Source organism: Lepus europaeus, chromosome 14 (genome assembly GCF_033115175.1).
Source record: "Lepus europaeus isolate LE1 chromosome 14, mLepTim1.pri, whole genome shotgun sequence".
NCBI lineage: Eukaryota > Metazoa > Chordata > Mammalia > Lagomorpha > Leporidae > Lepus > Lepus europaeus.
Window position 1 is genome coordinate 83,399,184 of NC_084840.1, and position 288,358 is coordinate 83,687,541.

At 43.0% G+C, this 288,358-nt stretch overlaps 1 protein-coding gene and 1 pseudogene across 1 annotated transcript; one reads left to right on the forward strand and one right to left on the reverse strand.

Moving 5' to 3' along the window:
• Nucleotides 1-15,939: 15,939 nt before the first annotated feature.
• Nucleotides 15,940-234,945, reverse strand: ADARB2 (adenosine deaminase RNA specific B2 (inactive)). The gene is made up of 10 exons (XM_062210814.1): nucleotides 234,885-234,945; nucleotides 234,091-234,177; nucleotides 214,738-215,645; nucleotides 111,176-111,290; nucleotides 72,735-72,903; nucleotides 68,818-68,969; nucleotides 59,465-59,633; nucleotides 37,266-37,447; nucleotides 18,071-18,249; nucleotides 15,940-16,116 (listed from the first exon to the last, which is right to left on the reverse strand). Exons 1-10 carry the CDS (start codon nucleotides 234,943-234,945, stop codon nucleotides 15,940-15,942), a joined length of 2,199 nt encoding a protein of 732 aa, XP_062066798.1.
• LOC133774073 (U2 spliceosomal RNA) lies at nucleotides 53,485-53,591 on the forward strand (annotated as a pseudogene).
• Nucleotides 234,946-288,358: the final 53,413 nt, after the last annotated feature.

Below are 288,358 nucleotides of genomic sequence, written 5' to 3' on the forward strand. Positions count from 1 at the left end.
GCTGATTTTTTGTAATGTTTTTTTGGATTCAATCCTGTTGATTTCTTCTCTGATTTTAATTATTTCTCTTCTCCTACTGGGTTTGGGTTTGGTTTGCTGCAGGTTTTCTAGATCTTTGAGATGACTTGAAAGCTCATCTATTTGGTGCCTTTCCAATTTCTTGATGTAGGCACCTATTGATATAAACTTTCCTCTTAACACTGCTTTTGTTGTATCCCATAGGTTTTGGTATGTTGTGCTGTTATCCTCATTTACTTCCAGAAAATTTTTGATTTCTCTTTTAATTTCTTCTATGACCCATTGTTCATTCAGGAGCATGTTGTTCAATCTCCATGTGTTTGCACATGCTCTAGGGATTCCTGAGTTGCCAATTTCCAATTTCATTCCTTTGTGGTCTGAGAAGCTGCATGGTATGATTCTAATTCTTTTGAATTTGCTGAGACTTGCTTTATGGCCTAGTATGTGGTCAATCCTAGAGAGGGTTCCATGTACTGCTGAGAAGAATGTAAAGTCCTTAGATGTAGGATGAAATGTTCTGTAGATATCTGTTAGATCCATTTGGGCTATAGTGTCATTTAAATCTACTGTCTCCTTGTTGATCTTCTGTCCTGTTGATCTGTCTATCTCTGAGAGTGGAGTATTGAAGTCCCCCAGTACTATTGTATTGGGGTCTAAGTCTCCCTTTAAGTCCCTTAACAAGTCTTTTAAATAAGCTGGTGCCCTGTAATTAGGTGCATATACGTTGATAATCGTTATATCTTCCTGTTGAATGGATCCCTTAATCATTAAATAGTGCCCCTCTTTGTCTCTCCTAACAGTTTTTGTGGTGAAGTTTATGTTGTCCGATATTAAGATGGCTACGCCCGCTCTCTTTTCATTTCTGTTGGCGTGGTATATCTTTTTCCAGCCTTTCACTCTCAGCTTGTATGGATCATTGTTGGATAGATGGGTTTCTTGTAAGCAGCAAAAGGATGGGTTTTGTTCCTTAACCCAATCGGCCAATCGGTGTCTTTTAACTGGACAGTTCAAGCCATTAACATTCAATGTGACTATTGAGAAGGAGTAACTTTGCCCTGCCATTAGCCAAAGATACTTTCTAATATATGGTTTGAGATTCCTGTGTTCTTTTGGTGTGAGGTTTCCTACCTTTACCTTCTTTCATATTGGTGACCGTGTTTCTGTGTTTCTGTATGTAACACATCTTTAAGCATCTTTTGCAGGGCTGGACGAGTGGCGACAAATTCTTGCAATTTCTGTTTGCTGTGAAAGGTCTTTATTTCACCTTCATTCATAAATGAGAGCTTTGCAGGATATAATATTCTGGGCTGGCAGTTTTTCTCTCTTAGCACCTGGGCTATGTCTCGCCATTCTCTCCTAGCTTGCAGGGTTTCTGAAGAGAAGTCAGCTGTGAGTCTGATTGGAGATCCTCTGAGAGTAATCTGGCGTTTCTCTCTTGCACATTTTAGGATCTTTTCTTTGTGTTTCACTGTGGTGAGTTTGATTACGACGTGTCGTGGTGAGGATCTCTTTTGGTCATGTTTATTAGGGGTTCTATGAGCTTCCTGTATTAGGATGTCTCTGTCTTTCTCCAAACCTGGGAAATTTTCTGCTAGTATCTCACTAAAAAGGCCTTCTAATCCTTTCTCTCTCTCCATGCCTTCAGGTACTCCTAGAACCCGAATGTTGGGTTTTTTAAGAGTATCCTGTAGATTCCTGACAGTATTTTTTAGGTTTCTGATTTCTTCTTCTTTTCTTTGATTTGATTGTTTCCTTTCCTGTTCTCTGTCTTCTAAGTCTGATATTCTCTCTTCTGCTTCGTCCATTCTGTTTTTAAGACTCTCTAATGTGTTTGTCATTTGATCTATTGAATTCTTCATTTCATTATGATTTCTCATCACTATCACCATTTCTTGTTCCACTAGTTGTTTCAATTCATTTTGATTCCTCCTTAATATTTCATTTTCACGAGAGAGATTTTCTATCTTGTCCATGAAGGATTTCTGTAGTTCAAGAATTTGTTTTTGAGAACTTCTTAATGTTATTATCAATTTTTTGAGATCTGATTCTTGCATTTCTTCAATCTCCCCATCTTCATAATCTTGAATTGGGGTGTCTTTTTCATTTGGGGGTGTCATAGTGTCTTCCTTGTTCTTGTTAGCTCGGTTTTTGCGTTTGTTGTTTGGCATGTTGGAGATATTTGGTTTCTTCACTGTGGTGTTTTTTCTTGTTACACTATGGCTCTATATTAAGTGGACTGTCTGCTTTCAGTGGTGCCTTAGAGGCTTGGGATGAGTGTGGACTGAGAGCTGTGTTTGGTTCCTCAGGGCTGAGGGTGTGTCAAAGATGAGACTCCCAGGTTAGGTGTGGTAAATCTCTCTCTTTTTTGATTCAAAAGGGAAGTAATTCCGCACAGCTGAATGTAATTGGAGGTAGTTAGCAGGCAAATGATATACCCACAGGAGCCAGAGATCGGAAGCTCTTTCCCACGGACCACACAGGGAATCTCTGCTGCCCTCAGTGTGGGCACCAATTCTCCCGCAATCTCCCACTGGGTTGCCAAGTTAGATGCTAATCTCCTGTTATTTCACCCCTCCCCCCAGAGTCAGGTTTTTCTGCTAGGCTAAGGGCTGGCGCAGACCTGAGGTCGCCCTGCTTATGACGTATGTCCAAAATGGCGCCTGCTCTGTCTTGCTCGCCTTTGAGAGGTGAGCGGAGAGAGAGAAACTTGTGTCCGTATCGGTCGCTTTTTTTTATTTTTTTCCTCTCTCTCTTCAAGTTAGCCTGGTGAACTTTTCCCCACGAAGTTTCAAGCCTCGTTCCCTCTAGCCTCCTCTTTCCGCTTGCCCGCTGGTGTCTCGGGTTATTGTGGTTCGGCTCACCTCGCGTTCCAGCGCTGGTGCGTTGAGTCTGCTGCTGGTGTCCCGATCTTGGGCTCCCACGCTCTCCACGCAGGTACACTGTGAATCTCTAGTTCCGGAAGAGTTTCCTATGCTGTTTTATCCCCTACTCTTCCTTGACCCTGCAGTATCTCCACTTATATTAACCTGTCTCTCTCTCCAGCCTAATAGTGTGCTTCCTGCCTATTCCGCCATCTTGCCGCCTCCCAATGTCTAAATTGATTATTTATTACCTTGAGTTTGTTGCCTCTCTTCAAGGCATCGATGATACTTAGCAATTGTCACTGAATTCGACAGCCTTTGTAATATTGCACAAATGTCAGAGATATGACACCAAGAAGTGCATTCCCTTCCACTTGCTGTTGTTCTGTGCACAACAGGTAAAAAGTTTTAGCCACAGCACTAGGGAGCACCAATCTTCCCACCTTTTTTTACCAGTTGGTTAGAGAGTGCAGAATCCCATTGTTGCAGGATATTTTCTAGGGCCATCCTTGATGACAACTATCTTAGGTCATGTTCCTAGAAGCAAATCCTGACAGAGATTTGGGCATATGACTCATTGAAAATTGTGCTCTCAGGAGTGTGACAAAACAGCTAAGCAAGTCCCTGGTTTCTGCTGGAATCTTCCTCCAGCTTTTCCCCATGGTGAGTCCAACAGCATGAACTGCAACACAGCACTGGTTTCTTGTTGAGGAAAAGGATATGGCTTTTTGAATTTCTCTGTCAGTCATTGGCTTTGGGCTCTGCCTGATCCGTGGGAGAGGGGGTGGTATCTAACTGTCCAAGTGAGGTGACTTCTACTTAGTGAAGGAAAATCCTCCAGAGAAAAATAGTGTCTGTGATGCAAAAATAACACTCACATCAGCTGGGGAGTTGGTGAACTAGCCATCAAATTGTTCCAGATTTTGCACCAACAGGGCCCACAACATGACACTGCATGTAAATAATCATTGAGGGAAAAGTCTATCTCCTACTCTAGAAGACAAAAGTAATAGGTATTTATTTCTGTGGTCTACTCTTTAGCTAGAGAATTGAATTGTACTCAGACTACCAATAAAGCATCCACATTGAACTTGGCATATCTGATTGGTGGAACCTGGGAATGTACCCAACTCCCTGCCTTTATTTAATATAATCAAATTATGAATACACAAGGATGCTTCCCATCTGGTGTTTATGGTCACTATTTATTCAGCACATAACTGGGATATGGTTTTAGATATTTTTCTTTGCTTCAGAGTTTTAAGCTTGACTCTACAGTCCTTCTAGTAATTTTGTGGTCAATTCTCTTCTTTTACCACTTTTATTGAACCCAATTCCTGCTTAATGGAGCAAAGTTAATCTCTGTTGCTGGCAAATAAGAATCTTGAATGATGCAGAAAGAAATTAGGAAATGTGTTAGCTTAGCATTCTGTAGAAAGTGGACAATACTGAGAAAAGCTCTCTAGCTGAACTGTTTACTTCAGATTTGACATAGATGGGAGGAAACAAACTGTATAATGGTACTGGAGGGGAACAATTGTTGACAGATGAGTCAATGATTTGAATACTTGGCTGGGGTGAGTTGGACCTTTCAGTGCTGGACTGAGATCTGTTTAGAGTGAGCTCTCCTCTTCTGCACAAAGGCATTGATCTCTCATAGGGAAAGAGAGATTCTGCAATTTTGGAACTTGAAACTTAGTTCATTTCAAGGAATGCTTATAAGGTAAGATGTATATGCTAAGCATTGAACAAGATACTGGCATTTATAGATGGATATGGGACAACTTCTGTTCTTGAGGGAGCTGCAGGATACACAGTGTCAGTGATTGGTACGTGTGTGTATGTGGTTTTGTGGGGCCAGATGCTGAGACTCACTATATGGCTACAGGAGAGGAAACAGGGAAGACTCCTGGTGAGCATGATGCCAGGCAAGGCTGGGAAGAGAGTGGAGTGTGTTTCATGTGTGCAGTGGTTGAAATTATGTGTCAATTTGACTGGGCTATGGGATGCTCAGATATTTAGTCAAACTTTATTCTGGATGTTTCTGTGGGATTTGTTTGGGATGAGATGAACATCAATGGATTTTGGATAAAGTAGATTGTTCTCTTCAATGTGAGTAGGCCTCATCCAATCAGTTGGAAGCCTGAACAGAACAATGACTGAGGTCCCTAAGAAGAGGAAATTCTGCAGCAGATGATCTTTGGATTGTGACTGTAGCTGTTCCATGGTCTTCAACATGTTGTCTTTCTCTGCAGGTTTTGGACTTTGCAAGCCTCCACAATCTTGTGAGCCAATTCTTTAAAATAGATCTCCCTTTTTATATGCAACCCATCCTGTTGGTTCTTATTTCTCTGGAGAACTAATACAATGTGTAATAGCAGCTTGAGCAGGGGCATGTGGATGTTTGACTCCATGGTATGTTAGAAGTTGGTTGTTGCTACACCAAAAAGCATGAGTTAGTAAAATTCTTGGGTTCTGGCCTCCTTGGGGACCACACTTGGTTTCACAGAAGATAATATATGATTCACTACATGTTTTAACATATTTGGGAAAGTGGGGAGAGCTGCCAGTTTTGAATGGCAATGGTTACTCAAGCCCTCACCCAAAGTAACCACCCAGGGCAGTCACCAGCCTGGCCTGACACCCTTTGCCTCTAGAACTCCCTGGGCCCAGTTGTCTTATTTCTATTTTTTTGCCAACAGTTGGCACCCAAATCTTGGGGAGTATATTACCATTTGTTTTTAAGTAAGCCATTTCAAGTGAGAAATGGAACCTATTTTGTCACAGGGTATGTGCAGAGCCAAGAATTAATATGTACAGCCTCAAACCACAATTGTTCAGAAGTAGGCAGTGACTGGACAATCACTATGGCCCATGGACATTGTTTTGAGAACATTCTAACTTGTTGGAGATCCCCGGTGATTTGTGCTGCAGGTCCTTAAGGGGCCTCAGACCTGGTTCTCTTAGACTTCTGATGACCCACATATGTGGCTTGCAGCTGGAGTCCCTAGAGGGGCTGGGGGCTTGGGCTTTAGTTGTGCCTCACTGCCGCTCCCAGGGACCTGTCATGAATCACTCAGCAGAGAGCCTATGTGAGCATCTAATGGGAAGCGATGGTTGTGAGCCAACGGGACTCAGACCTAACGGGTGGGCAGCAAGGCCACAGCAACTTCTGCAGAAGTGTCACTTGACCCCCAGGGCATGACATAGGTGCATCAGCTGGTGGTGGGACTCTGGTCACAAAGGATACTTATTCACTTAGTGTAACTGAGGGGGCATCAAAGGGAAAGTGATGTGCTGCTCACAGGCTACATGTTCCTGGCATGGAACCTGCAGTGACAGGTGTGAGCAGGTGCTTTTTCTAAGCAGTAGGATTTCCAGAGCTGTGACTTTGACTTTTAAGTAATTGTAAGATGCAGTTAGACTTGGGTGAGAAGGAGAGACATGGTGCAGGTGCAGGAACAACCCTCTCTGCACGTTGGAATGTACTTGTTTGCAAATGAGGCCAGCAGACTCTTCCCTCTGCACATAGTCTGGAATCAAGAAGACAATTAAAATAAAAAAGTTTGCCTTTGGCTGGGCGCTTGCAAATATTCTCCTTTTTACTCATTTCCTGATTCTTTTTCCTCTCCTCCTCAGTGTTATTTATTTACAGGTATTTATTGAACACCTACTCTCTGGTAGACCAGAAAACAAACAAAATTAAAAAAGCAGCTGCTAATCACTGCCCTGGTAGAGACGACTTTATGGCAGGAATTCTCCTGAAGGCTTACCATGTTGTCCACACTGCGCCCAGGCCAGGGGAGAGTCCAGGGAAGCAGTGGCAACAATGGGTTATGCCAGAGGCCAGCTTTAGAAGTTCCCTCTGAGTTGTCCCCTGGATGTCAAAGTTGTTCTTGTAGGATTCCCTCAGGCCATTCCAGGCTAAGCACTGCCCCTACCCTATGCAGAGTGCTCTGTGTGAGAAGCCTTTGACCTGGCCGGCCATCTCCTCTTCGGACTACTCTACTTCAGTCCTCTCTTTCCAGGTTGCCTCTGTGTGCACCACCTGTCCTCACCGCTCCATTGCCTTGTTCTCACCTCACATGTGTCACACCTGTGCCCCTTATCTTCCAGTGAGATTTCTCTTCTAAAGCTCACAAACACCCTCCTGCTTGTCAAATGATCTCTTCTAATTCTTCCTACTCCCTTCTTTAACATTTTGTTTTTTACATGATGTCAGCTTCATGATGTGCTCTTTTCCCTCAGGCTTTATGAAAACGGCATCATCTGCTTCTTTGTGGAAACGAGGGTTCACTTTGTTCTTCCACTCCCAGGATTTTCTAATCCTAGAAAGCAGCCCTGCTCTTGAATTACAAGCATGGCTCCTTCGAGGGGAGCTGTCCTTAGAAGCAACTCACCTGGGCCACCTGCCAAGTGTGCTCAATGTTCCCGAAGAAAAGCAACCAGTATTTTTCCAGCATCTTGCAGTATAAGAGACTTTCTGCTTTATCTGATTTTACCACAACTCTTCAGGGGATTACCCTATTTTATATTTGAAGTCCCTGTAAGAGTACTGGTACTTGCCCAAGGTCATATAACTTATCGATGATGGAGAAAGCACTAGAAATCCAGCCTTCTGATTCTAAAAGACATCATATTTCTATTATTCCATACTGAGCCTACTTCCCCACAGAGCCAAACCATCCATCTTTGAGGAGTTCATTAACGTTGTCTCCCAAAAGTGAATGCAGGACATTAGTCAAAATTCTCCTGCAGCATACCTCAGCTCTGAGCCTGAAGGAGGTTCTTTAACTACCAAATTTCATACTGAGCACAATTATTCAAGTAATTTATTTTTAAAATCAATTTTTGAAGTGGTATTTTTTATAAAGTTTATTTATTTATTTGAAAGGCAGAGTGACTGAAAGTGAAAGAGAGGGGGGGGGGAGAGAGAAAGGGGAGAGAGAGAGAGAGAGAGAGAGAGAGAGAGAGAGAGAGAGAGAGAGAGAGAGAGAGAATCTCTACTAGTTCATTCCTCAAATGCCTGCAACAGCCAAGGCTGAGCCAGGCTGAAGCTAGAAATCAAGAACTCAAATAGCTTTCCCATATGAGCGGCAGGGTGACTACTTGAGCTGTCACTTACCTACTCCCTAGGTGTGCATCATGAGGAAGTTGGATCAGAAGGGAGGTGGGACTCCTTCTCAGGCACTCCTATACAAGATGCAAGGTCCCAGGTGGAAGCGTAACCTCCTGCGCCATCACATACACTCAAGTCAAGAAATCTAATCCTGAAAGGCTCAGGGATTGAGTCTTCTTTAGAGCAGGTCAGCATTTGCTTTCATTATTACTATCCATGTTCTTGTTCTCGTTCTATTTTTGTTGATAAAAAGGTCTTTTTTGGGAAATCTGGCTCTTTAAGAGCAGTGGATTTCTGAAACTCACTTTGAAGGCTGTATTTCTACTATCAAGTTAAACTCAACTAAAGGAACCTGATTTAATAGCTCCAAAGTGGACAAGGGTGTAATCAATCACAGAGCCTAAAAACCGCTGCAGTGGCCGTTTTGTCCTTCAATCCTCACGCACACCTATCACATTTTAAGAATCAGAGTGGACTCCAGTTACTTTGCTTGGGAACATGCACTTAGCTGAAACCTTTTACTAAGACAATACATCATAAACTTCATGTTTTCATGCTTTAAAAAAATTCTCAACAAGAAAGAAAAATGCCACAAGAAATGAGGGCATAGTCTAGCCTAGAGTAGCTAGGGACTTGACAGCCCAGAAGAACGATTTGGGGTTGATAGGGAGAACCCTCAAGTTTAAAGAGGTTACTGGAAATCAAAGCACTTATTTTCAGGGATGATGTATTTTCTCTCATAGGATGAAGTCCTTTGTGACTGATAGCAGGCATTGGGTGTCATCCCTGAGACTTCCTCCTGGGAGACCATTAGAAGATTAGGCTAGAGACCCTTCTCTCCTTTGGCCAACAAAGGGTCCTGGCTGGCATACATTCAGAATCTCAAAGCTTTGCGATTTGCTCCAGGTGACTTCTGGACATGTCACAGCACTGGAACATTTGAGATTTGTCGAGAAACATATTTACAAGTCCATCTCCCCTTTATTCCCTGATACTAACCCTCATCCCTATGTATCCTCTCTATTAGGAATAACTTATTGTAAGACTTCAAAAATAAGAGGCTTCTGGAAACACTGCCACTCAACCAAGAGGAACATCTCACACCCCATCCTGAGATAAAGGGGAAAAACTGGAATATCCTTGGATGTTTACACATCCAAATTACTTCCACCTTTGCCCTCCACCTAAGATCTCAAGTGCTTTAGTTTGAGTTAAGTATCACTGAGCTTGATATAAAATAAGTGTAAACTGAAAAGAAAAAAAGAAATCCCTTCCCTGCCTGAAGGGAATGTGTGGTAGAATTTTAGATATGCTGGCGCCGCAGCTCACTAGGCTAATCTTCCGTCTGTAGCTCTGGCACCCCGGGTTCTAGTCCCAGTTGGGGCGCCAGATTCTGTCCTGGTTGCTCCTCTTCCAGTCCAGCTCTCTGCTGTGGCCCGGGGCGGGGGGGCAGTGGAGGATGGCCCAAGTGCTTGGGCCCTGCACCCTCATGGGAGACCAGGAGGAAGCACTTGGCTTCGGATTGGTGCGGTGCGCAGCCGTAGCAGCCATTTGGGGTGTGTGTGAAGCAATGTAAGGAAGACCTTTCTCTCTCTCTCTCTCACTGTCCACTCTGCCTGTCCAAAAAAAAAAAAAAAAAAAAAAAAAAGAAAAAAAAAAGAAAATGATACTTGCAAACAAGAAATCTTATCCATGATCACTCAAATTATAGCAAACAAGCTATGTATTCAGCATATTTGTAATTTTTCTCTATAGGTTGACAAGTGAAAATGAAACATTCTTTTAACTAAAATACTTATGTCCTCTTATGGGCATACCTGTATCAAATTTAGGCATTACCCTGGAAAAGAGTAAAATGCATTACTGGAAAAATGTTCAACTGAGCTCTGGAATGGTCAGTCCATGCAGTTGTGTAGAACCAAGGCTGTAAAAATCTTTGAGTGTCGTTTTGTTTCTTTGCCCTAGTGTACATCTGACTTAGTATCCTACAGGAAAATCATCAGTGACACCTGAACTTCGCTTGTTGTGTCAAGTTTCGGTAGAGGACTAAGTTCTTTAAATACTTACAATACTTTAACTCTTCCAAAGTGTTGTAACATTGTGCCTTTATTAATTTCTCTTAGCAATCCTGTGAAGTCTTGTTTCCCATACTTGACAGTGAGAAAACCGAGGTGCAAAGTCATGCATGAAATGATTCACTTAATTTTACACAGTTAATGAGAAGCTGGTTCAAGTCTTGAAGGTAAGTCTTTTCATTCCCAGTGCTGTGATATTTTAGCCAGTTCACTTGCATTAAATCTATAAGGGTAACATCTGGACCAGTGACTTACACTCAGTATCTGCTAATTAATGTAACTATTCTTTAGGGTTGAATATGCCATTTCTTTGGAGTGTGCAGACACTGTATCTTTCACCAAGCCTAAACAGCATAGGATTCCACTAACCTTTGTGCTTTATTTGATGAAAAAAGCCCAACAATCCAGGAAAGAACAATTTTACTTGATATCTTTATTCACTTAACAGAAACATTCACTTATCAGGTATCACTGAAGTGCAATTTACAGAACTTAGGGAAATTAACATATTCAAATTCATATTTTAAGGTTTCAGTTTTTTTTTTACAAATATTACAAATGTACATCCATTGGTACAATATTGCCATTCAATCATGCTTTTTATGTACATACTTTCAATTAAGAATTACTATTTAATAAGTTTATTTTGCTTAAAAAATGCTGAAAATTAACTGGGCACTCCTGGGAAATATATTTTCTTTACTGATGTATATACTGCAGAGTGATAGAAATTTAGTGCCCATGTGAAAAGAGGCACGAGAATCCAGATAATTTTATCTTCAGTTTTAAAGATCCCTCCAACTTTGATTTTAAAATTATGAGTTGGGAAAATATGGTATCTCTTTTTCCAGAGTTTTCATTTCCCTGTAGAGAAGATATTGTTTGGTCTTAATTTCTAGAGATGTGGCTATCAGTGTTCATTTTGGTGGGAGGTCAGGCATATTGGGCATATTCCAGTAATCAAAAACAAACAAACAAAAAGACTATGGCAAATCCCTGTGTAAGAAGTATCACAAGAACACATGGGGTTGGGGCTCTTTCTTAACCCTGAGCATCAGCCTGCTTTATAGGTCAACCTGGGGTGGATACATGCCCATGAGTTCATTCCTTTTGGTAGTACCAGGGAGTCCTTTAGGGATGGGGAAGAGTAGACAATAATAAAATAAAAGGAAGGAGAGTGAAAAAAGAAAGTAAACTAAAGAGGTAGACTATATGGGAGAACCAACAAAGAATGATGACAATGGGTAACCTTCCTCTCTGGTTTCCCAGAATTGAGGGCGGGAGAAACCACTTGAGAATAAAATCTTGTGCTCCATGCCCATCTACCCCGTGGTCCACATCTACTGTATCTTTGTTTCCACTTCCTCATTTCACTGTCATCCTTTTATCTGATTCAGAATTTGTGGGAGAAATTGAACAAGAACCACCAACATCGCAGCACTCCCAGAAACAGCTGTGCTTCAGCCTTCATTGATGAGTCAAGACCATGGACAGCAGCAAGGGAGCCGAATCTGCCTTCCCTCCATCCTACTCTGTGTTGTCCTCTTCCCACCCATGCCCATCCATGTTATCCCTCATATGTTATGCCAACTCTTGTGGGTGGGAGACATAACCTAGGTAGGTCTGTGCCAACTAAGAGCTGCTTTGATAGTTCTACATCCTTTTCTGCAACACAGAGGTTTTGATTTTCCACTTCAACCACGAGCTCTACAAAAACTCAAAGCTGGGATCACCTGTCAAAATGTGTAAGACAGTGAGTGGATTTCCTAATGCTGGCTTGGATTATGGTCTCTGCAAACTCTATTAGAAACAGATGATAGAGAAACCTGCAAAGGTACTTCAGGGCTTTGCTAAGTGTTAAGTGAGACTTCTGCCAAAATAAGTGGTCCAAGCAATCAAATGATAGTACATAAAAAGATTCTTTTTCTAAAATTCCCTTTGGTTTCTATTAGAAAGTGACATTTATTGTATTTTGGGCCAATTAGATTATTTCATTAGAATGGCTTCTTAAAAATTAGTATATCAGCCTACCTAAATTAAAAATGTCTACTATTTTTAAGTTTCAAATGTCCTTTACTTTTTAAAACAAGATACTATAGACTCATCTTGAAATTTATAATCTAAAAATAGGATTTCATCAAAATACTCTATTCTATTCTGGGCATTGATATACTACGTATTTACTCTTTATGGCTCTCCAGATGTGGTAAACACTATACCAAGAAAAAAAAAACCCTCTACATTTAACTTTATTGATAAGAACCACTTCTTGTGAAAAGAAAATTATATAGAAAAAATATGAGCTATGCATTTATTTGAAAAGTAACTCAGCTTGAGGTTTTTGAGGAACAAGACTCATCACAGATCAGTAGTGGCATGATAGATATATACAGATTGAAAGAGAATCACAGGAATAAAAATGAAATGATAGTTATAGACTCACAAATCCTTTTGTTGGCAAAAAGAAAAGCCAAAGAAATCCTAAATTCAATAACTTGATATTATACACTGTTGTGAAACCTTGTGCTGGAGCTGGACAACCACCGCTTGAATGCCTTGGTGACCTTTCCCGTTGGGCTCAGTCTTGTGAAAAGCTCACAAATGATCAGACACCAACTTTTTGATTAAAAACCAGGCAGGAAAACTTAACTTGTTTCTCTCCCTGATAGGAAAGAAATGAGTGTTTTGGACACAGATAATAATGGTGTTCATTTTATTTGGATTTTATTGGCAAGGCTAAATAGGTATGAATGGAGAACACAGAAAGTGTGAGAGCAAATGACTTTGAGCCATTGTCAGGTAAGAAACACAAGGAGGTATGGGGATGGTAGTTTTGAGGCGAATTCAGATGGACAGAGGGGCAGCTGGGTAACTTAGATGTTTGGATATTCCCTTTTGTCCTGTCTTCCTTTTCTTTGTCTCAGGTATATATTTTTTAAGGTGACTAGAGGCTATCGAGCACCTATCTGTGTTTTGTTCTACTTACAGATACCTTTGATGAGGTCATATATGTAAGCTACTCTCAAGGCTAATTCTGCAGTCAAAAATGCAGGGTGGTCCTAACCTTATAGCAGTGTTGGGATCTTCCCCTGCACTTTGAACTAAAAGATAAATCCTTGGGCTTCCACCGCTAGTCCTTTTTGTCTGGGCACAGACATGACCCGTCCCTTTCCATGATTGGCCACTTGGGGTTGGCTCAGGCTTCTGCCAGTCAGGAAGAACACACATGTGGCACAATCTGGTCATGGTGTGAAGTCCTAATCTGCCTTCCCGTTTGCTTAAAAAAATGGAAACATCATGTCCTTTTCTCCTCTTCCCTTATATCCTCTGTATTTTACCCATTCCTGGAAGACTTTATCCCACAACCCTAGCACCCCAGCATGTGGTTTGCTTCCATTGTCTCAACACACTTTCACTTCTTTCACTGCACAGAGCCCAGGATTATCTGGCTTCTCCTCATTTCTCTCTCCATTTTGCAATCACTTGGACAGATTACCCATCCCCCCCAACCCAAGAAGAGCTCCTGATTCTCAGACTCTCATTTGCTATAAGCTCTTCTTTTTCTATAAAACTTCTCTGCAGAGTCTTAGTCTATCCTCTCAAGGAGTCTCCTGTCTACTTTATATGATGAATCCCTATGCTAGGGCTAAAAGATGGAATGGAGTTAATATGTGGATTTTTTCAGAAGAATTCTTACATTTTTGGAAAGTTTGGTTGTTTCTGGAGAAGCAGTGCCTTAGGCAAAATGAATCATGGCCATATAGCTGCAACTTAGGCACTGTGAGAGTGTTCTCAACTGGGGATGTAATTGCTTTCCAAGTTTCTTGAATCAGATCACACAGGTGGTACCCACGGAACCTGTTTGCAGGACCACCTCTGAAATCTTCCCCATAATGGTTAAGACGGTTGCTGGGAATGTGAGTCTCCTCACTGTGGAAAGAACACCATTTGGAACACATTCATATACTCATAGAGCATATTCACGTTTCTTCAAGCTCAGAATGTTAGTAATTAGAGGTTCTGATCCTAAACTTTGACCAGGAATCAACTGTGCTTCCACACTTTAGAAGAAGGGGTCAAGCTATCTAATGACTGAGAGAGAGTTTCAGTTCTCCAAGATTTGTCCTAGTGATACATCAAGGTATTAGAAATTAATATAAACTGGCCATATTATCTTGGCTTCCACACTGATTTCCTCAATGTTTATGAAAGATTAGTATGAGTCATCTACTTGCAAAAATATTTTCGTGGCTTTTAAAACTTTGTCTTGAAGAAGTTGTCTACTACAGTATCCACTTTCTTTTCTAAAAGAACTTGGGTGATAAATTTGAACTTATATTAAATCCCAGGAAAAGTTTCTATTTTCATACTAATAGCTCTACTTCTTATTATCTTGTAACAAATAGCTACAACTCAATTTGTTTCATTTCTGCCTCATTGTTGTGATACCTGAACTTTATACTTAAATATATACAGCATGGTGTTATGCTTGCATTTCTTGGGGGGGGGTGGTAGGGTCAAGCTGGAACTCTAAATAGGAAGCTTGCACTCCAGTGTTTTGTTATTTGGCCTAATGAATTTCAGATAGGGCTGTTTTAATTAAAGAAATTATAGACTTGTTAACTCACATCATGAGTATTAGAAATGCATTCTCAGTGGTAAAATAATTCAAGAAACATGGTAGAGAAGTGCCTCATCCTTGCCTGAATCCAGCACCTCTCTTAGGAAGATGTTGAGGAAATGGTTCTAAGTCCAGCTGCAATCTTTGATGCCTGCTGATAGAATCCTGCTTCTTGCATTTTGACAGCTACTTTATGTTTCTTTTTTCTTTCTTTCTTTCCTTTTTTTCGTCAACAAGATGGTGATTGGAGAACCTAGAAGAAAAGAAATCTGGCCTCAAGGCTAAAATCAAAATGGTTTTTGAAAACTTTTTGTGTGTTTGGTGTTTAATACAATTCAAGTTAAAAATTCAGAATTTGGTGTGAGACTCAATTTTGTTATTGTTTGATCAGGAGGTTGTTGGGCAGTAGCTAACCCTTACACAGTCACACTGCAATGGCTATCCTTTTCTGTCTAAAGAAACACAGAGTTGTGATTGGCTGAATAGACCTGGGGCATTCAGCAGCGTTCAGTTAGTAGGATGTTTAGAAATGGTCTCCTTACATCACAGATCCTAACTCATTGGTGCCTTGGGTAACTGCCCCTTTGCTTTGCAAGGATGGTTTTCATTTCTCTGATGCTATTTTACATGTTTAACATTCTGCATCTCAAGTCCTTTTGGAAAGGAGATGGAGTAAGAAACCAAAATGAATAATGAAAATAATAGAACACTGTTGTTGGATTCTTTTTTTTTTCTTTTTTTCTTTTCTTGTGGCGAGGGAGGTGGGGAGGAGGGCCGGTTCCATGGCTTTTCTCATCACTTCTGGCTTATCTTGAAGTGTAACATTTACTGTGCTAATGAGACCCATACACATCTGTAGGGGAGGTGCATGGCAGGGGAAGGAATACAGGGGAATGGTGCCTGAGGCTTATTTCTAATTGGCGACACTTCAGTACAACTTTTCAAGGCTGCAGCCAGCTCCCCCTTCCCATGACACACCTTGCCTGTATAGAAGCTTTCCCTTTGACGCCACCAAGAAGACACAGAGCTAACACAACGGCACTTGTACCTGTAGGTGTAGTGGACAGGGTTCTTGGGATGAGCAACCCAAATTCAAGTCTAGTTGCTCATCCAAACTTCAAACACTTGTGTGTGTCAAGAACACTGCAGGAAAACAAACGCAGGGGACCCATGGACACACCATGATGCTCCACGCGCACAGCCTCGTCCTCTCCGGATGTTTCAATAGCAAAGGAGTCTGGTGACTTAGAGAGTTAGTAGAAACTGATCTTGCTCCGGTGGTTTCCTGACCCAGGTGCCAAGCCCTGCTTTCTGAAAAGCCTTAAACATCTGCTGCTTAACAGACTGGTAGGTGTGCGCCCCCAGCTTGGCCTCACAGTACATGGATGGTGTGTCTCCGTGCCTTGGTATCCGTGTGCTAAGCTGTGGACAGCAAGGAGAAAAAGCAAATCAAACTACAAGCAGAAATAGGAACCTCTGCCAGATGAATTTTGCAAGCAAAATGTCACTCTTGGTCTCAACCTTTTGCTTTTCTTTCTCTTTTCCTTTAGAACAAAGAAACAACACAATAAAGAACAACTGTGGTATTAGCTCCTGCCTTCCATGAGGCCAGTCTATGGAAAACCCAGTAACAGAGCAGGCTTTGCTTCATCGCAAGTGTCAATGATTAATGAACAAAATTAATATATACATTGCCTGCTATTAAAAACATAATCACCAGCTGTACTTTTCTTTCTGGAGGAGGATTACGGGCTCAAAATGGGATAGGGATGCCAGGAACATTGGGGCAACCGAAACAGCTCATGGCAGACAGGAAAGAGGAAGGGGTTTGGGTGATGTTGCTAGCCACTCAGAACAATACAACTAAGACACTTTCTCTGCCAGGTTTCTGAGTGTATCAGGCAAAGCTTTGAAAGCCAACATAAAGCAGGTATCAAACACGGTTCCAATTCCACCCACAGTGGAGGAGGTCAGGGAGGCTGAGCAAGGGAGGATGGCAAGGCTCCTGGGGGGGGGGGGAGCGGGGAGGGCTCCCTATCCCATCCCAAGGAGAGTCCACAGATCAGCAGGCCCACTCATTGTCCTTGGGCAGATAGGGAAAAAGAGACCCTTTTTTAACAAGGGAAGATTGATGCCTCTCTGCCCTCCCAAAGTCTCCAGAAGTGAAACATGGGAAAGCGCCCTAGAGCAGGCAGGATGGAGGCCGCCTGGCTTCGGACCTGTGCACACACGTATTGACTTGTGGCAAAGGCAGAATTTGCCACCAAACTCCAATAACTATGCAATATTCAGCACCATTTTAGTTGACAAAAATGTTTATTTTAAGCATCAGTATGTTCCTCCTGTTCTTCTACTGGTTGATAAATCAACCATAGCATTGTTATTCCTACTTGGAATCATTACTTGGATAAAAAAATTTTAACAAATCATTTTTTATTTGCTGACTTGCTTTTTTTTTAAAAAATGTTTTCGTTATAATCTTCTATGCTTTGGAAACATATGGTTTAAAATACAGAAATTTTGGTTTAAAATCCAGAAATTCTGTGATTATCCCTGTTTATGGAGGAGAGAGCAGCCTCTGAATGGTTGAAGCAGAGAAATCCAAAGGCATCAGGATTGGGGAGAAAGCCTAATCTGAATGTTTACTACCTTTGCAATTTGAGGAAAATTCGCTAACTTTCCTGAGCATCAGATTTCTTGTATCTAAACTGGGGATAATGCCAACTTCAAAAAGTTTCTGTGGGAGCCACTGTTGTGGTGCAGTAGATTAAGCTGCTGCTTTCAATGCCCACACCCCATATTGGAGTGCCACTTTGGGCCCTGCCTGCTTTCCTTCCATCCTGCTTTCTGTTAGTATGCCTGGGAAAGCAGCGGAGAATACCCTGCCGCTTACATGGGAGACCCAGATGGAGCTCTGGGCTGCTGGCTTTGGGCATTTGGGCAGTAAACCAGTAGATGGAAGATTCTCTCTCTCTCTCTCTCTCTCTCTCTCTCTCTCTCACTATGCCTTTAAAATAAACAGAAAAATGTCCATGAACTTTTCTTATGATACCCTATGTGAAGGGGTCAGCACAGTGCTTGCCACATTAGCTGTTCAGCAATAAGTTCCCTTCCACTTGGCTTCCTAGGACTAAGCTTCCCAGACTGCAGTGTTGCTGGTCTGGGGATCCGGTTTGGGCAGTACAGTCTTATATCTATGGGGGACATGCTATTGGCCTGGATACTTGGGAAAAGGAAACACAACGGGAGCTGGTTTTTGCGTTCTGTATCACTCTCGCTTCGGACCCAAAGATGGCTCACTCCTGCGATCTTGCTCAGAGTGTGAGCCCCAGTCTGCTGCAGCCAGCCCCTCCCAGCAAGGACAGGTGCAACCTACCCTACCATACAGCCGCGCCCACCGGGCAGAGAACACGTGCTTGCAGAGCCTGGAGGAGCCCCCGCAGCTCCTCTTTCCCGTGGTGGCATTAATAATCTCCACGTCCGCATTGCCCACGACCCAGTTCACGCTGAAGTGGGGAGACTTTCCTGGCTGCCGTGCCTCGGCATTACTCACTCCTGTCAAGAGAGAAATAGGAAGCAGCCAAGCATGAATATTCCTGGCCCCAAACAGGGCTCTCATGAGAGCAGATAATGGGAAATAAAATCTGCGTTTGAGTTGATGTGAGATATTCACACACACATCACCCTGCTTTCCATCTTTAAAACTTGGTCAGCTCACCTGGAGGTCACCATTGTACCTGTAGGGGTGGAGGTTGAGAATCAAGTTCGACCCTGATGACAGCTTCATGCTGCAAGTCATTGCCGGTACCTATTTTTCTTAACCTTTTAATTTAAAGGATCTTATGAGCAGTCTTGTAGTAATAAAGCTCTGTCGAGATTTTTTTCCCCCTTCCTATGAATATTTGTTGAGTGAATGAACTAGCAAAGCCATGTAAAAACAATCTAGGAATGTGAGTGTATTGGGCACTCACTGCACCCCCAACCTTGTTCAAGGCATAACACCAGACATGGTAAACACCAGGGACCGCTTAGGTTTATAGTTTGGTTGATGAGAAAAAAAACGAATCAAGGGAGATGTAAGAGTTTGGGATAATTAATTAATCAAGTAATGTGATGCAGAAACAACACTGGCTACAAAATTTCTGAGACTTGCTGTGAAAGGAAAATGTGGGTCCCTTTGTTTGAAAATTATCATGACTTTCTTTTTTTTTTTAACTTTTATTTAATGAATATAAATTTCCAGTGTACAGCTTATGGATTACAGTGGCTTCCCCCTCCCATAACTTCCCTCCCACCCGCGACCCTCCCCTCTCCCGCTCCCTCTCCCCTTCCATTTGCATCAAGATTCATTTTCAATTCTCTTTATATACAGAAGATCTTTCACAGTGAGTGAGCATGGATCATTCTAGGCTGCACTTCCTGCGGGGCTGGGTATGTCACACACCCAGGGAGCTGGTTCTGTCCAGAAAGCTCAGAGAGTCTTTCTTTCTTTCTTTCTCTCTTTCTCTTTCTTTCTTTCTTTCTTGACAGGCAGAGAGAGAGAGAGAGAGAGAGAGAGAGAGAGAGAGAGAGAGAGAGAAAGGTCTTCCTTTTTCCATTGGTTCACCCCCCAAATAGCCAGTACAGCTGGCGCGCTGCGCGGATCCGAAGCCAGGAGCCAAGTGCTTCCCCCTGTTCTCCCATGTGGGTGCAGGGCCCAAGCACTTGGGCCATCCTCCACTGCCCTCCCAGGCCACAGCAGAGAGCTGGGCTGGAAGAGGGGCAACCGGGATAGAATCCGGCGCCCCAACCGGGACTAGAACCCTGAGTGCTGGCGCCACAGGCGGAGGATTAGCCAAGTGAGCTGCGGCGCTGGCCTAGAGTCCTACTTTCAAAGTGGCTCTCTCCGTGTCAGATTGCATACTCTGACTTTTTATTGGGGTCCACACCATCCTTACAACCATAGGTTTCCACAGCAGAGCAGAGGGAGAAAAGCAGGGTGTTCCTGCTCTGTGGCAGCATTTGCTTTGCAACCTGGGGCTTGGCTGTACTTTCTAGTTCCTGATGGGTCTCAGTGCCTGCCCAGTCATCTCACAAGGTTCCTCACTGTGTTCAGAATTTCCTAGAGAGGCTGGTGCCGTAGCATAGCAGGTAAAGCCGGCATCCCATATGGGTGCTGGTTCAAATCCCGGCTGCTCCACTTATGATCCACCTCTCTACTATGGCCTGGAAAAGCAGTAGAAGAGGGGCACAAGTCCTTGGGCCCCTGCACCCATGTGGGAGACTTGGAAGAAGCTCCTGCCTCCTGGCTTTGGGTCAGTGGAGCCATCTGAAGAATGAACCAGTGGATAGAACACCTCTCTCTCTCTCTCTCTCTCTCTCTGCCTCTGTGTAACTCTGCCTTTCAAATAAATAAATAAATAAATCTTCTTTTTAAAAAAAAGAATTTCCTAGAGATATTGGGACATGATGTCTGGTGACCTGAAGCAAACACTGTTGCGGCTGTCCCTCCCAGGGACACTATCCTGGGATTCCAACATGTGTAAGATTCTGGTGATGTTTGCCTGCCCAATTCATTGTCTATCTGCTTCTCTTTCTAAGGATCACATTTGCTCATGGGTGACCTTTGAGGTGGGGGCTTCTGAAGAAAAATGCACTGCAACACCTTGGAAGTGCAGCCCCAGGTGAGCATAGCCAGTGCTTCCCACTCGCTGCACTTCCTCGGGGGAGAACCTGGGCATCACAGTTGTAACCAGGGTGTGGGCAGTGGCATGTTACATGTCCCAGTCTCTGTTTAGTCACATGGTCCAGCCACAAAAGTAAGTAGACAAACAACTGAGTCCTGTTTGTTCACGTCAGTGATATTGTGGGTATTCACTTTATAAGCCAGAAGCCCTTGTCCAGGGCTCCCTGCCTCTGGAATCTCTCCCAGCTGCAGCTCCCGCAAAGCCTCTACAGGACACTTTCCACCAACCCAGCCCAAGTGCACTGCATTTAGGTCACCGGAGTGGCAGGTGCGTGATGACAGCAACGCATCAGGCACTGTTGGTAGAGAAGCTCAGGTGTTGAACGTAAAGAACTGGCTGGATGAGCACAGTGTGAGCTCTTGGGCCCAGCAATCTCCCTGTAAGGGAGCCACTCATGTATGGAGTAGAACCACAGCACAGAATCCTCTCGGAAGCAGCCCTCAGCAGAGTTCACAGGAAGATCTGCTTGACTGTGGATTGCAGGGTCCCAAACCCCAGGATGTCCCCAGAGTCCCCAGTTTCATTAGGGATCCAGGGTGCATCACCCTCTTGGACAGAGTGCATCACCCTCTGTCTCCTACCCAGTCTGGTGCCCCAACTGAAAATCACCCTGTGACCTTCCTCTGGTCATGGATGCGCAGTGTCAGGTGCCCAGGCTAATTCCATTCATATCAGCTCTTTCTTTTTCCTAGAAGCGATTCACCGTGGCAGCTGCCCACCCCCCAGAACCGCACAGGGGGTACAATCTGGCCCTTTGGCAGCCATGGGCTGTCCTACTGGGCAGCGACTGCCCTGGCAGGAGGAGGCAGCTGCCAAGGTCAAGGATGACTGGGTACGAAGAGAGGCAGTCACTGCTCCAGATCTAGATGCAGCCAGGCTCCAGGGAGACAGCCTCTCTCTCCTCTACCTGACCCTCTCCCCCTCCCCCTGTCCCTGCCCCTTCAGTCTTCATAATAGTGGACACTGACCTCTGAGGCACAGAGCTGGATCTTCTCTCCACCTTTCCACCCTGAGCTCAGTGGAAAGTCTTGGAGTATCTGATGTCCCCATGAGACCTCCCCGTTCCTTCAGGATACCCTACCTCCCTCTCTCTCCCCCCGATTTCTTTGCTCTGGGAAGTTTAGCTGCTTTGCTGTTGTTGGCTGTCAGCACAGGCACCTGCTTTGGAGCGGTCTCAGCTGCAGCCTGGCTGGGCTCCTCTCCCAGTACTCCTTGCAAACATGGCCAACTTCAGTGGGGCCCAGACAATGCTGGGAAGGCAGCCATGAGGATGCGGGTGTCAAGCCAGCACTGCTCTGCTCCGCAGGTAGGGACGCAGGGGAAGGCAAGGCTGTGGGGGCACAGCACGGGGAAGGTGCAGGCTGATGGGCTGAAGGGGTCTGAGCTGCGAACGGGCAGCTTCTCCCACCCAAGTGCTCTGGTACTACCTTTTCTTTAGCCTTGGTCCCAACTTGTTGGCACGTGGGCAGGGTAGGGGAAATAGCTGCTTTGTAAACAAGACTTTAGCTAATGCGATGCTTGCATGATCTAATTACAAAACCACTCATTTCTCACTACAGTATCATTGTAAGCTAATTTTTTTTTTTTTGACAGGCAGAGTGGATAGTGAGAGACAGAGACAGAGAGAAAGGTCCTCCTTTTTGCCGTTGGTTCACCTTCCAACGGCCGCTGCGACCGGCGCATCTCGCTGATCCGAAGCCAGGAGTCAGGTGCTTCTCCTGGTCTCCCATGCGGGTGCAGGGCCCAAGGACTTGGGTCATCCTCCACTGCCTTCCCGGGCCATAGCAGAGAGCTGGCCTGGAAGAGGGGCAACCGGGATAGAATCCGGCACCCGACCGGGACTAGAACCCGGTGTGCCGGCGCCGGCCTTGTAAACTAATTTAAGTATGAAATGAAGTGTAAGGCCACTACAGTCTCCAATATCATTGAGTTTATCCATGACCGCAGAGGTGGAAAGTGTGAACAGCCTCTTCATGTGACTTAGGAGTCAAGAGACCTGAGTGTCAGACCATCTTGGTTCCTACTTCACATTGGGATCTTGGCACCGGCCATTCTTTCCCTTAGTTTGTTCTCTGACAGTGGTATAACTTCTCCGCTTCACAAGGCAATGTGAAGATTGAGCAAGACGCATAAGAGCACTTTTAAAGCATCAAGTGTCAAGGTTATTGTTATTTTCATCGGAAGGAAGATTTGAAGGTCACCTCAGCTTGTTTAGTGCTCTCCAAGTCATACAGATCAAGAAAGCTCCCAGTCAGGCTCCAGAAAATGCTTCCAGTTTAGTTATAAATCACCTGACTGTATCCACGGAACAGAGTAACTAGCCAACCAACGAAGGTCAAGTTCCTTTTACATTAAACTGTTTTATTTCAATTATATATTTGCTTAACATTTGTCTTTAATACCTCTGCAAGAGATGTTATTGTCTACATATACTTTGAACTCCTACTGCAAGAATAATCTCTTTTCTGTCTTCTGCAAGCAGGGATAAAGCTTCCCAAAGCAACACAGAAGGATGGCAGTCTTTCTTTTCTCTTAAAAAATGAATCATCCACATAGAGGTAGTTCTTGGAATGTCTACTAACAATTCAAGCCAGTAGCATGATTTTTGACATCCCTGTAACTGATGGCTGCTATACTGATTATATCCAAGGAGATGGAATGACTCTGGCAGACTTACTTGAGTCTAATAGTAAGTTTACCAATGTACAATGCAACATGGAATTTCTTCACGGAGCCCTGGCATGAGTCTAAGCACTGTGCTCCTCTCTTTCTGTGGGATAAGTCCCACAAGGATGGATGACGTGTAGTCAGGAGCAGTTGAAAACATTCAGGGAATATGATATTACCTCTGATTGCTATGGTGGAGTGGGGAATGTTTGTTTCATTATTCTAACGTTAACCTGCCCCGGGATACCTCTTTTCATGTCAGGCTTCTGTACTCCCAGGAGTGCCAACGCTCTGAGGAAGGCCCTTGTTCCCTACTTGTCATGAACAGGCCAACCAGGCTCACTTGTACTTGCTTTCCGTGTTCCCTTCTTGGGTTTCAGGGTGATTGTGTCCTTTTCCCCCTTGTGCCTAGAATTCCTTGGACTGAGATGATCTAAAGATCTACTTGCATGGTAGGTTAGGTTACTTCCAGATTCTTCCTTTTTTAAAAAAAGTCTTGGTAATTTATTTATGTTTGGGAGACACTTGGTTTCTAAGGAACTTCTTTATATATATGAGTGATGTCACTGATTAGGTATTGATTTTATAATTTTAAATCAACTTCCTAGGTGCTGTTTTGGCATCCTTGTGTACAGACATAAGTAAAGAATCTTCCAGAAAGTTCTTTAAACCACTCATTTATTCACTCCAATTGTATTGATTATCTCCCTGGCCATGGAAGATTGGACTTCTGAAAATGTTTAAAGAATATTAGGGCTACAACTACTTAACTCAGTGCTACATCACACCATGAGTGAGAGTTTTGGGTGGGGCTGGATAAGTTGAACACAGGCCCAGCAACAACTGCATGTGTTTCATTTCTTTTTCTCTCTGTGGTCAGGAGCTATGACAATAAAAGAAGGGCATATATTCTTGGGGACATTCTTCCTAAAGCGAACATCAAATTATTTAAGATTAAAAAGCCACAATAAATTGAAAGTATGTTATTGTAAAAATTAAGAGAAAAATAGGAAAAGGAGGGAGGTTGGACGTGAGGGGTAGAGGGAGTGTAAGAGGTGAGGAATATCATTGTGCTCTTAAAACCTCATGTATGAAATACATGAAATTTGTTATCTTTGTATAAATAAAAAATAAGAAAAAGAAGTAAAACAAAGACAAAAACAAAGAGCCCCTGAAACTGGGGATATGTTGTAAAGGAGTTGTTTCATTTGTGGGTTAGTATAGTCAAAAGTGTGTAAGAGTGAAACTGACATCTTTGTTTTGATTGCTGTTTTCAGCCCTTGTCTATATTCCTGTGGAACAGTGATCTTTCTACTTTTTCCTTGTTGAACATTATGGTTAGTGGTGCATTAAGTCTGTGATTATAAGGTAAATTGAAATTATGTTAATACAAAATTAAAGGAAAAAAGAAGGAAGGAGGGGAGTTAGAGGGAGGGAGGGGTGAAGGGAAGTACCGTTCTTTTCTTAGAATTGTATCTGGGGCTAATGCTGTGGCATAGCAGGTAAAGCCGCCTCCTGCAGTGCTGGCATCCCACGTAGGTGCTGGTTCAAGACATGGCTGCTCCACTTCTGATCCAACTCTCTGCTATGGCCTGGAAAAGCAGTAGAAGATGACCCAAGCACTTGGGCCCCTGCACCTACATGGGAGACCTGGAGGAAGCTCCTGGCTTCTGGCTTCGGATTGGTGCAGCTCTGGCTATTGTGGTCAATTGGGGAGTGAACCAGCAGATGGAAGACCTCTCTCTCTTTCTCTCTCTGCCTCTCCTTCTCTCTCTAACTCTGACTTTCAAATAAATAAATAAGTCTTTTTTAAAAAAGAATTGTATCTATGAAATACATGAACTCTGTCCTCTTTATACTAATAAAAATTAAAAAATATAAAAAATCATAAAGACACAATGAACAACAGTCACAGGTGTAACCCTACCAAGATCTATTCCCATTAGTTTCTTCCAAAGAGTCCATTAGCACATATCTAGTAATCCAGTAGACTCAGAAAAGTCTTACCTCCTTTCCCCAGCTCATAACATTAAATGCCTCCTGGAGTTTATCTTCATTTAGTGCAAGATGCCAATGCATCAGAATATGCTCGTTGACACAGGCCCGGTCCTTATGTCTGAACCCAGAGGACAGGAGCATTGTGCCAAGTATGTGCCAAGAAGAGAAGAATGTCCTAGGAGAAGTCCCCGTGCAGAAACTTTGTTTCTCCTGTTTCTCATTCTACAGATCACCTTAACCAAGGATTCTGTGAGCATGCTCTTTGACATCCAGAAAGTAAAGTCACAATCAAGTAGCCTAGGATGAGCACTGGGGGACTTTTGCTTTTAGTCCATGGCAATGGACTAAACATTTTGTGTTTTAATGTGGTTTCCACATGTAGAGAAAATTCCACGTGCATAATGTAGCACTGTATTCAATTTCTATGGCTGGAGTCACATATGGCTATGAACTTCAAGGCTCAAAACAACAGAGCTATATCCCCTCACAGTTCTAGAGGCTGGAAGTCTACAATCAAGGCACCAGCAGGACAGAGTCATCTCTGGAGGTTCCAAAGGTACGGGAATCCCACTGTGCTTCTGCTGCTTCCAGTGACCCTAAGCATGCCTTGGCTTGTGGTTGTATCACCCCAATGCAGCCTTCTCTGCATGTGTCATGAGGAATTCTTCGTATAAGTATGTTCTTGTTATGAGGACAGAGGTCACCGCACATAGGATCTACTAAGACCATCCACACTGTCTGCTCATTGCATGAACCTTCGTTTAATCACATGTGCAAGAATCTTTCTTTTCACACCTGGTAGTTTACAGGTTGCAGGGATTAGAATTTCATATCTTTGGGGCCCACTATTCAGACTTATCCAAGTAGTAATTTTGAATCTTGGCACACTTAGTCTATGAACAAAGGAGGATTCCTTCTGGGGGAACAATCCCACCCTTCAGACACCACTTTTGGGCAGAATGATAGATTTGCAGGTGAGAGAGCTCACACGGCTGCTTCTCAGCCACGTTTGTTTTCCCTTCCATCACACCACAAGACAGGCAGGTGGCCCATCCTGCAGCACAGCCACCGAGGAGAAAGTTCTCACGCCGATGGGCTGCTTTTGCAGGGAACACCATGATACATGCTCCTGTGTGAGTGAGGTTGGCGTCGTCAGGTAGGATCTTGAAATCTTAAAAAGAATGTCCAAAGAGGGTGAGGAGAAAAACTCTTGAAAAATTGTATAACTCGGAGAAGAACAGCCTCTAATATCATTTTTTCTTTAATAGCTATTTCCAAACAGTCTTGTACCATCTTTACCTAAATAGTTTCTGAATCAGAGTAATCTCTAATGGCAGTGAGGCTAACAAAAGCTTGTTAAGTCTGATATATAACATATAGATGTGTTTGGTGTTTACTAATTTGTAGATATACTGCATATTCATCTTTCATGAAAATGTTGAGAGAGGCATTTTCTTTAAAAATAGATCTTTATGAGAATAAGCTGGTCTCTGTCAGTCCATGACACAGACATTTTGCTGAGTTCACAGATCTAGAGGGACGGGCTTGACGAGATGGGATGATCTTTTATTTAACTGCCAAAGCTGTGCTAACAGAGTGGGCTCTGGAAACAGACCAAGGCCAGATATCACTTCAGTGATGTACAGGAAGTGTGACCTTTGATAAATTAACTAACCTGCCACTGCTCCCTGCTGTCACTCCACTAACTTGATTACTACTAGTGTCAGTACAACCACTACGACTGTTACTACTATCGTTATTTAAGAGCAGTGAGTGAACCCACAATGCTTCCTTGAAAATGAGTTTTATTATGGTTCGTATAGCTATATAAAGATGCCTTACTTTCAGAACATCCTTCTTTGCCTTTAAAAAAAGACATTATATAAGTGAGATGTTACAACATGTCTTTAAATAGCAGATGAGCCTACTATATTTGAAATGTAATTCACTTTCCCCAAATTAAATTTACACAAGACATTTCAGGGATATAATTTTTACATGAAGTGAGGCAAGTCTGTAAGACAGGGTAGCATTATGTTTAATTTTGCAAAATGAATGAAGCAGCATGCTTCCAGGCATGCCCAGAATCATAAAGTTGCAGGAATAGAAGGGATCTCTTGAGTTTTATATGCAGCCAGTATCCCCTGGGATCTCCCCTCCTTCCTCTCCCAAATACACACACAGATAAACAGCCACACAGAAGTGGAGCTAGTAAATTTAACGTGAGTGTATGGATTTGGGATAACTAGCTGCTAAGGCTGTATTAATGTCATTTTATTCATTATCATTAACATGAACATCATTATAATTGCCAGTAATTTTATAGCTACTGTCGTGTTTTAACAATGCATATTCAATGGAAAATACGTGAAATGTACTTCAGAATCTTGAGGTAGTGCATGAGAATGGAGGTGGATAACTGGCTGTTTGGCAGTGAGATCATCAACACACATGTGTGCACACAGACGTATACACAGACACAGTATGACAACTTTCCCCTTTACCTCCCTTCATTTGACTAGTTTGATAAGGTGATGGCTAAAGTGGTGGAGGTAAGTGTTTGAAGGGTGTGGGCCACAGGCCACCATGATGGCTACCCCATCTAAGAATGCTCTGTGTGAGAAGTCTGCTGATGGTAGCAGCCATGTCACCAGGACTCTCTTTGTAAGAGAGTTCATGCCTCCACTGATTTTTAGGGACTTTGTGCCTTGTCTGTGGCTTGTATTTCACATAGTCTGAAATGCACAGGCTCATAGGATGTTTTAAAGTATGGGAGATTTCCATGGCAGGAGGAAATATTTGCATTTTCATTTACTAATCTGATAATGATATGATCCTTAACTTCTATAAGGATTATCATTATTTTAAAAGATGTAGAACAAAAGGGCCTTGGCATAAAATATATATATTTTACTGGTACAGTATCCAGGATGGTGAAAAGCCAAGTTCTAAACTGAATGAAAATGTGGATGGTTTTTATTGTTTTTTTATACTGCATCACCCATTCATTTTTTTTTTTTAATTTGAGAGGTAGAGAGGTAGAGAGAAAGAAATAGCCACTTTCACTGGTTATTTCACTAACAGCCCACAATAGCTGGTGGGGTCAAGGCAAAGCCAGGAACTAGGAATTCAATCCAGGTCTCTCACATGGGTGGCCAGGACCCAACCACCTGTATCCTCACTGATGCCACCCGGGGTGTGCATTAACTGGGAGCTGTGAATTGAGAATTGAGTTAGGACTTGAATTCAGCCACTCTTATACGGATGCAAGCATCCTTGCATGACATGCTAACTGATATATCAAATGCCCACCCCTGCATTACCCATTTGAGATCATGTGTTTTTTTTTCTGCCCAATTCTTTTTAACACATTTAGTATTTGCTTTAGTATGAGTCTAATGGAGTTCGATTTTCTCAGGTTTTGTCTGTTTGGACATGTTGTCTCATTATTATTTCTGAAAGATACTTTTGCTAGATGTGAGATTTTAAGTTGAGATTAATTTTCTAATAGTATTTAAAAAATGCTATCTCATTCCTTTTGCTCTTTCAAGAACCAGGCACCCATCTGAGTTAGTTCCTTTAAAGTTAATCTGTTATGTCTGACTGCTGTTAAAACTTTATTTTTCTTTTTAGTAATTTCACTGCTTAGATGAGGATTTGAAAATTCTTCACAGGTTAATATACTTTTTAGATATGTAACTTGATGCTTTTCTTTTCTCTTAGAAAATTATTTCTTATGATCTCTTTAAATAGTATTCCTTCTGCATTTTTCTCTTTCCTTCTGAAACTACTACTAAGTGCATATTAGATTTCCTCACTTTGTCTTTTCCCTCTCTTTTATGTTTTCTCTCTGTGGTGGTTAATTTTATGAGTACACTGGGGTAGGCTCTGTCAACCATAAGTCTAGATGTTGTTGTAAAGGTATTTTTGATGCTATTAACATTTGATTCACTGGATTTTGGCTAAGGCAGTTTGCCCTCCATATTTTGTGTGGTTCCATCCAAACACTTGAACAAAGACTGAGGTGTGACAGAGAGGGAGAGCCTGCGAAAGAGAGAGAGATCTTTCATCCAAGGGTTCACTCCACAAATGGCCGCCATGGCTGGGACTGAGCCAGCCAAAAGCGGGGGAAGCCTGGAACTCTGTCCACATGGCTGGCAGCTGGGCCATCTCCTGCTGCCTTCCTAAGTGCGCCAGCAGGGAGCTGGATGGGAAGTAGAGCAACTGAATCTTGAACCAAAGTTCACATACAGGAAGCTCAAAAGACCCCAGACAGAGTCAACCACAAAAGACCTCCAAGGAACATTATAGTCAGATTGTCAGAAGTCAAGGACAGGGAAAGAATCTTAAACATCAAGTTAAATATGAAGAAAACTAACAATAGACTTCTTTGCAGAAACCCTACAGACCATAGACTTCTTTGCAGAAACCCTATAGACCAGAAGATAATGGGATGATATATTCAAGATTTTGGAAGAAAACAATTTCCAACCATTCTTGTCCTACATGAAATCCTGAAGGAAGTCCTACATTAGAAGTAAACACCATGAGGAACCTGCTTGGTGATGCAGTGTGTTAAGTTGCCGCTTGTGACACTGACATCTCTTATCTGAGCGCTGGTTTGATCTCTGACTGCTCCACTTCCATTCCAGCTCCCTACTAATGCACATGGAAAGGCAGAGAGTGTGACCCAAGGACTTGGGTTCCTGTCACCCACATGGGAGACCTGGATGGTGTTCTGGGCTCCTGGATTTAACCTGACCAAGCCCTTGCTGTTGTGGTCAATTGGGGAGTGAACCAGCAGATGGAAGACCCTCCCTCTATTTCTCTGTCTCTCTCTCTCTCTCTCTCTCTCTCTCTCTGTTTCTGTCACTCTGGCTGTCAAATAAATAAGTCTTTTTAATAAAAAGAAATAAATATCATGAAAACACAGAATGGTACAAAATTCGCTAATGGAGAAGATTCACAAAAAGGAAAGGAGAATCCAAATTTATGATAACAGAAAGTGAACAAAACACAAATATAAATGGCAATAGAGGCAGAAAGAAACAGAGAATACATAAAACAATCAGTAATCAATAAACAAAATGATAGGCTATTTAGCAATATTAACTTTGACTATGAATGGATTAAATTCTCCAGCCAAAATATGTAGGTTGGCTGGGCAGATGAAAACAATAAGGCTTAACTACAGGCTGTCTAGCAGAAACTCTCTGCTCAGGTGGCGATGCACAGAGATTGAAGGTGACAGGTTGGAGAAAGATACCATGCAAATGGAAACGGAAAATAATCAGGAGTAGCTACACTCATATCAGACAAAATAGACTTGAAATAAAAACTTATAAAAAGAGGCAAAGAAGAACATTACATATTAATAAGAGAACTGGTTAAACCAGAAGATATAATGATTATAAATATATATGCACTCCATGCTAGACACCCAAATATATAAAGAAAATAGACCTGAAAGGAGAGAGAGATAGTCTCTAATACAGTAACAGTGGAGGATTTCAACACCCCACAGTCATCAATGGACAGGTCATCCAGACAGAAAATCAACAAGAATATATCAGATTCAATATGTTGAATCATACTATAGAGAAAATGGACACAATAGACTATTATAGAGCATTTTATCCAACAACTACAGAATACATATTTGTCTCAGCAACACATATTTTCTAGACTAGACCATTTATTAGGCTAGAAATCAAGCCTTAGTAAACTGAGAAAAATTGAAATTACACCATGTATTGTCTCAGACCAGAAGTAAAACCAGAAATCAGTAAGAACAATGGAAAGTTTACACATTGAGCAAATTCTCTTGAGTGGCCAATGAATCATTGAATAAATTAAAAAGGAAATAAAAAAATTTCTTGAAACAAATGGAATTGAAAGCACATTTCAAAGTCTGCACAATACAGCAAAAGTAGTAGAGGGAAATTTATAGCAATAGTGCATACATTAAAAAAAAAAGAAAGATGAAGAGCAGAGAACACTCCCATCTGCTGGTTCACTCCTCAAATGTCCACAACAGCCAGAGTTGGGCCAGATTGAAACTAGGAGCTGGCCATTCAATCAGGGTCTCCCAAATGGGTGGCAGCACCCACATACTTGCTGCCTCCCTAAGTACATTATCAGGAAGCTGGATTGGAAGCTGAGGTGGGCTCCATCTGATAACCGGCACTTCAATATGGAAAACATGACAATGCCTGCCCCAAGGACCACTTTTTAACCCCCTCTGCCATTGCTTTATTTTTCCACAAGGACCTTATATTTTGTTGGTTTATTTTTCCATATTCTCTACCTGGATGTGATCACTCTGACGTGGATTTTTGACCATTTTCTTCCCTACTCTATCCCAATACAAGATCGTGTATTCACATATTCATTGCAGGATTAAATTAATGCTAAGGTTATGTTGGTAAACTTCTTGGTATTTTGTATAAATGACATGTATTGACAACAGAAGTATTTTCCTTGGACTAGTGACAATAGGACACAGATATATATTTTTAAAGGTTATATTTCATACTAAAATATATGGAACATTTGTATGTCACTCTATAATTTATCTACATTTTAACATAAAGATAATATTACAAATTACTTGTTCTATGGCTAGAAAAAAATAGATGCTACAACCCACTGAGTTATTTTACAAAATACTATTAATGATCATTAATTTTAGAAATCTCCCAAATTATAAGCCTGATGCATCATCTAAGATTTTTCCACTTAATGTGACAATATTTTAAAAAAATCTAGATTCACACAAAAATGTGAATATAAATGGCAACAGAATGCAAAACATAGGTGATATTGGGCACAATTTACAGGCTACCACTGGTGTACATTTTGATAAACATCAAACTTTTCTCAGACTAATTTTAAGTTTCTATGAATCTTGGAAGTATGAAAGGACTTCTGACAGAAGCGTCTACTACTCAGTTTTACTATTTTAGGAAAATGTGCACTGTGAAGAAAGACAGCTGATGTCCTTTATGATAAATACTGTAATATTGTAATCTGTTCCCCACGTGAACAGAAGCAATGAGTCCTAACTGATAGTCCTGGCAATCAATTCTCTGGGTCTGTCTCTCAAATTTCATGTTCATTTCCAAGACCTTGCTTATAGGCTATAAATATAATCATATAGGCTGAGTCTCACATTGAAAAACATATCTGTTACAGACGCCAGTAACATGATCACAGAGTTTATTTAACCATCCAGATTTTCCCTTTGTTGAAATTGTCTTTTCTTGATGTAGAAAAACAAATTTAGCCTTGAGGTTGAAAACTCAGAGAAGCATATATCTCAGCTTGGGAGAACAAGCTGTCAAAGTCACTTTCTATTTCATGGATCTGTTTTTTCTCCTAAAAATATGAATATTCAAAGCATATATTTTCATTACTTATTATGCTCACCATTTTTTTCACCTTATTGAGCTCACTAGAAAGACAAAGACAGACTCCTTTAGGGTAGCTGTTGTAGTGGTGCAACTTTTGCTTAAAGATTCAGAGTTCGCAACAGTACTGATGTGGGGTTCTGTTCTTGAAGTTTTGCCACAGGTTCAGCCCGGTCTGTGCAGAATGTTTCAAGTAAATCTCTCAACATTTATATGCATCCTCTCACTGTGCCAATAAGGGTACCTTTTTCAGCTTGGCTGATCTTTTTAACCCAGAACTGATTTAGCCGTATCTAAATTGCAGTGCTTCATTCTACTAATAGGTAAGCTTCATCTTCTAAGGCAATTCTGCGAACTGACCTTGAGGGATGCCCCAGGAGAATTTCATTTGCTTGTCTGACTGTGTTTTTACTGTTATCCCCACTCAAGATCTCTCTCTGTTTTGTTGCAAGAAATTACGACTTTCTTTTAAAATGTGCATTAACTGTCCATCAGATGGGCAATGCAGTTACTCTTTAGAGGTTTCGTGCAAGAGAGATACCGAAGTTTAGGCTCATTTGCATCTCTACAACAATAAAAATCACATTCTAAGCCATCACATAACATAGACTGAAATGTCTAGTCAGATTGTACTTGTTGGGCTAGGGGTAGATATCATTTAGGGTAGAGGTTGGATAAGACGTCTCAGGTGTCTTAGCATTATATTATGGTACTCAGTGACATCAAGTGGTTTTGAATTTACCTGTTTATTATTTTTTAAAATTCACTGCTTCCACATTTATGATTCAAAATTCCTGCTTTTGTTTATGTTGACATGTTCCCAGATGAACATATAACTAAAAAAGAGTATTGAAAAGAAGCTAGATTCCAGGGAAGAAATAGGCTAATATTAAAATGTAAATGAAAACTTCTCACTGGACAGTGGTTTGGTAAGGACAATGGTGTTTGTATATTTTATTTTCTTGTGCTTATGAAGTTTAAATAAATTCTTCTAGCTTCTGCAAACAGAAGAATGAGGACAACTGAGGGAACCAGAAGTATGAAGTAAGAGAGCACTTGACACTCATCGGAAGAGAAGAAGCTCTCTTTCAATTTGACTTAGAAATTAAAGAACTTTACTGAAATTTTTGGGGAGCCCAATACGGGAACATTTTCATTTAGTTCCAAACCAGTGGTTTTTGGTCTTTTTTGAGGTCTACCCAGAGCTGTTTTTGCTCTTTGACCACATCTTCAGATAAATATATATATATAAAAGTATTTTTTTTTTTACAGGTAGAGTGGACAGTGAGAGAGAGAGAGACAGAGAGAAAGCTCTTCTTTTGCCGTTGGTTCACCCTCCAATGGCCGCTGCGGCCCGCGCACTACGCTGATCCGAAGGCAGGAGCCAAGTGCTTCTCCTGGTCTCCCATGCGGGTGCAGGGCCCAAGCACTTGGGCCATCCTATACTGCACTCCCGGGCCACAGCAGAGAGCTGACCTGGAAGAGGGGCAACCGGGACAGAATCCGGCATCCCGACCGGGACTAGAACCCGGGGTGCTGGCGCCGCAGGCGGAGGATTAGCCTATTGAGCTGCGGCGCCGGCTCAGACAAATCTTAAAATAAAACAGGAGAAAGAAAAAAGAGTAAAAAGGAAAGATAGAAGTTGAAACTGGGTCCCAAATGATATTTTTTTAAAAAAAGAATTACTGAAATGCTGTATCGCTTAAAGAATAACCTAGGAGTTAAGACTCCTATGAAGATGCCCGCATCCCACATCGGAGAATCTGGGTTTGAGTCTTGGCTTTGGCTCCCAAATCCAGCTTCCCCTATGCGCATCCTGGGAGGCAGCAGATGATGGCTCCAGCAGTCAGGTCCTTGCTACTCACAGGGCGGGGACCCCGATTGAAGTCCCTGCTTGAGTTCTCAGTTCCAGTTTCACTCTGACACAGTCCTGGCTGTTACGGGCATTTGAGGAGTGAACAAGTGCATGAGCACTCTCTGTTGCCTCTCTCTCTCTCTCTCTCTCTCTCTCTCTCTCTCTCTCATTTGAGGAGTGAACAAGTGCATGAGCACTCTCTCTCTCTCTCTCTCTCTACCTCTCCAACAATAATTAAATACCTAATAAATCATTTTGTAGACCTCAAATGTGGAGCAATTTTTTTTCAGTTCCTCGCCTGGCAATACACGAATCATAGTGGTTATCTCAGCTATTGTGTGTGAACTCTTAGGCAGCTAAGAGTTTTAGACAAGCTTCAATGGGTTGATTTGCCTCATCCACCCCAATTCTCCATTAATCAGATGTTGTGTCTCTTCTTTAGCTGCTCTTGTTTTGCGTGATTAGTTTTTATGTGAGTAAAGAAAGACATCTGTCATAAGAAATTATGCCTCACTGCCACAGGGTGCAGTGTGGTATATTGAAAGCATTTGGGATTTACAATCAGATCTGAGTTCAAATCTTTGCTTCCTAGTGATAACTCAAGCTTCTTAAGCAAGTTATTGAATTTCTGTCAGTCTCTATCCATATTATTAAAATGGAGATAATACCAATTGCTGTTGGTTGGTGTGTGGATTGATTGGGCTATGTCATACACTTGACATCGGGAGGGAATCCCCACTCAACCTGGGTTATTTCCCTTCTCTAAATGTTAGAGCCATTCTCCAAATGAGACTTCTGTACTTTATAGTAACTGTACCACTCAGACCAAGCCCCTCTGAATTCTCTCATCTCTCAAGACAAGAAAACCGGACAAAGGCTGTTCATTGCCCATCAGCTATTAAGGTTCCAGTACCAGGACGCTGGGGCTCTGCACACAGCTTACAGAAGCAGATTATAGCTTGGGCCTGTGAGATGAACTAAAATCTGTCCAGTATGCACTAACCTCTCAGTTAGTGGCTGAGACCCTAGTATATCCTCTGTCTTGGGGTTGAGGGAAAGAGCCAGTGACCTGTGGACAGAAGTGGGGCTTATGGGGACAACATGATGATGACTGAGAGAAAATGCAATTTGGGTAACATTGCCATCAGCATGTAGGTGTCATCCTGTCTTGTTAATATTTGTAAATCAATGTTTGTTCACTGAGAGGTGAAGTCAAAATAAACAAACAAGTACTTAGCATTCCCGGATTGAACAATGCTACCCTCTTTTAAATAGCTTTGCTGAAGTTCGCTAACTTTTGACGACAAGTCCTCCTTCACTGGTCTTTGCAAGCCTCTATAACCGAGCAAGAATCTGTAGACTGGAGCAGGAGGTAAAGCCCAGAAGAGTTGATTTTTAGTTGACTACCTGAGTGCCACAAACGCTAACAAAAACTGATTCTTGGCAGAGGCTCTCAGAATCTTAGGAATAGGAATCCTGGAATTCGAAGATGTTGAGGAACTGGGTGGGGTACAGGGATCATTTAGCTACACACTGGGGAGAACCCCTCTGCTGTCTCTATTTTAACTTTAAGGTCTGTGATCCTATTTTCCACAACAGTACATAGAAGATTTTCAGTATTTAATTGGTGAATATTGTAGAACAAATAGATAAGCTTGGAGTTACTTCTGTGACAGGAGTTACCTTTTCCTCTGTGCTATTTTTTTTTTTTTTTTAGTTTCTACTACTGCCCCCATGAGGCTCTATTTTACCTCTGATCTTATAATTTGGAACAATTTTAGAATCCTGGGAATAAATCTTAAGCCCGACTGCTCTCAGCTCTTTCATTTTATTGGTTTTTATTTTTTTCTTTTCCCCTGGGGGATTTGGTGTGACTTAAACCAGCAAAGCTGTGGGTGTTATTTTTTGCCCTTGGAACAAGGAAGGTGTACTCCTCAGGCAGAAGCAGTCTCCTTGCTCCCTCAACGTATCTGCCTGGTTTTGCCACAAGCAGCTCTTGAGAGATTTCTCTCTCCTACTCCAGCCAGGAAAGCAAACGCCAAGATCTAATGCGTTCCTCCAGGGCTCCAAGATGAGGCTTTAGGGGTGTTATTAAAATCTCGGTGTTTCTTTCCTCTGCTTGCTGTTTTCCCATCCCTAGAATTTCCTTAATGTGGAAGTCTAGTGGTCACAGCGGATAAACGCCATCCTTCCAAAATGCTAGCAAACAGCTGGTGGACATGGAAGTTCACGGCTTCCTCAGTGTTTGCATGGTTAGGTGACCCTTGATTTCGCAACTGGCCCTGTGCCAAGTGGCCCGGCTGGGCCTCCCCATGTAATGTAGGTGTGTGCTGAGAGACTCGGGAAGGCCCAGGGATCCCTCAGGGCAGGCACGTGGGCTCTGTGGAAGACAGGAATTGTAGTCTACTTCAGTGCTGGCTGAGCCACCTCACTGCCTCCCGTTGTGCGTCCCTCTGGGCCCTACTGCAAGAAGCACCAGGACCCTTGGTTCTCGTGGTCCTGCTCCAGCCGCCTGGACTTGGCTCCCACCTTCCTTCCTGTTTACTCCATTTCTTCCTCCCTGCATCTCCACCAGCAATGCCTCTGGTAGAGCAGCACCAGGAGGGTGCGCCGGGTCCTCTTAGACACCTGCCTCATTAACAGAGCCTTTTCCTTTTTATCTGGCTATGCAGACACTGCAGTGAAAACGACCCAGTGATGTGTGATGATCTAGGTCCTGTTACGGATTTACAATAATACGCTTCTTATGCTCAGAGATGCACTGAATCTTTCACCTCTTTGCTTTCTTAAGTCTTTGGATTGTCATGAAGTCTTAAAGAGTCGCTGGCTACAGCAGGTGGCTCTGTTGGGGCCTGCACGCTGCTGGCGAGCTTTTGGGATGGAGGCGTTGGATCCCTCAGGACAGGGTTTTCTTACCACTGAGAAGGGGTCGGTTGTGCCGGTATGAGGTGGGCAGCTGGCCGATGTCCTCCATTCTGTGGCTCATGACCCGGGAGAGGTGGCCCGTGTGGTGTAGGCTCCCCACGACGATGCTGTGGAGGTACACGGGCTCAATGAAGTGACAGAGGAGAGCGCCTTGTAGTCCCAGGACATTCCACCTGGAGGGAAGAGTGGAGGCATAGTCAGCGGAAAGTTTCCTTACCTCTGGGAAGCTGCAGAGAGAGCAGCTACTCCATCAGCGCTGAGCACCCTGGTAGCTGGGCTTGTGCAAAAACACTGGTGACTTTCTGCCCTTCAGCTCCCTGGTCCTTGCAGTGTCACTCTTTACATCATGCAAATGATGGGAAGGACGCGCCTGGGAGCTCGCCAGGCACAGTGGAGTCATCAGGGCGGCTTTGGCCTGTGGCCACTAATGATTTTGAGTGGCTCTTTACGCTGTGGGACTGAGCTCTGACAGTGCCTCTGCATGTTAATAAACCTGACTTCCCTTTTTGGAAAATGAGTTGTGCGTTGGAGAGGAAGCTGGCTGTTCAGCCAGGGACTTAAAGTTAGATTTTTAACAAAAGGCACTCTGTTCCCAAAGTGAAACTGAATTTTGCCTTTATGTTAGCTGGGAAATACTAGAAATTAAATTTGTTTATTTAAATTTAGGGATAATTTTATTTTTTTTCTACTCCCTTTGTTCCTTAGCAGTCAGAATGACCTACGGTGTTGAAATTAAATGAAATGACATTAATAAATTTGGGTCTGGGGATAAATTTGCCTTTAGGAGCCCAGATGAGAGATGAATCAAGGCCATTGTCTTTGAAAGAAACAGAGCCTCTGGGCAAATGTTTTTTGCTTCTTCAAGCAAAGATTCCAGGGGCATTGTCAGATTTTAAAATTCAAGTGGGTAAGAGATTCCTCGTATCTGTTATTTAAGGCAACATTTTGTGGTTCCCACTTGAAATAATGTGTTCCAAAATCCAGCCTCCATCGGCCGCAAGCATTATGCAGCTAATTTCTTACATCATTGTTCTTTTCATTAATTAACATTTCTCCACTGTTAGAGCAATTATTGTGGTGCCTCCATGCTGTACATCTCTTTTCATGATTAATAAGGAGTCATTATATTTCCCTTCCTGAAGCAGTCAATTAACACAGAATTCTTTCCATTAATTACCGCATGTCTCTCTACCTGGAGAGCAATCTGCTCCGAGAACCTGTGACACCAATTGCTTTAAAAAGTTCTCTTTAAATTTTATTCCAAAAACACAAGCAATTTAGCTGGCAATATTAATTTGCCTCAGAAGCATCGCGGCGAATGAGAAACATCTTTTAATCTCATGCAAGAAAAGGCAGCCATCTGGCTGGTGAGAATTTCAGGGAGCCATGCTCCCACTCTCCCTCCGTAAATGCAGGTCATTAAAGTAATGTGTTCATCTACATAAAACTCAAATGGAATATAAAAGGTAATATTTATATACAAACAATTTAGTCCTACAATTTAAACAGTCATTGGTTTTATGAAACATTTACTTTAGTCTATCAGATTTGCATAACTTCATTAAAAAAAAAAAACTATTTGTGGGCACTTCCATCAGTCATATCGTTTTTCTCGGAAAGCAAGGAAAGAGCTATCCTTTGGATCCATATAATCCTACCAAAGAGTAAACATCTAAAATCTTCGAAGGAGAGAACATTCCTGAAAGAAACAGGAGTGCTTATTACTGATGGGGAGGGATCCCTCTACTTGGCAGTGCCATTTCTATCTAGCCCTGTTTTTCTCACTGCTATAGGGCAACACTCTGAGTGAGACGTTCTCTCCCTCATTTTCACTGATGAGTTAGAGAATGGCTACAACACTCAGGAGCGGAGTTTTTTTTTTTTTCTGATGTCTTTTCCACCACAGAAAACCACCATTAGTTTTGAGTAGTGACTGTGGGATTTGGCTTCTTCCCTTAAATCTGAGACCAGAAAGACCAGAAAGGGAGGCACCAAAAATGAGAGTCATCTTTACTTAGTGCTGCACATGCTGCTTTTGCTGATGTGAAGGATGCCAAGAAAACGCCGCTGTTTCTTGCAAGGGACTCTGGGTTACAGAGAGTATAAGCAGGGCCTGTTAGTTTCCTGTCCGTTAGTGGAGTTTTTAAATTTCTTATTAATTAAAAGAAGCAAAGTGTAGACCTCCTTTGTCATCAACAAAGCACGTTTTTAAACAAGTCAAGTATTTAAAAATGAAATTAGTTCTGATGTGGTGGTGCAATGGGTTAAACCTTTGATTGCAATGCTGGCATCCTGTTTTGGAGTGCCAGTGACACTCCCAGCTACTCTGTTTCCAGTCCAGCTTCCTGCTGGTTCACCTGGGAAGGTGGGAAAGGAATGGATGATGGCTCACATCCTTGGACCCCTGCCATCCATGTGGGACACCAGGATGGAGTTTCTGGCTCCTGGCTTTGGCTTGGCCCAGCTCTGGCTGTTGTGGTATTTTGGGAGTGGATCAGTGGATGGAAGGTATTTTTATCTGTCTCTACCTCTCTCTTTCAAACAAACAAACAAGCAAACAAAAATAAATCTTTAAAGAAAAAAATAAAATTAGTATTCCCCAAAGAAATACCATGGTACTTGAAACCATCAAAGCATTGGCTTTGAACAAAATTTCTGGAGCATATTTGAGTGGTTCTGATTCTACAGGATTGTCCAAAGACAAATAACTTCCATATCTGATTTCCTCCTAATAACCTTTACAATAAAGAGAAACTCAACCTTCTCCTTGCCTGGCTATCGGAGTTTAAACTTATTCAGCTAACACGATCAATAAAACCAAATGTCTTTCTGAATATAAACTGGAGAATTCTGAGCACTCAGGCTTGGGTAGAAAAATACCTCTCCTTTTGTTCAAACAGCTGATATTACTGCAATGTTGACAGAGAAAGAAATCCCATGTCCAGTTTTCAATATAGATAATCCCTAAATAAATATATTTTTGTCTGTTTGTCAATCATTGAAATACCACAGATAAGTGGGAGAAAGATCTTGGAAAAAGGCTGCCTTTCTTTAACCAAAAGAGGCATTCTCCTTGTTCAGTTCAGACCGTGGCCTCCAGGTCACAATGGGAATGATGACAAGATTCCTTGAGAGATAGGCTCTACATCAGACTGTCAGTACAGGCATGGGCCTTGGAGATAAGACAGAGAGCAGGGATTGCCATGGAACATTTTGGACAGTTTGTGTTCCTGCCTGTTGTTTCTGTCACCTCGGTGTAGGCCTGGGAAGAAATGTGACTCTAAAATTAGGATGAAGTCTGCAGCAAAGTCTTCAAGTACCGCCGTAAATACATACCTTCTTCCTATAACACTCTTGTATCTGTGGGCCAATTTTCCCATGTTTGAATGTATAACACCCACTGGGAAAACTCCCTATGCTGTATCTGAAGCCAGTGAAGCCCACTGTGAGGGTAGGTGAAGTGAGGAGATCCTGCTTTATCTGCAAGTGATGCCTGGGTCCTCCTAAAGATTCTGACATCATTGGTCAGGGTCAGTCTGGGAATCAGCATTTTCAAAGATCCTCACATGCTTCGAATGTGAGCCAAGGTTTTTCCTTTTTATTTATGTATTTATTTATTTATTATTTGACAGAGTTAGACAGTGAGGGAGAGAGAGACAGAGAGAAAGGTCTTCCTTCCATTCATTCTCTTCCTTCATTCCTGCATTCCCAGATGGCTTCCAGGGCAGGAGCTACGCCAATCCGAAGCCAGGAGCCAGGCGCTTGCTCCTGGTCTCCCATGCGGGTGTAGGGGCACATGCACCCAGGCCATCTTCCACTGCCTTCCCGGGCCACAGCAGAGAGCTGGACTGGAAGAGGAGCAACTGGGACTAGAACCCGGCGCCCATATGGGATGCTGGTGCCGCAGGTGGAGGATTAGCCAAGTGAGCCATGGCGCTGGCCCCATGTGAACCAAGACTGAGGAGCCTCACAGCAGAGTAGTTAGCACAGGCTTGGAGCAAACAAAATCAGGTCAAATCCAGTGTTGACACTGGCTGACTGGATCACCCTGGACCACCTCTTGCTGCCTTGAGCAACAGTCTCCTCAGTGTGCCTCAAAGTGCAGCACCTGAACCAGCTGTATGGCATCAACTTGGGAACTTGACAGAAGTGCACATTCTCCTTCCATAGCCTGGGTGGCTCATGACAAGAGCCTTGGGTGGTCCCTGACGTCATAAATAAGAGCATCAATTGTTATAGCAACAACGGGAGTCACTGTGCACTTGCTCCCCATGTAGGACCTCTGTCCTAAATGAGTTGTACTATGAGAATTAACGGTAAAATTGTCTTCAAACAGTACTCTATACTTTGTGTGTCTGTGTGGGTGCAAACTGTTTAAATATTTACTTAGTATAGAGTTGATCTTCTGTATATAAAGCTAATTAAAAATGAATCTTAGTGAAGAATGGGATGAGAGAGGGAGTAGTGGGTGGATCAGGAGTGAGGGTGGGAGGGCACGTATTGGGGGAAGAATCGCTATATTTCAAAAGCTGTACCTATGAAATTTATATTTATTAAATAAAAGATTTCTAAAAAAAAAAAGAGAAATGCACATTCTCCACGCCAGACCTGGTGGATCAGAGACCCTGGGACTGAGAAGCACATGTTGTAAGAAGCTCTCCAGGTGATTATGATGCTGTTAAAGTTTGAGAAACGAGGGTCTTGGTGTTCACCTCAACAGTATGGTCCTAATAGTAACTACTTGTCAAGGCACTTGAGTAGAGGAGAACATTTAATCTTCCTTCTCTCTGTACTCTTCCCCTACCTTCCTCCATTTTCACATCTTCTTTCTCCCACCTCTTTTGCAAAGACAAGCAATAACGCCAAGCCAGAGACACTTCTGCATAAACAGCCCATCCCATTTTCAGCTGACCAGTATCTTTCCTTAGCCTTTCTAAGCGAAAGAGAAGACCAATGGCTCTTTTGACTCAGTAATACTGCTGCTGGAGATCCGTCCCATGGATACTCTGAATAAAATGTCAGAGCACACGTATGAGGGCAGTCTGCAAAGCAGACAAAATAAGACAAAAGGAAAAATGGAAATAATCTGATTGCATTTCAGTAGGGAGCATGTCAAATCAAGTACGGTTCATACACAAAAAGGAAACAGATGTGTTGGTCCCACAGCCTGCCTGAACTCTGCGGGCATGGGCCACCTGCGTCCTGTGTAATGGCTCCCTTGGAGCACATCACAGCCCTTCTGGTCTCCATGATGCATATTCTTCTCTGTGGACACTTTACTCTCCTAGTCAGCCTCCTGCCTGGCGACTCTCCCTACCCAAGGTAGGACAATTGCTGTTGCTTTAGAATCTCCACTCTCGCTTGAGCAGTCACCTCCACTACCATCCCTCTTTCAAAGCTCCAGCTGCTGCCTCCTCCTAATATGGGCACCTCTCATTACCAAGGCCGTCTGAGCTCACACAGCACAGTTTTGTACTATTTAAACACAAGTCTAATTTGTGTCTCAAGATGCATAGTACGTGGTAAGAAGGGGGACATGCTACATACAGCTTATTCATTTTCTGAGCAGCTGTGTCATGTTCCAGGGTGAAAATAAAAGATCAGAGTGTGTGGTGGATCTCAGTTCCTGACGATGGTCTCAAAGGTATCTCCCATCACACAAGTGCTTCTTAAATGTGGCCTTGATGCCAACAGGATGGGTCTTGTTATCCCTTTCCTTGTTCAGCTGGCTTGGGATGCCTCAGCTGATAGAGACAGTGGGAGTGATGCTGTGAGAGCTAGCTCCAGGGATGCACACTTGGAACTCTTGGTTGCTCCCTCCAGACTCCCACAGTCCATAAACAGTAACCGATCCCACCCTCACGGCCTGGCTGAGTTTCCAGTTATTGATCAGCACTGATCTTCCAGCCATGGGAGAACACTGGCTTGAAAGTGAGTCCCCCTGCTCCCAGGCAGCAGCCCCAGCTAGCACCATATGGAGCTTACTATGAGATTATCAAGTTCTGCACGAATGGCTTTTGAGCAAAACAAGTGACTCCTGCTGTTTTAGGCCGCTGAGTTTGGGGACGGCTTGTTACACAGCAAGAGATAACTGATTTGGAGCCTTTTACATAGTTTCAGGTGATCCACGGGCTACCAGTGACTTTTCTGAAAGTGTATATATTTCATGGCAATAAAATAAAATGACGAATAAGGCAACCTTTGTCTGTGTTATGGATTTTGTGTGGCTCCTGAAATTCATATGTTGAGATCCTACCCTCCAGTGTGATTGTATCAGGAGCTGGGGCTTTAGGAGCTAAGTCATGGAGATGGAGCCCCAATGAATAGGATTAGTGCCCTTATAAAAGAGGCCTCCTCACGTCCACAATGTGAGGTGCAGCAAGAAGACAGCAATCTAGCAACCAGGAAGCCCTAACTAGGCTCCAAATCTACCAGTTTCTGAATCTGGGACTTCCAGCCTCAGGAACCCTGAGGAATACATTTCTGTTTATTAGACCTCCAACTTGCAATATGTTGTGTAGGCTAAGACACTGACTACAGAAGGTCAGCAGTATGAACATGGGATGTTCACTGGTGTCCAGGTTGGGATCAGGGGGATCCTGTGTCATTTCAGATTAATTTCTGCTGAAAGCAATTACTTCCATTTCACACAGTGTCTTGTTTCTCATCTCTGAAACCTATTTGAGAAAGTCCTTTCTCTTGACACACTATCTCAGGCCAAGTCTACCCCTCAATAAACTGGCACAACATAAAAATTCTCTGGAGATCAACAATGAAATTGATGGTTCCTAATTACATCTTTCCATTTCTAGGTCCTAATAGTTCCCTTTCTAGTCACCAGTACAGGAGAAAATTCCCTGACCCCGAGGGTGTGACTGTAGAAAATACAGTGTCTTCTCGGTCACTGGATGTGTGATTCTGTGGATTCCGAGCTCGAAGCCCGTCTCAGGTATTACATTTGGTTTCCTGGTTCCTGGGGACAAAGGGCAAACTTTACTTCCTCTAAGAATGTGGCTTCATTTTTCTTTTCTGAAGATGGCAGCCATAAATGGGAGCTTTGCTGGTTGCGTACCCCTTGTAAGCTCATTCTTGTCATGCTGCTTCCCACGTGGCCCCATGTGATGTTTATTTGGTGTCCATGCCGTCTGTGGAACATCTGTGGATTGTCTTAGTTGATGCTTACCCCACTCTCTTGCTTTCTGTTGACACTCATGTGATCTCTTGTTCACTTATCTAGATTGTTAGCCTTGTCTTGCACCAAGCAGCTTTCCAGCTCTGTGCTGTCTCCACAGCATCCAGGCAGAGTCCTGGGGATGAACTGAGCTGTGTGTGTCAGGTGCACATAATCTGGCCACTCTGGCCACTGTTGCAGAAGGACCAGTGGCAGCAGAAGAAGTATCCTGGATTCATTGTTACTACTTTTATATTTGATAAGCATTATTGAATTGATCACTCCACTACTTTTATCACTAGGGATCACATAAAATTCCACTTAAAAGCCGTAATAAAATCACCATGCATCTATGCTAGAGAAGGGGTAGGAAGCTTTTTTAGCCAGATACTGAAATTTAGGGTTGAGTGTCTTAGAAGACTAGCTGTTTTAAAAGAACAGATATTTTGAATTAGAAAAGTGAACAACAGAAGATGGCGGAATAGGCAGGGAGCACACTATTAGTCCGGGGGGAGAGAAAGTTTAATATAAGTGGAGATACTGCAGGGTCAAGGGAGAGTAGGGGATGAAACAGCAGAGGAAACTCTTCCGGAACTAGTGATTCACAGTGGACCTGCGTGGAGAGCGTGGGAGCCCAAGTGCGGGACACCAGCGGCAGACTCAACACACCAGCGCTGGAACGCGAGGTGAGCCGAACCTCAATAGCCCGAGACACCAGCGGGAAAGCGGAAAGAGGAGACTAGAGGGAGCCTAGCAGAAAAACCTGACTCTGGGGGGAGGGGTGAAATAACAGGAGATTAGCATCTAACTTGGCAACCCAGTGGGAGACTGCAGGAGAATTGGAGCCCACACCGAGGGCAGCAGAGATTCCCTGTGTGGTCCTTGGGAAAGAGCTTCCGATCTCTGGCTCCTGTGGGTATATCATTTGCCTGCTAACTACCTCCAATTACGTTCAGCTGTGCGGAATTACTTCCCTTTTAAATCAAAAAAAGAAAGAGAGATTTACCACACCTAACCTGGGAGTGTCATCTTTGACACACCCTCAACCCTGAGGAACCAAACACAGCTCTCAGTCCACACTCATCTCAAGCCTCTAAGGCTCCACTGAAAGCAGACAGTCCACTTAATATAGAGCCATAGTGTAACAAGAAAAAACCCCACAGTGAAGAAACCAAATATCTCCAACATGCCATACAACAAACGCAAAAACTGAGGTAACAAGAACAAGGAAGACACTATGATGCCCCCAAATGAAAAAGACACCCCAATTCAAGATTATGAAGATGATGAGACAGAAGAAATGCAAGAAGCGGATCTCAAAAAATTGATAAGAACATTAAGAAGTTCTCAAAAACAAATTCTTGAACTACAGAAATCCTTAATGGGCAAGATAGAAAATCTCTGTCGGGAAAGTGAAATATTAAGGAGGAATCAAAATGAAATGAAACAACTAGTGGAACAAGAAACTCTGATAGTGACGAGAAATCATAATGAAATGAAGAATTCAATAGATCAAATGACAAACACATTAGAGAGCCTTAAAAACAGAATGAGTGAAGCAGAAGAGAGAATATCAGACTTAGAAGACAGAGAACAGGAAAGGAAACAGGCAAACCAAAGAAAAGAAGAAGAAATTAGAAATCTAAAAAATATTGTCAGGAATCTACAGGATACTATCAAAAAACCCAACATTCGGGTTCTGGGAGTTCCTGAAGGCATGGAGAGGGAGAAAGGATTGGAAGGCATTTTCAGTGAGATACTAGCAGAAAATTTCCCAGGATTGGAGAAGGACAGAGGCATCTTAGTACAGGAAGCTTATAGAACCCCTAATAAACATGACCAAAAGAGATCCTCACCACGACATGTTGTAATCAAACTCATCACAGTGAAACACAAAGAAAAGATCCTAAAATGTGCAAGAGAGAAACGCCAGATTACTCTTAGAGGATCTCCAATTAGACTCACAGCAGACTTCTCATCAGAAACCCTACAAGCTAGAAGGGAATGGCGAGACATAGCCCAGGTACTAAGAGAGAAAAACTGCCAGCCCAGAATACTATATCCTGCAAAGCTCTCATTTGTGAATGAAGGTGAAATTAAGACTTTTCATAGCAAACAGAAACTGAAAGAATTTGTTGCCACTCATCCTGCCCTGCAAAAGATGCTTAAAGATGTGTTACACACAGAAACACAGAAACATGGTCACCAATATGAAAGAAGGTAAAGGAAGGAAACCTCACAGCAAAAGATCACAGGAAGCTCAATTTCTCTTTGACATAGAATTAAACTCTGATGCTCTGTTAAAGCAATGTGTTAAAGTAATCTATTATGTTCTCTTGATGTCTGTTAAATTCTAATTGTTCAAAAACAGCTGAATTTTTATTAAGAGCTATGGGTTATTTAAATATGTGCTTATTTTCAAAGATTTGAATAATCACCTTGTAACAATGATCAAATTTGGTCTATGTTATGTCGTGATTTTAAGGAATCTTATTTCAACCAGATATTTTGGATTTTGAGCCTTGGCATTCTTGACAGGCATTCAAAAAATCAGTTTCAAACAATCTGGTCTCTAAAATTTCCAGTAAATCCTGGACTTTGGTTTTTCCAGTTTGGGCCCAACTGAAAAAATCGAAGGACCTATGTCTCTCATCTTATAGAGACACCAACTAATCAGGCTATTTGGATTATATTAGAAGGACTGTCAAGATGTGATGTGGTACCAGACTTTAAGTTTCTATAATGGAAAATGCTATTAATACAAATGTTTGAGAATTGAAAAGTCTAATGATCTTGTGTTACTAGACATGATAGTTATCTTAATGAGAAAGCCCCAGAGGCCTAAAGGGTTAAATACTTGTAAAATCCTACAGGTGCTTTCAAAAATACTGTGAAGTAAGCAAGTGCCTCTTGTTGGTTGATAAGTTTATAATTTTAAACATGGCGACTTAAAGTCTTTTGTCATCCACAGTTATATATGATGTGCTGCTCATAAAACTAAAGCGTTGTTGGTTCTGTGTTTAGCTGTCCTCCTATAGGTTCCTATGGACTTTTTCCAGCCACTTCTATTGTAGTCAGTACTTTGGGATGGCTCTGTAAACAGATGAAGCCAATAATGTATTAACAGTACCAACTGAGAGAAAGTATGGTTAACTGAGGTTACTAAAAAGAAAAAGCAATTCAAATCAATTGGCAATCTACAAAAAGAGTTAAAGATTTTAAAAGCTATTATTAAAATTGCTATATTGGTCTACTATGCTATGTTATACGTGTGTACATATTGTATGTCCACATGGGGAAATTTTATTAAGAGTTTTATTTTAAATGGCTTATAGATAAGATTGTCCATAAATTTAAGCTGCTAAAATCAATCAAAGATACATTTTAATTCGTGGGAACTGAATCTGTGTATCATATGTTTTAGACTTGTTGGTAGAAAGAAACTAAAGACATTTTAGATGGTTGTGCTTAAGTTTACTGGCTAAACAAACTACACCATGTTAGATATTTAAGAGGTGTTTTCAAATACATGATTCTTAAAATTTATAGAAGGCATTGGACCTTCTGGTAAATGTTTTCTTAAGTTGTTATCTAATGGTTGAAACTGTTTGCTAAGTAGTCATGTGATATTGCTATTGTCAGCAAGCGATCTAGGACTTGCTCCCTCATTTCTCTATTCTAAGCCCAACTTGTTCTTTCATTTCTCTATTCTCTTCAAGGTAGGAAACTAATTCTAGTATGAAGGAATCTGTAGGATGCACAATTTAATCTTTAGACCTTATAAAAGGGATGGCTAACATTTTTCTGTAATAGCATAGCCAAAATAAGAACTTAAATAATAATCTCATAGCTAGATTCACTTCGCCATCAGCGAAGTATACAGTAAGTAGAAAAAGCCTCCCTTTCAGACCAAAGGGAAAGAAAGTTTTAAAGTGAGAATATAATTTTCCTCATGGGCATTGTCTATCTTAGAAAAACTACTACAGAACATGCCTGTGACTGTAGACTTGTAGTTCAGGCCACCGAAGATTAGAGATGGGACACGGGCACTCCCTTGACTTGCATCCTCTGGTCTGCTTTAACACAAACCAGGAGGAAAAGAAAGCTCGGCATCAGAAGCAATGGGTGGCAGGCCTATTAATGGCTGATCTGTACAGTGATCTGCCCTCAAGGAGACCCAACAGGCCAGTCCACTGCAGTGGCTTTCAAGGTGGTAAGCCTGGGCTTCAGCAGAAGTCAGCTTGTGAAGAGCCCTGGCAGCACTGCCAAGAGTTGGATCACTGGAAATGGACCTGCCCTGGAGTCGAAGGATGCCCAGGTCAGAGCCACAGATCTTATTGGCTCTAAGCTGAAAAGCCCTTCACTCAGCCCAATTTCCAAAGTGACCACTGCAGCTGAGGGGATGGTCAAGTAGGGTCAGCAACATTGCAGGCAGAACTGTAAATTTCTTGTTAGAGATGCCCCCTGCCTTTACCTGGCCAGCTCTCCTCCCAGGCCAGCCAAGTAATGAAAGTCAACAGAGTGCCTTCCCCTAGGAGGTTCACACCTCCCTTAGGATATACCCCATGTGAAGAGATAGATAGGTCTGGGCCTCTGAATTTACAAGGCCTAAAGCCCACCAGATTATTATCAAGCCCCTTCTATCAGGTTCTATTTGCCTCTCAATCAGAAAAATTACTTGTAGCTTAGACAGCACCTTTCTTAGCTCCTCTAATAATGACTCTGTCCTTTGTTCTAGGCCCTGTCTAGTGCACTTGGGCCTCATTCCTTTGTAATCATAACCTCTACTCTACCACCCATGGCTCTACTCCCAACCTGTGTGTACTGATGGTCCTCTTCCCCACTTCATGCTGTATAATTGTTCAAACCTGGTAAATGCCACTCTTAGGATCATTGGTTACTATCCTCACTCTGTCTTTTATGACCTTGTCTAAATATGATCAGAGTCGGCAAACTTGGAAGGCTTCCATAGCCTTGGCAACTCATGACGACAGCCTAGGATGGTTACTGGCGCCATAAACTAGAGTGTCAATTTGTTGGGTCAACAACAGGAGCCACTGTGCACTTGCTCCTCATGTGGGATCTCTGTCCTTAATGTGCTGTACATTGTGATTTAATGCTATAACTAGTACTCAAACAGTATGTTTCACTTTGTGTTTCTATGTGGGTGCAAACTGTTGAAATCTTTATACTAAATTGATCTTCTGTATATAAAGAGAATTGAAAATGAATCTTGATGCGAATGGAAGGGGAGAGGGAGCGGGAGAGGGGAGGGTTGCGGGTGGGAGGGAAGTTGTGGGAGGGGAAAGCCATTGTAATCCATAAGGTGTACACTGGAAATTTATAATCATTAAATAAAAGTTAAAAAAAAAAGAAAAAAAAAAGAAAAGTGAACAACATTCCCATTTGGCTTCAATGGAGTTGGCAACACTTTCAACATAAGAAGACTGCCAATAAATCAAGGAGGAGGGATGTCAGAAGGATTTTCTCCAGGTGAGCTGGGGGAGAGGGAGGAAGAGAAAGTGACTGTGAGAGTTGAGCATGGATTTCTATCCTCAGAAGGAGCATACAGACTTCACACTCTGAAGCCTAAGTTTAGAAATCAGACAAAGCCTGATTCTCCAGAGAGAAGCTATAATTTTTTACAGTTCATTTTCATGGAGAAAGTTTTAATCTGTTCATTTAAAGACACATTGTGATCAATAATCAAGCTCAGGTGCTTAAAATTAGAAACCATATCTAAAGGAGCATTAGTTCCAGAAGATTTAGATTTTTATATGCTGCTCAACTTTTGATTCTTAGAGACAAAAGTGAAAAACACCCCTCTGGTTTTCCTGTGCTCTCAAGAGACTGGATTTCACCTGTTAGTGAGAACAGAGCCTGGCTTCTTGGAGCCAGAAAGCAGACCATGTCTGCAAGAACGTGAGATTTGGCAATCAGGTTTCTCAACATGTGTCCCTTGTCCCATGGAGGGGCAGGGTTTGGTTGGTTGGTGTGCTACCCAGCCTTAATCTCTCTCTCTCTGTCTCTCTGTCTCTCTCTGTATGTGTGTGTGTGTGTGCGTGTTTTAAAGATTTATTTGAAAGTCAGAGCTGCAGAGAGAGAGAGGGAGAGATAGGAGAGAGAGGAAGAGATCTTCCATTTGCTGGTTCATTTTCCAGAGGGTTGCAATGGCCAGGGCTGAGCCAGAAGCTTCATCTGGATCTCCTAAGTGGGTGCAGGGACCCAAACACTTTGGCCTTGTTCCATTGCTTTTCCCAGGCCACGATTGCACTTAGAGGCTCCCTTTATAGGGAAAGCACCTCCTCTTGGAATCCTGAACTTAATCCTGCCCCAGAAGTTCTGGGATGTATGTTTTTGGGGCACTATTCATCTTCTGTATCTGGGGAGATTCCATCTTGTCACTTGTTTATGACAGCTATTGTTTACCTTCTGCCATGGGCAGGCTTCATTGAAAAAATCCTAAGTATGAACTCTGAGATTTTAGAAAAAATGCTTTTGTACAATGGTATCATTGGAAACACTATTCATAGTAGCAATCATTTGGAAGCACCCCAGACATTTAGCCACTAGGAATTAGCCAGCTGAAGTCATAACTCTCAGATGTAATACTATGTGCATGCTAAAGTGCTCGTCATTAAAAAAAAGAAGTGCATGGGGTGAGCATTTGTCCTGGTGGTGAAGACTATGCTTGGGATGTCCATGCTCCCACAGCAGAGTGCCTGGGTTTTTGTTTCAGCTTAACTCTTGATTCCAGCTTCCTCCTAAGGAGCACCCTGGGAGGCAGTACCTGTGTCCCTGCTACCCATGTGAGAGACCTGGATTGAGTTCTGGGTTCCTGGCTTTAGCAAGGCCCAGCCCTGGCTGTTGTGGATATTTAGGTAGTGAACTAGCAAATGTGAGACTCTTCTCTCTTCTCTTGGTCTCTTTGCTTCTCAAACAAATAAAAGAAATAAATAAAATTAAAAAACAGCAATAATAACAGTATTTAGTAACAGCTTGTAAACCAACTGGCCTAAGCAGTCAAATTCACACTGTAGAAATGATGTCAGTTTAGCAAAAAAGATGAGCACGAATATAGCAATAGTTGACTGCTGCTTTCTATCAGCATTGGGATATTGGCTGGCTATTTCTTTTATGCCTCTCAACTTTATTGTGCTTTATTTTTTAATGATGGAAACCTTCAAATACATGATGGCATTCATTTTGAGCTGTTTTATCAGTATTGAGGGTATGATAGGTTTACTTCTTGACTCTTGATTGATGCTGCTTCTTGCAGTGAGAGGCATTTTTTTTTTTTTAACACAGCTTTGGGTGCATGTAGGATGGCTTTTGGCCATGGAGACTTAGTTTTGTTTTTTAAGCACCGTCAGTTCGCTCACAAGGGGATTGAGTCCCACAACCTGGGACATTTGAAGTAGATGTTATCTCTAAGATGATATTTAGCTTTCTTTTTTGACTGAAAAACCTAAAAGTGAAGTTTTGCTTTGAAAAGACTTTTATGGCCAAGAACTCTCCTGGTAATTTTGATGGCTGTTCTAAACAAAAGGGATCTGGTTTTGTTATCTGCTATGTTCAATATCAGTAGTCAATGTTTATGCTTAAAAGTAATATCAAAATTATTTTTGAAGGAAAATGATTAGCCAGCCTACCCTCACTTAAATCTTCGAGATTTCTTTTTCATCAATGGGAAAGCAAACAGCACAGGGGCTCCCTGAATGTTCTGCCTGCATGTGATTCATCAGCTGGGCTTTCCTGCTCTGGGTGGAGTTGGGGAGAGTGTCACCAACCCTCATTGCAAAATGACATCCTGGGTGTTACTTGTAAATAATGATGTGAATTCAGGCAAATGGGGACGACACACGTGTGTGCCTTAGAAGGGACTATATTCCTTTTTTGGTGAATTTTTAAAAATTTATCTGAAATAGTAACAGAAAGAGAGGGACACACACACACACACACAAACACACACAGAGCTAGGGAGATTATCTTCCATCCTCTGGTTCACTCTCCAAATGCCTTCAATAGCCAAGTCTGGGCCAGGCTGAAGGGAGCCAGGAACTCCATCTGGGTCTCCCACATGGGTGACAGGGCTCCAGGCACTTGGATCATCTTTTGCTGCCTTCCCATGTGCATCAGCAGGGAGTTGAATCAGAGGGAGAACAACCTAGACTTGAATTGCTGCTCTGATATGGCATCTGGAAGTCGCAAGTGGCAGTTTAACCCACTGCACCACAATGCTGGCCCCAAGAGGGAGCCTTTAAGAAAGCAGACGCCAGGTGCATGTTTGGTTTCACTGAGGTATCTGTGATTGTGTCTGTGAGTGAATTTGGGGGCCCATGTGTGGAAGAGACCAGGTGCTTGAGCAAAACAAGAGTTGCCTTGGTCTAAGCAGCAGGAGTGTCTTGGACCAGAGCCAGTTGCACGTTTCCTTGACTCTCAGCTGAATAATAATGATATTACCATAATAGCATCTGACTTATTTACTCCACTTTGAGTAAGGGGTTCACTTAGAGAAATTTGGAGCAGTGTACAATGTTGGCATTGCTGGTGTGGCCTCTTCTGTCCTTTGGAAGTTTTGGGTCCAGGGGTCCTTCATGGTCCCCATCCACAGAAAGCTCTATTCTCCAAGCTCTGTGATACCCACTGGTCTCTGAGATATTGTCACAGAACAGGGAAGCAGGTCTCCCAGTTCCTTTTCTCTGTGGCAACTGTGATTCCAACATGTCAGGTGCAGTAGCCTGTCCTCAACTTGGGTTCTGACCCAGTCTTTCATGTTGTCTCCTCTGTAGGGCACGGCTTCTCTTCTACCTTGATCAACCCATTCTGATCAGTATCAGGTGATCAGCAAAGATAGCATCTCCATGAGGCCTCTAAGATCTGCTGGAAAAGGAGGCAACATCCCCCCACATTTTCATGTTGGAAAACCGCCTCTGTTCTTGTGTTGCTAATCAGGGCACACAGCTGCAATTCTGTCTGTTGCTTCTGGGGACCTGACAGCTTCACTGTTTATTCAGGATGCCTTTATATCTTTTTTCTCTTGCTTCTTGGCTTTTTGGCTAAGATCAAGTGTAGTATCTGTTTTTATCAGTTTAATATATCTTTTCTCTAAAAATATTTCATTTATTTTATTTGAAAGACAGAGAGATAGAGAAAGAGAAAGAGATAGAGATAGAGATAGAGATAGAGATAGAGAGAGAATCATTTGCTGGTTCACTCCCCAGATAGCCATAATAACCAGGGCTACCCCAGGCTGAAGCCAGGAGCCAGGAGCTTCTTCCAGGTCTCCTACATGAATGGCAGGTGCTCAAGCACTCGAGGCTGCTTCTGCTTTTCCAGGTGCATTAACAGGGAGCCGGATCAGAAGTGGAGCAGCCGGGACATGAACCAGTGCCCATTTGGGATGCTGGTGTCACAGGCAGCTTTATCTGCTGAGCCACAACGCAGGCCCCGGAATCCCTTTATATCTTAGTGTGGTTGCATAATTATCAAATTAGAGGGCATCAATAAATCTCTAATTGATGCAGACACTGTTCCAAGAGCTATGGAGTGGGAGGTAGAGCAGGGAATGGTTCTTGTTCTCTGGGAGCACATGACCTGTTGGAGCGACACAACGTAACAGCCAGCACCTAGTGGAGAGAAGATTCCTTTTAGGTGAACATGGCCCTTATGCTTCTCTTGCAGGTGAGCAATCAGAGCTGTCATCATGGCTCAGGGGCAGGGTGAGTGGGGATTTTGCTCCTGTGAGTAGCTGAGGGTGTCCCTGTGAACTGTGGGTCCCTCAAAGGCTGGATGGAGCAGGGGGAACATAGCTTGCTGATAGCTCCAGGACTTTGCTGAATGGTGAGGAAAGCCTGCACATGGATGGAGGGAGGTAAGCAAGAATCTCCTTCCCTGGCATGTGGGCTGACTCTCTGACTTATGTTGGAGAGCAATGAATTTGTTAAATGATTTCTGGAGAAATGCTAAGGTCACGCAAAAAAGAAACGTGACACTGTTCATCAAAGGGGTTTATTTGCTTTCCCCTCTTCCTTGATAGAGAACTGGGAATGTCACAGGTGCCTGCAATGTCCATTGCATCCCCTCCTCACACTCGCTGTCTTTACACTGTTCCCTTTGCAGAATAAATGATGGTTACTGTAGGAGTACTAGAAAATATCTAAAATCCATGCACATAGGACAGGGGAACAACAGATGATATGTAAAGAAATGTGAGAAAAATTTTTTTTTAAACAATGTTTTATGGCTCATTTTAAACCACTGTAAAAATTTCAAGCTTTCTGTAACACGCTTTCATATTTGCTATAAAGCAATCTTGCCACTGACACTGTAAAATGGAATCAATTTTTATTCATGGAATTCTGTTCTCAGAAGAATGCCTGTTGTTACATAAGAATATTATTACTTGGATATTATTGATCCAAAAAGGTGATACTCATGCATTACTTTTGATCTGGGGGTGGGAAATGTAGCTGGTTGGTTGTTTAGATCTTTTGATACAATGGGCTCCTGTTCTTTTTTCTTTGATATCAATAGGGATTTGCAAAGAAAATTATAGATGTGTCCAATAGATGCACTTTTCCTACCTTAAAGATGTGATTTTATTAATTTATTTTCATTTTAATACATGAAAGTCATATGAAGTAGATGATGAAAAAGATCAGTTGAACATTTCTTTCCTTGTTTTTCAATAAAGCTTGCATCTGTTAATAGATAATTTTCTTTCTTTCTTTTTTTTTTGACAGGCAGAGTTAGACAGTGAGAGAGAGAGGCAGAGAGAAAGGTCTTCCTTTCATTGGTTCACCCTCAAATGGCTGCTATGGCCAGCGCGCTGTGCCAATCCCAAGCCAGGAGCCAGGTGCTTCCTCCTGGTCTCCCATGTGGGTGCAGGGCCCAAGCACTTGGGCCATCCTCCACTGCCTTCCTGGGCCACAGCAGAGAGCTGGCCTGGAAGAGGAGCAACGGGACAGAATCCGGCGCCCCAACTGGCACTAGAACCCGGGGTGCCAGTGCCGCAGGTGGAGGATCAGCCAAGTGAGCTGCGGTGCCAGCCTAGATAATTTTCTAAATTACTAAATATATTTGACTATCGGTAATAAGCATTATGTGGAATAAGACTGTTACTCTCTCAGGAAGAACATCAGTAGGTTCTGTTGATTATAAACACATCCCTAAAATTTACAGCTAACAAAAATGACTTCTTAGCTCTGGTAACTGAGAAGGGCAAAAATTATGGAGTTCACACAGCAGTCAGCAGCAGAGACAAATTGGTATTAGCACTCACTGTACTGTGCTCATGTTTCTCCCAAGTTCTAAACCCCTTTCAGCTTCACAGAGTATTCACACACAGGCTGTCGGGATTTCAAAGCCACTGTCACCTCATGTTATCACTCAGGCTCTCATGGATTTTCCCCCCATCCTGCTTCCCATGTGTCCACCCCTTTACCTCACCAACACTCATTGTGTTTGTTGTATATATGTAGGTGCTGCGTGTGCCTGGCGCTGAACAAGACACAGAATAAGACACGGTTCCCCAACTGCAAGGGGCTTATAGTTTAGTGGGAGGGATTAATTGTAGGGCAGAATGATGACCTCGTGGGTACAGGCATAAGACGGCATAGTCAACCTCAAGCGTGCTGTTTCTAGACTATGAATATACTTGCTTAGGTTTCTCATGATGCTTAGATGGAACTGTATGCCAGGAGCAGTCAGCTCTCAAAAGAAAAAGTGTGCATTTGAATTTCCCTGGTGTAACTACCACCACTGCAGCCAATCTCCATCTACCAGCATGAGATCACTGAGCACAGACGAGGGAGGAGATAAAAAAAAAACTGGGAAAGTGGCACACCATTACACCATTTTGTAATGTTTTCATTACTCACGTCCAATAGGTATAAATAATTTTGAGAGCATACATGACAGTAAGATAAGTTGAAAGTGGTAATATTTGAGTGTTTACAATCTTTGCTTAATGCTTAACATTATTTATTTATTTAGGCTTATGTAATTTAGTTTTTAGTTATGACATTGTTTAACAATTGACTTTCAAAATTACCTGCAGACTACCAAGCACCTCTTGAGGACCAAGTTAGTTTCAGTATGACACTGTGCTAGCTACAGTGTACTAGGTGTTACAGTTTTTATTAAAATTTATTTGTTTATACAGTTTTATTAAAATTTATTTATTTATTTATGATGCAGACACATGCACATGGAGAGAGTGAGGAGAGAGAGACAGAGTGAGAGAGAGAAATCTCATCCTCCCATCCATTAGTTCACTCTTTAAATGCCTTCAACAGCTGGGACTGGCCCAGGCCAAAGCCAGGAACCTGGCACTCAGTCCAAAACGCCCATGTAGGTGCCAGTGAGCCAAATGCTTCCTCCACAGGTGCATACACACTGGCAGGAAGCTGGAATTGAGAGCAGAATTGGGTAACTAGAACCTAATCACTCTGATAGGGGATGCAGGCGTAGCAAGTGGTGTCTCAGCTGCTAGTCCACATACCTGCCCCGGTTACAGTTTTCATAGCTGAGTGTGTCCTCTCATCTTTTTATAGACTGTGACTTGTATATCTTTGTGTCCTCAGACCGCTGTCCTCTACAGAGCCTTGAGTGTCATGATTCATTGAATTACAATGTTTCATTATCTCAATGTTTCATTCAACTCTGTGTGCAAAGGGTCCTTTATTTTGAATATTATTTAAGCCCTAGGTCTGACTTTTTGTTTTTGTACAGAATGGAAAACAGAAGAACACATGCATTATCAGAAGGTTTCTTTGTGAAGCCTTTGTGCAAATAACACACGTTACAGATGCTTATGGCTTTGAATCATTAGCATAACATATGCTCCTGTTCAAAAATGGCGAATGTCTCTCCATTCTGAAACAGCTCATGTCTTAGCATTAACACCGTTATCTTAGGCTCAGAGTCCGATTATAGTGTATGTACAAGGACTTCCATGGCAAAGGATGTGTTTTGAAAGCCATTGCTTTTGCTAGACCCAGACAGGACTGCTCAGAGCTGGTGGCATTACTGCTGTCATCGCCATGGTCACCATTGCCCTGTCCTCATCTTCATTACCAACAAGCGCTGTTTATCAAGGGCTATCATGTGCATCTCACTGTGACAGATACCATGCAAATCAAGTGGCACCAATGAGCCCTTGAAGGTCAGAGCTCAGATACAGAAGCAAGCAGTACTGTGGAAACAAAACCCCACAATTTAAGCGCAGGAGATGGGTTGAGGAGGGTGCGGATGGGGATTAGGGTTAGAGTAGGGAAAGAGAGCGATGAGAGAGAAGAGGCAGAAGAGCTGTTAGTGGTGAGCTTCAGGAAGCCCAATGAGTGAGAGAGTATGAGTGGAGCCCAGAGAGATTGTCACAGCCAAGGAGGAAGATGAAGGTGGGGGGAGGGAAGTACAGGGGAGAGACAGGAGGAAGAGGACAGAGAGAGATGCATGGTGATGGACAGAGACAGAGAAGGGAGTGAGGGACAGGAATGACAGAGAATAAGAGAAATAACACAGCAAGGCAGAAGAGAGTGAGGTGGGCTTTGAGGCCAGGGGCAAGGGGGGCATCTTTAAGCCTCTCAGTCACCTTCCCTCCGCTTCATTATGCCCCTCTGTTCTTCACCAGCCCCTGGCCCATAGAGTTAGGGCTCAGGAGCTAAGTGACTGAGAAATAGACCTAACTCTGAAGCCCCAACTCCCCTGGCACTTAACGGCCGAATTCAGCATGGACTCAGGGAGAGTTCTCACTCCAGCCACCTAGAGTCACTGTCGTTATGATGTTTCCCAACTTTTGCCTTTTTATTTTTATTTTTTCCAAAAGCAGTCTAGCACCAGTCCTAATCAAGGACACTACCTGAAAACACCCTCCTCCTCCCCACCCTGGGGAGGGGGTGCAAGGTGGACCTTTGGTTCTCAAGGATGTTTTATCAGAGAGGAAAACCTGGGATTTGAGCTGCTCTATTATCATCGATAGAACTGCCAACCACAAATACGATGCACATTCTGTTGCCCGAGTTTAATTTACTATCTATTGATGTCTTAGATCCCAGAGATAACAACATTTCAATTCTGTAGCATTAATTTACTTCATTTTTCGGGGGAGTCAGAGAGTTAATTTAGAAGCCCAGTGCTATCTTCAGGCACCAAGAGAATTTCTGTTAAAGTGAACATTGACACTTAAAAAAAAAAAAAAACTTCATGAATAGATGAACACATTACAAAGGAGGAATACATTCTCTTCTGAAAGATGAGCTCTTTGAGGACTAGAGGCTGTTCCCTTTGATACAGAAATCAGCGCTTTGATTTATCGTCATTAGGCTGTCTGGTGGCTCTGCGGAGCCAGGAGCAATCGAAACCAGGGAAGTAAATGACACTGTTTTTCCTCTAGCCATTTGGTAATTTCCCACGAGAATTCAGAATCCCTGTTCTCAGGGGCTGAGGTTTTATGTGCCTTGTAGCCCTGGAGTTCTCACAGAGGCCACCAAGAGGCCCCAGGGCACAGAAAGCAAAGGCAGGGAGGCCTGGAGAGCGGCTCAGGTGTGCAGTGCGCCAGGGCCCAGGTGTGGGCGGCTGTCGTTTCCCTCCCAGGACCAGTGGCGCGAGCTCCTCTCCTGGGCTCAGGGATCCCCAGCACTGTCTGACCTCACGCAGGACTTCCTCTCCCTGGCTCCTCAGCTTTGGGTCGCGGCTCTCCACCGCCCGGCAGAGAGTGAAAGCCCAGGTCTTTGCTCACAAGCAGTGGGGAGAGGGGGGCCCATGGCCAGAGAGTGTGCTGAGCGCAGGAGAATGCGCTGGGACATCTGACAATGATCGGGGTGATGAATGTGGCGGTTCGCAGCAGCAACCTGCACTTGCTCTCTCGAGACTATGGAACTCAATACTCGCCCATGGCTGTGCCTTAGGACCCCGACCTTACCCAGGGTTAGGATGTGGGGCAGAGCCTGTGGCTTTGGCCATCTCCACTGCGGGTTGCCGCTGACGATTGGAAGGGTTCAGCGAACCGGGCTGTTACCTGGCGATCTTGTCTGTGCAGGACATGGTGACCAGCTGCTCCCCCAGCAAGACGCCGTCCCAGGTCTGGACTGCGCTGGGGCTCCGGGCGGGGACCGTCCCTTCCCCGGACTCAATCTTGGTGCGCAGGTGCCCGCGGAACTTCCTGACGATGTGTTTGCTGCTGTTCCCTAGGAAAGAAGAGGCGGTGAGAGGACGTGAGGACACTTGCCCGGAGACACGGGGCTGCGGCTCTGAGAGGTGGGGCAGGAGGGGCATGAGAAGACAGGCTTTGGAAGTGCATGCCCAGGTGTGTGTGTGTGTGTGTGTGGGGGTGGGTAATTTCCTCAATTCAACAGGAGCGTTGTTAACAGCTGGACTCTAGAAGCCAGAGGTTGGCCAACATTCCTGTCAAAGACAGGACTTTGTGGGCCATATTGTTTCTGTCAGCACCACCCAGCTCTGCTGCCGATCCACAAAAGCAGCTCGGGAGATTCATAAATGAAGGAGCATGGATGGCTCCCAGTACTTGATTTATAGACCCTGAGCTTCAAATATATAATTGATATGTAACTTTTGCATGCCATGAAACACAGTCTGCTCTTCATACCCATGGGTTCCACATAAATGGATTTAACCAACTATGGATTGAAAATATTCAAGGGTCTGGCATTGTGGCATGGTGGGTTAATCTGCCACCTGCAATGCCAGCATCCTGTATCTGAGTGCTGGTTCACGTTCCAGCTGCTCCACAGCAGATCCAGCTTCCTGCTAATGAGCTTGGGGAAGCAGTGGAAGGTGGCCCAGGTATTTGGGCCCCTGCATTCATGCAGGAGATCTTAATGAAGTTCCAGCCTCCTGGCTTTAACCTGACCCAGCCCCAGCTAGTGCAGTCATTTGGAGAGTGAACCAGAGGATGGAAGATCTCTCTCTCTCTTTCTCTCTCTATATATATCTTCCTCTTCCCCCATCATGTTTCCCTAAATAACACAGCTATGTATACAGCATTCATATTTTATTAAGTATTATAAGTAAATTAGAGATGATTTAAATTATATGGGAGGGATGCTATTTATAAGTTGTACAGAGGATATTTCAAGATGTTAATGCAAAAATAAAGTTAATTGATACATTTATTTTGGTGCTGAAATTTGAAGGCTAGGCACAGTTTTTCGTCAAATGATTTCCATGAACTTTATGAAGAGCCCCTGGTATGTAAATACTATGTCAGTTTATGTAAGGGACTTGAGCAAAATCTGCTGATTTTTTTTCCATGGAGTTATGAATCAGTTCTTCATGGATACTAAGGGATAGCTGCATTATTATTTTTACATTTCCAGTCGTTGAAAAATTTAAAAACCATGCTAAACTTTTGGGCCATACAGAAATAGGTGGTGGGTGGGATTTGGTCCTCACTGTGGTGTGGATTTTAATCCTGGCTCTATCACTTACTGTGTAATCTTGGGAAAGTAACTTAAAACAGTTATTTCCTCTCAAAAATTGGCATAACAATAGTGCCTAGCTCCTAGGCTATGAGGATTAAATGGGCTTGCACATGTGGAAGCACTAGGATAGATTGGAGCACCTCAGCTCTTCTTATGCTCCACTTATTACCAAGGCTCTAGCTGGGGCAGCCACTCTGCTGGGTCTGGAAGTGATGTGGCCCCAGGAGGGTCTTCATGCATCCATTATGTGTCCTGTATCCTCCTCCCTTCCTTTCTGAAGCTTCTTGATACACACTCACCCCCAAACACCATACCTCATACCCCAACAATTTTGGAGAACTAGTATGAACAGGAAGAAACTTACATTTATTGTTTCTTTCTTTAAAAATTCTGTATATTAAGTGTGGGTTATGTTTTACTATGGCGATGGTTAGCTCCTTTGCATACAAACTATATATAAGATAGCGTAGTGATTCCAACATTGAGATACATAGTTTACATCAATGAATATTAGATACTTCCTTTAAAAGCTTCTGTTTAAATTTTAGAAGTTGTAGAAATGGAATTTCTCCCTTTTTCCTCTCACCAAAAGTGCTGACTAATAAATACCACTTGAGTTTATATGGGAGCGTTCTCCTGTAGGCCTCAAGGTAATTTCTAGTGTACTTTCTTGTTGTTTCTGAGGACAGAGGTTCCTTTACTACACATTTGTGGTAGCTAAAGGCTATCTCTTAGCAAGAAAGATTGCTACAATCCTTGGAGAAAGTAGACTCTGAGAGGTTTCTGATGGCTTTCTTGTCCTGTAACCAATCAGATGCTTGGTGAAACCCAACTTAGACTGGCTTATGAGTCATCCATAGAAGAAAGAACCAAGGGGAGTGACTGATCCTGTCTGGCACGATGAACAAATGCCTACGCTCCCCTAGGTAGAGTGTGAGTCTCTTCTTTACAACTCTAAATGGTACTGGGATCAGATGACAATGGTGATGGTGTTGTTGATGATGGTGATGGTGGAATTGGGATGGTGATGACTGGTGATGGTGGTGAGGATTATATTGATGACGATGACAAAGATAGTTGGAGTGACAATAAGGATGATTATGCTAATATGATGACAATGATGGAGATATGTTGATATGATAATCACGATGATGATGATAATGTTGACAGTGATGGTGGTGATTGTAGACTGAACATAAAAAAGTTCATATGACCCAAAAACACTTGGGTAAATCTTTAAACATGATTTTTTATACTGCTTGGGTGAGGGAAGGATGGGTCCCTTATCACTATCGACGTTCTGCAGTTAGTAGCCTTGGAAGAGTGGAGGAGCCAGCACATCTAACAGTTTCTATGATGTTGGGGACTTAACTCTTCATTTGGGAGAATTTTCTCAGGGAGCATGGTACTTGTGGTCCCTTTAATTTCTGTCAGCTATCATGTCCTTATTTTTCCCCATCACTTGGACTATTGCATCATTTCTAGACCTCAGAAGTTGTGCATGTTACTACCAAACCTTTCCCGATTCTTGCTCATGTCTCCTGCACAGCTGCTTCCAGGAAGTAGACTTTGTTAATGCCATGACAACAGAGAGAGGTGACTGGAGTTAACAGGTGCTTTCCAGGAGTTACCCCGAAGTTTTTAGTTTGGATGGGTTTTGCCTGAAGAGCCAGGTGTATGAGATACTTCTGAGAGTATTTATTTTTGAAAGTGCTGTGTCTCAGGCTGCCTTCTCTAGTGCACATCCTGATGAGTGTGATCACCCCCAGGGCGAGTTTGAGTGTGGGTGATCTTATAGAGCTTATTTCCTTTGGTTCTTTCCTGGCTAATTGCGAGAGGCAGGAGGATGTTGAAGATGCCACTTCAAGTAGAATGAAATGCCAATCTAGCTAGTGATTGCAGAGAACTGAACTTAAACATCTGACAGTGTGCCTGAGACAGTGGAAGTGTGAAATGTTAAAATCCCACCTGCTGTGCATACACAAACACTCCAAAATCCATCAGAACTTTCTAGTCCAACTTTGACGTTGCAAAGCATCAGATCCTTTGTTACTCTGTTTGCTAATTGAAAATCTTTATCTTTTGAGACTAATGTCAAGGTGCAGTGTAGATGTTTTATAAAATTGTTTAGGTGAATATTTTTAGGGGCCCATACAAAGAAGATGGTGATAAGTGACAGGATATACAGTCCCTCGGGATCTAAGATTTATTTAAAAAATGATGCATTGTTGCTACCATGGTATAGTGAGAGAAAGAGTCAAATATGGAAGTAAAAACCTATCTATAAGATAAAGGAATGGAAGAAAATATATGTAAACACCAAAATAGCTTTTAAAAACTGTATTCATAAGGTGTATCCAAGAATGTATATCTGTGAAGCAATCCACTATTTACAGTAATAATAAATCTGTAACATTTCCCATGTAGTCATGTCGATGACCTTTGCCTTATTTGATGATGATGATGATGATGATTAGGATGTTGAATTATGAAGCCATTAAAATTCATTATCCTACAATGCATGGATATTACTGTACACTGTATGTTTCCATAGTACAGTAGGAAATCTGAACATAGGAATTTAAGGAACCGTATCTTATGTCCCCTGACTTTCTATTGGATTTCGGTGCAATCTCTTAGACTGCATTTCTTTATAAGTAAATGAATATAAATATAAATATATAAATATAAATAAATGAGTTGACTTTGAACAAATGTATAGGAACTTAGCATAAAGTTGTAGATAAATATGAGATATTCCTGCTGTTCTTCATGGCATCTTGTGGGAGATACCCTGAGTAATTTAGCTAATCTGTTAAATTCTTGGAAAAATGGTATTAAGAATGGAATTCTACCAATTTTTAAAAAATCATTTAGGAAAAGAAATTTGCGGTAAGATTGTTGGTGGTTTGGAAAGAGGACGAAAACTGTTGAAACAAGTGAAAGGCTCTAGATTCTTATATATTTTTTGCTTGCATGTAGGCTTTTGTCAGAATATTCTTGGTTCTAGTCCAGACCTCTCAGAGCCACGAAAGGAGTGAAGTAATCCTCCAGGGGTCTGGAGGCAGCCTCATCCTTCTATGGAGGAGGGTTGTACAAACTCAGAGTCCTGTGTGTGCAGAGACCATCTCTGAGTCAACTTTTCATTTGTGGTGCACACAGCAGGCCAGTCAATGCATTTCCTGCCTGCCCATCACAGAGAGTTCTGCCACAGAGCTTTGTCTGGCCTTTGCAGGTCTTCTACCAGATCTTCTCCTGGAATATCTTTCCACTAAGCCAGAAAGGAAATAAATGCCTAATATGGACAGAAAAGATCTAAGGGAGTTCAAATCTGGTGGCTCAAAATATGGCTTATGTCCAGAAACTACAGATCCTTGGACACTCCCCCCTTCCTCAGCTAATGCATCAGAATCTTGGCCAAGGAGCATATGGCAGGAATTTGGATTTGAACAAACTTCTCAGGGGACCCTGATAGACAAACCAAGCATGGAAACAATGGAATCTAATATAATTCTAAACCTGCAGGCAACATATCTCCCCGAATATCTTAGGTCAGTTTGCATTGATGTAAGAACTGAAGACTCCAGGGATGGATAATTTATGACCTATCCAGATGAATGTTTGTTTTTTGGGGGGGAATAAAAATGAAGAATATGAAATTTCTGAAGTCACGGGCATCCCAGGGAACATGGCAACACCAGGGCTCTGGTGTTGTCTCTTAGATGTCTGCCCTCAGGGAGTTCAGACGAATCAGCAGACTTTGACCTAGGGGGCTCAGGGGGCTCATAAAACCTTTAGAGTTGTCAGGATAGCTGTGCCTCAGAAAGGTCCCCAGCCACTCTACGGCTGCTTGGGAGTCAAAAATTTACTCCTAAAAATTCCAGATCAGATTCAGATCTCTCATGGGCCTTCTGGTGATATGATGTTTGCTTTAATGATTGTTTAACACTATCTAGTGAATTTTCCTATTGTGCTCTGCTTCCTTCATTCTTAAAGGAAGGGGCACAATCTAAGCCACCTGTTTAAGTTCCCCAACTTCTGTTAAACTTAGTTATGTCCTAATTGTGTTTGTAGATTCCGATGCATCAGATACCTGACATGTGTTTGTGCATGTGCATATGTGCTTATGCACATGTGTGTGTGTTCATGTGTGTGTGGGGGCATATGTGAAAAATAGAATTAAAAGATACATTTATTTCAGTGCAAATAGTTTTTAAATATACGTATAGTTATTTTTAACAGTATTCATTTTCCATGAACTTCTTGAGGACCTCTGCTGTGTGTGTGTGTGTGTGTGTGTGTGAGAGTGAGAGCGAGAGCAAGAGCGAGAGGGAGAGCGAGAGAGAGAGAGAGAGAGAGAGAGAGAGAGAGAGAGAGAGAGAGAAAGAGAACTCTGACACAGCTACAGAGGTTAGCCTGATGAAGGTCCTGTGTGGAGATGTACAACAGCTCTAAGCAGACCAAATGAAGGAAAGAGAGAAAAATGAGCTAATGTTACCAGGACCAACCAGGACAATACCCTGGAGAATAGGCAAGGAGGTGGAGAGAAACTCCGAAAGACTGAGAACTCCAGTTCTGAGTTTTGTTTGATTTTGGATGACCTCCCTGAAGCCCTGATGAAGACCTCAGGGGAATGGACTGAACATGTCTGTGTTTTGCAGTCTCAGTGTTTGTGAGCATAATGACATAGCTGTGAGTTTGGGGGATAGTAGATCCATAGAACATAGACCCTGGGCTTCATTTGGGAACATGGGCACCTGAGCTGGTGCTGCAGAGAGGCTGTGGTTTCTATGGGTTTAACCAATAGGATGTAAATGGTGCTGGCTTCTGACTTCTGAGAATAGTCCTAAATGATGTTTTCTCAGCTGCCTGCAGCAAACCTTTCCTGCCATTCATACAGATGCTCTGGCACTTGCATCCCTGTATACAGCATCCCAGCCCTCCTTGAAGGGTAGCAATGAGAAACACTGTGTGGATTAGCACCATGGAGAGCTCCCACCCCTCTTGCTTGAAGGGGAGCCTGGTGCTCTAAGTGGAAGCTGCAGAAGATATTCCTGGGCATCTCTCTGAAGGTTCTGTTCAGGCAGAGGACAGCTGGCATTTGGGTTTTCTTGCCCCTTATGGAGTGAATAAGAGAAAAGTGATGCATGACTTTTGGCCAACAAGTCTACTTTACAAATTTGCCAAGTGCCCATTTTCTCTGCTCTCCCAGAAAGGAAGAGCTGGGGAGAGATGCCAGCCTAACTCTGAACCACAAGGCAGGCAGTGGCATCTTATTTGTGCCTGGCATAAAGGCAGCACAAGTGGGAGAAAAATGCTTTATTTTTTTCTCCTACAAGCACCTGCCACTTCTCAAAAGCACCATGAAATAAAAGACATCTGTGTCTGGAAGTGAACCCCAGGGTGCCTCCGAGGATGTATTTGTTTGTTTTTCTAAACTACTGACATTGCAAGTTGGAATTAAGGGCTGGAGAAGCCCCAGTTGTGCTTGATGTACAGAGACAGGGGAAGCCCAATGAGCTAGAACTGTCTCTCTGGAGACCAGCGGGTGTCAGGCATGGCTGGGGCTCCTGCTGTCCTCACTTGGCCCTCTTCTGATTCTTGCAGGGACATAGGGACCAAATAGGAGCTGGATAAGCTAGGCCTAACTTCAAATGCTTCCCAGCACCTGAGAGCTCCCAGATTCAGTCTTCCTGATGCCAAACCTTTCCAGAGAAAAATGGAGAGCAGATATCAACTGGATAAAATTTCACAATTTTATAGGATCAATTTGTATCATGTAGGTCTAGGTTGATGAGCATTTACAAGGAAAACAATTCAGCTCTGTAGTGGAATGAGAAGGCCATGCCAAGGTGGCCACTGGCAAGCGAGCGTCAGTTAGTCAGGAATGGCTTTGAAACCCACCTGGCTTTGGAAACTGCCTGGCGACAGGCTGTGATTGGATGGATCTGAAACTGCCTGGTGACAGGTTGTGATTGGATGGCTCTGGAAACTGCCTGGCAACAGGCTGTGATTGGTTGGGGTATAGACCGCCCCTTGACCAGATTGGCTGGTCTTGGCTATATAAGCTGTTGTATCAACTGTGATAAACTGTAATAAACTGTAATAAACGAGTCTGCCGGCTTCTCGCCTCAAGCCTGCTCTCACCTGACTCCCGGGGTCTGTGTGTTGACTCCGCGCCTCTTGCCCCCACCACACTGCTCTTCTCAGAAACGAACCCACTGCAACATTGTAGAGAATTCAACGGCAGCACAGCTCCATGGTGCTTTCCTGTCTTTCTCTTTCTGAGAGCTGCACAGTTGTGCAGGAATGCCCTACATGATCCCACTGGAGACCTGCATGCTTCCTCTTCCCACTGAGGAAGAGCTGTGGTCACTTCTCACATTGTCCAGGCAGGCCACTTCAACCCTGTCTCCCTTCTGTGAGCAGTTCCTTTAATGATCCTGGCATGTATTGGGCTCTCTTTTCTGGATTTTCCATTTAACTTGATTGTCCCATTTACTTTGCAATGGATGTGAAGATGTCCTTTAAAATTTTGACATGGGAAATCCCATCCAATCACTCTCCCAAGGAGAGCATGAGAGGTTGGAGAAAAGCCAAAAATCATAAAGGAGAATGAATTTCTCTGGTCTGACACCCATTCTGAGGACTTGAGAAATAGGCTGAATACAAATAGCATTAAAAAAACCCCACTATTCACCCCACCACACACCTTCTTTATCTTTGGTGGAAGAACTTGTTACAAGCCTGGGAAACAACAAGGCACTCAGCAAATGTTTATTTTTCCTTTAGAAATTAGAACACAAATGTAGCCTTCCATAGGAAGGAAACCAGAAGGCCCATAGCAAGCCTTTACAACTGTGCACTGCCCATGGTATTTCCACTGGAATGTCCTCTGAACACAGAATAAGCCTTCTGATGTTTCAACACTGGACCAGATCTTTCACTATATACACATATTTGTTTATGTTTTGGTGTAAAATATTTTTGTATTTTATTTAGCTGGAGCGAAAAACCCAAAATGTTTTGCCTGTGATCATATCTGAGTGGTAGAAATACATATACAGCTATTGAACTTCACTGCTTATGTTGGAAGCTGTTCCTAGGCCTGCTTCTGGAAAGGCCTTAGAGTGTGAGTGTGTGTGGGTATCTAACTACACATGCACATACGTACGTGCAATATATAGACATACAGCACCAATAATAGAGTTTCATCTTGTGCTTAAAGAGAGGTGGAGTCATCTCTGGACAGATTTTCTTCTACGTGGAGATGCCGAAACCATCAGTGTGACACTAAAAGCAGAGACCTAATCTTGTTTCCACTTCCCCCACCCCACCCCGAGTATTCAGTGTCACCAGTTCTTGCTGACAGAGATGACCAATAAGGCTCAAGGGTACATGGTGCCTTCTTTCCCTCTCCACTGATGAATGCTGACAGTGTGGGTTCAGCTGGGGTTGGGGGTTCAACAATGGAACTTGGTGCTAACTTGGGGAGGCACCTTTGCTAGGTGTCATTCACCCATGGCTTACTGATCAAAGTTGAGCTTTATTTTCTCCAAAATTGCAAACAAAGGCAAAGAGAGCCAGTTTGAATTTGCTCCCACCCCCTATCATGCTCATTTCCCTTCTCCTTCATTCTGTTCTCCTGCCTGGGATATAGGAATTGTCTGACCTAGTAAAATGAAGTAGAGAATTGTGGCAATTAAATAACTAATTTCAGACATCAAACTACTCTTCTGCCAATGCTCTGGGCATTGCAGCCTAAGGCTTGGAGGTAGGATAATCCAGCTAATTGCAGATGGAATCCACTTTTAGCATCTTAGGGCCCTGGCCATGCTGAACACAGGGTGCTTTGGTTCTGATAGGCTCAGCCAGGGGAAGGAGAGCTTGGGACCTTTTGTTTACAGAAGGTAAGAATGCTGTCTCTTACTGTCTGTGGTGATTTCGTAGGGAGAGTTGAGTCTTGCGTCTCCGCAGGGGGAAGTGCTCACGTACAGGTGGAAGAGAATGTTGTCTCGCAGCCGATAGCCTCCCTCCTTTAACCGCACAAATATTGATCTCTCGGAGTCCTCTCGCCGCTTGCTAGGGTCACAAAGAGGTTCCGGGTCATTTGTTACAAACCAAACCAGAAATGTTCCCAACAGGTAAATGCTTTTGTCCTGTCTTGCAGAGTGGTGCCCCATTGGTTTCCTCCTTTATACTCCATACTGTGGTTTCTCCTTGCACCAATGCTTCTAGAATGAGTAACAATGAAGCCACGTGAGAGCAAACTCAGTCAGCAGAGACCCTGCCATCCTCACCCACCCTTAACATTTATATTTCAGGCTTACCTTTTATAAAGCCAGCATCCATATGTTTATAAAATTTGTTAATCCTACAGACTCACAAATGCTCCAAAGGGCAACATCTCACAGTGGATCGGTGACTTGACAAAGCTTCCAGGTGCAATGCATGTGTGTATTACAGGGAAAAGAGATTTTAAAAGGAGGTTGAGCTTGGCAGCCAGAATGACCAGGTCGTGACAGTAAGGAGTGAGGAACCCACTTTTCCTCTGAAGTCAACCAGGGTAGGTCTGAAAAAAATCCTGGGTCTCCTAACCTTGGAGGGACACAGGCCGTATGCCCTTGGGAAACCTCCGCACTCACCCCTGGAACTCACATTGGAGCGGCCCCACCTTAGTCTCGCCAGAGCCTGCAGTGGGCCTTGCACAAGTGGCTGCATTCCTGTTTCCCCTCCTGGATTTTATTCCGCCTGCTTCCCCGCCGTCTACATTCTGCCAGTCTTGCTGTTGTTACATGTTCTGCCCCATTGGTGATGGATTCTGTTTTGCTGGGCTCTGAGACCTCATAGGCAGCAGAACAGACATTTTCTCCCCAGGAAACCCTGGAGGCGTCGACCAGCCTTTCTGCCTCTGTGCTTTGGCTCCTTCCCCTCTCCCCCCGCCCTCCCTCTGCCCCAAAACACCCCGCCTTCGTAGATGTGAGGAGAGCTGTCTTCTCTGTGCCCCCTCGGAGCAAATATGCCTCTTCCTTGGGCTTCTCAGCGCAGAGCCGGGCAAGCTACATGGCTGTGCTTGAACCTTGTTCCGTTTTGCTGGCTTTTTGCGGTCACTGCCGGTGCCCCCGTGCAGGGCAGGAACCGGGCTACGGTTGTCTTTGAATTCCTCCCAGCTGGCAGCACAGTGCTGGGCATGCAGCCAGCTCTTGGTAAGCGTTGGCCCGGTTGCCTTCTATGACACACACAAGAGATAAGGGTACTCAGAAATATTTCCAACTGAGCAGTTGGATATTCAGGAAAAAAAATCTTTCCCCACGTTCTAAGAGATTTCCAAGTCCATTCCCCGACGTCTAACTCTGGCTGCGCCCTGGAACTGACGTGGCAATATACTAGGCTGCTGCTCACTGCTGAGGCTCAGATAAAAATTAATTGAGTGTATTAAGGTATTGCTTTTATGTGAGTCTGTTTGGTGTACATTTGGGCCTTTTCCGCCTCTGTGTGGCTTCTGCACATCTCATGGCATGGATGTGTCACGCACTACAGCCCTCCTGAGATCCCATTGTTAGTAGATTTGAGGAGCACTACTTCAAAGGATTGGACAGGGCTGCTAGGAGAGGCGAGGAAGGAACATCTTTGGCAATGAGGCTCACAGCAGTCGCATCACTGGCACTGAATAGTCCCATCCAGGAACACATCTGAGCTGCCATACGTACACATCCACTTGTGCTTCTGCTCCTGTTTAGAGGCTGATGCCAGCCTGCCTCTTCCTAGAGCAGACTGCCACCAGAACCTTAGAAACTCCAACACTGGAACACATTTCTTGGGTTCTCAACGGCCTCTTTGTTCCAGAACACCCTTACTAAAAAAACATAAGCTTGGAGGTGGAGGCACAAAACAGGTAACCTCTCAAAACCCAACAATAGATGCTTTAGTCACATCACCTAAGGATGAGGTCTAGAAAATGGGACACATTTGGGAATGTGGTGTACAGAGAGAACTGGGTCAGGGAGGGTGACCTTGCCCAGGAGGAAAAGGGCTGGCAGGTACTGAACGCCAGAGGCAAACCTGCCACTGTGTCAGATATGACAAAAGCTGGGACTTGTCCGGTGGATACTGAGCCTGTGGCTTGGGGACGAGGCCTGGGGACCAAACAAAGTGGCACCCTGTCTCTGGCATCTTGGAGGGCGTCCTGGCCATTCTTACAGAAGCCCTGGACGTGTGAAGAGGTTTCCTTGGCCGAGAAACTCTCAAAACAGGGCTGGCAAGGGAGGAGAGAGGCACTCTGTCTGTTGGAAATAATGAAGCCTGGGTCCAGTTTGAAGTGGATATAATTTCGTGAAAACTGAGCAGAGAGGTTGACTTCAACCTTGCACCTTTGCTTGACTGAAATGCCCCTTTCCCAGGGAGCAGTTGACATTGATCTGAGTAACCTCATACTGTAACTCAACACACTTCCAGTTCAATCAGTGCTATGTTGGGTCTCAGAGAGCAAGAGCGCCAATCTCCCAAGACACTACATGGTTTTTGTTTTTCTTCCTTCTTTCCTTCCTTCCTTCCTTCCTTCCTTCCTTCCTTCCTTCCTTCCTTCCTTCCTTCCTTCCTTCCTTCCTTCCTTCCTTCCTTTCTTTCTTTCTTTCTTTCTTTCTTTCTTTCTTTCTTTCTTTCTTTCTTTCTTTCTTTCCTTCTTTCTTTCTTTCTTCTTTCTCTCTTCTCTCTCTCTCTCTCTCTCTCTCTCTCTCTTTCTCTCTTTCTCTCTTTTTAACACAAAGGTTGTTCTGGGCTTACAAACTGGAGGCTGGTGGTGCAAGAGCATTGCCTTGATACAAGTCCACAGTAAGGGGATGCAGTTTAGGCTGGAACTGGGTGGGTTCCTCCCTTTGGGAGAACATCCTTATGCCTCTGTAGCTGGTGCTGTGGCCTTCTTATCCCGTTGGTGTTTAGAGTTTGAATAACTAACTGGAGAACTACCTTGGTGGGATATTGACAGCATGTAAAATACAGAAATAGCTGTCTTGTAAAGAGATCTTAAATAAGGAATCATCTCAAATGTCCATCAACTCATGACTGCATAAGGAAATTAAGGCATATATACGCTATGGAATACTACTCAGCTATAACAAAGATTTGAATCCTGCCTTTTGCAACAAAATGGATGCAACTGGAAACCAGTATACTTAGTGAAATAAGCCAGTCCCCAAAGGACAAATACCATATATTTTCCTGATCTGTGGTAACAGAGTGCCAAAAATGTAATGCATAGGGGTGAAATTGACATTTTTAGCTTTGATGGTTGTTTACAGCCCTGAACAGTGTTTTTTTTTCCTTCTTACTATTTGTTGAACTCTTAGTGTAGGTTTAATCTTATGAGTATAAAGTAAATTGAAAGTAAATCATTGTATAAAGTAACAGAAGGATTAGGAGAGGAAGGAGGAGGAAGGGTAGGAGCATGGGTGAGAGGGAGGGTAGAGTGGGAAGTATTACTATGTCCCTATATCTGTATTTATGAAATACATGAAATTTGAATACATTAAATAAAATTTAAAAAATGAGAAAATAAAAATTTAAAAAGGAGAGATTTAATTTGTGGGGTTCTTAGTGATGCCCTGAATGTTTTAATGGAGAAAAATCAAATGGGATGACCATGCCAGGGCATGTCCCTGTGTGTGCCTGCATGGTGTGTGTGTGTGTGTGTGAAATTCATAGGCAGACAGGGTGTTTCTGCAAAGAGACATGATTCCTTTCTGTTTCCTGGCTGCTCACCAGCTGCAATGTGTCAACAAACCCATTCAAGAGCCTCAATAGCCCAGAAGATCACCCAGCCCACCATCCCACCGGCAACGGCCCCTTTACCTGAGATGCAGCTCCAGCTGAGCATAGAGGAAGTGAAGAAATGCCCTCCTGGCCACGATCTCTGCATGGCAGTCATTGACCACCAGCCCCTGGTCATTGATGTGCTCTCCGCTGATGCACTTGGTCCCTGAGGACAGGACGATGACCTGTGCCTGTCTGGCGTCCAAGCCTGGGGGACACAGAGAGTGGTCAGGACAGCCCAGGCTTCCTCCCCTCCCCCACTTCACCCAACATGGGATGAATGGGAGGCTCATCACCACCGGCAGCCTTGCTCTCTTTGGCTTGAACAAAAGCCCTGATGCTGACCAGGATATGATGTGCATGGTAACGTTTGATTCATTCTGGGGTTCGTGTAAAATGAAGCAAGATGGTACCTGTAGGGTTTTGTTCTGCTCGTGGTATGGCTTTCACACTTGCACCCCTGGAAGACAGGCTGATGACTTTCATTTCAAGACTCTGTTGATGTCTCAAGACCTAGACCAATGTGCTCACCCTTGGGTTTTGCCGAATTGCTGCACCTGACATGCTGTTTATTTATCTGATGGGAAATGGGGGAATTTGCATTGCCCCTATTTCTGCGTAGAAGTCGGGGAAGGGGAAAAGGTGATAGAGACAGGACAATGACCTGCCACTGAGGAGGAGACACAAGGCCGCTGTCACACCCAGCTCTGGAGGAAGAGGGAGCCCAGTAGCTGCTGGCTTCCGTCTGAGATTCTAAAGGAGAGGAGGGAAAGACCCTTGGCTCATGTGCTGTAAACAACCAGACTCTTCCCAGAAATTCTGCCGTTGCCTCGTCTTGCAAGGCGACAATGGCATCTTCACTGAAAGACTGGCTGATGGGAATGTGTTAGGCACAGAAGGAAGATGAAGGCAAAAGACAGGCTGCAGAGCCCGAGGCCCCGCCCTGCAGACTCAACTGTAATCGCCACTGAGGCATCGCTGGAGGCTCGGGGGGAGATGCTTGTGCACATCTGGGGACTGTGTGTTGTGCACTTGCTTCACCTTCCCACAGGGGAGCCCAACTGTTCCTCAGGGCCTCAGGACTCAGGGGAGCAGCTGAATGCATGTGTCTGGTCCCCCATACCTTTCATTCCAAACACACGTTTCTTTAAGTCTTGTTCCACAGGGCATGCTCTTGTGTGGTGTGCAGACACCTGCCTTTCCCATTGTCTCTCACCTTAACTGGGGCTTGTTCTGAGGCTCGAGAAAATCTCTAAATCTGTGGAAGTCAAGGTCCAGTGGTTTGGAGCAGTCAGTGTGTGATATCAGGCACACAGAGATCTGTACCTTACGAGCACTTATAAAAAGCCTAACGTGGCCATAGGGACACAGCTCAGGCTGAACAAGTGTGAATTCTTTTTTTTTTATTATTAACATTTTTTATAGCAAAGCCTGACCACCACTTGCTTTGGCACCCGTGAAGCTGGCATTGCTGCCAAGGCATGTTACTGCTGACCTACTTGGTTCTCATACCAATTCACTCCTAGAAAATTTTTCAATATAAACTTTCAGTCGTGAATTCTTATTAATATGGTTGCAGGGCTGAATTCCAAACACATTGCCTTCCAGAATCACATTCCACAGACTAATGCTGGGGCCAGAGGACTGGTGCCTTGTGGGTGCAGCCCCTCCCTCACATGTTTCCCATTCAACAGAGTGAATGGTCGTGGGTGATGTGACCACACGCATACTGAGGCCACTGCACCTGGCAGCTCCTGGTGGGAGCTTCCTGTGATCCTGGCAGTTGCCGTGGAACCAGGTTTGGTTCATTTCTGGACCACATTGAAGAGCTGTGTCTATGGGATGCATTTGATATTTCCTGAACCTTACGCCCAAGGATGATGTTGTAAATCAGTAATGACAGTGAAAAGAGTGGAGTTACTGATTTTAAACTGCAAGAGTTTCCACTTCCCTTGAAGAGCCACAGGATAGGTGGCAGAGAGGGAACAGGTGGTGGAAATGCTGGCACTTTCTGTGTCTTGTGTGCATGTTTGGTACATGTGTGGTACATGTGTGGTACACGTGTGCATGTGCGCATGCACGTGTGTGTGTTAGGATTCGTGGCAAAACCAATTTCTCCTCCAATGTATTCTTGCTTCTACCAAATGAATCTTTGTAAAGTGCCCCTGATTTATAATCTGTGATGACTATTACTCATAGCAAACCTGTTGTTTTTAGTCCTATGTATGTATATCCTGTAATTGATTACTTAATTTGTTCTACTAAGCCACTCCATAATTAAATGTACCTTGAATCTGGTTTTAAATTTAATTTTTAAAATGATTTATTTATCTACTTATTTGAAAGCCAGAGTTACAGAGACAGAGAGAGAGACATCTTCCATCCACCTGTACACTCCCCAGATGGCTGCAATGGCCAGGGCTTGGCCAGGTGAAAGCCAGGAGCTTCATGGGGTCTCCATGTGGGTCCAGGGGCCCAAGCACTAGGGCCATCTTCCACTGCTTTCCCAGGTCCAGGGAGCTGGATCAGAAGTGGAGCAGCCGGAATTCAAAACAGCACCCAGAGGTGATGCTGGTGCTGCAGGAGGAGACTTAATCCACTGCAGCCCAGCACCAGCCCCTTAAATTTAAATTTTTAAGCATGTTAACTGACACACTGTACCTACTTACTTAAGGGGTGTAGCATGACAATCTGGGATGCATACATGTCATGGTGAACTGGGAGTGATGACATCTGCCATCTCCTTGAACATACACATTTTCCACATGTTGGAAACCTCCAGACTCTTCTTCCCTGGTTATTTTTAAATATTTCATAAATTGCTATAGATTAATCTTATTTTACTGTGCTACAGAGCCCAAGAATTAATTCCTCTTGTCTCCTGTATTTTGGTGCCTGTTATATAACCTTTCTTTTCTTTCTTTTTTTTTTTAACTTTTATTTAATGAATATAAATTTCCAGTATACAGCTTATGGATTACAATGGCTTCCCCTTCCCATAATTTCCCTCCCACCCGCAACCCTCCCCTCTCCCGCTCCCTCTCCCTCTCCCTTTCCATTCACATCAAGATTCATTTTCAATTCTATTTATATACAGAAGATCAATTTAGTATAAATACTTCAACAGTTTGCACCCACATAGAAACACAAAGTGAAACATACTGTTTGAGTACTAGTTATAGCATTAAATCAAAATGTACAGTACATTAAGGACAGAGATCCCACATCAGGAGCAAGCGCACAGTGGCTCCTGTTGTTGACCCAACAAATTGACACTCTAGTTTATGGCGCAAGTAACCACCCTAGGCTGTCGTCATGAGTTGCCAAGGCTATGGAAGCCTTCCAAGTTCCCCGACTCTAATCATATTTAGACAAGGTCATAAAAGACAGGTTGAGGATAGTAACCAATGATCCTAAGAGTGGCCTTAACCAGGTCTGAACAATTATACAGCATGAAGTGGGGAAGAGGACCATCAGTACACACAGGTTGGGAGTAGAGCCATTGGTGGTAGAGTAGAGGTTATGATTACAAAGGAATGAGGCCCAAGTGCACTAGACAGGGTCTAGAACAAAGGACAGAGTCATTATTAGAGGAGCTAAGAAAGGTGCTGTCTAAGCTACAAGTAATTTTTCTGATTGAGAGGCAAATAGAACCTGATAGAAGGGGCTTGATAATAATCTGGTGGGCTTTAGGCCTTGTAAGTTAAGAGGCCCAGACCTATCTATCTCTTCACATGTGGTATATCCTAAGGGAGGTGTGAACCTCCTAGGGGAAGGCACTCTGTTGACTTTCATTACTTGGCTGGCCTGGGAGGAGAGCTGGCCAGGTAAAGGCAGGTGGCATCTCTAACAAGAAATTTACAGTTCTGCCTGCAATGTTGCTGACCCTACTTGGCTGTCCCCTCAGCTGCAGTGGTCACTTTGGAAATTGGGCTGAGTGAAGGGCTTTTCAGCTTGGAGCCAATAAGATCTGTGGCTCTGACCTGGGCATCCTTCGATTCCAGGGCAGGTCCATTTCCAGTGATCCAACTCTTGGCAGAGCTGCCAGGGCTCTTCACAAGCTGACTTCTGCTGAAGCCCAGGCTTACCACATTGAAAGCCACTGCAGTGGACTGGCCTGTTGGGTCTCCTTGAGGGCAGATCACTGTATAGATCAGCCATTAATAGGCCTGCCACCCATTGCTTCTGATGCCGAGCTTTCTTTTCCTCCTGGTTTGTGTTAAAGCAGACCAGAGGATGCAAGTCAAGGGAGTGCCCGTGTCCCATCTCTAATCTTTGGTGGCCTGAACTACAAGTCTATAGTCACAGGCATGTTCTGTAATAGTTTTTCTAAGGTAGACAATGCCCATAAGGAAAATTATATTCTCACTTTAAAACTTTCTTTCCCTTTGGTCTGAAAGGGAGGTTTTTTTTTCTACTTACTGTATACTTCGCTGATGGCGATGTGAATCTAGCTATGAGATTATTAGTTAAGTTCTTATTTTGGCTATGCTATTACAGAAAAATGTTAGCCATCTCTTATAAGGTCTAAAGATTAAATTGTGCATCCTACAGATTCCTTCATAATAGAATTAGTTCCCTACCTTGAAGAGAATAGAGAAGTGAAAGAACAAGTTGGGCTTAGAATAGAGAAATGAGGGAGCAAGTCCTAGATCACTTGATGATAATAGCAATATTACATGAATACTTAGCAAACCGTTTCAACCCTTAGATAAGAACTTAATAAAACATTTACCGGAAGGTCCAATGCCTTCTATAAATTTTAAGAATCATGTATTTGAAAACACGTCTTAAATATCTAACATGGTGTAGTTTGTTTAACCAGTAAACTTAAGCACAACCATATAAAATGTTTTTAGTTTCTTTCTACCAACAAGTTTAAAACATATGATACACAGATTCAGGTCCCACAAATTAAAATGTATCTTTGATTGATTTTAGCAGCTTAAATTTATGGACAATCTTATCTATAAGCCATTTAAAATAAAACTCTTAATAAAGTTTCCCCATGTGGACATACAATATGTACGCACATATAACATAGCATAATAGACCAATATCAAAATCCAAAATATCTGGTTGAAATAAGATTCCTTAAAATCATGACATAATATAGACCAAATCTGATCATTGTTACAAGGTGATTATTCAAGTCTTTGAAAATAAGCACATAGTTAAATAACCCATAGCTCTTCATCTCCTCCCTCTCTTTTTCCACTCTTAGATTTAACAGGGATCACTTTTCAGTTAAAATTTAAACACCTAAGAATAATTGTGTGTTAATTACTGAGTTCAACCAATAGTACTAGAACCACCACCACAACAACAAATACTAAAAAGGATAAAGTATTACATTGTACATCTAAAGTCAGGACAGGAGCTGATCAGTTCATTGTTGCTTATAGTGTCCATTTCACTTCAACAGGTTTCCCCTTTGGCGCTCAGTTGTCACCGATCAGGGAAAACAAATGATATTTTTCTCTTTGGGACTGGCTTAATTCACTCAGCATGATGTTTTCCAGATTGCTCCATCTTGTTGCAAATGACTGGGTTTCGTTCTTTCTTACTGCTGTATAGTATTCTATGGAGTACATGTCCCATAATTTCTTTATCCAGTCTACTGTTGATGGGCATTTGGGTTGGTTCCAGGTCTTAGCTATTGTGAATTGAGCTGCAATAAACATTAATGTGCAGATGGCTTTTTTATTTGCCAAATTAATTTCCTTTGGGTAAATTCCAAGGAGTGGGATGGCTGGGTTGTATGGTAGGGTTATGTTCAGGTTTCTGAGGAATCTCCAGACAGACTTCCATAGTGGCTTAACCAGTTTGCATTCCCACCAACAGTGGATTAGTGTCCCTTTTTCCCCACATCCTCTCCAGCATCTGTTGTTGGTAGATTTCTGAATGTGAGCCATTCTCACCGGGGTGAGATGGAACCTCATTGTGGTTTTGATTTGCATTTCTCTGATTGCTAGTGATCTTGAACATTTTTTCATGTGTCTGTTGGCCATTTGGATTTCCTCTTTCGAAAAATGTCTATTGAGGTCCTTAGCCCATCTCTTAAGTGGGTTGTTTGTTTTGTTGTTGTGGATTTTCTTGATTTCTTTGTAGATTCTGGTTATCAATCCTTTATCTGTAGTATAGTTTGCGAATATTTTTTCCCATTCTGTTGGTTGCCTCTTCACTTTCCTGACTGTTTCTTTTGAAGTACAGAAACTTCTCAATTTGATGCAGTCCCAAATGTTAATTTTGGTTTTGACTGCCTGTGCTGTTGGAGTATTTTCCAGGAAGTCTTTGCCTGTGCCTATATCTTGCAGGGTTTCTCCAATGCTCTCTAATAATTTGATGGTTTCGGGTCGTAGATTTAAGTCTTTAATCCATGTTGAGTGAATTTTTGTGTAAGGTGATAGGTATGGGTCTTGCTTCAAGCTTCTGCACGTGGAAATCCAATTTTCCCAGCACCATTTATTGAATAGACTGTCCTTATTCCAGGGATTAGATTTGGATCTTTGGTCAAATATAAGTTGGCTGTAGATGTTTGGATTGATTTCTGGTGTTTCTATTCTGTTCCATTGGTCTATCCATCTGTTTCTGTACCAGTACCATGCTGTTTTGATAACAACTGCCCTGTAGTATGTCCTAAAATCAGGTATTGTGATGCCTCCGGCTTTGTTTTTGTTGTACAGGATTGCTTTGGCTATTCGAGGTCTTCTGTGTCTCCATATGAATTTCAGCATCATTTTTTCCAGATCTGAGAAGAAGGTCTTCGGGATCTTGATGGGTATTGCATTGAATGTATAAATTGCTTTTGGGAGAATAGACATTTTGATGATATTGATTCTTCCAATCCATGAGCATGGAAGATTTCTCCATTTTTTGGTATCCTCTTCTATTTCTTTCTGTAAGGTTTTGTAGTTTTCATCGTAGAGATCTTTAACGTCTTTGGTTAAGTTTATTCCAAGGTATTTGATTGTTTTTGTAGCTATTGTGAATGGCATTGATTTTAGAAGTTCTTCCTCAGCTGTGGCATTGCCTGTGTATACAAAGGCTGTTGATTTTTGTGCATTGATTTTATATCCTGCTACTTTGCCAAACTCTTCGATGAGTTCCAGCAGTCTCTTAGTAGAGTTCTTTGGGTCCCCTAAATAAAGAATCATATCATCTGCAAAGAGGGATAGTTTGAGTTCGTACTTCCCGATTTGTATCCCTTTAATTTCTTTTTCTTGCCTAATAGCTCTGGCCAAAACTTCCAGAACTATATTGAATAGCAGTGGTGAGAGAGGGCATCCCTGTCTGGTACCAGATTTCAGTGGAAATGCTTCCAACTTTTCCCCATTCAATAGGATGTTGGCCGTGGGTTTTTCATAAATTGCTTTGATTGTATTAAGGAATGTTCCTTCCATACCCAGTTTGCTTAGAGTTTTCATCATGAAAGGGTGTTGTATTTTATCAAATGCTTTCTCTGCGTCTATTGAGAGAATCATATGGTTTTTCTTCTGCAGTCTGTTAATGTAGTGTATTACGTTGATTGTTTTGCGAATGTTGAACCATCCCTGCATACCGGGGATGAATCCCACTTGGTCTGGGTGGATGATCTTTCTGATGTGTTGTTGCATTCTATTGGCCAGAATTTTATTGAGTATTTTTGCATCTATGTTCATCAGGGATATTGGTCTGTAATTCTCTTTCAATGTTGTGTCTCTTTCTGGCTTAGGAATTAAGGTGATGGTGGCTTCATAGAAAGAATTTGGGAGGATTCCCTCTTTTTCGATTGCTCTGAATAGTTTGAGAAGAATTGGAGTTAGTTCTTCTCTAAATGTCTGGTAGAACTCAGCAGTGAATCCATCTGGCCCTGGGCTTTTCTTTGTTGGGAGGGCCTTTATTACTGCTTCAATTTCTGTGTCAGTTATTGGTCTGTTTAGGTTTTCTATGTCTTCCTGGCTCAATTTAGGGAGGTTGTATGTGTCCAAGAATCTGTCCATTTCTGATAGATTTCCCTGTTTGCTGGCATACAAGTCCTTGTAGTAATTTCTGATGATTCTTTTTATTTCTGTGGCGTCTGTTGTTATGTTTCCCATTTCATCTCTGATCCTATTGATTTGGGTCTTTTCTCTTCTTTTTTTAGTTAGTTGGGCCAATGGGGTGTCAATTTTGTTTATTTTTTCAAAAAACCAGCTCCTCGTTTGGCTGATTTTTTGTAATGTTTTTTTGGATTCAATCCTGTTGATTTCTTCTCTGATTTTAATTATTTCTCTTCTCCTACTGGGTTTGGGTTTGGTTTGCTGCAGATTTTCTAGATCCTTGAGATGACTTGAAAGCTCATATATTTGGTGCCTTTCCAATTTCTTGATGTAGGCACCTATTGATATAAACTTTCCTCTTAACACTGCTTTTGTTGTATCCCATAGGTTTTGGTATGTTGTGCTGTTATCCTCATTTACTTCCAGAAAATTTTTGATTTCTCTTTTAATTTCTTCTATGACCCATTGTTCATTCAGGAGCATGTTGTTCAATCTCCATGTGTTTGCACGTGCTCTAGGGATTCCTGAGTTGCCAATTTCCAATTTCATTCCTTTGTGGTCTGAGAAGCTGCATGGTATGATTCTAATTCTTTTGAATTTGCTGAGACTTGCTTTATGGCCTAGTATGTGGTCAATCCTAGAGAGGGTTCCATGTACTGCTGAGAAGAATGTAAAGTCCTTAGATGTAGGATGAAATGTTCTGTAGATATCTGTTAGATCCATTTGGGCTATAGTGTCATTTAAATCTACTGTCTCCTTGTTGATCTTCTGTCCTGTTGATCTGTCTATCTCTGAGAGTGGAGTATTGAAGTCCCCCAGTACTATTGTATTGGGGTCTAAGTCTCCCTTTAAGTCCCTTAACAAGTCTTTTAAATAAGCTGGTGCCCTGTAATTAGGTGCATATACATTGATAATCGTTATATCTTCCTGTTGAATGGATCCCTTAATCATTAAATAGTGCCCCTCTTTGTCTCTCCTAACAGTTTTTGTGGTAAAGTTTATGTTGTCCGATATTAAGATGGCTACGCCTGCTCTCTTTTCATTTCTGTTGGCGTGGTATATCTTTTTCCAGCCTTTCACTCTCAGCCTGTATGGATCATTGTTGGATAGATGGGTTTCTTGTAAGCAGCAAAAGGATGGGTTTTGTTCCTCAACCCAATCAGAAAATCGGTGTCTTTTTTTTTTTTAAACTTTTATTTAATGAATATAAATTTCCAGTGTACAGCTTATGGATTACAGTGGCTTTCCCCTCCCATAACTTCCCTCCCACCCGCAACCCTCCCCTCTCCCGCTCCCTCTCCCCTTCCATTTGCATCAAGATTCATTTTCAATTCTCTTTATATACAGAAGATCAATTTAGTATAAAGGTTTCAACAGTTTGCACCCACATAGACACACAAAGTGAAACATACTGTTTGAGTACTAGTTATAGCATCAAATCAAAATGTACAGCACATTAAGGACAGAGATCCCACATCAGGAGCAAGTGCACAGTGGCTCCTGTTGTTGACCCAACAAATTGACACTCTAGTTTATGGCACCAGTAACCACCCTAGGCTGTCGTCATGAGTTGCCAAGGCTATGGAAGCCATCCAAGTTTGCCGACTCTGATCATATTTAGACAAGGTCATAAAAGACAGGGTGAGGATAGTAACCAATGATCCTAAGAGTGGCATTAACCAGGTTTGAACAATTATACAGCATTAAGTGGGGAAGAGGACCATCAGTACACACAGGTTGGGAGTAGAGCCATTGGTGGTAGAGTAGAGGTTATGATTACGAAGGAATGAGGCCCAAGTACGCTAGACAGGGTCTAGAACAAAGGACAGAGTCATTCTTAGAGGAGCTAAGAAAGGTGCTGTCTAAGCTACAATTAAGTTTTCTGATTGAAAGGCAAATAGAACCTGATAGAAGGGGCTTGATAATAATCTGGTGGGCTTTAGGCCTTGTAAGTTAAGAGGCCCAGACCTACCTATCTCTTCACATGGGGTATATCCTAAGGGAGGTGTGAACCTCCTAGGGGAAGGCACTCTGTTGACTTTCATTACTTGGCTGGCCTGGGAGGAGAGCTGGCCAGGTAAAGGCAGGTGGCATCTCTAACAGGAAATTTACAGTTCTGCCTGCAATGTTGCTGACCCTACTTGACCACACCCTCAGCTGCAGTGGTCACTTTGGAAGTTGGGCTGAGTGAAGGGCTTTTCAGCTTGGAGCCAATAAGATCTGTGGCTCTGACCTGGGCATCCTTCGACTCCAGGGCAGGTCCATTTCCAGTGATCCAACTCTTGGCAGAGCTGCCAGGGCTCTTCACAAGCTGACTTCTGCTGAAGCCCAGGCTTACCACATTGAAAGCCACTGCAGTGGACTGGCCTGTTGGGTCTCCTTGAGGGCAGATCACTGTATAGATCAGCCATTAATAGGCCTGCCACCCATTGCTTCTGATGCCTAGCTTTCTTTTCCTCCTGGTTTGTGTTAAAGCAGACCAGAGGATGCAAGTCAAGGGAGTGCCCATGTCCCATCTCTAATCTTCGGTGGCCTGAACTACAAGTCTATAGTCACAGGCATGTTCTGTAGTAGTTTTTCTAAGGTAGACAATGCCCATGAGGAAAATTATATTCTCACTTTAAAACTTTCTTTCCCTTTGGTCTGAAAGGGAGGTTTTTTCTACTTACTGTATACTTTGCTGATGGCGAAGTGAATCTAGCTATGAGATTATTATTTAAGTTCTTATTTTGGCTATGCTATTACAGAAAAATGTTAGCCATCTCTTTTATAAGGTCTAAAGATTAAATTGTGCTTCCTACAGATTCCTTCATAATAGAATTAGTTTCCTACCTTGAAGAGAATAGAGAAATGAAAGAACAAGTTGGGCTTAGAAAAGAGAAATGAGGGAGCAAGTCCTAGATCGCTTGCTGACAATAGCAATATCACATGAATACTTAGCAAACAGTTTCAACCATTAGATAACAACTTAAGAAAACATTTACCGGAAGGTCCAACGCCTTCTATAAATTTTAAGAATCATGTATTTGAAAACACCTCTTAAATATCTAACATGGTGTAGTTTGTTTAACCAGCAAACTTAAGCACAACCATATAAAATGTTTTTAGTTTCTTTCTACCAACAAGTTTAAAACATATGATACACAGATTCAGGTCACTCAAATTAAAATGTATCTTTGATTGATTTTAGCAGCTTAAATTTATGGACAATCTTATCTATAAGCCATTTAAAATAAGACTCTTAATAAAATTTCCCCATGTGGACATACAATATGTACACACATATAACATAGCATAATAGACCAATATAGCATTTTTAATAATAGCTTTTAAAATCTTTAACTCTTTTTGTAGATTGCCAATTGATTTGAATTGCTTTTTTAGTAACCTCAGTTAACCATACTTTCTCTCAGTTGGTACTGTTAATACATTATTGGCTTCATCTGTTTACAGAGCCATCCCAAAGTACTGAATACAATGGAAGTGGCTGGAAAAAGTCCATAGGAACCCATAGGAGGACAGCTACACACAGAACCAACAATGCTTTAGTTTTATGAGCAGCAAATCATATATAACTGTGGATGACAAAAGACTTTAAGTCGCCATGTTTAAAATTATAAACTCATAGACCAAATTTGATCTTGTTACAAGGTGATTATTCAAATCTTTGAAAATAAGCACATATTTACATAACCCATAGCTCTTAATAAAAATTCAGCTGTTTTTGAACAATTAGCATTTTACAGACATCAAGAGAACATAATAGATTACTTTAACACATTGCTTTAACAGAGCATCAGAGTTTAATTCTATGTCAAAGAGAAATTGAGCTTCCTGTGATCTTTTGCTGTGAGGTTTCCTTCCTTTACCTTCTTTCATATTGGTGACCATGTTTCTGTGTTTCTGTGTGTAACACATCTTTAAGCATCTTTTGCAGGGCAGGATGAGTGGCAACAAATTCTTTCAGTTTCTGTTTGCTATGAAAAGTCTTAATTTCACCTTCATTCACAAATGAGAGCTTTGCAGGATATAGTATTCTGGGCTGGCAGTTGTTCTCTCTTAGTACCTGGGCTATGTCTCGCCATTCCCTTCTAGCTTGTAGGGTTTCTGATGAGAAGTCTGCTGTGAGTCTAATTGGAGATCCTCTAAGAGTAATTTGACGTTTCTCTCTTGCACATTTTAGGATCTTTTCTTTGTGTTTCACTGTGGTGAGTTTGATTACAACATGTCGTGGTGAGGATCTCTTTTGGTCATGTTTATTAGGGGTTCTATGAGCTTCCTGTACTAAGATGCCTCTGTCCTTCTCCAAACCTGGGAAATTTTCTGCTAGTATCTCACTGAAAATGCCTTCTAATTCTTTCTCCCTCTCCATGCCTTCAGGAACTCCTAGAACTCGAATGTTGGGTTTTTTAATAGTATCCTGTAGATTCCCGACAATATTTTTTAGATTTCTGATTTCTTCTTCTTTTCTTTGGTTTGCCTGTTTCCTTTCCTGTTCTCTGTCTTCTAAGTCTGATATTCTCTCTTCTGCTTCACCCATTCTGTTTTTAAGGCTCTCTAATGTGTTTGTCATTTGATCTATTGAATTCTTCATTTCATTATGATTTCTCGTCACTATTAGAGTTTCTTGTTCCACTAGTTGTTTCATTTCATTTTGAGTCCTCCTTAATTTTTCATTTTCACGAGAGAGATTTTCTATCTTGTCCATGAAGGATTTCTGTAGTTCAAGAGTTTGTTTTTGAGAAGTTCTTAATGTTCTTATCAATTTTTTGAGATCCGCTTCTTGTATTTCTTTGATCTCATTATCTTCATAATTTTGCATTGGGGTGTCTTTTTCATTTTGGGGCGTCATAGTGTCTTCCTTGTTCTTGTTAGCTTGGTTTTTGCGTTTGTTGTTTGGCATGTTGGAGATATTTGGTTTCTTCACTGTGGTGTTTTTTCTTGTTACACTATGGCTCTATATTAAGTGGACTGTCTGCTTTCGGTGGAGCCTTAGAGGCTTGAGATGAGTGTGGACTGAGAGCTGTGTTTGGTTCTTCAGGGCTGAGGGTGTGTCAAAGATGACACTCCCAGGTTAGGCGTGGTAAATCTCTCTTTCTTTTTTTTTTTTTTTTGATTCAAAAGGGAAGTAATTCTGCACAGCTGAACGTAATTGGAGGTAGTTAGCAGGCAAATGATATACCCACAGGAGCCAGAGATTGGAAGCTCTTTCCCAAGGACCACACAGGGAATCTCTGCTGCCCTCAGTGTGGGCTCCAATTCTCCTGCAGTCTCCCACTGGGTTGCCAAGTTAGATGCTAATCTCCTGTTATTTCACCCCTCCCCCCAGAGTCAGGTTTTTCTGCTAGGCTCAGGGCTGGTGCAGACCTGAGGTCGCCCTGCTTATGACGTATCTCCAAAATGGCGCCTGCTCTTTGTCTTGCTCGCCTTTGAGACGTGAGCGGAGAGCGAGAGACTCGTGTCCGTATCGGTCACTTTTTTTTTTCCTCTCTCTCTTCTGGTTAGCCTGGTGAACTTTTCCCAATGGAGTTTCAAGCCTCGTTCCCTCTAGCCTCCTCTTTCCGCTTGCCCGCTGGTGTCTCGGGCTATGGAGGTTCGGCTCACCTCGCGTTCCAGCGCTGGTGCGTTGAGTCTGCCGCTGGTGTCCCGAATTTCGGCTCCCACGCTCTCCACGCAGGTCCACTGTGAATCACTAGTTCCGGAAGAGTTTCCTCTGCTGTTTCTTCCCCTACTCTTCCTTGACCCTGCAGTATCTCCACTTATATTAACGTGTGTCTTGACGAACTATCAATGTGCTTCCTTCCTATTCCGCCATCTTGCCGCTCTCTCCCAATCGGTGTCTTTTAACTGGACAGTTCAAGCCATTAACATTTAATGTGACTATTGAGAAGGAGTAACTTTGCCCTGCCATTAGCCAAAGATACTTTCTAATATATGGTTTGAGATTCCTGTGATCTTTTGGTGTGAGGTTTCCTACCTTTACCTTTTTTCATATTGGTGACCATGTTTCTGTGTTTCTGTATGTAACACATCTTTAAGCATCTTTTGCAGGGCTGGGCGAGTGGCGACAAATTCTTTCAATGTCTGTTTGCTGTGAAAGGTCTTTATTTCACCTTCATTTATAAATGAGAGCTTTGCAGGATATAATATTCTGGGCTGGCAGTTTTTCTCTCTTAGCACCTGGGCTATGTCTCGCCATTCTCTCCTAGCTTGTAGGGTTTCTGAAGAGAAGTCAGCTGTGAGTCTAATTGGAGATCCTCTGAGAGTAATCTGGCGTTTCTCTCTTGCACATTTTAGGATCTTTTCTTTGTGTTTCACTGTGGTGAGTTTGATTACGACGTGTCGTGGTGAGGATCTCTTTTGGTCATGTTTATTAGGGGTTCTATGAGCTTCCTGTATTAGGATGTCTCTGTCTTTCTCCAAACCTGGGAAATTTTCTGCTAGTATCTCACTAAAAAGGCCTTCTAATCCTTTCTCTCTCTCCATGTCTTCAGGTACTCCTAGAACCCGAATGTTGGGTTTTTTAAGAGTATCCTGTAGATTCCTGACAGTATTTTTTAGATTTCTGATTTCTTCTTCTTTTCTTTGATTTGATTGTTTCCTTTCCTGTTCTCTGTCTTCTAAGTCTGATATTCTCTCTTCTGCTTCGCCCATTCTGTTTTTAAGACTCTCTAATGTGTTTGTCATTTGATCTATTGAATTCTTCATTTCATTATGATTTCTTGTCATTATCACCATTTCTTGTTCCACTAGTTGTTTCATTTCATTTTGATTCCTCCTTAATATTTCATTTTCACGAGAGAGATTTTCTACCTTGTCCATTAAGGATTTCTGTAGTTCAAGAATTTGTTTTTGAGAACTTCTTAATGTTCTTATCAATTTTTTGAGATCTGCTTCTTGTATTTCTTCAATCTCCTCATCTTCATAATCTTGAATTGGGGTGTCTTTTTCATTTGGGGGTGTCATAGTGTCTTCCTTGTTCTTGTTACCTCGGTTTTTGCGTTTGTTGTTTGGCATGTTGGAGATATTTGGTTTCTTCACTGTGGTGTTTTTTCTTGTTACACTATGGCTCTATATTAAGTGGACTGTCTGCTTTCAGTGGTGCCTTAGAGGCTTGAGATGAGCGTGGACTGAGAGCTGTGTTTGGTTCCTCAGGGTTGAGGGTGTGTCAAAGATGACACTCCCAGGTTAGGTGTGTGGTAAATCTCTCTCTTTTTTGATTCAAAAGGGAAGTAATTCCGCACAGCTGAACGTAATTGGAGGTAGTTAGCAGGCAAATGATATACCCACAGGAGCCAGAGATCGGAAGCTCTTTCCCAAGGACCACACAGGGAATCTCTGCTGCCCTCAGTGTGGGCTCCAATTCTCCTGAAATCTCCCACTGGGTTGCCAAGTTAGATGCTAATCTCCTGTTATTTCACCCCTCCCCCCAGAGTCAGGTTTTTCTGTTAGGCTCAGGGCCGGTGCAGACCTGAGGTCGCCCTGCTTATGACGTATGTCCAAAATGGCGCCTGCTCTGTCTTGCTCGCCTTTGAGAGGTGAGCGGAGAGAGAGAAACTTGTGTCCGTATCGGTCGCTTTTTTAATTTTTTTCCTCTCTCTCTTCTAGTTAGCCTGGTGAACTTTTCCCCACGAAGTTTCAAGCCTCGTTCCCTCTAGCCTCCTCTTTCCGCTTGCCCGCTGGTGTCTTGGGCTATTGTGGTTCGGCTCACCTCGCGTTCCAGCGCTGGTGCGGCTCACCTCGCGTTCCAGCACTGGTGCGTTGAGTCTGCTGCTGGTGTCCCGAACTTGGGCTCCCACGCTCTCCACGCAGGTACACTGTGAATCACTAGTTCCGGAAGAGTTTCCTATGCTGTTTCATCCCCTACTCTTCCTTGACCCTACAGTATCTCCACTTATATTAACCTGTCTCTCTCTCCGGACTAATCGTGTGCTCCGTTCCTATTCCGCCATCTTGCCAAATTCTAACCTTTCTTTTCTGAGAGGCTGATAATCCCTTGCTGGCTGTGCGGGATGTGCAGAATGGCAGGACCACCCTGCCTCCAGGTCAGGTCGTTCCCTCCTTCCTGGTCTTTATAGGGGTCACACAACAGTTGTTCTTCAGGACATAGACAACTTCAGAACCAGTGTCTTTCCATAGGTTTGTTTCAAGAACAGGAAACTGGCTTTTGTTTGCTTCCGGCCATCACTTGTGCCCAATTGAAAAAATTCCATTCGCTTTATTGGGATGGCTTCAGACAAAGAGTGCCAGTTATTATTTAATATCTTTACAGATGATAAAGGCATAGAATTTAGAGGTCACACCCATGAATGGGACCATTTTTTTTAATCTCTGAGTCTCAAAGTGCCACCCATAAAAGGGGGAGGTCTCAGCTGCTGTCTAGACACTCCCCTCTCCACTTCCCCTGGTCTCTTTGTTTCCACTTTCTCCCTTCATAAGATCAGCTCTCAGGATAAGAACTGATAAATCATTGATACTAACACAGGATGTTGGACAGGCCAGTGGATAATGTTCATTCTGACCACAGTCAAAGAATCTTATGAGTATAAAGTGAAAATATACCTTTATAAAAATTAAATGTGGGAATAGGAGAGAGAAGAGGAAGAAAGGAGGGAGCGTGGGTGTGAGGGAGGGAGAGTAGGGTGAGGAGTAGCACTGTGTTCCTAAATCTGCATGTATGAAATACATAAAATTTGTATACCTTAAATAAAATTTTAAAAAGAGAAAAATGGGAAAATGAATAAAATACACACACACACAATGTATTCTGCAAAGACTGAAAGCAAACACAGTAAAAGAAACCTTAAAACAATGTCCAAACTTAATGTCTTTAAAATATGATTGTGATAACCTTTGTTTAAGGAGACCCTAAAAGATCACCAATAAATCTTTATTTATTCTTTCTCCTTCTCTCACGATTCTACATGTGAATGACTATCTCTTTTTTTCTTTTTTGTGTTTTAGATATACATATGCACACATATAGATCAATCTTCCATTTACTGGTTCACTCCCCAGATGGCTGCAACAGCCAAGGCTGGGCCAGGCCAAAGCCAGGAGCCAGGAGCCAGGAGCCAGGAGCCAGGAGCCAGGAGTCAGGAGCTTCTTCTGTGTCTCCCAGGCCATCCTCTGCTGATGTCCCAGGTGCATTAGCAGGGAGCTGGATGGGATGTGGAGCAGCCAGGAATTAAACCAGTGCCAATATGGGATGCTGGCATTGCAGGTGGCAACTTTACCCGCTATGCCACAGCACTGGCCTTGTGAATGACCATTTCCTCTTCACTTGGAGGCGAGTTTTTTGAGCACAGGATCCAGAATTTCCACCAAATGCTGTAAGATGGACTTCCCTGGAATTCTGTGTAATTAGATTTCCTGGGACAATCTAGTCAGTGCTGAGTTGGGAACAAATCTGATTCTACAAGTACTACAGCTGGAAGTCAAAGAGATGGTGCTAAGATGCTCATTAGTCTAGCAGCTATTTTAGTAAAATTGCTGTTTATTGGGCTCTAAATTCTGTGCTGTGAGTGGTCAGTACATAGAGACCAACTGGCAGGCCATACCCTACCTGTTGAGTTCTCTGATAATGCATGTCCAGAGCATTTCTCAAAAGAGGCAATATGTAAATTAAGAGCATGCTAGAACAGACTTTCTATTTCCAATAAGTTTTATATGCCCAGATACAGATGGTGCTGGGCACGACATAAGTATTTTCTACATACTTACTTCCCTGCTTTGACATGTTCTCCTGTGAGAACTTAGTTTAAAGCTTAAATAACACCTGTTCCCTTCCCTTCCCCCCACACTTTGGAATTTTCTTTGTGAGATTGAAAAAGGGGGAGTAGAGAGGAGGAAAAGGGAAGAACAAACAGCTGCCAGTGAGACCAGAGGGAAGAATGAGGGAAGGTAGAAAGGCGAGGACTGAGGAGAGCTTTGCCCATTTGGTTGCAGTCAAGGGAGGGTTGAGTGCCATCTACGCTCAGTGAGACTGCCCAGCAGAAGACCACGCCATCAGAAGTGTGACAGCCCCACGCCACATTCGCTCCTGCTTTCTGAGAGCTTCAGCAGCTGGACCTCATGTTGGCCCCGTTTCCTTTTTCTCTCATCAAAGCTGCTGGGGCATGACTGCCTTCTCTTACCCACATCTGTTGCTCTCCTTCTAGCTTCTCCTGGTGGTCTCTGTTAATGTGCTCTGAAAAGGATGTGGGGTCCTGGTCATCCTGTCCATGCACTGTTCTATCAGACGGGAACCTCCAGACCCTTTTTTCCAGTTATTTTGGGATATATGGTAACTTATCATAGACTAAAGATACTTTATTATGCTACAGGGCTCAAGAACGAATTCCTCCTGTCTCACTGCATTTTGGTGCCTGTTATCTAACCTCTGTATTTTTTGAGAGGAGAGAATCCTCCCCAGCTATGTAAGAGGTGTGGAGAGGCAAGACTAGCCTTTCTCCCATTGCCAGTGGCATTTCTCTCCTTCCTGTTCTTTTGCAATTTTTTTTTTTTAAATTTACTTGTTTGGAATGGAGAGAAAGAGGGTTCACTCGCCGTCTGCTGGTTCACTCGCTAAAATGTCTGCAGATCCCTAGTGGGATTTCCTGCTTGAAGGTCTCAGGAAGCTACTGGATGTTCACTTTCTTATGTTTGGTTACCAAGTCAGCAGCTACCTTGCTTTAATAAAATCAAAAATAAGACGCAACCAAATGCTTTGTGTTTCTTCCCCAAGGAAAAGTTTAAAAGCAGCTGCCGTCCCTGTCCTCTCGTTGGCTTCTGGCATCACTGGGGCTCAGCCATTCATCAGATGGGTTACCTTCAGCTGGGGGGTGTGTCCCAGAGGTGGAGTTGACAATTATTTGTCAACAGGATCTAAAGCTATAGCCAGCTGCTTCCCCAGCATTCTGAGGGTGCCTGGGAGCCACTTTCTAACTCAAAGAGTGAGAGTGACGTGGATTATTGAGAAACAGTTAACGAGGAAGCCAATTTTATGGAGAAATGATTTTACATATTCCAGCTTCATTAAGGCAGGTATTTAGAGTAATGGAAAATAGCATTCATAATTATGTCTTAAAGTGCTTCAATATTCAGATATCTGGTATATATGTAATCTAACTCAGAAACAGACAGCTCTTTGAGAATAGGTACTGTTGCTCTTGATGCCCTGGCCTGATTCTATTCTTTTGATTCCATGGAAATTAGAGCTGTAGAAAAAGGAGCTGCTTTCTCTTCACCCCTCATTAATTCTCAACTCTGCTTGACTCCAGACTCTGCCATATTCAGTACAATTAGATGGCTTAAGAAATGCATTATTTGCTTTTTCAGTTTTCATTAATCCCCCCTCCTATGTGCCAGCTCCATGCTAAGTAACATAGGATAACCACAGAGAAATGTCAGACATGGTCTTATCCTTTCACATTTATTTAGAGAGAAGAGAGCACAGATGCGCATGTCTAAAAAAGAAGAGATTGTGAGATGAATATCACATGCATGCTTATAAAGAATGTTGCTGAAATAAGAGAGCAAAACGAGAATTGAGAGAGAGAGAGAGGGAGAGAGGGAGAGAGGGAGAGAGAGGGAGAGAGGGAGAGAGAGGGAGAGAGGGAGAGAGGGAGAGAGAGGGAGAGAGAGGGAGAGAGGGAGAGAGAGGGAGAGAGGGAGAGAGAGGGAAAGAGGGAGAGAGGGAGAGAGGGAGAGAGGGAGAGAGGGAGAGAGGGAGAGAGGGAGAGAGAGAGAGAGAGAGATTCTTATGTAGGAAGTATCTGGAAGAAATTTTCTAAATGGAATGTGAGGTGTGAGGAGGCACCCAACACAGAGTGAATACAGTGGTCAAAGGTATGGATAGGGGAAGGCGTAGGCACATATTGGGAGACATTTAAAAGTCTATTTTTCTACCATTGGGGCGGCCATTGGAGGGTGGACCAGCGGCAAAAGGAAGACCTTTCTCTCTGTCTCTCTCTCACTGTCCACTCTGCCTGTCAAAAAAAAAAAAAAAAACAAACAAACCAGAATTGGGGATTCTTGAGTAGTGATTTCTTACGACTCAGGGCAGAGGAAGAGACTAGGAAAAGAGGAGATGTCATTGAAGTCTAGTCTAGGGCTGACCTGAGAGAAAGCTCTGGAAATGGTGGAATATGAAGGATTGTCATTGTGGAGGCAGGGTGCTGAGCTGTCGTACTCCGTGGCAGGTAATCGTCAGCTGTGGGCATTTCCAGCTTGCTGGGTTCCATTGGCCAAGGGCCATCTTCAGAAGACTGCAGCTCTGAGCCGCCCCAAGGAACACTGGGGCCAAGAAGGGAAGGGGGCCTGAGTGAGGCAGGTGGCCTGGGTGTCACAGCAACAGTACCTCCTCCAATGAGTTCCTGCCCTTTGAGTAATGGTGTTACAAAAAACAAAATGCAGACTTGAATAGAAGCATTGCTCAACACACAGTGGCTATTAGTCATATCTTTTTTCATAAAATGGCTATCGAGAGTAAAATAAGATCATGTAGGACAACCTGAGAAATAGTCAGGAAAAATGTAAGCATCCTAGTTTCTACAGAGTAAATCGAAAAAGTGATCCAAGGGCTCCATTACCACCTGAAAGCATCAAGGCCACTTAGTTTTGCAGAATCCCATTGAATCTTTAAATATCAGATAGTTTCAAAGCTATTTAAAGTGCTCCAGAGCATATAAAATATGAAAAATGTTCAAATTGGTATTACGAAGTACCAATTATTGGTATATATACCTGAGACTGTACAAGAATGGAAACTAGAGGGGCCTCACTTATGAATATTAAATATTCTAAATAAAATGTTTTCCCTAAATAGCTGAGGAAATTGGTAGTAGTACCTTACTACAAAATGCATTTATTCCACAAATATGCAAATGGATTACACAAAATGAATTAGAAAAATTAGATCATAATCATAGGTACTGAGAAGGCATATGACAAAATCCAACAATGACTTCAAATAAAAACTCAAAGTAAAATAAAGGGATTTTTAGACACACACACACATCTGGCATTGTGCTTGATGGGGAAACACTGGAGGTATTTTACACACTCAGGAATAAACCAAGAATGTCCATTATAGCTTCATTATTTAACATCTGCTGAAGCTATTAGTCAACATAAGAGAAAAAAATTAGAGATACAGTACTTGGAAAGGAGCTGACATCACAAGCACTGTCTGGACACAGTATGATTTTATCTGTGGAGTCCTCAAGAGAATCCAGTTGAAATACTGCTAGAAACAATAAGAGAGTTCAATAAGGTGACAGGGTACAAAGCTAATATACAGAAATCAATAGCTTTCATATAGCCACACTACTAGAGAGAAACCATAAAGGAAAAAAGACTCCATTTATAATAGCAACAATAAGATAATAGGAGTAAGTTTAGCAAGAAATGAGACTGAACTATACTGAATTAAAAAAAACCTACTGAAGGACACCCACAACATTTGAGCAAACAGAAAGACATGCCATGTCCTTGGATAGAAAGATTTAATATAGTGAAACCCCTCAAAATTAATCTATAAGGTTAATCTGATTCTGATACAAACAGCAATAGTGCTTTGTTTTGGACCAAGAACCTGGTTCAAAAGTGCAGTTTCGTTGTTTGTTTTTGAAACAAGCAAGCTGATTCCAAGGGGAAACCCAGAGAATTCTTAAAAAGGACGATAATACTGGATGACAAACCCTAGTAGATAACAAACAGGTTGTAGAGGCTCAGCAACACATCACTGTGGTATTGATGCATGAAGTGAGACAAGTCATCTCAAATGCATACAGGGATTTAGTACAAGGTAAAGGGAAGAACATCTCAAACCACTGGAGCAAAGAGAGACAGGTCAATGAATGGTACTTAGTAACTGAAGAATTATCTGAGTTATCAAATTGCATTCTCATCTTATAGCATGCACCAGGATACATTTCAAATGGATTAATATTCAGATGTTAAAAAAAGATGAAGAAGTACTACACACACCCATTTATAGCAGCTTTGTTTATAATTACCAAAGCTTGCAAGAAGCCATGATATTTTTCAGTGAATGAATAAATTAGCTGTGGTCCGTCCAGACGTGTTCAGCACTAAAGAGAAATGAGCTATCAAACCATGAAAAGACACGGAGGAAACTTCAGAGCAGAGTAAGAAGTAGAAGAAGCTATATGGTTTCATGTGTATGACATTTAAAGATCATTTGTTAGAGAGGAAGATGGGAGGAGGGTGGCAGAGAGAACTCACCCACTAATTTACTCCCCAAATGCCCGCAATGGCTGGGACTGAGCTGAGGCTGGGAAATCAATCCAAGCCCCCCAGGAGAGGGGCGGAACCTAAAGACTTGAGCCATCACTACTGCCTCCCACAGGTCTTCAATGGGAGGAAGCCAATCGGGAGGAGGGGCCAAGAGGTGAGCGTAGGTCCTTGGGTATGGATGGTGGGCATCATTGCTGGTGTCTCACTGCTAGGTTAAATGCTTGCCCTTATCTGACATTTCTGAGCAACTTGACAAGTACAGTGTTGTGACAGCATTTTACATTTACCACCTGTGATGTGATGGTTATTTTTTTAAGTGGTAAGACACTGAACATGACATTGACCCACTCAACAAAGTTTGCAGCATACAATGCAGTTTTGCTAACTACAAGGACAAGAATGTATGGCAGATCTAGGGAACTTAGGCACCTTGCATAACTGAAATTCTGCACTCACTGAACAGCTGCTCCCGTTCTCTCTCCCGTACTCCCTGCTCCTGGCAATAACCATTCTACTCTTTCTTTCTATGAGTTTAACTCTTTCAGATTCCACATATAAATGGGATCATACAATGTTTTTCCTCCTGTGACTGGCTTATTTCATTTTGTCTGTATCCTTAAGGTTCATCTGCACTGTTAAATGTGGCAGAATTTTCTTCCTAAGGCTGAACAATATTCCACTGTATGTACAAGCAACATTTTTTTAAAAAGCCCTTGTCTGTTGTGGTTGTCTGTGACACAAGGAGTGCATCTGACTGGCCTCTTGCATTGGCCTTTTCAGATCTGGGTCTGGTCTGTCCAGTTCTCTACTAACATTAACTCACCCTCCTCTTCCTCCACAGGGGAAGCTGCTTCCAGGACAGAAGAAAGTGACCAGGCTTTCTTGGAATGCCAAGATGGTGAGTGCTATGGTTTTAATGTTCTTCAAAATTCATGTCAACACTTAATCCTCATTGCAATAGTATCAAGCAGTGTGACTTCCGGGTAGTGTTGAGGTCACCAGGGCTCTGCCCTTATTAGTGGATTAATGCTCTTAAAAAAGGGTTGGAGGGAAGAAGCTAGGTGCCACTTGCCTCTTCATCCCTTTCACTGTGTTAGGACACAATGTTCCTTGCCTCTGGAGGATGCAGTCACAAGGAGCCACCTTGGGAGCCGTCACCAGACACTACATCTGTCAATGCCTTGGTCTTGGGCTTCCTGGCTTCCTTATCTGTGAGCAATTTCTGTTGTTCAGAAACAGTGCAGTTTCATGTGTTTTGCACAGTATCAAAAATGGACTATGACACTGAGCATCTCTTCAGCACTGCCCCTCTCCCCCCATTCTAGGCAATTTCTGGGAATATACTTTTAATTATCTAACTGGAAATCTGTAGTTTTTAGTCTGTTCCAATTCTTGGCATAGTTCCTTATGTTATAGCTGATTTTGTAGGAAAATAATAATCACATTTTTATTCATTAATTCATTTATTTATTTTTATTTATTTATTTATTTATTTATTTATTTTTGATAGGCAGAGTTAGACAGTGAGAGAGAGAGACAGAGAGAAAGGTCTTCCTTTGCCGTTGGTTCACCCCCCAGTGGCCGCTGTGGCCGGCGTGCTGCGGCCGGCGTGCTGCGCCGATCTAAAGCCAGGAGCCAGGTGCTTCCTCCTGGTCTCCCATGCGGGTGCAGGGCCCAAGGACTTGGGCCATCCTCCGCTGCACTCCTGGGCCACAGCAGAGAGCTGGACTGGAAGAGGAGCAACCTGGACAGAATCCAGCTCCCCGACCGGGACTAGAACCTAGGGTGCCGGCGCCGCAGGTGGAGGATTAGCCAAGTGAGCTGCAGGGCCGGCCACATTTTAAAAAATAAAACTAAAGGTAAACTACACCAATGTTCAAGAAATAAATCTCAAAATTATAGAAATGAGACAAAGAAAAGATTTTTAGCACACATGTAAAGTGTCCCAAAGGTTGTGGGGTATAATTAATTGTGACTCCCTATTTTCTAGCACAGTGTCCACTGAATTTAATGACTCAAGTAATAGCGTTTCCAAAACTTCCCTTGAGGACGACTCTTCCACAATTTATTAGCTCTTAGCATTAGATAATCTTCCCCAATATTCAGCCTAAATGGTCTTCTGCACAGTTTCCTTCCATTACTCAGGTTTTATCCTTAAAGACTCCCAGGCTCCTTGTGGTTTGAATTCTCTGAATATTTGTGGAGAATATCATGATTTGCCTACAATCCCACTTATAGTCATTATTAGAGCAATGTCTGCATTTTATTTTCAATCTTTTCCTGCACGTAAATTCTCTTCTCTTCTTAAGTTTTTGTTTCCATTCTCTACACTTGCTTAAATTAGCTCAAAATCAGGTAGATCTAAAAATGCCTGCCTTGAGCATGTCTGGTCTGTTAGGAGCATGACTGGACTAAGACTGAAAGAAAAGCAGTTTTCTTTTGACAGCAGAGGTTTTTCTTCCATGAGGGTGTTGATTTATGGCTTTCTCCAGGAATTGGAAGACACCAGTGTCCCCTGGGCTTTATTCTCTAAATATTGTAAATGCATTGATTTTAAGAGGAGAATAAGTCATGTGTCAATGTTTTGTGCATTTCTCTGTGAGTAACAAAACATTTGCAAAGGATGTCCAGTAGCAAGGCACTGGTAGGCAGAGATTTAACAGGCTACAAGGTACAGACTACCCTGTTTCTGCTACTTCCTTGAAACTTCGCAGAAGTGAATTTAACTACATTCAGTTGTCTTGTCTGGAAGAAGATTTATAGGATTAAACAAAATCAAGATTTGAAAAATGTGCTTGGCATGCATTTCCAGCTATTATTATTTCACTTCTTCTATAATCATAGTTGTTTCTCTGTCTGCAATCCTGTTTTTTGGAAGACTTCTCCATCTAGAATGATATTAAAAACCACACCACATGCTCTACTATTACTGATATTGTCTACAAACCACGTGTTCTTGGCATGAGAACAAGAAGACTTGTTTGGAGTAGCTGAAAATCAATGCATGTTAAAGGATATCTTCAAAATGAATCTGACCAGTGAATATATGCCCGATAGAAATTTAACTGTGTAGTCACTTACCTTACAGTTTTAAGGTCATTTTTAAAAAAATCTATTTTCATTCCCTGTTCTAACCATCTACTCATTCATTCAATGTGCACGCAAGGGAATGGGGTTGCAAACCTATGAGGTCTGAAAGCCCCTTCTCATTGGCATGTGCTCATAGGTCTTGGACAAACACAGGCATGGTAAGGCAGGTAGCTGTCTGTGAGTAAGGCTCTAGTAGATCTGTGGACACCTCGTGAGTAGATGGGCATGATGACAGAAGTCAAGGCAGTCGGAGAGAGAAAGAGGGGGACTTTTGCTCAGGCTCAAGCATGCATTGTCATTTGCCAGACAATCAAGGGAGCAACAGCCACACAGTATGATCAACTTGCATGAAGACATTGGGGTCTGGAGGGGCACACTATGGTTATGTGGTGGTAGGACTCAATGATGAGGATGTGGTAAGACCCCGTGGTCAGGATGTGGTGGAAGCTCTTGGACAGCATATGGTAGGACTTTATGGTCAGAATGCAGTGGGACTACATGGCTAGGATGTAGTAGAAATCCATGGTCAGGATGTGGTGAACCTCATTGGTGAGGATGGGGTGGGACTCCATAGTCAGGGTACAGTGGGACTCCATGGTCAGGACTCAGTGGGGCTCCAGCACCTGGAATATCATTCATCACCCTGTGCCTCTTTCCAGTAACTCTTCCCTGAGAGGAGATGGACGGGAGCTTTGCTTGTTCCATTGCTTTTATGGGCACTGAAAGAACTGCCCCATGGACCAAAGACCCCATGCAAGTTCCTGGCCTATTTTCCTTATCTGATCAGAAGAGTTTCTAGCTTACTGCTAAAAACATACATGCCAACACCAACCTTCTACCAGCATTGAACCCTCAGACTTTTGAATGGCCATCTATCTGAGAGATTCCTGAAAAAAATCTGCCTTGAAACATTTCCAGGTAATTCTTACAACCAGGGTGAATTTGAAGAACACAGGTATATCAAAAAAAGCAGAGGCAGAATTTTTGTCTTTTCAACTGCTTGTGTGGTACCATATGGCTACGGTTTGGGAATAGGACTTTTAATTGAAGTGGATTCTTTGGTTAAGCCATTTGAGAAAAGAAACTACTAGCCTTGAAAGGCAGATTCTCTGATAATGAGATCTGCACACATACAGCACTCAACACACAAAGAAACCTTTGGACATCTTGTTAGTGAATCCTAAAGGCTGATACTATTCCATTGCTGAATCAGCCATAAAAGAAAGGGTTTCTAAGCTTCAGGATTTAGTGTTTTTAGAATAAGCATAGTACACTAGTCACATACTTATTAATTTTCTGGAAAAAAAAGAGTGCTCACGGAGGGCACATTCAGCTTCTCCTTTTGGATTTCTTAGACTGTCAACTGGTGTGAGTATCAGCCAGTTTGGCAGCAATCCTGGTAAGCAGGGAGAGGGGTCCCTGCTACACTGATCTCTTAATGGGGCCAAAATATATGGAGTACTTGGATCTGGAAATGTTAAGAAAGAATGAGTCTGCTAGTTTGCTACTAATCATTCTTTTCCCTTCCAAAATGACTTGGATTGTTTTGTAGATACAGATTCTTGAGGTTCCTGCATGGGAAATGAGACGGGATCTGTTCCAGGGTGCCATTGTATGAAGTTTGTTCTCTTCAGCCAGAGTCTCCTGGGTCAGGTGCTGTGAGGGCTGATCATATATGATGCTCACGTGCATAATGTGTAGTGTGGAGATGGGCACTAAATGTAGCCTACAAACAATGTGCACCCTGTAGGATTGCCTTGGGCACTGTGGACCACCCAGCAACCCCAAGAGGGTCAGTCAGTGGGTAGGAGTGAGACTGAAACACCAGCTGGCCAGTAACCTTTTTATCCTTCAAACTTCATGGGCTGGAGGTAAGGTTAGAGGTGAGTGTGGGGTGGAAACTTACAAGAGCTAATAGCTCTTTTGTGGCTGTCCAGCAGGAGGCTGACCAGCTTGCTGGGCAAGGTGACACTTGGGTGGGTCTGTCCCCAAACTTCAGATGTGAATCTGTGATTCACTGGAGACAGACACTTTAAGCCCCACTGGAGGGCAGCAGAGCAAGGTGACATCCAGGCAAGGAAACCTTGACTGCCACGTTCAGCCATCGAACTTGACTTTGTCCACATGACAACAATGCATCTGATACATTTTCTATATCAAATTAACTTGACTTTTCTAGATTTAACTTCTGGTTGAGCATTGGGCAAACCCAGTAGTATTTCCAGCCACCATAGTCTTTTCTGTGTTCTTCCCGTTATAGCTGACGACTCCCAAGCTATTGTTTAACATAACTGAGTCACTAGGAGGAGTTTGGAGCTTGATGAGATATGAACAGGTACTGCTTGACATATGCTGTATCAGTTGGTTTATTGAACACTAGGCTACATCCTTCCTCACTTGGTTCTGCTTTCGGGACTGAGAAGTTAAAGTTCTCCCTTTCCAACTCCCCTTATAGCTGAATGAGTCTGCAGGGGTTTGTCCTCTTTTCTGCTCAGGAGAGGGCTGGGGTAAGACCTGCAGCTGTTTTGGTACAGAATGAGAGAAAAGCCGGGGTCCTGATACCACTAAGTGCCTGAACTGAGCGTCCTGCTGCCACTGTCCAGTCCACTGGCTATGTGAGACTAATACAAAGGGGTTTGCTGAAGACCTTGCTAATCAGCAATCTCATTTCCTGTGGCCAGACATGTTCCTAATCGGTATAATGCTAAAATGCATAGAACTCAAGGTATTATAAGGCATACTTGATAAAACGTAAGGTGACCAGACTAGCTTAAGAGGTTATTAGTTGTATCCTCACACATGAACATTGTGAAGAATTTCACCGGATATAAATATGGTAATTTTACATTTAGTGAATCTATTTAAGAGCCTCATCCTACCCCCAGAAAGAAGTAGAATGACAATGAACCCACTGCAATTAATAGATTGCAAAAATCTATTTATCTCCCCATTTGGATTGGGCCGAGTGTGCTCTTCGCCCCATTAGTAAGTCATTCTTTTATATCAAAGGAACAAATATGAAACACCTGGTCTGGTCGATGAGCAGTCTTTTCTTTCTTTCTCTGAGGATAACTGACAAGGTCTCCTTACAGGCGTTAAAACCAGAAATAATGAGAGCGCAAAGCCAGAGCTCATAAATAATTCATGGACTAAATATTTTAAGTGACAGTGCTTTCTTCATCTGTAAGCAATCACTTGATGTTCTCATTTTTGTTTTCAACTCATGTTCTCTGTTTTTAAGAAGGCAGATAGGGGATTGCATTTGAAACAACTCAAAGGGGAATTCTCATTCGGGCCCTAAGAGTCCTTCTGCCCTCTCGCTGTACTTCCTATTACTTTCTAGTCTGTGTATGAGTACTTTGGCTCAAATATGGTTGGTCAGTTAAAACATACTTCCTTGGTTGATTACTTAGTGATACAAGTGCTCACTAAATAAGGACTGAATGACCCTCCCCCCAGCGAATCTCTACCCCTTCTGTGTTTCTCTTCTACTGACCCTGTCAACTTCTGGCTCATTTGTTCAGCCAATCATCACCAGGATGACCCCAAGCTGAAGCACCTGGCCTCCATCAGGGAGAGATCAGATTTGCACCTCCAGTCCTCCTGGAGTCCCATCTTAACTCTAAGCCGGGAGTGGGGGTGTGGTTCTTTACCTGTATCCTTACTCCAGTCTTCCCTTTCCCAAGTGTCTGTAGATGCTGTCTCCAGTGCCCTCGGTCACAGAGGACATTAAAAGCTCAGCAAGGCAGCAGGAGACAGGGAGTCGACACAGGTGTTAAGTAGGGAAGTGTGCCAGGAAACAGATGTGTGTAGGAGAGAGGAAAGTTCTAGTTTTTGTTACAAAATTGGGCAAGAAGCCAAGAGACCTTGATTCTTCTGTGCTAAACCATGAAATCCTGGATTTCCTTGGTGTGAAATACCGACAAAATTCCAATACAGAGGTGTTTACTGCAGCACCATTTAGTCTCCAATATGTACTACAGAGCAGCTCTTTCAACATCACATAATGTAGATGGGAAACATCTTGAAAATTTAAATATAGGGTCAACTGGGTAAGAGAGGAACATTAACCATGACCCCCAATACATGTGTTTAAAAATCCATGAGTACTTCAAAGGGTTACAGTTTTTCCTAGTTTTGTATTTATTCATTAATTAGCCCAAACCCTTCAGAATATTTTTAATTATACCTCCAACCACACAGTGTGCGGGGTGATAGTCAATGATAATTAACTTGCTAACAGATAATGCATAGTGATTTTCTGAAGCTGATTTCTAACTTCCATTATTCTTCCCTTTATCTTTCTTCTCTGCCCCCCCCACCTCTCTTCCTCCTCTTCCTCCTCCTCTCCTCTCTTTCCTCTCTCCCTTTCTCCTCTCTTTTTTCTCTCTTTCATATTCTTTTTTTTTTTTTGACAGGCAGAGTGGATAGTGAGAGAGAGACAGAGAGAAAGGTCTTCCTTTTGCCGTTGGTTCACCCTCCAATGGCCGCCGCGGTAGCGCGCTGCAGCCGGCGCACCGCGCTGATCCGATGGCAGGAGCCAGGTGCTTCTCCTGGTCTCCCATGGGGTGCAGGGCCCAAGCACTTGGGCCATCCTCCACTGCACTCCCTGGCCACAGCAGAGAGCTGGCCTGGAAGAGGGGCAACCGGGACAGGATCAGTGCCCTGACCGGGACTAGAACCCGGTGTGCCGGCGCCGCAAGGCGGAGGATTAGCCTAGTGAGCCGCGGCGCCGGCCTCTTTCATATTCTTAACCAGAGCATAGGAAGGGATGTTCATGGTTAAGGTTGAACATAGGAGTATTTCAGTTTGCCTGGTGTTAGTGTCTTTTTTTTTTTTATTCATTCACCAACAAACTTAGTATTATGAGTCTATTTCAAAAAACAAATAAGAGCCTCATTTAAGAGACTGAAAAAACTATGAGGTTCGTTTCATTGCCTTGAGAAATATAATGTAGTGTTGGATTTTCTCTCCCCAGGGAAGCCTTTGTGCAGTTAGGTTGTGGCTAGATTTGAATGTTGAGTTGTGAGCTAGTGCTCACAGAAGTGCAGAAGCATTGGGACAGTTTTGATTGGAGTTCCTGATGTCAACGGCAAAAGGAAGACCTTTCTCTCTGTCTCTCTCTCACTGTCCACTCTGCCTGTCAAAAAATTAAAAAAAAAAAAAAAAAAAAAAAAAAAAAAAAAAAAAAAAAAAAAAAAAAGGGTCAGCAAACAGTTTCTTCTTTCTTCTTAAAAATCTGTTTTCCCCTGTACATATCTTTATTAAATAATGGCATGTGGTAAGGATTTAGCTCTCCTCTCATTGCTAATTTCACTTTGGGCATTTTTTTGTTTTTTTTGACAGGCAGAGTGGACAGTGAGAGAGAGAGACAGAGAGAAAGGTCTTTGTCGTTGGTTCACCCTCCAATGGCCGCCGTGGCCGGCGCGCTGCGGCTGGCGCGCTGCGGCTGGCGCGCTGCGCTGATCCAAAGCCAGGAGCCAGGTGCTTCTCCTGGTCTCCCATGGGGTGCAGGGCCCAAGCACTTGGGCCATCCTCCACTGCACTCCCTGGCCACAGCAGAGAGCTGGACTGGAAGAGGGGCAACCGAGACAGAATCCGGCGCCCCGACTGGGACTAGAACCCGGAGTGCCGGCGCCACTAGGCGGAGGATTAGCCTGTTGAGCCACGGCGCCGGCCCAACTTTGGGCATTTCTAGCTACACCTTGTGAGTTATTCTTAACTATTTCTCTCCAAATGGGCCATGGGTGAGTGGGTGGATGGGACAAGTGTCCAGTCAATGCCTGCTCTTCTTTTTCTTTCCATTTAAGGAGTGATGTATAGTGTAAATGTTTTAGCATTCATGCTACACAAGAATCAGTCATAGATGTAGTAGAATCTATTCTCCACTTCGTAGTCTAAACGTAATGGTTTAAACCAAAGATGTAAAATCAATTGCCCATCAGTACTCCTTATTGTGCTGAGATGGGAGCTTCCATGAATCTTAATGTGCCTGAATAGATCCATGGAGAAATTTGCTCACCTTCACATTTCTCTGTATCCACTTAGCAATTATTAAGACCAATTGCTTGAAATCCACATGATAATTTACCACCTTTCATCACTGCATGTGGTTTCTGTTTAGTTTTTTTTTTCTTTTTTTTGTCTAGTCCTTTGTTTCAGCTTATCTTCCTCATGTTTGACTGAATATAAAGCAAAAGACCCTGCTTTTAATTTTAAGATCAAGGAGATTGCCAATCATTCAGAGGTGGAAATGGGAAGAAAGAGGTTTTGTAATATTTTAGGAATAAACACCCTATATTCTACTCCTACCAGGCCTTGTGAAGATGAACTTGCACACATGCTCTTCATATGATGTAAGGAGAAGTTTCGACTCTTTAAACAGTCATGATTTATGAAGTGCAAATGGGAAAACACTGTTTAAAGACCGGCCAGCTTTGTCTGGTCTGACTTAATAGCATGATTCTTTATTCAAGCCAGAAGCATGGCACGGACGATATGAAAACACATTTCTTTACTTCACATGCTCTCTTAAGGTTCAGAGCAATGCATGCAGCAAAATAGATTCTACATTTCAAAACCCGAACGAATGTACTAGTGTTCCGTTGTTGAATTAATTGGCACTTTCAGATTTTTCACAATAAGACAGGTCTGGCTACTTTTCCCTGCAGTGGAGAGGGAGGGGTTAGGAGGCTAGCATTCTGAACTGAATTGTTTCCATGAAGTCCGACTTTACCAGGATGTTTTCAGGAAGTGTGCATTTTCTGAAGGCAGTGAGAAGTCTCTGCAATTTGTGGAGTGATTGGGACTGCACGATGTTAGTCTAAATGGGGAAGAACTTTTGTAAAAGCCTTAGTGTCTGAATATGTTTTGCAGGCCAGACTAGCATAGGAAAATTCTGAAAATACACACCAAAGAAACCTTGTTTTTCCTGGCTCTTTGTTTAATCAACTCAGATAAATAACTTCACTGAAGACACCATGCATCTTCACCGTCTGGCCTTGACACTGCCTCTAAAGGAAACCTGGAACCACCAGGAGAAGGACTCAAGGATCTAGTGTTTTAGCTCTGTCCTTCCTCCTGCACTCAAGACTTTAGGAAAGTCATTTAGCATCTTGGTCTTAGTGCCTGCAGTTCTTCAAAGTGATGAAAAAAAATAACTCACTGCCTTTCCTACTTCTCAGGGTTGTGGCAAACAACTTGATTAGTTTATGTGCAAATGCTATCACAATTATATGTTTGCATGGCAAACGAAAGCCGTCATTATCAACAGCTGCTTTATGGATCGCCTTCCCGTGGAAACACGAGGCTTTCTTATTAAAAACATACTTTGACAACTTGCTCAATAATGCTATCCATATTTCTGGTTCAAGAAAATGCAGTGAACGATTGCATTTGCTTCTTTCTTTCTGAACCCTCCTGAAATGAAAGGACCTCAAAAGGGAACAAATCTCAACTATAGAGAGATCACCTAGCAAGAATATTAAGGTAGAATGAGAATCAGATCAAAGTGTTTTGGGATACATGGATATTCACAAAGTTGATTTCCTATGCACATTTTTAAAATAAGATTTATTTATTTATTTGAACGGCAGAGTTACAGAGAGGCAGAGGCGGAGAGGGAAAGAGAGAGAAATCTTCCATCCGCTGGTTCACTACCCAGATGGCTGCAGCGGCCGGAACTGCAACAATCCAAAGCCAGGAGCCAAGAGTCTCCCACATGGGTGCAGGGGCCCAAGGACTTGGGCCATCTTCCACTGCTTTCCCAGGCCATAGCAGAGAGCTGGATTGGAAGTGGAGTGCCCGGGACTTGAACCTGCACTGCAGGTGGCAGCTTTACCCAGTATGCCACAGCGCTGTCCCCTGCTACACACATTTTAAAAGGATGTTTCTTGAAGGTACAATTCATCACAAAGAGAAAAAAGAACAGGGAAAGAGGCTGTTGATCCTGGAACTAGTGGATTTAAATGGGAAGAGCATAACTTGGCAGGGCTGTACAGTGATAGGTCCTTGTCTGTTCTGTGGACAGAGTCTACAGAGAGAGTTCTCTGGGAAGGAACTGGTTCCATTCTGTGCACAGGTACTGTAGCTTTTAGGCCACATGTCTTAGAAACTGTGCTAAGGACATACTCCCTTTATTTCTTTTTCAGTAAGAAAAATGAAAATTAGGTATTTCAGAAAAAAATTACATGATATTTCAAAAGCTATAAGAAAATTCAGCTATAAATATGAATCATGCCATGATTATGAGCTAGTGATGGAAACAACATGAATCCATATGACCTGACATGAAGGATATTCACTTTCAGGGAAGAATTGTGTTGATGAAGAATTCAATGTGATTCTCACTGCTTAGCTCCGTGATGTTGATATTTACAACATCCTGTTCCTGTGGATGTTAGTAAGTAGCTTTTGATTCTTACAATCATTCAAACCAAACAAAATATACAAGACTTAATTATAGACTGGAAGTACTATCATTTATGATCATATGAAAATAAATTTATACTAGAGAGAAGTAGGCTCTAAGAAAAAGGCTGAAGAGGGCCGGCGATCTGGCATAGCAGTAAAGCCACTGCCTGCTGTACTGGCATCCCATGTGGGCGCTGGTTGGAGTCCCAGCTGCTCCACTTCCTATCCAGCTCTCTGCTATGGCCTGGGAAAGCAGTAGAAAATGGCCCAAGCCCTTGGGCCCCTGCACCCGTGTGGGAGACCTGGAAAAAGCTCCTGGCTCCTGGCTTTGAATCGGTGCAGCTCCGGCTGTTGCGGCAAATTGGGGAGTGAACTAGTGGATGGAAGACCTCTAACTCTCTGCCTCTCCTTCTCTCTCTGTGTAATTCTTTCAAGTAAAATAAATAAATCTTAAAAAAAAAAAAAAAGAAAAAGGCTGAGGGGCAGCCACATTCAATTTACAGAACAAGAATCGAAGCTGCACCATATACATTTGATAGACTCAGAAATGAAAGTTTAAGTATACTGTCTAAACTTGCAAACATAAATATAAAAGTGGAAAACCAAAAAGCTTCACATTATAACAGCTTTAGTCAATATACATAATCTAGAATTGAAAATCTGGAAGCACAGAACAAATATCATGTTAGAGTCACAGAACAAAATTAAAATAATGGTTAGAAATGGTTACTTCTAAGAAGGAAGGGAAGTGAGGAGTGGAATGGGAGCATATTGGCTTTCATTAATAAGTTCCCTCCTTTTTGAATTTTTGCCATATGATGGCACTAACTTGATAATAGTAAAAACTATTTGGTTCATAGGTATATATTTTTGCAATCATATGTCTTATACTGGCTAAAAAATGGGAACAAATTTGCTTGACCTAATTGGTATTAGAGAGTTGATACCTAACCTACAAATGGAGGAAACAAATTGAACTTTTTTACTTCAAAATAACTTTAATTTTATTACTTTATAAAGAAAAACATTAGTAAATTTAAAAGCTTGGAAAACTTTAATAAAATTTAGTATTTTGTAATGCAAAATATTGGTAAATTTAAAAATTTGGAGTGACACATGCTTCTCTGCCGCAGATTCCAGGATAACTCAGTTTAAATTACCATCTTGTGCCCTTTTGAGTTTGCAACATAAGAAAGAGGATTGTTGACTAGGATGCTGCTGAACTCTTTGCTGTAATACTGATTATGCATGTGACCCTGGCTTACGGTTTTCAGACTTATTACAAAAGGGTAGAGTTGGTGATGTTGGACAGCCCTTTGACTTAAGACCTATGTTGAGTCAGATTGTATGTAACTGTTTCCTGATGGCTGTGGTTTGGGTTGAGTATTATTTCAGTTGCTATTTAGCTCTGCAACTCCATAGACCTTTCAACTTGGTGGAATATTGTACTGTTATATTATACATCTTATTGTTTAGAGCCCCATAGTACTTGCAAATATTAGAATGATGTCACATTGGAAAAAATTGCCATCTTGGTCTGCAAAGAGAAGAAGGAAGAGAAGGGTAGGAGGAAGGGAATAAGACATACCACTCCTCTTACAGTCTGTTACGCATTTGCTTGAATAATTGAAGTAGAATTAAGATTAAATGGCTCATCAATTTTAAGTATATGAATATTTAAAACTATCTCTATTAGTAATTTCACATTTATTTCTAATATTTTAAAAATAGACACATTTAATAAATTTCTTTTTATAATAGGAGTGTGTATCTCAGCAACTTATTCTTCAATGTTCATAAATCACTAATTAGTGACGCTTTACCTGGTGATGTCTCACTTTCATATAATAAATTTAGCTCACATAAACAAATTGCCTGCAAGAACACAGTGTGTTCAGGGGTAACTTAGAAGTATCATTTTTCCAAGTGTTTCAACTGAAGTCTGAGAGTAGCTTTCAATGCTGAGTTTTCTGGAATAGTGGAAAGATATGACAGCCACACCTCCAGAGCTGAGAAATGTTGAATAATTACTCACCAAGTCACACTGATGTATACTTTTGGGGTTGGAAGCTTTACTGCACAATACAGAGGAACACGTCTTGGGTTTTTCTTCCCTCCCTCCCTTCTTCCCTCTTATTGCAGATCAAGCTAATTATGTAAGCTTAGCTACCAGGGAATCTGTGGCAGGAATTTATACAGTACTCTAAAATCTTAGACCTCTCAGTGGTCTGCTCATGTGGTCCTCCAGATCTGTGTACATCACTCTTTTATAGTTCTTTCTATACTGGAGTATAAAAGAATTCTTTATGACCCATTCCCCTCCAGTATATAAAATTCATGGGGGTAGGCACTTGGTCTGTTTGATTCTCTACTGTTTCCTCAGAACTTAGTATGGTAGGAACTTGGTAAATAATTTGCAAATAAAAGAGCATTAGTACTACTAGTAAGTGTTACATAAGTGCTACCTATTATGGGCTAGGTACCTGTCTAAGTGCTTTAACACAGTTAACTTTGTAAATAACCCTATTGAGTATGTATTCCTATTATATTCTTTTTTTAAACATTTATTTATTTATTTATTTATTTTTAAAATTTTTTTATTTTTTATTTTTGACAGGCAGAGTGGATAGTGAGAGAGAGAGACAGAGAGAAAGATCTTCCTTTTGCCGTTGGTTCACCCTCCAATGGCCTCCACAGTAGCGCGCTGCGGCCGGCGCACCGCGCTGATCCGATGGCAGGAGCCAGGTACTTATCCTGGTCTCCCATGGGGTGCAGGGCCCAAGCACTTGGGCCATCCTCCACTGCACTCCCTGGCCACAGCAGAGAGCTGGCCTGGAAGAGGGGCAACCGGGACAGGATTGGTGCCCTGACCGGTACTAGAACCCGGTGTGCCGGCGCCGCAAGGCGGAGGATTAGCCTAGTGAGCCGCGGCGCCGGCTTATTTATTTATTTGAACATCAGAGTTACAGAAAGAGAGGGAGGGAGGGAGGGGAAGAGAGAGAGAGAGAATCTTCTATCCGCTAGTTTACTCCCCAAAGGGCTGCGACCGTCAGGGTTGGGACAAGCTGAATCCAGGAGTCAGGAGCTTCCTTCAGGTTTCCCATGTGGGTGGCAGGAGCTCAAGCACTTGGACCATCTTACCCTCACCCCCCGAGCCTCCTGCTCAGGCCACCAGCAGGGATCTGGGTCGGAAGTAGAGCAGCAGGGATAGGAAACAGCACCCACATGAGATGCTGGCATCCCAGGATGTGGCTTTAACACCTGGACCTCAATGCCAGGCCCCAGTCTCCATTTTCAGGGTGAGAAAATTGAGTCCCAGAGGTGCTAAGTGGCTGGCCTGGGAGTCCCAGAGCTATTTGCAGGTGGATTGTGATTCAAATCTAAGCAGTTTGATGCTAGATCCATTGTGTCAGCCTGTATCACTCCTCACTGCTCCCTCAATGATCCTGTTGCACCCAAAGTTGGGGGGGGGGGGAGTGCTGTGTCTTTTTTTGTGTCACTACAGAGGCATCCTATTAGTGACTGCTGGCTGGCTGGCTGGATTAAAAACATAGTCACATTCAGCAGTGATGATCTTGGTGGAGGTGAACTCAGCCCTCAATTTAGAATCTTTTCTCTTCTACACAGAAGCAAATGTCATCAAGCGTATAAATAAAGGGCAAATGTTAGTGGCTTAGGCGGCATGCGTGCCACCACATATGATGATACAATTGACAAACTCAATTGTTTTGGCTTGGAACATTATACTGTATTTATAAAGCAATTTTACCTTTCAAAGCATTTCATATACTTTGTCTTGCTTGCCAAATGACATTGTGAGGAAGCACTTTTATTTCCATTTTACTAAAATGCTCAAACAGGAAAGGTTAAGTTGCATATCTTTGTAACACATCCAGGACAGGGTCCTAAGAGTTTTGCACCTGCTCTAATGTTCTTGCATAACACTGAAGAGTCTTGATGGGTAAAAATATGTCAACCATGTGTTTTTTCAGTTTTTTTTTTAACATAAATGTTTTTGGACATCAGATATATGCTATGTCCCCTAGGTATACCCTCTGTGTCCCCTCCCTTCCCTCCCTCTGAGTGTTCATCTGTGCCAGTGAGTGTATGGATGCCACACTGAGACAAGTCTTCAGGTGCTATTTGCCCATGGGAATCAGAAACTTTTGAGAACCAACATGCCTTGGAAGGTCATCTCCACACAGACTTTCCTCATCCGAATCGGCTCCATCTGTCTGTTCGGCGTCAGCGCCCATTGGGGTCCCAGTTATTCAGTAGGACTGACTGCATTAGAACCCCAGTCTTCGGTGCGTTGTGGGGTGACAGGGCAAGAGGATGTTTTCTTGCCCATCAGCTTAAATGGTACATACCCAGTGACCCATCTAACCTTGGAGTCCAGATTTTGGAAATGGCAGGGTGCCGGATTCTTTCTGGGGATGAATTTGGGGAGACACCAGCCTGGATCTTTCCAGCTTTCTGCCGAGATGGGTTTTGGCAGCTTTGACTATACCTCCAGCTTTGATTGGTTTCTCCCAGTAACACCTGGGCCACTGCTCTCTGTGTATTCTACTTCATCTTTTTGTCACACCTTTGTGTGGAAGAGAGAATCCTTAGGAACCGCCCCCCCCCCCCCACACACACCTTAGGATCAGGTAAACACTAACATTCTTTTCTTTGGGGTTAACAGTTTCCACGGGCGAAGGCAGAGGCAGTTACCTTTGGTCATGACGATTCCTGCCAGTGCTTTGTGGCGGCCGTACACTGATGTCAGGCCGACTGTCAGCTCGCGGAATTTCTGTGTCACCAACTGGGACACGGAGTCGGCGAATTCCTGAAAGACACAAGCACAGGCCTCGCTGATGGGCTGAGCAGAAGCAGTGAGGGGACAGCTGGCTCTCGTGTCCTCCCTTCCTTGTCTGCTACATCCCCACGGAGGTATCTGGAGGTGCCTGTCACAGAGCACCCCATGCCACCACATGCATGGGCTGTGTCGGCACACTCTGCCCTAAGGCTTCAGGAAAGACTTTAGTACTACATTTAATCGATGGTGAGGAATTAGCCCTTAGTGTTGTCCACCACGAAAGACCTGACCCGTGAGCAGGAGACTTCTGTGCTAAAGTGGAGTTCACTTCCTGCCTCTCTGACAGTAAGTTTGGGAGAATCCTCCTGGGAGAACTTGTCTGCAAGAATCCTGAGAGGAGGTAGAGGGAATCTACACATTGGACAGCTGGGTATCACTTTCTTCTCAGTCTCACAGAATCAGTTTGTCCTGGCACATCTCAGGCTGTACTTACTGCAACCCCAGCTCACTCCACAACCTCGTCTCTTGCTTTTCTGCCCATGTACTTCCCCACATATGTACACATGTGCACAGTCCAATACATAACACACATAGTGCACACATGCACACCAGAATGTGCGTGTACACATATGTGCAACTGCAAACATGTTTACATGCACACACATGTGAACAACAGACACAGAATGTAAACAGGAATGTGTACATACACCCAGAGATACACACACGTACGATACCACCTCCCCCCCCGACGAGTTAGTGTTATCCCCATTGAGCTGTGCTACAGCACTACAGAACTGTGCTACAGTACATGCACAGTTGCAAGGCAGTTGGGTGCCATGGCTATCACAAGCCCTGGGAGAGAAAAACCTAACTGGCGACTCAGGTCTGCTCCTCATGAGCTTTGGCAGGTCATTCGAATGCTCAGAGCCCAATTTTCCTTATTTGTAAGGTGCTCCTTTTCGTTTCCATCTGATGGTATTTTTTTTTGAGAATAAAAGGCACTTGTGCATTTTATATGCTTAGCACTGTGCCTCACACTTGGTAACTGCCTGAAAACGATGCCTGTAACTGTTATTCATATCATTATTATTATTACCGTTTTCCCCTAGTCACTGCAGGCACTGAGCAAATCTTCAAGTAGCAAAATAAAAACCACTAATTTATCCATAAGGTGGGCAGACAAGTTCATTTTTTTTGATGGACTGGATTTTCACGATTGTGGCAGGTGCGTTTTGCTATTGTGCAGGCGCTGCTGCTGATACAGGCAGTGTCTGATAAATAAAGATAAGAATGACACATAGAGAGTTTAAACCATTCCATTTGTAGGCAATAAACAAGGCTCCTGTGAAAGCCAGCCTGCATCCGGGAAACAACAACAATCAAAGCCTGCTATGAAAACAACCCAACGCCTTTATTCCTTCCAATTGCTGCGAAGGATGGGAAGTAGAGAGGACCCAGGGCTGCATGGATAAAGACTGCCTCTTAGATTTGTAGTCATTAAGGAGAGTACTTGTCATTTTAAAAACTGCACTGTAAATAGAGAGACCTCATAAAGGATGGATGCTGCTTTGGACTTCCCGTGTGTGTGTGTGTGTGTGTAATGATGGACGAGGGGGGCAGATGATGGGCCCCATTTCTTTCTTTTCTTTTTTTATTTTATTATATTTTTTGACAGGCAGAGTGGACAGTGAGAGAGAGACAGAGAGAAAGGTCTTCCTTTACCATTGGTTCACCCCCCAGTGGCTGCTGCGGCCGGCATGCTGCTGCCGGCGTGCTGCACCAGTCTGAAGCCAGGAGCCAGGTGCTTCTCCTGGTCTCCCATGGGGTGCAGGGTACAAGCACTTGGGCCATCCTCCACTGCCCTCCTGGGCCACAGCAGAGAGCTGGCCTGGAAGAGGGGCAACTGGGACAGAATCTGGCGTGCCAACCGGGACTAGAACCTGGAGTGCTGGCGCTGCAGGCAAAGGATTAGCCTATTGAGCCGCGGCACTGGCTGGCCCCATTTATTTTAGAGATTTCGTGTGTCCTTGGTGAGGGGCCAGGGGTCTTCCTGGCCTAACCCCAAAACCAGGCTGCTTGGTGCACCACTGTCACTTCCAAGGAGACATGGTGTCATAAGATCTTTTTTTTTTCTTTCTTATTTTTTTTTTATAAGCGGAGTTAGACAGTGAGAGAGAGAGAGAGACAGAGAGGAGAAAGGTCTTCCTTTTCTGTTGGTTCACCCCACAAATGGCTGCTACGGCCGGTGTGCTGTGCCGATCCGAAGCCAGGAGCCAGGTGCTTCCTCCTGGTCTCCCATGTGGGTGCAGGGCCCAAGCACTTGGGCCATCCTCCACTGCCCTCCCGGGCCACAGCAGAGCTGGACTGGAAGAGGAGCAACCGGGACAGAATGCGGCGCCCTGACCGGGACTAGAACCCGGTGTGTCGGTGCCGCAGGCGGAGGATTAGCTTAGTGAGCTGTGGTGCCGGCCGTAATAAAATCTTAAAGATGAATTCTTGAGGCTGTCCATGTCCCCAGACAGCTGGACTGTTTCCTGGAACTGCAGGGAAAATAACCATAACTGGGGACCTTAAAACAGCAGCGCTGGCGGCCAGACGGCTGAGATGGGGCTGTCGGCAGGGCCCTGCTCTTTGGTCATGGCGATCCTTCCTTCCTCTTCTGGCTTCTGGAGGCTCCGAGTGTTTCTGGGATTGTAGCTGCATTACTCTAATCTCTGCCTTTCTTCGCTCTCCTGTATGTGCATTTTCTCCTTTTTTGTCTGTTTTAAGGACGTTTATCATTGGGTTGAGGGCCCACCTGCATAACTGGGGAGGGGCACATCTCAAAATCCTTCACCTGGTTATGTCTCTAAAGACCCCTTTCCCTAATGTGGTCATCGCCTCAGTATCAGCTGTGCCTTTGGGGGCCACCACATCCTGCTGTTTGTTCTTCCACCTCGTGCTGTAAGAGAGAGAGTGTCTGTTTCCCTGCAGAGCTGTGTGTTTGGTTAATTCCTATCAGTGCTGATGGAGCCCAACACTGCATTTGAGTGAGAAGAGGGGATGCTGGTCTGTCTTCCTGGGTCGTGGATGAATGCCCATAGAGGCAGGCAGTAGACAGGAGCCTCCTTGACTTTCTTGGTCTCCTCCACCACTGAGAAGGATGCTGATGACAAGGACTGACAATCAATCGTATGAGACCTTCAAACTAAGATGCCTGAGGTCATCTGATGCCACCTTTGCCTCTTTGAGAGCTTGGAGCCAAGCTCTGCTGGTCAGGGACCTAAGGGCAGTGTGGCCTGTCGCACTCCCCTGTCTGGTAGCACAGAAGGCATAAGACTCGCAGAGTGACAGCCCCCATGAGGCCTCAGGCATCCCCCAGGGTTTGAAAAGATCGACTTCTGCTCACCGTTTGCAGATGCACAGCAAGGGGCTGACACCTGCAGACGCCATCACAGGCGGCCGTGTGCTGAGTGTAGGACTGCTAGCCCCACCCTGCCAGTGCCACTTGGCGTCTTCCCAAGGAGGGGTGTTCCTGGGGGCACAGAGAAGATGGGACAGTCCTAACCTGAGACCCACACACAGATGAGTCCTGACCTCTACAAGGCTCTGGGGTTTGTGGTCCTGAGTGGGTCTGGGAAGCAGAGGCCCTGAGTGAGGGTGGGCACCTGCCCCTGCTGTCTCCACAGGCTGAGTGAGGGCTGAGGGGCTCTGTATGATCAGTGAGGCCGGGAAAGACTGGGCCTGAAGCTGACGCTGAGAGGAACCTTGAAGGAAGAGTAGATTACACTGCATTTCCCTCGTAAGCTTCCGTGACCAAACAAATGATTTTTGTCCTCTTCTCTTGGCCTAGTTCCAAAGCACACTGATAAAAGAATAGAAAACTGATCAGATATTTTGCTTCTAGAAACATTCTGCAGTTAATTACAAGGTGCTACTTGTCCCAAGTAGCAGACTCCTAGATGGCATGTGGATGGCTTAACCTTTGGGCCAAATGTCCCACCCCATCCCTTCTTTTTCCAAAGATATTTTCAAATGTCTAAGAATGAAGAGAGGTGCCAGACAGAAGAGGCATTGCACAATTTCTTTGTGCCTATCTGATCAGGTTCCGTAGGCCTTCCATGCATGATCTCCCCAAACCACTGGGTACTAATATGGAATACACAAAAAACCAACTTCCATTTGGAATGCTAAAGGTCGCTCTGCTTCCCAGAGCTGGGGAAGTGTGCAGACAGGAAAAGCAGAGGCTTGCTCTGTGTATACACTATCCCATTGCATCCTAATGGGGAAGATACTCAGGTTCTCCTTTTTAACCATGAAAGCAACATAGCCAGGAGGGGTCAGAGACAGGAATTAAACCCAGCAGATTCAACCGGGGCCCTTTGCATTGCACTGGGGAGTGGATGGCTTTGAGGAAAAGCAGGATTCTCTGCAGCACTGTCACAGGCTCCACTCCCTCTGGGTGCAGATGGAAGCAGCCCTGGTATAACAGCGTGTGACTCCGTGTGCACTGTCATCCAGAAGAGGGCCGGCCTGTGCATGGAGGCCTTGGGGTCATGTTAGGCCCATCAGTGCTCCCCTGACACCCTCTAGGCTTGCATCCCAGGATGCTCTGCACCCATTATGATCTAATTAGTCCTGAGCCAGAGCCATCCCCTAATGGAGTCATTTGAGGAAATGCTGAAGCAGAACCAATCATATTTGGGTTTGGATTTTGGCATTTTCACAGATGAAGGATTCCTCGGCTCACTTCACTCGGCAAGGCAAGCACAGGCCAATGGGACTGCAGGTGGTTGTGATGTTCTGTCTTCTCCAGGAGCAACAAGGATTCTGGCTTGCAGAGATGACATCAAACTGAGTCAGACAACAACATGGGGAAATTGCTAGCCAGGAGGACCCCCCCCCCAGCCTTATTACCTCCAGGAGGCCAAAGACTCAGCTGCCAGGTCCAAGGCCACAGTGCCTGCTGCTGCGTCTTTGGTCCCAGGAGGACCACCTCGAGGTGAGCAGTTTCTGCTCCTGACAGAGTGAGAAAACTTCACTCTCCCAACACATCCCCACACCCCAGGCTCTGAAAGCTGTTTCTCACCTAGCATGCCCCTCCCTGTCTCTGGTCTAAACATTGTCTTCAACCAGAAATGTTTCTTGTTTTCATGATTTGGAAGTCCTCTCCAACTTCTGTGCTTAGGTGCTTAGAAATGTGGTAACACCCATGTAGGGATTTACATATATATATTTATATATATTTTAAAGATTTATTTATTTTGAAAGAGTTAGAGAGAGGGACACAGACACACACACGGTTTAGGGGGGAGATATCTTCCATCCACTGATTCACTCCCCAGGTGGCCACAATGGCCAGGGCTGGGCCAGATCGAAGCCAGCAGCTTCTTCCAGGTCTCCCATATAGGTGGCTGGGGCCCAGGGACTTGGGTCATTGCTTCTTTCCCAGACCAGGGAGTTGGATTGGAAGTGGAGCAGACAGGACATGAACTAGTGCCTGTATAGGATGCTGGTGTCTTAAGTGGTGGCCAGCTCCTGTGTTTCTTTCTCTCTTCAACCTGTGTGTACTGATGGTCCTCTTCCCCACTTAATGCTGTATAATTGTTCAAACCTGGTAAATGCCACTCTTAGGATCATTGGTTACTATCCTCACTCTGTCTTTTATGACCTTGTCTAAATATGATCAGAGTCGGCAAACTTGGAAGGCTTCCATAGCCTTGGCAACTCATGACGACAGCCTAGGATGGTTACTGGTGACATAAACTAGAGTGTCAATTTGTTGGGTCAACAACAGGAGCCACTGTGCACTTGCTCCTCATGTGGGATCTCTGTCCTTAATGTGCTGTACATTTTGATTTAATGCTATAACTAGTACTCAAACAGTATGTTTCACTTTGTGTTTCTATGTGGGTGCAACCTGTTGAAATCTTTATACTAAATTGATCTTCTGTATATAAAGAGAATTGAAAATGAATCTTGATGTGAATGGAAGGGGAGAGGGAGCGGGAGAGGGGAGGGTTGTGGGTGGGAGGGAAGTTATGGGAGGGGGAAGCCATTGTAATCCATAAGCTGTACACTGGAGATTTATATTCATTAAATAAAAGTTAAAAAAAAAGATTTATTTATTTACTTGAAAGGCAGTTACAGAGGAAAGGGAAAGAGAGAAGGGGGAAAGAAAGAGAGAGAGAGAGAGAGAGAGAGAGAAAGACAGACAGATATTCGGGTCTCCCACATGGATGCAGGGTTCCAAGTACTTGGCCCATCTTTGTTGCTTTTCCCAGGCACATTAGCAGAGTGCTGGATTAGAAATGGAGGAGCTGGGACATGAACCAGTGCTCATATGGGATGCCAGCATCTTAAACAGTGGCTTAATCAGCTGTACTACAACACTGGCCCCTATCTGTGCTCTTACATGACAAAATGCATTCATTTTATCTCAGAGCCCCCAAAGTCTTAAATAATTCCAGCATTAACTGTAAAGTTCCAAGTTCAAGGTCTCCATGAACTATCATCCAAATCAGGTATAGGTGAGATTCATGGTACAATTCTGAGGCAAAATTCTTCCTTGACATATGAGACACTTCTTTGCTCCCTGGAGTCTTGGTGGAGTCAAGCAACCAGGTCTATCCTTTGAGTGTCAGAAAACTGGTGGATGGTGTGTACCATTTTTAGGAGTGGATCCCTACATGTTCATGTCTCTGGCACTTTCCCTTTCACCCTGTCTTCCTCTGTCGCCCAGTCCCTCATTGCTCTCTTCCTTTCCTATGTAGCTGCAGGCAAAGATTTGCAGACCAGAGATTCTAGAGGGAGGACACCTGCTCCTCATGCACTGTGTGGTTTTGTTCATATTAAGCCACTGATTTTTGAGGAGGGAAGTTGAAGATTACATCAACAGCAGAATTTACTCTGAGTAATAGAGAAAGAGAGGAATCCATTATAAAAAAGGCAAATAAAACCTGGAAATCAAATGAAAGAAAAGCAAATAGTGCACAAAGTCTTGTAACTTATTATGAATAACAAATGACTTTGGCCTCTAACTCATAATTGATAGTGTACATAAGATGGATCCAGGACAAGCTAGTCTTGGGCTGCTCTGACACTTAGGGTGGGTCCATGGTGAGCTAGACTCAGCTGATTGGACATATGCATTGGGATCCCAGTGAGTTGACATTCAGCTCATGCGACCTGTGTGATGGGGCCATGATGAGTCAAATGAGCTGATGGACAGCTGAGCTGGCCCTACAGGTGGAAATCATGAAGAGCTGATCCACATGCATGATCTGACATGCATGGTGAGTCTGGATGAAGACCGTAGCTACCCCAACCTCGTGCCTGACTAGGAGCTCTTCAAGCTTGGGTGTATGGGTCTCTGAGTGACCATGTGGTGGTGGGGGGTCTTCAGGCCTCTGGGATCACCTCCTCTACATTGTTCTGCTGGCCATCTATAAACCTTTTAAATATGAGAAAGGTGGGTATGGAGGCTTCCCCCATGGCATGTTTAATTTCCATGTGTTGTTGGTTTGTAGATTCCATCATGCAGTGGGAAACACAGATGAAGTCCCATATGTTTATCTTCTTTGTGCCATTTGATATTGGACCAGTGGAAAAGTGAGCTCTGGGACCTGTATGTGAAAGAGACTGAGAACTTGCTGACCAAAGGCTCAGGTGTGGCTCAGAGTAGCCCTGGGAGGTGCACAGAGACCGCCAGCTGAGTACCTCGGCATATTGCCCTACAGATACCCCCACTGCAGGCAACGGCCTCGGGGGAGGACTTGATGCTGCTTCCTTGCACCTCTAAACCCAAGCAGGCTCCTTGAGGACCTTCTGAAATTTTAACATCTCCTGTCCCATCATCCTTTCCTTCTGCCATATTTCCTCTTTTCTCCCTCCCCTTCCCATTCCCGTCCTTTCTTGTCCTCTCCCTTCTTTGAAAAGTCCTTGACATTTGCGTTAAGCATCTTTCTCAACTAACATTGCGTAAAAGCAAACATAAAAAAGTAAAGATTTAATAAAAACTTTTCTTCGCTTGGGTAGTGAATTAATTAAAACAGATTTTTCATTAGCTGCTTAAGATTTATCTTGGGGCTGGCGCTGTGGCATAGTAGGCTAAGCCTCAGCCTGCAGCACCGGCATCCCATATGGGCACTGGTTCCTGTCCCAGCTGCTCCTCTTCCCATCCAGCTCTCTGCTAATGGCTTGGGAAAGCAGTAGAAGATGGCCCACATGCTTGGGCCCCTGCACCCATGTGGGAGACCTGAAAGAAGCTCCTGGCTGCAAACTTGGGATCTGCCCAGCTCTGGCCAAATGGGAGTGAATCAGCAGATGGGAGACCTTTCTCTCTGTCTCTCCCTCTCTTTGTAACTTTACCTCTGAAATAAATAAATAAAATCTAAAAATATATAAAAAGACTTATCTCTGTGGGGAGGGCATTATGATGCAGTGGGCTAAGCTACTGCTTAGGAGGTTTTCATCCTATATTGGAGTGCCTGGGATTGAGTCTCACCTCTACTTTCTTTTTTTATTTTTTTTTTTAAAGATTTATTTATTTATTTGAAAGTCAGAGTTACACAGAGAGAGGAGAGGCAGAGAGAGGTCTTCCATCCGATGGTTTACTCCCCAATTGGCCGCAACGGCCAGAACTGTGCTGATCCGAAGCCAGGAGCCAGGGGCTTCTTCTAGGTCTCCCAAATGGGTGCAGGGGCCCAAGGACTTGGGCAGTTTTGTACTTCTTTCCCAGGTCATAACAGAGAGCTGGATCGGAAGTGGAGCAGCCGGATCTCAAACTGGTGCCCATATGGGATGCCGGCGCTTCAGGCCAGAGCGTTTACCTGCTGCGCCACAGCGCCAGCCCCCCATCTCTACTCTCAATCCAGCTTCCTGCCAATGCATATCACGATAGACAGTGGATGATGGTCCAAGATCTTGGGTTCCCAGTTACCCATGTGGGAGACCCAGATGGAATTTCTGACTCCTGGTTTTGGCCTGGCCCAGCCAGGGCTGTTGCATTCATTTGAACCAGCAGCGAGAAGATCTCTCTCTCTCTCTCTCTTTAAAACACTTCATCTCTTTGATATTTAACCAGTATTACTTTCTACAACCACTTTAACGAGTCTTGCATATGGCTCTGATGTCATTCATTCACAATTTCTCTTCCTTGTTAGGGTCTGCAACAGTAGGAACAGCTCACCTCACTCATGATCTCACTGACCTAAGCACTTCTCACTGTCCAGCTCTGAGAAATGGGATTAGAATGGGTTGTGCCAGGGTCATAATCATTACAGATTTTTCTCCTTTCCTCATCTTGGTTCACCTTGGCTTTTAAATGTCATTCAGAGGCTTAAAAATACTTTTGTCCTTGGCCACACATATACATTTTCCTGTAAACCCACATTACTCTAAAGATGTTTTTTGAGGGAGACTTTTATGGAACGTTTATATATTGATCTATGATCCTTACTTTCGTTGCTTTAAAAGTTGAAGGAAGAGAAATTGTGAGTGACCATTTTCATCAGAAGAAAAAACAGTCGGTATGGTGTAGGGGGGCTTCAGTCATCTTGTTATAGCCTTGCAGAAGTCTTGGAGAAAATTTCTTGGTTCTGAGAAAGTCCAGAAAAACCAAGTTCTTGAGCTTTCCTGCTCATTTGGCCAAGAAAGTCCTTTTCCTTGTGTCCACTTTCCACAGCACTGCATCTGTGGCACAACAGCTATTTTAAAATGGCTGTGATTGATTTTAATTAAATCACATACATGATTGCAACTGTATGCAGTTTTTCATGGTTGAATTTGTGTATGTAAAAGACATTGTCGTTGATTACATGGGGTGTTAGAAGCTAGACAGAAACTTGGAATTCATACAGGGAGACATACTTGTCTAATTTGACACTAGAAATTTGTAATGTTTTAATCACTTGGGATTTAATATACACAGACATCTTTGGTTACTGCAAACCCAACTAATCAGACCTTGCAAATAACTTGATTTTCTTTCACACCTGGCACTTGGTTTACAGTAGAAGCAGCTAAAGTGCTCAAAAACAAGCTTGTGTCTGATTAATTTTATCAATTCAAATTCCAGAGTGTGTTCATGAGATGGCAAGGAGCTCATTCAGCTACAATGATGGATAAATGCCCCCAAATTGAACATGAAGCCACTTAACTAGAGTGAGTTTTGGAGCACATAGGCCAAGTTATATTGTATTATCTCTTTTTATCACTTTTGAGGTTAATGCTAGACATTTCCCCATGACTTTGGGGACCGAGATACCTCATAATGTAGTTTGAGCAATCTATACCTTCTTTTAATAGCCTTTGAATCAGTGCCGGTGCCTGGGGCTCTGCAGTAGCTACTATGGTGCTTGTGAAAGACTACCATTTCTGTCTACTTGAGCTTGCAATATAGAAGGTAGACAAATGAATCTACATTTCTTTCTCTTTAAATGCTAGCTCCTTTATAAAGGCTTCCTAAATGTCAGAGCCCATGGTGTTCATTTGTTCCCCCTCCACTCCTATACCACTTACAAACTATTCTGTCTCCCGGTGCAGCTAGTATGGTGTCTTGGGAATATACTGCATCCTTCTTGTGGACAAGTGGTTAGTATTTTTATTGGAGGTACATTAGTTCATAGCAATTTTAGCTGTTGTCATTGAAAGCTTACTACTTGTCAGATACTTTCTAAGTGCTTTTAGTGTCTTTCTCAGCTAATCTTTACAAACTGCTTCATGGTTAAGGGGCTGTCATTATCTCTATTTTTATTAGCAAGCATGTGAATTAACTGCAGTTATGTGAGCAGCCCATGAAACACATTATTCGTGTGATTCATTGGTGGAGTGAATTAACCAATGTTGTCAACCTGTGACACATGGGCACTTCAAAAAGTTCATGGAAAAAAGGATTAAAAGACAAGTTTATTTTGTAATAAGTAATTTTTTGAAGTCCACACATGACAAGAGTCTTCAAAAGGTTCATGGAGAATGCATGTTATGAAAAAGATGCATGGATTTCAAAAATTGTTCATAAGAAAATAAACTTATTTTTTAAAAAAGTTATTTTATTCATTTGAAAAACAGAATGACAGAGAGTGAGAGATCTTTCATATGTTAGTTCATTCCCTAAATGGCTGCAATGGCTAGGGCTGGGCCAGGCTGAAGCAAGGAGCCTAGAATGCTAACCTCATCTCTTATGTGGGTGGTAAGCACCCCAAGCACTTGGGCCATCTTCTGCTGCCTTCCCAGGCACATTAACAGGGAACTGGATTGGAAACAGCTGGGACTTGAACCAGTGCTCCAATAACAGGATGCTGGAGTCCCAGGCAGCTGCTTAACCCACTGAGCCACAATGCCAGCCCCAATCAACTTATTTTTTAATTCCATTCTCCTCTAACCTTTTAAAGTACCCTGTACAAGTTCTCCACGTTGCTCATTGGTGGGGTTGTGTGGGTATTTCCATGAGGGAGAAGCTACAGCTGGCCAGGAACTAGGAGTAAGGGATCAGGGAAGACCACTTGAAGGAGACAGGATCTCTCTGAGCTTTTTTTTTTTTTTTAAATTAGACAGGTTGAGTTATGTACAGTGAGAGAGAGACAGAGAGAAAGGCCTTCCTTCCGTTGGTTCACTCCCCTAATGGCTGCCACGGCTGGCGCTGCAATGATCCAAAGCCAGGAGCTGGGTACTTCCTCTGCAGAGCCCAAGAATTTGGGCCATCCTCCACTGCCTTCCCGGGCCACAGCAGAGAGCTGGACTGGAAGAGGAGCAACTGGGAGTAGAACCCGGGGTGCTGGTGCCTCAGGCAGATGATTAGCCTAGTGAGCCATGGCGCCGGCCTCTCTGAGCTTTGAAAGAGTGACATGATAAGTCGACAGAGACTAGAGGAACAGGGACTTCTAGGGGAAATCACAGCATGAAGATATCCAGAAACAGGAAATTCTTTCTGGGATAAAGACAACAGGCAGATGAGTTGTCCTGAAAAAGGATCTTTACAGTAGAAATGAGAATTTAAACCAAAAAGACCACCAAGTTAGAGTGTAGCTTCTTGATGCTGGGCCAATGAGTTCATTTGGTAATTTGATGAATATTTACTGAACATTAACCTGGGTCAGAGATATTGTAAGCGCCAGGAATGTATCAGTATGTAGAATAAGCAGTCCCCATTTCATGTGGAACTCCAATGGTACCAGAGAGGCACAGTGGGTGTCCTGTGAGGGACCCTGACCAGCAGAGTGACAGAGCTGTGGTCTGCAGCTGTGTGGCAGAGACCAGAGCCTGGTGCTGAGGGTACAGCCAAGTCACTGTGGGGTCTGTAGTTAGTTGCTCTGTTTTTTGTCCATCTTCTTATGTGTAAGCTGAACTATGAGGGCAATGACAGGCCTGGGAAGGTTAGTACATTGCACTCTTACTGCACCAGATTTTAGATCTTAAGTCTGGCCACACTCCCCGTCCCACACCATGTCACTCTTAACAGATCCTTTCTTGAGAATTCTGTAGGGGGCTGTTCACGGATCACTTAACCCCACCAGCAACTGTGGGAATCAGGGGGTTATTAATACTACTTTATATCTGCACAAACTGAGGTTTAGAGACATTTGGTAAGTTGAACAGAGTTTTAAAGCAAGAAGGTAGTTGAAGCAGATATGGGGTTATTTGTGTCTGAATTCTTCCTTGTGACAGTCCATCTCCATTTACACACCCTGCTGCTCATCTGAGGTGGATTTCTTCAAGCTCTCACACTGTAAATCCTTTGAAATGAAAAACTAAGCCCATCGGTGTGGTCCACCTCCAGGCCTGAGTGGATGGGAGTGGGAGATGGAGCCTGCAGGGACCCTCTGTGGTCTCGTCCACCCCCAGTCACTGAGGGGACATACAGTGAGAAGGTCTGGCAGTGAGGCCACTCCAGATAACCTTAGCATGGTGTGGCTTGCTGTCAGATACCTCTGGCGGGACAGGAATTGAGGAGGGCTGGAGAGAGGCTGGACGAGGGGCAGGTGAGACAGCGCTTTGTGATACAGAAAGATCTCCGCCGAGAGACTAAAATCTGCTCCAAAAAGCCTGAATAATCAGCAGAAGAGCCACTCGCAGCATAAATTCTTTGTTAAATATGAAAAGGAGAGACATCCAGCTGTACTCATTATCGTTGGTGATTTAGCCATTTAGAAAAATGCCTGCAGAAGAGTCCCTTGATAGCACAGGGGGGCTAATGTGTCTTCTACAGTCATTCACAGCCTCCCAGGGGACAGTTTACACTGTGGGGGAAAGTCCTGGTTCCTCTTAGGGCTGACAGGCTTGCGCTGGGCGGGATTAGTGGGTGAATAAGGGGCTCTTGAGAATCCTCAGATGATGCCTCAAGTCCTGCCCGGAGACCAGATGAGCAGAGGTCGTAGATATCTGGTGTTTGGAGCTATTAATGCATGAACTGGCTTGGGCTGGACATTTGGATCAGAAATAGTCCGAGGAGAGAGGATTTGGCTTCTCATTAAATGATAATGATAATCAGGTGCTTCTGGTTCCAAAGGTTAAGTGGGGGAAGGTGCCCTGTATTTAATGAGCTGTGTATTACTGTACTTAATGGAAAAACAAAATGCAATGCTATGATAGCTCTGCTTTCTGTTGCCTGAGTCTCACACGTTGGCTCCGATTGTCATGGCAAATTACCAGTGTTATTCAGATCAGAAAAATAAACTTCAAATGGGAACAGTGCAAGACTCAAACTTTATTCATTTCCAACACTAATATTTTGAATGGCATAGATAAATAAAATGTGTTCAAATTTGCAATAGCAGTCCTCAGGGTAAAATTGACATTCAGCCAAAGTGGTAGGGATATTAAAATCAATAGATTATAAAGGAGAAAGCCTTTGGTAAATATTTTCCTGTTGAAATCCTATCTTTGGGTTTTATAATGCTGAAATATCAAAAAGGTTAGATTTGCATATGGGTGGGGCAAGATAGAATCTGGGAACCAATAGCAGTGCATTCTCCATTGCCCCTTTGTGCTTTGAACTTTGTCTTGCAGGATTTGGGTGGTCTGTTATGGGGGAGGGGTGGAGAGAGGGAGCTTAGAAGGCCTGCAGCAGAGGGAGTGAGAGGTCAAGAGTCCATGTGGAAACTAAGCATTTCCTTGGTGAAACACAGCAGAGCTGTGTCTTCCAGAACTGGGGATGCAGGAGAAACGTTGCTAGAAAAGTCACCCAATCAGGCAGCAAACTATGGCTTCTAAGACAGTCAGAGACCATGGAAGATGATCTTCCCCAACTTCTGTCTTAACATCTCTCTGTGCTTTCCTGGAGAGGCAGTCTCTATGTCTTGGCCATGAGAACTGTTTGCTGACAATTATGATACAGCCTCGTTAATTTCAAAATCAGATACTGGTGAAAATCAGGGTCCAGCTAAATAATTTAAACAATGGGACTATTCAATTATTTTGTGTCTCAGACTACCTATAGGCAGACCACAGATTCGAATGAAGGCAAGAAAAATGAAAACCCTTTATCATAGCCATAGTATGGTGGGAAGAGCCCTCAACTAGAGTTGAGTTACACCACCACCTTCTTCCAGCTGTGCAACTGCCTCAGTGCTATTAGCATCTCTGAGCCTTGAGGTTCCCTGTCTGTGGGAGGCATCATAATAATTACCCCTGGAAGGCCGGCGCCGCGGCTCAATAGGCTAATCCTCCGCCTAGCGGCGCCGGCACACCAGGTTCTAGTCCCGGTCAGGGCACCGATCCTATCCCGGTTGCCCCTCTTCCAGGCCAGCTCTCTGCTGTGGCAAGGGAGTGCAGTGGAGGACGGTCCAAGTGCTTGGGCCCTGCACCCCATGGGAGACCAGGAGAAGCACCTGGCTCCTGCCATCGGAACAGCGCGGTGCGCCAGCCGCAGCGCGCCTACCGCGGCGGCCATTGGAGGGTGAACCAACGGCAAAAGGAAGACCTTTCTCTCTGTCTCTCTCTCTACTGTCCACTCTGCCTGTCAAAAAATAAAAAAAAAAATTAAAAAAAAAATAATTACCCCTGGAAGGCTGACCTTCTGCATTTTGACACAGAGACCTAGGTCTATGGCATCACCTTAAAACATTTCTGGGTAACATGCTTTTTTTTTTTTTTTTTCAAGGAGGGAAAACATGCTATATTCCCTGAAGCTGTCTCTTGTGACGTGAGAGGATGTGTAGAAGGAATAGATAGGGTAGAGACTGGAGACGGCCTGACTCCAGAGTTAGCCCTTCAGTCTGTAGCCAACAGGGAATTGGGTTAACAATCATCTCGAAGATGGGGGATGATATAAACACACGACACCGTGATTGGCAGGTTAACAGTGTAAGACTGACAGCATATGGCTTCTCCAAGTTCTCTGTGGTCATGTTGCTCATTTGGAGTATTCTGGCTGAATACACCCTGGGGCCCAGCACTAGGAGTTACTTTACACTTCAGCAGATTGCATTTACCAAAAATAGCTTGCCAACATCCCCCATCCTGCAGGGTCCCAGGGATGTTTCTTCAGTGACTGTCCCCATCAATAAGGCAGGAGGGACTGGTGGCATGTGACTTCCGAGCAGTGATAAAATGCCACCCCTAGGTGTCTTGTTCTCTTGGGAAACTCATGGAAAAGCCTCGTAGAGAGGAGCTGAAGCCCCAGCCATACACAGGCTGTGCTCCCAGATAATAGGAAGCCCAGTCTGCTGGCGAGTCTCCTGGGGTGGGGTGTGGGAGTGGGTGCGAGTCTTCTGGCCCCCAACTGAAGATCTCATCTAATTCTGTGAGATGCAGATAGGGGTCATCTCTGCTGAACCTGCCCAAATGACAGGTTTGTGAGAAAAAAATAAAGATGCCACTATTTTAAGTCACTGAGTGTTGACGTTATTTGTTATACAGCAATAGTAGGGCCTGCGCCGTGGCTTAACAGGCTAATCCTCCGCCTTGTGGCGCCGGCACACTGGGTTCTAGTCCCAGGTGGGGTGCCGGATTTTATCCCGGTTGCCCCTCTTCCAGGCCAGCTCTCTGCTATGGCCCAGGAGGCAGTGGAGGATGGCCCAAGTGCTTGGGCCCTGCACCCGCATGGGAGACCAGGAGAAGCACCTGGCTCCTGGCTTCGGATCAGCGCAACGAGCTGGCCACAGAGGCAATTGGAGGGTGAACCATCGGCAAAAAGGAAGACCTTTCTCTCTGTCTCTCTCTCTCTCTCACTATCCACTCTGCCTGTCAAAAAAAAAAAATCATCACATGTTATACAGCAATAGTAACTAACAGATTTTCTTTGGTGTTACTATATGATAAGGAGTCATACAGCCTACAGAACCTCTTAAGGCTACTGGTAGAGATTTAAATCCTGGCTTTGATGTTTAACCCCCATATGATATCTTGAACATTTTGTATACCTCGATTTGCCTTATCTCTTAAATAAAAATAATGTTTATATCATGGGATTGCTGTAAGCTTAAATGAAGAGTTGGTGCTGTGGTATAGTGTGTAAAGCCACCGCCTGAAAGGTCAGCATACTATATGGGCACCAGTTCTAGACCCAGCTGCTCCACTTCTATCCAGCACCCTGCTAATGCTCTTAGGAAAGCAGCGGAAGGTGGCCCAAGTGCTTGAGCCCCTGAACCCATGTGGGAGACCCAAAAGACGCTCCAGGCTTCTGGCTTTGGCCTGGCCCAGCTCCAGCCATTGCAGCAATTTGGGGAATGAATCAGGGGTAGAAGATTTTCCCTCTCTGTAACTCTGCCTTTCAAATAAGTAAATAAATAAATATTTTTTGAAAATGATTAAATGAGAGAGGGACTATAAATGCTTTATGTAATAACTAGCACTATTTGCTCAGTATCTAACACTCAGATATCATCTGTTTTAATGTTATTGTCCAAATGTAAGGTTTCTTTAAAAAATATAAAAATACTTCAGATTTATCTGCATCACCGGTAAAATAAAAGATTTCTCAGTAGTGTTTAAAGGATGCATTTTGACACCATTAAGCAATGATGCTGCAATTTTGAGGAAGTATATGTTAAGGTAATCTTTTAAAAATATTTCTGTTGGGGCCAGCGCTGTGGCGTAGTGGGTAAAGCTGCTGCCTGCAGTGCCGGCATCTCATATGGGCGCCGATTCAAGACCTGGCTGCTCCACTTCCAATTCAGCTCTCTGCTATGGCCTTAGAAAGTAGTGGAAGATGGCCCAAGTCCTTGGGCACCTGCACCTGCATGGGAAGACCCAGAGGAAGCTCCTGGCTCCTTGCTTTGGATCAGTGCAGCTCCAGCTGTTGCGGCCAATTTGGGAGTGAACCAGCGGATGAAAGATCTCTCTCTGCCTCTCCTTCTCTCTCTGTGTAACCTTGACTTTCAAATAAATAAATAAATCTTTAAAAAATATTTCTGTTATTTTAAATGGTTTACTTGAGGTCTCCTTGTATCCCAGTTTGGTTAATTGACCATGCTACTGCCAATGTGATTCATTCCCTACAGTGGCACTTTAAGCTCAGGTCAGAAGCTCAGAGCCAGTCCCATTGCAATAAAACTGAGAATCAGATAGAGAATAGAAGCCCCTACATCCAGGCCTGTACTTACACATAGGGCCTCTAGACTTGCCCCCCCCACCAGTGGAGCTCTGAACCCTGGTAGGATGGATGAGTGTATCATCCACACTTTTACATGGGATTGGCATGTATCTTCAAGACAGGGCCTGATAGCTGTAAGACCCAAGTGCAACTGAGCTGAGTATTAGCCTGGGAAGTCAGAGGACTGCCTTTACGACTCCTTCCCCAACCATAGACAGTCAGCAAGGAATAGAACTCCAGCCACCGGGGAGCAGGGCACCAAAGGCAACATAGGAGTGCATTGTGGAGCTGATAAAAGCATCACAGAACAGATATTAACTATCCTTGTCTCTAAGCCAGTTCCTGTAGTTTGAGCCCCTGGACCAGCTCCAATCCCAAGTGGAGACCCATGACCGGAGTCCATTGAACTTACATCCTGGCCAGCACCACCTGTGGTTTGTTGCAACAGCTTTGGGCTGCAAATATACTTCAGCAGCATGCAACTCATAACAAAGCAGCCAAAAGCCCATATCTCTGACAGGCTGGTCTTGGTAGGCTATGGGCTGTAGGTTTTATCCAGAATTGTGGTATAGGTGGCCATAGCACTGCTCACTCCATTGCTCCCCCAATCCCAGATAGTATAACAGAGAGAATAATTGTCTGCCTGAGGGAAGAAAATGAAGGTGGTGCCAAGACGATGAATGGAAGCCAGATACCAGTACTGTGGGATTTATGCACTCCTGCCAAGTTTGCACTGGGGTTACTGTGACCACAGCCATGTCCCTGCTAATGTGGGTATCTGTGTGGCCCCTCCAAGACTCTGGGTCAGCACTGTCACAACCCCAGCCACAGTAAACTGAAGAGTAACAACCCCATGGCCCCAGACCCTGTCCCATGGGCTGTTAGTAAGACCCACACAACCCTGCTGGGACAGAGAGGAATGATCATACTGCCACTGTCATCAATTGCCATGGAAGAAGATATAGGGAGATTGTACTATGGTATCCAACTGAAACTAAAGCCAAAAGCCCTACCAACTGAATATCTGAAAAGACACCTTCAGAAAAAGCCTTTTTATCATGAAAGCCACTCGTTGAAAGTGATAGAAACAGCTAATCTACCAGATGCACAAATATCAGTGTAGGGACACAGGGAGTATGAAGAGGTAAAACAATGTGATTCCTCCAAAGGAACACAATAATGTTTTAGAAATAGATTCCAAAGCAAAGGAGATTGGTGAAGTGCTAGATAAAGAATTCAAAACAATTTAAGAATTCTACAAGAGATTTAATTATATATATATATATATATATATATATATATATATATATATAATGTAGACAGAGAAAGATCCTATGATCCTGCGGGGGAAGCAGGACACACAGCAGACTCATAGAATGGCAAATGCCCAAAACAGCACTCCTGCCTCAGAATCAACCCTTGGGACATTCAGATCTGGCTAAAAGGTCCATGAGAGTCTCACAGGCATGGAAAGCCATGACATGGTGGCAAAAAACAATCTAAATGAAAGACCCTGGTGAACAAGACCCCAGCAGAAGGAACGGGCCATCAAGGAGAGAGGCGCCTTTCTCTGAAGGGAGGAAGGAACTTCCACTGTGACATGGCCTTGACTAAACAAGTTCAGAGTCGGTGAACTCAAGGGACTTCCATAGCCTAGACAGCTCATAGCAAGAGTCTCGGGTGATTGTTGACGTCATAAATAAGAGTGCCAATTGTTAAATCAACAATGGGAGTCACTGGGTACATGCTCCCCACGTAGGATCTCTGTCCTTAATGTGTTTTACTATGAAACTTAAAAACACTACTAGTGGAACAATACCCTATACCTTGTGCGGTTGTGTGAATGCAGCCTGTTGAAATCCTTGCTTAGTATATACTAAGTTGATCTTCAGTAAATGAAGGTAATTGAAAATGAAACTTGATAAAGGGCAGGATGGGAGAGGGAGAGGGGAGGGCCACAGGAGGGAGGGAGGTTGGGGGGGAAGCACAACAATACAAAAGTTGTACTTTGTAAATTCACATTTATGAAATAAAAATAAAAAAATTTAAAAAAATAAACAGATAATTGAATGAAATTAGGAAAAGAGTGCACATGATATGAATGAAGAATTCAGTGCAGATAGAGATGTTAAAAAAGAATAAAACGGAAAGTTGGAAATGAAAACTTCAATAAATTGAATAAAAATACAGTCAAAAGCCTCAATGACAGACTAGACCAAGCAGAATAAAGAATATCTGTACTCAAAGATAGGTCTTTTGGAATGCACAGACAAAATAGGGATGAACAAAAAAGAATGAAGGTAGCCTCCAATAGCCTAAGGACACCATTTAATAAACAAGTATTAAAATTGTAAGCATCCCTGAGGGCAAAGAGAAGAGCAGAAGTTTAGAAAATCCATTTAATGACACAGCAGCTTGAAAAATCCCCTAGTATGAAGAAAGACACAGCTATCTAAGTGCAGGAGACCCACAGGACCCCAAATAGAGATGACCAGAAATGATTCTCACTATATCACATCATAGTCAGACTCTCAAAAATACAGCATAAAGATAAAATCCTTAAATTTGTGAGAAGAAAGTGCTAGGTCACTCTTAAGGAGATGCGCATGCTATTGACTGCAGATTTTTCAGCAGAACTGTAGAGGCTAGGAGGGAATGGAATGATGCTTTCATGTTCCAAAATACACTCACCACTAGCTAAGGACACTTAACCCACGGAAGTTACCTTTCACAGGTGAAGCAGAAATAAAGACTTCCCAAGACAAGCAAAGCTGAGGGACTTCTCACCACCAGGCCATCTTTTCAAAAGATGCTTAAGGAAATTATGTATGCAGAAGCAAAATAAAGATAGCCACCATCACAAACACATGTAGCACAGTATAAAACCCACTAAAAAATGTTCAAAATAAACAGAACAAATGTTTCAAAATGATAAGACTAAATTATTACTTATTAAGAATGTAAATTAAGTGTAAATTATCTACATTTCCCAATGAAGAGGTAGATTGTCTGAATCAACAAAAAAGCAAGACCCAAAGATATGCTGCCTTTAATAAACTCATTTTGATAGCAAAAACATAGATACAAAAAATTTTAAATCATATCATGTGTGTTTTTCTGACCAAAATATAATAAAACTAATAAATAACAAGTAAAGAAACTCCAGAAATTGTACAAATACATGTAGGCTTAACTACATGGTCCTGAATGAACAGTCATTGATGAAATCAAAAGAGAATGAAAATAATTCCTTGAAACCAATTAAAATGTAACATGATGCACTAAAACTTAGGGGATGCAAACAGTAGTACTAAGAAGAAAGTTTAGTGTATACTAACTTGATCTTCTGTATATAAAGATAATTGAACATGAATCTTGATGAAGAATGTGATGGGAGAGGGAGTGGGAGATGTGATGGTTGTGGGTGGGAGGCAGGTTATGGGGGGAAAAAGCCACTATAATCCAAAGTTGTACTTTAGAAATTATATTTATTAAATGAAAGTTGAACTTTAGAAATTATATTTATTAAATGAAAGTTGAAAAAAAAAAGAAGAAAGTTTAGAGCAGTAAGGACCTAAAACAAAAGGAATATATCAAATAAGCAACCTAACAATGCATCTCAAGGACCTAGATAATGAAGAATAAATTAAACCCAAAGTTAGGAGAAGAGAACAAATAATGAGCATAAGAGTAGAAATAGGGGCCAGTGCTATGGTGCAGTGGGTAAAGCCTCCACCTGCAGTGCCAGCATCCTGTGTTGGCACTGGTTTGAGTCCTGGCTGCTCCACTTGGGAAACAGCTCCCTGCTAATAATGTGCCTGGGAAAGCAGTGGAAGATGGCCCAAACCCTTAGGCCCCTGTACCCACATGGGAGACCTGGAAGAAGCTCCTGGCTTCAGATTGGCCCAGCTTTGACCATTTTGGCTATTTGCAGAGTGAACCAATGGATGGACAATCTCTCTCTGTGTCTCCTGCTCTCTCTCTCTCTCTCTCTACAACTCTGCCTTTCAAATAAATAAATAAACAAACAAATCTTCTTAAAAAAGTATAGAAGTAAATGAAATAGAAACTAAAAACAGGAGCGGCAAGATGGCGGAATAGGCAGGGAGCACACTATTAGTCCAGGGGGAGAGAAAGTTTAATATAAGTGGAGATACTGCAGGGTCAAGGAAGAGTAGGGGGTGAAACAGCAGAGGAAACTCTTCCGGAACTAGTGATTCACAGTGGACCTGCGTGGAGAGCGTGGGAGCCCAAGTTCGGGACACCAGTGGCAGACTCAACACACCAGCGCTGGAACACGAGGTGAGCCGAACCTCAATAGCCCGAGATACCAGCGGGCAAGCGGAAAGAGGAGGCTAGAGGGAATGAGGCTTGAAACTCCGTGGGGAAAAGTTCACCAGGCTAACTAGAAGAGAGAGAGGAAAAAAATAAAAAAAGTGACCGATACGGACACAAGTTTCTCTCTCTCCGCTCACCTCTCAAAGGCGAGCAAGACAGAGCAGGCGCCATTTTGGACATACGTCATAAGCAGGGCGACCTCAGGTCTGCGCCAGCCCTGAGCCTAGCAGAAAAACCTGACTCTGGGGGGAGGGGTGAAATAACAGGAGATTAGCATCTAACTTGGCAACCCAGTGGGAGACTGCAGGAGAATTGGAGCCCACACCGAGGGCAGCACAGATTCCCTGTGTGGTCCTTGGGAAAGAGCTTCCGATCTCTGGCTCCTGTGGGTATATCATTTGCCTGCTAACTACCTCCAATTACATTCAGCTGTGCGGAATTACTTCCCTTTTGAATCAAAAAAAGAAAGAGAGATTTACCACACCTAACCTGGGAGTGTCATCTTTGACACACCCTCAACCCTGAGGAACCAAACAGAGCTCTCAGGCCACACTCATCTCAAGCCTCTAAGGCTCCACTGAAAGCAGACAGTCCACTTAATATAGAGCCATAGTGTAACAAGAAAAAACCCCACAGTGAAGAAACCAAATATCTCCAACATGCCAAACAACAAACGCAAAAACCAAGCTAACAAGAACAAGGAAGACACTATGATGCCCCGAAATGAAAAAGACACCCCAATTCAAGATTATGAAGATGATGAGATCGAAGAAATGCAAGAAGTGGATCTCAAAAAATTGATAAGAACATTAAGAAGTTCTCAAAAACAAATTCTTGAACTACAGAAATCCTTAATGGACAAGATAGAAAATCTCTCTCGTGAAAGTGAAATATTAAGGAGGAATCAAAATGAAATGAAACAACTAGTGGAACAAGAAACTCTGATAGTAACTAGAAATCATAATGAAATGAAGAATTCAATAGATCAAATGACAAACACATTAGAGAGCCTTAAAAACAGAATGGGCGAAGCAGAAGAGAGAATATCAGACTTAGAAGACAGAGAACAGGAAAGGAAACAGGCAAACCAAAGAAAAGAAGGAGAAATTAGAAATCTAAAAAATATTGTTGGGAATCTACAGGATACTATTAAAAAACCCAACATTCGGGTTCTAGGAGTTCCTGAAGGCATGGAGAGGGAGAAAGGATTAGAAGGCATTTTCAGTGACATACTAGCAGAAAATTTCCCAGTTTTGGAGAAGGACAGAGGCATCTTAGTACAGGAAGCTTATAGAACCCCTAATAAACATGACCAAAAGAGATCCTCACCACGACATGTTGTAATCAAACTCACCACAGTGAAACATAAAGAAAAGATCCTAAAATGTGCAAGAGAGAAATGTCAGATTACTCTCAGAGGATCTCCAATTAGACTCACAGCAGACTTCTCATCAGAAACCCTACAAGCTAGAAGGGAATGGCGAGACATAGCCCAGGTACTAAGAGAGAAAAACTGCCAGCCCAGAATACTATATCCTGCAAATCTCTCATTTGTGAATGAAGGTGAAATTAAGACTTTTCATAACAAACAGAAACTGAAAGAATTTGTTGCCACTCATCCTGCCCTGCAAAAGATACTTAAAGATGTGTTACACACAGAAACACAGAAACATGGTCACCAATATGAAAGAAGGTAAAGGAAGGAAACCTCACAGCAAAAGATCACAGGAAGCTCAATTTCTCTTTGACATAGAATTAAACTCTGATGCTCTGTTAAAGCAATGTGTTAAAGTAATCTATTATGTTCTCATGATGTCTGTTAAATTCTAATTGTTCAAAAACAGCTGAATTTTTATTAAGAGCTATGGGTTATTTAAATATGTGCTTTTTTCAAAAATTTGAATAATCACCTTGTAACAATGATCAAATTTGGTCTATGTTATGTCATGATTTTAAGGAATCTTATTTCAACCAGATATTTTGGATTTTGAGCCTTCTTGGCATTCTTGACAGGCATTTAAAAAATCAAAGTTTCAAACAATCTGGTCTCTAAAATTTCCAGTAAATCCTGGACTCTGGTCTTTCCAGTTTGGGCCCAACTGAAAAAATCGAAGGACCTATGTCTCTCATCTTATAGAGACACCAACTAATCAGACTATTTGGATTATATTAGAAGGACTGTCAAGATGTGATGTGGTACCAGACTTTAAGTTTCTATAATGGAAAATGCTATTAATACAAATGTTTGAGAATTAAAAAGTCTAATGATCTTGTGTTACTAGACATGATAGTTATCTTAATGAGAAAGCCCCAGAGGCCTAAAGGGTTAAATACTTGTAAAATCCTACAGGTGCTTTCAAAAATACTGTGAAGTAAGCAAGTGCCTCTTGTTGGCTGATGAGTTTATAATTTTAAACATGGCGACTTAAAGTCTTTTGTCATCCATAGTTATATATGATGTGCTGCTCATAAAACTAAAGCGTTGTTGGTTCTGTGTTTAGCTGTCCTCCTATAGGTTCCTATGGACTTTACCAGCCACTTTTATTGTATTCAGTACTTTGGGATGGCTCTGTAAACAGATGAAGCCAATAATGTATTAACAGTACCAACTGAGAGAAAGTATGGTTAACTGAGGTTACTAAAAAGAAAAAGCAATTCAAATCAATTGGCAATCTACAAAAAGAGTTAAAGATTTTAAAAGCTATTATTAAAATTGCTATATTGGTCTATTATTCTATATTATATGTGTGTACATATTGTATGTCCACATGGGGAAATTTTATTAAGAGTTTTAATTTAAGTGGCTTATAGATAAGATTGTCCATAAATTTAAGCTGCTAAAATCAATCAAAGATACATTTTAATTTATGGGACCTGAATCTGTGTATCATATGTTTTAGACTTGTTGGTAGAAAGGAACTAAAAACATTTTAGATGGTTGTGCTTAAGTTTACTGGCTAAACAAACTACACCATGTTAGATATTTAAGAGGTGTTTTCAAATACATGATTCTTAAAATTTATAGAAGGCATTGGACCTTCTGGTAAATGTTTTCTTAAGTTGTTATCTAATGGTTGAAACGGTTTGCTAAGTATTCATGTGATATTGCTATTGTCAGCAAGCGATCTAGGACTTGCTCCCTCATTTCTCTATTCTAAGCCCAACTTGTTCTTTCATTTCTCTATTCTCTTCAAGGTAGGAAACTAATTCTAGTATGAAGGAATCTGTAGGATGCACAATTTAATCTTTAGACCTTATAAAAGAGATGGCTAACATTTTTCTGCAATAGCATAGCCAAAATAAGAACTTAAATAATAATCTCATAGCTAGATTCACTTCGCCATCAGCGAAGTATACAGTAAGTAGAAAAAACCTCCCTTTCAGACCAAAGGGAAAGAAAGTTTTAAAGTGAGAATATAATTTTCCTCATGGGCATTGTCTACCTTAGAAAAACTACTACAGAACATGCCTGTGACTATAGACTTGTAGTTCAGGCCACCGAAGATTAGAGATGGGACACGGGCACTCCCTTGACTTGCATCCTCTGGTCTGCTTGAACACAAACCAGGAGGAAAAGAAAGCTCGGCATCAGAAGCAATGGGTGGCAGGCCTATTAATGGCTGATCTGTGCAGTGATCTGCCCTCAAGGAGACCCAACAGGCCAGTCCACTGCAGTTGCTTTCAATGTGGTAAGCCTGGGCTTCAGCAGAAGTCAGCTTGTGAAGAGCCCTGGCAGCTCTGCCAAGAGTTGGATCACTGGAAATGGACCAGCCCTGGAATCGACAGATGCCCAGGTCAGAGCCACAGATCTTATTGGCTCTAAGCTGAAAAGCCCTTCACTCAGCCCAACTTCCAAAGTGACCACTGCAGCTGAGGGGATGGTCAAGTAGGGTCAGCAACATTGCAGGCAGAACTGTAAATTTCTTGTTAGAGATGCCACCTGCCTTTACCTGGCCAGCTCTCCTCCCAGGCCAGCCAAGTAATGAAAGTCAACAGAGTGCCTTCCCCTAGGAGGTTCACACCTCCCTTAGGATATACCCCATGTGAAGAGATAGATAGGTCTGGGCCTCTGAATTTACAAGGCCTAAAGCCCACCAGATTATTATCAAGCCCCTTCTATCAGGTTCTATTTGCCTCTCAATCAGAAAAATTACTTGTAGCTTAGACAGCACCTTTCTTAGCTCCTCTAATAATGACTCTGTCCTTTGTTCTAGGCCCTGTCTAGTGCACTTGGGCCTCATTCCTTTGTAATCATAACCTCTACTCTACCACCAATGGCTCTACTCCCAACCTGTGTGTACTGATGGTCCTCTTCCCCACTTCATGCTGTATAATTGTTCAAACCTGGTAAATGCCACTCTTAGGATCATTGGTTACTATCCTCACTCTGTCTTTTATGACCTTGTCTAAATATGATCAGAGTCGGCAAACTTGGAAGGCTTCCATAGCCTTGGCAACTCATGACGACAGCCTAGGATGGTTACTGGTGACATAAACTAGAGTGTCAATTTGTTGAGTCAACCACAGGAGCCACTGTGCACTTGCTCCTCATGTGGGATCTCTGTCCTTAATGTGCTGTACATTTTGATTTAATGCTATAACTAGTACTCAAACAGTATGTTTCACTTTGTGTTTCTATGTGGGTGCAAACTGTTGAAATCTTTATACTAAATTGATCTTCTGTATATAAAGAGAATTGAAAATGAATCTTGATGTGAATGGAAGGGGAGAGGGAGCGGGAGAGGGGAGGGTTGCAGGTGGGAGGGAAGTTGTGGGAGGGGGAAGCCATTGTAATCCATAAGGTGTACACTGGAAATTTATATTCATTAAATAAAAGTTAAAAAACAAACAAACAAACAAACAAAAAAGAAACTAAAAACAAATACAAAATATTAATGGAATGAGGAGTTGATTTTTTGAAAAGACAAAAACAAAATTGTTGAATCTTAGCTACACTAACCTAAAGAAAGAGAAGACTCAAATAAATAAAATCAGAGATGAAAAAAGATTACAACTGATACCAGATAATCACAAGATAGTTAGGGACTATTGTGAACAACTATATGGCTAGAAGAAATGAACAAATTTCTGGACTTAAATAACTTACTAAAATTAAACCATGAAGATACAGAAAATTTGAGCAGATTAATAATGAGTAATGGGATGGAATCATTCATCAAAGGTTCTCCCCTACCCCTCTCCCAAAAACAAACAAAAACAAAAACCAAACAAAAAACATAGGACTAGAAGCCTTCACTGCTGGATTCTACTGAACTTTTTTTTTTTGACAGGCAGAGTGGACAGTGAGAGAGAGAGACAGAGAGAAAGGTCTTTGCCGTTGGTTCACCCTCCAATGACCGCCGCTGTTGGCACACCACGCTGATCCGATGGCAGGAGCCAGATGCTTCTACTGGTCTCCCATGGGGTGCAGGGTCCAAGCACTTGGGCCATCCTCCACTGCACTCCCTGGCCACAGCAGAGAGCTGGCCTGGAAGAGGGGCAACTGGGACAGAATCCGGTGCCCTGACCGGGACTAGAACCTGGTATGCCGGTGCTGCAAGGCGGAGGATTAGCCTAGTGAGCCGCGGCGCCGGCCCTCTACTGAACTTTTAAAGAGGAACTAATACCATTTCTTACCAAATTATTCCAAAAATTTGAAAGGGAGAAAACTCTTCCATACTCATTCTAGAAAGTCAGCATTACTTTGATACTAAAACTAGATAAGGCAGGCAATAATTGTGGTTCAGTGGGTTAAGTCATTGCTTGGGACATCTAAATCCTGTGTTAGAGTGCCTGACTTGAATTCTGACTACTCTATACTTCCAATCCATCTTTCTGCTAATGAACCTGGGAGGCGATGGATGATGGCCTACATGCTTGGGTTCCTACAACCCATGTGGAGACCTGGCTGGAGTTCCTGGTTCCAGGCCTGGCTGATGTGGATATTTGGGGAATGAACCTGCAGATGGAAGATTCTCTCTCTCTCTCTCTCTCTCCTTGTCTCTCTCTCCCTCCCTCTCTCTCTCTCCCTTTCAAATAAACACATCTTTTAAAAATAAAACCAAGAAAGAACACAACAAAAAGAAAGTTTTAGACCAACATCCCTTGTGAACAATGATGTAAAAAATCTCAATGAAATGTTAGCAAATCTAATCCTATAACACATCACAAAATCATTCATCATGATCAAGTGGGATTTATCCTAGGGATGTCGGAATGTTTCAACACATGCAGATCAATAGACATACTCAATCTTATTAGCAGAATGAAGGCAAAAAAAAAAATCATGTGATCATCCCAATGGAATAACTGTAACCAAAACAGCATGATACTCTTCAAAACAGGTGCATAATCAGTAGATCAGAATAGAGATCTCAGAAATTAATACATACATCTAGAACCAACAGATCAAAAGGCCACAAACACACAATGGGAATAAGACAATCTCTTTAAAAAAATGGTGCTGTGAAAACTGGATACCCACAGGCAAATTTAATTTTGATTCTTGCTTAGAACCATATGCAAAAATGAATTCAAAATGGATTAATGGTACAAATTTAAGACTTGAAACTAATAGAAGAAAACGTGGCAGAAATACTTTTTAAAATATTTTATTTCTTTACTTGAGAGGCAGGGAGAGAGAGAGAGAGAGAGAGAGAGAGAGAGAGAGAGAGAGATCTTCCATCTGATGGCTCACTCCCCAGAAGGCTACAATGGTCAGAGTTGAGGTGATCTGAAGCCAGGAGCCAGGAGCTTCTTTCGGTCCCCTACGTGGGTGCAGGGGCCCAAGCAGTTGGGCTATCCTCCTCTGCTTTCCCAGGCAATAGCAGAGGGCTGGATTGGAAGAGGAGGCTTAGCCTATTATGCCACAGTGCCAGTGGAAATATTTTAAGTTAGCATAGACAATTGTTTTTTGGATAAAACCCCCAAAAGCACAGACACCAAAAGTAAAAATAGACGAACTCTTCCTGTCTTTTGAGGGCCTGGGCTACCCTTTCCCATCCATCCGCCTGCCACTGACCTGTGTCTACTGCTTTGCTTCCTTAACAGAGATGGCCTACTTGCTTTCAGGTGGACTGTACAACTTTGAGCCCTTCCTCACCCTCTCTGGAGTTTACAGAGCAAGTGCCACTCATTGCTGTAGCGTGGAGAAAGCCAAGCAGGGGCTAGGTTACCAGGCTCAGCCATTGGCCTTCATGAAGCAGTAGAGTGGTTTAAAGTTGGCGGTCATGGCAGGAGACCTGGAGATCAGCACTCTGAGTTCCTTGTTTGGGATGTGGTGTTGGCCTTATTCTTGGCTCTGTCAGTTTTCCACTGCCTGCAGCCTTCTGCGAGTCTGTCTTCAGAAAGAAGTGCTAGAATTGAGGAGCTGATGCTACTTGCTGAGATGGTGGTTGGGAAATATATATATATATGTGTGTATAAATATATATAGATCTATATATATTCATAATTATATATATATATATATATATATATATATATATTAGCACTTGTGATACTGTCTCTTCAGAGGAAAGAACAGATTCTTAGGGCTGGTGCTGTGGCACAGGGGGTTAAACCACAGCCTGCAGTGCTGGCATCCCATATGGGCTGTGGTTAGAGGGTTAGAGTCCTGGCTGCTCCATTTCCAATCCAGCTTCCTGCTAATGACATGGGAAAGCAGTAGAAGATGGCCCAAGTACTTGGGCCCCCGCACCCACACGGGAGACCTGCAAGAAGCTCCTGGCTTCAGCTTGGCCCGATGCTGGCAGTTTTGGCCATTTGAAGAGTGAACCAGTAGACGAAATATATCTCTTTTTGTCTCTCCCCTCTCCCCTCACTCTATCTCTGTAACTCTGCCTTTCAAGTAAATAAAATATAAATATGTTTTTTTTTTTTGACAGGCAGAGTGCACCGTGAGAGAGAGAGATAGAGAGAAAGGTCTTCCTTTTTCCTTTTTCGTTGGTTCACCCAGCAATGGCCACTGCGGCCGGCGCACAGCGGCCAGCGCACCGCTCTGATCCGAAGCCAGGAGCCAGGTGCTTCTCCTGGTCTCCCATGCGGGTGCAGGGCCCAAGCACTTGGGCCATCCTCCACTGCCTTCCCAGGCCACAACAGAGAACTGGATTGGAAGAGGAGCAACTGGGACAGATTCCGGCGCCCCGACTGGGACCAGAACCTGGGGTGCAAGCACTGGAGGCGGAGGATTAGCCTAGTGAGCCATGGCGCCAGCCTTAAATATGTTTTTTTAAAGAACAGGTTCTTGGAATAAATGTTTCTTCCTCCTTGCACTGATCTTGATGGGAGTAAAACAGACAAGTATAAGTTGGAAAATTGGTTTCTTGTGTCCTTCTAATTTAGATGGGCACCATAGAAACCATTTTTGGAGCCAGAGAAGTAGGCTTAGTTGGGTTGGAGACGTCTTACTTGAGAGACTCAGAAGTCAAAAATGTAGTCAGTTCTGTTTTATACACTTGGCATCTACTTGAAATGGTCTAAAACTCAGATTGATGCAGGAATGACAAAACACTAGGAGAGCTGAAAGTGTGTGAAAACCAGCAGATTGGGCCAGGTCTTTAACAGAGTAACCCTCTGAGGGTGGTTGCTACTGCAGGGGAAGCACCAGCTAAGCAAGCGTGACCTTTGCCCTTTGTGACATAAGGGCATTCTGCCGATGTGACCACATTGCAATGTTTGATATTGAAGCAGACTTTTATCCTACCTCACAGAATTCCTTTGAGGTTTCAGTTAGACAAGGCATGTAACATGCAACTTAACACAAGCCAGTATTTTGTTAGTGTTGTTACACATCACTTAAGAGGGTTTGCTTTCTCAGTGTATTTTCTCTAGAGGAGCTGTTGCTCATGAACTTTCTGGAAAGACTTTGTGTGTGTCCTCTGAGCCCGCAACAAGTGTATGTGAATATGCTCCCTGCTTAGTAAAGTTTTGGCCTCTGAGGACACGTTAAAGTTTAGGCAACAGCTAAAAATCTGATGGCTAATGGAGACGGTTAAACTGGCAATGCCATTTTTAATTAAAATATGAATCATAACCCTGGTGTTTTCCCTGGAAGAATTTGGGCTGTGTGAAGGCAGCTTCCAGGGAGACATGTTTTGAACAGCAGCAGCATTATGGAGCCTGCTGTGGAAGATGTTCAAGTGGGAGAGAAGACAGAGACTCTGCCGTTGCAGATCCACGGAGAGGATGGTACTGAGGCAGGCAAGGGATGGATTGATGTGCAGAGTGATGCCAAAGCTATTCTGAGAGCATTTGGAGAATACAAAGAAGTGAATGTTGAATGCTTCTGCCTCAGTGTTTTGGAAAAAGATCTGAACTTGAAGTAGGGAGACCTGCACCATGAATCTCTTGGTGCCCTTAACACAGTGACTCGAGCTTCTTTAGATGTTGGTTTCTTCATTGGGGAGATGAGACTGATTGCATTTGCCTTTTCTATAAACTCATGCCCTGCTGGGTTTGTTGTAGTCACAGAGCAAAATGTGGTGAAAGTACTTGTAACAAATGCCATGCAACATTAAAAAGAAGTGAAAAGTTCTAGTGCCCCATATCATATCAGGGCGACCATAGTTCACAGCAATGTATTGTGTACCGTGTAAAGGACTGGCAGAGAGGAGCTGGTAGTCTCCCAATGCAAGAAAAGATAAGAAAATGGAAGGGCTCATTGTCAGGTTTGCTTGGTATGCTGATATATGGCACTATACCTAATAAAATGTGCAAGCATTAAATGTTCATCAAAAATTAAAATATTAAACAATAAGGGGCCGGTGCTGTGCCATAGTGGGTAAAGCTGCAACCTGCAGTGCCAGATCCCATATGGGTGCCGATTTGAGTCCTGGCTGCTCTACTCTGATCTAGCTCTCTGCTGTGGCCTGGGAAAGCAGTGGAGGATGGCCCAAGTCCTTCAGCCCCTGCACCTGCATAGGAGACCCAGAAGAATGTCCTGACTCCTGGCTTCGGATCAGCCCAGCTCTGGTCATTGTGGCCATTTGGGGAGTGAACCAGTGGATGAAAGACCTCTCTCTCTATCTCTCTGTCTCTCTCTCCTCTCTCCTTCTCCTTCTCCTTCTCTGTGTAACTCTGACTTTAAAATAAATAAATAAATCTTTTAAAAATAAAATAATAATATAAGAAAGCAAATAATGAGTTAAATCAGGAACTCAAAACTACATATTTGCATTCATGGACCCAAATGCTGGGTGTGTTTTGGATCCAAAGTCGATCTTAAGGGGAAATTACATGTTTCATTTAGTTATTTTTAGTGACAATGTTAGCAAATTTTGGAGAAAATGATCATCAGTTAGATTTCTGGTTTGACCTTTTTATTAACTGTGTATTTATTATTATTTTTACATTTTATGTTGGAATGTGTCCCACCTTGTTAATTATTTGGACCCTTTATACATTAATTTCTCACTTAAGTATTCCTTCCTCTCTGATTTCATAGCTTTGGTGCTAATATTTTACGATTCTTGACAGAACATTGTCTTCATCTGACTGGATTCCTGCGGATAAGAACTCTGTCTCACTCATCTTCATAATCGTACTATGCAGCACACACACACATTGCACCCCAACCAAGATCTGCATTTGACTTTGGGAGGTTTGCATGGGCATATCACCCCGAAGCCCTCCCCTAAAGGGAAGTCAGAGTGAATGGAAGAGGCATTTGTCAGAGCCATTCCTGTGGACAGGCTGGGCTGTATCCAAATGACCTGGGTACAAAGCTTAGTAGAGAAACAGTTTCTCAAGTATTTCTGCTTTTATTTCATCTCGATACCTGTTCCCCTGGGGAAGAGAATCAATCAAAATTTATTGAGCAAGACACTAATGAAATACAGAGATAAGTAAGACAAGGTCCTCTATATAAAATGCCCATACCGTGAATCAGGAAATACAAAACATTATGTGATAAATGGTAACTGACAGTTCTCAAGGGCTCTCTGTGAACTGGGTGTGATTCTAAGGCTGCAGAGAGCATCATGTCTGGTAATGTGCATTATAACCCTAAGAAGTTGCTACAGTTACTACCCTTTTTACAGATGAACAAGCTGAGGTGGAGAAAAAGAAAATATCTTGCCAAGTATACTCAGTTGGGGACCCAGGATTCACACATGTTTTGCCAGACTCCATGGCTTGTGTTGTTTTGTTGGAGATGCTGTGGGAAGGAGAGAGGAGGGGGATAAGGAAGGCACAGGTACAAGTTACATAAACAGGCAAACGTGATAGCCTAGTGCCTACACATGCAACCATAGGGATGAGAGGCAACATGATCCACGTTCTTCCTCTTACATAAAGTTGTAAGTTGAACTCGCTCTGCGGTGGGAGTTCAGGACAGCAAATGACCCCTGTCCTCCTGGGGCCCACAGTGACTGTGTGCATCAGGACCATGTGGGGGCTTCTGTGACTCCATCAGGCCCCTCCCAGATGCCCTGCATCAGAGTTACTGACAGGGTAGCTCAGAGGAGTTCAACACCCACTGAAGTCTGACAACTTCCCTGGGCTTCCTGCTCCCTCTTGCTGGGCCTCATGGCTCAGCCCTCTTCTCTCCATGTCTCTGTGCACAGATATCTGTTCATCTGTTTGCTGGTTAAGTAAAACTGTAGTTCACAATTCCCAAAAACATTAGATATATACAAATTTGTTTACACTTAATAACAGTAGTTACTGCTTTAACAATCAACTTCAAACTGGAATATTATAAAAACATAGAAGATAAACAGAGAGCCACATTGGAAGGACAGGGTACTTTTGTTTTTGTTAAACTGATACTTTCTGGTCTAGCCGGGAAGATATTTTGAGTCTGATTTAATTAGAATCTTTAAATCCTCATTAGCGTGCTAATATAACAGACGAAGTCCTCTGTCTGGAGTTGATTCATGGTTGTTTGCATTCATCTGGATTTGAAACGACGTGAATAAGAACTGTTACAGAGCATGGAGAGACTCCCTATGGAAAAAGTAGTTGTTCCATGAAGAAAGTAATATTTACTTTCCTCCTTTGTGTTAATTCAGGGAAACTTTAGAATTATTGCTTAAATAATAAGGAATGTTAGCTTCCTGTTTGGCAGAACCAGCCATCGACGTCAATGTCACACCGGCCACCAAAGGTCAAAGATTCCTTTGTCTCATGACTTTGCCCCCTTTTCTGCTCTCTCTATCCCGAAAATAGGGTCTGAGCAGAAGAAATCAAGTAGATTAAAATTACTGCAGACAATGCCTGTGAGGCACTGACAAAGCTCATTTTTATGAGCTCATGGAGAGAGCTGGACACAGAGATCTGTCACCTCTCTTGTCTACCCATATGTGCAGAAAACACTCTTCTTCCAGCGTTAGTTTATTAAACTCGAACTCCAAAATAACCATCACTTTTGATCCTAGTTCTATCCTGATTATTTATTTACACATCTGATAATCTTGCTGAAATGAAAGCACCTGGATTTGACCAGGGCCATGCCAGATAACAGGACTCAGTAAAAAAATTTTGAAAAAAAAGCATTGCAGAAATACTGATGGACTAGTCTTTCAATATTTTAAATTTGCTTGGAAAAAATATAAAATTGGACTGGCTGCTGTATGAGTATTTTGGTGGAAGGATGAGAGAAGCCCTGCAGAGAAAGTAGTGCATGGACTTAGATGTGCTAGATTTCTGTTTAGTGTCAGGAGGAGCCACAGAAGAGCAATGGAGACTAGCAAGGAGCTGGGTGCTTCTTTGAGAAGAGAATACCAAGGACAGGTATGGGGCAGAGGCTTCTGTGTTTTGTGCAGACATGCCTGCCTCTGCAGAATACACTCGTCAGTGATTTCACGGTGCTCCATGTCCCTGTTCCTCATAAATGCAGAATGGGAACCCACTAGGGGTGTCTTCCCGCACCAAGTTCCTCTGAGGTTCAGGTCTCGCCAGCAGCACTCAGAAGGAAGTGCCGTGCTTCATTGACGCTCAGATGTTAAATCAACTTGAACTTGTCTGCATTCCGCATGTCTCCAGCTGTTCTGGGAGTGGGGGCAGGGGAGGTGACCGCCTCATGCCCTGGTGACCTCTCTCAGTGCCACTTACTTTAAGACAATCATTGTGTCAGCCTCTGACAAACGTCAGTGTCACTGTTTGCCAGGCGTGGCTTTGTCTTATGCAGGAAAGCTCTCAGGAATCATTAACTGTGGCCAAAGACTGTGGCCAAAACAGAATTCGATTTAAAATTCTGGAGCATTTTCTCTGCAATAAAAGGAGCGGTTGTTTTGTTTTCTATCAGGAGGGCCTTTTAGTTTTGCATTTCATATTCTCTGGCTTTGACACATGGATTAATGCATGTGCTTTGGCATCGGCAGGAAGGGTAGAAAACTCTTGGTGGAAATGAAGCTGTTGAGTCTTCCAGCCCTTGCTGAGCTGTAAGGATCACCTCGATAGTTGCTCTGGGGAAAATGTGCAAAAGTGACACAAGCTCAGGTCCTTATCCCCCAGGACACCTCAGTGTCTTAGTGTCTTGCCCAGGGCCCACTGCTGGGTGTCTCAGGAAAGCTTGCTCTCAGGGCCTCTGCATTATGTTATGTGCCTGCATGAGTGGTCAGTATCTCTTCTGGCTGGCAGCAGAGCCCCCTCCGCACTGCCTGGGTGTGGGCACAGGCTCCAGGTGGGTGACCCGCCTTCCTTACACTCAAGTAGTCACCCAGCACTACAGTCTACTCATCTCCTGTCGTCCTCAAGGAGCGCCTGGCTTTACTCCAGCTGGGAACAGGCCATCACCTCGCTGGGCACCTCCGGGATAGGAGCTTTCCCCACACACCTGGAACTTTTCCAGGTTGCTTTTCCTGCCTCTTCCAGATCAACCTGCTTTTCATCCCATCCTTTCCCTCTCTCAGATGAGCTGAGTAGCTAGGGGGGTGGGTAGTAGGGGAGTGAACCAGTGGAACTAGGTAGTGGAACACTCAGGCATGTCCAAACCTGGACTCGAGCTTCGGGGATAGTTAGTTCCAATATTTGACTTAGACTCAGCCCCAGTCAAGGAGGGGAGCCAGCTGGAGGACTCCGGGTCTATCCTTGAACAGCATCTCAAAGGGCTCATAGAAATCCAGGAGGGGTTACCATGGTAACTGGGTGAGTACCTGGGACCCATGCAGCAGAAACACAGGTTTGCAACTAGAAGTGAACAACACGTGAGTCTGGGTGATGCTAAAGTCTCCTCTGCCTTCAGACCTTTCCCTTCCACCACTGGTGCTTATTTGGGCGACCTTTCTGTTGTTGGGTTCTCCCAGCATCAGTCTGCAGTCACACCCCAGTGATACAGCCCCCACCCCGACGTCTGAGGCCCCACACGTGCATCTACTTTCCTCTAGGCCTCGTGACGTTGTCTGCAGCCAACGAGCATGGGACAGCTTTATGACTTGGGTTGTTCCTTTGCTGTGCTCAGAAAGCAGCTCCCGGCTCTCTGCTCTTGGGACTTGGCTGCCAGGCTGCCTTGTCCCTGGACATTTCCCTTTGACCTTCAGCTAGTACTATGTATGTGCTTCCTTCCAGAACCCAAAGCACTTGCCTGTGCTGGGTACCATGTTTAGTTTTTGCATTAATACTTGTGGATCTGTCTTGTCTGTTCAAAAGAGATTTACCGAAGAGATCGGTGCATTCAGGGTGGTGTGAGAGCATCTTGGGAACAAGGATTATTTGTTTCTTAACTTCCACAGAGCATAGCAATGGTGTCACTTAAGTGATTAGGAAAAAATGAAAAAAAAATACATGTTACTTTTAAAAAATGATTTGTTTATTTGAAGGACAGAATGAGAGAGAGAGAGAGAAAGAAAGAGAGAGAGATATCTTCCATCCACTGGTTCACTCCCCAAATGGCCACAATAGCTGGGGCTGGGCCAGGTTGAAGCCAGGAGCCAGGAACTTCTTCTGGGTTTTGTAGGTGGGTGCAGGGGCCCAAGAACTTGGGCCATCTTCTGCTTTCACAGGCCATAGCAGAGAGCTGGATTGGAAGTGCAGCAGCTGGGACTCAAGCCAGTGCCCAATATGGAATGCTGGTGCTGCAGCTGGTGTCTTTACCCGCTATGCCACAGTGTCAGTCCCTCATAAGTTACTTTTATAGGATCACTATTCATCACTTTACTATGAGGCATACCTAACCCCATTATTTAGACAACATATTTTTGATCTAAGATCCTTCTCTGTAAAGACATTTTTCTTTCCAAATCATAACATGTATAGACATTTAGTAATTTTTTTTCTCATTCAATTTAGGTAGGAATTTTATTCAAAGCATATGACACGAGGAGTCAAAAATGTGTACTTCTCAAGATCTTTCACAATGAAACTTGGCTGGGTCCTGTGAGCAGGGCGCAGTTCAAAATGCAATTATTATGGTGGGTGATGGGCACTGAACTTTCTAGGAGATGTTGACTCAGGTGTTGAATCTGAAGTGTCACAGCAATTTCTTGCTGTTAGCCCACTTGTCAGCATGTCTATAACCCAAAGGCACCACGATGAGTAACTAAGGGGCAAAGTGTCAGCAGCCAGTCGTGTATTCTTCAAATAAGTCCCCTTGTTAAAAGAATACATCTGACACCAGAACTCATTCTGGCTTTCCTTCAGCAACTTGTGGGGACAGAAAAGCCCAAAGCCTCGTGTTGCTAAGATACCTAACATTCGTCAACTGATAAGTTGAACCTTTTAGAAAAGTGTATGTCACATTGACATACACTGTGAGAGAGCAAGAGAGATAGAGATTTCCAACCAGGCTATTTGTCACAAGGTTTGTTTTATTCCCTTCTCTCTCTCTCTCTCTCTCTCTCTCTCTCTCTCTCTCTCTCTGTGTGTGTGTGTGTGCATATTAAAAACTGTTAATAGGTTTTGGAAAGCAAATCTCCACTTTGGTTGTGAGCATCTCAGGATTTTATTTTGCATTTTGAGGGCATTTTCTGGGGAGGCTTGGAAATGCCAAACTATTATACCAATGGAAGTCTTTCCAGTTTCTGATAAAACCAAAACTAATTTATTTTTTGTTTATACTCCACTACCTTTGACAAAGCTTCCTCTGGAGATGTGTATCTTCATTCTCAGCTCCTTTTGTTTGTCATCTTTTTTCTCCTTTGTTTTGCAACTGACAAGGGAAAAAAATCTGACATCAACCTTGGAAGATGGTAATGCATTCAAGATATTTCCTCCCCTCTCTCAGATGTGATAAAAATCTTGCCTAAAACCATGTCCAACCTTTTCAGCAGAAAGTCCAGATGGCTTTGCAGCCTGTATAACAGACTTTACTCACTGATGCTTCTCACAGTGTCAGCAGGGCAATGTCTTTTTCACAACATAAATGCAAAACAAAAGACAGCATCTGTGTTTAGGGAGGGTTGGGGGCTTGGTGGGGAGCTGATGGTTGTGTTGTCTGGGAAGAGAGTGCAAACAAAGAGAAAACTCGGAGTTGGCTCAGAGGAAAAAATCTCACACAAATGAGAATTCCGTCAGGTGCTATGGATGGCGAGGTGAGGGCGAGATGGCTGAAAATCAGGTGCAGGTGGGGACAGGACAGATTCTTCCCATAAGAAAGAATTAAACTTTTCTGCCATTGGAGGTGAACTGGAGCTGATACGATCAGTTAAGTATGTTTGTCATGTCTCTGGATCGGGATGCTCTTGCAGTTCTATTATGAGAGATTCCATTTCTGATGTCCCCTGGATGCTGAGATGCTGAAATTTATCGTCAGCAGTGTGTGTGTAAGAATAGAGGCCCAGGGAAAAGTGAGATGGCAGTAGGACTTGGAAGGAATGTCCTCATTTGTCACTTGTTCCTATTTGTTTTCAGTATGAGTAATAATTACTTGTTTCTGTTGGACACAGCACATTCTAGGTGAATGAAATTATTTGCAAATGCAGCTGGTGGGTCCATTAGCTTATCTAGAGAGATGAGTATGCAGGACAGAACAGACTTTCTATTTTACAGCTGCAGAAGCTGACTCAAGGAAGACCACAACCTCCCTGTTTCTTTTACAATAATGTCTAACCATTTCCATCCAGTGATGATAACCATTGGATTATGATTTCTTGCCTTTCTTTTCTATCGCTCCCAATTTCAAAGCTTTGTTTAACTCATTATCATATAAGGGAACCTTCAAACAGTTCATGGACATGAACTTTTTTTTTTTTAATTTGATTTTTCACAAACTTTTTGAAGTACCCTTTTGTTTTCCAGCCTATGAACCATATTCATCACAGCAACAAGATTTACATCTGCTATGAAGCCATTGCTAATCAACTCAGCCCAATTCCAACAATGTTGTGTTCCCATAGAATAAAGTGGTTGTTCTCAGTCTCATGTACATAGTATACTCTCCTCTGGAAATATAAAGACATTTCTAGTGCCAAGGACCCAACCTAGGCCAGTTATAATAGAATGAATGCCTGGAATTGAGGTCAGGATATCTATATTTCATTTTTATTTGAGAGTGAGAGTAAGGGGCGGGGGAGAGAATGAATCTGCCATCTACTGGTTCACTCTCCAAGTGCAAATGCCAAGGCTGGGCCAGGCCAAAGCTAGGAGTTGGAAATATCACCCAGGTCTCCCATATGGATGGCAGGGACCCAATTACTTGAACCATCTCCTGCTGTCTCCCAGCGTGTACATTAGCAGAAAGCTGGAATTGGGAGCAGAGCTGGATCTCAAACCCAGATACACTGATATTGGGATGTGGGTGTCCCAAGTGGCATCTTACACTGCATCAAATGTCTGTCCTGACATTTCTGTTTTTTTCCAAAACAGGTTTCAGTGTGTAGCCAGAGTGGAGAATAACTGGCGTGGAAGTAAATAGCTGGCTTTTGCCAGAATGGCTAGGCATGTTCTCTAGTGAAAGCATTTTGAATGTTTTCCTTATGTGTGTTCATCTTGTTTCATCTATTTAAACTTCATTGACCCTGGAAGGCCAGGACAATATCTTTCTGTCTGGGGTCGTGCCATAATGTTCAGTGCAGAGCTCGACACAGTGACATTTGTAAATGCTGACTGGTTGATTGATGGGAGCTGGGAGCATGACTGTGACATGGGAGTGAGAATAATCAAAAGAGTGAAAAACCAGGAAGTGACCTTTAAGGTGCTACAAAATCTTGAAAAGGCTGAGGCAGTTTGTTTCAGGAAGATATATGGGGTTTACATGCATTTGCACCCTAAGCCATCTGCGTTGAAATGAATTGATGTGCACTTTTGGCCTCTTAAAGCCTTTTAGGTAATAGTGAGATAGGCCATCAGAATTTCATTAGAATGTATTGGGGACAGAATCGGAGATCTTTGATTCAGTTGTGGAGAAAGAAGGGCCCAGTGAACATGGAGCAGGAGAGGGTTTGGAGTCCAGGCTCCCCCAGCAGTGAGAGCCTGGGACACTGAGTCGCTCCATCTTAGTGAACTGGTGTGGTTGGTTCTATCTTTGAAATCCTGGCTTACTTAGGCATCAGAAAGGCTGGAGTAGGTAAAGTGACTTTTGAAGAGTTTTCAATTTTTAGAGTTATCGAAGTCTAAAATATGGACTAGTGATCTTATTTTTTGTGTTATTTCAAAATATTCTTCAGAGAAATAGCTTCTAATATAATCTAATACAGGATATCTAGGACTTCCTTAAAATTCTGTTAGTTCACAGATTTTAGTAGGAAAAAGTGGCCCTAAATATGGTGTATCAGTAAACTCTTGTTATGAAACAAACCATCCCAAAACTCAATGGCTTCATCAACAAACATTTGTTAGTTACTCAAGAGTCTGTAGATTGACTGGGGCAGGACTGATATTTGCTGGGCTCTGTAAGAGTTGGCTTCCACCTGTGATTTAGAGTCAGGTCTGCTCCACATACATCTTATCTTCCTTGTGTCAATAGCTACCTGGTACACATCCTTAACATGGTGATGGCACATGTGCAAGAATTCAAGTCCAACTGCTCAAATGAATTTCAGGAATTTGCTTATCAAAGTCACCTAGTTCCACCATTCTAAGCAAAACACATGTATAAGACTAACATCAAATGCATGGAAAATATATTCCTTCCCCGAAAGAGGGAGATAAAGTATTTACTGAACCATCATCTAAAAGACTTCAACAGGCTAAGTTAGTGTAGGATGCAGAATAATATAATGGCTCCAGAAAGGTCGGACTAAATGCTTCTTTTCCAGTGGCAGTTTGTTTTGTAATAGAGATGTCTTGAAACACCATTATCAGAGGAAATGATTTAACAGATTGTTGGCTACTGGTACTTCCATAATAAATTTCATGTCTTTCCAGTCACCAAATTGAGATGCCTGATCAGTAGGAGGTATATTGAGAAACAGCTCCAGTGCATAGAGGTGTCTTGGAGGTAAGAGATCAAAGTGTTGGCCTTCAGTATTGGAGAGGCAAGTGCAAGTATGGTCAAGAGAGTTGTCTATAAATTTGCCTGGAATTTCCCAAGTTTAGCATCTTTCTGCTCATAACATATGAAAATTCTTGGGCACAATCAAGTTGGGGCAAGAACAACCCTTTACCATCTCTACTCCAAGCAGAGTTGGAGAAAATAATGGCACCAGGATGAATGCCACCATTTCAAATTCAGGATCACTAACCTTACTGGTTGGTAACCATTTTGGCTCTCCCTTGCTTCTGACTTTTGCAAACCACTTAGCATCTTTTTGCCTCAGTTTTGTCATCTCTAAAATTAGCTGATTGCATTAGATAATTTTTCTAATTTCTGATCTAATGATTCTTCGGGATTCTTCAGGACATTTGCTCCAGATTTTTTACATTTCCTCTCTTTCTTCTTCTTCTTTTTTAAAGATTTATTTATTTATTTGAAAGGGAGAGTTTGTAGACAGAGGAGGGAGGTGCGTGAGTGCGTACACACACACACAGAGAAATAGAGGGAGAGAGAGAGAGAGAGAGAGAGAGAGAGAGAGAGAATGAGCGAGAGAGAGATCTCCCTTCGCTGGTTCACTCTCCAAATGGCCACAATAACAACAGCTGGGCTGGTTTGAAGCCAGGAGTCAGGAGCTTCTTCCAGGTCTCCCACATGGCTGCCAGGTCCCAAGCAGTTGGTCCATTTTCTACTGCTTTCCCAGGTGCATTAGCAGGGAGCTGGATTGGAAGTGGAGCAGCCAGGACTCAAACTGGTGCCCATATGGGTTGCTGGCGTCGCAGACGGTGGCTTTACTGTCTAGACCACAACACCACCCCCTTTTCATTTCCTTTAGTCTCCCCAATCCAGGGACAATTTTCTACATTTTTAGTGAGTGACCTCATTTCATCCTTCATTAAGAACCACTCTCTTGATGCCTACATTTTAACTACCCTCCTTTTTACATCAAGATTTGCTCTTTATTTACCATTCTTCCTTCATTACAACCAGAAAAATATATTGTTTATTTTCTTGGGCTAGATTCTCTGCTGAGACTCTTGATTATATTGTCTTCCACCTCTTTGGATGCTGTCAATGACTGTCTATGCTTTCTAACATCAATCTCTCTAGTATTCTTGTTTGCTCATAGATTTTCAGTATTTTCTCTCATTTTTTTCCTATACAAAATGTCTATCTAAGCCAACAAACAAAAGCAAAGTATAAAGAGTTGAGTAATGTATAGCTACAATTTATGTCTACCTGGAACCCCAGAATGTATTCCCATTTGAAAATACAGTAGCTTAACCTTATCCACAGTTTTGTTCTCTAAGGTTTCAGTTACTCATGCTTCATGAGACTGGTTCATTAGAACCAGTTACTCATGGTTCAAAAATGGGAAATGGAAAATTCAAGAAATAAACAATTCATATGTTTTAAATAAATGTTATTATAGCATATTTCTATAATCATCCTATTTTATTAGTTGTTATTGTTAGTCTGTTATGTGCTTAATGTATAAGTTAAAATTCTTCACAGTGGCCGGCGCCGCGGCTCACTAGGCTAATCCTCCACCTTGCAGCGCCGGCACACCGGGTTCTAGTCCCGGTCGGGGCACCGATCCTGTCCCGGTTGCCCCTCTTCCAGGCCAGCTCTCTGCTGTGGCCAGGGAGTGCAGTGGAGGATGGCCCAAGTGCTTGGGCCCTGCACCCCATGGGAGACCAGGAGAAGCACCTGGCTCCTGCCATCGGATCAGCATGGTGCGCCGGCCGCAGCGTGCCTACCGCGGCGGCCATTGGAGGGTGAACCAACGGCAAAAGGAAGACCTTTCTCTCTGTCTCTCTCTCTCACTGTCCACTCTGCCTGTAAAAAAAAATTCTTCACAGGAATGTATGTATAAACAAAAACATAGTATACATAGGGAGTTGTACTATCTGTGGGTTCAGGTATTACAGGGATCTTGGGACATATCCTCCAAGAATAAGTTAATATCATTGCAGGATCTTTGCATGGGTAATTGGTAAAGGATCTAGAAGTGAAATCATCCTGGAGCTTAAACAGACTTTTAGTTGTATAATATGTGCCAGCCTGGCATGCCCAATGAAAACTTACCTAGCAACAATTAGCTGTTGATAAGCTACGGGTCTGCAGCTACAAGATTCCAAGATGCTGGGGCTCTTTGGAGTGGACTGACCCAGAGACTCCCCAATGGAGCTGTTGAGTGACATCAGCCAGACGTTTGGGCCCCTCTCTCTGATGCACCTCTTCCACAATAGAGACAGAAATTGGAGGGATGCAGCCTCAAACCGAGGGATGGAAAGGATGACAGCCGCCACTGAAAGTCAGGAGAGACACCTGGAACAGAATCTCCATGGGGCCTTTCAGAAGGCATCAGCCCTGCTGATAACTTGATTTTTGTCCTGTCCCCTAGAACTATCAGAGAATGAATTGCTGATGTTCCATGCTGCCCACTTGTGATAATTCATTATGGAAGTCCCAGGGAACTAGTATACAAACATGACCTTTTTCTCACCAGTGTTAATTCTGTGCTGGTTTCTGGAGTTGAGAGGTTAGGGAGAGGCATATTTCATTCTATCCTAGATGCTCAAATAGATGTCATGTAGTATCAAGCTGAAGGCTGTTGTCTAGTCCGTTTATCTCTGGGAGACCCACTTCTCTCTCCTCACAGGTGAGATTGCTCACATGAAGCATTCAGTCTCGTGTGTGCCTTGCGCTGTGCTAGGCAGGAGCCAAAGCAGACATAGATCTTTCTGGAGCCTTAGATGCAGTATGGTAGATGTCATTAAACCAATAGTAACATGACTTATAAAGTGTCTCCCAATCACTTTGTTATCACAGCTTGTGGGAAAAACATAGCTGTTTTTCCCAAGGAAAGTGTATTGGAATGGCCTGGGGTTTCTAAAGCATTGGCTGTGAGTGGCCTTGGGAGCACAGAATGGGGTGGAACAGCAGAGAATAAGATTTTACTACTTGTTGAAAGTGAGATTTGCTGTTCCACCTTTTATAGCCTATTCTCAATTTGAGAAGGTTTGATGACTTAAGATGCAGTCCACATGATATGTACGGAATTCACCTTGAGGGAGCTTGGAGATGTGAGCCAAACCTGTTTCCTCTGGTTGGGAGGAAACAGGGCACAAGAGGACAGAGAAAGCAAATTCTGGTCTTAAAGAGAAGCTGCTACCTTGATGACCCAGGGGCATGAAACCCTGACTGTAGATTGCAATGCAGCTGCCTCACCCTGTGCCGTGTGATTGCTTATTCAGTGGTGGCAACTGAGTCTCCTTAGCAGGCTCAGTAAAGCCAGGCAGAAGATGAGTCCTTTTAAAACATGTTAAATGTTAAGAGAGAAAGGTATGGATCATGGCAAGATGGCAGAATAGGCAGGGAGCACACTATTAGTCCGGGGGAGAGACAGTTTAATATAAGTGGAGATACTGCAGGGTCAAGGAAGAGTAGGGGATGAAACAGCAGAGGAAACTCTTCCGGAACTAGTGATTCACAGTGGACCTTCATGGAGAGCGTGGGAGCCCAAGTTCGGGACACCAGTGGCAGAATCAACACACCAGTGCTGGAACGCGAGGTGAGCCGAACCTCAATAGCCCGAGACACCAGCGGGCAAGTGGAAAGAGGAGGCTAGAGGGAACGAGGCTTGAAACTCCGTGGGGAAAAGTTCACCAGGCTAACTAGAAGAGAGAGAGGAAAAAAATAAAAAAAGTGACCGATACGGACACAAGTTTCTCTCTCTCCGCTCACCTCTCAAAGGCGAGCAAGACAGAGCAGGCGCCATTTTGGACATACGTCATAAGCAGGGCGACCTCAGGTCTGCACCAGCCCTGAGCCTAGCAGAAAAACCTGACTCTGGGGGGAGGGGTGAAATAACAGGAGATTAGCATCTAACTTGGCAACCCAGTGGGAGACTGCAGGAGAATTGGAGCCCACACTGAGGGCAGCAGAGATTCCCTGTGTGGTCCTTGGGAAAGAGCTTCCGATCTCTGGCTCCTGTGGGTATATCATTTGCCTGCTAACTACCTCCAATTACATTCAGCTGTGCGGAATTACTTCCCTTTTGAATCAAAAAAAGAAAGAGAGATTTACCACACCTCACCTGGGAGTGTCATCTTTGACACACCCTCAACCCTGAGGATCCAAACAGAGCTCTCAGGCCACACTCATCTCAAGCCTCTAAGGCTCCACCGAAAGCAGACAGTCCACTTAATATAGAGCCATAGTGTAACAAGAAAAAACCCCACAGTGAAGAAACCAAATATCTCCAACATGCCAAACAACAAACGCAAAAACCAAGCTAACAAGAACAAGGAAGACACTATGACACCCCCAAATGAAAAAGACACCCCAATTCAAGATTATGAAGATGATGAGATCGAAGAAATGCAAGAAGCGGATCTCAAAAAATTGATAAGAACATTAAGAAGTTCTCAAAAACAAATTCTTGAACTACAGAAAGCCTTAATGGACAAGATAGAAAATCTCTCTCGTGAAAATGAAATATTAAGGAGGAATCAAAATGAAATGAAACAACTAGTGGAACAAGAAACTCTGATAGTGACGAGAAATCATAATGAAATGAAGAATTCAATAGATCAAATGACAAACACATTAGAGAGCCTTAAAAACAGAATGGGCGAAGCAGAAGAGAGAATATCAGACTTAGAAGACAGAGAACAGGAAAGGAAACAGGCAAACCAAAGAAAAGAAGAAGAAATTAGAAATCTAAAAAATATTGTCAGGAATCTACAGGATACTATTAAAAAACCCAACATTCGGGTTCTAGGAGTTCCTGAAGGCATGGAGAGGGAGAAAGGATTAGAAGGCATTTCCAGTGAGATACTAGCAGAAAATTTCCCAGGTTTGGAGAAGGACAGAGGCATCTTAGTACAGGAAGCTTATAGAACCCCTAATAAACATGACCAAAAGAGATCCTCACCACGACATGTTGTAATCAAACTCACCACAGTGAAACATAAAGAAAAGATCCTAAAATGTGCAAGAGAGAAACGTCAGATTACTCTCAGAGGATCTCCAATTAGACTCACAGCAGATTTCTCATCAGAAACCCTACAAGCTAGAAGGGAATGGCGAGACATAGCCCAGGTACTAAGAGAGAAAAACTGCCAGCCCAGAATACTGTATCCTGCAAAGTTCTCTTTTGTGAATGAAGGTGAAATTAAGACTTTTCATAGCAAACAGAAACTGAAAGAATTTGTTGCCACTCATCCTGCCCTGCAAAAGATGCTTAAAGATGTGTTACACACAGAAACACAGAAACATGGTCACCAATATGAAAGAAGGTAAAGGAAGGAAACCTCACAGCAAAAGATCACAGGAAGCCCAATTTCTCTTTGACATAGAATTAAACTCTGATGCTCTGTTAAATCAATGTGTTAAAGTAATCTATTATGTTCTCTTGATGTCTGTTAAATTCTAATTGTTCAAAAACAGCTGAATTTTTATTAAGAGCTATGGGTTATTTAAATATGTGCTTATTTTCAAAGATTTGAATAATCACCTTGTAACAAAGATCAAATTGGGTCTATGTTATGTCATGATTTTAAGGAATCTTATTTCAACCAGATATTTTGGATTTTGAGCCTTCTTGGCATTCTTGACAGGCATTCAAAAAATCAAAGTTTCAAGCAATCTGGTCTCTAAAATTTCCAGTAAATCCTGGACTCTGGTTTTTCCAGGTGGGCCCAACTGAAAAAATCGAAGGACCTATGTCTCTCATCTTATAGAGACACCAACTAATCAGGCTATTTGGATTATATTAGAAGGACTGTCAAGATGTGATGTGGTACCAGACTTTAAGTTTCTATAATGGAAAATGCTATTAATACAAATGTTTGAGAATTAAAAAGTCTAATGATCTTGTGTTACTAGACATGATAGTTATCTTAATGAGAAAGCCCCAGAGGCCTAAAGGGTTAAATACTTGTAAAATCCTAGAGGTGCTTTCAAAAATACTGTGAAGTAAGCAAGTGCCTCTTGTTGGTTGATGAGTTTATAATTTTAAACATGGCGACTTAAAGTCTTTTGTCATCCACAGTTATATATGATGTGCTGCTCATAAAACTAAAGCGTTGTTGGTTCTGTGTTTAGCTGTCCTCCTATAGGTTCCTATGGACTTTTTCCAGCCACTTTTATCGTATTCAGTACTTTGGGATGGCTCTGTAAACAGATGAAGACAATAATGTATTAACAGTACCAACTGAGAGAAAGTACGGTTAACTGAGGTTACTAAAAAGAAAAAGCAATTCAAATCAATTGGCAATCTACAAAAAGAGTTAAAGATTTTAAAAGCTATTATTAAAATTGCTATACTTGTCTATTATGCTATGTTATATGTGTGTACATATTGTATGTCCACATGGGGAAATTTTATTAAGAGTTTTATTTTAAATGGCTTATAGATAAGATTGTCCATAAATTTAAGCTGCTAAAATCAATCAAAGATACATTTTAATTTGTGGGACCTGAATCTGTGTATCATATGTTTTAAATGTGTTGGTAGAAAGAAACTAAAAACATTTTAGATGGTTGTGCTTAAGTTTACTGGCTTAACAAACTACACCATGTTAGATATTTAAGAGGTGTTTTCAAATACATGATTCTTAAAATTTATAGAAGGCATTGGACCTTCTGGTAAATGTTTTCTTAAGTTATTATCTAATGGTTGAAACTGTTTGCTAAGTATTCATGTGATATTGCTATTGTCAGCAAGCGATCTAGGACTTGCTCCCTCATTTCTCTATTCTAAGCCCAACTTGTTCTTTCATTTCTCTATTCTCTTCAAGGTAGGAAACTAATTCTAGTATGAAGGAATCTGTAGGATGCACAATTTAATCTTTAGACCTTATAAAAGAGATGGCTAACATTTTTCTGCAATAGCATAGCCAAAATAAGAACTTAAATAATAATCTCATAGCTAGATTCACTTCGCCATCAGCGAAGTATACAGTAAGTAGAAAAAACCTCCCTTTCAGACCAAAGGGAAAGATAGTTTTAAAGTGAGAATATAATTTTCCTCATGGGCATTGTCTACCTTAGAAAAACTACTACAGATCATGCCTGTGACTATAGACTTGTAGTTCAGGCCACCGAAGATTAGAGATGGGACACGGGCACTCCCTTGACTTGCATCCTCTGGTCTGCTTTAACAAAAACCAGGAGGAAAAGAAAGCTAGGCATCAGAAGCAATGGGTGGCAGGCCTATTAATGGCTGATCTGTACAGTGATCTGCCCTCAAGGAGACCCAACAGGCTAGTCCACTGCAGTGGCTTTCAATGTGGTAAGCCTGGGCTTCAGCAGAAGTCAGCTTGTGAAGAGCCCTGGCAGCTCTGCCAAGAGTTGGATCACTGGAAATGGACCAGCCCTGGAATCGACAGATGCCCAGGTCAGAGCCACAGATCTTATTGGCTCTAAGCTGAAAAGCCCTTCACTCAGCCCAATTTCCAATGTGACCACTGCAGCTGAGGGGATGGTCAAGTAGGGTCAGCAACATTGCAGGCAGAACTGTAAATTTCTTGTTAGAGATGCCACCTGCCTTTACCTGGCCAGCTCTCCTCCCAGGCCAGCCAAGTAATGAAAGTCAACAGAGTGCCTTCCCCTAGGAGGTTCACACCTCCCTTAGGATATACCCCATGTGAAGAGATTGATAGGTCTGGGCCTCTGAATTTACAAGGCCTAAAGCCCACCAGATTATTATCAAGCCCCTTCTATCAGGTTCTATTTGCCTCTCAATCAGAAAAATTACTTGTAGCTTAGACAGCACCTTTCTTAGCTCCTCTAATAATGACTCTGTCCTTTGTTCTAGGCCCTGTCTAGTGCACTTGGGCCTCATTCCTTTGTAATTATAACCTCTACACTACCACCAATGGCTCTACTCCCAACCTGTGTGTACTGATGGTCCTCTTCCCCACTTAATGCTGTATAATTGTTCAAACCTGGTAAATGCCACTCTTAGGATCATTGGTTGCTATCCTCACTCTGTCTTTTATGACCTTGTCTAAATATGATCAGAATCAGTAAACTTGGAAGGCTTCCATAGCCTTGGCAACTTATGACGACAGCCTAGGGTGATTACTGACACCGTAAACAAGAGTGTCAATTTGTTGGGTCAACCACAGGAGCCACTGTGCACTTGCTCCTCATGTGGGATCTCTGTCCTTAATGTGCTGTACATTGTGATTTAATGCTATAACTAGTACTCAAACAGTATGTTTCACTTTGTGTTTCTGTGTGGGTGCAAACTGTTGAAATCTTTATACTAAATTGATCTTCTGTATATAAAGAGAATTGAAAATGAATCTTGATGCAAATGGAAGGGGAGAGGGAGCGGGAGAGGGGAGGGTTGCGGGTGGGAGGGAAGTTATGGGAGGGGGAAGCCATTGTAATCCATAAGCTGTACACTGGAAATTTATATTCATTAAATAAAAGTTAAAAAAAAAAGAGAGAAAGTTATGAGCTACCAGAAGACCATAAAACAGGGACCTAAAGAATTTGGGAGACCAGGAAAGTTCCCCTAGATGACGTATGCAAACAAAAACCAGAAAGATGATCAAGAGTTAGGCTTTACAACTGTACATGGGTGAAATGGTCATTTTCCATTCAATTATTGTTTATAGCTGTTGTCTATATTCCAACTAACTGGGGTCTTTTTGCTTTTTACTTGTTAAACTTCTTATTGGGTGAAATATTAAACCTTTACACTTTAGTGTAAATTTAAAATGTTTTACCACAAAAACTAAAAAAAAACAAAGATAGGTAGAAGGAAGAAGAGTGGGAGACAGGGAGGTGGGGAATATCATGTTCTTAGACTTTAGCTACAAATTATACTGAATCTGTTAAAAACTAATTAAAATTAAAATAAAAACGAAATAAAAAGAGTCTTTACAAACTAGGCAATGCACATCACCAGCTTATGTGGAAACTTGTGTTGGGGTTGCTAAAAGACCTCCTATTGTCCCTTACATATTGTTCAACCAGGGCAATCCTTCCCCTGCTTTTGGTCAAACTTCTAGTGCATCCCAGATGTTAGAAAATTCTAGAGCTACCTTAAGTTGCAAAGATTGACTCATTTGGCAGTTTAAGGTGCAGTGTCCAATATGCTGACAAACAATTTGAAGTATATGTAAATGAGGAGTCTGGCTCCTGGCTAAAAGTCTGTGTATGGTTTTTGGTCCTGACTATGGGCAATCACAAGGGTTTGTCCCGCAGACCTCATTCAAGCAGCTGCTCTCTGCACATAGGACTTGGTGGACAAGCAGTGCCTGGCTGTTGTCTGTGGTTATGGATACTTTTATCCACTTTGACTCAGTACTTTCCCATGCTTAGGCTTCTCCCTCCTACTTCTGCCTGGCATCCCAGGTCATTAAAGGGCAGGGGGATTTTTTTGGAGCTCCTGGGCAGTGAGAGGAATCCTGGTCCTCATCTGGTGCTAATCCATGGCAAAGTACATGGACACTGGGGAGCCAGCATCTTCATCAGTATGTCACTAAGTGAATAAAGGCTTGAGTGCTACTTACATTTGACTCATTGTTCTAATTGATTACCTTGCTCCCAGCAACATAACAATAAGCTTTAAAGATTTCCTTATTCCCTTATTCAAAAGGCAGAATGACAGAGAGACAGAGGGAGAGAAGGAAAGAGAGCTTCCATCTGCTGGTTCACTCCCCAGAAGCCTGCAACAGCCGGGGCTGTGCTCGGCTGAAATCAGGAAGGCCATCCTGGTCTCCTGTGTGAGTGGCAAGGGACTAAACACTTGGGTCAGCATCTGCTGATTGCCTTCCCAGGCACCTTAGCAGGAAGCTGGATCTGAAGTGGAGTAGCTGGGACTCACACCAATTACTTGAATATGGGATCCTGGCATCACAAGCATCGGGTCTACCTGCAGTGCCACAACACCAGCCCTTCAGTGATAAACCTAAACCACGTCCTTGGCAGGGCTGGACCTGAGGTGGGCTGACCGCTCAGAGTGGATGCCAGCCTTTTCCTCACTTTCCCCTTTCCCATCCTGGAGGGCGATAGGGTAAGTGTCTTGCTTCATTTTTACACTCCATATCTTCTGGTGTTTATAGAAGATTCTTTCCTTTTCTAGCATTTTTAGAGTTTTTTTTTTCCTTCCTCCGGAGGACTATTATAGTGGCCTCTTAACTAGTCTCTCTGCTTCTTATCTATCTTACTTCCAAATCCTCTTAGCTTTGCTGGTAGATTAAATTTTCTCAAATGCAGGTATAATGTCATCTACAGATCAAAACCCATCAAAGGATGCCCATGTGGCATGGGATGACTTCCCCAATCCCCCCTCTTTATCTCTAACAGCTGCTCTTAAGCCTCCTCAATCACATTCCACAGCCAAATTGTATCCCTGCCACTCACTGAGCTGACTTTGCCCAATTCTACTCCCTACACCTTGCCTCCCCAAAGTCCCCCGTTCCTCAACTCCCATCAACTCAGCTCACACTAGCCTGCAGATCCAGCTGACACAAATGATGTCTCCTCTACTAATTAGTTCTCCTCTCATGGGTGCTCTTAAAATATTTTATGAGCAATTCTTTTATGTTACCCATTGCATATTATAATTTGTTCATTCATTTAATAAATATTTATTGAATGCTTTTTTCCTGAGGGCAGCAATTGTATCTTCTTCACTTTAAAATCCCTAAGGCCTTAAGAAGGCCCAGTAAACATTTACTGAAAAGGCACAGGGATTTGAAATCAAAATATGTCAATAGAAACCAGCTCTGTCACACACTAACTCTGTGGCTTTAGACAATTTACTCCTTTTTTTTTAGCAGCTTGTTTTTTTCTCATCCATCAAATGAATATAATAATACTTGTTCTTCCTCCTTGATGGCATCACTATATCAAAGGAGAGAAAACATAGGCAAGGCTTTAGCAGAAGGTGAAGCAGGATACACGTGTAAAATGCCGCTTTTATAATGTTTAGGCTTTTGATGTGCTCATGGAGCTGAATGACTCCTGGGTCCCTTTATCCACTCCATTGCCAGTCCAGTGCATCATCTACTATTTAAAACTGTGGGTTCTGAGAGACATTACCCCAATTCCAGGGGCCATCAGTACTTGTTCGAAAGCCCATTCTTCTTGGTCAGATAGGAATTGTGGAACACTTCCTAACTTGTACTGATTGCAACACAATGATTTAGCCAGGCCAGCAGGCTTAGGGACTCTGAGAGCACTGACTTTAAAGATAACAAAATAGAAGGGCTGAGTTATTTATTTAACTGCATTAAAAATCAAATACAGAAATTACTTCATTTTTGCATGTTCATGGAAACAACAAAAATTAAACAGTCAAACAATAGTTACCTACTAAGGCTACCACCAACAGAGGGTGATGTTAGTCTTTTGAATGGGCCTGGTTAGAATTGAACAGATGAATTTTAGATCGTAAACTGGTGATGTGCAGATTTTATTACTAAAAAAAATCCATGAGAATATAGACAAACATGTCCAATATAAAATCATCATGAAAACCAACCTTACACAAACAAATTGTTATTTCTTTTCTTGATGTCTCTTCTCTATCTCCCACCTTCAATCTAAAGTTCACCAGTTTGGCTGATTAAGTACCAGGATTACCAATTAGGATCTAGAATGAATATCAGTCAACCCTAAAAAATCATTACAGGACTCCTTGTGGTTTATATACCTCCACTAGATTTTGTGTTGACAAATTTGGTAAACCTTGTCAGGTAGTTTTTTTCCTAAAAAAAAATAACAAAACTTTAAGATTTCATTTGTTAGAGCAGTTTTAGGTTTGCAGCAAAACTGAGTGGAGGATAAAGAGATTTCGAAGCTCACACACATGCAGTCCACTCCATTTTCACTCTCCTGCAGCAGAGGGGTTCCTGTGCACAGTTGGTGAACCTATCCTGGCACATCATCACACCCAGAGCCCATAGTTCACGTTAGGGTGCACTCCTGTCTTGTGCATTCTATGGGCTTTGACAAAGGTATAATGGCACCTATCCATTACCAAGGTCTCATACAGAGTAGTTGCCCTGCCCTGAAAATGAAAATCCTTTCGGCTCTGTCTGCTCATTTTTCCCTCTTCCTAACCCTTGGAAACCATGATCTTTTTTACTGTTTTCATTATTTTTGCCTTTCTGCAAAGTTTTATCGTTGGAATCATATAGTAGGTAGCTCTTTTCAGGTTGACTTCTTTAGCTTAGGAACATGCATTTAAGTTTCTTCCACGTCTGTTTCTGGCTTGATAGTTGACAAAATTTTTAGCACCAAATTAATGATTGTCTGGGTGTACCACAGTTTAATCACCTGTGAAAAGACATCTCGTTTGCTTCCAAATTTTAGTAACTATGGATACAACTTCTCCAAATATCTCTGTGGAAGTTTTCACGCAGACATAAAAACTGTCATCTTATTTGGGTAAATACCAACGACTGTGATTGACAAATCAGAGGGTAAGACTCTGTTTAGTTTTGTAGGAAACCACCAAACTGTCTTCCAAAGTGGTTGTACCATTTTGCATTCCCAACAGCAATGAATGAAAGTTTCTGTGGTTGCAAATCCTTGACATCATTTGGTGTTGTCATTGTTCTGGATTTTGGCCATACCAGTCGAGGTGTAGTGGTATCACATGGTTTTAATTTGCGTTTTAAGGTAACTGATTTTCAGTACAACATTTTACCTTGAGAGATGATTCACAGGTTGGGAAAGTTTTGAATTATGAATCGTCTCTTTTTACTAGTCTTTTTTTAGAGAACAGGATGATAGAGAGCATGGAGCATATATTATTTTCTAGCATTTTAATTTCTTAGCTGCAATTGAGTTGTTGGAGTGTTTTTCTAGGACAAATAGATATGATTTCTTTTAAGTTGATTTGCGTGATGATCAAATTCTATCAGATCTAAAGAGTCAATGCTTTTTCTATAAAATAGATTTCCTAGCTAATGGATATTTAGACTAAACTACACTCCTGACAGTGAACTCTGTAGTGTTGGATTGCAGGAATTTGTACTTGAGGGAATGATGTTTATGGGAGGTTTCTGAGGTTGCCACTAGGGAGTTCAGGACTCTGCACCTAGAGGGTAATTTATAAATGTTTACTCTCACTTTGGAAGTTATGAGCACTGAACTTGATAGAAAAACATGCCACTGCTTGCAAATACGAGGCAGGTTTCAAGTGGATCCTTGGCTATTCAATCTTGTTGCTCAGTATCCCAAACACTCATTTTTAGCTGGGCATGCACTAGCAGTGCGTGCACAAGAAACACCCAGTGGGCCAGGGTCTGCTCCTAGGGCAGAGGTTTTGTAAGGCTGTTGGTGGTCAGTAGCTAAATTAGCTTCCAGTGATGTTTTTGTCTGCAGCTTAGAGTTAAAATTTGAAGTTTTGTGAAATATGCTAGGTCTAATGAGTACCCTTCTAACAATAGATATTTCAGGTGAATCACGCAGTATCATTTTTCTTCCTTAGTATTTGCATCCATGGTTTGGGATCGGGCAGGGTGGAGTGAAATGCTGGTTGTGCTCAATAAGTCACCCCTAGACCTGGCCTGAGCAGGAAGGGGTTTTTGTCTGATGTGGGTCCACCTCCCTTTCCGTGTGCCCTAACTGCCATGTTTCCCCTTTGTCTTTGCACAGCCCTCCTGTTTTGATGCATGCCATTCCTCAGTAGTTCTCCTTCAGTTTCCGGCTTTAGCAGCTACATGGTCTTCTGACTGCTGGTTTGACTTTGGATTCATCCTTCCTCCTGGAATTTCCCGCTTCAACATCTTCCATCCCTGATTCATTTAATTTCAATACTTGGGTTTAGTGTTTTCCCTTGATTAACTTTTTTTTTAATTTTTTTTAAATTTTTTTTTTAATTTTTGACAGGCAGAGTGGACAGTGAGAGAGAGACAGAGAGAAAGGTCTTCCTTTGCTGTTGGTTCACCCTCCAATGGCCGCCGCAGTAGCGCGCTGCGGCCGGCGCACCGCGCTGATTTGATGGCAGGAGCCAGGTACTTATCCTGGTCTCCCATGGGGTGCAGGGCCCAAGGACTTGGGCCATCCTCCACTGCACTCCCGGGCCACAGCAGAGAGCTGGCCTGGAAGAGGGGCAACTGGGACAGAATCCGGTGCCCTGACCGGGACTAGAACCTGGTGTGCCGGCGCCGCAAGGCGGAGGATTAGCCTAGTGAGCCGCGGCGCCGGCATTCCCTTGATTAACTTCTAATATTCAGTCTCCACTTTACCCTGGTTTTCAGTCCTTGATTTCATAAAATCCACTATAATTTCCTGCTCATTAATTCATTCAGCAAATGTTTATTAGGGGCCTATTTTAGACCAAGCACCATGCCAAGTACTAAACACAAATAAAAATAAGATGTGGTTTATTTGTGCTGCTGGGTGAGAAATTTGAAGATGTTTACATTTACACAGTAGGATGGCTCCTGATTTGCACAATACTTTGGGATCAGCAAACCTCTCCAGATGTTGATGTCTACTAGTTTTACAGGAGCAGCTTCAAATGGTGTGTAGACTGCTTTAGGGGTTAAACACTTCGGAAAAACTGTAGAGACCTTAATGTCAATGAAAAGAAAACCCTTCTTATTCTTTCTGCACATAAATATGGATGACTCTTAATAACTTTCCATGAATAAAGGGAAAAAAGAGGAAGAAGAGAGGAATCAACATCAACTTATTCCCTTAACTCTAATGGCCAAGATCTACTACCGGATTTATTTATTACTTGACAGAGCAAATATTTGCAGGCAGCCCAATCTCTGGAAGGCACAGTTCCAGCACTGAGCATAAAGTGTTGGAGAGACAGATGAAGTTGTGAGCTCAGGTGAGGACTACGGCTTCCTGGTCCTCCTGCACGTGTGGCTCTGAAGTTATAACTGAGAGAAGCTGGGGAGGGAAGGAAGGCTCTCCAGTCAGGCTGGCTCCTTAGCACCAGTGCCATTTCCCCTTCACCCTGAATCTAACCTCTCTGGAGGAAGTGGCAAAGAGGTAGGAAGAGACTGGAGTGAAAGTACTCTGAATAGTTTTTAGTTCCTTAGATAAAATGACATTGGGGCTAAAGGTTGAATTTACCTAGTATTAAGTTGATCTACATGACATCAACAGTATCTTCACTTTCTAGCATGGAAATTTTACTTGCTTCAAACTAATTTCTAAAATAAATGCTCTGTAGTGAATGAGGATTTGAATTACCCAAATGATGTCTACACTGACCTATCCATAATCTGAATACAGTTCTAAACACATGAAAATAAGACAATCATAGTAATTCATGAATAGAGAAATAGCGGAACATTACAAAGAATAATTGTGGCAGTTTTCAGGAGAACTGAATTTTTTAATATATTTATTTGAGAGACAGAGAGAATGAGAGTGTTCCCCTCACTGGAACAAAGCCAGGAGCTCAGAACTCAATCCAGGTCTCCCATGCAAATAGCAGAAATCCAAGTACTTGAGTTATTACCTGCTGCCTCTTGGAGTGTGCATTAGCAGGAGACTGTCATCAGGAGACAGAGCTAGGGATGGAACCCAGGCACTGTGATGAGGAACACAGACATCTTAGCTGCCAAACTAACTGCCTGCTTCAGGAGAGCTGAATTTAAACCCAAGCTTTGCCTTTAGTAGCTGTGTGCGATCTTGAGCAAATAATGTAACCTGTCGAAATCTCATTTATCTAATGAGAGAACATGGGAATCTCCCTAAGCAGGGAGAATGTGGACTGCTGGACATGACTGTGGATCTGGGTTTCTCTGCCCAGTCCTCCTACTTGTGAATACCTGAGGGTCAGCTGGGCATTGGTGCTGTTGCTAGTGGCACTTTCCTGTCTTGTTCTGGGTTTGATCAAGCTTTTTTTGTGGGTATACTCTGAAGCTAAGGCCGGCACAGCAGGAGATGGGGAAATAGCACCCCATCTAATGGGTCTTGTTTCTTGGTGACAGGCATGTTGTGGAGAGAAACTTTGCACAGATGTTGTCTTTTAAATGACACCCAAATGCAGACAATAAACCTTTAGCAAGTTCTGGAAAATGACAAAAATGACTCCTCAGGTTTTGGTTCCCAATATGGGTTTTGACAAATGTGAGTACACCCACTCCTTCCATGTTCAGTCATGTTGAGCTTCCATCACACAGGTAAGGACCTCGAGTGAGGAAAAGAACCGGGAGAGAGTCTCCACCCTCTTTCCCCACGCTGGCCCTTCCCTTCCCTGTGAGGGTTCTCGGTCCCACCTCCAGCATCCCCATCACTGTGACTTGGATTCTAGTTCCTCAACAAGGTGCTCAAGCTCCTATCTCTGCCCTGGGATGATGGAAGTGTAGTTAAATGTAGCTCTCTTTGGAACCAATGGGCTGGATCTTGAGCCTTCCTGAGAATTTAAGTGTAATTTAAGAAACTGGTGAAGAAGTTATTGAGTCACTGTCTTAATCCCCTGAGTTTCTGTACTCACTCGAGTGAGCAGCTTAAATCCTCCTCAGTACCTGTGACCTCTGGATGGAATTCTTAATTACCAGAATCTAATTTCTTCTTCATGGGCACTAGCTGAGCAGCATCTGTCGCTCAAATAAATTCGTGTGAAAATAAAGTATGAAAATCAATAATTCAACTTCGAGGGGGAAATGGAACAGAAAAATAACTTTCCAGCTTGCCTGTTTCCCAGTTCCCAGGCAGCCGTTTGTGGTGTATGCACTAATCTCTGATATTTGCTTTGTGCTCTCCCCAGAGCTGCCTAAACCTGGGGAGGCGCGCAGCCTGTCCAGCCGTGCACCTGAGATGCCGGGATGGAGGCAGCTTCTACAGAGATGTGGCAGGATGCATTTTTGTATCTGCGCTTTCTGGAAACAAAGGCAAACTCCAGGAGACTCCCGTGTAAGAACCACACCTCTGGGTCAGGGAGCGCACTCAGTTAGTCCCCATGTTGGCCTTGAAGTTGGCCTCGGCAGGTGCAGGTATCCTGCTGTGACCGGAATGCTGATTTCTCTTGATTTTTTCACATTTTCCCCAATATTGAACAGATTTCAAAGATTATCTGAAATTCCATGTCGCTGGGACATTTTCCTTGATTACTCATTTCTGTAGTGATCATGAAGAGAGCAAAGTTTATCAACTGCTAATTATTTTCTTTAAAGCTGGGCACTGTGATAAGGGCTTTGCTTGCTTCCTACAATTATCATTGTCATTGTCACAATAACCCTTCAAGGCAGCCGCTGCCACTTTTCCCATTTTCAGAGGAGGAAAAGAGCACAGAGAGGTGAGTAATTTGTGGAGCTGGTGGCTGATGGTGGGAAAAGACTCAAATTCCAGGCACACAGCTCTGCTCCATCTCTTTTCTTTCCTCGATGGAGACATAACTGACCTACAACTGTGTGGCTCCCATGTAGAGTGTCTGCTCTGGCAAGTGTTTGTGACCCAGGTGTAGGGCACATTCACTGCTCCCGCAGTGAGCGTCTCCTCCTCAGACGCCTGCAGTGCTGTGCTGTATGTGTGTCCTGTGGCATTGTCTATTTTAAGCATTTAGCAATTTTCTTCCTAGATTATGGAGGAAGGGAAATGAAGACAGGAAGTTGCAGGACATAGGGGATGGGGAGTCAGGATCTTGAGGTTTTTCTCACCATTTTATTTGGACAGAGGCAGGGATTTCATTCTGAATTATTCAACCTTTACCTCTTAGATAAAACCAGTGGCCATTCATCCATTATCTTCCACAAACATTTAATGAGGGCTTAGTGAGGGTAAGGCATTGGGTTATGCAGGCATAGGTGGTTGTGCACAGTGAGAGGAGGGACATCCAATGTCTTACTTCTGAGGGGTTAGGGCCCACTGGGGGAGGCTAGCCTAGGGGAAAAGGATTAGGAGGATGGTCCCTTTATGTCTCCATGCTGACTCATAGCTGAGAATTAAACATCTTTAGGCACTTGTTTCAATCCTTGTCTCTCAATGCCTTTTTTCTCACATAGTCTCATGGGTGCTTTGCTGTCAGCAAGAATCCCTACTGTGAATGGGTGGACCACGCATTGGGGTCTTCTTATGTTCCCAGCATAATGCACTAAAATTGAATTGTCAATTGCTCTTCATAAAAAGTGTTGCTACAACTCGTGAATGGTTATCCCTCTCAAGTGTGAGTTGATCTTTGTGACAAGAGTCCCTGCTAGCAGAAACCACCAACATTTACTACAGTAGATATTGCCACTGTTAATCATGGCTCCCCGTGATGACAGGAGATGCACACTCCACACAGCACAGCAGGTATCTTTGCTCACTCACGTAGGGCATCTTCCTGCCTCCCCTGGTCACAGGGAAAGCAGGTGAACTGAAGCCGTGTAAGTCAATCAGAAGTGCCCTTCAGCTGCAGAGGCCAGACTTCATTATGCAAAGCTTTCACAAAAATGTGCTTGCCACTGAACTTTGTTTCTGAGATTGTAGATATTACAGAATGCCGGTGGCTAAACATGCTGCCGCCCAACACATTTCTCCAGCCAACTGGCAGTGTGCGAGATCCATAACGTGTCTTTTGCTAACTGGTAATATTTCTGAAATTCACTATGTCTGAAAGCCAGTCGTTCGGAACATTCTGCAGGGCAATTTCTAGGCTCAGCTCTCGAAGAGGAAAGGAAAGGCAGTCTGTGGAAACCACGTCGTATGATCAGGAGAGAGCTCAGGAGCCCTTCAGACTTGAGGCACTGCATAATTTGGGGTGCTTGTTGTTAGGATTTAATCATTTAGAAATGTGACATTTCAGATTCTGCTTTTGGGCTGTCTCTTTTGTTCTAGGAGCCATCACAATCATTATGAAAATCACACCGAAAGGAGTCTTTCCCATGCACTGGCACAGCCTGCAAACCAGCCTGCTGCCCCACGTCCACCCTGCCTGCCTGCAGGTGGGTTCGCCTTGCCCCGGTCTGGCAGAGGCAGTGTCAGAGGTGGCCACTGCTGCTCCCAGCTGTTGGCACTTCCACTTGGGAGGCTTTGGCCTGGAATGTGTTTTCTTCTTATCCCAACTTCCTGCCTGAGCTCTTCCTTCTGTGCATAGTCCCTTCCAGGGCCAGGGCTCCATCTTCTTCTTCCCTGCTGCCTGGACCCCTGGGCATCCTTCTCTTTATGATGGTACCCTGGCATTCTGGCTGCACAACCCTCTGACCTCCTCCCACCTCCTCCATCTCTCCCACTTGTGCTGAGTCAGGGTTTCACGGTGGGGTCTGCAAGTATAGCTTGGGGACAGTGTAGCTTAGGAAACTCATTCCCAAGAGGTGAGGACTATCTTCCGGACTGAAGGCAGAGAGCCCCTGAGGGAGCATCTCCATGAAACAAATCAGGGACAGAAGAAGAGCCCCTCAGCGGTGAGAAAGGCTCAGAGGTGGCCTTTGTTGCTTTGTCTACTGTCAGGTTCGGGGTAAACTTCAGGGGACTCCTTTGCCCGTGGGTAGTTCACTGTTGGTACATGATTTCATGGGGGCATATTTCATCCTCCTAATGATGAAAAAAGGGGAAAGAGTTGCTCACGTAAGATTGAGGCCACTTTCATTCTTCCTTTCCCATATTGCTGCTGTCATGGGCACAGACTCTGTGGACTTTGTCCCTCAAGGTTAGAGGGTCTGCTAAGGGATCCCTCTCAGAAGTCTCACAACTCCCCGTCTCTGCCCCCACAACTTCAGTCTCTTAAGTGTTTGAGGGAAAGGGACAGGCAGGAGAGATCAGAGTTGGTGCCAGTGCATCCTTTAATCACTCCTCTTTTTTTTTTTTTTAATTTGACAGATAGAGTTAGACAGTGAGAGAGAGAGAGACAGAGAGAAAGGTCTTCCTTCCATTGGTTCACCCCCTAAATGGCCGCTATGGCCAGAACTACGCTGATCTGAAGCCAGGAACCAGGTGTTTCTTCCTGGTCTCCCATGTGGGTGCAGGGGCCCAAGCACTTGGGTCATCCTCCACTGCCTTCCCGGGCCACAGCAGAGAGCTGGACTGGAAGAGGAGCAACCAGGACTGGAACCCGGCACCCATATGCGATGCTGGTGCCACAGGTAGAGGGTTAACTAAGTGAGTCAGGGCGCCGGCTCTAACCCCTCCTCTTAAACCATAGTTTCTGGGGGATGGGGTGTCCCAGGGGTCCTGGGGAAGATCTAGGGGATTTCAGTGAACTGGGGAGAACCCTTACTCCACCAAGGCTCAGTCCAGAGGATCCCAGACCATCCAGACCGACTCAGCCATGGACAGGTAGGAGCAGGCAGGTGTGCGGGGCACTGTCTTGCTAAAGCATGTGGTTTCTACAGCCTCCGCCTTCATTGACTGCTGCTCCAGGCACCCTGCTCGGCTGAGTGAGCGCAAAGCATCCTGAATGCCACTTTTGGCATGGCTGATGTTTCTAAAGCCTTCCAGCAAGCCATATATCATGAAATATTGATATGGTTCCGCTAGGCTGCCGCACCTGACATTTGATTTATAGCTTTAGGTGTTCTTTTTTAATTCTAAACAGTCAATGAAGGATCAAAGGAAATGTCATATTTGTAATGTTCAAGCTCAGAGTGGCCACTTCTGGAGCCAGAAAGGGAGTCGCCCTGGGTTACTTCCAGCCAACAGGCTCTCTCGAAGCTCGCCATAGGTGGGGCTTTGAGGGACTTCGCTGTCAGTCGACAGGTGGAGACGTCCCTCCCTCTCCACCCTAACATTTCAAATATTTATCACATTGAATATCAACCTCCAGAATATTGCCTTCGTTTAAGCTTTTCACGTTCCAATGATTTTTTATTATTCTCATCGACCAAAATAAATGAAGAAAATGTTTTAGACTACACTTGAAAGCATGTAAAAATCAATAACTGGATTTTAAAAGATTTAAAATGTCTTGAATATATTCATTTTCAAACATTTTCCTCTGATCTTTAAATAGCTTTTCTTGGAGCATAAATTTTTTTTTAAAAAAGTCAAATATGGAGCATTAAGGGTATAATTAGCATTTTAATTATAACTCAATCATCCTATCTGCTTTGCATAGAAATTAAAGCTTTTATGTCAGGATTTTGGGCACTCACAAATGTTCAGGAGCAATTAATGTTAAAAGTTTAATTTTAAAAAAAAAAAACTGGGTATGAACTTTGCAGTTCTTAATTTCATTCTTGCTCAGACAGAAAAGCAGAGATGTTCCCACTTGCCATTTAATTTCTAAAGTGAATCCATTCCCACTTTGAGTTAGCTCCTGAATCTCTCCCTCTGAGAGGCTCAGTGGTGAAGGGAATGGGGTGGGAGCTGGGATGCTGGGGTTTGGGTCCTCGTTCTTCTAAGCCACTTTCCTGGAGCTGCAGCCTCTTTTCACCTTGGTTTCGTCGCCCATAGAGTGGGGTTGTGGCACTACTTATCTGGTAAGGCTGTAGTAAGGCTTCAATGAGAGCCTATCTGTAAGGTGCTGAGGGAAGAGTGTAGCCATGGCGTACATGCTGTCCTAGCCTCATTATTTGTATGAGCTCCGTATTGCTGAAAGAACTAAAAGAACTCTAACCACTCTGAAAGCTATTGATTTCTTCCTACCCTGAATAAGATTGTTTAAAAAGTGGTCGTACCTGTAAATCCTTTGTATTCAAGACATGTAGGGCTGTTCTGACATCAGGAAACAGCACAAAACCTTGTGCATTTCGCAGGCGCACAGAGCTGTGATACTTGTCTTCTGCTCTTTCGCCATGAACGCTGGCATGGTGTGAAGTAACAGAGGGCGCTTTGAAAGTCTCCATTTTGCATTAATGAAACTGCCATTTGGCTAAAACTCAACTAGGTTTTCATTGAATTGAGCCCTGAAAATGAAATACTAAAATGATAGATTTCCCCATCATTTTGCTGCAAATGAATAATGTGCTCTGCTCTTTGCTGCTGAAGCACAAGGTTGCAGTTTTGTGTGCGTGTGTGTCTCTGTGTATGCATGTGCACGCTTGTGTGCGAAATGCAGCCTAGCCATTTTTCTCCCAGTTAAACCCCCAATCTAAGATCTGGTCCATTTCCTCCTGAGCTGCCACTGCTCCGGCTGGAAGGAAAAATCATTTTTATGGGCATTGCTGTGGCAAAATAAAATAATTCCATTTTTAGAAAGGCTGTTGAATAGGGCCCTTCCTCCCAGCAGTTTTTTTGCTGACTGCCTATCTCTGTTGTACTTTTTATTTTAACCTATTTTTATGTTTTCTATTTTTCTCACTTACGCTTAGCATATTTTCTATTTTATTAGGACAAATGGTGATGGAGGCAGGCAGACATAATTTAAAAATAATTAGTATACCACATCTCCCATTCCTTGAGTCAGATAACATTTCCTGAGACTTAATCACTGACTATCAGTTACATAATCAGGCATAATCCTAAACATAATGACATCGTCACCAAGATCCTGGCATGCATAGTTGACTGGCTTTGTAAGTGATCGGGCTGCCTGGATTTTTCCAGGACGGTGTGGATTTACATAAATCTAATTTCAGTGAAGGGAAAATCAGCAAATGTCTTGATTATTATTAAACTCACTTGACTTAGTAAATAAGACAACTCTTGAGAAAATGTCCTTTTCTTATAGATCGTCTTCTGATTTGGGCTCAGAGCAGGAGTTTGTGATACATTTGGATGGGTTTATTTCCACTGGGTGTTTCCATCTGTCCCTTGTCCCCTGTGGGCAGCACAGAAGGCTGTGGGCCCTGAGATCCTGTCTGAACCCATCACTGTGGGGAGGGTACAGGCAGATATGGGGTTCTGGGAAGAGGGGGTCAGCATGTATGGCCCAATCTAGCTTCTGTGGGCTTACAACATCCTAAATCAAAGGTTCGAAATGGACAGGACGCTGGCCCTGCAGCTGTCTTCCCTGCATTCCATCCCACCAGTGCTGGGTTCGTGTTATCCTATCAGCCTTCCCAAACTCTATTCCTTAGTAAACGATTCTGCTGCCTAACTCTCCTTCAATACCTGGTATGAGTGTGTGGTCTCCTGCTGGACCCGGATCCATAAAAGCAGCAATATCAGGAGACAGCCTTACGCCTCTGGATGCATCTGAAATGCTTGCAACTTATACATCTACTGTACAACTAGAGAATTTAAGATGGTGATACATAAACCACAATGTTATTGGACAAAGTAAAATGTATGCCATTTTCTGCTATTTATTATCACCTGAATGTCAGAGTAACACACTCCAACAGAGAAAATCCCCACTCATAGAGAGAACACACAGTCACAGGGAACAGATCCTTCTGGTAAATATGCTGAAGCCAGGGTGGTTTCATTCTATACCACTTGTTGCAACTCCTTGCAGCCCATGATGTACTAGAAGTTTCCTTTAAATTCAAGTGCTGATTGCTCCCTGCAGAATTCAAAAACCATCCACAAAGGAGAGAAAGAGCTACTGCACTCGGGCTGCAGGGAACATTGGACAGTAATCACTCTCCAGTAATAAAAAGTGCCAGGTGTGTACCAACTTTGAGGAGTGGGCTTGTATTCATTTAATATTCATCCATTCATTTATGGATTTATCAGTTACGCACATAATCACTGAGTGCTCCCTTGGTGCTGGGACATGGCAATGAATGCAGGAGAAAAACAAACATGCCCCAGTGGAGTTCAGGTTCCAACATGAACTCTGAGTGTCAGGTTCCTCATTTGCAAAATGGGATGATAGTGCTTGCTCATTCAACTCAGGATTGATACAAACTGAGTCAGAGTATGTTTGGCAAGGGATTTTGTGGTTTGTGTTGTCAAAATGTAATCTGTCCTTGTCAGAAAGAACACTGAAGAGTGGGGGACTCTCGTTACTGTGTCAGCTACAGAGGACAATCTAGTTCTCATCCTTAACGTTGGAAAAAGAGTCTCTTAGATCATATCCTATCAATTCCAGTGGGGTGTAAAGAGATCACTGGTGTCCAAACAGACATCTATTTGAGCAGAAAGGTATTTAGAATGGACGGGGCAAGTTTTAGCAGCTTATAAACATGGCTAATGACTTTATTTTCTGCTGCCTGCTGTACGAATCCTTCCAAAATCTTGGCTGAAGATTATTAAAAACAAAGTTCTAGAAACTAAGATAAACAGAGATATCTAACTTGCTCAGCTGTACACACACACATAAAGTAGCAGCTCTTAAAACAATGTGAAATGAGTACAAGAATAAGGATATATATATAAATATATAAAAGCAATGTATGATGTAAGAAAGGGATCAAAAAATGTGAAGGAATTATTACCTAGTAAAATTTTCAGGATGACTGTAAGCAAGCTTAAACTTGTCTGTGTTAAACCTCAAAATATATTACAGGTGTATTGAATAAATTATAAAAATAGCCAAAGAGAGTCAAAATGAATGTTTATCCACATTTAGGGAGAGAGATGAGGGGAAAGGAATCCCTCAAAGCCTAAACCCAGAAGAATAGATCATGCATTTTGACAAATAAATTATATAGAAATTAAAAATTAATCCATATCAAAACTCCTGTGCCATAATCAAAATAAGAAATGAAACAAAAGATGTATTCAGGCAATGACGACAGATTAGCAAGATCTGAAACAAGGTGGTTATAATCACATCACTTCCACTGATAAGAACTCACTGCATCAATCCTCTCATATCAGAACTTGAGAGAAGTCTTTTGCTTGATTAATGGGTAGCTGGTGTTTTTCCTTTTGTAGAGCATCAGGGACTATGCAATTCATGTTTTACTTTCTGCCTCCATTGCCAAGGTATTCTGTGCTGCATCGTAGTACCTAGCTTGCTGTATGTACTCGCTGGGACATAACCATCCTTCTGGGAATTAGTTGGCATAAATGTAATCAAATGATGTAGCTGACTTCCTGGCTAGTTAGATAGGGTCTGTCTTGTCTCTTACTATTCCTTACCAATTTAGAATGGTTTCTTTGGATGGATTCTTGGAAGTGGAATTACTGGATCCATATGTATGAACGTTTCTAAAATGTATTATCAAATTGTTTTGTACAAGGTGCTGCTCTCCAACAGTACGTGAGTATGCTACTACACATGCCATCAGCCCCATTGGGGATCAAGCTCCGCTTTTCCTATCTCTTTTGTCTTTCTCATCTGGCAGCATCTTCGTGTCTTTTCCCACAATCCTTATACGCATAGTGATCTCAAGCTGCTTAGTCACTCCTCTCAAAATGAAAACTGTATGCTGACTTGAGTTGTTCATACTAGACTCTATGGGTATTTCTTCTAGTTTTGGTGCCCAGCAATATACAACTAAGAAGAGCATAGGTCTTGATCAATATTGTTCTTCAACTCAACAAACTGGGGTTCCCAACAGTATTTAAATTTTAAATAGTATATTTTATCATATATAATATAATATATAATTTATAATAAGAATATAAAATAAAATAATAATATAATAGTGATTTGTCCAAATAAATAAAACAGCCAGAGCTAGAGTTTGGCAGCTGGCATCTCTTAAAGGACATATGTAGGCTATGTTTTTATTTTGGGTGAGACGGCTTTTCTAACGAGGCCAAAATCCAAGGTCTTAAGGTATTTTTTTGGTGTAGGCAAAATATGCTCTCTCAGGGCAAGAAAAATCGCCAGACTATTGTGTAACAAATAGTTCTTTGTTGTGCTATAAAGCCATTTAACCAACATCTACAAAGGCGTGTACCTCAGTGAGTTGCTTGGTCCCAATTCTTTAAGAGAAAAAAATATTAGAATGCAGAATGGTTGGCAGGCAAATGACAAAATGTCCATTTCCTGCTTTCCAAGCATTTTAATCAAATATTTTGGAAAGTGGGTGGAGTGAATGTGTAGTACAACTATTAAGTGAACCAAACTGGCTCAGAATTAGGGTACTATGGCAGTGTAGAATGGCTGGGATTAGTTCTGCAGGAGCATATTTTGCTGTGAAATGTTCTGATTACACTAAAGATGTAAAGTTCCCATCCCCTAGACAACAGGTTTCATTTCAAATTCCATCTGTCAGACTGATGTACCATATGACTCTGTAGTTAAAAACCAATATAAGTAATTTGGAACAGAAATCCATCCTGTTGGCCCTTTATAGTTCTCCTCATGTGATGGCATGCATGTAGATCTGCTTCCCCCTTGCAGAGGCAGGATCCAAACCTTGCTTCACTAACAATCTCCTTCCCTCTCTCCCTCCCTCCCTCCCTTCCTTCCTCCCTTCCTTCCTTCCTTCTAGCAGGAGTCAGCTCTGCAGTGAACAAGTCTAGCAAGCCATCCTTAATTCAAAGGTTGCACTTCAACTTGCACTATTTGAAAAAAAGTTCCACTATGAGCAAAGGTTATTATGCTACCTGCCATTCTCAGATACGTTAATATCATCCTTGCCTTAAATGAAACACCACCCTCTGTTCCATGGAGAGTTTCCTCTTGATGAGGAACTTTATCCAGTATTCCTTTGTACTCTAATATGGAAAGAAGTGGGTCAGGTAGGTTTCATGTTTCCATTACCTGCCTGTGGGCATCTGTGTCCAACTTGCAAATGGGAAAAGGAGAAGAGAGAAAGAAAACTAGCAAACATGGTGGGAAGGAGACAGATTCTGGAAGGTACTTGAAGACTCTAAAGATGGGATTAAAGCCTGCATCAGGAAAAGAATCTTCCTCTTCTTTCCTTTCCTTGTTGTCTTCTATCTCCTCAGAACAACCCAAGCATTGGACTCTGGAGACATGAATTGGTCCCTGGTGATATTTCTAAATAACTCAGCACCAGAGAAAAGTGCAGGTCTCAACATTCCTTGCTGTCTTTTTTTAATGAAAGTCTTTGAAGCTTGGTGAGAGGTGATGGGAAAGATGCAAATCATTAAGAATGGGCCATAAATTTAATTTCCTGTGTTTGGTTCTAAGTCCTACTTTTTGTTGGTAGAAAGGACTAAACCTTATTTGCTAAAAACCTTGGTGGACACTACCTCTTGGAAACTATTTCGTCTTTTTCAAAAACCTCTTTCAGTCGAGGAGAAAAAGTCTAGGTGTGAGAGCCTGTGAGTTAGAATCTAAATTCTGCTCTTTCTCTTTTTCCTCTCCTTGTACTTTTCTAATTCTAAAAACTATTTCAGTATTTGAACTGAGTTTCTTTATTACTTACTACATGAGTTTTTTGTTAAGGTAATATAATACTCTAGTTGAGGGAACTTCACCAAATTGAGGATTGGTGAAACAACAGCAAAGTGATATGTTCCATTTGGAAGGAAAATGAAATCTTAAGAAAAAACAATCAAGGAAATCTGAAACATCTAGTCTTCTGTGGTCATTTAATGAAGGAAAAATGGAACATAGCTAAACAGATCATAACAGGTACACACTAGTCCACCCTATTGTAATGTAATTTTCTTAGAGGTTCAGAAACAAAGTATACTTGTACACTCTACTTAAGAAGAAAAGATATCCCATTTGTCATGATTTCTATCCAGATGACATGAAGAAAAAATTTAATGTTTATATAATTCTGAATTACTTCAAAATTCAATAGTGTGTAACTTTTCATTTTTTTTTCATAAAACAGATAAATGAGATAGTATCAGTATCACATAATTGGAATAGACCTGATTTAGTTCTGTTTGCTACATTTGGTGCAAGGAGAAAGAATTAACTAGACTCTGCTGCAAGTATCACAGTGATGTTACAATCAAGAAAATAATATACCACTTTGAAAAATTTTAGTGAAAAATTTTAAAAGGCTAAATCAGGACTTCAATAAGTATTGGAGGCCTGTAAAGAAGGGAAACCCTGTTATGGAAGCTGCTTTTTCCTGTTAAATGAGTTAACATAGTGATACATTTGGAATCCTGCAGCCTCTGGTAGTGCCATTTGGTTCACGTGGTCCTCATTTTCTTCATCATACTCCACAGATTCTTTAGGACACTTTCAAGTTGTAAGACTGTATTGCTAGGACCTATACTTTGAGAATTACAAAATGCTGATAACAGAAATCAAGGAAGATGGAAATTAATTAGTTAAATTAACATTATATTCATGGATTGGGTTCACATAGTATATAAAAATGTCAGTTTCTGGGGCCAGTGCTGCGGCTCAGCAGGTTAATGTCCTGGCCTGAAGTGCTGGCATCCCATATGGGTGCCAGTTCAAGTCCCGGCTGCTCCACTTCCAGTCCAGCTCTCTGCTATGGCCTGGGGAAGCAGTATAAGATGGCCCAAGTCCTTGGACCCCTGCACTAGCTTGGGAGATCTGGAAGAAGCTCCTGGCTCTTGGCTTCGGATCAGTGCAGCTCCGACCGTTGGGACCAACTGGGGAGCGAACTATTGGATGGAAGACCTCTCTCTCTCTCTGCCTCTCCTCTCTCTGTGTAACTCTGACTTTCAAATAAATAAATAAATCTTTAAAAAAAAGTCAGTTCCTTTCAAATCGACCTATTTTTTAGTGTGATTTTTGCCAAAATATCAGAAAATATTTTGTAGATACTGGGAAACTTATTCTAGAATTTGTATGTCAAGGCACACATCCTAGAATAACTAAAACAATCACTTTATGGAAAAGAAAAACAGAAGTGGAAAGACTCACTGTAATCAATATTAAGGTTTAATTTACAGCTACAGTAATCAATTATGTGGTATTGGTGGATGGATAGACAAACCAAAAACAGGACTCATTCAGGTGTGGGTATGTGGCTCAGTGGGTTCAGCAGCTATTTGGGATGCACATGTTTCATAGTGGAGTTCCAGTTTGCTTCCAATCCAGCTTCTTGTGATGTGGCTAGGAGGCAAGAACTTAGGTTCCTGCCACCCTTGTGGGAAATCTGGGGTGGATTTCCTGGATGCTGGCCTAGTCCTGGCCTAGCAGGAATTTGGGAAGCGAACCAGTGGATGGAAGATCTCTCTCTTTCCTCTTCTTTCTCTCTATCTCTCTCTCCCTCTCATCCTGTCATGGTGCTTTACAAATCAATCTTTAAAAAACAGACTCATGCAAACATGCCCAACTGATCTTTGACAGAAGTACAAAGGCAATTCTCTGGAGGAAGTGCAGACCTTTCAAAAAATGGTGCTCAAGCAACTGGACTGCCATAGGAAAGAAAAGAAAAAAGAATACCAAGTAAGTCATAAATCCAAGATCTTCTACAAAGATTTAAATAAAAGAACAAAAGAATAATCAGAAACTTAAACCATAAAACCTTTAGGAAAAAAAAGAAACCAGGATAAATGTTTGCTATCCAGAGCAATGTGAAGAGTTCTCAAACTTGACACTAAAAGTGCAATTCAGAAAATGGAAACATTGAAGAATTAAATTTCATCAAATCAAAAGCTTTTATCTGTGAAACACCTCTTTAGAAGGATAAAGCATAAGCTACAAACTGCAAGAATATATTTTCAATTACATATCTGGCAAAGAACTAATGTCCAGAGAATACAAAAGACTCTAAAACTCATCAGAAAAAAAGTAAACAATTAGAAAGTGGGCAAAAGGCATGAAGAGACATTGTGGTGAAGAGGATATGCAGATGTTTAAGTAAGTACCGAGATAAGGTGCTCTGCCTCAATAATCATTCAGGAAATGCAAATGAAAACCTTAGGAGATGTTAGCAAACACCTAACTTACTGGCTAAAATGAAAAGCAATATCGGCCGGTGCCGCGGCTCACTAGGCTAATCCTCCGCCTGCGGCGCCGGCACACTGGGTTCTAGTCCTGGTCGGGGCGCCAGAGTCTGTCCTGGTTGCCCCTCTCCCAGGCCAGCTCTCTGCTGTGGCTCAGGAGTGCAGTGGAGGATGGCTCAAGTGCTTGGGTCTTGCATCTGCATGGGAGACCAGGAGAAGCACCTGGCTCCTGGCTTTGGATCAGCGCAGTGCGCCGGCGGCGGCGGCCATTGGAGGGTGAACCAACTGCAAAAGGAAAACCTTTCTATCTGTCTCTCTCACTGTTCTCTCTGCCTGTCAAAACAAAAACAAAAACAAAACCAACAAACAAACAAACAAACAAACAAAAAAACCAAAGCAACAGCAATATCAAAAGATGATGGCACGGCAGAGCAGAAACCAGATCACTCATAGGAGTGCTGGTGGTGAGGTACAATAATGAACCAGCTTGGAAAATCATTTGACAGTTTGCTGTTATGTGAATATCCTCAAATCAGCAGTTGAACTGTTGGGCATTTATCTCAAAGAAATGGAAACTTAGGCTCACACCAGAAAACAAGTATACCCATGTTTGCAGTAGCTGTATTCATAATTTCCCCAGACTAGAATCAGTCCAGGTGTTCTTTAGCGAGTCAATGGTTAAACAAGTCATGATGCATCCACACCATGGAATACTACTCAGCAGTACAAAAGGATGGACTCTTGATACGCACAACAACCTGGGAGAACCACCAAGAATTATGCTGACTGGAAAAAACAATCCCAAATATAGACTCTATAGTCCACTTATTAATATTTATGAGATGATAAATTATAACAATGGAGAATAGCTCAGTGGCTGCCAGAGGTTCAAGATGTAGAAAGTAGTGGGAGTATGGTGGGTATGGCTAACAAGGGGTCACATTAGGGATCCTTGTGATGATGGATGTTCTCTGTGTTAATTGTGATGGTGAATGCAGAAGCCTATGCATGTGTAAAATCACACGGAGCCCACGCACACACTCACAAGTGAGTATAACTACAAGCGAAGACATTCAAACCAGATTGGTGGATTTTATCAATGATGACATCCTGGCTGTGATAAGTTGTACCATGGATTTATGAGATACATTTATTGAGGGCCACTGAGTAAGGATATATGGAATCTGTATTACTTCTTAAAATGACATGTTAATTTATGATAGTTAAAGTAGGAATTTTAAGCACCCACACATTCCCATGTGACACAGCACACATGAAGTCTTGAACCTCATCCCAAATCTAAAAATCCTAGTATGTGGGCAAGGAAGCAAAGGCAGTGTGCTAAACAAGGTCTCTGGGTGATTATGCAGAAGGGATCAGCTAGAGTGTGGTCCATGGAAAGTATCTAGAATTCACCAATGGACACTGTCCTTCTGACTTTGGGTACACAGAATACCAACACAATGAAAACTTCATATCCTACCTCTCTTTCCCTCTTGGTAAGAACTTTGCATTTTCTACATGGCCAGCATCTGCTTCCCATATCTCCTGTACTCCAAAATGTACTCTATGTTCTTGAGTAATTGGAAGTTGACTTTAATCCATGTTTAAATATTTCATTCAGGAAAACAAGAATATTTGAAACACAGCCCATGATCTCAGGACTGCTCTTGTTTTAGTCTCTCCTTTCAGACACCATGGTGGTATTCACCAGGCTGTGGTGAGACAGCCTCTCACCTCCGATACCCACTACACAGGTATGTGTTGATGAATCAGATTCCTCCTGAGTCCTTCAAGAAAGAGAACATTGAGGGCATGGCACAGTGGTGAATGTCTACTCTTCTTAGAGCAGAGGTTTAAGAAGGGGTCTATTGAGGCAAGCATATTTGTACCTGGAGAACTAACTGTTCATTCTTTAAGTAAATTCGTCTTCTCAAAGTACTGGGCCATAGAGACCTTGCATAAAGCCTGCTAGCTTCTCAGCTGAATGTGATTTCTGTAAGTTTACACTGTTTGCTTTCAAGACATAGTTCACTAATCAGCTCTCCCCTAGGACATCAGTAGACAGGGAAGGCAACAGGAAGTTAAAACAACACATAGGCAAATATTAAGAAATTTTAATCTTAGAAAATTGAGTGTAGTGGAGTTTGCCCTTTTTTCACTTGTCAACTTAGCTATGTTCATGTTTTGCCTCCAAAGTTAAACATCCAGAGAACAGCAAATCATTTTCTTGAGACTAAATGTAGACCTTTAGGAGCTTATAAGGCTAAATAGATAACAATTCATAAATCTTTCTGTGATTGAAGGAATGTTCTCGGTAATTGATTCCCTTAATCAGAAAATACCAAAGCTATGCAGTAACTCCAAGTGAGAATTTATCAAGGAGCAGAAATAGAATTATTTATTTTAAGTCATTCCATGACATTGACAAAATGATGATGATGATGAAACAGAAAAGACCATGACCCATGATTAAGATGCTCCATGTACTAATTTCACTTCCATCAGTATTTTCCCATGGACTTGAACAACTTTAGATTCTACATATGCAATTTAACTCGCTTAGAAAGGCAGCTAAAGAGAAGGAGGCAGACAAAGAAGCAGAGGAAAAACAGGAATGTTAAATCTCATTAAAGAATCTTTCTTGCACCACTATTTGTGCAAGAATCATGATAGAAGTGGAACTAGAAAGAGGGGAGCAACAATAGCCTTGTTATTCATAATACTAATGTACATCTGATAGTCATAATAATGCCTGTACAGCAGGAGGCACCTGACTCAAGCTGGAGATGAGACCAGAACGGGATGCCAGGGAATTTCTATGAGGAAAGTATCTGAAAAATGCTAAGCAGATGAAACTGTTGGGTACAGAATCGAGCGAGGGTGCTGCACTCCGGAGAAATGGTACTTGCAGTGACAGGACATTGCACCTGGATCGGTGGAGCATCAGGTGGTGGAGTTCATTACCGTCGAAATGCACGCTACCTCTAGTTCAGACACACGGAGGGACTTGGCTTTGCAGAAAAGGCTTTACTTTTATAATGGAAGTAATGGGAAGCCATGAAGGAGTTTTGAGTAGGTGAGAAATTTAGTGAGATATATTTAGCGTTGCGTAGGATATGTTTGAGGGAAGTTGAATTGGAGAGAAGGAAACAAGCAAATGTGTCTTGCAGGACTTGGTGGAGAGTTGGGAATGTACATTAAGGTGATATCAGCAGGCATAGAATGCCCCTAGGCTTTGAGATAATGAAATAGAAGGATCACACATCTGTATGTTGAGATATTATCATCATGGTACCATGGTTGCTACCATACAGGGGTGAAGAGGAATTGTGGGAATCCCCAGCTTTAATTAACTAAGTGCAGTGCACAGGAATTTGAAGATAATAGTAATGTAGGGAATGGTCTTTTGGTGCAGCAGTCAGGACGCTGTTTTGTATGCCTACATCCCATATCAGAGAGCCTGGTTCAAGAACAGGCTCTTCCACTTCTGATCCAGCTTCTTGCTAATGTGCACCTTGGGAGGTAACAGGATTGGCTTATGTTTGTTATTTCACTGCCTCCCATGAGGGAGATCTTGATTTAATTTCAGGCTCCTGGCTTTGGCCTGGCCAAGCCCCAGTTTTGTGGGCATTAGAGAGAGTTAACCAAAAGATGGAAGATCTCTTTCTGTCTGATGGAAGATCTCAACATACAAGTGTGTGATCCTTCTATTTCATTATCTCAAAGCCTAGGGGGCATTATATGCCTGCTGAACAAATACACAAACAAATATTTAGAACAATGTGCCAAGTAGGTTGAGAACGAGAGGTACTGTAAAATGGCAATAGCCTCAAAGAAAGGCTTTTCAACAAGGGTGGGAAAGTAGGGTCGAAGCTGCATTAGGGAATCAGTAGCCAATTGATCCAATAAATAAACAGCCGATGCTATAGGTGTTATTTTGAAATCAATTAAAATGCAGTGATTCAACTCAGCCACATTTGTCTTTGTTGAACAGTGCAAATGCTATTGCATGTTTCAATTATCATCATCATCATCATCATCATCATCATCATCATCACATTTTACAGATAGCCCTGGAGCAGGGCATAGCTCCCCTGGATTGCTTATAAAGTAGAGGGGAATGTCTTGTTGCTTTCCGCTAGATTATGCCTGTGTCAAAATCACCCTCCAGAGCTTTGGCGCATAAAACTCGTATTTCATTTTGCTTATCAGGAAACAGCGCAAGAGAAAGGGGGCTCCAGAAGTTTGTCACTGTGCTAATTTATGATATATCTAGTTCAGACACGTCTCTCTGATTCAATACAAAGTTCACACTCCAACGCAGGCAGCCTGTGGCAGCTATGTAGATAAAGGATTTAACAAAACGCTGCAATATTACATTTCAGCATGACAGAGAGCTTCTTGGCAGCTGTCTCATATTTTGTGCCTGCTGCCAGTTGAGATGTAAAAATTGTCAGACTATTTATTTCTAAATGGAAATCTAGGCGTTAACAATAATGAAAGTCTGAATACAATAATAAGAAAAACCTGAGCGATTAAATGTGTTTCAGTGATTCCTAAGAATTTGAATAATTAAATCTTAAAATGTATCACTTGTTCAAAATCTTTCCGAACGGAAACAGAACACCCTGACATTTTAAAACAATCATCTGTGGGATGAGGTAGATGGCCAGGACTGGTTGTCATGAACAGCTCGTTTGGCAAACACAGTCAAGGCACCAGGACTTTTTGTGAAGGTTCCTAATGCTGGCATGTCCAGGCTCCTTCGCCCACTTTCTAATTCAGCCCCTTAGTTTCCTTTCTGGTTGTGATTTCTGCTCTGTGATTTGCTGGCCTTCCTTGCTGCTGTAGAAGCTGAGGGCCCTTTGGGATAACCTGATTAGATATTTCATTATTTGATCTCCAAAACACTGTCTCTGTGATTGCTTCTCCTAAGATTCACATATGGTGGCTGAGGGAAAGACAACATCCCTCCTGTGTACACTCCTCCGATTCTGGGTGTCATGCAGCAGTCTGGATCTTTGATTTGTTTCTTGGAAACAAGCAGCAAATAGAAAATTGATAAACTTGACAGAGCAGGGTTCGGGCAAAGGTTGGCTCGCCGGATTTGCTGTCACTTGTTAAGAAAGCTGAAGAATGTGTGTCTTTGATTCAGGAATAAAGTGAAGAATTAAAAACTTTTTTACTTCCAAGGACACCATGGAGGAGGTGAAAAGCAATGAGAGGACATATTTGCAGATCATATATTTGATAATGGTATTACATATTAAGATATGTAATGAAAATTTGTAACTCAGCAATAAAAAGACCCAAATGAAAACAGCACAAAGACTTGAACAGATATTTCTCCAAAGAACATATAGAAATGGCAGATGACGTGAAAAGCTGCTCAATACATCATATATGTATGTGTATATTTATGTAATTCATAAGATGGAATATTAGTCATAAAAAGGGCTGACATACTGACACATGCTACAACATGGAAGGAACTGAGAAAATCCTGAAGCCAGACACAAAAGGTCTTACATTGTGTGACTCTATTTACCTCAAATCCACAGAGACAAAAAACAGACTAGTGGGAGGGAAGAATGCTAACAGGTTCTTTCTGGCACTATGAACATGTTCTAAAAATAGTGCTGATGAACTTTATCCAAGGGAATTAAATTGTGCACATTAAAATGATTTTTTTGGGTAAAATCTATAGCTCAATAAAAATGTTACAAAAATAACAACACAGCAGCATCAGTAAAAGTTCTAGCTTCATTTTTACTGCCATGCATCATCTCTACACTCCGCACTTTGGAGACTTCACCACTATGGGACCCGGTTATAGGCCCATTGACTTGGAATTATGTAGAAAAATCTTCCAGTGTTCTCTTTCTTATAGCAATCTTCACCTGTGATAGGGTGGTTGTTATTTTGATGGTATGGAAAGTTTTCAGGAAAGATCCTTTTGCAGCTGTCAGATAGACGCCAACACTTGGATTGGACTTATTTTTATTGACTCAGAATGTCACCCATGGTTTTCTGTAACTATAGTTTTACTTGAACAAGATAAAATCTTAAATCTGAGAAGCCAGCAAGAGAGGCGATACTTGTTAGCTAGTACTATTGTGTGTGTGTGCATAATAGTTGTTAAATAACTTGCTGAAATGGCATAATTTTGTTATTTTGTTCCAAGAATTTAAGGCCTTGAGGATAGCAGAGGGTGTTCACTCACTGAAAGTGGAAGAAGAAATACCAAGTTTCTGGACCGGAGCCTTCCACGGTCCCTCCCCGTCTTTCCTAAATTTTTGTAATTTTGGTTTTGTGGTGGCATCTATTTCATGTAGAAACAAATGACTGATTAATCTGGTTGATTCAGACAAGATGAATTCATTTATTTGAGGAGAAAAAAATCCACAAAGCTCCATGTGATTTATTTGACTACATTGACTATTAAGTAAAAATAATTTATCTGGTAACATTGGAAACATAGTTACTGTTTTCCCTCTCTTAGATTTGCAGCTGTTCACTTTTCCCTATCTTCTTCCAGTTGTAAGGGAAAAAAAAAACCCATGCAATCAGTTACAACAGACACTTTTGTTGACAGCAGTAGAGCTACCGCACAGGCAGCCCTCATCTGAAGCTAACCGGGACTCTCGGTCTCCAGCATGCCTTTGTGCTATTGAGCTGTAACTCCAATTGCAAGTGACCATCTCAGAACACAGGTCTCTTAAGCTCATTACAGAAAAGTGCTTGATCTGCTTCTCATTCAATTGCTCAGCTCATTAGAAGTGCCCCAGACTTAGCTGAGTTCACTCAATTTTTACTAGCTTCTCTCTGGATTTTGATTCACTTTGATGCTCTGCTTGCTTAGTCTGGAGTCATTGTATGTGATGGAATTTTTAAGCAATTAGTAATACTTTGCTGGGAAGAAACTGGCATCTCAAGGTGTGCAAAATTGTGTTCATTTGTCTTCACCTGGCTCTATGATGCAAGTGCTCCTATGATCCCTGTTTTTGTTTTTAAATTTTTTAAAAGATTTATTTATTTATTTAAAATCAGGGTTACACAAAGAGAGGGACACACACACACACACACAGATAGAGATCTTCCATCTGCTGGTTCACTTCACAGATGGTTGCAACAGTCATCACTGGGCCAGACAGAAGCCAAGAGTCAAGAACATCATCCAGGTCTCCCACATGAGTGGCAGAAACCCAAACATTTGACCATCTTCCACTGCTTTTCTCTGGCCATTAGTAGGGAACTGGATTGGGAGTTGAGTAGCTGAGGCTTTATAACTGGCACCTATGTGGGATACTGGCATCACAGGTGGCAGCTTTACCCACTATGCTACAATGCTGGTTCATGATCCCAGTTTCCCAGAACACAGTGATTAGGCAAGTGCCCAAAGTTATCGGGGAAGCATTGCAGGGCAGTGCCAACATTCAGACTCAAAAAAGTCCAGCTCCTGAGTTCATGGTCTGATTCATCTTGCTAAACTGCCTCCTTTTGCTTTGTTGATGCATCTAGATTAATTCTGAGGTGCTTTTTTCCCTCAAAGGGTAATTCTTCTTACATATCAGCATATCTAGACTAATATGTAATACTCACAATAGGTGAAGTATGTGGGATGTGGTGTGTGCATGTAGTGTGTGGACATGTGTGTGTGTTGTCTGTGCAGTGTGTAACTGGTATGTTTGTGTGTTTTGAATGCATATGATGAGGTGTGTGTATATATGTCACATGTATATGATGTGTTTGTGTGTGTTGTGTGTTGTAGGTTTATGCATGTGGTACGTATATGTGTGTGGTGTATGTGTGTGTACTATTTGTGTATGTACGTGCTATATATGTTGTGTGCATGTGGTATGTGTACTGTGGTGTGCATGTATGTGGGATGTGTGTATATAGGTGTAACATATACACATATAGAAAAATATATAAATATATATTTTATATATAGTATATATATATAAAGATATATAGAACATATAGAAAATCACTTACATACAAAAGATTCATACAGAAGAAAACAATGTGTATAGAAAAAGAGGCAAGGAACAGCGCTAAGCAGGTGGAGGCTGGGGAAACAGGTGCTGACTTGTCCACTGGGGACCTCAAAGTGGAGTCAAGTCAAGGGAAACATTAGCTGTGCTGCAACAAGTAGCTGTTGCCTAGATGCCATCACCTGCTTTATCAGAATGGAACGGAAAGAAGCCTGCTGTCACAGGCCAGCTCACCTTCCTGCTTCTGCTCCATCATAGTTACCTGTAACGTGACAGCAATCGCTAATTCATGGGAGCAAAAAGGCAGCTCAAACTTAAATGCAATGCCCTGCTTTCTTCACTGCCCAGACTGAAGAACCCTGAATCTCTCAGGTAAAATGCATACTGAGCCCTCCAAGGGTCTTTTTACAAATGCTCATGCACCTCGTAGTAGAAATGTTCATACATTAGGTTATTCAAATAAGCTGGCACAATTTGACTGGAAGCACAATGAAAGTTGTTTCTGGGAGAAGGGCCCTTACCTCTCAGGTGGTGAGAGGCTGGGACAAAAGGCACCTTCGGCTGATGCTCTCTGCCCTGTTGGTCTTTCCCACATGCGCAGTGAGGTGGGGCACATTTCTACAGTATGTGTATATGTTTATATTGGTGTGTATGCAGCGATCATATCTGCATATCTATGTATGTATACACATATGTTGTATTTAGTGCTATTACTGCTCACATCTGTAAATCTGGATACTTGCATATAGATTCCTCTGTTAAGATTTATAACCCTAATAGATAAGTCATTAAGATCTTCAGGGATGTCATTTTTTGTGTTTTTGAAACTTTTCTTTTACAGTGAAAATTCTTTTGCATAGCTAAATGTACTTATTTAGAGTAAAATTTTATTTTTATTAAAATCATCTATTTTTATAAAGATTTAATTATTTTTTGAAAGGCAGAGAGAGAGAGAGAGAGAGAGAGAGAGAGAGAGATCTTTCATCTGCTGTTTACTCCTCAGATGTCTGTAATGGCCTGGGTTGGGCCAGGCCAAAGCCAGGAACCCTAGAGTCCATCTGAGCCTCCCGCATGGGTAGCAGGAGCCCAAGTACTTGGACCACCCACTGCTGCCTTTCCAGGCTCATTAGCATGCAGCTGGATGGGAATTTTTAAAAAAGGGTGTGTGTAATTCCTTTGTAGAGCTCATGTGTGTGGGATAGAACTGTGCCATTGCTAACAGAGGGTCCTTGTTCCACAGGATCTGAGTTGTCCTGCTTTCCTTGGTTTTTTGACAAAACTAATGTGTATAATAATTAGTTGTTCTCATTTCAAACCTTTCCCCAAGTGGAATTCTGAAGTTTTAGCCTAAGTCATTTGCTACTTATGAAAAATGCAAATGTATTTTGATTTGGTAAGTCTGGGGTCAATGCCCAGTATCTGTGTTTTTAAAGTATGATGTCCTCACAGATATTGTTTAGGGAGCTGTTTGGTCACAATGTTGGAAACCTGTTGACAAGAGTGTGAGCTCTTCTCATGGGCGAGGACTTCGATTACTCATCTTGGTGTGTACTCTTCACATTCAGCACACTACCTGGTGCAGAGAATGGAAGCATGGGTAGATGGATGGATGGATGGATGATGCATAGATGTGGGGAAGGAGGGAGGGAGAGAGGGAGAGAGGGAAAAATTGGAGGAATGGATATATAGAAACCAGCTGCTTTGTAGATAGGCATTGGTTGAGTTATAAACAAACTTTGACAGTCATGTCATTTTGATATCTTAGGAATAAATGAGACCCTGACTAAATAGAAAATACTCTGTCATCTTTCTCTGATTTCTAAAGTCATTAGAGCAAAATTTGCACACCTGATTATCTCATTGTTTTCACAACTAGCTTATTGCTTGGTTTATCCTATTTAGCATACAGAAGTTAGAGGTACGTTTGCATTACAAATAAACTGCCTTTGGAGTGCCTTAACATTGAATTTCAGTTTGAATAGTGCTAAATGGGTCTTCACTTTTGGCTGTGGTAGTTAATATGACCATTCATAGCATGTTTCCATAGATGTTCATAACAAATATAAACATAATTAGCTCTTATTCAAAAAGAATTTGCTTGTAAAACTCAGTGATTTCTAAGCATGTCTGCCATTTTAAAAAGCTCAATATGCAAACATTTAAATTTATGGAATTCATAAATTCAACAGTAGTTCATTTCAAAATTTTTCTTTGCTTTATCATGGGCTTCTCTGCAGGAAACTTTCAAACAATGAGATCTCACATTGCAATTTTAATTAGACACAATCCTTTGAGGAATTTATATAGAACCTCCATTAAAACAATTATTTCATTATTGTGTGGCTATTTTCATCTTTACTGTGAGTTCCTGAGCAGATTTTTATGCTTATCTTTGTTTCTTCAGCATCTTAAATGCCTGGTGCCTAATTAATGTTCTAAGCATTTCAAGGATATTATTGGATTTTTGGCACATCTTTGTATGCATCAAAATTCCCAATTCATTGTGGACCACGCCATATTTATTAAATGCATATCCATACTGCAAAAAGGCAGATAACTCCATATTGTGATATATGAGTGTTATATAGCTGTGCAAGGAACATGAAGGGTTTAAGGGTTCCTTGGATATTTCTTCTTGTCATAAAATAAGAATGACCTTTGCAACTCCTTAGGCTCAGCTGCTTATGAATTATGAGGGACTCTTCACGGAAAAGACATTTCCTGGAACCTACTTACCCTCAGAAGATCACAAGACTTGTCTGTAGAAAAAATTGCACTTTCTTAGTCCACTGAGGACTAACCATGTCAGGTGAAGTTTTATTATTGTCCTTAGTGCTGGGAAGAATGTTTCAGCTCATTACTTTTAGTATTCATCATCAATTCTCAGTGGCAGTAACCTTTATGGTACATGTGTAGTCTCTCTCTGTACTGTGATTCCTCTTGCTACTCTACTCTTCCATCTAAACAGGCTACACAATACTACAGAGGATAATGACTCAGGACAACCAAAAATCAGCAGACAAGAGATTATAGAACTGGGTTCTTTTATTTTAGAAGTAGTTCAAAGATATTTTTTCTCTTTCTTATTTTTGTGTGTGTTTTAGATATAACCAAGAATTTACTTTTACAAGAATCAGTTTATTATCAGGAGAGAAATATAAAAGCTCCTATTATACTATTGTAGAATATACATAGTATGTGTGTATCTCTGTGTGTGTGGGTGTGTGCTTGCTTCTAATTAAATTTTTGGGCCCAGTAACCAAGTATTGGGAAAGAGAGGGGAGGGACTAGAAGAAATCTCATTCTTTTGTTTAGACCATTCCAATTATATTGACTTCATTGTATTTAATTTTTATTTTCAAATACCACGAGTGAACCACAAAATTGGTCAGATGACAAAAGAGGAATGCCCTTTATTTACAAACATGGGTAATAACAGAATTTGCCTTCCAAGTAGTAATCCAATCCAGTCTTCTTCAAATCATGTAAACTTCATACAGTCTGAGTATCATGCTAATGTTGTGCTATTAGCTGGAACTAGAGTTTGCTTTGTCTTGATATCGCCATTTAATATTAATGTGGCTCTTTATAAAATGTATTGGAATCATTGGTGTAGATTATCATGTCTTGAAAAAAAAGCATCTATTTTAAATGAGAAATACTCATCAAAGCAAGTCTGTATGGAAGAAACTTTGAGGAAAAACCACACTGCCCAAACTCTATGGATGTCTCGTTAAAGACAGGGAGAGTATTAAAAAAATGTGGCAGTCATATTTCTTTTCATTCACGTCAACTGATAAGTACTTAATCAAACACTACTTCAGAAGTTCAGCCCAATATATTTAAATTCATTCAACCAAAAGTTTAGCTATCTTGGGCTGCACAGTTTCAATTGACAGTTCCCAGTTCACTGCTTCTGGTCCCTAATAACTACATTGCAGATAAACTTCATTTTTTTTTATCATTCTTTTCCAATTTCCAATTTCTGGCCCTCAGATCCCTGTCATATTAAATGTTCAGTTTTAGCTATTTCCTCCAGGAAACCCCTGTGTAGGCAAAATACTGAAACAAGAAAATAAGGCCTTGCTAGTCTTATGAGGTATTATTTAGAATGATGCAGAGTTTCATCTATTTAGTTTAAAAGATTTTTTTGAAAGAGGGGGAGATAGAGAGAGAGAGAGAGAGATGCTTACAGGAAGTGCTTCTATCCACTGGCATATTCCCCAAATGGCCTAAATGGCCAGGGTTAGGTTGGACTAAAGCTGGGAGTTGGGGACTCAATCCAGGTCTCCATTGAGGGTGACAGAAACTCATTTACTTGAACCATCATTGCTGCTTCCCGGAGTCCTCAATAGCAGGAAGCTGGAGTTAGGAATTGGAGCCCAGAATTAGGCCCAGGTCTCCTAATAGAGGATGCAGACATCTATATTGGCATCCTAGTTGCTAGGCCAAATGGTCACCTCTGGCGCAGGGTTTTAAAATTGCATGAATTCTCAGTTTAGGGTGACCTCAAACATGGACCAGCTAGTTCTCAATTTGGTGATTCTGTCCATTTCATAAATAAATCTAAACTGTTAATGAAAATGGTAGCTCCAATGAGAACAAGCTAACAGTCCATGGATAGATAGAGAGGTAGGAGTGAAGAAAGAATGTCTAAGATGAGAGAAGACAAAATTTACTTCCTGCCGTCTTCAGCCACCAGGTTCCAGGATCTTCAAACAGAGTGAAAGAGGGCTCTTTGTTCATTTGCTGGAAAGGGAGGCTAGGGTACCTGCCACCCTGTTCATGCTCATCTTTGCCTCATTCCTGGTAGCTTTGGACTTTAGAGAAGGACTTTCCCAACTCCATATTCCAGCCACCAGCAGTCTCTGAAGCATCCCATAGTCCAGATTTGCACCCCAATTTTCTCTGGATGCCCTTTCCTATTCTTGGTTAGTACATGTTTTTCTGATTTTCTCTGGCTTTTCCTCTGGCTTTTCCTCTTTTCTGTCTGTCCCAACACCAACTCAGCTGCATAATCACCCACTGGACTGTATTGCAAGCATCTTTCTGTCACTCCTTTTGATGGGCACTGATGCACACACAGGGACGTAGTTTTTTTTTTTTTTTCCTCACAGCTAACTCTGTCCTCTGTTGAAAAATAAATCAAATGTGCATGTTACAAAGAGCTGGCAACATAGCAAAGATGCATTTACAACTTGTAAAGTCCCTGTGCCTTCTACTGATGTCAGCTGTTAGAGGAGTAAATACAATTGTCTCTTTTTGGGGGAATACATTCAGACCAACTGATACTAAGATGTGAGAAGTCAATCAGAGTCTCCCACTTGTGTATTTAACAGTTTGTAAAGATGTCAAGACGGACCTGTGACTGTAATTTTGCAATTTTCACATTCCTTCTTGCTTCCACATCCTCTCATTTGCTTTGATTACAAAGGAGCTTAAAACAGACAAACAAAATCAAACAAACCAAGCGAAGTAGAAATATCAAGCATCCGTGCTTGCAGTATATTCATGCAATCTTTGAAAATTTTCCAAATCACTACTTCCATTAGGAAAGAGAACTTGTCTAGCATTGATAAGTCGAGCAGTTATAGTTGGTGGAGGAAATGGGAATGCGGTTGTTCTCCTTCCTCCTCTTGTGCTCTTTGAAGTTCTCTTAGGTGCTCTGAAGAATAAAGAGGTGGCCAGCTAGGGTAGATTCTGGCCTCTCTCTGATCAAGTGCAGGTTTTTAACTAATAATTCCTTCCTAATGTTAAAATACAGAAGGTTTGAGGTGATCAACTGCTGATAGAGATTTTGATAGCTGAAGTTATCCTTACAGCAACATTTTGCATTCTGGCTTTGTTTCCTGGGGAAGCAAGGGATGAGTTTAGAGTTGGAGGTTGAAAGACAATTAGATAGGGAACAACAGGTCATTGTGTAATTATTGATATTCATATGTGCTAAGGTCCTGAACAGGTTGAGAGCCACATTGGTCTAGAATTCATTTAGCATCAAATAGAAAAGCCACCTATTTTCCCAGAGTAGTTCCTGCAGGATGAATGTTGCTCTTACATGATCAACTTTTTTTTTACCCTCCAAACATTCTCTTCATGTGTATATCCCGGGCTATAATGATCATGGTGTTGCTACCATGGCCTGAATGCTACCTGGATTTTGGCCTGAATTTAGCTGGAATTAAACTGCAACAGACAGAGGGAAAGTATGATTAGCCAATAATGCCCCCTTACTGAGCCTATTATATTGGGAGCTCCACTCATTTTCCTTTTCTCCTGCCAACTCTCACAGATAAGCAATTAAAGTGAAAATAGTCAAATCTGACTTTTAATAAATTCTTTGAATTTTTATTGCTATTTGTTTTCATTCATTTGAAAAGCAGAGGGATAAAGATAGATACATGAAAGAGAGAGAGAGAGAGAGAGAGAGAGAGAGAGACAGATAGACAGACAGACAGACACAGGCTTACTTGCCAAATAGTCACAACAGCCAGGGCTTGGTCAGGCTGAAGCCAGGAGCCCAGAACTCAATCCAGGACTCCCACATGGGTGGCAAGGACAAAGAACTTGAGTCATCACCTGCTGCCTCCGAAGGTATATATTGTGAGCATCCCAAGCAGTATCTTAACTACTGTTCCAAGTACTTGCCCCATCAAGAAGTCTTACCCTAAGCCAGGATGTATTTTGTTTAATTATTACAACAATCCATTGATGTAGCTCTTATTAATCAACATTCCCACATCATGAAGAAAGGTTAGGAAACTTGCTGAAATCCACACAAATTGTTACTCAAAGAATCAGGACTGAAATTCAGATCTCAGGGCCAGCGCTGTGATGTAGCAGGTAAAGCTGCCGCCTGAAGTGCCGGCATCCCATACGGGCACCAGTTCGAGTACCCGCTGCTCCACTTCCCATCCAGCTCTCTGCTATGGCCTGGGAAAACAGTAGAAGATGGCCCAAGTGCATGGGCCCCTGCACCTGTGTGGGAGACCTAGAGGAAGCTCCTTGCTCCTGGCTTTGGATCAGCTAAGCTCCGGTTGTTGTGGCCAACTGGGGGGGTGGGGGGGGTGGGGTGCTGGTGGTGGTGAACTAGCAGATTGAAGACCTCTCTCTCTCTCCTCTCTGTGCCTCTCCTTCTCTCTCTGTGTAACTCTGACTTTCAAATAAATAAATAAATCTTTAAAAAAGAAATTCAGATCCCTTTGACTGCAAGGCTCCTACTTAGAACCCACAGTGCATTTTGCTTTACACTGTCTGGTTATATTAAGCATCATGACAACAAAGGATGGTTCAAAGAATGGTTATTCCCCACTCCTGTAGGTCTTTTTTTGAGACTGGACTGTTACTGGAGGAGTCCTTGAGCCTCTGTGGGTTCTGATGCCTCCCAAGGGAGAGAAGGAGCTTTGGTGTGCTAGCCTTTCCCTCCTTCTTCTCAGTGATTCTGAACTGTGGGGGGCCGAGGGGTGCAGGGAGGAAGGAGTGTCTTTGATGCTCTTGGACATAGGCTGGGTTGGGCAGAAAGGTGCCGGTAGGTACAAATCCTGCCTGTGAATGGTGGACATTTAGGAATATCAGGCTCATTCGGGACTCCAAGTGGGGAAACTCAACATTTTATTGTTATTCATGATGCCCCATGGAGTCCCAAGTAACATCAGTAGGAACTGAACTGCACAGACTGCAGACAATTTCATACACCTTATGTCATGTGACCTCCAAGGTGCTCAAAGCAGCTCCTTCCTTTGAGACAGCTGGGCACTTTATACAAGAGGACATTCAGAGAGTTTGAGGGAGCTGCCCCAGGACACTCAGCTGGTAACTGGTGGAGCTGGACTTTAAACACCAGTCAGCTGACTCCCCACGAAGCTTTCTCCCAGTTCTGTCAGAACTGATCTATCCTTGTCTGTTCCACTCCTATGACCAGAGAGATCACAGTCCAGCTGTCCCCTGGTTGTTTTATTCCCATGTCCTCCTGCTGGGGGCCCTTGGGAGCTGAGTCTGACAGTGTGATGTCTCAGATGGCATTTCAGCTTTGCCATCTGAGAACGGGGAGCTGGCTGGCCAGAGAGAGCTGCCCCTGGGCTGGGGGCTGCAGTGTGCTCTCCTGTGTTTCTCATGCTTAGATCAGCTGAGGGCTGTCTCCCCTGCCATAGCTAGGCACGAGGGCTACAATGTATATAACTGTGCCTCTTCTGAACAGTTCTTTAGGCTTAGCATTTCTGTAGTTTTTTTTTTTTTCTCACATTGAGATTCAGGAAAATATTCCATGGATGCTGTAGGACAACATGTGTGTTTTGAGGAAGCATACACTCTCCAATTTCTCAATTTACATAATCAACCAAAACCTCTACTCCAAACCATGCGGTCTGAGTGTCTTTTCACTCAATACTTTTTGTTTTCTTGAAATTGTCACCAATGAAACATGTTTAAGGCAAGGCGGAGAGACTCACATTGCAGACCGAAGATGATTTTTATCACTGTATTTATTATAATCATCACCAGAAAGAAAATTTTTTTAAGTCTCTCTCCTGCTTGGTGCTTGCATAATAACTTTCGTTCTGTACACCTTTAATTTCAAGTACCTGAGTGAGTTCACAATTCTACTTAGTGCATTAATTTAGAGAAATACATTTTTAAAGTGCTTAACTGTGGTGCTATTGTTACAAACTATCATTCCACGTTACTACCCTGCGTGCATCATTAAACTCTGAGGCATATGGAGGAGAGGGTGATGAGCATGTGAGAGTGAAGGAGGGCAGGGCTGAGATCAGAGAATACTGAATTCTTCTCTCACTGGCCTGCCAGCATTTCACAGTGCCCCAGCCCCAACCCCTCGTGTGGTGCTGTGAACTGGGGGAGTCACCGCATTGTTCTTAAAAAATGGCAGCCATATGAGATAGGAGCTTGTTACGAGGGGAAGAAACTGGATCTGAATCTGGCTGAGTCCTGGCAATTCAGCAAGTTCCGGGACAGTTGGAGAGGGAGGTAGAGATATGAGATGCCGGGGGGATGCAACAGATTTAAAACAGAGCTTGACGCTAAACCTGTCTCCAACCCTGATACAGAGTTGGCGGCCAGGCACAGAAGGGGAACAAACCAGGTGGTCAGTGGTGGAAAACAGGGAGGTTCACCCCCATCTCCCTCTCTGGACATCACAGAGGGGCAGAAGGGCTGCAAGAGCCAGCCAAGGAGACACACCCTGGTCAGGCAAGAGAAAGTGGGTTATCTCCACTGCCTCCCATCTGCCTGCTGTCCTCAGTTTTTCCTTGGGTTAAGAAAAACGAGATCTTAATGGAAAACACCACTGGAGTGAGAAAATGTAAGCTTTGGCTTTGAGCAAAAGGCTACAGACTGCACGTCAATGTGGCAATGCATTTGTATTTGTTGCTCAACTGCTATCAAGTAAGTGGCTGCCAGCATGCTGCATCCAGATTACATATTTCATGCTGACATATGGGCGTCTTTTACAGGGTTTGATTCTCCTCCGCGTGTGAGAGCTGCAAGTGAACATTCAATCACACTCCTCTCTTTTCGCGATGAGGAAACTTAGGCGCTGAGAAGCCTGGGGCTGGTGAGTGGGGAGCTTTTAGGACTGGCTGAGTGTCCTCGTAGCACCAGCTCTGCACATCCCCAGTCAGTCACTTTGCTATTCTTGGCATCTTAAAAGCTGCACTTTCGACTCTAGAAACAGGCTTAAAAGAGCGCATCTGAACTTTCGTTGCAATCCATCTTCCCCATTCCCAATCATTACATCACAGAGAGGCAGATCTGCCTACCGATTTCACCTTTCCACAGCTACTGTCTCTGGAGGAGGGCTGACGGTGTCTTAACAGTGCCCAGCCTGTGCCAAATGCACTGCCCTGGCATGGACCCATTCTGTGAAGTGACTGCAAATTTTGTCATCGTCCTTTGTATACACTGAGAATTGCAGGGACACAATTACCACTGCTGACAGGGTAGCTGCGGGTGGTCCTGCTGTAGGGTAGCTGCGGGTGGTTCTGCTGAGGAGGTGGCTGTGTGGTGTGTCAGCTACTCAGAAGGGAGCTGCAAAGCACATGGGTTGTGAGCCCTGAAAGGCTGCTTCTAAGTCCAGCTCTTCATGTTCATGATTCCCTTGGAGAAACTGTGGGCACTATGATCAGGCCTGGCATACAATAAGAACTACATAAATGTTTGCTGACACAGTGCTCATAAAAAAACATACCCGCCCTGGGATTACACAGAAATAGAGCACCGAGTATATACCTAGTGTATACAGTGGTCTTCCCATCCTCAGTGGATATCCTGCAACTGTGAAAAGTAAAAGAACCCTAAATATATGAACTTTTTTGCCCTATGACATATGTCAACCTATGAATTAGAAACAGTAAGAGATGAACAGCAATACCCAATTTAAAAAAGTAGAACATTCATAAATAATACACTGTAATAAAGGTTCCGTGAATGTGGTCTCTGTCTTTCTCTCTACGTCAAAAAGGGTCAACTCAAAAAGCAGCACCGAGATTCCAGACCCCAGCCTGGTGATCTGATAATGGAGATTGCATTTAAGTGACCCATGGGCAGGCAGCATCCACTGCAGATGCACTGCACAAAGGGACAATTCATGTGCCAGGAAGTACAGAGCAGGATGGCACAAGATTCCATCACACTACTCAGAATGGCACACATTTCTAACACTTAACCAGTTTATTTCTGGAATTTTCCTTGTAGTGTTTTTGGACCATGGCTGATCATTGGTAAGTACAACTGGGGGAAGTGAAACCATGGATAAAGGCATATGGATGTATCAGGATCATTAAAAATGGGAAGAGGATAGGCTCAGAATTATTGAAAAGTGAATGGAGAGGAAGAGAGAGGGAGAGGGCGAGGGAGATGGAGAGAGAGAGGGAGAGGGAGAGGGAGGGAGAGAGGGAAAGGGAGAGGCAGAGGTAGGGAGACAGAGAGGGGGAGGGGAGAAGGAGAGGGAGAGGGAGAGGGAGAGGGAGAGGGAGAGGGAGAGGGAGAGAGAGACTGGAGAATGGGTGAATCCAGGGCCTTAGGAGGGTAATGCCCATGGAACCCCCACAGTGCTTTGCAGAGTCCACTGTATACATTGTAGTGTTGACAGTGAAAGTGGGAGTGGCTACAACATTGTTTCACTGAGGATCATAACCCACTACTTCTAAACTCTCAGGAAATCAACTTTGCTACATCTAAAAGAACCACTGGGGGGCCAGCATTGTGGTGTAGTGCTTTAAGCTATAACCTGTGACACTGGCTTCCCATATGGGTGCCTGTTGGAGACCTGGCTGCTCCTTTTCTGCTCTAGCTCCCTGTTAATGCGCCTGGGAAAGCAGCAGAAGATGGCTCAAGTGCTTGGAAATGTGGGAGACCAGGAAGAAACTCCTGACTCCTGGCTTCAGTCTGGCATAGCCCTGGCCATTGCCACATTCTGGGGAGTGAACCAGCAGATGCAAGATATTTCTCTCTCTCTGTCTCTCTTGCTCTGTCCCTCTGCCTCTCAAATAAAAAAAAAATAAATCTTAAAAAAAAAAAGAAACCACCATTGTCTGCTTTAGTGAAATGTTAAATCCCAGTTAGCCATGGACAGGGCTGGCCTGGAACCTGCCTTCTGCCATGTGAGCAGTCAAGCATTTGGTCTGATTTTCCTATAAGTGTTTAAGCCGTCTCTGGGATGCCCCATGCAATGAGTGAGTCCAGGGCCTCTGCCACCCTTGCCTACAAGGCCAGTGTTGGTGCTGGAGCTCCTGTGGGATTGATCCAGATCTTGTCTGCTGTGTGTCACAGACTGAGGCCCTCTGCCCAATAGTGCCTCACCCCCTTTCTCCTCCCATAGGCCCTCTGTGGGCCCTGCCCATGGAAGCCTGTTGCCCCTTTCCCCCTCTCGTCCCCTAACTCCACAAACCTGTTGCACTCTACGGTGTATCTGTGGTCAGCTTCCTGGGAAACCTAAGCTGACACAAAGAATCAGCAGAAGTTAAGGACTGTGAAGCACAGCAGTGTGTGTGCACTTGTGGGTTCAGATACCAAATGTTGATTTTAAAGAAGTATTTATTTGAGGGCGGGGGTGGGGAGAGGAAGAAGGTGCTGTCATCTGCTAGTTCAGTCCCTAAACACCTGTCATGGCCAGGGCTGGGCTGAAGTTAGAGTCAGGAGCCAGGAACTCAATCCAGGTCTCCCATATGGATTTCAGGGACCCAACATCTTTACCTAGCACCTGCTGCCTCCCAGGGTGTGCATTAGCAGGGAGCTGGGAATTGGGAGCAGAGCTGGGCTCTCCAGTGTAGGAAGCTGGCATCCTAACTGGTTACTTAACTGCTAGGCTGAAGATCTGTCACAAATGCTGAGTTTTAGTGTGTGGTGCTTTAACCACACACTGCTGCTGAGGCCCAGGATGCATGCAGAGTTCCTGCTCCATCCCATTGTGTTTGCAGAGATCCTGCTGCATTCTCAGGGCTCTTTCTATAGAAAAAACAGCTCCCACAGACACAAACTCCCCTGGGTGCACTTGTAAAAGCACTGAGACAGGTATGCATAGGAAAATAGCCCAACAAATCACCCAGATACCCAAAGAAAGGACAGAAAAGAGGCTTGTTCCAGGTGGGGAAAAGCGGTCTCAAAGGAGGGGGGGCTCCTCCCCAGGATGTCTTTGGGGGCTGGGGGAGCACACAGCAGACTTGGCAAGCTCCCTGAGTGCTTTCTTCCTTGTCCTCTGGAGCCTGGTGCCTGGGGACTCTGGGTTTCTTCTACCTTGGATGTTCCTCTTTTCCTTCTCTGGCTCATTTAAATGTTGGCACTCTCCCATTTGCCATCTCTTTTCTGCTGTCTCTCTTCTTTTCAGTGTAACAATGACTCCCAGAGGAAGGGACACTCCCCACCCCGATCCCAACATAGCCTGTCCCCAGCAGCAAGGCTGCAGGTTGTCTGCTGACAAAGGCGATCTTTCCCCAACTGGGGAGCTCTTAGAGAGCTTCCTCTGCCTTCCTGCTCCAGGGAGGTGTCAGGAGGAGCCCAGCAAGCCAGGAGGAGGGTACCCAGTGGGAATTGACCCCACAGAGGGTGGCTGAGTAGGGCCCAGACCTGCTCCTTTTCCCTCCCTGATGAGTCACAGGGGGCTTCCTGTGGTCAGGGGTCTCCAACTTGCAAGGATGTGGCACCCAGGTGTGTGCCCCCGCCCTGGCTGACCGTCTTGATTCTCCCCATCCCACTTGCATCCTTTCCATCAACTCTTTCCTGCTTGCTGGCCCACAATAGTCTCTTCTTGTTTAAAACTAAACACTTTTTTAAGTGTCACTCATACTCATACTTTTCTTAGTCAAAAGCCTTTTAAAACTAAGGGTGTTCTGTTTTCTTGATGAGCCTGTGAAGTCATTGGATCCTGGGAGGAGGTGGCACATTGGCATCCTGAGAATGAGCTCACTGCTACAGTTCCTGCTCTTTGTAATTGTCTTACCAGCTCTAATGCTAACTGGTAACACTTTGGGCAAGGGGCTGAGCTTTCCTTTACCTCAATGTCTTCATCTATAAAATGGGAACACAAATAGTGCCAATCTCAAAGGTTTTACAGGAGGGCTGGATGTGTTATCCTATGTGAAGCACTTAGAATAATATGCAACACAGAATAATGCCTAATAAATATTAGCTCCCAATGTGACCACCACTACCACCAACATCATGATGTGTAATCATGGGTATATCATAGGGAGGGAAATGATTGATAAAGCCTTGTTATAGACTTTGCTTAACTAATGGACAGTCATACTTATCAGTTATGGAAATGCAAATTATGATAAAACTGTGCATGGATTTCAAAATTTTGTTGCACCAAAATAAGCATTTTAATTCCACTTCCCATGAGCTTTTTGAAGTACTTCTATACATGTTAAATTTTCTTAAATTCTTCCAAAACTATTTTAATAGGAATTATGGTGGCAGAAAGTGTTGTATGAACATACAGCACATGATGTACATACATTGTATAGACATACATTGTATAAACATTGTATACATGTGTATTGCATAAACATTTAGGGTATATTGCACATACATTGTGTAATGTGTGTTTTATACCCATATAGCACAACAATGTATAACACATTGTATGCAGCTCACATTGTATAAACAGATTTTTGTTTATTATTAATAATAATGCTATTATTTATCAGCAACAAAAGCTTTATTGCCTCATTAACGAGGGACTTTCTATAAGATTATTTTCCCATGTGTAGTAGCAATGAATGACCTGTCACTCTTGTTCTAGCTATCAGTGCCTCTTTTGAGCTAACAGGATATTAAAAATGGCCAGCGAAATTCAGGGGTAGTTGAATGTGAAGCAAAGTGCTTTTTCTTCTCTAAAACCACATTTTCCTTATGAATGGACCACAAGAGGGTGTCTGTGGCCACAAAACCCAGAAGGCAGATGTGCTGAAAGGAAGAAAGCTGTTTGAATCATTCTTGCTTTAAATTGTTTCAAGTGGCCACAGAGGAGTGGGGAGTACAATGACAGAGAGCAGGGTGTGTGTCGGGGAAGGCCTTTCCAGGAGGGTAAGGTGACCTAGGGATTGATGGCTGGAGGGTTAGACTCAGAGCTTGAGTTTTGTTGGTTGAATAGAACCACTCCAGGGTATGATAGCCAAAAACAAGAGAACTTCACATAGACCCCAATGACATCCAGTTATGGGAATCCTGAAAGTTTCAGCTTTGACGAGGTCCAGCTTGTCCCAAGTGTTTTTAGCTTTCCAGGGCACTTATCTGACCCAGGAGGACAGCCAAGAGGGGCTGGGATTTTATTGTATTTGTCCTTGGCGGAACTCTCAGGTGGTGGCCTAAGACTGGAGGCAAAGTCCATTCGTAGGAGGGTATCAAGTCTCCTAAGAAAGCCACCATGCCTCATCCTCTCCAACCAGGCAAAACACCAGCAAAACAAAACACTGCAGCTTCTAAGAAATGAGAACTGATACAGACAAGTCGATTTTAGAATTCCCAAGACTTTCTTCCTTCTCTCCCTAAGTTGTAGAATTATTGTGTAAGGCTGGATTCCCACCTGAACAGTATCTATTCAATCCTGTACCCAAGTTACATACTGAGATCATTGCAGTGAAACTTGACATTCATTTATAACTCTTAAGTGTTTATTGTCGAGAAGTTCCTTCCAGGGCCCACCCTACATCAAGCACTTTATAAGGAAGAGAAATCAAACAGAGAAATGCCAGCACAGATGAATCAGGGAGCTCACAACAGCCATTGTACAGTGATTCAGGATATTAAAACTAATTTTAAATGCTAACCTGCTTCCATAATAGGAACACTTATGGTCAACTCCCACAGGATTTATTTAATAAGTGGATGATATCAAAACACTGTACTATGCAAATTAACAGTAAAACTAGTATTCAAACAGTACTTTATACTTTGTGTATCTGTGTGGGTGTAAACTGTTAAAATCTTTACTTAGTATATACTAAGTTGATCGTCTGTATATGAAGATAATTAAAAATGAATCTTAGCGAAGAATGGGATGGGAGAGGAAGTAGGAGATGGGAATGTTTGTGGGTGGGAGGGAGGTTATGGGAGGAAAAACCTCTATAATCCAAAAGTTGTAGTTTCAAAATTTAGATTTATTAAATAAAAGTTTTTAAAAAAACACTGTTTCTAGCCAGAGAAGGTTGTAATATCTGAGTGAGGAAGTCAGGAAAAGTCCTAGTGGTTAGCGCCTTATGCCCATGACACTGGAGTATTACTGATTCCTTTGTGTGCACTGAGAAAGAAGAGGGAGCACTTCAATTTCTATTTTTTTTTTATTTGAAATGGAGAGGGTGGGTAAGAGGAAGAGGAAGAAAAAGAGAGAGAAAGTATTTCCTATCTGCTATTTCTCTCTCCAGATGCCTGCAGCAGCAAGGTATGGACCATGCTGAAATGAAGCCAAAAGCCAGGTCTCCTCCAGAGGTAGCAGGAACACAACTGTTTGAGCCATCGCCTGTTAGCTCTCGGGGTACAGATTAGCAGGGAGCTGTAATCATGAGCATAGCCTGGACTTGAACAGGCACCCTAATATGGGGGATGCAAGCATCCCAAGTGCATCTTTACTGCTGCCTAAATCAAATGCTGATCTGAGAGAGACAACTTTGAGAGAAGCTGTAGCCAGGCACTGAATCCTCCCTCTGCCCATTATGAGCCTTCCTCTCCCCACACAGCATCCAGTTTTCCTCTCTTGCTTTTCAGTTGTAACAAAGGTTGTCTTTTTTTTTTTTAATAAATGCTCAGATAAATCTTAGTTTCAGGTAAACAACAAAAAGAGAGAGAGAGTGTGTGTGTGTGTGTGTGTGTGATTCACCTGTTAAATCCCTTGCAGTTCATCTACGAATCACAAGCAAGCCTCCTTCCCTCTTTATTTAGAAAATGCCTTCACATTAGAATGAGAGTGAAATTATGTTCTCTTGTCTTTTGTTATATACTTTGGTGCTGAAAGAAGCTATTTCAAAGAATTGAACTTCATAAAAAATACGAATAATGGCTAAGGATCATTGAACACTTACTCTGTGCTTATAAATATATAACCCTCAGAATGATGGCAGATGGGAAACTGAGTCACAGAGAGGCTAAACAAGCTTCCAGACAGGCAGAGTGGACAGTGAGAGAGAGAGAGAAAGGTCTTCCTTTACCTTTGGTTCACCCTCCAATGGCCGCTGCGTAATCCGAAGCCGGGAGCCAGGTGCTTCTCCTGGTCTCCCATGGGGTGAAGGGCACAAGCACTTGGGCCATCCTCCACTGCACTGCACTCCCGGGCCACAGCAGAGAGCTGGCAACCAGGAAGAGGGGCAACCAGGACAGAATCCGGTGCCCCGACCGGGACTAGAACCCGGTGTGCCGGCGCAGCAAGGCAGAGGATTAGCCTATTGAGCCATGGCGACGGCCTGAGAAAATGCCTCTTGCTAATCCTCTGAAATGCACCATGCAGAGCTAGTACCTTTTTTCCAACCTTTGCAAAAACCCCTGGTGAGTGTGTCTTTGTCTCTAATACGGATGTATGCACATAGGTAGGTGTATGCCATGGTGGGAGAGAGAGAGAGAAAGAGAGATCTTAAAATTTGAACTTCACTCTGAGTGTCAGAGAAGTGGGTTCATCTTAACTGGTTGCTTCAACTCATTAAAGCCATGCACAAAAATTGGATGTAATAATTCCTCTGTATCAACCCAATGTTATGATTTCTTAGTGCTGAGGCAGATGGCAGACTCCATATCCTCTCTGTACAGTGTCTTTTGGTGTACACAATCATCCCGATGGCTAAGAGGAGGTACACTCTTGTTCCATGAGCACCTGAAGACTGCTTGTTGAGAATGATTCTTTGTTTCTTTCAAGCAGAGAAAGCCAGGCTAAAGGCTCTTCCTCCTAGGAACTTTGCAGACACATTTTACATTTTTAATATGTGCACTGCCACATCCAGACTCACAGAACCCACTTCAAACACCTGTTATTGGAGCTTCACTCCTGCAGCTTGGAGAGCTTTGAGGTGGCAGTGAAGCCCACACACTGAGTGCTCCCACCCTTCCCTACTGGCGTCTCAGCCTGCCCCTGTCTGCCAATGTGTTTATGTGGAGGCAAATGCAAGGGGCTCCTCGCTGGCAGTGGAAAATTCTCCTCCCATCACAGGACTGAATGGTAACAGAAGTCTTTATTTTGGCAGCAAAACAAAGACTTACTATTTTTTTCCTACAAAAAAGCATCTGAGGGCCTGTTCCTCCTTCTGAAGTGACAAGTTCAAAGAACGAATTGAGTGTGGGACAACTAGGGGCAAGAGGGTGTGTAGGTAACAGAGCAAGGGGTTGGACCTGAGAAAGCAGAACCATCTGATGCAGGTATTGATGGCAAGACTCATTTTTCTGGAGTCCTGGGGCCCCTATGCCATCAGTGCAGTCTGACCCAGAACTTCGAGGTTCAGTGGAGGGGGTTGTATACTGGATGGTGACATCCATCCCCTGAGTCATGGCACAAAGCTCCCCCCAAGGAAGGATAACAACTCTGCAAAAGCTGCCTGCAGGTCAGTCTTCTTGACCTTTCCCTCACATGTACTGCAGCTGTTGGAAAAGCCCTTGGGTCAGGTTCTGTGGGTTAGAGAAAGGAGCTTTTTTGCCTCTAGGTTTTGATTTTGCTGATTGGCTGAATGCTGTGGCAGAGACTCCAACAACGACTTTTCTTCCATGACGGACTACTGAAATGGGTGTTTTCTCAAAAAGAATGTGGCCGATGTTCATGTGCACTGGATCTAGGCCAGGCACTCAAGTTTATACATAGGATTCCTTTGCTTGTTAAACAAGCAAATTGTTATTTAACAATCCAGGACACCACCATCCTCCTACTTTCCAACACCAGATTGTGTGAAAGGAAGGGCTGACGATTAGGTTGCACACATGGTCAAGATGTTTCAAGTCTCATCATCTTGCTTGTTGTGGAAAGGAAGAAATTAGGAGAAGAGAAGGCAATGAAGTTGTAGGCAGGTACAGTAAGAATGGCTTTGGTGGGTACCTAGAAAGTAAAATATGAATGTTGTTGTTTCTTTGTTTCCCCTCAAAATTAAGTGGAAATCCTTCATGGGTGAGTGGCTGTCCCACCCCAGGTCCCACTGATCACAGTTCCTCCATATCAGTTGCTAGAGTATTGCTCCGTGCTTTGTAACTCCAGTGCTGTTGAAACTAGAAATAGCATTGAGATCGCGTGCCCCAGACTATTTCCCCTGAAAGAGAAATTGTTGATTCTCTGACACACCCTCACTTTTTGAGCAAAGTGGTGGTAAGATTAGGTGGACAGAAAGACAAGGGGCCAAAGGAACGAGGGCTTGCTCCCTACTGATAGATACTTGCTCACTCCTGCAAGGCTGAGAGAAAATTCGCAGAGGCTTCAGGTGTGTTAGTAGGTTTAGAGATTCGTCAAGAGGTCAAGGTCTACTTTGCTTGGAGGTCCTGTTGACAGAGTTGCTTTCCCCAGGTGGAGCTCGCATTGTGGTCAGCTGCTAGGCAGGTCCTTGAGGTCTGACCACAATCCCAATGCCCCAGGTAGATGGCTGGAGCTAGAGCTGAGAAATGATAGGGTGTGACCACATGTGAACAAGAATGAGCACCTTTGGTGAGATGTGATGAGGTCAGTTCTTTTCAAGAAAATCATGGGTCATCAGAGCCTTTTCTTTTTGCTTAGAGAACTTGCAAAGCAGTAGGTGCTGGCTCAGATGTCATTCTAGAATAGTCACAGGCTGGGCACGTGGCCAAAGGCTAAGCCAGCACTCACTGTGCCTTTGTGTACCTGAGGAAGTGCAAGGAGACCTCCTTGGCTGGAGCTGAGTGAGGAGGATGCCCATGGAGTACACTATTAATATCTAAGTAGCCCTTGGCAGAATAAAGTTTCCTCACTCCCGTTAGAGGATATTTCTGGTCAACAGCATGGTGTTAAGCTGTTATGCTATTGCATGAGTGAGATTTCCGCATCTATTCTTTTTAAATTTAACTCAATTTAAAATGTGAGGACCCTTCTATTGCTAATTTGTTTTGGCACAGTTTTACTAGCGAACAGTTTTGTTTTACAGCACTTAGGATGCTGCTTCTTTGGAGGAAGATGAATTAGCACAAGTGCGAGATTAGAAAAACAATCTGTGCAGTGGTCAGAGGCAGCCAGGGGTCAACTGAGTGTCTGGGAGAGGGGCAGACACACGTGTGCAAACAGTCTGCTCGTGTCCTGCAGTGCAGCTGTTAATAATGCATTCACAGACTCATTCCCTGAGGTCCGCGGTTAATTTGAGGGACAAATTTCATGAGAAGGGATCGTGTATAGGAGCTCTGATTCAAATGTACTATAAAATGCTGAAGCTTAAAAAAAGGGTCATTTCAATTACTTTAGATATTCCCATGGCTTCTTCCCTCTTTTAGCAGTAATAGCTGCAAAGAACAGGGGATGGCATAGGGTATGGGTCAAATGTTCTGGGTTGCTGAAAAATGGCCAGGAGTGAAACCACAGGCATAATTTCTCCTACACGAACCTCTGAAGTGTGTAGTCAAAGCAAGGGGCCTTTATGAGTAGTTTTAAAGGCATTGCCTCTTCTGCTCTAAAGGAAGAGTCCATTTGAATTGTTCTGACTAAACGCTGGACACCACTGTGCCTGATATGGAAATTTAAAACTCAAGCAAATAAGAATAATTGAGGATGAAAGAGGAACCCATGGTTAACTCCCTAAGTTCCCTTTTCAGAGTTATTACTCACTTAGGCTTCTCCTTCCTCTCCTCCTTCTCCTCTTCCTCCTTCTTGCCAACATTCTAGTGTACTTTGTTCTTTTTTTCTAACCAGTTTTCATGCAAAGGAAATGCAGAAAAATTCAGCTTTGTGGTTGAATTTAAGCTTTTATGAATTTAACTCTTCGTGTTAATAGGGTGGGAAGTGAAGACACGAGAAGGCTGTAGATTTTGTGATTTTTATATTTTCTTATGATGAACTTCCAGCTAATTAGGATTTACATTCTGACATGGTCTCCTTATCAGTTCTAAGTACCTGGATAGCCTGGAGGTGTCTTGTCCTAGCTGCAGATAAAGAAACAAAGAAGGATTTGCACTGGGCTGCCTGCTGCTTCCTAGTGGGCACTTTTGTCAATGGACGTTTGCGGAATATCCAGCCTGTGCACTCTGTCTCACGCTGTAAACTTCACATGTTTAAGTCTGGCCCATGTTTTAAAGATTTTAACAGACCCTTGGTTTTGTCACCCTGGATCAGAGTCCAGTCTCATGAAATTTGTAGCATGAGAGAAGCCATGGCCTAACAAACACCACCGCCTACCCCCGCCCCTTCCACCCCACTCCTTGGAATAGGAAATAGTGAAAATTAGATCCCGAGTGATCACACCTGTGATTGTAATTGTTATTGAGAATATTGCATCCTGGTCTTTCAAAATCCAGCCTGCAAACAAGTCTACACTGTATCATCTTTACTATTGAAAAGCCACTTTAAGTTTTTCCAGAAAAAAGGTTGTGACTTTGCATTGTATATTATGACAAGGATCACTCACACAGGTTTAGACAAAAGTTTGGGGGGGTTCTGTCTCCTTAGAATTGTGTCTGCAAGAGATCAAGACCACCCTGTTTGTTGTTCCACCCATCCTAGGCTGAAGCTGAGAATGGTCTTGTGACAGGTTCAGGGCACCTGACAGTGTGGTTCTCTGATTATCCAACGAGAATCTGGGGAAAGGTGCTTGTTAGGAGTGCAGAGTCCCCATCCTTATTTGAGAACCCACTGAATTTTTTTTGCAGCAGACCCCACAGTAGCATCTTAACCATGATTCCCAATCGATTCCTGGGAACCATCACATTTGAAGCCTTTTTTCATAAGCTATTGTTAAAAGAAGAGAGCTCTTATTGAGATGATCCTGAAACTTTGTTCATAAGCCCAATTTATTGGTTGAAGTCATAAAACACAAAACAACATTTTAGTTGTGTTCTAAAGATGCCATTTGTGGGCCTCAGAACCAGACCCTTGGTTTTTTGCCCTGCACATCATGGTCATCTTGGGTAGCTTGTGAAGAGTAAAATCTTGTACTTTGGGTAAAGTACATTAACTACTATTGTGTTACTTAAGTTCCAGAAATTGGGCAGTTCTCAGAAGAAAGATTACAGGAAACTTATCTCTGAGATCGCATATCATTTTGCATAGATAGAATGGTTTATGGTGTATAGACAGGGGTCTATAATGTATAGAAGTAGGAGTCTGTTATCTATGGCTTGGGGGTTCCATAATGTATATGGGAGTTCTGCTACGTATATAAGTGATATATAGATGATGTATGTTCAGGGAATGGTCTATGATGTATAGCTATGTGCATTCCATGATGTATAGGTAGGGTTCCAATATGCACAGATGGGGGTAGGGCCCTGTGGTATGAGCAGGGAGGGGCCCTGATACACAGATGAGGGATGCATGAACTATAGACAGGGTGGGGTCTGTGATGTAGACTGGGGCTTCCATGGTGTACAGCGAGTGGTCCCTTCTGCACACACAGGGAGGGGTCCATGATGTACAAATCGGGTGATTTAATACTACATAGACAGTGTGTCTATAATGTGTATTCAGGGAGAGGCTCTATGATGTGTACATTGGGGGTTGCATGATGTACAGACAGCAGGCCTTGATGTTTAGATTGGGGGGTTTCATGGTATACAGACAGAGGGAATCCATGAAGTGTATGCAGGGAGGTGTGTCCATAATGCACAGAGGGGGGTCCCATGGTGTGTATTCAGAGAGGGGCCAAGGCCTATCCATGCTGCAAAACCAACTTTCCAGATGGAGTGTCGGCGTACAGCTGGAAGGCAAAGCAGCCTTTACAGTGGTTTTTGGAATTTTTCTTTTGATTTTTTTTTTCCTCCTGAATTCACACCTTGCCAAGGCAGGATTCTCATTTAATAACACTGCCAGTGGTTCTTGGTCCTGAGTCCCATCATCTCGCTTAGCCCCCACCCAGCCCTGGGGTGTGCATTGCAGGGAGGGGGAGGGAGAGGGAAGGATAATGAGCCCCCTGGGACGGCGTGTGCTGTGGTGTGATGAATGGCCTGCAACCCACATGCTGCTCCATGCCCTTCATCATCCAGTCGGGGTGGTTAGTGGACTGTCAGAGAAAAATAATTTAGCAGCTGTGGCTTTAACTGATGTGCTGCATTCTGGGGTCAAATGACTATTACAAAGTAGTAGCGCTGCCTGGTTTCTCCATCGTGAGAGCTCAGGATTGACAGCATGAAAGAAGAAGGCATGGTGCCCAGAATTCACTGACATCCTTCAAATTTCATGCGGGTGGGAAGCAAGAGAGCATCAGGGAAGGGGGAGGAAGGACATTTCCTACTAAACAGAGAACTGTCAGGCCTGGCTGGGGACTGCTGAGACTGTGCCACTTCTTTGTGCTTCCGCCTCACGCTGGCCACACCCACAGTCACTGCTGGGGGATTTCCCAGGGAAGGTGAGTTAACCAACTTCATACCAGAGGCCCCAGGCAGCCGCACAAAGGGCTCATTCCTTTGGCCAGCCCCTCTCCCAGCAGCAGGGTGTACAGCGGCTTCCATGGCTACTGTTGGTAAGCTGAAGGCACAGTGAGGAAGCAGAGTAGAAAGAGAAGATGGAGGTGCCAGAAAAGAGAAAGCAATGCTCCAGGAGACCACTAGAAGGTGCACAGGGACGTCCATGTAGAAGCTACCCCTCTTTTCCAGCTCATGTGTTTGCTTCGACTGTGCATTTATTCGAGGACGGATTGAAAGGCAAGAGTGATGGGGATTATGGTCTACACCTCCCCCTACTGTCTTCTTAGAATGATGCTGGATGTACAGTAAATATTTGAACACTACTGAATGACAGGAGGGTTGAGAGAGCAAGAGAAACAGCCTCCCTAGATTGGAACCCCTTGTTTATACTCTAGATTTTCTCTTGTCTAGCTCTGCTGGAAGTAGGAAGTGGTCAGCTTTGCCCATTGCCTGCCCATGCCTGCTTAGAATCATATGAATATTGAATGAAGGCATGGATAAATGAGTGCTCAAACCCAGCCCCGAATCCAAACGAAGGGACCATGGGTACCACCGTCACACACTTTGGATCCTTAGGCAGTATCACGAAGCAGTATCTGAGGTTTTGGTGACACCCTTCATTCGCCAACAGATTTATGATATCCCAGGGCAAAATAATGGATTCTATTCTAGGTGATGTGATGTGACGGTAGCGATCCTAGCCATAACTTATAATTATTGAGTACTTACCAGGAATCCCTCACCGGGCTAAGTGCTTTTTAACTATGTAAAATGTTTCTTTCCTTGATTGATGCCCAAAATGAATAAAGATAATTTTCTGTATCTCCTACATTAGTGATGCCCACAAATAATCTTCAGAACGATAAAAGAAAAGACAATTTGCATAAATAAGCAATTAGAAGAACAGGCAGAATAAGGTTGCTTTAAAATGGTATGAGAATATTTTCTAATGCAAGTGGAGCACTCGAGTTTCTGGTCAGAAACTTGTGCATAAAGGGGCCATAGAGATGATGATGTTGGGGTGGTACAGGGAGACTCCAGTCCCTAATTCTGACTTCTGGCTTCCCGTGCCTTCCACTGTGTTTCTCCCTGCACACTTGCACCCTGCCTGGGCCCAGGAGCGTGGGAATCTCCCCAGGCCTTCATTCAAGACCATGGAGGTGCCAACTTCCAATAGGACAACTCTCATTGCTTGGCTTTTCCAAGTCTCCTTGGCAAAAAAGTCAATCCAGACGGTCACACCGAACACAACCATTTTGCCTCATGCTCCTTTCTTCTGGTGGCAGAGTGCTCAGAAACCAAATTACCACGCGGCCCGGAGAATGCAGCCAGCCCTTCCTGCAGCGGGCCCCTCTCAGTGGGACAGAAGCACCCTCTGCCCAGCCCTGCTTGATTCCTTACCCTCGGGTGGCCCTTGCCCCCGGTACCATCCCTGTAACATCCACTCGGCTGCACGCATTCTCCCATCACCCCTGCTAAGTTGCAGTGTGGACATTCTCTTTTCCTCAATTCACAAGATTCTCCTTCTGCAACCCCTGTAAGTGCTCTTAGTAAGGATAGGGTGGGACCTTTGCCAGAAGGAGAGGGTGTGGGGGCTGGAAGGGGAGGTGTGGGGGCTGCACTCTGCTCACAACCATCGGAGGACAGGGGCCTGCCCGCTTCTCTGTCACTGTCAGAGCAAACCCAGGTCACATCCTTCCCAGCATCCTTCTGCCTGGCGGGCAGCTACCTGAGAAGTCTCACCTGTGGCAAGAGGTTACTTTTACTCCTGCTGGGAGTGTGGCCCGGCAGCCGGATGTCGAAGAGGGCCTGTAGGGCGGCCTGCGCGGCCTGGCCCTTGGCCAGCTTCTTGCTGCGTCCTGAGCCTTCGAACGTCCTCCCGTCCACGCACACGGCCATGACAAAGCTCTTGGCCCTCGGCTTCTCGGCCGTCTCCGAGAGGCACACGTACCGCAGACCGGAGCGCAACTCGTTCAGCACCACCACCGGGTTCCTCTCCCCTGGGGCGGTTGGGGCCGGCCTGGGCCTGTCTGGCCGGGCCTGGCCCATCAGGTCCAGGGTGTGGTAGAGCAGCCGTCCGTGCCGGTAGGCAGTGGACAGCAGCTCGGTGTCGACGGGGCGGCAGACTGGGTAGTCCTCATTCGGTGTGGACGGCTCAAACTCCTTGAACAGTGTGTCTGGGAAGTCGGCCTGGTCCGAGGTGAAGTCTGTACACGGGCTTGTGCCACTGCCCATGGCCAGGTGGGCCTGGCAAGCGTTGGGGAATTGCACGAAGGACTTCAGTGCCAGCTCCGCTGCTCGCATCTTCGCTTTTTTCTTGGTGGGCCCTGTGCCCTCAAAGGTGAAGCCGTTCACTTCTACTGCCACCGCAAAGACCGGGGCATGCACCGGGCCCGTCTGTGACACCATCCGGTACTGCAGGCCCGGCTTCAGTTCGTGCAGCTGGACCAGGGCGTTCTTGGGGGTCACTGACCATGAGAGCTTCTTCCAGATCAGCTGGAGTTTGCACAAGTGGCCCCCGTTCCCTTCCTCCAGGGGCCTTTTCCTTTTTATGCTGGGTGCACCACCTCTTGTCCATTCTCCAGGAGGTGGGGGCCTCATCCCCAGGTTGCTGACATTGCGGTTTTCCTTCACTTCGGCACTGCTGGTACCTGGAGGTGAGAACAAATTAGTCATGACCCAGCGGCACTGGCCGGTGGCTAATGTCAGAGTCCATCACCAGTGACCTTACTGCAAACTTGGAATCCACACATACAAAGCTCTTGCCATCAGCACCACAAACCAGGGCTGTGATCTGCTCTATTGGCCTGTGCTGGCTGGAATAGCTATGGAGACAAATTGTCCATGAAGAAGAGGGGCAGGCATTGTGGCGTAGTGCCTGCAAGGCCAGCATCCCACATGGATGCCAGTTGGTGTTTCACTTGCTCTATTTCAGATCCAGCTCCCTGCTGATGGCCTGGGAAAAGCAGCAGAAGATGGCCCAAGTGCTTGGGCCCCTGCCATTCACGTAGGAGACCCAGATGAAGCCCTTGGCTTCTGGCTTTAGCGTGGCCCAGCCCTGACTATTGCGGCCCTCTGGGGAGTGAACCAGCAGATGGAAGACCTTTCTCTCTGTCTTTCCCTGTCCCTCTGTAATTCTGTCTTCTAAAAAAAATATCTTAAACAAAAAAAGAAGGACCCAGTTCTTGGAGAGCTGTGCTTGAGAACAGTGAGAAGGGCTATATATGGGTGAAGAATTTGTCCTGCTCATCGCATCCCCATCCACTGCTCTAACTGGGTTGGATGTCCCCAACCCTGAGGCAACCTCCCCTGTCTGCCAACACCAAATGGACACGTGGCCCTTCTTTTCCATAGGTTTCAGGCAACATTAAAGATCAGAGAGGCCTGTCCCATGGTGGGTGTACAAAGTCTTCCCACCCACTGTTGCAGCCTGCAGGCTCAGTGCCCAGTGCTCCATGGACCAAAACCCCCAGCACTAAGGCCCACAGCTCTTCTGTGTCATGCATCGTGGTCTCCAACCTCAAAGAAGGCTTTCTCAAAACCCGACCTCCTCGTTCAGAACTAGAGGTGAGAAAAGCTGGTGTCCATGGCCGGCGCCACGGCTCACTAGGCTAATCCTCCGCCTTGCGGCGCTGGCACACCGGGTTCTAGTCCCGGTCGGGGCACCGATCCTGTCCCGGTTGCCCCTCTTCCAGGCCAGCTCTCTGCTGTGGCCAGGGAGTGCAGTGGAGGATGGCCCAAGTGCTTGGGCCCTGCACTCCATGGGAGACCAGGATTAACACCTGGCTCCTGCCATCGGATCAGCACGGTGCGCCGGCCGCAGCGCGCCTACTGCGGCGGCCATTGGAGGGTGAACCAACGGCAAAAGGAAGACCTTTCTCTCTGTCTCTCTCTCACTGTCCACTCTGCCTGTCAAAAAAAAAAAAAAAAAAAAAAAAAAAAAGCTGGTGTCCCCTGAGCTCTCTGTGAAGGGAATGGCTAGGGCTGACCGAATCCAGTGCAGTGACCTGCCCCCGAATACCCTTATACTGCCTGTTTTGGCACATGGTTGTTTAGAGTTTAGCACGCTGTTTGTTGATAAGTTAGAATGACAGAGCTGAGTCGTGGTGACAGCAATGATGTGACCTCACCTGAATTATTGACCACCTGACCCTGTGCAGAAAGTGTTCTTTGGCCCTGTTCCAGATAAAACAACCCACTGGGATCTCTCAGATCATACATGCTAGGACGTGTCCTTTATGCCTCATCTGAAATGTGGTTCTTTGACTTCACTGTTGGGTTTACCTAGAGCTTCTGAATAGCTGATAAGCCCAGGTCCTTCAGTGCTCTGGGTAAGCCACACTGGCACTGTAAATAAAACGCTCATTCTCATATAGTGGGGTGGGAACCACAGGTCTGAATGGGTGCAATGGAGCTGCTCCAGGCAGCCCAGGGCAGCAGCTCAGCTGTGGCAACTCCCCTACCTGACAGCAGGAACCCGCCTACTCCTTTGATTTCTTCCCCTGGAATTTTTGCTACCTCAAGATGTAGACAAACATGAAAAATGTGATGAGTTTTTAAGGACATATGTCAACAGAACGGTGGTAATGAACATAAGTACATTTTCAAAAAGCATTTTGAGAACAGCAAATTAGAATAAAGAAACACATCCCCTCAGTAATACTGCTGACCCCTTAGCACACAAAGCAGACATGGACAAGCATGTCCATTGCTGCCTAGTTTTGCAAACATGAGAACTGATAAAGTGCCCAAGCTCCCATAGTTAGAGGAATGGTGAATAAGTTGTGGTATAACCATACTACAGATTAAAATATGGAAGTTACATCTACCTGTGTGTAAAATCAACATAGATGAATCTCAAAATACAATGTTAGATGAGAAAATAAATTTGCAACATAATTCATAGGTTGGAATATCATTGATATAGATTATATTAATACTAGCATTATAGATTGTGTAGCCCTATGTATGTTGGTAAAGCTATAGGTACATGCATAATAAAGATACACCCCAACCTCTACTGAGAAAGGGAGAGGAATGAGGGGTCAGAGAGCAACTTCGTTTGTATATGTAATGTTTTATTTCTTTTGTACAAATGACCCGATGTAGATTTAACAGGATCATTATTTGCTAAATGTAGGTGAAAGATGCATTTAAAGATAATTGAATTTTTCTGGCCAGGTCATCTTACACTAATGTTCTCTGATAAAGCTATTCCATTTAGAAATCAGTAGTGGATTGCCACACGCCTTACTGAATCTCTGTTGCCTTTTTCTCATGGGTATGCTTCTGGAATGCTAAACTCATGGATCTATTGCAAAATATTCTGAAATCTCTGATAATGAGCAATATTGTTATCTTTTATGGAGCCCTATCAAGTTCTGGGTCTCCCACCCAGAACCTAGACTGTGCTATGTTTCTTATATCTGAAATCAGTGCCGGGGTGGGCCTTATGATCAGCACTTTGTTGGTGCGGAGTCTGAGGTCCAAAGAGCAGAGATGGTTTCCTGGTGCTATGTATTTTGCAAACTGCTGGAGCTATGATTCAGTCTCAGGAATCTCAAATCCCCCTCATCTATGTTGTTGCTGCAAAGGTGATTTTCATGGAACTGAAGAATCCCATCATCACCTGACCATTGTACAGTAACACCCTTTTCTGGGCTGGCTGGAGGACAATGATGAAGCTCATCCTGTAGGCTGTGCCCAGCGTGTGTTGGGTTCATGAGCTGAGGTGGCCAGAGAAGACCACTCCCAGGTTTTCCTTTCTGCATCTTCAGTGTGTCCCAGAGACTTGGAGGTCTGAGCTCTGAGAGGCTCAGGGGGCAGGTTGTGAGTGAGGTTAATCTTGTTAAGCAAGTGGAAACTTGGGGGTGATTTTTACAGCTAACTTACAACTTAAACACAGACATTGAGTTCGTGTCTGGGTGTTGATGCATAGACACATTTCCCTCCTATGGTTGGGAAGCGGGGCTGAGATGAGACCTGGCTGACTTGGTACCACCCTCTCCATCCCTTGGTTTATGGCATTGAAATGAGAGAATAATAAGGAAAAATGCAAATTCAAAAGCACAAAAGAAGCCTTTGAAAAATCAGGTGACTTTGGGAGGTATCCTGACACTTGAGGATGTTTTTTTGGAGTTGCTTGCTGCCTGCCCACTCATCTTGGGGTGAGCCAGTTGGCCATGCAGCCATGACTGTCACCACCATCTCAATCAAGAGGCAAATCAGCTTTCATGAGAATGTTCTGGCAAAAGGTGCTGGGCCTTGTTTTGGAAGTGTTTCCTGTTAAAAGCTCAACTTCTCACTAGTTGAATTTTCTAAATTGTGAAGTATTTCTCTTTTATTATTTATTTTTTATTTGCTCTTTTTATTCCTACAGTTTTTTTTTCTAAAGAAGCATTAAATTTGGAGAGGTAGCTTTGTTCAAAAGTACAAATCTGAGAGCTTTATAGGTTATGGGTATATAATATTCAATTAGAATCTCTTTTGGTGGAAATAATTACCTTCCTCTTAGCAAGCACTGAATCTCAACCATTATTGTTAATCGTCACATACTTTGGATCCAGATGCAATGAGCTCCACCACTTAGGGTATTTTAGGCCTGTGAGTAGTAGAGCATATTAATCACATGATTTCCCAATTGAACTTAAAGAAAAAACTCAAACAACTCAACATTCAACTCCCCACTCCAGGTTGCCTTGAACTTGCTTGGAGCTCTCTAATCTCTTACTGACTTCACACAGTGTGAGGGTTTAATTAAGACTGTTAATGTGATTAAGTGGCCAACATATCAGATGATCTCTGTGGTACCTCGGAGTAGCAGAACTCACAATGCTTTTCCCTCTACCTGTGTGGAATTCATGTCATTTCATGCTCCTTTCTTCCACAACTCCTGATTTCCTATGGTCGTTGTCATTAATGTTTTCCATGGCATAAAGCCTGATGATCAGAATGTGGCATAAGAACGCCTTTCGTAGTAGCCAGTCATCAAGGAAAATTGCTCTCAAGTGCAGACTTCTGCGTCCTGTCCTAGACACACTGCTGGAATCTCTGAAGGGGCGACTGCCCACTTTTTTTGGTGAACCACGGATTTGAGGTCAGAGCCCTTTCCTCAGGCACAAATGCTCTGTTTAATTGGATTACTGAGTCAAGCAAGGGCTACTGAGCTCAGCCATGGCCTGGGCTGTAGTCACTGTCCTGGCAGCCACAGGACGTGGGATGGTACAGTGACCACTGCACGGACCCTAGAGCCAATCAGGCACCATCTTAGTAATTCATGCATGTGTGACTTTGGGCAGGTCACTCCACCTGCCCAAGCTCCATTTATTAAAGACACAAAATGATGATTGCAGTGGTTTTTGTCTTGGGTTAGGAAGTGTCGGTATGCTCTTAAATATGTGTGTATAAAATACATGGGGGAAAACACAGACCCTTGAAATAGTCCCGCTATGACCATTGTTGGCTCTAGGGAAGGGACAGAACGCGGTGAGCTTGCCTTTGTGGCAGGACCCTCCCCTTCCCCCTCCCTCCCCCTCTCCTTCTCTCTACTCTCCTTCTCTCCTCCTCCTTCCCCTCCCCCTCCCTCTCTCCCTCTCTTTCTCTTCCTCCCCCCTCAACCCCAATGCTGCTTGGAGATGCCTGGAGCCAAGTTATGGCAAAGCTCAGATGTCCTGCTGGCATTTTGCTGTAACAGTTCTCTGTGAGCTTTTCACAGGACTCCAACTCCGATTTTACATATTAACATTTTCCTCTTCCACATGGAAGGGATTAAGTGCATTACACTCCCTGCCTCTGACCCAGGAAATTATACTCATTTTTTTTCTCCATTTAGTTAATAGAGTTCACACATGCAATTGTCATATATAATAGCCTAGAGATAAAAAATCGGGAGTGAAAGAAAGCTCTCAGTCCTAAATACAGACATGAGCAGCTACTTGTCTATGCACATGTTGCTGAGATTATGGTACCACAGATGCAGTGGGCTTGGTTGTCTCCCAGCCCTGTCCTCTACTTCCTGTTCTTGGGGTTAATGAACATACCAGGCTGCTCCTGGGCTGTGAGGGGAGACTGGGACTGCCTGCTCCTCTCTTTGTTGCCCTGTGGCAAATACTCCCTTTGGGGCCCATCCCAAACCTTTGACCCTTTCCCTGAATATTTCTGGGTGTCCTTAAGCCCATTCTGTGTATATCCATTGACTGAGTAAGAGAATAGATTTTTGGCATCTTTCTCTCTCTCTCTCTCACACACACACATACACATATGTACACACACACACCTACATACATATATGGTAAAATGGAAGGTGATGGCTGGGTTAATCTGCTTGACTATTATAGCCATTATCTTATTATATATGGGAGGGTATCTAAAAAAGTTGACAATATATAATTAGGAGATAGATTTAGTTTGATGCAAAATCTTCAAAAAGTTCATAAAACTGCATGTTATGAGTAAATTATTCTTGGATTTCAAAATTTGCACTAATATATATTTAGCTTTTGTTTCCATTCTTCCACAAAATGTTTGATGCTCTTCCTTGTGGCTATCAAAGCATCATGCTGACACCTGAAATGTATACAATAAAACACACAGACAGTGGTAAATTTTGACTGAGCTTCACACAGACTGATTAGCCCAAGAGATGGCCAGTTCTGCTCTTTCTCCTGCAGCTCTACTCTAGGCAGATCCCTCTAAATCTGATCCAGTGCAGGCAAGCCCAAGCTTTTCTCTGACTGTCACTCCCCAGCGCTCAGTCTTCTCCTGGAAAGCGCTTTCCAAACTCCACAGAACAGAATTGTGCATGGGCATAATTGTCTCGGGAGCACAGTGTGAATTCCACCTTCCCCGGTGTAGGGGGTGAGACCACAGCTGATAGGAGATTCTGAACCTCACACACTTACCATGTGGTTCCCAAATAGATGCTCCAACATGGGGTGTGTGAGGATTATGTGTGTCGAAGTTTGACATGGCCTATCACGTGCACTCAGAATGTGTGTTTTGTTGTTCTGTGTTGGTGGATCATGATCACTGAAGACTGAGGGAGCAACGAGGGAGATCCGGGAACTGCCTCCTAGGATTCTCCCTGAAGTTCTGGGATTATAGGATTGGGGGACCTATGTGACAAAAATGATTTAATTCTGAGTATGCATGTTGTATATACGCAGCAATTCAGACACTTCATAACAAGATAGAAAAATTAGTGAATCCTTTCATCCTAGTCTGGAATTCACTCTCCCAAATAATCATTATTCCTGCCAATCATAACTTGCAGACTTATAATATGTTAGAGCTGGGAGAAATTCTGCAAGAAATACATTTTTTTACCCAAGAGGCAGACTGGAACTACCTGTCATGCCAGCTACAAATTAGGGTTCGTTTAAAGTTTTGCCATCTCCAGTCCTCACCCCTGCCATGTCTTTTTCTCACTCTATGCATCTTTCTCTGTCTCTATTTCTCATCTAGTTCTTTCGTTCTGTGTCTCTTGTTCTGTCTCTGTCTCTCTTCTGACTGTCTCTCTCTCTTACACACACACACACACACACACACTCCACCTTTTAAGGCACTCTGTATGGAAGCCATGCATCACTATCGATGCCCAGAGGGTTCTAGCAGGGAAACAGTGAGTGCATATTAGAGACATAGAGAGAGAGGGAGAGAGCCAGAGAGGAGAGAGAGACAGAGAACACATCAGCTCTGCAGGAAATGCTGGGAGGCAGACAGAGGGCTCAATGCTATGGCAACCCAGATGTGGGGACCAGGGCAACACATACTAACCCCACTGCCCACATTGGGGGCTGGATTATATTCCTGCTTACATGAAAATTTTTGATTTGGATTCCAAACACCTTTCCTCATGAAACCCAGTCCAAGAAAGGATGTGTGGGTGGTGTCCCAAGTGACCACAGCCATGTGCACCTGCCTCCTGCCTCAGACACTAGCAGATCACCAAGATATCAGAAAATGAGACATCCATGAACTGTGGCATCCCTAAGCTAAGGCCTTTGCAAAGAGTTGCATGTGTCTTTCCATTTAGAAAAAAAAGCAGGCAAATAACTTCAAATTGCATTAGATCAATACCATAAGCATCAGTAACAGAACAATCATGAGCAATTTGAAGACTGCCAGGAACTAAAAGAAAATGTTTAAGTCGGGGAAGCGTCTATACAGGAAACTGTAAAATGAAATGATTTCCACTGTGCTTCTCTCACATGGACTTCTCTCCTGAGCTCCCTAAGTACATTAGCTCATTTGACAAAAAGTGTCAGCAAACATACTGCTAAGTTGAAGGGTTTCACGCATTAAAAAATTGCATTTGGGGAGAAAGAACAGCATTTTACAGTTATGGCTGTGCTTAAATTTTTGTTTCCCATGTGAAATATATTCTTCTGGGTTCACTAAGTTTGATGACCTATGCTGCTGTCGCTCAGAAGTGTAGTAGGTTGGGGGTCCTTGGATGGGGTCTCATTGCCTCTGATGGTGTGCAGATGCCTGTGCTTGCTTGTGACTTTATTTGTCTCTTCCTCCCCCACTGGCTCCCTTTAGTGCCAGCATCCTCTGCCTGGTCTTTATGCACTCCTGGCTTCCCCTCATGGGCCGGCAACGTTGGGGCCACCTGCATCACTAATGACAACACCGACCGTGTCCGTGTGTCTGAAGGGCTCCAGAGAATCAGCCATGCGATGTGCCACGCTGCGTTGGAAGAGATAATATTGTTCCTGCTGAAGGTTATTCGGCTGCCAAACAGCTCCAGTGGTAAAGAAAAAAGAGCAACCTTGCCTCAACATGAGACTGGACTGACTGATGGGAGAAAGGCAGGCAGCCTGGATTCCCTACCCAGACAAGAAGGACACGGTGTGTAGTGGGTCTGACACCAGCCAGCTGTGTCAGAAGGCAAGCCAGGAGAGTCTTGGGCTGGGATTTGTGGATTGCAGGATAGTGCTGGTGCTTTACACAGGGGCATGATGATGCATTGGGATGGACAGCCTCTGCACGATGTCTCCTTCAAAGACTAATGACACACGACCCCATGAAGCTGTGCCTGCTTTTGTGTAGGACTCAGGGAGAAAAAACCACAAAAGGCAGGGAGACTTCCTCCCACCTGCTCCCCAAGGGCACAGGATGTGAACTTGGCAGGCTAACAGCTTTGGCCTGAGTCATTCCTAGTGGGATCTGGCTAGTAGTCAGCAGGGAGTGACATGTGCAAAATGGACAGCAGCTCATTGCTCTCAGTTCCCAAGAAAACTTCAGAGTTAACCGCCAAGGCAGACAAGTCTTAAACATCTGGAATAGAATGAAAGACTCTTAGCTTATCCTCCACCTCATGATGGTGGGAGCCTCCTAGACATGGACACAGTACCACGCATATACTGCAAGCATACACACATACATCATGGCACACACACACCCCATTCGTACACTCGTGCACACTCAGTATATTAGTATATACACACTCTACATGCACAGAGAAGAAGTCTGTTTCTACCTCCCAGGGGTATTTGGATACCAAATTGATAAGACTACAATTGTGATGCTGGAGAGAATTAGTTAGGCAGGTCCAGTTCATTTGGACCGATCTCTTTGAACAATCTATGAAATTAGGGTTTTTAAGAAAATCAAAAGCATCTATATAAAGGGGGACAATGCATTCATTGATTGAAAATGAGATTTTCCAGAGCCGGCATGGTATTGCATCAGGTTAAGCCTCCACCTATAATGCTGGCATCCCATGTGGGTGCCAGTTTAGTTCCTGGCTGCTCCATTTGCAATCCAACTCCCTGCTAATGTGTCTGGGAAACCCAAAAGCTTGGGCCCCTGCACCCACCTGGGAGACCCAGAAGAAGCTCCTGGCTCTTGGCTGAAGAATGGCCCAGCTCCGACCTTTGTGGTCTTTTGGGGAGTGAACAAGCAAATAGATCTCTCCACCCCCTCTCTCACGCCACCCCTTGTAGCTCTTTCAAATAAATAAGCAAATATTAACAAAAAATTATTTTCCTCTAAGATTAGGTTCTTAAAAGAAAAGCTTTCTCAAACATTTAGAACATATTTTCCTTTTAAAAAAATATTTGTTTATTTATTTTAAAAGGCAGAGTTACAGGTTACAAGAGAAAGAGGGAAGGAGAGACAGAGAAAGATCTGCAATCTACTGGTTCACTCCCCAAATGGCTACAATGACCAGGGCTATACCAGACTGAAGCCAGCAGCCACGAGCTTCCTCCAGGTCTCCCACATAGGTGGCAGGGGCCAAAGCACTTGGATCATCCTCCACTGCTTTTCCTGGTGCATCAGCAGGAAGCTGGATTGGAAGTGGAACAGCCAGGACAGGAACTGGTGGCCATATGAGATGACAGCACTGCAGATGGCAACTTAACCTGCCGTGCCTCAGTGTTGGCCCCCAAAATATTTAACAAATAACAAACAATTTAAAATTATACTTCTCTGTAAGTTTCTAATCATTAGTATAGGGGAACTATGGAGAAATTGCTTTAATTATGAGTATTAGCCAAACTCGACTGAGCATTTCTTATATTCCAGGTACTTGCCTCTCTTCAACTCTGCAACTTAGGCTGTACTACTCTCCCTGCTATACAAACCAACTACAAAGGGGCTGAGAGATGAAATTCCCAGCCTAAGCCTGCATAGTTGGTATATGCAGAGCATGAAATTGAGCCTGGGGTGTCTTGACCGCACCTGGGGCTTCTACTCCATGGACTATGCCTACATGGAGAGTTCTTATACTGCTATTAGAAGGAGAAAGAGAAGCTCCATGTGGGCCTGTTACTCTGTCAATAACCTCAGGAGTGGAGTGATAACCTCCCAAAGGGGCTAGACAGTTTGCTTCTCAAGGTCTTGGACCACTTTGCTTTTGTAGGTTAAACCTGGTTTGTGCCACTCTTCAAACATCCTCCAGCCCTTGCTATCCCTTTACATCTCTTTTTCTCCTGAGAGACACTAGAATCAGTCAGGATTAGAGCAGCTCTAGGTGGGAAAGAAGAGGAAACAAAAATTTTCCTCCATCTGTGTTATCAAATAGCTTTGTCCATACCTCAAATTCTGCTTGGGAAGTGTACATGCATATATGTATACATACACATCCACACACTCGGTATACTCTTTAAAATTTGGGAGACTGGGAGGAAGCCCAGCTCTTGGCTCTGTAGCGACCATTATGGGAGTGAACCAACAGAAGCAAGACCTTTCTCTCTGTCTCTCTCTCACTGTCTATAACTCTCTCTGTCTTTGTCTCTCTCTCTCACTGTCTGTCAAAATTTTTTTTTCTCTTTCTACACATAGATACTTCAAAAATTTCATGGAAAAATGAAATTAAAAGATACGTCTATTTTGGAGAAAAAAATTTGAAAGCCATGAATATGATGGGTCTTCAGAAACTTCATGGAAAAATGAACATTAGGAAAAAACTTCATAGATTTCAAATTTGTTTGAACCAGAATATACTTATCTTTTAATTCCATTTTCCCTGGGGTTTTTGAAGTTTCTGAGGCAATGACAATGATCTGGAAAATTCCCAGCTTGGGCCATGAGAGGAGAGGAACAATCCTTTGTCCAAGTTTTGCTTCAATTCTCCATCTTTGCTGAGGAGGGAGGCCTGCAGTCCCTGCCAAGAGTCCCCTGCTCCGGTCCCTGTGGATTCCCTCTCCCGTCCTCCACCCCTTTGCTCCTCATGTGGAAAATGAAGGGATCCAAGCAGAGGCTCATTCACGTTTGCTCTGCCATTAGATAACTGTGACTTTGCTTCTGTAGAATAACCTAGGGCAGCAGCCTCAGTTTCCAAAGGCATTAATAACTGCAGAAGGAGCTGCCCGCACGCATGCAATTGTGCAGCTGTGATGCCAAAATCCACAACATTTCCATGTAAATCTCTCCCTCTGTTTCCTCTTGGCCCAACCGACAGTACAAGGGAGCACACACACACACACACATAACCACATCGCTTCCTCCTTGTCCTTCATCAAGCATGTGATGAACTGCGTTTATTTGAAAAAGGAGCCCATTTTTTAGGTGATTACTAAAATACGGTGAGGTGATCATATGGCTTGGAATGTTTAATCCTTCTCTTTTAAGTACTCGGCAAAATGCAATGAGGGAGAGAGTGGCAAGAGGTGGAATAGGAAGGGAGCAAACTGATAGTCTGGGAAGAGACAGTTTAATAAAAGTGGAGATACTGCAGGTTCAAGGAAGAGTAGGGGAAGAAACAGCAGAGGAAACTCTTCCGGAACTAGTGATTCACAGTGGACCTGCGTGGAGAGCATGGGAGCCCAAGTTCGGGACACCAGCGGCAGACTCAACACACCAGCGCTGGAACGCGAGGTGAGCCGAACCTGAATAGCCCGAGACACCAGCGGGCAAGTGGAAAGAGGAGGCTAGAGGGAACGAGGCTTGAAACTCCGTGGGGAAAAATTCACCAGGCTAACTAGAAGAGAGAGAGGAAAAAAATAAAAAAAAGTGACCGATACGGAAACAAGTTTCTCTCTCCGCTCACCTCTCAAAGGCGAGCAAGACAAAGAGCAGGCGCCATTTTGGACATACATCATAAGCAGGGCGACCTCAGGTCTGCACCAGCCCTGAGCCTAGCAGAAAAACCTGACTCTGGGGGGAGGGGTGAAATAACAGGAGATTAGCATCTAACTTGGCAACCCAGTGGGAGACTGCAGGAGAATTGGAGCCCACACTGAGGGCAGCACAGATTCCCTGTGTGGTCCTTGGGAAAGAGCTTCCAATCTCTGGCTCCTGTGGCTATAGCATTCGCCTGCTAACTACCTCCAATTACGTTCAGCTGTGTGGAATCACTTCCCTTTTAAAAAAATGAAAGAGAGATTTACCACACCTAACCTGGGAGTGTCACCTTTGGCACACCCTCAACCCTGAGGAACCAAACAGAGTTCTCATGCCACACTCATCTCAAGCCTCTAAGGCTCCATTGAAAGCAGATAGTCCTCTTAATCTAGAGCCACAGTAAAACAAGAAAAAACACCACAGTGAAGAAACCAAATATCTCCAACATGCCAAACAAAGAACGCAAAAACCGAGGTAACAAGAACAAGGAAGACACTGTGATGCCCCAAATGAAAAAGACACCCCAATTCAAGATTATGAAGATGATGAGATAGACGAAATGCAAGAAGTGGATCTCAAAAAATTGATAAGAACATTAAGAAGTTCTCAAAAACAAATTCTTGAACTACAGAAATCCTTAATGGACAAGAGACAAAATCTCATGAAAATGGAGGAATCAAAATGAAATGCAACAACTAGTAGAACAAGAAACTGTGGTAATGATGAGAAATCATAATGAAATGAAGAATTCAATAGATTAAATGACAAACACATTAGAGAGCCTTAAAAACAGAATGGGTGAAGCAGAAGAGAGAATATTGGACTTAGAAGACAGAGCATAGGAAAGGAAACAGGCAAACCAAAGAAAAGAAGAGGAAATTAGAAATCTAAAAAATATTGTCGGGAATCTACAGGATACTATAAAAAACCCAACATTCGGGTTCTAGGAGTTCCTGAAGGCATGGAGAGGGAGAAAGGATTAGAAGGCATTTCCAGTGAGATACTAGCAGAAAATTTCCCGGGTTTGGAGAAGGACAGAGACATGTTAGTACAGGAAGCTTATAGAACCCCTAATAAACATGACCAAAAGAGATCTTCACCACGACATGTTGTAATCAAACTCACCACAGTGAAACATAAAGAAAAGATCCTAAAAGGTGCAAGAGAGAAACGTCAGATCACTCTTAGAGGATCTCCAATTAGACTCACAGCAGACTTCTCATCAGAAACCCTACAAGCTAGAAGGGAATGGCGAGACATAGCCCAGGTACTAAGAGAGAAAAACTGCCAGCCCAGAATACTATATCCTGCAAATCTCTCATTTGTGAATGAAGGTGAAATTAAGACTTTTCATAGCAAACAGAAATTGAAAGAATTTGTTGCCACTCGTCCTGCCCTGCAAAAGATGCTTAAAGATGTGTTACACACAGAAACACAGAAACATGGTCACCAATATGAAAGAAGGTAAAGGAAGGAAACCTCACAGCAAAAGATCACAGGAAGCTCAATTTCTCTTTGATATAGAATTAAACTCTGATGCTCTGTTAAATCAATGTGTTAAAGTAATCTATTATGTTCTCTTGATGTCCGTTAAATTCTAATTGTTCAAAAACAGCTGAATTTTTATTAAGAGCTAAGGGTTATTTAAATATGTGCTTATTTTCAAAGATTTGAATAATCACCTTAACAATGATCAAATTTGGTCTATATTATGTCATGATTTTAAGGAATCTTATTTCAACCAGATATTTTGGATTTTGAGCCTTGGCATTCTTGACAGGCATTCAAAAAATCAAAGTTTCAAACAATCTGGACTCTAAAATTTCCAGTAAATCCTGGACTTTGGTTTTTCCAGTTTGGGCCCAACTGAAAAAATCGAAGGACCTATGTCTCTCATCTTATAGAGACACCAACTAATCAGGCTATTTGGATTATATTAGAAGTACTGTCAAGATGTGATGTGGTACCATATTTTAAGGTTCTATAATGGAAAATGCTATTAATACAAATGTTTGAGAATTAAAAAGTCTAATGATCTTGTGTTACTAGACATGATAGTTATCTTAATGAGAAAGCCCCAGAGGCCTAAAGGGTTAAATACTTGTAAAATCCTAGAGGTGCTTTCAAAAATACTGTGAAGTAAGCAAGTGCCTCTTGTTGGTTGATGAGTTTATAATTTTAAACATGGTGACTTAAATAAAGTCTTTTGTCATCCACAGTTATATATGATTTGCTGCTCATAAAACTAGAGCGTTGTTGGTTCTGTGTTTAGCTGTCCTCCTATAGGTTCCTATGGACTTTTTCCAGCCACTTCTATTGTATTCAGTACTCTGGGATGGCTCTGTAAACAGATGAAGCCAATAACGTATTAACAGTACCAACTGAGAGAAAGTATGGTTAACTGAGGTTACTAAAAAGAAAAAGCAATTCAAATCAATTGGCAATCTACAAAAAGAGTTAAAGATTTTAAAATCTATTATTAAGATTGCTATATTGGTCTATTATGTTATGTTATATGTGTGTACATATTGTATGTCCACATGGGGAAATTTTATTAAGAGTTTTATTTTAAATGGCTTATAGATAAGATTGTCCATAAATTTAAGCTGCTAAAATTAATCAAAGATACATTTTAATTCATGTGACCTGAATCTCTGCATCATATGTTTTATACTTGTTGGTAGAAAGAAACTAAAAACATTTTAGATGGTTGTTCTTAAGTTTACTGGCTAAACAAACTACACCATGTTAGATATTTAAGAGGTGTTTCCAAATACATTATTCTTAAAATTTATAGAAGGCATTGGACCTTCTGGTAAATGTTTTCTTAAGATGTTATCTAATGGTTGAAACTGTTTGCTAAGTATTCATGTAATATTGCTATTGTCAGCAAACGATCTAGGACTTGCTCCCTCATTTCTCTATTCTAAGCCCAACTTGTTCTTTCATTTCTCTATTCTCTTCAAGGTAGGAAACTAATTCTATTATGAAGGAATCTGTTGGACGCACAAATTAATCTTTAGGCCTTATAAAAGAGATGGCTAACATTTTTCTGTAATAGCATAGCCAAAATAAGAGCTTAAATTATAATCTCATAGCTAGATTCACTTCGCCATCAGCGAAGTAAATAGTAAGTAGAAAAAACCTCCCTTTCAGACCAAAGGGAAAGATAGTTTTAAAGTGAGAATATAATTTTCCTCATGGGCACTGTCTAACTTAGAAAAACTAATACAGAACATGCCTGTGACTATAGACTTGTAGTTCAGGCCACCGAAGATTAGAGATGGGACTTGGGCACTCCCTTGACTTGCATCCTCTGGTCTGCTTTAACACAAACCAGGAGGAAAAGAAAGCTAGGCATCAGAAGCAATGGGTGGCAGGCCTCTTAATGGCTGATCTGTACAGTGATCTGCCCTCAAGGAGACCCAACAGGCCAGTCCACTGCAGTGGCTTTCAATGTGGTAAGCCTGGGCTTCAGCAGAAGTCAGCTTGTGAAGAGCCCTGGCAGCTCTGCCAAGAGTTGGATCACTGGAAATGGACCTGCCCTGGAGTCGAAGGATGCCCAGGTCAGAGCCACAGAGCTTATTGGCTCTAAGCTGAAAAGCCCTTCACTCAGCCCAACTTCCAAAGTGACCACTGTAGCTGAGGGGACGGCCAAGCAGGGTCAGCAACATTGCAGGCAGAACTGTAAATTTCTTGTTAGAGATGCCCCCTGCCTTTACCTGGCCAGCTCTCCTCCCAGGCCAGCCAAGTAATGAAAGTCAACAGAGTGCCTTCCCCTAGGAGGTTCACACCTCCCTCAGGATGTACCCCATGTGAAGAGATAGATAGGTCTGGGCCTCTTAACTTATAATGCCTAAAGCCCAACAGATTATTCTCAGGCCCCTTCTATCAGGTTCTATTTGCCTCTCAATCAGAAAACTTAATTGTAGCTTAGACAGCACCTTTCTTAGCTCTTCTAATAATGACTCTGTCCTTTGTTCTAGACCCTGTCTAGCATACTTGGGCCTCATTCCCTTGTAATCATAACCTCTACTCTACCACCAATGGCTCTACTCCCAACCTGTGTGTACTGATGGTCCTCTTCCCCACTTAATGCTGTATAATTGTTCAGACCTGGTTAATGCCACTCTTAGGATCATTGGTTACTATCCTCACTCTGTCTTTTATGACCTTATCTAAATATGATCAGAGTTGGCGAACTTGGAAGGCTTCCATAGCCTTGGCAACTCATTACAAGAGCCTAGGGTGGTTACTGGCGCCATAAACTAGAGTGTCAGTTTGTGGTGTCAACAACAGGAGTCCCTGTGCACTTGCTCCTCACCTGGGATCTCTGTCCTTAATGTGCTGTACATTTTGATTTAATGCTATAACGTGTACTCAAACAGTATGTTTCACTTTGTGGGTGCAAACTATTGAAATCTTTACTCAATGTATATTAAATTGATCTTCTGTATATAAAGAGAATTGAAAATGAATCTTGATGTGACTGGAAGGGTAGAGGGTGTGGGAGAGGGGAGGGTTGCGGGTGGGAGGGAAGTTATGGGAGGGGGAAGCCATTGTAATCCATAAGCTGTACATTTTTTTTTTTTTGACAGGCAGAGTGGATAGTGAGAGAGAGAGAGACAGAGCGAAAGGTCTTCCCTTTTGCCGTTGGTTCACCCTCCAATGGCCGCTACGGCTGGCGCATCTCGCTGATCCGAAGCCAGGAGGCAGGTGCTTCTCCTGGTCTCCCATGCAGGTGCAGGGCCCAAGCACTTGGGCCATCCTCCACTGCACTCCCGGGCCATAGCAGAGAGCTGGCCTGGAAGAGGGGCAACCGGGATAGAATCTGGCGCCCCAACCGGAACTAGAACCCGGTGTGCCGGCGCCACAAGGTGAGAGAGAGAGATTAGAACATGGTTTGTACAATTATTTCACAAGGAAGGAGCTGGGCTGTAGTCTCCCCGGTGAAATGGAGGATTAGCCTGTTAAGCCACGGCGCCGGCCCATATGCTGTACATTGGAAATTTATATTCATTAAATAAAAGTTAAAAAAAAAGAACTTAACATCAACACAGCAATAGCAAATAAACTAAAAAAAATGCAATGAGCAAGAGGAGAGCAAATAATCTCTTTTCTTTCTCTCCTCCCACTCTGTCTCTCTCTCTCTCACACACACACACACACACACACACACGAGTGCTGTTCACTCTGGGCTCTCCTTACTGGTCTCAGAACCCCTTCCCTAAAGCATCTTGACCTGGCTATTCTGTTTTTGGCTCCTGTCCAGTTTCATGCACCAGAGGCATTTCACCGGGGAGACTACAGCCCAGCTCCTTCCTTGTGAAATAATTGTACAAACCATGTTCTAAGATACTGTGATCTCATTCATCTTCTTTCCTTTTTAGTGGAGGGGGAAACAAAGGAAAGGGAAAAGGAGCCATGCAAGAAAGTGGGTTTATTTCCTGTAAACCCGGGGATTCTCAATCACAAGGACATTACTGATACTTCTTCCCCTTCAGGTAAGGGAGGAACTCCAGTAAGAATAAGTTTCTAATTGAAGAGCAGACAAATGAGAAAGAGACTGTAGATGAGGGTGGAACTTCAGGTGATTCTGGTGAGATTGGGAATGCAGGTAGGGTGGGACCCTAAGTCAGGATGAGATTCCAAGTGAGAATAGGATTGCAGGAGAGGATGGGGCTGCAGGTGAGGATGACGTTATGATTCCGGGTGAGGATGGCCTGACATGCGGACAGATTCTGCATAGTAGTGGTACTTCACTTAAGCATGGGATTGCAGGTGCAAATAAGACTGTGGGTGAGGATGAATGACAGGTGGAGATGGGACACCAGGCATGATGAGACTCTGGATGACGATGGGACTGCAGGTAAGGTAAATGCCAGGTTAGCGTGGGGCTTCAGGTGGAAACGGGATTCCACGTGAGGATATGTCTGCAGGTAAAGATGGATCCAAAGGTAAGAATGGGAAACTGGACGAGGGTGAGATTAGGGGTGAGGTTGGGACTGCAGGTAAGGGTGGATTCCAGGCAAGGGTGGGAATGCAGACTTAGATGGGGTTCTAGGTGAGGATGAGTGGCGGGTAAATTCCAACTTAGTGACTTACTAAAGGTGAAAGTGGGATTGCAGGAGAAGATGGGGCTGCAGGTGAGGATAGGGACCCAGAAGCGAATGATATTCCAGGTGAGGATAGACCGCCTAGAGAGGATGGGCGAACAGGTGAGAATGGTACTGCGGGTGAATATGGGACTTCACACAGGTTGTGATACAGGTGAGGATGAGACTGCTGGTAAGAACAGGACTTCAGGTGAGGTAGGATTACAGGTGCGAATGAGAGTACAGGTGACGAAGGGTCACCAGGTGAGGACAGAACTGCAGGGGAGGATGTGATTTTAGGCAACGATAGAAAGACCAGTAGCCCCTCCCCCACACCGCAAGGGTCTCAGTTTTGGGGGACAGTGGAAGACACCCTGTCCACATATGGAATGGGGGCATCGCCATCCTTTGGGGAAGGGGTGCTGCTTACTTAGATTGTCTTCATCCTCCGTGTTTGTGGTGCCAGGACTTAGGTACTTGAAGGGAGCGAGGAAGGTGGACAATATGCTTACTTTGTCTGCAAAGAAAAGAAGAACAGGAAATGGGCTTTGGACATCGAGTTTCAGAAGAACTCAATGCTTTCATAGTGCTTATTACAGAGAGGTTGGACAAGGGAGGTGGAAAGGTCACTTTGGCTTCAGCCACTTCATTCTGGCTCAGTCTTTTATTGAATTTCTGACAGTGTTTTGTCAAATCCTTCTCCCCGGTCAACTTTAAACTTTATGATTTCCATTTCTCCTCTCTTATTTTTGGCATCTCCCCTCCTCTTGGTCCATGTCCCTCAAAACTTCAAGTAATCCTCTCCAGGGCAACAACTTTGCATCTCCTTAAAGATGCTGGGTGGGGCAGAGCCTGATATATTAAGGTCATTTCACAGAGAGGACCAAGTGAAAAAATCTGGAATTGGAAGAGAATTATACAAATAAAGCAAAAACTATTTTTAATAGAATTTTCTGTATGGGCCTGAAATGAAAAGGACTTATCAAAGCTATAAGTCACTAAGAGGTGTTTGAGCCGATGAAGAGGAGAGTTAGAGGCAATGGGAGGCTGAAGCCTTCCTGCCAATGAGGAAGTATAGTTGACTGTGTGGGTGGAATCCAAGAAGCTGCTCTTTGCCTACAACACTGGTGGCTGGGTAATCAATGTCTAGGTCACTCCGGCATCTTGCGTACCAGACGCTCTGAGCACAGCACAGTTGGGAAAATGACCTAAACTAGGAAATACCTCCCCTGACCAACAGAAAATGCCTCCCTACCCCTGTCCCCGGTATCATGGTCTCTACCATACCTTCTTAAATGGGAGATTAAAAAAGGGTAGATTGCAAGCACTAATGGGAGAATTCAAAATGACTCAATAAAAGGACCCAAAAGAAAATGCCCTTGTTTTGGATGAAACCCCAGAAATTCACAGTGTTTGTTCACCTGTAGAAGATAGAAGAGAGCCTGCAAAAAACACAGTGCAAGGAGCTTCCCACCCCACCTCAGGTCCCAGATTCCAGCCTCTTCACTGGGTGCCAATTCCCCTGCAGTTTGCACCATTCATTATGCTCCATTATGGATCCTGATCACGTTTGTTTAAAAAAAAAAACTAGTACTTATCCTGTTTATCCAATGCGGTCCTAGTAGAGCCATTTCTTATGTAATTATTGTTTAAGGTACCCCCCCCCCCCAGCTCTGGCCAGCAAGCACTCAGTCACTTTCCATCACCTTCTGAGGCAGGTGACCCCCGAGGGCAAGAGTTCTTAGTAAGGTTTCTGTGTCTGTGTCACACCGTTCCTTGTCTGTTCCTGTCATGAGAGGGGAGAACTGTCTACATTACTGTACCAGGACGATCTAAGTGCGACTTCTCATGAAAACGCTAAGTCCTGGTGTTATATGCTCTTAGCCTTTAGGTGTTCAGACTCAGCCTGAAACTTGCTCTTTCTCTTTTGAGGCTGAGCCTGTTTTCTCTTTAGCCAGAGGCCAGGGGAGTTCACATTGAAATTCATCCAGGAGCCTGTTAACAGCTGTTGTTTCCAGTAGAGACAGGCAACAATATAAGGTGCACACAAAGAGAACAATAAATAACTCAAATATAAAATGCCTGCTCCTTCTTCGTTCTACCAAACAAGAAGAATAAACCCAGGGAAGGACTGGTTCTCCCCAAACCCTCACAGCCCAAACTAATTTACTACAAGAGAATGAAATATCTTGCTTGAGTTATAATTTCATTAAGGGAGTTCAATAATGTTACACAAAGAGTGTGAAGCTCAAATGATTTAGTCTGGAGGATCTCAAAATGAAATTACAAATTTTTAATAAAGCGGGACTACCAGCCAAACACCCACAAAAATACACTAAAGTGTTTCAGGGCTCATTTTTTAGCAAAATTGTGAAATATATAGAGATTATTTTAGATCCATCACAGTTCTCACTTTCTGGTGTTCCTAGATTTAACAAATGAAAATGCAGGGGACTAAGTTAAAATTTAGTTTTGGATAAATAATTTTTTCAGCATATATACATTTGCAATACTCTGTGGGATCTAGAGCTGTATCTATATCTGCATGTCTTGTTTTCTTTATATGTGTGTGTGTGTGTGTGCACTGCCCATCTTTTGTGGGATATATCTCTATATAGATATACAAACACACACACTCATGTTAGAACATCATTCATTGATTATCTGAAATTTAAGGCAAAGGCCTGGAGTAGACACTTCTCTGAGGAATGTACCAAGGGCCAACAAGCAAGCGCATGAAGAGATGCTCAACATCACCAGTCAAGAGGAAAATAGAAATCAAAACCACACCGAGCTACCATTTCACCCCCTTAGGATAGTTTTTACAACAACAACAAGAACAACCAAATCCCAGAAAAAAAACAAGTGCTAGTGAGAGTGTGGAGACATTAGAACCCTTGCTCACTGCTGATGAAAGTGTAAGATGAGGTATCTGTTGTAGAACCAGCAATTCCACTTGTAGGTCTATATCCAAAATATTGAAACCTAAAGAGATATTTGAACAGCAATGTTTCCAGCAGCATTATTCATAGTAGCCTAGAGGTGGATGCCACTCAACTGTCTATTGATGGATGGATGCATGAACAAAATGTAGCATAAACATACAATGGAATATTATTCAATGTTGAAAATAAGAGAATTCTGTCATTTGTAACAATACAGTTGAAACCGAGAGACATAATACTAAGTGATGTGAAGTCTGACACAGAAAGATAACTACTGTATAAGCTTACCTAGGTGTGGAATCTAAAATAATTAAACATAGAAAGAGTAAGCAGAGCAGTGGTTTCCAGAGGGTAGAGAAGTGGATGAAATGGGAACAGTTTGGCCAAGAGGTACGGACTTTGAGTTATAAGATGAATGAATTCTAGATATCTAATATATATGGTGATTATAGTTAATAATATTGCATCAACTACTTGAAATTTGGTAAGAGTAGATTTTAAGTGTTTTCATCACACATACACATTAACAAGAGGGAAAATATGAGGGGTGAAGTATGTATTAATTAATTTGGTTATGGTAATTAATATGCAATGTATATGTATATCAAATCATTACATTTTATACCTGGAATAGGTATAATTTTTATTTTTCAACTAAATGTCTTGAAATTAAATAAGTAAATACATGGCCTCAAATCAAATTTAACTAGATGTTCTGTATTTTATCTGGCATTTCTAGTTATGCGCTACCAACTTCTCACAGATTTTAAATTTTATGGGCCAGTTTAAACAAACTAAACCTTATCAAACCCTATGAAAGGGAAAACAACAGTAGAGTTGTTAACATTCATTGCTATGAAAGAACACTTAGAAGTTTCATGGTTTTTGACTCCTACCATTGCTTCCCACAAGCAAAATATCTTAATGCTGGAAGCACATAAGCTCTGGGTGAGAAACAGTTATTTCTAAGGGACAGACCGCCTCTTCAGAAAAGGGGGCGAGAGTAATTCAATTTTTATGTCAAGAAAACTGCAACAAATATTATTTGACATCTTCATAGTTTCCTTGATACCCATTTGCCAGTTTGGCATCGATATTCAAGTGTTTAAATATAGGGAACTCCAATAGTTAACGAATTTTAATATTTTTTTTGTATTTTTCATAGTCACCACCTTTTGAAAATCTGATTTCTTATGGGTTTCTGATGAAAAAATAGAGACCATACTTTTACTGAATTCTGGACATTTTGAGTATGCTGAGAGAAGCTGATTCTAGAATTCCCCACACTTCTGGCTACACCTTTCCCACCCGCAACCCCCTCCCCAGCCTTCCCCAGACCCTCTGAGGTCAACCGCAGGCCAGATGTTCATCCTGCGAAAGTCTGGAAGGGGATGTCTGGGCACTCCTTGCACCTCAGCCATTCATCTTTGTTTACTCAGCTCAGGCCCAGGTTATCTGAAGAGAAACCATGGGGAATTGACCTGAGATTTGGACTGACCCTGGTTTTGAAATCAAGAGTCATTTTCAGGAAAGTTTTGATCACCATTGGTCATGCCACAACATGCCCTTTTTAATGCATGACTTAAACTTTTCCAGCACATTTGCATTTTAAACCTTATTATGCATCATAGAATAAATGGCTTTGGCCCTTGTTGAAATGATTTTATATATTTTTAAGCATGTGGGGAAGCCTTTTCAGAGTGTAGAAGACCTTTTCTGGAACCACAAGAGATCATGTGGTACAGCTGGTATTTACAAAACAGTTTTTCTAAAATGATTATTATTTTTTCTGATATTTTAACCATTTGGGAACTAGTATACTGTCATTAAGACTAAAACACATGCACTTACTGGAATAACTTTCATGGACTTTAAGATTTCCTTGTTGCCTGCTTAGAAATTAAAATGTTCTGAGTTAATAGTTCACTTATTGTTTCTGATTAACACTCTGGAGAAAGGATTATCTTTAAATATGATGGGAACTATGAATTATTTTCTCTGAAAAAAAATGTGAATATCCTAACAATTTGTATTCTATATCATGGATTGTATATTCTATATCATGGATAAGTTACTCTCCAGAATGTTTGACATAAAATATCAAGTGTTAAGAAACTATGGTTGAAGTATTAAGCATTAATGTATTTTTTTGCTAAAAATCACAATACTTAGTCATGTCGAAGATACTTGGTTATTGGGTTATTAGTTATACTGTACAATGAGTAGAGACATAATTCTGTTCTCCTTGACGCAGGTAGTCCAGGTAAAGAAGCTAAGACATTGAGAGCGGCAAGATGGTGGAATAGGAAGGGAGCACACTATTAGTCTGGGGGAGAGACAGGTTAATAAAAGTGGAGATACTGCAGGTTCAAGGAAGAGTAGGGGAAGAAACAGCAGAGGAAACTCTTCCGGAACTAGTGATTCACAGTGGACTTGCGTGGAGAGCGTGGGAGCCCAAGTTCTGGACACCAGTGGCAGACTCAACACACCAGCACTGGAACGCGAGGTGAGCCGAACCTCAATAGCCCAAGACACCAGCGGGCAAGTGGAAAGAGGAGACTAGAGGGAACGAGGCTTAAAACTCTGTGGGGAAAATTTCACCAGGCTAACTAGAAGAGAGAGAGGAAAAAAAAAAAGTGACCGATACGGACACGAGTTTCTCTCTCTCCGCTCACCTCTCAAAGGTGAGCAAGACAAAGAGCAGGCGCCATTTTGGACATACGTCATAAGCAGGGTGAACTCAGGTCTGCACCGGCCCTGAGCCTAGCAGAAAAACCTGACTCTGGGGGGGGGTGTGTGAAATAACAGGAGATTAGGATCGAACTTGGCAACCCAGTGGGATACTGCAGGGGAATTGGAGCCCACACTGAGGGCAGCACAGATTCCCTGTGTGGTCCTTGGGAAAGAGCTTCCAATCTCTGGCTCCTGTGGGTATATCATATGCCTAACTACCTCCAATTCCGTTCAGCTGTGTGGAATTACTTCCCTTTTGAATCAAAAAAAGAAAGAAAGAAAGAGAGATTTACCACACCTAACCTGGGAGTGTCACCTTTGACACACCCTCAGCCCTGAGGAACCAAACACAGCTCTCAGTCCACACTCATCTCAAGCCTCTAAGGCTCCATTGAAAGCAGACAGTCCACTTAATCTAGAGCCATAGTGTAACAAGAAAAAACACCACAGTGAAGAAACCAAATATCTCCAACATGCCAAACAAAGAACGCAAAAACCGAGGTAACAAGAACAAGGAAGACACTATGACGCCCCCAAATGAAAAAGACACCCCAATTCAAGATTATGAAGATGATGAGATAGACGAAATGCAAGAAGCGGATCTCAAAAAATTGATAACAACATTAAGAAGTTCTCAAAAACAAATTCTTGAACTACAGAAATCCTTAATGGACAAGAGACAAAATCTCTCTCGTGAAAATGCAATATTAAGGAGGAATCAAAATGAAATGAAACAACTAGTAGAACAAGAAACTGTGGTAGTGACAAGAAATCATAATGAAATGAAGAATTCAATAGATCAAATGACAAACACATTAGAGAGCCTTAAAAACAGAATGGGTGAAGGAGAAGAGAGAATATTGGACTTAGAAGACAGAGAACAGGAAAGGAAACAGGCAAACCAAAGAAAAGGAGAGGAAATTAGAAATCTAAAAAATATTGTCGGGAATCTACAGGATACTATTAAAAAACCCAACATTCGGGTTCTAGGAGTTCCTGAAGGCATGGAGAGGGAGAAAGGATTAGAAGGCATTTCCAGTGAGATACTAGCAGAAAATTTCCCAGGTTTGGAGAAGGACAGAGGCATCTTAGTACAGGAAGCTTATAGAACCCCTAATAAACATGACCAAAAGAGATCCTCACCACGACATGTTGTAATCAAACTCACCACAGTGAAACATAAAGAAAAGATCCTAAAATGTGCAAGAGAGAAATGTCAGATTACTCTCAGAGGATCTCCAATTAGACTCACAGCAGACTTCTCATCAGAAACCCTACAAGCTAGAAGGGAATGGCGAGACATAGCCCAGGTACTAAGAGAGAAAAACTGCCAGCCCAGAATACTATATCCTGCAAAGCTCTCATTTGTGAATGAAGGTGAAATTAAGACTTTTCATAGCGAACAGAAATTGAAAGAATGTGTCGCCATTCATCCTGCCCTGCAAAAGATGCTTAAAGATGTGTTACACACAGAAACACAGAAACATGGTCATCAATATGAAAGAAGGTAAAGGAAGGAAACTTCACAGCAAAAGATCACAGGAAGCCCAATTTCTCTTTGACATAGAATTAAACTCTGATGCTCTGTTAAATCAATGTGTTAAAGTAATCTATTATGTTCTCTTGATGTCTGTTAAATTCTAATTGTTCAAAAACAGCTGAATTTTTATTAAGAGCTATGGGTTATGTAAATATGTGCTTATTTTCAAAGATTTGAATAATCACCTGTAACAATGATCAAATTTGGTCTATATTATGTCATGATTTTAAGGAATCTTATTTCAACCAGATATTTTGGATTTTGAGCCTTCTTGGCATTCTTGACAGGCATTCAAAAAATCAAAGTTTCAAACAATCTGGTCTCTAAAATCACCAGTAAATCCTGGACTCTGGTTTTTCCAGTTTGGGCCTAACTGAAAAAATCGAAGGACCTATGTCTCTCATCTTATAGAGACACCAACTAATCAGGCTATTTGGATTATATTAGAAGTACTGTCAAGATGTGACATGGTACCAAATTTTAAGGTTCTATAATGGAAAATGCTATTAATACAAATGTTTGAGAATTGAAAAGTCTAATGATCTTGTGTTACTAGACATGATAGTTATCTTATTGAGAAAGCCCCAGAGGCCTAAAGGGTTAAATACTTGTAAAATCCTAGAGGTGCTTTCAAAAATACTGTGAAGTAAGCAAGTGCCTCTTGTTGGTTGATGAGTTTATAATTTTAAACATGGTGACTTAAATAAAGTCTTTTGTCATCCACAGTTATATATGATTTGCTGCTCATAAAACTAGAGCGTTGTTGGTTCTGTGTTTAGCTGTCCTCCTATAGGTTCCTATGGACTTTTTCCAGCCACTTCTATTGTATTCAGTATTTTGGGATGGCTCTGTAAACAGATGAAGCCAATAACGTATTAACAGTACCAACTGAGAGAAAGTATGGTTAACTGAGGTTACTAAAAACAAAAAGCAATTCAAATCAATTGGCAATCTACAAAAAGAGTTAAAGATTTTAAAAGCTATTATTAAAATTGCTATATTGGTCTATTATGCTATGTTATATGTGTGTACATATTGTATGTCCACATGGGGAAATTTTATTAAGAGTTTTAAAAGCCTCCCTTTCAGACCAAAGGGAAAGAAAGTTTTAAAGTGAGAATATAATTTTCCTCATGGGCCTTGTCTACCTTAGAAAAACTAATACAGAACATGCCTGTGACTATAGACTTGTAGTTCAGGCCACCGAAGATTAGAGATGGGACTTGGGCACTCCCTTGACTTGCATCCTCTGGTCTGCTTTAACACAAACCAGGAGGAAAAGAAAGCTCGGCATCAGAAGCAATGGGTGGCAGGCCTCTTAATGGCTGATCTGTACAGTGATCTGCCCTCAAGAGACCCAACAGGCCAGTCCACTGCAGTGGCTTTCAAAGTGGTAAGCCTGGGCTTCAGCAGAAGTCAGCTTGTGAAGAGCCCTGGCAGCTCTGCCAAGAGTTGGATCCCTGGAAATGGACCTGCCCTGGAGTCGAAGGATGCCCAGGTCAGAGCCACAGAGCTTATTGGCTCTAAGCTGAAAAGCCCTTCACTCAGCCCAACTTCCAAAGTGACCACTGCAGCTGAGGGGATGGTCAAGTAGGGTCAGCAACATTGCAGGCAGAACTGTAAATTTCTTGTTAGAGATGCCCCCTGCCTTTACCTGGCCAGCTCTCCTCCCAGGCCAGCCAAGTAATGAAAGTCAACAGAGTGCCTTCCCCTAGGGGGTTCACACCTCCCTCAGGATATATCCCATGTGAAGAGATAGGTAGTTCTGGGCCTCTTAACTTACAAGGCCTAAAGCCCACCAGATTATTATCAAGCCCCTTCTATCAGGTTCTATTTGCCTCTCAATCAGAAAACTTAATTGTAGCTTAGACAGCACCTTTCTTAGCTCCTCTAATAATGACTCTGTCCTTTTTTCTAGACCCTGTCTAGCGTACTTGGGCCTCATTCCTTCGTAATCATAACCTCTACTCTACCACCAATGGCTCTACTCCCAACCTGTGTGTACTGATGGTCCTCTTCCCCACTTAATGCTGTATAATTGTTCAAACCTGGTTAATGCCACTCTTAGGATCATTTGTTACTATCCTCACTCTGTCTTTTATGACCTTGTCTAAATATGATCAGAGTTGGCGAACTTGGAAGGCTTCCATAGCCTTGGCAACTCATGACGACAGCCTAGGGTGGTTACTGGCACCATAAACTAGAGTGTCAATTTGTTGGGTCAACAACAGGAGCCACTGTGCTCCTCATGTGGGATCTCTGTCCTTAATGTGCTGTACATTTTGATTTAATGCTATAACTAGTAGTCAAACAGTATGTTTCACTTTGTGTTTTTATGTGGGTGCAAACTGTTGAGATCTTTATACTAAATTGATCTTCTGTATATAAAGAGAATTGAAAATGAATCTTGATGTGACTGGAAGGGGAGAGGGAGAGGGAGAGGGGAGGGTTGCAGGTGGGATGGAAGTTATGGGAGGGGGAAGCCATTGTAATCCATAAGCTGTACACTGTAAATTTATATTCATTAAATAAAAGTTAAAAAAAAAGAAGCTAAGACGTTGAAAGGTTGGGCGATATGTTCAGGATTATCTATAAGACCATGAACATGTTCCGTTCTCACAGGCTCTGGGTGTCTTCCCCTCGAGCAAAGGCTATTTAAGGACCTCTTTATGCTTCTGTAGCTTTCCTTTGCAGTGGAGGTTTCTTCTGGAAGCATCTCCAAAATTTCTTGTTTTTTTTTTTTCCCTATCTGCCTTTGTTAGCTTTAACTTCAGTATGTTTCATCCATCATATTTTTAAAACAAGGAGAATACCACCTTTCTTGTTTCTGGGACCACAGAATGAAATGAAAAGAATGGTGTAGTGAAAAAATTTATGTTAAAGTTTAATTATAGACGCAGACCTGGACAGACACAGAGAGACAGATAGAGAGATCTTCCATCTAGTGGCTCACGCCTCATTTGCCCACACTAGCCAGGACTGGACTTGGTTGAAGTTGGGAGCCTGGAGTTCAGTTTGAGTCTCCCCTGTGACAGGGATCCAAGTACTTGAACCATCACTTCCTGCCTCCCAGGGTGTACATTATCAGGAAGGTGGGATTGGGAGCAGAGCTTGGGCCCTCTGATATGGGTTGTATATGTCCCAAGTGTTGTCTTAACTGTTACATCAAATGTCCACCCATGCATAATTTATGACTCAAGGAAAAAAATTATATTTATAGTCAGCTGAACATTTAGTAGAGTAGCTATATGAGTTTTCTCTAGAGGTAATACCCTACAATATGTTCATAAGCAAAAGTTATCAGAGCTATCTGGAAACCCAGGAAAAGACCATACTGAGGAAGTCTCTCACAATGTGAAAAGGAAACACAGTTCTCTACACAGCTGTACCCAAATGCACAGAACATTACTTGATACCGCTGAGCAGAACAGGGTACAATAATTTTTCAGGTTTCCTTTTTTATGGACCTATTTGGATGAAAAGAAGAGAATCAATATTTATTTATTTGAGAGGTAGAGTTACAGAGAGAGAGAGAGGGAGAGGCAGAGAGAAAGGTCTTCCATCTACTGGTTCACTCCCCAAATGGCCACAATGACCTGAAATGGGCTGATCTGAAGCCAGGAGCCAGCAGCTTCTATCCAGCCTCCCACATGGGTGCAGGAGCCCAAGCACTTGGGCCACCTTCCACTGCTTTTCCAGGTGCATTAGCAGGGAACCGGATCAGAAGAAGGGCAGCCAGGACCCAAATTGGTGCTCACATGGGATGCCAGTTCTGCAGGCGGGAGGCTTAATCTGCTACATCAGAGGGCTGGCCCTGAGGCGACCAGAATTTAAGGAGAAGGAAGTTGTGCACAGAAGGATAAGGCCCCAGAGGTTTCTGAGGCATTCTCTGATGTCTGGGTTAAGGCTGGGCCGCACAGAAGTTGGAGAGAATTCTGTAAGTTATGACGGAGAGCAAGAGGGCTTGTGAAAAGAGTGAAAATCTATGCGGTTGCACAGCTCTGAAAGGCAGGTATTCGGATCAGGTATAATGAAGACGCCTCACTGACGAGCGGGAATTCAGTTAGGATCTTAGACAGGTCATGTCTTAGAACTTGAGATTATCTAACACTAGATAAAAGACTACTTCAAATGTGTCATGACAAAGATTTAAAACAAGCTTGGAGTAAGCAGCAACAAACTGCCTGACAGAAGAAATGAGCATAAAATCCAGACTCTCATCAACATGTATCCTCAATGTCTAGCAAATAATATTAATAAAATAATGGTAATAATAATAATTATAGTAATAACAGCAAGAACATTACTAGACATTAGAAGAAACTGCAGAATGCAGCATATAGTTAGGGAAAATATAATCAGAGTAAAAAGATACAGTGATGTTGAAACTGGCACATAAAGCCTTTAGATGTGACAAGTATCTTTAAGATTTTCAAAGAAAATATGGGCATAATGAATAAATGGATGGGGAATCTGATAGAAAATGGAAACTATAAAATGAAAACCATGAAAATTTGCAAGGGAAAATGTAATATTTGAAATGAAAAATTCATTAAAATTTAATGTAATACTGGTCATTTTACAAAATAAATACATTAAAGGCAGGTAAATAGAAGCTACACACACCGAGTCACAAGGAGAAAAAAAAAAAAACAGTGCAAAGAGAGACTCAGTGATCTGATGGACAGTGTGAAGCTGTTTAGCATATGTATAAGCAGAGTTCAAGAAATAGTGGAGAGAAACACTCAGGAGCATGTAAACTAGTTCAACCATGATGGAAGCCAATATGGAGATTCCTGAGAAATCTGAAAACAGAGCTACCACAGGACCCAGACATCCCACTGCTGGGAACTTAACCAAAGGAGATGAAATCAGCATATGAAAGAGTGATCTGTACTCCCATGTTTTTGGCCACTCCACTCACAAAAGCTACGATATAGAATCAACCCAGAATCCACTGTTGATTGGATAAAGAAATTTTGGTAAATATACACAATGGAATACTACTCAGTCATAAAAACAATGCAATTTTGCCTTTTGTAACAAAATGGATGCAACCAGCGACTATTATTCTTAGTGAAATAAACCATTCACAAAAAGACAAACATCATATATTTTCCTTGATTTGTGGCAACTAATACATAGAGTACAAAAAAGTAATGTACACAAGCAAAATTGTAAGTTTGATTTTAGCTCTTGTCTATACGCTTGAGAAACAGTAGATTTTCTACTTGCTATTTGTTGAATTTTTTTATTTAGTGGAAGATTAAGCTTGTTAATATAAAGTAAATTGAAGGTGTGTCGTTGCAAAAATTAAAAGAAAAATAAGAAAGAAGGGAGAAGGGAAGGTGGGACAAGGAAGGGAGGGACAATATGGTGGGAAGTATCATTTTTTTTTTTAAAGATTTACTTATTTATTTGAAAGTCAGAGTTACACAGAGAGAGAAGGAGAGGCAGAGAGAGGGAGACAGAGGGGGAGAGGTCTTCTATCCCTGGTTCACCCCCAATTAGCCACAATGGCCAGAGCTGGGCCAATCCGAAACCAGTAGCCAGGAGCCAGGAGCTTCTTCCAGGTCTCCCACAGGATGCAGGGGCCTGAGGACTTGGGCCATCTTCTATTGCTTTCCCAGGAGGCCATAGCAGAGAGCTAGATAGGAAGTGGAGCAGCTGGGACTTGAACTGGCGTCCATATGGGATGCTGGGACTGCAGATGGCAGCTTTACCCACTACACCACAGCACCAACCCCTCATTATATTCTTAAAACGTATATATGGGGGGTGCAGTGCTGTGGCTCACTTGGTTAATCTTCCGCCTATGGCGCCAGCATCCATATGGGTGCTGGGTTCCAGTCTCGGTTGCTCCTCTTCCAGTCCAGCTCTCTGCTGTGTCCTGGGAAGGCAGTGGAAGATGGCCCAGGTGCTTGGGCCCCTGCACCCACATGGGAGACCAGGAAGAAGCACCTGGTTCTTGGTTTCGGATTGGCGTAGCTCAGGCCATAGCAGCCATTTGGGGGGTGAACCAACGGAAGGAACACCTTTCTCTCTGTCTCTCTCTCTCTCACTGTCTAACTCTGTGAAATAAATAAAAATAAAACAAACAAACAAACATACAAAAAACCAAAAGTGTATATATGGGAGCTCATGTTGTGGCATAGCAGGTTAAGCCTCTGCCTCTGACGACAGCATCCCGTATGGGCACCTGTTCAAGACCCAGCTGCTCCACTTCCCATCCAACTCCCTGCTAACACAATGGGAAAGCATAGAAGATGGCCCAAGTCCTTGGACCCCTGCACTCACGTAGGAGACCCAGGAGAAGTTCTGGACTCCTAGCTCTGGCCAGACCCAGTCCTGGCTGTTGCACCATTTGGGGAGTGTACCAACAGATGGAAGACATCTCTCTATCTTCCTCTTTCTGCAATGCTGTCTTTCAAACAAATAAAAAAATTAAAAAATTATATATGTGAAATACATGAAATTTCTTCCCTTTATATAAATTTTAAAAAGTTTCAAATTTATCTAGAAGCACAGATCCAAGTAGGCCATTCAGTCTTAGAGAAAACCTAAAGAAAATATACAATGCATCAGGTCAACTTGATAAGAATGAAAAGAGAAAGAAAAATTTCAAAGTAGTTAGAGAGAGAGGATGCCTTACATACAGGGCAACTATGGTGAAAATGACAGAATATATATTCAAATTTTGCTAAAACACCATTAACTAAGGGAACCAAATGACAACGTGTTGCAATGTTTATGGGTTGAGTGAGGACCAAGAACCAATCCCATTTGGATACTGAGAAACAGCTGTCCACCTAACTTAAGTTTTAACAATTGCACTTCCAGATAGTCACTCAAGGTAAATGAAACACATATTCACAAAAAGACTTGTACAAAGGAAATGAAACTTTGTTCATTACAGTTGAAAACTGCAAATATCCTTCTCCCCACTTCCCTCCACCAAAAGCCCATCAATAGAAGAATAGATAAATGAATTGTGCTACATTTGTATAGTGGAATACTATTCAGTAAGATAAAATAAAGCAAAATGATCAAAGTATTTATATATATTATGATGTGAGTGCATCTTAAAACATTATGTTAAGGAAAAATACCCATAAAAGGAAATAAATTATGCAAAGAAAATCTCAACGAATTGTTTAACTAAAAAGGGGAGATGGGCAGGCACTGTGGTGCAGCACGTTAAGCTGTTGCCTAAAACAACTTTGTTCCATATGACTGCCAGTTTGAGCCCCAGCTGCTCCACTTCCAATCTAGTTCCCTGCTAATGTGCTGAGAAAGCAACAGAAGATGGTTCAAGGGCCTGGGCCCCTGCCAGCCATGTGCAAGACCCAGATGGAGCTCCTAGCTCCTGGCTTCAGCCATGGCAGCCATCTGGGGGAGTGAACCAGTGGATGGAAGATCTCTCTCTCTCTTCCTCTCTCTCTCTTTCTTTCTGTATTTCTTTCTCTCTCTCTCTCTCTGAACTCTGCCTTTCAAATAAATAAATCTTTAAAAAATTAATAAAAACTAAAAGAACAAAGAAAAGGGAAACTAGATGATGAAACAAGTTATTTGATTCATCACAAAGAAGGGTGAGGATGATGGATAGCAAGTGAAGGTGTCTGCTAGGGAATAATGCGTGATATATTCACTCATGCCCTAGAACTTGGTTTATTTCTAATGGATGTGAAAGTTCAACAGTATTAAGAAAGCTTAGACGCTGCAACAAAAAAAGTCACAACCTGAAAGATAAAGCCCTTTGGAGCCAGTCTCAGATTTATATCAAGACAACTACCCGTGAGTAAAACAAAGGGCGAGTGCCCAGGTGAGAAGTGGAAGGAGAATTCTAGAAAACCCCAAGCTCAAGCCAGAATTGTGTGCCACACATGCCTTCCTAACACCTGTGGACTCAGTTTACCCACAAGGGTGATTTGAGAGACTGCCAAAAGATTAAATTGTCTAAGCCTACTTTGTGGATACAGATACTGTTTTGTTGATAAACAACTTTTACCAAATATATTGAAAAATTTCCAAAAAATTTCAGTGCATGAGAACATCAGTAATTTAGAAAATCCTTTCATGGGACGTAATTAGTTTTCCAGAAATTTTAATAAAAATGGTTATTACTAAAGTATCTAAGAATTTGGTCTTATACTCTGCCTCCTAAAAGAGACTATTTCATAGTATGGGTTATTTGTAAAAATGCACAAGTGGAATGCTTTGGTTCTGTCCTCATTTCTAAAAGTGAGAGTGAGAGTTCAGACTTTCGTCCTACCCTTTGGTAGGCCACATGTATTTCCACATCTAGTGCAGCTATCTTGAACAATTACATAACTAGAGAAAGCAGGCTGACAGTTGGGTTCCACAGAACTCTGTCGGTGCCCTTGGGCTACAACATTTCAGCCTTTTGTGTGAGTTTCCTTCTTATGTTTCCTTTTTGCACAAATACACTGTGACAGATGGCCTCCCTCAAGCTTGGCCCACTTTCTTTCATAACTGTATATTCTAATTGATCCAGGTATGCCTTGAAGTGGAGGCTGCTCCTATCTGGACACAAACAGGTGGGCTACCCTGGGAAGCAAGAAAATCATTAGCCTACATCTGGGCAGGAGAAAGAGCACAGCATTTTGGAGTAAAGGCAAAGAAGTTCTCTTGCAGATTTCTAGGAATGTGTATTTTAAGGCACTGTTTCCAACAAAATCTAATTCAGGCAACTTTTAAACAATATTCTGCGTACACAGAAGGGCAGCCTGTAATATCAGTCTCCCATACATTGTTAGGGGCTGAATTGTGTTCCCCCAATAATTCATGCTGAAATACAACCCCTAATCCCTTGGAAGGTGACTGTGTTTGGAGATGTGGTCTTTATGGAGGTGATTAAGGTAAAAAGAGGTCATTAGAGTTGTCCCTAATCCAATATGCATTTTTTAATAAGATGAGAAGATTAGGACACAAGGGGTATTATGAGAAGACACAGGGATGGGGGCCAGTGCTGTGGCACAGTAGGCTAAGCCTCCACCTGCAGTGCCGGCATCCCTTATGTGTGCTGGTTCATGTTCTGGTTGCTTCTCTTCTGGTCCAGCTCTCAGCTTATGGCTGAGAAAGCAGTGGAAGATGGGCCCATGCACCCATTTGGGAGACCCAAAGGAATCTCCTGGCTTGGCTTCAGATCAGCTCAGCTCTGGCCATTGCAGTTATTTTTGGGGAGTGAACCAGAAGATGGAAGACCTTTCTCTCTGTCTCTCTCTCTAACTCTGCCTCTCAAACAAAAAAATAAATAAGTCTTAAAAAAAGACACAGGGATAAAATGACTATCTGTCTACAGCCAACGATAGAGGTCTTGGAAGAAACCTATACACTCAACAAATATTTTTTGAGTACAAGTTGTTTCTCATCTAAATGCATAATTTCAAAATTTGGTGCCATGCAGAAACGTTGCAGAGTGACATCGCCTCTTCAATATGGGAAATGTCAGGTGAGGTGTCACCTAGGAGGTGACTGGGTTAGCTGAGACTTAACAGCTGGTGACAATGTCACCTATGTGTGGAACACAGAGAGTCTTTGAATCCAGGCAGTGGATGCTTCCTGATAGGATGGTTGTATAGGACTATCACTGTAGGAGAGAGGAGAGTATGCTAAACAGGAGGAATGAGTAGTGAGTCAGGATCGCAGTTGAATTTGTAAAACTGGAGCTGGCGCTGTGGTGTAGGTTAAGACTCCATCTGCAATGCTCTACTTCCAATCCAGCTCCCTGCTAACGCGCTTGGGAAAGCAGCAGCAGATGGCCCAGATGCCTGGGTCCCTGAACCCGTGTGGGAGACCTGGATAAAGCTCCTGGATCCTGGCTTCCAGTCCTGGCCATTGTGGCCATTTGGGAAATGAACCAGCAGATGGAAGCTCTTCCCCTCTCTGTCTCTGTCATTCCTTCGGTCTCTGTATCTCTGTCTTTCAAATAAATAAATAAACATTTTAAAAAATTTTGCAAAACTGAGTAACTCTGTCTTGATAGCTCCCCATCATGATGAGATGGAATGTTAAGGTGGTAAACAAGGATTTGAGTCTTCATTGGGTTGGTGGGGGGGGCAGATAGAGAGGAGCAATCGTAAATCTGGTTTGTGAGCGATAAGAGAATGGAGTGGAGTGGAGTGGCTGGGGGAAGAAACTTGAAGAGAGACAGGAGACAGACACAGAGACACAAAGACATACACATACTTGGGATAATTAAAATAACTCCCATGAATGCCCCATGGTATAACCAACATTTGGGTGCTTGTGAAGAGGGGGACATAGATGTTCCTTTCATTATCATCAGGCACTCACTGACACCTCGTCCTATTAAAGAAAGTCCTTTCTGTCCGCCCCCTCTCCTGGATGGGCTTACTATTGGGTATGAAACTGTAAATTTTAATTTGGACTGGATTGAGTTTCATAAATAGAAAATGAGGAGGAAGCTATGGACCGCATCTGAGATTCTTTAAGGGATAGATCAAGAGGGCATGAAACACTGTACAGTTAAATGAACAACAGCAACAATAGCAACAACAACCAGCCTCCATTGTCCTAAGTTTATCCTCCAGGGAGCTGAAACTGTCCAGGGACCAGTGACACCAACTTTATGAGTCAGGCTCCCCCAGACCAGTAGAGACTGCTGTGGCCCTGGGACCCTGGCCCCTCAGCAAGCTTTTCCAGTCATTTTCCTTGTCTATCCTCTTGGGAAGGAGCTGAACGTGAGTGGACCAGTGGAAGCCTTTTCTATCCTTCAAAGACTCATGGGGAAATCAGGAAATACACAAGTAAATTCCTTCTCAAATTTCCCAAGTTCATAGCAAGTAAGTAATTTCTGTGTGGAAGTTGCTAAGTAGTGATGAGAGTAACTAGTAATGGTGCAGGTGAAAATATGACCTCTAATTCATAGGAGCTAGAAGCACGGCTCTCACTTAGTTACCTGGCAAAATCTGGAGCTCCTTTAAGGCCATTGTCCTTTTCTCTTATTTTAATTTCTAAGGTATATTGTTGTCCCCTGGGTATCTTCCACTCCAAGCCAAGACACCAGGATATTTGTGTGTTAATACTGGACACATCCTTGTGTGGGTTTTAAGCAGAAAATGATGGCAGTGCTGTGAGCCATCCCAAAGCCCATGCAGATATTCTGGGAATGATGTACATACCACTTTTCACCAAACATTGGTTTATTCTTGGACATAGGAAAAAGACTCCTAAACACAAGCAAAGGCACACCAGATTGTTCTATGTGCTCCTCCAGATGTGAGTGGTGGGCACAGAAACAGATGGTCTGACAAATGATTGATGAGGGAAGGTGCATCTTTGGAAGGGAGTCTATCTAAATTGGGAGAACATCTAAAGTTGTGGGTTCACACTTCACTACAGGAGACTCAGCTTTCTGAACATCTGCCAAGGCATTCTGTGGATTTGCAATGTTCTAAACACACTCCTCATTTTTTTTTTTTTTTTATGCTCGGTTTGGGGATGGTTGTGTATAGAAATTGTGTGACATCGTCTTCTATATGTCAGCTCAGCACCCGCACTGAAGTGTGAAGGGGAGAGTGCTACTGCAGGTTCCCTGGCTGCACTGCTGGGATAAAGGCCATGCTGGGCAACTCCTGGTTTTTGGGGTCTGGCCTACTGGCCATCCACATTGGACGTGGTTGTGTGGATGTGGTGCAGCATGCAAGTGAGGGATGGTCTAGTGAGGAGAGAGGCCAGGGCCCAGCTGCAATGCTGGTGGAGTCTTTCAGACCCCGACAACCATACCAGAGAGAAAGCAGCTCCTGTGGAGGATTTTCTTTCCATTACAACCAACAAAGTGGGTGCTCTCCAGAGTTACACTTCAGTTACACCTGGATCTGCAGCCTGCAGAGCACTTGGCTGGCAGCTCCTCTGTTGATGGCAGCAACTGCCTTATGGAATTGCAAAGGCAATTATGAAAGTTTTTAACACAGCTGCAATGTATTTCTCACATTGGCAAAAAAAATCCAAGTTTTTGCTTTATTTAACTGGGTATCCATGCACCAACCAACCCGCACACAGAAATCCACACACAGCTGTGTGCTTATAGCACTCATGTCCACAGAAACTATGTCTTTTCTTATTTTTATGTGAGCTGTAAGAAATGCCCCAGCCTAGGATGTCCTCCTACTTTGTGCTCGCTGTTGGTTGGTTCTCCTCTAGTCCTGGGACAGAGTTCATGTGAGCTCCAAAATGCTTAAGCCTGAAGGAACAGCTTTATATGTGCTGGCTTGGCTGGGACCACCTACTATAGTTTGAAAGTGTTTCCCCTACTGCCCACCCCCACCCCCAACTCCAAATTCCAAATGCTGGAAACTTAATTTTCAAAGTTGTATGTCTGGCTGGCGCCGCAGCTCAATAGGCTAATCCTCCACCTGCAGCGCCGGCACCCCAGGTTCTAGTCCCTGTTGGGGCGCCGGATTCTGTCCCGGTTGTCCCTCTTCCAGGCCAGCTCTCTGCTCTGGCCCGGGAGTGCAGTGGAGGATGGCCCAAGTGCTTGGGCCCTGCACCCCATGGGAGACCAGGAGAAGCACCTGGCTCCTGCCTTCGGATCAGCGCGGTGCACCAGCCGAGGTGCGCCAGCTGCAGCGCGCCAGCCGCGGCGGCCATTGGAGGGTGAACCAACGGCAAAGGAAGACCTTTCTCTCTCTCTCTCTCTCACTGTCCACTCTGCCTGTCAAAAAAATTAAAAAAAAGTCGATGTCTATGGTGAGATCTTTAGGATGTGATTGGATCACGAGAGCTCTGCTTCCATGAATGTATTAATTTACTCATGGATTAATAGATGAATGGGTGGCTTAGGGTGAGCTCGTTCTCTCTCTCTCTCTTTCTCTCTCTCTCTCTCTCTGGCATGCTTGCTCTGTCTTGCCATGTGATTTCCTCTGCCTTGTTGTGATGCAACAAGATGACTCTCATCTGAGGTCAGTGTGTGGCACAAGTTATGCCTATCCCATACAGGCACCTGTTCAAGACCTGACTGCTCCACTTCTGAATAAGCTCCCTGCTAATGTGCCTGGGAAAGCAATGGAAGATGGCCAGAGTACCTGGGACTTGACCACCAATGTGGGAGACCTGGGTGCAGTTCTAGTTTCCTGGCTTCAGCCAGGCCCAGCCATTGTGGTCATTGTGGCCATTTGGGAACCAGCAAATGAAAGATTTCTCTCTCTCTCTGTCTTTTGCTCTGAATCTCCCTCTCTCTCTGTAACTCAGCTTTTTAAATAAATAAAATAAATCTTAATAAAAAAAGACCCTTACCAGTTGCCCAGCAGATGCCAGCATCATGCTCTTGGATGTTCCAGAACTATGAGCTAAATGCATTTCCATCCTTTATAAATTACTCTGTCTTGGATATTTTGTTATAGCAACAGAAAATGGATTAAAACACCATAGCTGCCATCATAAGTGGCTATTTTCTGTCGGGGATCATTTGCTGGAACTGAAGGAGCTCTTGGCCAGAGATAGCAGGTGGTCAAGGGCTTTAATGATAGATTAAATTGTAAGGGATTTGGGGGCTGGGATTAAGAGTTTTCATTGCTCACTTGGTCCGAGGACAAGTGGGTGCATAAGAAAGCCTACTAGTGATGACTGGGCTTTGATTTTGGTCAAAAATTATTCTATTCAAGTTAATCACTTGAAGCTGGTAATTCTCATGTCTAAAACTTTACCTTGCAGACCCACATAGGTATTCTGAGGGCTAGAATTAGTTTCCATGAGAAATATAACATTTTGCATTGTAAGTGTTCATCCTACACTGGTTTTGAATTTCTTGCCCCATGTGTGTTTCAAAGTCCGTCTTCAATATTGCTGCTTCTTTGTGAGTTCTGCGTCTTCCTTTCTCAACACCCACTGGCCTTCCTTCCCACTTTTTCTTTGGAGACGTGTCACACCAAAAGCTCTTTCGCGTCACGATTTTCCATAACATTTCCACTTTATAAAAAAGGTTTGCTCTAATTCGCTTTCTCTGGCTGCCCTTCCTATGCTAGAAACTTCAACCCTAAATCATGACTTGTGCCAGTGAATGGAGAGTCTCCTGAGCGTACATTCACAGACTTGGCAGTCCACCAGGCTTCTGGAGCCTTGCGTTGTACATTAGTATCTCTGAAATATGGTTGTCTTATACACAAGCTATCACAGCACAGAACTCAGATTATGAACCACATCTATCACCCGCCTCTTCACTACCCTTCCTGCTCCGCAATTCCTCATGCAACGCTGCTGCACAGGCCAAGTCCAGGAAGGTGTGGGACCTGCATGTGTATTCCGGAGCATGCTACTCACTGCTTTGGATGGTGGCCCTCGTGATTGTTGTTTTGAAGATTTCTTGAATGTGCACACTGTCTTTTTCTATTGTATGGAGCCTATGTTTCCTCACTTGGGTGTGACTCTTGATGCTGTGCTTTTTGTAATGACATTAAGGTTGTAGAGAGCAGAACCGTCATAACATATTTGTCACCTTGTCCTGCTTAATCCAGTTAACGCTCTGTGGACAAAGTACTCTGTGTCCCAGCATGGCCTGCTCTGTCCCCATTTGTCCCATTGTCCTGTGCAATCATTAAAGGCATTCCCTTCTACTTGTAAGGATGTCCTAGTTTGGAAGACAAAGTATCAGGTCACCCTACTTAAGAACAAAGCTCTCATTTGTTCATTTTCAAGCAGGTCCCCTGAAGGCCATTGCACTTTTGGATCTTCCATTCTTATGATTCTAAAGCCAAATTCCTCACTTCCTACAACACATTTTACCTGATTATTTTGTAGGCATTTTTGAGTCCATCTGCTCAAATCTGCATGAGTAGCTCTAGCACGTCCAGTATTTCTCTGACCCATTTAATATCAGCCATCCACGGTCCAAACTAGAAATACTTGAATCACTTTTCACTTCTTTTCCTTACTTCACATGTTAAATGGATTACCCATTTCTCTAGCTGGTCGCTTCTAGTTCCACACCTCTGCTACTGGCACATTAGTTCCCATCTGGGATTTTGCAATACTCTCCTGTTTTCTGTTTACCAAAATCTTTAATTTGTTTTCCAAATTACATTTATCAGAGGATGTACACAGGTGCAGGAGGTAAGAGAGAGAAGAGCGCCTCTGGTAATCACGTGTAGGTTATTATGGCTGGAGTAGGGGATTCTGAAGTGGACAGCAGCCAAAGAAGAAACAGGGTCAGGCCCTGAAGGTCTCCATCTGCTACACAATGCTGCTGAGGACTAACCCTGAGGACCCCAGGGAATCGTCTAAGTGTCTGGAGAAGGGATTGTGGTGAGAACTGCATTGTGTGGAGAACACTACACAGACTTCGAAGGAGAACATGTGGATGAAGGAATTCTAAAGGCGAGGAGCACACTAGGAGGAAGTAACTCTTCCTGTGCAGAACCTTTCATTCTTCAAGCCCAAGGAGTCCTTTCTGACTTTAGGTGTCACCTTGAGTGAGTGAGTGACCTTGGCCATCTCTGTTACATGTTCAATTTCTGAGACTTTTTGATGATCCCAAATAGGCCTCATTGAAGGTCTCTATAATGGGCTGAGTAGTTGTTTGGGAAGACAGTAGAAAGAGTGTAGCACATCCGAGGTCTTTCCTCTATTTGGCACCCCATCCTCTGATTTCCTCCAAAGCTTGACAACCACACCTCACACTTGTCTGCCTCTTTGTGCCCCTAGGATAGCCAGTGATTTCTTCTGTGTTCGAGTTCCCAGCTCAATTGTACACACTGTGAGGGCAGAGGCACAGGCTTCACTGGCAAGCTCAAGTGGTTCTGGGTTCCAATACGTATACAAGCTGCAATGTCCTGCCCCATTTGCCTGACCTCCCTAAATCTCAATTTGCCCATCACTGTCACCATCGTCACTGCCATCATCTGTATCATAGAGTTGTTGTGAGGATTAATTACGATGAACATGAGAAATGCACCTTGATATCCAGTATACAACATACACCTGCTACACTTTGGCAGTGATCAGTTTTATATGATTAAGTCTGATTCATCTCAGTGTGTGAGGAGGCTTCAAAAAGTTCATAAAAATGAAATTAAAAGATGATGTGCATGTTCCACGAACATTTTAAAGTTTCTTTGTATCTCACAGGACACAATAATTCTCTCTTCAACTTCCTAGGGTTTCTGTAGATATTGTTGACACTTGCATTTCAGTTCTAGCATATCTTTTTATTAATTTTCTAACATAATTTTATTAAATTATTGAACTGAGCTCATTTGAAAAGTACAAGTAGGATATTATGAAAACCCGCTAGCAGGTCATTATGTCCTCCAATGACTTTAGTCTGATTGTCAGCACTAAGTTCTTGTTCTTCTTCATCACTGTAACAAAGTTGGCTAATTTCATTTCCCTTATATAGATCAGATACTCTAATAACTGAGAATGGAACAATTATCATATACATAGTTGTTCAGAGACTAGGTCAACGTGTTTGTACTTGAATTTGCAGGTCTGTATTTAATTACTTTCCTTAGGACTGAGCTCTGGGCTAGTGTATGGAGAGGATATTTATTATTTTTAACTTCCTTAGCAGGCTTGTTGATTCATGCAGCCAGTCTCAGGTCAAGTGAGCACTGATGAATTGTGCTTCCCAACGCCACCCAGAGCAGGGCTGCCAGATCAAAGCCACTGCTTGCAGTTCCCTTGTATGTGGCGATCCACCCAAGATGGGTGCACACCGAGTGACAAAGGTACAGACTGCAGGCTGTGCGGTGCCCTTGTTCCTTTCCCCAGCCCTCTGTTCCTCACCTGCCATGCCTATCATTTTTCAAGTCCGTCTCCAAGGAGTGTGAGATATTGAACTGAGGACAGAAACAGCCTATCATTCATTCATCCCATCATTCATTTGCTGAATGATTTATCAGGTACTTACCATGCCCCAGGATCTAAGAATACAGTCCAGAATCTCCCAATCCTTCCCTATTTTCTCCATTGTCTTCACTATCACCTCTTGCGCTATATACGTTGCTTGTATGTTAAATGTCTATCTCTCCCAATGGGAATGCAAGCTTCTTAGGGGCAGACTGCCTGAGCTATTGCTGCTGTATTCTCAGTGTTTAGGACACTGCCTGGCGTGGAGCAGGTACTCAGAATTTTTTTTTAAGCAATACGTGCTGTTCAAGACATCTAACTTGTGCAAGATGGTGAACAAATCAAATTAGCGCCTTGGTCTCTCCTACTTTCTCCAGTTCTGTGATAACCCTCCCCGGTGAAGCTCTCTTCACTCACTGCCTTGCAGAGTTCATATGAGGATTGTTCTCCATGGACTCCCCAATTCCACGTTCCAGGTTAACCTACTCTGCTTTTCCTAAAGGCATGACAATTGCAAAACATGTTAACTTGCCACTTATTTCCTTATTTCATATAGAACAAGGAACCATCAATTAGCATACATAAAGTTTTAGTGGTGGAACTTCAGGTATTGGGATAGATGCAGGAGAGACTTTTGTGCCTTCTTGTGCTCCCCGAGTAAATCCCACACTGAACTCTGCACTGGTGTGAGTGCCTCACATCAGAAAGGCCAAGTTTACATTCGGGGAGAAGAGCTTGTCTCTGCATGTGTATGAAATAACATAAGCAAGCAATTTTTACTACTTAGACATAAAGCTGGGAAGCTCAAACTTCAGGGCTGGACTGCTGGCTTCCTGCTTACGCATGTCCTAAGACACAAATTGCCTTGTTCCTTATCTCAACTTCTTTTCCAGAACAGGGGAACCTGGTCAGGCTGGATTTAATCTCACACCTGTGATCACACCTCAAGGAACACCATTCAAGGAAGTCATTATAAGCCATGGCACCTGACACCAGAGAGCTACAGCTCCTTTGTGATTTCACCACACCAGCACTCGCTTCCTTGTAACCCATTTATTGGACCCAAACATCCTCATCTCACACAGCAGTAGTCCTGAAGACCCAGAAATCTGCTGTGCTGTCGCATCTGTCCACCAATTAAATGTTCTCTTTAATTTATCCAAAAACCTTGTCCATATTGCTTTGATTGGTGCTGGGGACAGGGACTGAGCTTTCCATAACATCCAGATGCAACCTCAAAATCCTTACCCACACAAGGATCCACACAGCCAATACCTATTGGTGGGAGCTGGCATGATGAAGATCATACTAAAATTTCAGCTGCTCCAGGTAATGGACCATGCATTGTTTAATTTTATGTTTCCAGTTTATAAGTAAGAGTAGAAGTATCACAGTGGTTTAGCAGATTCACCTGCCACTCTGCTTTGCATGGTCCATCTTTTCCTGTCTCTCCTACTCTCCTTTAGAAGTGATGAACACAGCCTGAAAGAGCATTGCTGCAGGAAAGCAGATCACTCTATCTGCTGGGACTCAGGGAGGGAGAACAGTTTGCTAGAGAACCACAGAAGAGCCTTTGTGTGAGCTTCCAAGCTTTTGGGTGAACTTCACCAGAGACACTTACTTTTTCACTGGAAAATCTTCCCTGAGAACCTAGCGCTGATTTTAGCATCCTGCATGAGCACAAGTACACCACAAATATAAAAGCAGATAATGTAAGATTCAGGGAAGCAGGTATTAAAAGAAACTGAGGACTTGGTCATCAGTTTCAGGTTACTTCCTTTTGCCTGAGCTGGTTGCCTATCTCCAAACACCAATGAAATATCCTTACTTCCCACACACAGCCTCCCAATGCCAACTGGAGGAATCACATCACTGTGGTACCACGGCTCCTCTCATCGCCTTCATTTCCCAAGATTTCAATAGGATGTCGTTATAATCAGGAATACATAGAGGGAAATTGCCTCACATGATCTCCTTCTTTTCTCAAAACCTCCTTCCAATTAGATCAATCAAGAGGGAGTCTGTTTCCAAGATTAAGGCATCTAAGGTTTGCAAATGAGAATATTTTACGGGACAGATAGAGCACTGGACAAATGGGATTTAAACAGAATTTTAGTTAACAAAATGTCTTTTTGTTTTTGTTTGCCACTGGTTTTCATTACAATTTAGCCATTCTTTCCTTTGTCATTGAATTTCAGTCAATTAGCAGAGGCTTCCAACCCAGTTGTTTGGAGTCTCTCCATCTCCCAGCTTCCTGGGAGGTTGTTAACAAATGCTTAAACACAATAGAAGCAGTGTTAACAAATATTCTTCTGGGAACCTTTGTGCATAGTCGTGCCCCTAAGACTGATTTGTAAATGCGATCTTTCCTCTGCTCAGGGTTTCTGGCAGGTGCACCAGATTGTCACTGAGTGGGGAGTGAGGCGCTTGGGGAAAGACTCACCAAACAGGATGTACCCAGGCTTCCTAATCAAGACTGTGAGTGCTAATACAAAAGACAGAGGGAAATGAAAGGCTGAGAGGGGGCTGCTCTCCCCAAGGAGTACACTAAGTGGAGGAGGAGGAGGAGGAAGATGCCTTCCTCCCAGGTGTAGGCACTGAGAAGGGACTGGCTGGAGAAAGCCCTGAGTAACCCAGGCACATTGTGTTCCACACCCTAAATGCAAGGCACCTGCTCTGCAGTCTGCATCTGGTTCATTTTTGTTTCTCGTGGGGTTGGAGTGTGGAGTGGGCACAGCAGAGCAGGCTTCCCTGCACCAACCTCACCTCAGGCTTGGCCACCAACTAGGTCTTCATTGTCAGGCAGGAGGGACAAGAGCGGGTCCCGGCTGCAGCTTACAAGAACACCCAAGCAGAGCCTGGACTTCAGCACCCACAACGGCCTTTGGAATGAAAGGTCGCTTGCAGAGCGAAACACATTGCGAGGTAAAATATTAGTTTCTTATTACTTCTAGTGAACAGCGGAGTAAGTAAAAAGCACAAAGCGGGAGATGGATTTTCTGTGAGATAGGCAGCGTTGTGCCGTTCTCTATTAGATTCCATGAAAATCAATCTGCAACCTCGTTCAGCCTGGTAAAATTAGATCTAAAACTATTTAATTTTGTTTCAAGAGTGTTTTTCCCATCCAATGCCTAGCTTGAGGACACACGGTGATAAAATACTCTGAGTTATTACCGGCTCCTGTGCACTTCTGTCTGGGCGAGAATTACATAGCATTATGTGGTTTCTGAGAGATCTGGTGCCTGGGATAAAACACCCTCCACAAATAGCGTGATTCTGCCAGCTTTCTCTGTTATTAAGAGGGCTCATTTTTTTAACCTCTTACTTTGCATTCCATACAGTTTGGTGTGAAGGTGTGGCAAATGGATGCTTTCAATTTGTCCAAATAAAGATGCTTGCGTTTGAGAATCAGAAAGCCAAATGCTCTAGGAAGGGGTTATTTTGGGGCCGTGGTCACATCCTGGATGCGGTTAAGGCTGTTGTGTTTGGCTGAGTCAGGTGAGGCCTGGAAATGACAGAAGAACATGAGCGAAGAATTTGGAATCATTGATTCTTCAATGGGAATCTTTTCTGCTTGGGGGCTTTGGCACGAATTGAAGAATTAGAAACTGAAAGAGCAAAATAAGAGACTTCCAAGAACGCCTTGTCAAGGCTCTTAGCCTACAAATGAGCACTGCCTTAGCCTCCACCACACCCCAGCCAGGGTGCTTCTGTAGCTCACCATCCGAGGCTGCATGCAGCCCTCAATGCCAGTATGGTGCCAGTCTCTGCATTTACAGAGGAGAAAAAAACTCCTGGGAGGTGAGTGCATTTACTGTGGGTTTGGTAGGGGCAACAGGAGTGGGTATGTGTGGTCCAGTTATCAACTTTTCAAGAAGGTGTAAAAAATGAAAAAATGGCATGGGTTGTAAAAATAAGTGGAAGCAGAGGCCCGTGGGTACCCGCCAATGTGTAGGAGCCTCAGTTGTAATGGATGGAACCAGAGGAGAGAGTCTATGATGGCAGAGGTAAGAGGTCACCCCTAGGCACCAAGGCAGGCATTTGATTTGACATCTAATCCTCACAGACGCTATTGGTTAAGTGCTATGCTGGTGGCCTTAGTATGTCATCCCTGATTTTCAGTTATGCTGCAGGAGCAATGAGTCACCTCCATCTCAGAGTAGGAGGTCAGGTGCCCTGCTGTTGCACAGTTAACACTCAGCACACTGCAAGTTCAAGTATCCCTGCAGGTGAGGCAGGTGCTGTTCTGAGGTCTTCTGCTAATCCCTTTCCACAAAGACCAGATGCAGTCTCAGAAACATTCTCATCAGCGAAGTTTGCATGAGGAAGGTCACACTATCTTTTTAACCACTCCGGGCAATAGACATTGGTTAGTTTTAAGTTCCGTGATGATTTGGTAGACTGATCTGTCCCTCTGCTGTTCACAGGCCATCTTTTTCTACTTACCCCATTCTCCCTTACAGGTGGGGGAGCTATACCAGCAAACCAGGTATTCCTGTTTTTCTGTGGGAAAATTGTAGTAAGGTCTAAGGGTGAGTTTCCCAAAGTGTGATCTGCCAAACAATCTAGGTACTATTACCCCCCAAAAATTTCTTGAGCAAATCCAGTGTGGAATGTTAAATTCTAAAAAATTAAGCAGACTTCTTTACTGAAGGGCTTCTCAGGGTTTATAATATGCGATTTGCTGATTTATTTGAAAACCTCCAAGGTGGAGGATGCATGCAGTGTTTCTCATGACCTTGGAAATGTTTCTCACTAGCATCTCGTGGAGCTTCTGTTCCATGAGACAGGCCTGAGAAATGTTGACATATGGACTATCATAAGGCCTAGCCTAATGTCTTTGCATCTGCCCTGCAGTCATTTCCTAAGTAATGCAATGGAAACTTTATTTAGCTTTGAATCGCTGAGCTCCATGGTGAGCATAGGCAATGGGAAGCTAATTTTGTGCTTGGTACAGAAGTCAGAGTTATGTGTAGAGGCATGGTATAGTCAGGGAGGAGGTGTAATCTAAATTGACATTCTTAGGCATAGTTATCAAAAGTCTATTATAGGCAAGGCATTGCTCTACATGGGGATAGGATCAGCAGAGAACAAAATAGAGGGTGTCCACCAAGGAATGATGGCATGTAGATTTTGGTCCTACAACTAGTGTAGAAACACTGACTTAACTCACATAGCCTTGGCAATGTGTAGTAGCACAGTTATATCATTTATAGCAAAGTGTGAAGTATGTGGTAATCTTTCAAAAGCAACACATGATGAAGGGCTAAAGCAGTGGAAAGTGCTCACATATGAGAGTCAGATGTGGGCTCCCCCTGTAAACAGAGATTTACTGTTTCCACCATTTGACAGCCATACTTCTTCCTTTGAACCCTCTGTCCCAGGGGCAGCATCCACTTCTGACTCTCAAGTCTACTGGCTGGGTGAGGTTGACCACTCTCTGAGTTCTAAGGTGGGGCTCTGTTTAGCTTATTCAGCATAACCCAATCCTCCCTGGCCATAATGGACTCCAGAATTTGCGGAGTGCAGTGCAAAATGAAAATATGAGGTCCTGTGAAAAAATTAAGTCTTTCAATATAGTGACACCAGACTGGGACCTTTCTAAACGAGATTCATGCGACTCTCTTGTCCCATAAACGAACGTCACTTACTTGCTTTGTCTGTTAATTATTTCCTAGATGGGCACATGACTCAATTCAGGCCAATGAGAATCAGACCACGACTCTTGATTGATGAGTCTTGAGCTGTCATAGTTGTCCTTACAACTGTGGAAAACCAGACCTTCCAGGCATTGCATGTAGCCAACGTGGAAGAGAAGTGATCTGGAGGCAGAGAATACCTGGCCATCATGCTGCCACTGGAATCTCATTCCAGCTGGGTTAGAGTCAGCCCTGTCAGTCAGCTCTCCAGACCCATGAGCCAAGATTGGATTTTCTGTCACTTGCAACCAAATATATCCTAACATATAAATAATAACTTAAATTATTTAATTAAAGTTTTCTATTGGCTTCATGTCCCTTATTTGTAAGTGAATTGTGTGTCTTTGGGTCACTATTAGGACTCTCTCAGTTGTCACTCCTCACCTCCTCTGCATCACGGGATGAAAGCTGTGGGATGAAAGCTGGAATCCCATACTGAGTTGCAAGAATAATTAGCAAAGTATAAGCTACAATTCTTGACACTGTGGTACATTTTCTAAAGGATTTTTCTCCTATAGTCAGTAAAGGAACCATTATGCATCATCACCTGATTCATGCGAGGACAGACACACTTAGACTGCTACTTGGGCACAGCTGAAATGTGAAGCCAGTTTGAAAAGCATGGAGCCTTTACAAAAGTGCAAGGGGACCACAGTAGCCCGCTATTCTCAGGAAACAAATGCCAGTGTAATAAGTTGGAGATGATCAGTTATCTTTCCCATAGCTCCAGAGTAGGAGCCACAACACACAACAAGGCATGCTTTCTGTGTAATCTTTACAGGCTTTTTCAGTTAATGCTGTACTGGGGAGTATGTGCATTCCTCAAGCTCTGTAGTACCTTAAACCTACCTCTGCTTCTCTGGGACTCAGCCACCTGCTGGAAGGTGGCTTGCCCACACCGTGTCATTTGGGTGTTTCCAGGGTTGCTGTCCCATTGATATTAAGAATTGGAGCATCCATCAGGAGCAATTTCACAGCCCTGATTGCTCATGTCAGCATGCTGGCTGCTGTCCTGGCTCACAGTGAGCCAAAGTTGGAGTCTCTTTAAGAGGTGGGAGCCTCCACTGCCATCTGGGAAGCTCTAGGAAGAGTAAGATGAGAATAATTTCCAGCCAGGGGCTCATCTTGTGTTAGTGTTTTCTTAATGACAAGCTCTGAAGGGCTCTACTGCTTATTTAATTAAAGTATAAGTGTTTTAGTACAAAAGAAGGGGGAACAGGAGATGCATTCTTTGGCCACAGACTGCTATGATGAGAGCCAGAGAATAGGCTGGAGGGGTTAGCAGGTTCAAGTGGAGGAACTCTGCCGAGGGCTCTTAGGAGTCTGTCCAACTTCTGGGGACACCTTCCTAGGCTCCTCTTGCTGGCTCTGCCTTTAGGAGCATCATGGCGGCTGTCCCTCTCTGGCAGGCACTGACAGTGTGCCCCTGAGTGTGCAGACAGCCAGTAACTCTGTGAGACAGCAGGGCTCAGTGCTGGCTGTGGGTGTTCTGCCGGAAGTTTTCATGGTGTCCTGAAGAGAGCATCATGGGTGTGCGATTGGGGGGGTGCACATCTGGGGGACAATGGCTGCACTCCTTCCACCTGTGCCTGTGGTGAAACACATTGTGGTCTAACAGTGAAACAGATTTTTTAAAAATGACAACAGGCTGGGGCTCAGCAGATAACACTGAGCTGGAGCTGAATCCAAATTCAGCAAAACCTTGTCCTCTCCTGCTCACCGTGAGCTGCTTAAAGCTACATAGGACCGAGAAAGCTGTGCTGCTTTGGAGTGCATTTTTTTTTTCTGTCTGACTGGCCAGCAGTGAAATTCATGGGCATAAAGGGCTGCTGACCAGATCCCTGAAGACCAGCAATGAGTGATCGTTTTGAAATTCTCAAGTGGGAGATGCAACAATATATAGTAGGATCATTTTTCTCAGCCCTAAAGATTCATTCCCCTGGGTCACATATTTTTTGTTAATTTCTTGTGTTTAAGTCCTTGCAAGAAGTGTGGCTTATCCTCACAGTAGGGTCATATGTCCCCCCTCCTCTTTTTTTTTTCTCCAGTTAAATCTCGGGTAGAAGCCAAAGCTCTTGGTGTAGCAACCTGAGTGGAGACCTTTTCCTAACAGCTCCACCATCCCTTCAGCTCTGCTCATAGCCTGTTGGGTACTGTGGGGCACAGCTAATAATAGATATGAGGAAATCATGCAGCTCAGGACATGGACTCAGCGCTTCCTTAGTGTGCTAGTGGCCAGGACAGGCACAATGCTAATGAGTAAGTATCACATATGGAGGATGCCTCAAGAAAGAAAAAAGAAGTCCAAAGCATTCATTTACATGTTTCACCTCAAGTAATGCTCGTGGCAATTCTGCTGAGTTAGCTGCACTTATTATGTTCCTTTTTGATAAACCAGGAAGCCAAGGCACGGAGGGGTTAAGTAATTTGTTGAAATTCAGGCTCCCTGACCTCTGAGTTTCCACAAAACAAGAGATATCCATAGATAAGGGTTCCATGAGTGAATGTTTTTCTTGGGGAAATGAACCAGACAATACCCACATATTCACAATGCGCACTGCAGCTTCTGAGAAACTGTGCACAAAAATAAACCTGTTTATTAACTTTAGCCTATACACTTGCACTGCAAATTGTTCTTTCAAAATAGCCTGTGATGAGACAAGCATAGATTTTTGTCCTAATGCACTTTCTGGACGATCAGCAGATCATGATGGCACTCTGGATTTATACCTTGGCTCCTCTCACTGCAGGTTAATTAGCCAACATGTTCTGATATCTTGGATGTGTGAGACCCTCCCCAGGTGCTCAGCTATGGAGCTAAAAGACATGCCTGGGTCCCAGAACACCCACTGTGGATAGTTCAGAGGCAGAAGGGCACACTTTACCATTGTACCTATTTCCATAAAGCCCTAAAACTGGGTGCATATGATACTTGGGAAGGAAGAGGGTGAGGAGCAATGACAGATGCGGCAGGATGATTGAAATTCACACATGGTCATTTTCCTAAAGAGTTCCTTTCTTCATCTCTGCAGCTCCTCTACTTGAATATTATTGGCTCCTGGAAATACACTCGACTTTGCCTTTTCCTCCCAAGACTGATGGGACTGTCAAACTTCAGAGAAACTCTCAGGTAAACTAATTTTGGGGCCAACTTGATGAAGCACAAAGAAGGATGTTGGAAAATCTAGGTGAGTATATGGGAAAATGTAGAAACTGTTATTTCACTTCCTTAAGTTGTCTGAAATACTGAAGGCTTCAGGCTGAGTGGGAGACTGCCATCCTTTGTGACTGCCATAAAGGGCATGCGCCATGGTCAGTCCAGGGCCACCAGAGACGGTGTCCCTTTTGCCTTTTCTTCCATCCCTGTCGACATCTTGTATCTCCGTGGTCCATGGCCCTGGCTCCTGCCACATTCCAGGACTGAAAAATGGATTGTCAGTTTTCTCATTTAATAGGTGATGTATGCAGCAGGAGAAAGAGGGAAGTGGAGATGCCCATGGACCAACAGAATGAGCCCATGCCCTACAAGAAAAAAAAAAAAACATCCTTAGGATGGCTGGCAGGACATGAATGGCCCACGCCTGTGGGAGGGCATCACCTCCTCTGGCTGTGCCACTGCGTAAAGCTGGAGGCCATAAAGCCCACTTATTTTTATAACCTTGCATTAAATTAAATGTGTTATTTTATACAAGCACTTACAAAGTCCACTAAATATCCACTAACAGCTCCCTTATTCCCTGACACCGTGATGGAGCCAGCTGAGACCTCAGCGAGCGGATCTCCACATTGATTTGCTGTTGCTATGACAGGACTGATTGGCTTAGCCTGGAAGCATCATTGACTTTTAATTGTCTCCCCTTCCACTCATCCCTCCCTGGCAGGGCCAGGATGACAACTCACAGTCACTGCAGCGCCTGCTGACTTATCTCTGTCTTTTCAAGTGCCACTGTAAGGGGAGCCTAGATCTGATGATGTCTCCTGGCACCACCAAAGGGGAAGTTTCCTTATGAAGCTGCAGCTCTTCCTGAGGCGGTTGGGTCTGCTGAGAGGGGCAGGGGGTCTCTGTATTAACTTGTGGCTCCCACACCTGTCCTGTCAGCCACTGACTGGCTTTTGGGTCTGGCTTCATTTAGAGTACGCTTTCACTTAAGGAAAGAATCAGAGGCTTGGTGAAGCTGAGTGTCAGGAACAGGAAAGCCACTGAGTTAAAAATAAGTTTCCAAGGATTCCAAAGACTGGAACCTGCAATTCTACTTGGTGGTGGCTTAGTACAAGACTCCTTGGCTGTCACTCCTGGCACTGTCCTGGCTTAGCGCTACTGGAAAAGACATCCATGGGGTTACTGAGAGTTCAAAATCCTGGTGTCAGATGATGGATGTTTCTGAGACCATTCCGCTTGGTTCTGAATGTGGTGCCTTCTCGTCACCTCCCTCAACACAAGTGCTCCCTAAGGACTTTCTGACTCCTCGCTCCATGCAGTATGCATACATGCACCCTCCTCCATATGCATGCAAATGTCTCCCTTCTGCTCTGGGCAGAATCTGCTCTCAGTGGTGGTTCCCTGGATAGCACTGTTGGTCAAAGAGACACCAGACCTTTGTGGTTGGGTGAGGAATGAAAATGTGGGGGACTTTGGGATGAAGAACTAAATGCAGCCTTTGATGGACTTGCAGATGAATACCTTTATTATTGTAGAGAAAATGAAAGCATATAACATTTTAGAAAACAAAATTAAATTTCCTAAAATCCCACCTTCTAAAGGATTACACTGTGATCCATTTTGCAGAACAATGTTTTGAGAGATGCAGGTATTAGAAAAAGATTATTCAATTCATAAATATATAGTATGAATGGATGCATCACTGTCGATGAAACTGTTCATTTTTTACATTGTTTGCTATTTTCCCATTAAATATTGTATTAGTAGCACTTCTTGTTATCTAAAACAGGGCTTTGAAATATGAGTTTAAATTCTACATTCCAATACATTCCATTGAAAATATATATCATGATATGTTGTACTGTCCCCATATGGCTGGATATATATATATATATATATATATATATATATATATACACACATATATATATATATAGTTTCCAATGTTTTAGCTGTTATATATATGCACACATCTATAATATACATACTTATTTTTATGGAATAAATATTTTTATGCATGAATCTTCTACTGCAATTCTGATTAAGTTTTAGTTAATGTTCTTAGAAGCAGAATGGCTGAGGGGGTTTTCTAGCCTAGAAATCAAGATGTCTTTTCCCTCTCTCTCTGTAACTCAGCTTTTTACATAAATAAATAAATTTTTATCTTTAAAAAAAGATGATTACAATTTGAGTGCTGGCTGCTTTGCTTCTGATCCTGCTCTTTGCTAAGGTGCTTGGGACAGCAGCAAAAGATGACCCAAGTGCTTGGGTTTCTGCCACCCACGTGGGAGACCCAAATAGAGATCCAGGCTCCTATCTTTGGCCTGGCCCAGCACCGACATTGTGGCCAGTTGCGGAGTGAACCAGAGGATGAAAGGTCTCTCTCTCTCTCCCTCTCTCTCTCTTTCTCTCTAACTCTGCCTTTCAAATAAATAAATAAATCTTTTTTTAAAAAAGAAAAGATGTTATGCATTCCATATCAGAGTACTTGGGTTTTGTTCCTGGATCTGGCTTCTGATTCCAGCTTCCTGCTACACATACCCTGGGGGGCAGCTGTGAGGCTCACGTAATAGTTCCTGCCACTCATGTGGGAGATCCAGCTCCTGGTCCAGCCACAGATGTAGGCATTTAGGGAGTGAATCAGTGATCGGGAACAATCTTTCTGTCTATCTCTGTTTTCTACCTCTCAAATAAATACATTTTTAAAAAATAAGAGGGAATAGGCCGGCGCCGCGGCTCACTAGGCTAATCTTCCGCCTTGCGGCGCCGGCACACCGGGTTCTAGTCCCGGTCAGGGCACCGATCCTGTCCCGGTTGCCCCTCTTCCAGGCCAGCTCTCTGCTGTGGCCAGGGAGTGCAGTGGAGGATGGCCCAAGAGCTTGGGCCCTGCACCCCATGGGAGACCAGGAGAAGCACCTGGCTCCTGCCATCGGATCAGCGCGGTGCGCTGGCCGCAGCGTGCTACCGCGGCGGCCATTGGAGGGTGAACCAACGACAAAAAGGAAGACCTTTCTCTCTGTCTCTCTCTCACTGTCCACTCTGCCTGTCAAAAAAAAAAAAAAAAAAAAAAAAAGAGAGGGAATAAAGAATATACAGGTAGCATGCTTGTTGGTCAAGCATAAATGTATATCTCACTCGATCTTCAACATGAGTGTTATTTTAAAACATTTTGAAACAAAAACAATACATGGTATGACTTTATTTTGCCTATATTTGATAACTTTTATCAGCACTTCTGTCATTTGTATTTCCTGGTTAGCGAACAACAGCTTTTACCTGGCTTCCAAAGTGCCAGGCCTCACCTGCTAGGATTGAGATACCCCAGAATACCAATCTGTAACAGAGAGCTGACATCTCTGTGAATACTTGGGATGGTAAATTGGGTCTTGTGCTCCAACTGCTTGTGACCCCAATGCTTCTTCATGAAGTCAGAGCCAGCTGCGCTTCAGGGACGCTTGATGAGCCCCTTCTCATTCTGTGGGACAGGTGAATCATGTTTCTACCCACTTAGCCCTTGGACTCATTTAGTTGACAGTGGACACCCCGTTAGAAATAAGCAGTGTGTTCCCATGGAGCTGCCTTATAGAGGCAAGGGTGACATCTCTGCATCTCTCTCCCAGGGTCCTGCCATGACAATGACAATGACACTGCTGGAGTGACCCCATCTAACCATGGCTTCCCTTTGTGGTGTGTTTTGAAACCTTATTGTGATCTGAAGCTAAATAGAATTTTTTTTTCTCATTTTAGTTGTCTCATCTCCATGGTCACCTGAACCCTCACCTGTGCCAGGTGTGCAACCTTAGTCATCACTGGTGAAGGTCTTGAACTTGCCTTTACTCACCAGTATTTTATCAGGGGTGGAAAAGATCAGACTAAGGGTTTTCTTGCACTAAACAGGTAATTGCACTTCCTGAGAGAAAAATGACAAAGCAGGGAATGATTTATTCCCTTTTCCATGCATGCAGACAACAGAGACTTCCATTAAATTTAATGTTTGCTTGCATGCTTGTATTTAGCAGAACATAGCTGCTACTCTATGAATGCTATTATTTTAGGGGCACAACTAAAATTTGATTGTTCATGGTGCAGCCTTGAAGACCAGATGAGCATCAGTGCAACAGCCTCTCCTCCAGAGCAATGATGAGTATTTGAAGGAGAGAGAGAGAGAGAGACTTTCCACCCACTGGTTCACTTCCCAAATGCCTACAAGAGTCTGGGCTGGGCTAGGCTGAAGCCAGGAGCCTGGAACTCCATGTGGATCTCCCATGTGCATGGCAGGAACTGAAGTACTTGAGCCATAACTGCTGCCTCCCACGGTGCCCATTAGCTGGAAGATGGATTGAAGTGGAGTAGCCTGGCCTGGAACCAGGCACTCTGGTATGGGACGTGGGCATCCCAAGCAGCAGCTTAGCTTCTTGTGCCACAATGCCTACCCCTTCATCTGAATTTCTGCATTGCCATTTGAAGTTTGAGGACAGGTCACCTGGCTGAGCAGAGCCCTTTCTTCTTCAAACTCAGTCAAGCAGGGTTTCCTCCCCGGTGCTTGGATGTAGGCTACTCCCTGCTCTGCTTTCTGTAGCCCCCTGGGACCAGAGAACAATTATATGCCTTGGCTTTTTGCTCTTTCTTGGGCTTCCTGGAAGTTTGCGTACATTTCCAGGTCTCTATAGGACTCCAGAGTGCCTGGCTCAGTCCACTTCTGATGCTGGCAGGCCTCTACCCCTCCCACTGGTCTTCAGCCTGCCTCTTCAGCTGAGGCATAGGTGCATCTCTGAGGCTGTAATACTGCTCCTCACCTCCAGGTGCGACAACACATCACTCCTTTGAGACATTCTATTACTATCTCAGGGTAGGACCAGCCTGGCAATACCACTCTCCCTGCCTGCTTCTCTCCAGCACAACGAGCTGAAGGGGATCAGGATCACCAGGACTTCCCGGGACAATATTTTCTCACTCTTTCCTTACTTACAGCTGGACTCTAGAATTTTTGAAACCACAGTCAACAGATTGATGCTTTTCCTCCTCAGGTAAGTTTTTGATAGTGTTCCTAGGCCAGAACAGCTTCTTCAAAGCAACAGGCAGCTCGGAAGCAAGCCCAGGGCTGGAGGACAGGTTACAGATGGGAACTGGGACCATTGGTAGACATCAGTGACTTCTAGAAGTGCTCAGTGTAGAAGCACAAGTCCATCCACAAGATGCAGAGTCATACCAGGCTTTTATGAGTATTTAGTGGGGTGTCACTTACAAAAGGCTTACCCAGTACCAGCCATAGAGGAGATGCCACTTAAGTGCTTATTATATGTACAGGGCTCTGCATCCAAACTTTTCTCTAATTTTCTGGATCTTCAATTGAAACTTGAAACCATCACCTTATACTGTGGCTGTCAGTATAGACTTCTGTACATAAAGACTCCACAACTGCTGGTTTTAAACATTTTTTTTAAACATCTTTTTTTTTTTTTATTTGACAGGTAGGGTTATAGACATTGAGAGAGACAGAGAGAAAGGTTTTCCTTTTTCCTTTGGTTCACTCCCCAAATGGCTGCTACAGCCGGCACTGCGCTGATCTGAAGCCAGGAGCCAGGTGCTTCTTCCTGGTCTCCCATGCAGGTGCAGGGCCCAAGCACTTGGGCCATCCTCCACTTCCCTCCCGGGCCATAGCAGAGAGCTGGACTGGAAGAGGAGCAACCGGGACTAGAACCCAGCACCCATATGGGATGCCGGTGCCGCAGGCGGAGGTTTAGCCAAGTGAGCCACGGAGCTGGCCCCTACAACTGCTGGTTTAAAGCTACTTTTTCCTGAAACTGACTTTGAAGACCTATTAGAAATGCTGTAAATCTAAGAGAACCCAATAGACTTGATGCATTAATTTTTTTTTATTCCAGGAAGTTCCCAGGAATTTTGAACAGAGTATTTTCTGAGAAATTGTCAAAGACTCCAGGGCACATGTTGTGTGAGGAAGGAAGCGATTGAGATGTTTGTGCTTTCTCAAGGGCCTTCCCTCCACATAAGTCAGGCTCGGAAACTCTCCAGAACCTGCTCAGGGCATCTACTGGGAGATACTCAAGACATCCTTGGAGGCCTCAGGGGCGTATTGGAGGATGGGTCAGTTCTGAGGCAACTTTTGGATCTGTTTTAAACTTTATTTTATTAATTTTTATTTTTAACAGAACTTTTTATTTGAAAGGCAGGGTTACAGAGAAACAGGAGAGAGAGAGAGAAAGAGAGAGAGAGAGAGAGAGAGAGAGAGAGAGAGAGAGAGAGAAGGGGAAACAGGGAGAAGGAGGAGAGGGAAAGGGAGAGAGAGAAAGAGAGAGAATAGATATTTGGTGCACTCCCCAGATAACCACAACATCCAGGTTTGGGACAGACTGAACCCAGGATCCTGGAACTTCTTCCAGATCTCCCATGTGGGTGGCAGGGGGCCCAGAGACTTGGACCATCTTCTGCTGCTTTTCCAAGACCATTAGCAGAGAGCTGGATCAGAAGTGGAGCAGCCGGAACATGAACCGGCACCCATATGTGATGCCAGTGTCATAGGCAGTGGCTTTACCCTCTGCATCACCATGCTGGCATAACTCTTGTGTCTTTAAATGAAAATTGCAAAACGTTTTAAAGAGTTGGCCTTCTTTTGTCTGTTTATTGTAACATTTTGAAGTATTTGTTGAAAAGAGGAGCTGAAAGCTTACTAAGAGATATTTTAATAGGTGAATTTTAAAAAAGCAATAAGTTCATGTTTAAATGAAATTTGAGCTTTAGCTGCACGGGTCGTGACTTTGATTTTGTTTTTCAAATAGATCTCCATTTGATTTTCAAGCCATTATATAAATTCACAAAGGTCCAAACCAACAGAATATATTTCTTTTGTGCCAACACATAAAGCAGATATAACTCGCAGCCTGCTAGAAGATGGGTTAGATAATATTTCATGTAATCAACTCAAGAGCAATAGAAGGATTCCAAGAGTAATGGACCAGATAATCAGTCCAATTAACAGTGACTGGGAGCTTCCCTGCTCAGAACCTGGGCAGAATGGGTGGGTAGGGGGTGGTCTTCCCTGAAATGTAGGGCGTGGCTCTCAGGTCCCTGCTCAGAGCTACACCTTCCTCTCCTACTTGTTTCATGTTTTTAAATCCCAATTTTCTCTCCTGATAATAAAACAGAGTAGCTGGTTCTTTAGAGTTGCACTGAGTATCACATCAAAGCTTGTTTCTATGATGCTAGCTTATGTTTGTTTTCTTCCGTACATTTCCTTGTCCTTCCTCCACTGCTCCCACCCCAGCTGCAAGAGGGACTTGCCTGTTGGCTCAGAGCTGCCAACAGGGTGACCAGACTCAGGGCTGCGGGATTGCACAGAGGGCAGGTTGGCAGAGACTCCAGTGCTGAATAGTCTGGGATCATCTAGAAGCCATACAGAGCCCCTTTACCCTCTGTGGGCCACAGGCAGCCAATGTGGTGCTGGAAGTAACCAAGGCAGCTGACAACCTGGGGACTGAGCACGATCTTGGATAGCTTGGAGTGGTCTCTGGGTGGCAAGGATGGTGGGTGTGCCAGTGCAAACATCTGTGAAGGCCAGCAGAAGAGGTGTCCCCATCTGAATGCCTCAGCACCAATCCTGAGCTCAGGCACAATGCCTATGTCCCTGAAAAGCATGTGCCCCATGGACAGAAGCTGTTCCCATCCCTTGGAACAAGGGCTCCATGTGTATGTTAGGCAGGGTCTAGAACATGAAAGGCTATTTCTCTCTCTCTTTAAAGATTTATCTATTTTATTTGAAAGAGTTATGCAGAGAGAGAGAGAGATCTTCCTTTCGATGATTCATGACTATGGAGTAGGGGTGATCTTGGAATCAGATGAGTGGAGACAGGCATTCCTCCTCACACCCTGCAGTGTTTAGGACAACCCCAACATGCAGAATCATCCTGCCCCAGATGTTAAGGCCAGGCTGCAGAGGGCTCACAGTTTGAGAACTGAGTCCACTTTCTCCTGCTCCATCTGGCCACATGTCCCTGAGCCAGTGCTCTCTGCTCCCCTGGTCGCTGTCCTACAGTCATTTTCCACCATCCTGTACCTCCCTGAGTGCCACATCCTCAGGAATGACCTTCTGCACCTGATGGGACCGGGCCAAGTCACCAAAACCTCTGCTGATCTCATGGTGACCTCATTTCTGGTCCTGTGCAGGCTCTCTCTCTCATCAGACTATCTGGTCTCTGTTGCCAGGGAGACTGGCCAAGATATGCTTGTTTCAGGATGACATCAGATGGTTAATTCTCTCTTCAGAATCCTCCTGTGCAGGCTCACTGTTAGTGTTTGAAAACTCTCCCCTTTCCCACAGCTCTGGGTCTCCCTACACACCCTTGAGTCTTAGTTTAAAGGGACACCTGCTATATCTTAGCTGTACTTCCTGAACTTTTAAGTGTAGGTGAACCCATCTATACTCCTCTTCAATGCCTGGCCAAGTATTTTTCAGACACTGCTCAAGTCCTACTCCCTGGAACTCTTCTTGATACCCCCATTCCTGCCAATCTAGTTCAAGTTTCTGTCCTGCTCATCTCAGTGACCCCAGCCATCCCTCATAGTTGTTTAATTGTTCCAGTCAGTCCCTCACCTACTTGGTTTCTTTAGTGTAGAAGAACACGGTGAACACTCAGCTGATGGATAGAGGTATGGAAGCATGGATGGATAGATAGGTAGGTACATGCATGAATATATGTTAGGATGAGTAGAGGAGTGGATGAACAGATACATGGGCGTATGGATGTATACATGGGCTGGTGGGCATATGGATGTATACATGGGCAGATGATAGATGATAGATGAATACTATACCTCATCAGATGGTAGGGAATATCTGGGAATAGGGTGACTTTCTCCAATGAAGACTTAAATGTTTTTTTGTTTGTTTGTAGTTATGAAATAATTTGATTTGACTTTTCTTCACCATTCCTCAAATTGGCCTTGTGCAAATAAGCAAAGTGCCTTAATAGAATAGACTATTTATTAAAATTAAAAATAATAATTCAATTTACAATAAGAACAAAACTAAATTGGGAAGTTATTTGCTTGATTTTGACAAGAGTCAAAAGAAAATAATCATCAGCTTTTGTGAGAAGTTATGGCTTCTTAAGAAGCCCCCTCTTCCAGGAAGCCTTTCTCATTGCCTCTAAAAAAGTAGTGCCTCTTCTCAGAAATTTGGTTGAACTCCTATGGTACTTACATTATAGTTCCTTGTTTAGGCAGCTTTGTGTCAAGAGTTGGAGACAAGACTGATTCTATCACTTGCCAACTGTGTGATTACAATCAGTTGAATGAATGTCTAAACTTTAGCTTCCTGCTCTATAAAATGGGATATAATAATGAAATAAAACTCAAAACGCATGGTATGATTTTAGCAGGTAGTAAGTATAATAGCATATTGCTATTTGTGAAGATCCAAGTAAATATTAGTTGTCAATATTGCATATTTCACTTTCCTGCTGCAAGTTCTTAGATGGGCTGGTCTGTGAAACGTATGAATATATTCATATATACATATTCATAATCCCAGGTTCATATACATATGTACACATACATATGCACACATTCATTTGCTTGTAAGACAATATCTAGCAGATGATAGTGAAACAAATTCATTGAATAAATGAATTGAGTGACTGATGCCACCAGAAGTTGTAAGATGCAATTGAATTACAGTTCAGTTGTCACATGAGTGTTTGTTGAGGAGGACACCAGTCATTTTGTGGAATTCTAGGTCGAGCTAGTTCTTCTTCCAACTTATTCCAAGGGCCCAGAAGTCTTTGAAACCATAAAAGTCCATAGTCAAGGCCAGCCCCAGAGGAGCAGGTGCCTGGTCATCAATTTAGGACTGGTTCTTGTGGTGTCATTGCTCCCTGGCAGTCCACTCTCTTTAGGTTTACACCCACCCTATTGATGGACAAGGAGAGGCCCTAAGGGAGTTACTGTGGTATCTGTGTTGTGCCTACACATGCAGAAGCTATGGGAGCTCCTAATGCAGAGTGTGCTGACACAGGCTGTTTTAATGTACATCTGACTGCACTGCTACTATTGTGAAGTCTGGGAGCACAGCATTCTGGGGGGGCTCCACTCTGGGGAACTGGGACTGATGAACTCATTACTCTCCATGAGAGAGAGCCTGGACCAGAAGTCATGTGGAGATAGTTCCATTAGAGGAACCTCAGAGCAGCTCCTGTGAGAAGAGAGATGGGCTCTGACACCCAGCCTGGGTGATGTCATCTACAGGGTTGACAAGGAAGGTAGGTGCACATGGAGGTCTTCCTGAAAACTGTTTCAGGAGACATCAAACTCAGTGCCTTGGGGGTTGTCCCTGTAGAAGTGTTTGAGAAGGCATGTGGCTAGTGGCATGCAATATTTGAACTAGATAGGTTAGAAGGGCAGTCCAGGTAGTTGGGAAGTTTAAGCCAGGTGGTCATGAAGTGTAGACCAGATGGTCTAATGTACAGAGTAGATGATCAGAAAGTACAGATGAAGACCATTGAACGTAGACTAGATTGACAGGAAGTTTGACAACCAGGGAGTGTAGACCTGCTGTACCTGGCCAGGAAGTGTAGATGACTTGGTTAGGAAACGTGCAGCATGAGGACAGGAAGTGTTGGGGACAGAGGTCTATAGTTAAGAATAGGAGACCAGGAAGTGATTCCAAAAGCACTTGGATAATTGCCTCTGTAAATTATCTTACTGACTCAAAACAACAATAAAGGATCATTAAAGGATGGATATTAGCACTCCTGTTTTACAAGTGAGCAAACGGAGATGCAGAGGGATGTGCTATTCCTAAATTACATCAAAATAAACAGAAATAGAACTTATACCATTTGCCTGAAACATAGACAAAAGACCTGCACTCCCCTTCAATTTTTATTGCTAGTTTTTGTCTCATTACTTTCCATATCCCTCCTTGTTCAGAATCCTACAGCTCTGATAACTGAAGTAGGTTCTGGTCCCCTGGCTCAGCACACCCTCCCTGACCTTGACTTTGTACTCATTAGGATGTGCTATGGCTGCTGCTCGATTGCTCTCAACTCACCATTTCACCAAAGTAGCTGGTACCCATTAAATATCTGCACAGCAAATCACCGGGTGCATGCATCAATGCCAAGTGCTATGTGCCAGCAAGGTGCAATGAAAGATTATGCAGGGAGAGCAGGACATCAGGATGCACAGGATAAGTGTGTGGTAAAGTGCCCACACATTTCTTTGCAGAACAAAATGCTTAGACATTTTAAAGAATAAACTACTCAAAGTAGATTTACAACTATATGTACCTTATTCCATGCCCTTTGCTGGGAAGAAGGTGGATATATTTGGTGAGACTTGGTTTTGAGGCAGAAGGCCTTGGTGGGAGACCCATTCTGCTAGAAGTCCTGGATTTCTGAGCTGTTTTCTCAACCAGAGATTCACAACCATACCTCTGTCAATTTGTGGGACAACAATATAAACCACAAGGCATTGCACACCATCTTTGGTTATCATTAGTCATGGTGTTTTTGTTAAACTGTTCATCAAAATCAGTGCAAGTGCAGGGGGAACTTCTTGGTAGAAATCAAGTCTGCTTTGAGCATCTGTGACACTTGAGTAAACACTCTAGGTTCAGGGGCAGGGCCCTAGTTTTAATATTATCAAGGGTAGGATCCTTGGTTTTGCTCATTTCATCAATATCATCTTTTTTTTTAAGATTTATTACTTTTATTTGAAAGGCAGAGTGACAGAGAGAGGAGACACAACACACACACACACACAGATCTTCCATCTGCTGGTTCACTCCCCAAAGGGCTGCAAAGGCCAGGGCTGGGCCAGGAAGAAACCAGGAGCCAGGAGCTTCATCTGGGTCTCTCATGGGTGGCAGGGACCTAAATACTTGGGCCATCTTCTCCTGCTTTTCCCAGGCCATCAGCAAGGAGCTGGATCAGAAGTGGAGCAGCTGGGACTCAAACCAGTTCCCATATGGGATGTCAGTGTCCCAGGTAGTGGCTTTACCTACTGCACCACAACACTGGCCCCAGCATCTCCAGTTCTCTTAATGCCTATTTTGCCAGATTCATTCTGGAACTCCCAGCTGGGATGGAACTTCCTTACCATGGGAAACCACACTGGCTAAAGACATACAAGATGTAAGGGCTTAAGGAGAAGCTCTAAAACCTATTTGTCATTTAGTTTCACATTTCTTCAGCATTACCAACAAAATAATCAAAGCATCATGGAAAAGAGAAAAAAAACACTGGTGGGAAAAAGCAATTCTCTGAAGTCTCTCGATAGTTTTGAGTAAATTATTTCCACTACTATGTTTCACATGAACTGTAAACCCTGTGTCTGGCCTAAGTGGATGAAAGACATATGACTAACTCAATTTTCTTCCTACCTGATGCCCTCTCTGACTTTAGGCTGATATAATAGGGATTTTAAAGTGATAGGGGAGTTTCAAATTCCTATAAATCTGTCAAGTCTTCCAAAGTTTCTGAAAGATACCCTGGATAAAAAAATATGTCTCAATTTTTGTTAATTCTCTTGGAAAGTGTTCCTTTTCTGTTGCCTGTGTTTTCTATCATGAACCAGCCAAATATCTACTATGCCCTTTTTGAATGTTAACTGCATAGCAGAGAGAAAAGGATTTATTCTGAACACTGGATCTTGGTCTGGGAGTGGAATTAAGGAAATGGACATTTAGATGAAGCTGGTTTTCAGAAAAATAAAATAAACTCAGAGGATTATTTGTACCCAGAATTCAAGGTGACATGTCATTTAGCTATTGGTTAATTTGCCTTTTTGGTGTCTAGGAAACTACTCTCAGTTAATCTATAGTTTCAGTTTAGGATTTAGTGTACGGAGAATGGAACTTCACTATTGAACTCCTTTTCTTGGAAATAAAGTGGGGATAATATAAGACTTTTTTTTTTAAGTGTCACCCGAATACACTGAGTTACAGGAAAACCAAAAGCAACATTTTGGAAGGCAAAATGTCAGCTCACCAGACAAAGCTGACAAACAGTGATATGCCAAGTGCAGAAGGCTGCTGTTGGGACTCTGTGGTAAATTAAGAGTGATCTAGTAATGATTGTTGGCACAGCAATCTTATTAATGTCTCATTATGTCTCCAAGTAGTTCTTGTTATATAACCAAACGAATTATATTGTCCAAGGTTATTGCTCACATAACCCACTGGAAATGGTAGTTTTCCTCTTCCATCACATGAATCTAAATGTTAACTAAGTGCTTGTTAGTTTTTCACATTACATTGGAGGGAATTCATTAGCTCTTACATCGCTGGGTATGTGCTTTAAGAGTCTTTAGATTAAAAATGAATCAAAGTGATTCAATTCTGTAAGTTTTGGGCTAGAAATCAAGGTCTCTCTGGATATCATCCAAGTGTAAAATGTAGCACAAATTGCCTTTAAAAATTAATAATTCACCAAATCTATGGGCTAAGCCCAGTCTGGCTTGAGGAGATAAGTAAAATAAATATTGTAAAGTCAATTTTTAATAATCTGTGGCATTGAAATTTAAGCACAAGAGAAAACATTTAACAATTAGGCAAGAATATTTGGTGCATGATTAAATGTGAATAATAATATTTAAAAGCCCCATACCTTACCTTCTAGCAGGAAATATCATTTAAAGTTCTAATCTAGTACACAGCACAGCTCATACCATTTCTTTGTTTAATGAGCTCCTGCCTTGTGATTTTGTGTTTGTGTAGTTACTTTTATAAGTATTTTTATATTGACAGCTATGTATAAAGCTGACGAAAAGTAGCACAGATAGATATTTGACGGGGGACCAGAGCAGTCACTGAAAATAATATAATTAGATCCTTCACTAGGCTGGTAACCAGTGGTTGGGTATATTTATCGAATTATTGTGACAGCACATTTACATGTGAGGGGATTTTATTATAAGAGGTTTATAAAATTCAGAGTTGAGGCTGATCTTCTATCTCTATATACTAAATAGAAGTTGGCCTCTGGGCTACAGTTTTTCACGATGAAGAATAAAATCCCTGATGGATGATGGCAAGTCCTCATCTTCCAGAAAGACGAATCAAAATAAAAGGCAGAGGAAATGAAATAGCCTGACTGAAAAATATATAGAGAGAGCACACTGTTCTCAAAGTGTGAGCAACAGCCTATAGCTAAAAACACAAACTCTGTGTTCATGTTACGGATTTTGGAAAGACAAAGAAAAAGGTCAAGATAATATAACTCTGGAGGACTAAATGAACACCTGCCTAGGAACCAACAAGAGTGCTGTCTTGCAAAGAGGTACTAAAGTTGTTGTTGATCTGTAAGCAATATTTCCAAGGGAGTTGGCATTTTGCATAGATCCCAAGGGATCTGCAAGAAGAGGAGAGATGGGCAATTCCAGGTGAAAATAAAAAAAAAATTTCATAAGATCTGTGTTACTCATATCTCCTTTCTCTCTTCTTACAACACAATCTCAGGTCTCTACTCTTCTCCATCTACCCATGTTAGTGAAAAATTTCTCGCCACTAAGAGGAACTCAGGCTCCCCCATGCTCCAACTCTGATCAAAGTGCTGACATGAGTCAAGGTCAAGGATGATAGACCATGTCACCATGGTGGAGAGGATACTAGGTGAGCCAAGGGTGGGGCTTGGACAGGTTCCTTGGACCTGCCTGTATTTAATCTTTTTTTTTTTTTTAAGATTTACTTATTTGTGAAGCAGAGTCACAGAGCGAGGAAGAGACAGAGAGAAAGGTTTTCCATCCTCTGATTCACTCCCCAAATGGCTGCAATGGCCAGAGCTAGATCGATCCCAAGACAGGAGCCTGGAAATTCCTTCATGTCTCCCACATGAGCACAAGGTTCCAAGCACTTGGGCCATCTCTCACTACTTTCTTAGACCATCATCAGAGAGCTGGCTTGGTAGAAGAGCAGCCAGGACACAAATTGGTGCCCATATGGGATGTTGGTGCTGCAGGCGGAGGCTTAGCCTACCACACCACAATGCCAGTCCGATTTAATCTTGACAAAAGAATCTCTCCACTTTGGAGTATGAGTCAATGTCTCATAGTGAGGAAAAAAAAAGGGGAATATTTTCCTGCTCATATATTCTGTAATATTTATCTCCTGTTCAGATTTGTGGAGTTTCCAGGCTAAGTGGTTTCTAGGCTAGGTGGTTTGTTAGAATTTTGAGACCTTAACTGTCCACACTCATTATAAGTAAAAGAAAGGCTCTTGAGCATCGCAAATTCGAGTTCCGTGTGACTTCAGAAAGGCCACTAAATCATTTTGGGTAACAATTGGCTGATTTATAAAAGTCTTGGAAGTTTAAGGGTTATGAAGGGATTTGAACTTGTCTTCTCTAGGACCTTTGTCCTGACAGATTTATGTTCACTTGTTGAATAACTATTTATGGGTATCTACTATGGGCCAGACACTATTTGAGGCCTTGGGGATATTGCAGTGAACAAATAATACAATTACAAACTCTGGAATGCAGATGCACAACAATGTGATAGGACAGCACGATGCTAGAGGACATTGGAGTTAAGAGAACTCATGGCTGCTATTTAGTGCTGTTTTCTTTGTTGCATGCCAAGATACACCCCAAAATAACCCAAAACGAACATCAAGGTAGAGGCTATGTTGATGGGGAGATGATTAAGGACAGGGAAGGGGGTGTTTGTCTAGTCCAAAATCTAGTTAGATTGCTCCAAGAGGTGGTAGACTGGAATGGGAAGAAGGAAACACATTTTGCCTATTCTTACTTTTCTTTTGACCAGCTACTGTTGGTCTGCCAAGGAAGGGTGAGATATGCAACCACTGAATATGCTATTTCACTTTGGGACTATTTAAAAAGAATATGGAAGGGAAAAAAGCCCACGGCATCACTCTGTAATGGTACAGTGTTAGATTTTAATTTGAGAGCTATTCAGAGCTGAATAACTTCTGCTCAAAAAGGCCAATTATGGGCCAACATCATCCACAAAAGCCCTGGATCTGTCCATAGAGCAGACTTGGTTTTTGATCCCCATGTGTTTGTAATCTAAGGTCAGCAGAAGAAAAAGAACAGGGATATCAAGGTATTTCCAAGGAATGCTCAAAACAGGGTGGAGGCAAACAAGTCAGACAGAATATTTCAGGGCTTTATGCTTTCCTGATAAATCCTGAAAGACTTAATAGAAGGTCAGGAGTTTTCAGTGCTCTGATAGTGTAAATTTACTTACATAGACAACTGGCCGAGGGTAGAGTTAGTGCTCACGTTATCAACTCTTTCCAGGCAGACAGCAGCTAATGCTTCAGGAGCCAAGAGCTCCAGCCTGAGGCCAGGCAGATCTAGGCCCACCTGGCATTCCATAGGAAGTGATGGGTAGAAGACTGGGGGTGAAAGGTAGCATGCTATAATTAAATAGAGGGTGGTGGTTGTCAGGGGGAGGGTAGACTGAGCTCTCTCACACTGTGTCAACAAGACTAGCGATGAGACAGGTGTCTCCCCAGTCCATCTCCAAAATCCATGCTCTTGTTACCCAGAAGTCATCTGGTCTGCAAACCAGTGATACACATATATCTACACAAAGTTGATACAGTTCACCAGTTATTTGGTGAAGCCTGATGCTATCGTTTGAATATCTCTGCCCAAACTCATGTTAAAGCTTGATTGTCACTGTCACAGTATTAAGCAGTAGCACCATCAGGAGGAGATGGTCACAAATAGACTAAGACCATCATTCTGGAGTGGGTTCTTGGTCTAAAGGATGAGTTGTGCCTCATTTCCTCTGCCTTGAGCATGCCTGCTTGCCCTGCTGCCATGTTGTGATGAAGTAGGAAGCTCCTCAACAGAGGTAGCCCTTCAGTCTTGAGGTAGCCCTCAAGAATTAAAAACCTCTATTGTTTTTAATTTACCCTGCCTTAGGGCAGCAGAAAATGGGCCAAGTCAGCAGTCAGAATTCAGACACACTACAGGAACAAGTCCACTAATCTGTTGATGGGAACTAAGGAACACTGGCTCACCATCAAAATGGAAATAAACACTGGGCTTTCTGGTACTTTTAACGGAGTAAGCCTTATTAGCTGATCTTTTCAGAGCTTCATGTGAGAGAGGCAGAATAGGGATGCGTTACCATTTTACAGAGACTCGGCACTCTGATTTAAATTATTAGTGAAAGTGATGTTATGAGAGCTCTCTCTGTGCTCAGCAACCCTGCAGTCCCTCTGTGTGGCAGATCTCCATCATCTGATTCCAGTTCAACTCTTCAATTATATCCTCTTGCCCACCCCTCCCTGCCCCACTACCCCAAGCTCTCCTTAAGCTGGAGTTCCAGTCACAGGCTGTATGCACATGGCTTCATGCTATTGCTCACATCATTGATCTCCTGTCCTTCTGGAATTGCTGTCCTTCTTATCTCCGTTAATCTGATTTATTTATTCCTTGAAACTCGTTCAACGCCTGTGCCTCTCAGAAGCATTCAGTGAGCCCCACAGAAACCTCCCCATCCTTTTCACTCCTGAAACGTTCGTGGTCTGAAGTCTCAGTTCCATTTCTCATGGGTGTTCATTGTACTCAATGGGACTCTGAGCTTCTCAGGGGGAGGAGGGACTATTCTTGACTCATCTTGACTTTCTTCCTAGTGCCTGGTAAAGTTCTAACCTTAGGTTCTCAAATATTTTGCTGATTGATATTAACTGTGGAGCACTAAAATTTTTTCAGGGTCTAGCGCTGTGGTACAGCAGGTTAAGCTGCTGCCTGCAATGCCAGTATCCTGTGTGGGCATCAGTTTGTGTCCTGGCTGCTCCACTTCTGATTCAGCTCCCTCCTAATGTGCCTGGGAAAGCAGTAGAAGATGGTCTGAGTGCTTGAGCCCCTGCCACCCATGTGTGAGACCAAGAAGAAGCTCCTGGCTCCTTTCATTGTGGTCATTTGGGGGAATGAAGCAGGAGATGAAAGATCTCTCTGTCTCTCTCTCTCTTTCTGTAACTCTGCTTTCAAATAAATAAATATACCTTTAATCAAACTACAAAAACATTTTTATGTGGCTTTGCAAGAAAGGGGAATCTAGAACTTTTGAATAATTGCTTCCTAGTCTGACGGACCCTCTCTGTGCCTGTATTATGAGAAGAAATACTGGGCATCTCCGTGGAAATCTATGTTAGAGCTGTGGTTACAAGTTGCATGAGAGGTAGAGTGCGCTATGATCTTTTCCTGGAGTTTACTGACTTGTGCAAACATTTGTATTCTAGTAGGGGTATTTACACTTGACTTTGTACACCTATCACTCAGTGTTGTAATCGCCTAGATATTATCTTAGGAAAGTTTAAAACATGGTAATAAGGTCAGCCTCTCAAGGTGCTCATTTAGTGCACATGAAAACAAGGTACTTTGTATTCCAAGATAGTGCATAAAGAGACTGAAAAAAAAGAGAGAGATAAATAAAAAATAAAAGGCACAGATGGGGCATGGACAGTTTCTCATTGCTTGTTCCATATGATAGAACTCAACACATCTGGTCTGCTAAGGAAAGCATCTTTGCACTAATTTGTTTGTCAGTATCCATTGAGAGGACGATCTGTCATCCTGTCGTATTTTGGTTGCCCCGAGATGTTTGAAGACAAGTCTAGCCACAAATTGGAACTGTGGTCACTGGGGAGTAAGTAGGAGAAACCACCAGCTGTTCTAAGTAACATCAACTGTGATTTTGTTTTAGGCTGAAATTTCAGTCTAAGCTCTCCAAAAGCATTTAGCAGCTGCATATAAAAGAAAAAAAGCTAATTACTCTATCAGGGAAGTGAGTGAGTCTATTTCTCCTGACTTCCTGGTGTGTCTGTGTGTCCATCTCTTATTACTTGTGGGAAAACAATAGAAAGTTGTGGTCAGAATTCAAACAGAATGGGAGCTTTGTCTCGCTCCTTTCAGACTTTTTGATCAAAGGAAGCATAGCATTATTCTGCCATTTGTCTTGGACTGCCAAAGCAAGAATTGAGATTTCATTGCACCGCTTCATTTGATTTCCTGATGGTATGATCTCGTCATGCTTCCCTACCTCATATACCACCTGCTTGTCTCTTATGCACAACAGCATTCTTTGTTTAGGTTTTTTTTTTCTCTGAATAAATTTTAATGTTTTCAGGGAACAGAGACTATTATTTGTACTAGAACACAATAGATGCTCAACAAATGCTATTTGGATTGAATCAACTTAAATCTTTTGAGCAATATGTGAAATGTCTGATCTGTTGTACTGAGTGTGCTGCCGTCCAATATTCTGAAGATACTTTTGCATATTTCTGTCCATTTTCATTCAGCAGATGTCCATGGGGGCTCTGATCACTTTCTTTAGATCTCCTAGCCCTCCTTCGATAGCCTTTCTATGGCCTCATGAGTTGCCTGCCAATGAAAGCTAACTTTGCTATTGACATGCCTTTCTCTGACTTGTTCTACTGATCAACAGGTTAGTTTATAAAATGAATTAGACGATTAAGATGGAGATGTCTTAATGTCTCTATGAAGATGTATGGGCATGAAGCACGTTTACTAGGGTAAATTAGCAAATATTGACTCCTGTCAAAAGCTGCACCTTTCATCCATAACTAAGTTGTCAGAAAAAGATGTGCGGATATGGAGGGGAGAGAACAAATCAGTGAGGAGCTGAATGGGTGGGTTAATTCACAAAGTGGCATTTACTTAAAAACTGAAACTTTTTACAGTTTCCTTCTGCTTAGGCAGTCGCTTTAAGTAACAGTATGTTTGTCAGAATGTTGTGTTTCTGTTTTATATTCTATCCAAAGTGACAAAACAGAACTATTATGGAGACTAGGAGTCAAGATCCCATGTATAGAGGAGCCTGTGTTTTAAAGAACGGAGGTATTTTGGTCCCTTTCTACAGTGGTAGGAGGCTAAGCAATGCAGCAGACAGATTACCACCACAGGGAAGCAAATCTTTAACTTGCTGGTGTCTTTATGTAAAGTCCCATGTTTCTTTGAAATGTCCAATTCTGTCATTTTCACACTATAAAAACAGAGCAAGGAAAAAATAATACCCTACCATCCTTCAAGATTTCAGTTTTTTAAAATCCTTTCCTTCCCCTTTTCACATTTTTACACTTTCATGGTTGTAAAACAAAGGCCTCTTCTATGTGATGATTTGCAGAACTAATAAAATTGCTAAGTGCTTGTATGCATTGCTCAAGTTGGGGTTAAACAGAAGGATAGTTCTTACTCAGCCTCTACAAACTCTGCAATTCTTGGTCTCAGAAAGCCTATCATGGGGTAGAGGAAAAGGAGCAGTTTTGAATCTGCAGGCTGAGGAGGAGGGGCAGACTCTGTTATATTTAATAAGTTGAGGACTGTGAAGTACTCGGAGCCGAAGTTCTGAGACCAGTAGGTCCAGTGATGTGAAGGTAACCCAGACTGCGGGGAGGGCAAGGCCAGCAGGATCTGGCTTAGGTGTTGAACAAAGTTGGTGTGCTGAATGGTTGTTCCTGGCCAACTCTTGCTGGTCCATACTTTGATCATTGTGCCTCTTGTCCAACCTCATTCTCCCATTAAACTAGGGGTAGCCTCCTAAGTAGGTAATTTTGTACTGGACACAATACAGAGGTGACCAACAACCTGAAGCAGCAGAGGAAGAGCCTGGGTACGATCCTCATTGACTCCCGTCCTCAAAGCCTGCCTCTCATGAGGTCATAGAGTTACAAAATTGACTTCTATTGTTGGTTCAGACCCCTATGATGCAGCTAAAGCAATGCCAGGAGGGAAATTTATAGCACATTTAACATGTAAACATATTCATAATTATTCTAGAACATTTATATTTGTGATGAAGAAAGTTCTCAAATCAATAATCTAGGTTCCTGGGGCTGTTGTGGCACAGTGAATTAAGCTGCTGTCTATGATGCTGGCATCCCATATGGGTGCCAGTTCGAGTCCCAGTTGTTCCACTTCTGATCTGGTCCCTGCTAATGCACCTGTGAATGTAGTGGAACATGGCCCGAGTCTTTGTTACCCACATGGGAGACCAATGTAGAATTATAGGCTACTAGCCTCAGTCCATATAGTAGGTGGAAGAAATCTCTCTTCTTTTCCCTTTCTCTAACTCTGCCTTTCAAATAAATAAAATAAATCTTTAAAAAAAAATGCAGCGTGGGGTCAGTTCTGTGGTGTAGCTGGTAAATCTGCTGCCTGCAGTGCCAGCATCCCATATGGGTGCTAGTTTGAGACCCGGCTTCTCCACTTCCCATCCAGATCTCTGCTATGGTCTGGGAAAGCAGTAGAAGATGGCCCGAGCTTTTGGGCCCCTGCAACCATGTGGGGGACCTGGAAAAAGCTCCTGGCTCCTGGCTTCAGATCAGCGCAACTCCGGCCTTTGCGGCCAATTAGGGAGTGAACCAGTAGATTGATGACTCTCTCTCTGTCTCTCTCTCTCTTTCTCTGTAACTCTGACTTTCAAAGTAAGTAAATAAATCTTTAAAAAAAAATCCAAGCCTCTGTCTTAAGAAACTTGAAAAACAGAGAAATATAAAGCCAAGGCAACCAGAAAAAAATGAATGAATAAATAAAGGCAAGGGACAATATCAAAATGAAAAACAAAAAAACAACAACAACAACAACAAAGAAAAATGAATGACACCAACTAATTTTTCAAGAAAATTATAAAACTGAAAAAACATTTTGCAAGACTTAGAAAGCAAAAGGAAAGAAATCATAAACCACCAATACCAGGGGTCAGATGAGACTATCACTACAGAACCTGTAATCATTGAAAGAATTTTAAGGAAAACTGTGAGCAACTCTGTGTTCATAAAT

Excerpts from the sequence above, each read along its gene's own strand:
- ADARB2 (XM_062210814.1), bottom strand. The coding sequence starts at position 234,945 with ATGGTAGAGACCATGATACCGGGGACAGGGGTAGGGAGGCATTTTCTG. Across the intron at positions 215,646-234,090 it reads GGAGGATGAAGACAATCTAA|GTACCAGCAGTGCCGAAGTG; the intron begins GTAAGCAGCACC and ends TCTCACCTCCAG. Across the intron at positions 18,250-37,265 it reads CAACCGACCCCTTCTCAGTG|GAGTGAGTAATGCCGAGGCA; the intron begins GTAAGAAAACCC and ends CTCTCTTGACAG.